Below are 242087 nucleotides of genomic sequence, written 5' to 3'. Positions count from 1 at the left end.
ACTCTTCATGGGAATGCAAAATGGTGTAGCCACTGTGGACAACAGTATGAAGTTTCTTCAAAAAACTAAAAACAGGGCAGCCCCGGTGGCCCAGTGGTGATCCTGGAGACCAGGGATTGAGTCCTGTGTCGGGCTCCCTGCACGGAACCTGCTTCTCTCTCTCTCTCGCTCTCTCTCGAATAAATAAATAAAAACCTTAAAAAAAAAAAAAAAACTAAAGACGGAACTACCATATGATCCAGTAATTCTTCTGGGTATTCATCTGAAGAAAACAAACACTAATTCAAAAAGATACGCACCTCTATGTTCATTACTATATTTACAATTGTCAAGACATATGTTCATCAATAGGTAAGTATTCATCAATAGATAAATATAAAAAGATGTGTGTGCGTTTGTACATACACATCTATATATGCAGTGGAATATTACTCAGCCATTCAAAAGAATGAAACTTTGCCATTTATGACAGCATGGATAGACCTAGAGGGTATTAGGCTAAGTGAAGTAAGTTAGAGAAAGACAAATACTGTATGATTTCACTTATATATGGAGTTTAAAAAAACAATTAAGCAAAACAAAACAGAAACAGACTGATACAGAAAACAGTCTGATGATTGCCAGAGGGGAAATGTACGAGGGTGGCAGCTGGACAAAATATAGGAAAGGATTAAAAGGCACCAACTTCCAGTTATATAATAAAGACATGGGAACTCAATGTACAGCATAGAGAATATAGTTAATAATATGTAACAACTTTGTATGGTGACAGATGGCAACTAGATTTATCATGATGATCATTTCATAACATATCTAAATGTTGAATCACTATGTCACACTTGAAAGTAATGTAATACTGTAAGTCTACACAAAAACAAAAAAGTCCTATTGTACACTTTAAATATATACAACTTTGTTAATTATTCTTCAGTAATCCTGGAAAAAATAAAAAATTGCCCCACCAGATACCAGTTTATTAGAACCATAGAAACTAGATACCATAGTAATAGTTTAGGAAAAGATAAACACACCAATGAAAGACTATAAGGAGCCTCCAGGCAGACCCGCATATATGTGGAAACCTTATCTACATTTCATTGTATCATATTATAAGACACTGTAGGGAAATGGAAGATTGTATGATAAATCATTCTGTGAGAATTGGTTGTCCATATGTGAAAAAAAAGTAAAAATGGATCCCTTGTATTATACAAAAAAATTCCAGGTGGACTAAAGACATATTATGAAATGTAAAATTAAATTATTTAAAAAATATCCTGATTACCTTGGAGTAGGGAGGGATTTTTCAAAATACAAAAACATAAACCATAAAGGGAAAGATAGATAATTTTGGCTACTTTAAAATCAATTTCAGCTCATCAAAAGACACCATAAAAAATAGAAAGTTGGAACTTAATAAGAGTGGTAGAAGAGATTTACAACTCAAATGGCCAGTGATTAATGACTAGAACATATCGAAAACCTTAAAATCAATAAAAAAATAGCAAACCACCAAGTTAAAAATGGCAAAAGATAGGGGCACCTGGGTGGCTCAGTGGTTGAGCATCTGCCTTTGGCTCAGGTTGTAATCCTGGGGTCCTGAGATTGAGTCCTGCGTCAGGGTCCCTGCAGGAAGCCTGCTTCCCCCTCTGCCTATGTCTCTGCCTCTCATGAATAAATAAAATCTTTTAAAAAGTGGCAAAAGATATAAACAGGAAATTCATACAGAAGAGGAAATATGAAAATATTCTAACCTCCCAAGGAATCAGGGAAATGCGTAAAATAATGCTGAGATAGTGTTTTCTCATCTGTCAGATTGGCATGAGTTAAAAAGCCTGATAAATGTGGTTGAGGAAGTGGCGCTCGTATCTTCAACTGATGGAAATGTAATCTGGTCCAACCATTTTGGAAAAGATTTTGACATTCTAGTAAGATTGAAGATGTAATGCCCTTCAATCCAACTATTTCACTTTGGGTATAAACACTAGCAGTTCTGTGGATCACCAAGGAAAAGGCATTTTACAGATGAAGGGTTTTGTTTTGTGTTGTTGTTGTTGTTTTTTTTTTTTCCCATTAAAATATGATCATTTAACATACTTTGTCTCTTTCTATCCACAATAGCCTGTTACCTTAAATTTCATTGGCTACTTTCTTTGAAGTAACTGATTCTTACCACAAGAGGTCAGCATTTGTGTAGAAATATTTTCCCCCAAAGTGGTGTAGTGAAAAAACTGAGTGGAAAAGAAGTGAGCTTTTTGTGTTTAGATGTATTCCTGTCTGAAGTCGATTCTGGTACTGATCTTCAACTGCCATAGTCAATATAAATTTTAAGTAAGTTATTACAGAAAATGATACATACAGTGCTGCATTAGAATACTTGATTTTTGTTAGTTCTGAGCATCTGGCAGTTCCATGCTGCAGCTCCCTTTGATGATATTTTTCTTTCAAGGAGTTCCTCTAGTATTAGTTTAAAAAACAAGTGATACATACACACATTGGGGGCAATTACGAAGTTATTATCTCATGAAGTTTGTGACCTCATTGCTAGCATGGATTATATTTATGAATTCCTCTTAGAAAAGGCACTTTGCCTTCAGGGTTGGAGGAGGTCTCTGCCACTTGGTTCTTGTTAGACTTTCCACTACAGTGTGTCTTCACCCAACTCCAGCCTCCTTCCACCCACTTTGTAAATGGAAAAGAGCAATGAGTTTCCTGTTTTGAAGTCAGCACTAGCCCTCCACTAAATTGTTAGTGTCGATGGCAGTGAATCATAGGGAATCTAGATAGCATTTTTATTGGAACACTCTCCCCACAGTGCTTTAGCACACTGCCTTGTACTTGAGTGTCTGCCCTAATAAAAACAGAAACACGATCAATCCTTTCCCAGCTAAAAATCTGCGAGTGACTCCAAATAGTTTTCAAGGCCTGGTTGAATTAGTTCCACATTCAAAACTATTAATAATATGGCCTTGAGTAATCTGTCAGCCTTATGCAAAGGGTACAATATTCATATATGTTCATATGTAAACATATATGAATATTAATACTTTGTCACTGTATGCTGAGCTCATCATATGTCATTGTCTTTCATATTTTATATACATGATCTCATTTATTCCTTTTTGAAATATTGGATGCAAATGAGAAAACCAAGACTCCGAGAACTTAAATCTTTTCACAGCTAGGATTTGAACTTGAGATCAAAAGTCAAGTTTTTGGCTCCAAAGTCATATTATATATTATACTTCTCTCATCTTGCCTCTCATAACCTCATACTCTGCATCAGACTGAGCAACTCTCAGTTCCTTTTATGTCTAATAACTTTTGCATACATCTTTACTTCTGGAATGCCTTTCTTATCTGCTTAACTAGTCAAATCCTTTTTGGATTTAAAACTTAATTTCTTTTTTTTTTTTAAAGATTTTATTTATTCATGAGAGACAGAGAGAGGGAGAGGGAGAGAGAGAGACACACACACACACACAGGCAGAGGGAGAAGCAGGCTCCATGCAGGGAGCCCGATGTGGGATTCGATCCCGGGACTCCAGGATCACACCCTGGGCCGAAGGCAGGTAGGTGCCAAACTTCTGAGCCACCCGGGGATCCCCTAAAACTTAGTTTCATCACCTGCTGTGGTTGACCTTCCCTGATCTATTCAGCTATGTTCGTTGTACCTGCTCTGACTTCCAGTCCTGAGTAGTTTTTTTCTTACAATGTGTGTGAGGGAATGTGGCAGAGGATTGAGGATGTAATTGTTGATGCTCTACTGGAAGAACCATTGCTCTGTGACATGCAGAACTCCATTTTTAACTTGAACTCTAACAAGGAAGTGATTCTTCCTTCCCAAGGGAGCAAAATAAATCCATCTCTTTTGACCCAGAATATTATTACTAGGAGAGAGAGAGTACTGAGGTAAACAGTTATTAAGGTTTCAACACTGAGCTCCCAAGTTAGACAGAATAGAAGAATACAGGGCGAAGACAATAGAAAAAGATATTACTGGAGTAACAAGTCAAATGAGCAGCTTCTTTTAATTTATTTTTTTTAATTTTATTTTTTAATTTAAATTCAATTAACCAACATATAGAATATCATTATTTTCAGAGAGAGTTTGGTAATTCATCCGTTACATGTAACACCCAGTGTTTGGGCAGCCTGGGTGGCTCAGTGGTTTAGTGCCACCTTTGGCCTAGGGCCTGATCCTGGAGTCCCCAGATTGAGTCCCACGTCAGGCTCCTTGCATGGAGCCTGCTTCTCTCTCTACCTGTGTCTCTGCCTCTCATGAATAAATAAATAAAATCTTTAAAAAAAAAAAAACAAAAAAACCACCCAGTTCTCATCATATCACATTCTGATTTTAGAATTAGTTTGTCAACCTCTATCCAAAAAAAGCCTCTGGAATTTTGGTTTGGATTGTGTTGAATCCACAGGTCAATTTGGAGAGAATTGACACCATTTTCTCCTTCTTCTTCTTCTAACAAGAGAGGTTTTTTTTTTTTCATTTTTAGTGTGCTGAGGTTTCAACATAAAACACTGAGAATTGAAAAAAATACTCTTAAATGACATCTGCTTGATTATGAGATTAAAACAAAATAAAAAGACTAAACCTTACTGTTTGTCTTGCCAGACTGCTGATGGTAAAAGCACCACAGCACAGAGGTTACATTCTGGAGTCACTTAGCCCAGATTTAAATTATGGCTGTACCGCTGTGTAGCCCTGGGCAACTTTCATTTTTCTTTTAAATTTTATTTAAATTCAATTAATTAACATATAATGTATTATTGGTTTCAGAGGTAGAGGTCAGTGATTCATCAGCTTATATAATAATACCTGCCCTCTTTAATGCCCATCGCCCAGTTATCCTCCTCCAGCAACCCTCAGTTTGTTTCCTATGATAAAGAGTCTTTTATGGTTTGTCTCCCCATCTGATTTTGTCTTGTTTTATTTTTTTCACTTTTCCCCTATGATCCTCTGTTTTGTTTCTTAAATTCCACATGAGTGAGATCATATGATAATTGTCTTTTTTATTGACTGATTTTGCTTAGCATAATATCCTGTAGTTCCATCCACGTTGTTGCAAATGGCAAGATTTCATTTTTTTGGTGGCTGAGTATTGTATATATATGCCACATCTTTATCCATTCATCTGTGGATGGACATCTGGGTTCTTTCCATAGTTTGGCTATTGCGGACACTGCTGCTATAAACACTGGTGTGTAGGTGCCCTTTTAGATCACTACATTTCTATTTTTGGGGAAAATCCCCAGTAGTGCAATGACTGCGTCATAGGGTAGCTCTATTTTCAATTTTTTGAGGAACCTCCATACTGTTTTCCAGAGTGGCTATATCAGCTTGCATTCCCACCAACAATATAAGAGGGTTCCCCTTTCTCCGCATCCTTGCCAACATCTATCATTTCTGACTTGTTAATTTTAGCCATTTTGACTGGTGTGAGATGGTATATCATTGTGGTTTTGATTTTGTAGTTTCATGTGTCTGTTGATCATGTGTATATCTTTTTTGGAGAAATGTCTGTTCGTGTCCTCTGCCCATTTCTTGATTGGATTATTTATTCTTTGTTGAGTTTGATAAGTTCTTTATAGATTTGAGGTACTAGCCCTTTATATGATATGTCATTTGCAAATATCTTCTCCCATTCTGTAGGTTGTCTTTTGGTTTTTGTCAACTGTTTCCTTTGCTGTGCAAAAGCTTTTTATCTTGATGAAGTCCCAGTAGTTCATTTTTGCCTTTGTTTCCCTTGCCTTTGGAGATGTGTCTAGCAAGAATTTGCTGCAGCCAAAGGCCCAGAGGTTGTTGCCTGTGTTCTTCTCTAGGATTTTGATGGATTCCTGTCTCACATTTAGGTCTTTCATTATTTCAAGTTTATCTTTGTGTATGGTGTAAGAAAATGATCCAGTTTCATTCTTCTACATGTGGCTCTTTGATTTTCCCAACACCATTTATTGAAGACACTCTCTTTTTTCTATTGGATATTCTTGTTGGGCTGGTGAGACTGGGGACCTCAAAACTGCGGACCCCAGACCAGTAACCTCCCAATAAGGCCACCTTGCCGCCCTACCCTAACTTAGCACACAAAGACCTGTAACCCTTGCCCTAACTGGAATGCTGCCCTACCCCCATCTTCCCTCCAAAAACACTTTATAGATCCCCCTGCGGTTTGGTTTGCCTGGGTGTGACTTCCCTGGCCGTGACTTCCCTGCTCTCTCCCTCCCCTGCAGGCCGCGAGAGCGCATCCCAATAAAAGCCTGTTTCGACCAACTTTTGCCTGGCCTCTCTATTCCATTTCACTACTGATCGGATTAAACCTGACAATTCTTTCCTGCTTTGTTGAAGATTAGTTGACCATAGAGTTGAGGGGCCAATTCTGGGTTTTCTATTCTGTGCCATTAATTTATGTGTCTGTTTTTGTGCCGGTACCATGCTGTCTTGATGATCACAGCTTTGTAATATAGCTTGAAGTCCAGCATTGTGATGCCCCCTGTACTGGCTTTCTTTTTCAACATTCCTCTGGCTATTTGGGGTCCTTTCTGGTTCCATACGAATTTTAAGGTGATTTGTTCTAGCTCTGTGAAAAATGTCGATAGTATTTTGATAGGGATTGCATTGAATGTGTAGCTTGCTCAGGGTAGCATAGACATTTTAACAATATTTCTTTCAATCTGTGAGCATGGAAAGTTTTTCCATTTCTTTGTGTTTTCCTCAATTTCTTTCATGAGTGTTCTATAGTTTTTAGAATACAGATCCTTTACCTCTTGGGTTAGGTTTATTCCTAGGTATCCTTTGGGTTTTGGTGTAATTGTAAATGGGATCTATTCCTTAATTTCTCTTTCTTCTTTCTCACTGTTAATGTATATAAATGCAACTAGTTTCTGTGTGTTGATTTTATATCCTCCCACGTTGCTGAATTCCTATATGAGTTCTAGCAGTTTGGGGGTGGAGTCTTTTGGGTTTTCCACATAGAGCATCATGTCATCTGAGCAGCTATATTTAAAGGCTAGACTTGAAGGGCACTTTGAGCCTTTGCAACTGTAAAGACTAAAAGGGCCTTGAAATTAAGGAACAACAACCCCCACCTAAACTACTACAGGGAGGATTTAGGTACACAGAATGGGCGATTCCAGAGAAGCAAACATTCTTTTCTTAAATTCTCTTAAGGTAGCTTATTGCTGAGCATGCTGTGTGGCAGCAGAAACTTTGATGGATTCTATCTTCAACATTCCCTTTTCATTTCTTTCTCAAAAATTGAAAGCTAGACTTTCACTTAGATTTCTAGCATGAGTGTTGCCTCATTTATTTATTTATTTAGTCTTTCTTATTTAGCTGTGGTTTCTTCCTCTTTTCTTTGTGGGTTGAACAGTTTTCTAGTTGATGAGACTAGAAATTTCCATTCAAAATATGGTTCCATTTTCTTGAGAAGGAATTCTTTAAAGAAATGATCTTATTAGTTTCTCATTCCAAGTATTTTCTTTTTATCACTCATTTTGAAAATGCCCTGGGAAAGGAAGTGCCAGACAACTCTTTCATATGCATTTTCTCATTTAATTCCCAATACAACCCCTATGATGTATCGCTATTATCCTCCTTTCATAGAGGAGGGGATAAGGTTTGATAGAGATTGAATAACCTGGTGGTAAGGGAGGAATGGGAGATTTGAATAACATTAAGTCCAATTCCACTACCCAAGAGTTTCCCAAATTTGAATGAGGAATAAACTTTTAAAAATTTATAAGGGGATCCCTGGGTGGCTCAGCGGTTTATAGTGCCTGCCTTTGGCCTGGGGTGTGATCCTGGAGTCCTGGGATCAAGGCCCGCGTTGGGCTCCCTGCGTGGAGCCTGCTTCACCCTCTGCCTGTGTCTCTGCCTCTTTCTCTCTCTCTCTCTCTCTCTCTCTCTCTTTCTCTGTGTGTGTCTCATGAATAAATAAATAAAATCCTTAAAAAATTTATAATATATTTTCATATTTGAATGAGCTTCAGAAATTATTTAAACTCACTCGACCTCTTTCTTTTTTTCTTATCCTCATTCCCCTGATAACCCCACCTACCACCTACTGGGTAACTATTAGCTTATTCTCTATAGTTAAGAGTCTGTTTCTTGCCTTGTCTCTCTTTTTATGCATCTCCCCACATTTACTCATTTGTTTTATTTCTTAAAGTCTACATATGAGTGAGATCATATGGTATTTGTCTTTCTTTGACTGACTTATTTCACTTAGCATTATACTCTCTAGCTCCATTCATGTTGTTGCAAATGTGAAGATTTCATTCTTTTTTATGGCTGAATAATATTCCATTGTGTATATATATTACTTCTTTATTCGTTTATCAATAGACACTTGGCTTCTTCCATAGTTTATCTATTGTAAATAATGCTTTAAGAAATATAGGGGTGCATTTATTCCTTTGAATTGGCATTTTTGTATTTTGGGGGTAAATATCTCATGCTTATGGCATTTATATAACTACAGTACTAAAAGCAAATGTACACATTAAATAGAAACAGAAATTCAGATAATGTTAATGTTGAACAACTAATATCATTTTGTTGTAATAAAATTGAGGCTTGTAATGTAAATGTAATGTTGATTTTTACTGGACAGCCCCTATGGGGAAAACAGTTTCAGTTGGGTGTTTCTATATCCTGTGTGATGATTCTATTTTAACACTGTTTTCACTTTGAATTACTGTTAAAACCCAAGATTTTTACAGCACATTGTGATCTGAATTAGCTTTTCCCTGGCCGAAAATGATTATTTTGTTATGACATTCACCTCTGCTCTTCATTAGCCCATGACAATAAAAAAATAGAATTATGGGAGCACCTGGGTGGCTCAGTGGTTGAGCAGCTGCCTTTGGCTCAAGGTGTAATCCTAGGATCCTGGGATTAAGTTCTGCATCGGGCTCTCTGTGGGGAGCCTGCTTCTCCCTCTGTCTATGTCTCTGCCTCTCTCTCTTGTGTCTCTCATGAATAGATAAATAAAATCTTTTTAAAAAATAGAATTATGCTTCTGGAATGTTCATTCTTTGACAGTAGGTCCTCTGTTTTCTCTGTTGTATTCTTGGTGTCTAGAATAGTGTCTGGCACATATAGGTGCTCAGTAAATGTTTATCAAATAGAGGAGTTAACAAACAAAATACTTGAAGCTAATATGTTATTACATGTAAACGCAGGCCCTGAAATCTTGTGTTAGTAATAGGTAGTTGGATGGTCATCCAGATGATTCAAAATGTGCTTATATTGCTGAGATAATATTTTGAGTTTATTGATTTCTATGTTGTCTCTCTCCAGCCCTTTTCTTTCTTCTTACTTCAGCCACTCAAACAGGTATTAGGTTTTATGCCTATGACCTCATGGGAGAAATCTGGTGTGTCAGAAAAGCAGAGATTATTTACAAGCTTTCTTGATTTTTGTTCCTTAAGCCTCCAGATGAAAGAGCCATTTTTGAGTATACCCTTCCTCAAGGTAATGTTTACCTTCCATTTGTACCTGCAGATCCACTCTCCATTTTTCCTCCATCCTTATCGGTGGCCTTATAGGCTGAACCATATGAATTGCATAACTGGGCCTTCTTGCCTTTTGGCTTCTTCTTCAATTTGGTCTGTGGGAGACAGTGGCATGAGGGTGGAGGGGCACACCTCAGTGGCTCCTTGTTTGGACAGATGTCCTTCCTCCTACACAGTCCCCCATGCATTGGTGTTTGGGTTCTGTGAAAGGCTTTGGAGTTGGGACAAAAACCTGGAGATGTGAGGAGGGCAAGGAGACTTGAGGTTGTCTGGCTTCCTGGTGAAATGGTAGACTCAAGTTAGAAACTTGAGTTTGATTATAGAAAATTAAGTAGGAGAGGGTGCAAGATGGCAGAGTAGAAAGCCCTACACTCATCCCCTGCCACATTTATAACCAGAGGTCACTCACATCTGAGTCGATAAACTGGAGAGCAGTTTGAAGACTTGCAGAACAAACTCCAGAACTAAATGTGGAGAAGAAAGTGCATTGGAAAGGTTAGGAAGGACAGAAATCATGGTTGGAAGCTGCCCACAGGAGGAGGGAAGCTGCAGTTGAGCAGAGGGGAAAGCACCAGGAAGCCCCTATGTGAAAACAAGTCTCCACAACATCTGGCCTTGAAAACCAGAAGGGCTGAATTCCACAACTTTGTATAATCAATGGGACTTGAGCCTGGATCTTTAAAAGTCAGCTGAGAACACAAGAACACTATTTCAAAGGGATGCATGCCCCCTGTGTTGATTGCAACATTATTTACAATGGCTAAGACATGGAAGTAGCCCAAGTGTCCATCAATTGATGAATGGATAAAGAAGTGGTATGTGTGTATATATGAGCACACACAGTGGAATATTACTCAGCTATAAAAAAAGAATGAAACCTTGCTATTTGCAATGACATGGATGGAGCTAGAGAGTATAATGCTAAGTGAAATAAGCCAGAAAAGGACAAATACCATGTGATTTCATTTATATGTGGAATTTAAGAAACAAAACCAATGAGCAAAAGAAAAAAGAAGAGAGACAAAGCAAGAAACAGATTCTTAACTATAAAGAACAAAATGATGGTCACAGAGGGGAGGTGGGTAGGGGTATGTGTGAAATAGGTGACAGGGATTAAGGAGTGCAGTTGTCATGATGAACATGGGGTGATGTATGGAATTACTGAATTACTGTATTGTACATCTGCAACGAATCTAACACTATATGTTAACTAACTGGAATTAAAATAAAAACTTAAAAAAAAGCTGACTCAGCACTGGGTATGCCAGGAGTGTGATTGATACTGGATCCCTGCCCTTAAAAATACCAAAAGAGAGAGAGAGAGAGAGAGAGAGAGAGAGGATTAAATAATATATTTTCCCATACATAATTTTGTAGACTGAGATTCATACCCCATGACATGTTTTTAAAAGGTTATCATTACAATGGAAACTCAAAAATTTGAAATTGTCATAGTGAACTCAATGGAGCCCATCTAAGAATCCACTTTGAGATACCCTACATTATATTATGCTAAACTTTGGGTTATAAAATTCTAAAAGCTGGTTTTTGTGTGCATGCATGAAAGTTGCGATTAAATGAGGAGCCAACAAAGTATGGTGGACAAGAATGAGGAATCTGGATTCAGAATCCAGCTTTGCCACTTACCAACTGTATGACTTTTGGAAGGTTGCTTAATCTCTCTGTGCCTCAGTTTCTTCATTTGTAAAAGTACAGAAAACTTTAGAATTAAATCAAATACTACATGTAAGTAACTTAGAGAGGTACACACAATAAGGTTCTTAATAAATGTTTATTATTACTACCATTATTGTTTCTAGGATTTCAATATCACTCAAGCATTCATTGTCTCACCAATGTTTACTTACCAGTAACCCTGCAATGCACAACGTCAGGTACTCATGCAAAAATAAATAAGACATTTATCTGCTTACAAGCAGTTGGCTTACCATTAGCCAAAAGATCCATTTCTTTTTTTTCTTGGGTGTGCACCTAGACCTCTTGTGCCCTTGCAGGTTGGCATAGAATGCAGCTAAGTTCTAGCTAACGGTTTGTGAGTGGAGGTTTGCATGTCACTTTTGAGTGAGGGTTTTTAAGGGGCAAGAGTGCCCTCTTCAGACTTGTGCCCCTTAGTGTCTTGATGCCAAAAGTGATAAGGCTGTGGACATGACACAGCCACAAAAACAATGGAGCCTGAGCTCCTGAATTGCCATGTGGAAGGGAGCTGCCAAATGACTAGGAATCTCTCTCTGTCTCTCTCATTGAATTATGTGCTAGAAATAAACTTCTCTTTTCTTTAAGCCACTATATCCTTTTTTGAGGGGCTGTTTGTTGTAGCAGCTAGTGTTATCTGGATTCATACACTCTTTTCATTACTAGAACCATGATGGAACTTATGGAAAGAGTGGATTTCTGCAGTCATATATGCTGTCTGGTTGGATTCAGACTTTCAGAAGGGGGAGGGAGGGAAGAAGCTAGAAGAATGGAAATCCTTTCACATCTTATTTTCTTCACTGAAGCCAGGCCCTTTCCTGGTCCTCCTAATCTCCCCATCATGTCTCATCCTGAGCAGTGTTATTCCCCCCACCTCTTCTCCATCATTTTCTTTGTTCGATTTGCTCCCAGGCAGTTCAACCATGAATGGCATCTGCTAGAAGTGCTGGCCCCTTTTTATATCTGGGTCATGCTTTGTGTGTCTTTCCACATTAGTGTGATAAAGAGTTCTTCCCGACCCTCTGGTTCTTTTCCCAAAGGACCCATTGGCAACCTGTGCAGGGAAAGGTTGGTCTTCCAACAGGCCATAAGTAATGTGACTTACTAATCAAAGGGATTGCATGATACCCAGGGCACTTAAATGGTTCCATTTAAATACATTGTATTGTTATTTTTGAAAGTATTTTTAAATTCTGGGTTAGCTATATAACTACCTTTTGAAACAAAATACCTTACATTTTTAAAAAAAGATTTTATTTATTTATTCATGAGAGACACAGAGACAGAGAGGCAGAGACATAGGCAGAAGGAGAGGCAGGCTCCATCCAAGGAGCCCGATGTGGGACTCGATCCTGGGACTCCAGGATCACGACTGGAGCCGAAGGGAGATGCTCAACCGCTTAGCCACCCAAATGTCCCAAAATACCTTACTTTCAATCAGCGCTTTTTGTAGCAAAAGGCCTACATCTTTACCATGTGGCAAAAACAGGTAGTTCCCATAGTATTATATCACCATCCTCCAAGCTAAATTATGGATTGACAGAGACACTTCTCAGGACATGAACACACACCTGTTTACCAGCTCTGTATATACCCTTAAACCAGCCCATCCAGAGTGGGCACAAGTGAAGATTGGTTCAGATTTGATTTAGGGCAGCACAGGCAGGCCTGGTTTGGGTAGTTCCAGCATGGCCCTGCTCCAGGCTCTGTCTGGAGTCTCCCCAGAGGGGAGATGTGGGTGATGTCCAGCTCTCTCCCTTCTCCAGGGTACTGCATCCTTGGCTTGAAAGGTGTAGTAACACAACTAAAAACAAATCATAGGCACATTTTTACCTGGAGTTGCCAACTGTCCCAGATTGACCGTTCTCATCCAAAAAGTAAGCCTGAATCTTAGAAAAAAATAAGCACTTCAGAAACATTTGGAATTCTCTCTTTCTCTCTCTTAAACTCCCAAAGCTTGAACCAAAAGAAGACAGTATGTCTTAAGTTGCTGTATGTAGATAAAAGTGCCTGCATTGATAATATTTGCTATCCAGATTTCATTTTACATTTTAAAATAATATTCCAACTCTGAAAAAATTTACTCTTTTGGCAGGTTTTCAGGAAATAAATGTTTACCATGTGAGATTTTTTGAAAAAAAAAAAAGGAAGGGAAATTAGTCACTCAATACTTCGAAGCATCCAGCAACTTCAAAATCCCTGGAAAAATCAACACAAAGCAGACCTCTTACAGATTTCTTAACTTTTCTATTCTCTTAGGAATGCCAACGTCTCAGCTGGCTGGAATACAATTTGCGAGCCAGGATCAGCCCAGACCAAACTGTGGTTTTTCATTCTTCTATAGCAATGGCATTCAAGTGGGTAATCACAGCTGCAGCTTAAATTGTGCCCCCCAAAACTGGGCTTTGGCATACAGATATTTTTGTGACCCGCTTTACAGAAAGTGTCACGTTCTGGCCAGACGCTAGCAGAGCAGTGACCACCCACTGGGCAGGGTACTTATGGGAGAAACCATGTGTTCCTCAGCCCAGTGCTGCTCTCTGGGTTGGCACGGTGGGGTGCCAAGGGAAAGTACAGATTTAAGTGCCAAAGAGCCTCACTCATATCACGTCTCTGCCTGGAACCTACCATAGGAGAAATGTTGCCCAGCCACCTACCATCCATTTACCAGCACAGTGGAAGAGAAGGATCACAGGATCTCAGTGCTCCCTGGGAATGGACCGCTGCCATATGTGAACCCCTCTCAGGGTGGTCTTAACAGAAAGTGGTGACGGCAATTGTTCCAGTGGGCAGAGATACAAACCACATACTTGGAGACTCACTTTATATAGAGGGAGAAGCAGCTTGAGATACAGATGGCTCTGATCTGGGGAACAAGGGTGAATGGCTTGGCTGCTTTGCTTGGTCAGGGCCCTGAAGGAACTAGATTGGAAGGTCTGTGATCAGGTAATCCGGGGAAGAGGGATGAGATTACGGGCACAAAGTGCGTGTTTCTTTGTATCCCACATTCATGCCCACCAGAGAACTTCCACTGCAGAGAAAGCTCTCAACAATGAGGCAAAAAAAAAGGCCCTATTCTGTGGCTGTGGACAAATAGTGATGAGTCTTGAGAACACCAGACCACCCACTTGGTGGCGGACTGATTTCAATTTCAATTAGTCCTTACCAGAATTGAGCTACCTTGCCCATGTGTCTGTTAGCACCACCAATCCAAGGGCTCACAGAATTCCTGATCTAGAGATGTGGCATCCTGCACAACACCGTCACAGTGGGTACATGACCACGAGATCCACCAGTCTTATCAGGTATTTGCTTAGCCAGGAGTAGCTAGTCCAGTGAGATAGGGAAAACACTATTGAAGGCTCAGGGTGCTAGCCTTGGGGCAATATCCTGTAGGGTGGGGGTGCTGCTGTCCTTCAGTGTGTAGTATATGCACTACATCAGTGGCTCTGGAGCTATGTTCCCAATACCTAGAATTCACAGGTACAGGAACCAAGGGGAAGAAGTCACTAGGCACTGCTTCTCAAGCTTGCTACTTCAGGCTTTGCCATATTAAGGTTCCTGGTTCCCACAGGGGAAACACTAGGCAGTGTGTGAACTTGGAGCTGTGACTACTGCGTGGTCATTTTAGTCTCATCATGTCAGTGGAAGAACTGACAAAGAAGAGAATGACTGCATGGGTGGGCAAAATTGACCCCACTTACCATGAGGGGTGGGTTGCTTCTACATAATAAAGAGAAGTTGACTAGAAAGCAGAGGACTCCTCTGGGGTCTCTTGGTGCTTCCAGGCCAGGGATAACAGTAAATGGACAACTTCAATAGCTATCTGTGGCTTGATGAAAGCCAGGCAGCTCAGGGCTCAGGCTGAGGTCCTGGATGACCAGTCCATCAGGCAGGCAGCCTCAGCTGTTTAGAGCACTGGCCAAGGATGAATGAAATTAGAATGGGTGGTAGAGGAGGGAAATGAAGGCTTTTTCTTGGGATCTGCTTTCCAGAGAACTCAACAAAGATCCCTAGCACCTGACATAGGATATGGAACAAAGCTGGGAGGCCCTGTGTGGTAGACTATATGAATCCTCGGTGAGTATATGACTAATCCTCGGTGAGTATATGACTGGACGACTGCCCTGTGCTCTGTAGCAAGGGTGTTCAGGTTCATTCACGTTTGAGATGTGCTTCGGGCTCTCGGGACAAGGGCTGCATAGTAGCACGTGGCACTCCCAGCCAGTTTCAGCAAGGTTCACTGACTGTCCCTCCCGCAGAACCAGGGTCTCGTGGTGAAGGCTCACACACAGCTTTGGAAATGCACCAAACCACCTCTCTGCTTGCCTCCCCAAGCCACTGTGTCACCAGCAGGAACTCATTATTCTTTCAGAATTGGAGCGACAGAGAGAAACACAATCCTTCAGGCTTAACCATTTTCTTTCCCCCAAATAAAAAAGCCAAGTCACACATGGCTACAATTTGGATGCTGTGTCACTTTCCCACTTTATTGCTCCACACATAAAGCAGTCGAATGTTTTTGTAAGTGACTGAATGAATTTAGTTTTTCAATTATCCCATGTACCTTACCCCGATAAATTACCAGAATAAACAGCAAGCATAATATAATTACAGCGTTGACAGTGGTCTGAGGCTTAGCTAGATGAAAAATTGCTTTCCCTCCACCCCTTTGTTTCTGTCTCTCCTGGGATCAGTGGGTGGGAGATGAATTCTGCAACCTGTGAGCGATCTTCTAGAAATGCAGTCATAGGCGTGGGTGGACTGGAAGTGTTTTTGCCTGACTGTGAAAGACTCTGAATAATGGCAGCAATCTCAGACTTTCACGCTCTTCCTATCCTTTTTGCTTTCTCCTAGTTTTGACATTTAGACAGTCTAGCTCAATGACTCTCAGCTCTCTTGTTTCTAGGCCATTCTCCCATTCTAGAATCTTGGTGGCATGCCCAAAGAGATTGAAATCCTCAAGACAGTAGGAAATGAGCAAGACATTGCCTCGTGATCACTGCTAGGTGAAGTGCTTGCTTGTGGGGTCTGTGAAAGCATCCTACAATTGCTTTTTCATTTACCTGGCAGTGATTCAGACCCATATGGTTGTTTGAGATGATCTTTTCACCACCCTGGTCTTTTGCTCACACGTTTAAATTATCATAAAATTTGCCGTTAGTACTGAATTGATAAAAAGCTGTATTTTGCTGCCTTACTGTAACTTTTGCATGGTGCTGGTTGCTTTTCACAACCTTCTCACCTCTGTGTTTCCTCTTTTGAATAGCTCTGTAACAGGAAGTGTTGTAGTTGTGCCCCAAAATGAAATTTACACCTTGCTCAATATTTAACTTCATAATAGCAATGGGTTTGTGAGATGCCATAGTCCTATATGTGACCTATCAGAACCATGGATCTAGCTAGTAGTGGTGATTTCTGTGAAGAAAACAGTATGTGTTACCTTTGTTAAGAGAAAATTATGCAAAACTTGGAGATAAAGTAGAAGGATGAATGTATGTGCATGTAAATGTCACTGGTCAAACTGACCAACAAACCCATCTAAGAGCCATCAGAACTCTAGGGGAATGCCACTTTGGCAACCTATGTTGAATATGGGTCACACCCAGTAGAGCTAGATGTTAATGAAGATCATTGATATGAGGCCAGTGGTTTTTGTCCAGCAGAAGGCAGATGGTTTCTATCTGGTTGAAGAGATAACTCCCAAAGATTATGGCCCTATTGCTGTGTAGTGTAGTTTTGTGTCTAATTTAGCAACTTTGATTTTTTAAAAAATAGACTGTATTATTTAAAACAGTTTTAGATTTACAGAAAAATTGAGAAGATAGTACAGAGGGTTCCCTTATACCCTGCATCCACTTTTCCTTATTTTTAGCATCTTACATTTGTATGTACATGTGTTATAAATAGTGAACCATTATTTTTACATTATTATTAGCCAAACTACCTGACGTAGATTCCCTTAGTTTTTAAAAAATATTTTATTTAAATTCAATTTGCCAACGTATAACACCCAGTGCTCATCCCATCAAGTGCCCTATCCCTCCACTCTCCTCCCCTTCTGCAACCCTTTGTTTCCCAGAGTTAGGAGTCTCTCATGGATTGTCTTCGTCTCTAATTTTTCCTCAGTTTCCCTCCTTTCCCATATATTCCCTTTCACGATTTTTTATATTCCACATGTAAGTGAAACCATATGTTAATTGTCTTTCTCCAATTGACTTATTTCACTTAGCATAATACCCTCCAGTTCCATCCACGTCAAAGCAAATGGTGGGTATTTGTCCCTTCTGATGGCTGAGTAATATTCATATATACCCCACATCTTTTTTTTTTAAGATTTTATTTATTTATGAGAGGAGAGAGAGAGAGAGAGGGAGAGAGGGAGGCAGAGACACAAGCAGAGGGAGAAGCAGGCTCCATGCAGGGAGCCTGATGTGGGACTCGATCCAGGGACTCCAGGATCACGCCTTGGGCTGAAGGCAGGTGCCAAACCACTGAGCCATCCAGGGCTCCCCTATACCACATCTTCTTTATCCATTCATCTCTTGAAGAATATCGTGGCCTCTTCCACAGTTTGGCTATTGTGGACATTGTTGCTATGAACATTGGGGTGCAGGTGTCCCATTGTTTCACTGCATCTGTATCTTTGGGGTAAATCCCCAGCAGTGCAATTGCTGGGTCATAGGGTAGCTTTATTTTTAACTTTTTTAGTAACCTCAACACAGTTTTCCAGAGTGGCTGTACCAGCTTGCATTCCCACCAACAGTGTAAGAGGGTTTCCCTTTCTCCACATCCTTGCCAACATTTGTTGTTTCCTGTCTTGTTAATTTTAGCCATTTTTTTTTTTTTTTAATTTCTATTTATGATAGTCACAGAGAGAGAGAGAGAGGCAGAGACAGGCAGAGGGAGAAGCAGGCTCCATGCACCGGGAGCCTGATGTGGGATTCGATCCCGGGTCTCCAGGATCGCGCCCTGGGCCAAAGGCAGGCGCCAAACCGCTGCGCCACCCAGGGATCCCAATTTTAGCCATTTTGAATGGTGTGAGGTGGTATCTTCTTGTGGTTTTGATTTGTATTTCCTTGATGGCAAGTGATGTGGAGCATTTTCTCATGTGCTTCTTGGCCATGTGTATGTCTTCTCTGGAGAAATATCTATTCATGTCTTCTGCCCATTTCATAACTGGATTGTTTGTTTCTTGGGTGTTGAATTTGATAAGTCCTTTATAGATCTTGGATACTAACCCTTTATCTGATATGTTGTTTGCAAATATCTTCTCCCATTAGATTCCCTTAGTTTTGACCCCATGTCCTTTTCTGTCCCACAATCCCACCAAGATACTACATTTAAAAAAAAAAATTGGGACACCTGGGTGGCTCAGCGGTTGAGCGTCTGCCTTCAGCTCAGGGCGTAATCCCAGAATCTGGGATCGAGTCCCACATTGGGCTCCCTGTGAGGAGCCTGCTTCTCTTTCTGCCTCTGTGTGTGTGTAGGTGTGTGTGTGTGTGTGTGTGTGTGTGTGTGTGTGTGTCAAGAATAAATAAATAAAATATTTTTTAAAAATTTATTTATTTTTTTATTTGAGAAAGAGCACGAGAGAGTGAACGCACAAGCTGGAGGAAGGGCAGAGGGAGAGGAATAAGAAGACTCCCTGCTGAGTAGGGAGCCTGATGTGCGGTTCGATTCCAGGACCCCGGGGTCATGACCTGAGCTGAAGGCAGACACTTAACCAACAGAGCCACCTAGGCACCTCCAGGATACCACATTACATGTAGTGGTCAGGTCTCTGTAGGCTCTTCTTGGCTGTGGCAGTTGCTAGGTCTTTTGTTGTTTTTGAAGACCTTGACAATTTTGAGTAGTACTGGTCAGAAATTTTGTAGGATGTCTCTCTATGGGAGTGTATCCAATGTTTTCACGTGATTAAACTGGTTTTATGGGCTTTTGAGGAAAAGACCACAGGGATAAAGTACTGTTTTCATTACATCATATCAAGGATACCTACCATCAACATGATATCAAAATGACATATGACTACTAACGTTGGCCCAAAGCACCTGGCAGAGGTAGTAATTGTCAAGTTTCTCCACTGTACACATACTCTTTTCTTCCCCATTTCAACTGTCCTCTCTGGAAGGAAGCTACGATATGCAGTTCATTCCTAGAGAGTCCAGAGTTTTGCTCTGCCTCCTTGAGGGTGGAGGCTCTATAACCATTATTTGGAATTCTTCCTAATGGGGGATTTGTTTCTTCTCCCCCACTTACTAATTTGTTGAACCATTTATTTATATACTACTTACATGGACTCATGGCTATGAGATGCTGGGTGTATCTGTTGCTAAAGGGGTATTGTTTCTCCTGGGCCCTCTAAGCTGACAGCAGGGAAATATATGTATGTATATTAGCCTGTGTGTACATACATGTCTGTGAGTATTTCTGTATGGAACCATCTGTAGGTATATTAAGCCACACATGAGTTCTTACCAATGTCTCCAACTCCAACCACATGAGTCATTCTAGCCTCCTTCCTGGATTCCATGTAAATTCTCACTTCAAGAATGAGAAGCCTGATTCCTACCACCCACTATCCATTTACCTAATTGTTCAATTCTAGGATTCATGTAGAGCAGTGTCAGAATTGTTAATCCATGCCCCCATGGGAAACCACTTTATCTGTTGGAGTACAGTGCTTATGCCCAGCTCTTTCTGCCTTTGGTCTTACAGATTCCACTCATCTCTAGAGTTATTTAGGTCAGCAAACCCCCCCCCCCACGCCCCCCGCCGCCAGCCGCCTCCTCCGGTAAAGTTGTTTCACATATTTATCATATGGCCAGATTCTCATGTGATAGCGTTCCATCCAGGATTTCCCAAGCTCCTAAATGATTTCTTAAAAATTTCCACTTGTTAGGATGCCCTCTTTGTGCTGGAAGGTACTATGGGCTTTGATAAATGTATAATGCAAGTATCATATAATTTTACTGTGCTAAAGAATCCTCTGTGCTCTTTCTATCTATTCCTCTCTTCTCTCTCCCCTCCTTCCTGGCAACTGCTGATCTTTTTACTGTTTCCATAGTTCTGGTTTTTCCAAAATGCCAAATAATTGGAATCATACAGTCTGTAGCCTTTTACTTAGCAATATGTATTTAACTTTCTTCATGTTGTTTATATGTATTTAACTTTCTTCATGTTGTTTGTGTGTGTGTGTGTGTGTGTGTGTGGCTTGATAGCTCATTTCTTTTTGTCACTGACTAATATTCTGTTGCACAATGTACTGCAGTTTGTTTATCTGTTCACTTATTGAAGGACATCTTGGTTGCTTCCAGTTTTTGGCATATTTCTACTAGCAATCCTTTTTTTTTCACTATGTATATTTATTTCTTGTGTATGCCTTTGAACCAATTTTTCTGTCTTGCCAGTTCTCTCATTAACAACATGTGCCCACTATATTATTTGTATGAGAATTATGTTTTTAATCTTTTGACAACCATACATTGATATGCTATTTTTATAAAATGTAGGTATTCCTTTACAGCTTGGGGCACATGCTGTATGACCTCAGGACTGGCCACCCACCTCATTTCCATAAGCATGGCTTCATGTGGCCTTGGGTTGGGTGAGCACTTCTAAGAGTGAGCCAAGGTGAGCATTTCTGATGAGTGGTGCTGTTGTGGTTATACAAGAGTTTGTTGAAAGTCTACTTTGCTGAAGCTCCTTAAGATGATTCTGTGTGCCCTTACAACTTTCATCAGGTCACTAGGGGCTCATGATTTCATGATTTTGGCTCAGGTCATAATTTCATGGGTCATTGGATTGAGCCCCTTGTTGGGTTCCTTGCTCAGCAGAGTCTGCTTGTCCCTTTCCCTCTGCTCCTCCCCCCCTCAAATAAATAAATAAATAAATAAATAAATAAATAAATAAATCTTTTAAAAAAGACTTTCATCATGTCACATTAAAGACATTAATAGTGTAAAGAGCCTGGCAGGAATGTGGGAGGGAAACAGCACGGGGTTTGAGGACTCTTCTGTTACTCAGCACCAAGTCCATTGATATCTGGAGCCTCAACTTCCTAATTTTTATAAGGTAGGAGACATGGCAACACAATGATACTATGATGGATAAAATATCCTAACCCATTGAGATGTTTGTTTAAAATAAATGAGATTATATGTGTGAAATACTTTCTAAGTTCTAAAAAGCATAAGTTATTACTGTCTAGTATAGGCGTTGGCAAACGTTTTCTTGAAAGGAATAGAAGGTAACTATTTTCAGCTTTTCTGGCTTTAATGGTCTCTGTTGCAGCTACTCAACTCTACCATTGCAGTTCAAATGCAGCCATAGATATCACATAAACCAATGAGCATAGCTGTATTCCAATAAAGCTTTGTTTATAAAAACAGACAATGATCTTTATTTGGCCCACAGGCTGTAATATGCTGACTCCCTGTCTAGAATGAGTGTGGAAAGACACAACCTCTCTCTTCCCTTTTCCTTCTGAAATCTCTTCCAAATGCAGTGCTGAGGAGGACATCCAGTCATTTATTGAGATTCTTGACTCACAGACTACAAAGTCTCTGGATGGGTTGAGTTACTTGTCAGCCCAGTTCTTTAAAAAATACAACTGCTGGGATCCCTGGGTGGCGCAGCGGTTTGGCGCCTGCCTTTGGCCCAGGGCGCGATCCTGGAGACCCAGGATCGAATCCCACGTCAGGCTCCCTGCATGGAGCCTGCTTCTCCCTCTGCCTGTGTCTCTGCCTCTCTCTCTCTCTGTGACTATCATGAATGAATAAATAAAATCTTTAAAAAAAAAAATACAACTGCTTTCCTGCTTTCTACCCCAGGTCCCATCTCTTTGGGTGGAGCTTCTCCTGCTGCTGCCACACTCATCTATCCATAAAACTGCTCCCCTGTTCTCTGGGGCATATCAGTAAGTATCTGGGATGACGGAAACCCTGTTATTTCTTTAGTTAACCAGAGAACTGAAAGAAGGTGCTACAGAAGGGGAAGACCACCATCTTGCCTGTGTCTTATGAGCCAGACATTGTGCGAGGCGCTTTTTGTACTTGAACTCATTTAAAACTTGCAATAATTCTGTGAGGTAGGTATTAGCATACCTATTTCACATCTGACAAATTCAAATTTTATTGTTAGTTCATTTGTCTTTTCTTATATAAACATTTCCTCTGGAGTCATGACATCTCAGTTTCCACAGAGAGCAGAAAGTTTCACGTTGTCAGTACACAGTAATTCAGCTACTTCTGGACTTAAATGTAGTTGTACAGTTTTAAATTGTATTAGTACAAGTTCCACCTTCCCTTCCTTCACCCACTGTGTGTAGGTGGGGTGAGCTACGTTTCTAGTGTGTTGGTTTATATAACATCCTGGTGGGGAGGGGTGGACACCAGCCTCGGTGTCCTGAAAAGTTTGTCTTTTCTAGTCCACATGGTCCTCATGGTTTCCTATGATGTATGTGAGGATCACACACTCCTCCCTCACTTTGTCCCAAACCCTGGCTCTTTGTGTGTGTCCCAAACCCTGGACTGTGACTTGTGCTCAGTCACTTTCCTATGTGTGTGTAGGGGCTCACAGGAACCTTTTGCTCATGGTTCTATGAGGCTGCCCTGCGGTTCACCTGACCTGGAAATTTCCTTAGTCATTGTCAGGCTGCCCTGCTGGGGCCATTTTGGATGTGAGTCTTTTCTCTAAGACTTGAATTCTTCTGAACTACCTCCTGAGAAGCAAGACAATGGGCTCTTTGGCTCTAGAGTGGATTTTAAGGTTATCTGGGGTTTCTCTCTCCCTTTCTGTCCAAGGTTTTTGGTCCATAGAGGGGACCACCATCCAGGGCTCTTGTTAGGGATCTAAATGTTGGCTATACTGCTGCTTACTCTTCATCCCACAATCATTGACTCCATCTTTGATCTTTTCAAATAGAGACAAATGTTTTAATGTCATCCTACACTTCCTCCCCTGTTCTTCAGTTCATGATATATACCCTGAAGAATCCTCAAGGATCCTAATTCCCTAGTTCAACATTTTCTGTCACAAACATTTTTTTCTTTCAATCCCCCCCTACCTGCTGCAGCAAAAAAAAAATGTTTTATTTTCAAGATATTGTCTCTGCATGAGGCTCCAATGAGTCTCCTTTAGAACTCACAGGTGAGCAATTATTTCTTTGAGTTTAGCACATTTGCCTTCCCCCTAAGAACAGTATGTATGGAGAACTGCTTTCATTTTGTATGTTTGGTTTTTCCTAGAAACACACATTACAAAAAGCTTAAGGTCAGAATGAATACAGATCAATACAGAATTCTGTTTCTTTAAATGATGAAGGCAAGGGAAGGGCACAAGGAAGCAGGAGGAGGAGAAACCGTGGGTAGCATCTCAAAATGCCATCTGTGCATCTGTACCCATGAGGAAACAGAGGCCCCAAGAGGCCCCTCTGGCCCCAGGACACACCAGAGAGATTGGAGGATGTGGAGCTCCAAGCCAGGTCAGGGGCCAGGCTTGCCTGATTCCAAAACAAACCCGAGGTAGGGGGAGAGTTATAAAAGGAAGGAGTTTTCATTTCAGTAGGTGCAAGTGCTGCAGAGAGGCCCAGAAAGATGAGAATGAAGGCCGAGGTGTTTCAAATGAGACAGAGGTTCAGATAACCACTGACAGGTTTGCTACATGCTAGACTTTGTTCCCAATTACAAGATTGCAGACTCAGAAGTCTTGATCCACTTGATCCACTGAGGTATTGCTGACACTGAAGAGCTCCCAAGGAAGGTGCGTCCTTAAGACAATTTATTTTGGATGTCTTATAGGAGAAGGTTCTAAAGACTTGAACATCAGCAAGGATATACACTACTTGACCATTACATAAGACACATGGGTAGAAGAAGGTGCCTATTTGAAGAACATAGGAAAAAGTAGTCGAAGTGAGTGGATAAAAGGGTTTGAGTGAGGATGTGAGGGTGCCACCAAATTCATGTAGTGCTCCAAAATTCCTGCAAAAGAGAAGAGCTGAAAGGGTTGCCCCTCTGAAGACAGGCTAACAATTGCCTTCCATGAAGGAATTCTTTTTTTTTTTTTTTTTTTAAAAAAAAAGCTTTTTGTAAACTTTTCTAAATAAGTAGTGTGAGTTTGCAAGTCTCCCTAGCTGTGTGCTAAGCATGTGGAGTCTTTTGTTATCCTACCCAGGGAGGGCTGGCTGCTACCTGTATCTTGGAGGACAGATTGTAATTCTTTTTTTCCCCCATGGATCTGCTTCCTAAATGCGTTGCAACAGCCAAGTTTCCAAGGCAAATGGCCTCACAGAGATCTGTCCCTTCTAGGACCTCAGTGAGGTGCCTCCCTCCACCTGTGCAGTTTCAATGGGCTCTGTGGTCTTGTGCTATGCAAGGAGTGGGGCAGGCTAAGAGGGAAGCACCGGTGTGTGCCTGGCAGGGAGAGGCAGTCTGTGGGGGAAGGCTGGTCTCTGCCACTGTGACACACCTTTGGTTGCTTGTTTCATTCATCCCCGAAACAAACATTATGAAAAGCTGAAGTTCAGATTAAATAAAGATCAGTTTGGATTCTGTCTTTTTCTTTAAAAAAAAAAAACTTTTGTCATTTATTTATTTTTAAAGATTTTATTTATTTATTCCTGAGAGACACAGAGAGAGGCAGAGACATAGGCAGAGGGAGAAGCAGGCTCACTGCAGGGAGCCCGATGTGGGGCTTGATCCCAGGTCCCCAGGATCACTCCCTGAGCCAAAGGCAGATCAACCACTGAGCTCAACCACTGAGCCACCCAGGTGCCCCAGACCTTTACTTTTCTAAATCTTCTTTTCTTGCAGGAAGAACTCTTAACAGGAGATCTACCCTCTTGACATTTTGTATTGAGATGTGATTGACATATAACATTGTGTTAATTTTAGGTGGACAATATGATGATTTAATATTGTAAAATGATTACCATAATTAGTATAGTTAACATCCATTTCCACTTATTAATCTTTTTTAAGTGTACAATAGAGCATTGTTGACTTTTGGCTTAATTTTGGCCAGCAGATCTCTAGAACCTACTCATCTTGCTTAAGTGAAACTTTATGCCTCTTGATTGGTAACTCCCCACTTCTTCCTCCTCCCATGTTCCTATTTTAATTCAGTTTGACTCCTGTGTATTGAATACCGCTGATGTACAAAGCACAGTGGCAGGTGGCTATAGAAATGTGAAATGGAGAAGTTCCAGCTCCTGCCTCAAGAGGGCATGCCTATCACCTATAGGGTAGGGAGGTAGATAAAGATTCAGGTAACTGGCAGAAAGTCAGTGCCTTAAGAGAGGAAGAAAGGGGCATGAGAGAGTTAAATTGTTTCTGGTTGGGGTGTTCATGAAGGACATAATGTCTGAGGTAGAATTTGTAAAGAGAGCCTGATCTCATTGAGTGGATGGATATATGGCTAAAAAGTATTCTATGTAGGGAAGCTCTATAGAAATTCTGGGCTTTTGCCCCTCTATTGACCCTAGGACACCTGATATTAGAAGAAGATCCCAGGGGCAACTGCGTGACTCAGTTGATTGAGTATCTGACTCTTGATTTGGTTCAGGTCATGATGTCAGGGTCCTGGGATAGAGCCCTGAATCTGGACTCCCTTCTCAGCAGGGAGTCTGCTCGAGGATTCTCTCTCTCTCCCTCTGCCTTTCCCCCTGCTTATGCACATGTTTTTTTTTTTTTTTCCTCTCTCTCAATAAATTAAAAAAAAAAAAAAAAGCAGCAGATCCCGGTTGTTCCTCTGCCTTTTTTCCCAGGACTGCCTGAGAATTCAGTTATTGTATAAAGTTCCCAGCTACTTTTGACATAGAAATAAACCAAAAAGCCTTTCCTGGAAAGATGGAGAATTGGCCTTGAGAGAAAGGATTAAAAATAGGTCTTGGGAGGGAAGAGAAGAGGGGGAAGAACAGACTTTGTATGTATAAGAAAGAGGTGGCAAGTCTACATCAGTGACTAAGTACCTCTTCATGCCACAGTGGACCAGATGAAGGCACAGAGTTAGAAAAAAGAGGAAGGTGTGCTGCAGAGGTGCGTCAGGAGAGAGAAGATTGGAGGGACCAAAGCAGAGCTCTGTCTGCAGGTATGTGCCTCTGCCTCTTGGCCTACCAACTGTCTCATCAACCAGTGCACTTATATGCAAAGGGCCATTTGACACCTACGTTAAGTCCTGAGGTGCTCAGGCCTGGACATTTGGTCTATTTTTGTGATTATAGGTGGACCTGTCTCTGGGAGCATCACCACAGATGGAGGCACAAAAGCAAGGTCAGTGTGTCTGGAGGGTAGCAAGCTGGGGCAGGATGGTGGTTGAGTGATAATGAGGATCACTCCCATGGGCCAGATTCTGGGCTTTAAAGGCCTTACTTGTATTTTCTAAGTTAATCCCCACAAAAACTGAGGCAAGTCACTGACGACCTTGGAGAACACTTTTTCCAGACAATGGGAGTGGGAACCAGGTGCGCAAGAGGTCAATGAGTGAGAAGGTGGCAGAGAAGTGGAGGCTGCAGGTCTAGGCCATTCTGAGAACTGTGTCTTTAACAGGAGGTGAGGGAGAAAGAGTATCAGTTTAAGAAAGAGAGTCACTTTTTTATATTTTTCCTTTCATTAAAAAAGTTGGGTGGGTGGGGGGATATGGGATAGGTAGAGAGGAGGGGCAGGAAAACAAGTGCCAGAGCAGATGCTGAAGATGCAAGAGAAGGGTTTCTTGAGCGATGTAGTCCCAGGAAAGGTGACATGATATGCCTCCCAGGGATGCAGTGAGTTGGTTCTAGGAACAGGAATGGAAGGAGTCAAGGGGCACAGGGAAATAGGAGGGCTGTGGCCCAGGTGAGAAGGACTTGCTTCTTCCTCAATAAAGAAGGAATGAAAAGGTGAAGGCACAGAGAAATATTAAAATGGGTAGGAGGGATCCCTGGGTGGCTCAGCGGTTTAGCGCCTGGCTTCAGCCCAGGGCATGATCCTGGAGACCCGGGATCGAGTCTCACATCAGGCTCCCTGCATGGAGCCTGCTTCTCCCTCTGCCTGTGTCTCTGCTTCTCTCTCTCTCTCTCTCTCTCTCTCTCTCTCTCTGTGTCTCTCATGAATAAATAAATAAAATCTTTTAAAAAATGAGCAGGAGGAAATTACCTTAAACCATAAAATTCCTAAAAGAAAACATAGGCAATAGTGTTTGACATCGGCTGTAGAAACATTTTTTCTAGCTATGCCCCTCAGGCAAGGGAAACAAAAGAAAAAATAAACTATTGGGACTACACCAAAGGAAAAAGTTTTTGCATAGCAAAGGAAACAAGCAAAGTAACAAAAAGTCAACCTACTGAATGGGAGAAAATATTTGCAAATGATATATCTGATAAGGGGTTAATATCTAAGATATGTAAAGAATTTATACAACTCATACCAAAAAAACCAAATAATCTGATTAAAAATGGGCAGAGAACCTGAATAAGACATTTTTCCCAAGAAGACCCACAGATGGCCAACAGACACATGAAAAGATACTCAACATCACTAAGCATCAGGGAAATGCAAATCAAAACCACAAGATATCAACTTACACCAGTCAGAATGACTAGAATCAAAGATACAAGAAATAACAAGTGTTGGCAAGGATGGGAATGTAAATTGCTACAGCCACTGTGGAAGACAGTATGGGGGTTCCTCACAAAATTAATCATAGAATTACCTATGATCCATATAATTCTGCTATTGGGTATTTACCCAAAGAAAATGAAAACATGAATTCAAAGAGATATGTGCATACTGTGTTTATTGCAGCACTATTTGCAATAGTCAAATTATGGAAGCACCCCTAGTGTCCATCAATAGATGAATGGATAAAGAAGATGTGGTATATATACATACATATGTACATACAACATGCAGTGGAATATTGCTCAGCAATAAAAAAGAAAGGTCTTGCCGTTTGCAACAACATGGATGGACAGACACAGAGGGTATAATCTTAAGCGAAATAAGTCAGAGAAAGACAAAGACCATGTGACTTCACTCATATGTGGAATTTAAGAAACAAAACAGGAAAAAAGAGACAAAGACTTTTAGCTACAGAGAACAAACTCATGGTTGTCAGAGGGGTGACAGGCAGGGGGATAGGTGAAATCTATAAATGAGATTTTAAAAATGGGCATGAGGTTTAAAGAGTGCACTCTGGCCTCAGGATTTTAATAAAGGGGAACAAACAGCCATTTACTAAGAGTAAGGGAGGTATGGGGAGTTTTACAGGCTGGACTGTATCCCCCAGAATCTAATGTTGAACACCTAACCCCTAATACCTCAGAAGGTGACTGTGATGGAAGAGGTAATTAAGGAATGAGGTCATTAAGGTGGACCGTAATATGACAAGTGTCCTTCTAAGAAAAGGAGTGAGGACACAGACACACACAGAGGAAGGATCACATGGGCTTACAAGAGGATGGCCCTCTACAAGCCAAGGAGAGAGGCCTCAGGAGAAACCTGTCAAGAGCTCCATCCAGCCTCCAGAATTATGAGAAAATTCATTTCTGACGTTTACGCCACCTAGTGGTATTTGTCCTGGCTGCCCTAGCCGACTGGTACAGGCAGGAACTGACGGCTCAATGCAGGGAGTGCCTCAGGGAGTGAAGCCCAGGGTAGAACCGGTGCCTGCCGAGGGGTGATTGATGGGCAAGCGAGTTCGGAGCCGCCGGGGTAGGCATGGGATTGCTCAGCTGGGCTTGTGTGAGTCCCTGTGTGTATGTGTGGTGTGTATCTATAAACACACTAGTGTGTATCAGGTTTCCATTCATCCTCCATTTGCAAAGATGTGATACGAACATGTCTGGTTTAAGAACTCGTCTGGTGATCTACACTTATGTGGGATTAAGTGATTAATCTGAAAGCTTTAGAAAATATTACAGTAGGGCCCTGAACTAGCTCGAAGGAACAAAAAGAAGCACTTAATATCCCCCACACACACATACCACCCACTCTCAACCACTCCTTCTACTCTGTTCTATTTATTTTCTCTCTTTTTTTTTAAAAGATTTTATTTATTTATTCATGAAAGACACACAGAGAGAGAGGCAGAGACACAGGCAGAGGGAGAAGCAGGCTCCATGCAGGGAGCCCGACATGGGACTCCAGGATCAGGCCCTGGGCTGAAGGCGGCGCTAAACTGCTGAGCCCCCCTGGCTGCCCTACTCTGTTCTATTTCCACCAGCTTGGCTTCATGTTCAGCCTTCCCTCGGTAAAAACAGATCCGCAAAGAAAGCCACCACATGACGATACATAATATGGAAAATCTTTGTTTCTTGGTGATCTTTTGGAGGGTAGTCTGACCTTGGGAGAGGAGAAATAAAAAGCTGGGGGCTTCCTTCACTTCTCTGCTCCCATGGGCTGTCTAGGGACCCCTTCTCTCCCCTGCCAGCCGCTCTGAGACACGCATGATATGCTAGCGGGACCCCTTGGGGCTGGCTTTAAGTGTGGGGAGGGGCCGTGGAGCACCGGTGCAGGCCTGGGCTTTCCTTGAGAGTTCAGGGTTTATGTGATGTCAGCCTCCCTAATAAAAAGGGAATTCAAATTACCAAATGTGATGGGGGGGGGGGGGTGGGAGGCTGGCAGTGGGGGAATCTTTTAAAGCTTTCTTTTTTTCAGTGCACATTCACAGATTTTAGCCAAAATCTTTGTCAGATCTCCTGTTCTGATATTTTGTTCATCAAACGTGATTCACTTATAGGTCAAGCACAGGGGATTTTTAGGGCAGTGAAACTTCTGTACGGTCCAGGGATGATGGACACTTGTCATTGTACATTCTATGGATTTTTTTAAAATTTTTTTTAATTTTATTTATTTATGATAGGCACACAGTGAGAGAGAGAGAAGCAGAGACACAGGCAGAGGGAGAAGCAGGCTCCATGCACCGGGAGCCCGACGTGGGATTCGATCCCAGGTCTCCAGGATCGCGCCCTGGGCCAAAGGCAGGCACTAAACCGCTGCGCCACCCAGGGATCCCCATTCTATGGATTTTTGACGGTGTATAACACAGAGAGTGAACCTTAATATAAACTATGCGCCTTAGTTAATAATAATGTATCCCTATTGGTGCATCATCTGTAACAAGGTACCACACCAATACAAGATGTGTGGGGAGGACGGGGAGGGAGGGGGATAGTACTTGCTGTACTTTCTGATCCATTTTTCTGTAAATCTATATCTGCTCCATAAAAGCAATGCCTGTAAAGATAAGGGAAAAAAAATCAAGGTCCATGAATAAATCTCCCTTTTATTCCCTATTCCCAGATTCTTCCCCACAATAACTGAGTCCACCTTTGGAGATACGCTTCTTTAGTGAAGTGTCCCCTTCCCGGCCTTTGTACCAAGGTTTGCCTTTTCCCTCCCACCACTTCCTTCCTCTCTTATATTAATGGCTTGAGGGGTTTATGGGGGTTTGGTTATTCTGGTGCAGACCCCTGTAGAGCAAGATTCGAATCTTGCCTCAAGGCTGAGGTCCGCTTTTCTGTTAACAACCTAAGACAAATGTCCTTCAGGGTGGATGATGGGTCTGGGTAAGTAAGAGAAGAGCACCTCAAGGAGCTGGATGCCTACAAGGTGCTCTTGGATGGAAGGTTTTAAAGGTGATGCCTGGGGACGCCTTGGTGGCTCAGCAGTTTAGCGGCTGCCTTTGGCTCAGGGCATGATCCTAGGTCCGGACTGAGTCTGCATCAGTATCCCTGCAGGGAACCTGCTTCTCCCTCTGTGTCCCTGTCTCTCTGTGTGTGTCTTTCATAAATAAATAAATAAAAATCTTAAAAACAAAACAAAACAAAACAGGTGATGCCTGGAAGCAAGCTGCAGCTACAAAGGATACAGTCCAGATGAGACCTCTTTGCCCTGGAATCTTCTGTGGACACTGAGCTCTGGTTGTCTAGCAGTTTGTTACTCTTTGTGGCCATTTGCCTCTTATTGTGCACTAGCATTTAGTGCAAAGACTTCTTCAGAGCTTCTAACCTAGAGGACGAAAGGAAGATATTTGGTCCATATTTGGGTATGAGTGTCGAAAGGGCAACACTTTCTTTTCTGCTGTGATGACTGCAAGGATCCGTGTAGGCCTCAGGAGAATGTGAAGCTTAGGGACATATCAGGCTCTGTGGTCTGGGACATTACCCTACTAATCTTGAGGGATTGATTTATTTTCTTATGAGAAATGGTCTTTTCTTACATAATCTCTAATACTAAGCATAAGATGATTTCTCAGAAATCCCAGAGGGCCTGGAGCAGAAAGGTTAAGACTCTAGAATTCATTCAAAGGTTTACAGTAGGAGTGCAGCAGGAGATCAACCTTGCCTGCTTTTCACTGGTGCCACGTAGCTGCCCATGGGGATGTTATGCTGCTGGGACCAGCCTGTCCTGGCACATCTGCTCCTGGGGAGTTTCATTTTCTACCTGTATTTGGATAACATGCTGGGTTCCGGGCTTCTCCTGCTCTGGTCTCCCTATGTACCTGTTGTTCCAGAGGACAAGTCAGCGAACTGAATTACAGAGAGAGGAAATTGTCTCCCTAGGAGGAGGAAAGCAGCAATCCCAAATGCCAGGGCCAGGTGAGCAAGGCACCAATTCTTACAGTAGACTGTGGAAAATGCAATGCATGTGATCTTGTTGCCTGTGATAAAAACAGGGAAAGGTAATTTCTGGGAAGCTCTGTAACTTCCAAACACTATAGCTTTAGAGTTGAAAAGTAACCAAAAATGATTTGAGGTGATGATTTTTTCATTTTCTCAGCAAGATATGTGCAGTAAAGCCAGCTTCTCCTTATCTTTCATAATCTAAAATTCAGGCTCCTCATGGAGCAAGTGGAGGACTTCAGTGGACTTGGAAGGCAGAGCTTTTTCCCCTGAAAAAATGGACTCTGGGTTAAAAACTAATAGCTTTCTCCTAGCCAACCCTCAATCTCTTCCTCTCTCCCTTCCATTGTATGCATGTATGTATGTATGCAGGTAGCTAGCTAGCCATCTTACCTTTCTATCTATCATCCATCCATCATCAATTTTTCTAGGCTTTTTTTTTTCCTTTTGAGAAATGTCAGTGTCTGGATGAAGGTGCTGGTTACAATTCCTTGTGCCTGTTGATTTGGGATTCCTTGCACCTTTCACTCTGAAAAGCAGTAGATAAAAGGTTGAAATAGTGAAATTCGGTATAAAATGATTATTGCTTTGCAGAGTGTCTATTAAGTGGCATCTTATAGGAACTGAAATCCAGACTAATAAATGAAATGGGCCTCAAACTATACCATTGGAGAAAAAAAACAGCTTCTTTTCACATTGTATTGTTCAAATGGAGGCATAGCAACAGTTATTTAGAAACAAGTAATTGTCACCATCAAAAGCAAGGTAATATGAATACTACAACACATATGACCATTGTATATGCTGATTAAGTGAGGGAGAAATGATTACTTTATTCATTTTGCTATCAATGAACATCATGGTAGAGCTGAGAAACATAGTTGGAGCTGGGAAGTATTTGGGGGCCAGAATTACAGTTTTCATGGTGTTTTTTTTTTTGTTGTTGTTTTGTTTTTTAAGAGAGAAGGAGATAGTGAGTGGTGGGGAGCGCCAGAGGGAGAGGGAGAGAGAATCTTAAGCAGGCTCCACACTCAGCATGGAGCCCAACATGGGACTCCATCTCATGACCCTGAGATCATGACCTGAGCTGAAATCAAGAGTTGGATGCTTAACCAACTGAGCCACCCAGGTGTCCCCGGAATTATAGGTTTTTAAAGACATGCTTGTTCGTCCCCTAGGACTCTTGCTTTTTTATTCCCATAGCTCCAGGCTTCTGTGCCATTCCTCTTACATCAGTTTCCCCTCAGATCCTAGTGCCATCTAGAGCTGCTTAGTGCAACTGAGTTCAGCAGCATTGCCCACATCCTTTGTGACCTTCAGCTCCCCTTCAGTTGACCTTTTGGAGTTTGAAGTTTCAGAAGAGATACTTCCAGGGTGATTTGTGTAGGAGCAAAAAGACGTGTTTCTATAGATCATGAGCAAGTAGGTATAGCCTGTGAAGAAACTGCTTATGATGGCACCAGAGCCTTCTCTACATGCCTCCATCCATCTCTCTCTCTCTCTCTCCATGGATGCATGCATCCATTCGTCCATCCCTCCATACCATTCATCTACCCATCTATGTTTCTGTCCATCTATGCTTCCATCCTTCCATCTGTCCGTCATCCAGATATAGCAAAGGGATAATACAAGTTCCTGGATTTTGGAGATTTTTAAATTGATTTTATCCCTTTTGGGGAGGTACGACTTAATGCATAAAACATTAAAGATTAGTGTACTGCATCAAAGTTTTCAAACTTTTTTTGAAACAGTGAACCTCAAATGAAACCTCATATATGAGATAAATATAAAGCCATCTGAAAAGTGATCTGGAGCTCCATTTGCTCTGCAAATACCCTCCTCCCAACTGCTGTGGCACCTTCACAAGATCCCTTGGCTCCCCAGAGCACAGCTTACAGACTGCTGTGCTTTGGTATAAAGCAAAGTATGGACGATGTGGTTTGGGTGGTTGATCTTGGGGGAATTAAGGGAGGGGAGAACTCACTAGGAGCTGGAGATCTTGGAGGAAGTGTTTTGAAACAGGGAGTATGCCTTGAAAGGGGAATCATGTTTGGACCCTTGAAGAAGAGGTGGGGGACACACTACTTGGCAGGGTAGAGGCATAGAGGGGGTGATGGGGTGGAAGCAGAAAGGGTATCAGGGTCCAAAAAGGAAAAGATGGCACAGTCAAGCTGGGTAATGGAGGAGAATATAATAAAGGGGTAATTGACAAAGCTGCGGCAGGTTTCGGAAAACAATAAAGGCTAGTATAGAATCTTGGAGCTAGTGCAGCTGTAAGCCATTACTGGGGGCAGGAGGAAGTTGCCACTCCTCGACCCAGGGAGAGAGCTGGACCACCTAACAAGAGATGTGGCCTTTAGTAGAGAGATGCAGGGAGATGGTCAGGGAAATAAATGCTCCACTTTGCTATTTCTCTCCTGCCAGTGCTTTTCATTGTCCAAACCAATTGGAAGCCAGAAACTAAGGAAATCCATAAAGATTTAACCTTCCAAAGTCCAGAGAATGCTGGAAAAGGGATCTGGAGGGACAAACAGAAAATAGCCATATGTAGAACTTCTGGGTTAGACTCAAGGACCCACATCAGTTAGCTCTTGCTCCAATAATGCTGTGTAATAAACAACCTCCAAATCTCAATGAAATATACATTTCATGGGTCTTTGGGTTGGCTGGGTGACTCTCCTTCAGGCTCTGAAGGTTGAGGTGGTTTTGCTGCTTGTTGCAGGTATGTCTTAGTGGGGGCAGTTTTGTTCTATGTGTTCCTTTTCTTTTTAGATCTTATTTATTTATTTGAGAGAGGGTGCAAGTGTGTGAGTGAGAGAGAGAGAGAGAGAGAGAGACAGCATGGGCAGAGGGAGAGGGAGAAGCAGACTTTCTGCTCAGCAGGGAGACCAATGTGGGACTTTATCTCAGGACCCTGGGATCATGACTTGAGCTGAAGGCAGACTCTTAACCAACTTAGCCACCCAGGTGCCCTATGTGTGTTCTTTCTATAGCCCAGGCTGCAAGGGAAGCAGCTACCAGGGAAGCCCCCTCTTCAAGGTGATGGCTGATGTATAAGAGGGCAGACAGTGACCTTGGCACTTCTTAAGCCTTTGGTCATGTCACACCCACCAATAATGGCCAAAGCAAATCATATGGCTGAGCCCAAAGTCAAGAGGCAGGAAGACCCCCTCCTCCCAGAGAGGTGGGGAAATTGCTGGGTTGCAGGGGAAAGGGGTGGATACAGGGAGGTAGAGGAATTGGAGCGAGTAATTTAGCCCACCAAAGTCTCCCTACAAGGGCAAGATGGAAAACAGATTGCACAGGAGGGGAATTAGTGTGAGCAGATTTGGTGGTACAACTACTATTTATAGTCCCCCCTCCTCCCATATCCATTCTCCCTTTTATCACAATGGAATTTTTAGCTTGACATGTGACTATTTCACAGCTAGAGACTGCATCTCCCAGCATCCCTTGCAATTAAGTGAGGCTGTTTGATGGAGTTCTAGCTATAGACTTTCTGCCCTTAAAGGGATTAACTTCTTTCCTCACCTCTCCCCAAGCCTGCCTCCTGGAATGTGGGTGTGGTGCTGAGCCTTCTTGGTCCATACCTCAGGGGAATAGCTTCAGGATGGCAAAGCAAGAAGACACCAGGAGGGTGGCCCCCTGGGCTGCTCTTGTGCAGAGTTAGATATGAGGGAAAGAAGCCTCCATCTTTTTTTGGCTCATTATTTGGGGTCTTTATTTCAACAGCCAGGTCTGTAATTAATACAAATTCAAATACAAATTCATAGGAGCCTCTACTCTGATACCCAGTGGAAGGGATGGCAGAAAAAGATACTTTTTTTTTTTTTTTTCAGTATTACTGATGTAAGGGAGAAGAGATCTCACAATTTTAGTTTCTTGCCATGTCACCCCCATTTTGTATTAAAAAAAATTTTTTTTAAGATTTTATTTATTCATAAGACACACACACACACACACACAGAGAGAGAGAGAGAGAGAGAGAGAGAGAGAGAGAGACAGGCAGAGGGAAAAGCAGGTTCCATGCGGGGAGCCCGTTGTGGGATTTGATCCCTGGACTTCAGGGTCACACCCTGAAACGAAGGCAGATGCCCAACCATTGAGCCACCCAGGCGTCCCCCCATCTCATGTTTTGAAAGGATGAATTATCAGTGAGCTGTCAGTGCAGTTTCCCTTATGATATCAGGACAGGTAATGCCAGTCCTGAACCAGTTCTAGACCAATGCTGTATGTGACCAGAGGGCCTGCTGGACAAAGGAGGGAAATGAGGGAAGAGAATTACTTGCCTCTTGTTTGAGCATTGTGCCCAGAAGTAGAGAGCAGGATTCCAAACTTGGCCCATTTGGCTCCAAAGCCCATTTCTCCTCATTTGTCACTAATTATATCAGAAAATTCTGTGAGAGGTCCAGCTACTCTAGCATCTAGGGTGGTTTCTTCAAACTAACCTCTTTGAACATCCATGGCATTTGGTGCCAAGTCAACTTAAGCCTCTTTGCTCATCAGTATCGAAGGGATTGGTCTAGCACTTTTATCTAAACTGTGCAAATCAGGATTCCTACATTATCTCTCCCGTTCTGTTAGAAAGAGAGAAGTAATCTTGGTGGCTTGAGATTTCTTGTGCCAAAAACCAAAATGTAATATGCAAAGCCTAGGCTCTCAGTTGGGAGTATAGGAGAGTATATAGAAGGCAGGAAGCTAGGTGACCATGGGTTCAAAGCCCAGTTTTTTGGAAATTATTTAATCAGATCTTTCATTTTCTTGCCTAGGGATTGGATATAGTATATGTCAAGTTCCTAATCTACAGTAGGTGCTTTTATAGCTAATATATAGCCAGGATTTTGAGCTTATGTCAGGCTGGCCTGGCTCCTGCTCCATGCATGGCACAGGAATTGATCTTAAGAAGCTTATAATTCCCTGCAGCTTTCCAGACATGATTTGGTGGGTCACGGCAATGAGTGACATGTAAAGAATATAGCAAATTCTGGCACCAAAGATTAGAAGACTAGCCAAAGGACAATTCTCCATACCTGGCCAAGAAGACTAAATTGAGACCCTTTGGTTATGCCCATTTTTCTTTAAAGATTTTATTTATTTGAGAGAGAGAGAGCATGCACAAGTGGGGGAGGGGCAGAAAGAGAGGGAGAAGCAAACTCTCTGTTGAGCAGGGAGCCTAGGGTGGGACTCCATCCCAGGACCCTGGGATCATGACCTGAACCAAAAGCAGACATTTTGCCAACTCAGCCATCAAGGAGCCCTAAAGTTGGTTTTTTCTTTCTTTCTTTCTTTCTTTCTTTCTTTCTTTCTTTCTTTCTTTCTTTCTTTCTTTCTTTCTTCTCTCTTTCTTTCTTTCTTTCTTCTTTCTTTCTTTCTTTCTCTTTCTTTCTTTCTTTCTTTTTCTTTCTTTCTTTCTTTCCTTTCTTCTTTCTTTCTTCTCTTTCTTTCTCTTTCTTTCTTTCTTTTTCTTTCTTCTTTTTCTTTTCATTTTTTTAAAGATTTTATTCATTCATGAGAGACACAGAGAGAGGGAGGCAGAAACATAGGCAGAGGGAGAAGCAGGCTCCATGCAGGGAGCCTAATGCGGGACTCGATCCTGGGACTCCAGGAACATACCCTGAGCTGAAGGTAGACGCCCCAACCACTGAGCCACCCAGGTGTCCAAGTTGGTTTTCTTAAGCCTGCTTTTCTTTGGATTTTTGCCCAAGTGGGCATGCTATGTACTTATTTGAACGAGAATATCTAGGAAGGGAGGAAAAAAGATGAACAGGTGAAGCAAAATCTTTTCAACATCTGCTTTGTGATTTATAAAATAAAAATGGCACCATGCCCTTAAGGGATTCTTCCTAGGAAAATGGAACTATTGTACAGAGAAACACCTCAGAAAGACTGGAAAGTCTACCTGTACTTGGAAAATTGTTGAGTATAACATGAAGAGAGACTTGATCACACTACCATTTATTATTATTTTTTTTCACACTACCATTTAGAAAAGGTTTCTAAAGCTATTCTCAGGACCATGCTTTGGTAATGGAATGAATCTCTTTTATATCTGATTTTCATTCTATCTTCATGTTGATGGAATAATATGTACAATATACTTACATCCAATATACTGGATGTGTAATAACCAGCTATTAGCAACATGAATTCTTTCATTTCTCCTGCTTGGCTTCTCCCACTCCTCAGTGCTCTTAAAAGATTTGTAACTGACTGGCCATATTCACCTTTCTCTCTTCTCAATTCAGTCATTTTTAGGTCTTGAGACTAATCTGTAGATCATCTAAAACAGTGAAGGAGTTTTCTTCCGTTTCATATAGAGCACTTGTGCATGGTATTTGGCATAGAAAGAGGAATCAACTCTATTTTCAGGGTGTGTTTGTTGGGAAAAGATTCAGACAAGAAGTGATGTTGGGGCTGAGTCTTAAGGAAGGTTCTTTCCAAGTATAAAGGACAGGGAAGGAGTCCAGGTAGAGTATGAGGGTCAGAAAGAGCATGGGGGAAAGTGCAGGTGGCTTGGAAGGCTGTTTTGGTGCATTGGGCGGGGAGAGGATGGCGTTGTAGATGGAGAGCCTGGAGCTGTGGTTGGGAACCTGGAATCTTTTGGAAGATGTTAGGCTGGGTATGTGGGGTAGGATGGACTTGGATTTTGAATTAAGAATGAGAATCCGATCACAATTGCATTTTTGAAGGCAACTGTCACAGCTATGTGGGCAACAAGTCTTCCAAATAACCTGTTTCCTCATTTCTAAAGTAGGGACAAGGGGCACCTGGTTGGCTCAGTCACTTAAGGCTCTGACTTGTGATTTCAGCTCAGGTCATGATCTCGGGGTTGTGAGATTAAGCCCCGAGTTGGGGATGGGGGGCCGTGTTCATCCTCAGCAGGGAGCCTGCTTGTGATTCTTTCCCTCTGCCCCTCACCCCACTCATGCTCTCTCTCTCTCTCTCAAATAAATAAAATCTTTAAAAAGATAAAGGACAGTAAGTTTTGCATGAAGATTAGAAGAGATAATGTATGCAAAAATGCCAAACGTATTTAAACTGTTATCATTCTTGTATGACTTGACTCATGAGTGAGTTAATATGCTTACTTTTTCAAGAAGAGTCCAGCTTTGTCATCTGAGGCAAAAAACATGCTTGGCATTGTTATCTGATTTATATAGCTTCCTACTTCCTTAAACATCTGGTTTTTTAAATGGGGGGTGGCTATTACCATTTATTGTCTGCTTTAGCTTAAATTTTAACTCCTATAAATTGGAAGAGTCGCAGGGGAGCATTGATGAACATTGATAATAGAAAAGGAAAAGAAAGGGTTTTTTCTTCCTGGCTGTGCATTCATTCTTTCAAGAGCCATTTAGGAAGAAAAACGTTTCCTTCTTCGCTCAGCATGTAGCAAATCAGGTGCCTGAAGACCTCATCATAGTTCACTAAATCTCTCCTACCAAAAGAGCAGCATGGTTGTGAGTAGGTGAACAGAAGCCTGGTGTATAAATAGCTAAATGTACAGAGAAGTACATGAGGCATCATGTGTGATACTTGTTTGATTTTGTTCAGTGTGTTATTAAGAAGGACCCTGGTTCCTAAAGAACATTAAAACATTTTCAGAGCTCAAGCCTGATTCCTGTCTTACTCCTTGGCAATGGTGTGACCCAGGAAACCATGTCACCTCTTTGGGACCTTCCCCTCTTCTGTCCATGGGGAGAGTTGCAAGGCCTGCTTCACAGGGCTCTTGGGAGGTGGTGTGCAACTGGCTGCCTCTTGCACTTCTCTAGTGCCTGGTGATGACAGCCCTGCAAGGTAAGGGCTGGGAGAGCAACAACCTTGGCTCTGGGGGCTTGTACTCTTCCCTTCTCGTGGTGGCATCAGACGTTTAAATTGCTTCTAGGCACAGATCTTAACTGACACTTAAACAGGAAAAGGATGAAAAAGACTTGGTTTAATCTATGAAATGTCTTGAGCTTGAAGACCTACTGGAGTCCAGCGCTTATCTGGCATCACAGAGCCCAGGTGATGGTGGGTTCTGCCAACCTGACCAGGCCCCATGGACAGGACAGTAGGGCATAAAGGTGCTGACAAGATGGTCATTTTTGGTGGCAGAGATGGGGGATGGTATGAATGGTGACCAGGGGTAAGACAACATAGTCCACGCAGCTGCAGGTGTGAAAGTCAAACTCTGTCTTTATTCTTTTATCATTTTATTTGGGATAGGTAGCAGCACTGCCTGGGGAGCTCATTGGAAGGGGAGGAGGGGGAATTCTGCTGGATGGAAATCTTGCCTTGGAGCATCAATTTTATCTAAGGCCTATTTTCAGCACATTCCATGTTAGAGTTTTCAATGGCAAGTCAAGAGTAGGAGGAGGATGGGCTCAGAGGAAAGGTTCTTTGCCAACAGTTCAACGTAGTGGCCAAAAGCTTACTCTTGCATTTCATCCTGCCTGTGCCTTGGAGTTGTTTTATGGAACCTGAATTAAGGAAATATAAACTTTCCAGGTAGCATATAGCTGTCCCTACCTTTCTTGCATCTCTGTCGTTGGTTGGTATGACGCCATACTGTCCTGACGGTCACTAGCAGCTCGACTACAGGTCTGATACCAAGCACATTCATACCTCAGCCATAAAACAGGGCTTTCTAAATGCTCTCTTTTCCAACAGATACCTCTCCACCACCCCTAACTCCACCAAAATGAAGTAGAAGCACATCCTGAGTTGACCACTTCCTCTGGGCCCGGCCAGGCACACACAGCAAGAATGTTGGCTGGTGATGAGTTCGATATGCCGCCCACCTGACTGAGCCATGTATATACTCAGGCTTGACCTACCCTGGCAAACCCTGCAAGGATATTTGTAGACATTTCAAGTGATTGACTCCTCTGAGGAAATGCTACATTAAAAAATATATATATATCCACACATATATTTAATTATTCTTTTAAAACCACAACTGAAAAAAATTCTTTGCCATTGGGTAGAATTAAATCTGACAAGAAACCCTAGGAGTTTTTTTATTAGTACCATTATTGTTTTCTTTGGCTCCATGTATTATATTGGTAAAATGACAAAAAAAAAAAAAAAAGGAAGAAAAGGAAAAAATTGTAAAAAGGCAAATATTTTGTACAAAAATACAAAGTTTTAAAAGCTCTTTAAGTATATTTCATATTATTACTAAGTTGACCTATATATCTGTATGTCTGCATATTTTTCTTACATTTGGGATTTTAGAAATGTAAGGTACTGTTTACACAGTACAGTTTAAGTTCTTCCTAGAACTCAACAACCAATGATAGCCTTTTTTCTGATTGGAGCAATCCATACTTTGGAAGATGTGATTTGCATAATTGTGCAGTTACTGGCTGAGAAAAATATATGTGATTCAGTCCATTTGCATACTGAAAATCAATATTTCATGTTGGGGGAACATTTTAGTCCTGAAGTCCTTGAGTAACGAAGGATGGTAAAGATAACCAGATGTCAATTTTTTCAGTAATTGGTTTTCAGTGCTTTTTTTCCAATCTGGAGGTGATACAATCAGAAAGAAGTATCCTTTTTTGCCTTTGAGAACCATCCAGAAATTTGCTCGTTTTTACATCACAGTCCATTATAATGCAGATGATAGTACTAAAAGAGAGGGAAAATAATGGGCATTAGTTTTTCTTAAAGAATAATGTAATGTATAATTCAAAAAAGGAACATGTATTTTTTTATAGGAAAGATTCCAAAATACATCATTCAATTATTTTTTCAAAGAAATGCCTATAAGTTACTATTCAGATTAACTAAAGGTAAATTTCTTTTTGAAGAAGCCTATTCTGGGCTCAACTCAGATCTCAAATGGCCAAACAAGGCAAATCAAATGACAAGTCTGGGTCACTTCACAACCTCTAGAAGAAAAAAGTAATTTCTTCCTTTTTTAAAAATTGAGGTATAACTGACATAAACATTAGTTTCAGGTGTACAATATGACTTGATATTTGTATATATTGTGAAATGATCACGACAGTAAGTGTATTTAATATCTGTTATAAGTAGTTAGAAAAAATTTTTTCTTATAACTTTTTAAAGTTTCTATTTTAATTCCAGCTAGTTAACAGTGTTATAGTAGTTTCAGGTGTACACTACAGTGATTCGACACTTCCATACATCACCTGGTGCTCATCAGGACAAGTGCTCTCCTTAACCCCCTTCACCTATGCCCCCCATCCCCTCAACCCCCCTCCCCTCTGGTAACCATCAGTTTGTTCTCTATAGTTTAAGAGTCCATTTCTTGCTTTGTCTCTCTTTTTCCATTTGTTCATTTGTTTTGTTTCTTAAATTCCGCATGAGTGTGGAATAATCATATTTGTCAATAATTGTATTTGTCTTTCTCTCACTTATTTTGCTTAGCATTATACCCTCCAGCTCCATCCACGATACTGCAAATGCAAGATTTCATTCTTTTTATGGCTGAATAGTATTACTGTGTGTGTGTGTGTGTGTGTGTGTGTGGGGTTGTGTGTGTATCACATCCTCTTTATCCATTCATCTATCAGTGGAGGCTTGGGCTACCTTTTTTAATGGTTTCCTTTGCCGTGTAGAAGCTTCTAAGTTTGATGTAGTCCCATTTGTTTATTTTTGCCTTTGCTGCCTTTGCTTTTGGTGTCAGATTAAAAAAAAATCATCACCAAGACTGATGCCAAGGAGTTTACTGCCTATGTATTCTTTGAGGGGTTTTGTGGTTTTAAGTCTTGAATTAAGTCTTTAATACATTTTGCGTTAATTTTTTTAAAGATTTTATTTATTTATTCATGAGAAACCCAGAGAGAGAGAGAGAGAGAGAGAGGCAGAGACACAAGCAGAGGGAGAAGCAGGCTCCACGCAGGAAGCCTGACGTGGGACTTGATCCTGGGTCTCCAGGATCACGCCCTGGGCCAAAGGCAGACACTAAACCGCTGAGCCACACAGGCTGCCCAATTTTGAGTTAATTTTTGTGTATGATGTACACTTCATTCTTTCACATATGGCTGTCTGGTCTGCCTAACACTATTGACTGAAGATACAGTCCTTTTGCTATTGTATATTCTCGGCTCCTTTGTCAGTTAATTGACCACATATGTGTGGGTTTATTTCTGGGCTCTCTATTCTGTTCCATTGATCTATTTGTTTTTATGCCAATACCATACTGTATTCATTACTATGCCTCTGCAATATGTTTGAAATCACAGAGCAAAATGCTTCTAGCTTTTTTCTTCTTTCTCATGATTGCTTTGGCTCTTTGGGGTCTTTGTGGTTCCACACAAATCTTAGGATTCTATTTATGTGAAAGATCCCTATGGAATTTTGATAGGGACAGGACTGAATTGCTTTGGATAGTATAGACATTTTAACAATATCCTTCCAGTCCATAGGGATGGAATATCTTTGCATTTATTTATGTCATCTTCATTTTCTTTCAGCAGGGTCTCATAGTTTTCAGTCTCATAATCTTTCACCTCCTTGGTTAATTATTAGGTATTCTCTTGGATGCCACTGTAAGTCAAGATGTTTTCTTAATTTTTCTTATTCATTATTAGTATATAGAAATGTAACAGATTTTGGTATACTGGTTTTGTATCCTGCAACTTTGCTGGATTCATTTATTAGTTCTAACAGTTTGGTTTTGTGTTTGTGTGTGTGTGTGTGTGTGTGTGTGTGTAGTCTAGGATTTTCTATATATAAAATCATGTCATTTGCAAATAGTGACAGTTTTACTTCTTCCTTTCTAATCTAGATGCCTTTCATTTCTCCCTCCCACCCACCCCCACCCCTAATTTCTCAGGCTAGGACTTCTAATACCACATTGAATAAAAGTGGCAAGAATGGCCATATCCTTTTCTTGTGCCTGATCTTAGAGAAAAAGCTTTCAGCTTTTCACCACTGAATATGATGTTAGCTATGGGCTTGTCACATATGACCTTTATTATGCTGAGGAATCTACATCCACTATGTTGAGAGTTATTTTATTACAAATGGAGGTTGAATTTTGTCAAATGCTTTTCTCCATCTATTGAGATATATTATTTTTGTTTTTCATTTTGTTAATGTATCCCATTAGTTGATGTGTGGATATTGAATCATCCTTGCCTCCCTGAAATAAATTCCACTTGATCATGGTGTATGATTCTTTTAATATACTATTGAATTCATTTTGCTGATATTTTTTTTTTTTTTTAGGATTTTTGCATTTATGTTCACCAGGGCTGTTGGTCTCTAATTTTCTTGTAGTGTATCTGTCTGGTTTTTGGTATCAAGATCATGCTGGCTTTGTAAAATGAGCTTAGAAGCATTCTCTCTTCTTCAATTTTTTTGAAAAGTTGAGAAGATTAATATAATTCTTTGAATGTTTGGTAGAATTCACCAGTGAAGCTATCTGGTCCTGGACTTCTGTCTGTTGGGAGGTTTTTTTTTATTTTTTTTTGCAGACACTAAACCGCTGAGCCACACAGGCTGCCCAATTTTGAGTTAATTTTTGTGTATGATGTACACTTCATTCTTTCACATATGGCTGTCTGGTCTGCCTAACACTATTGACTGAAGATACAGTCCTTTTGCTATTGTATATTCTCGGCTCCTTTGTCAGTTAATTGACCACATATGTGTGGGTTTATTTCTGGGCTCTCTATTCTGTTCCATTGATCTATTTGTTTTTATGCCAATACCATACTGTATTCATTACTATGCCTCTGCAATATGTTTGAAATCACAGAGCAAAATGCTTCTAGCTTTTTTCTTCTTTCTCATGATTGCTTTGGCTCTTTGGGGTCTTTGTGGTTCCACACAAATCTTAGGATTCTATTTATGTGAAAGATCCCTATGGAATTTTGATAGGGACAGGACTGAATTGCTTTGGATAGTATAGACATTTTAACAATATCCTTCCAGTCCATAGGGATGGAATATCTTTGCATTTATTTATGTCATCTTCATTTTCTTTCAGCAGGGTCTCATAGTTTTCAGTCTCATAATCTTTCACCTCCTTGGTTAATTATTAGGTATTCTCTTGGATGCCACTGTAAGTCAAGATGTTTTCTTAATTTTTCTTATTCATTATTAGTATATAGAAATGTAACAGATTTTGGTATACTGGTTTTGTATCCTGCAACTTTGCTGGATTCATTTATTAGTTCTAACAGTTTGGTTTTGTGTTTGTGTGTGTGTGTGTGTGTGTGTGTGTGTAGTCTAGGATTTTCTATATATAAAATCATGTCATTTGCAAATAGTGACAGTTTTACTTCTTCCTTTCTAATCTAGATGCCTTTCATTTCTCCCTCCCACCCACCCCCACCCCTAATTTCTCAGGCTAGGACTTCTAATACCACATTGAATAAAAGTGGCAAGAATGGCCATATCCTTTTCTTGTGCCTGATCTTAGAGAAAAAGCTTTCAGCTTTTCACCACTGAATATGATGTTAGCTATGGGCTTGTCACATATGACCTTTATTATGCTGAGGAATCTACATCCACTATGTTGAGAGTTATTTTATTACAAATGGAGGTTGAATTTTGTCAAATGCTTTTCTCCATCTATTGAGATATATTATTTTTGTTTTTCATTTTGTTAATGTATCCCATTAGTTGATGTGTGGATATTGAATCATCCTTGCCTCCCTGAAATAAATTCCACTTGATCATGGTGTATGATTCTTTTAATATACTATTGAATTCATTTTGCTGATATTTTTTTTTTTTTTTAGGATTTTTGCATTTATGTTCACCAGGGCTGTTGGTCTCTAATTTTCTTGTAGTGTATCTGTCTGGTTTTTGGTATCAAGATCATGCTGGCTTTGTAAAATGAGCTTAGAAGCATTCTCTCTTCTTCAATTTTTTTTGAAAAGTTGAGAAGATTAATATTAATTCTTTGAATGTTTGGTAGAATTCACCAGTGAAGCTATCTGGTCCTGGACTTCTGTCTGTTGGGAGGTTTTTATTTTTTTTTATTTTTTTTTTTTATTTTTTTTTTTTTTAATTTTTATTTATTTATGATAGTCACAGAGAGAGAGAGAGAGGCAGAGACACAGGCAGAGGGAGAAGCAGGCTCCATGCACCGGGAGCCTGATGTGGGATTCGATCCCGGGTCTCCAGGATCGCGCCCTGGGCCAAAGGCAGGCGCCAAACCGCTGCGCCACCCAGGGATCCCTGTTGGGAGGTTTTTAATTATTTATTCAGTCTCCTTACTAATAATTTGTCTCTTCACATATTCTATTTTCTTTGTTATTCAGTCTTGGTAGGTTTATATTTCTAGAAATTTATCCATTTCGTCTAGCTTGTCAAATTTGTTGTCAATAATTGTTCATGGTAGTCTCTTATGATTCTTGTATTTCCATGGTATCAGTTGTAATATCTCTACTTTCATTTCTGATTTTACTTGAGTCTGCCTTCTTTTTTTCCTGGTGAGTCTAGCTATAGTTTTGTTGATTTCGTTTATCCTTTTATAGAACCAGCTCTTCTTTTCATTGGGCTTTTGTATTTTTGCATTGCATGCCTTTGTTCTTTTTATTATTTCCTACCTTCTACTAACTCTGGACTTCATTTTCTAGTTCCTTGAGATGTAAACTTTGGTTGTTTATATGAGTTTTTCTTGCTTATGGAGGTGGGCATTTATTGCCATGAACTTTTAGAATTGCTTTTGTTGCTTTCTGTAAGTTTTGTTATGCTGTTTTTCCATTTTCATTTGTCTCAAGGAATATTTTGGTCTCTTTTTTCTTTGGTCCACTGCTTGTTTAATAGCATGTCAGTTAATCTTCACATATTAGTGAGTTTTCCAGTTTTCTTCTTGTAATTGATTTCTAACTTTATATCATTGTGGTCAGAAAAGATGTTTTTTTTTAAATTTTTATTTATTTATGATAGTCACAGAGAGAGAGAGAGAGCGAGAGAGAGGCAGAGACACAGGCAGAGGGAGAAGCAGGCCCCATGCACCGGAAGCCCGATGTGGGACTCGATCCCGGGTCTCCAGGATCGCGCCCTGGGCCAAAGGCAGGCGCCAAACCGCTGCACCACCCAGGGATCCCCAGAAAACATGTTTGATATGATCTCAGTCTCCTTAAATTTATTGAAACTTGTTTTGTGGCCTAATATATAATCTATCCTGGAGAATGGTCATGTACAATTGAGAAGAATGTGTATTGCTGATTTTTTAAAAAGATTTTATTTATTCATGAGAGACAAAGAGAGAGAGGCAGAGACATAGGCAGAGGGAGAAGTAAACTCCCTGTAGGGAGCCCAATACAGGACTTGATTCTAGGACCCCGGGATCACGACCTGAGCCAAAGGCAGATGCTCAACCACTAAGCCACCCATGTGTCCCTATTCTGTTGATTTTTGGTGGAGTGTTTGGTATATGTCTGTTAAGTCCATCTGGTCTAATACATTGTTTAAGGCTGATATTTCCTCATTGATTTTCTGTTTGGATGATCTATACACTGATGTAAGTGGGGTATTAAAGTCTGGTTTTTGGTATCTATTGCTATTGTGTTGCTATTAGGTCTCTTAATATTTGTTTCATATATTTAGGTGCTCTATAAATATTTACAAATGTTATATCCTCCTATGGGACTGACCCCTTTATTATGTCATGCCCTTCTTTGTCTCTTATACAGTCTTTGTTTAAAGCCTGTTTTGTCTGATATAAATATAGCTATCCCATATTCTGGTTTTTGTTTTTTCATCTCTTCACTTTCAGCCTGTATCTTTATGTCTGAAGTAAGTGTCTTGTTGGCAGCATACACATGAATCTTGTTTTCTTATCCATTCAGCTACTCCGTATCTTTTGATAGGAGAATTTAATTCATTTAAAGCAATTGTTGATAGGCATATATTTACTATCATTTAAAAAATTGCTTTTTTGCTTGTTTTATAGTTCCTCTCTATTCCTTTCTTCTTCCCTTGCTCTCTTCCTTTGTGAGTTGATGACCTTCTTTAGTTGTATGCTTAGATTTTCTTTTGTGTATCAACTATAGGTTTTGCTTTATTGTTACCATGAAACTTACATATAACTCCTTATATTTATAACCATCTATTTTAACTTGATAACAACTTAAGTTTGCATTCTAAAGCTCTACATTTTTACTCCCACTTCCCACATTTTGTTTTTTATTTCACTCCCACTTCCCACATTTTGTTTTTGATTTCTTTTTATCTTGTGTTTCCTTTATTATATAGTTATTTTTACTACTTTTGTCTTTTAACCTTCATCAGCTTTATAAGGAATTAATCTACCATCTTTACTATTTACCTTTACCAGTAAGATTTATACTTTTGTATGTTTTCTTGTTACTAATTAGCACTCTTTTTAGCTTACAGAAGTCTCTTTAACATTTCTTGTAAGGCTGGTTTAGTGGTGATGAACTCCTTTAAGCTTTTGATTATCTGGGAAATTATCTCTCTCCAATTCTGAATAAGGCTTATGGGGTTTCCCTTGCAAATAACTTTTCATTTCTGTTGTTGCTTTTATTTTTTTTCACATATTTACTTAAATTCTAGTAAGTTAACATGTATGGTAAAACTGGTTTCAGGTGTAGAATTTAGTGATTCATCACCTACATATAACACCACCCAGTGCTCATCACAAGTGCCCCCTCTCAATACCCATCACCCACTTAGTCCATAAATTCTAATAACAATTAAAAAGTAATGTGTCTTGGTACAGATATCCTTGGGTTCATCTTCTAAGGGGCTCTATGTGCTTCTTGGACTTGGATGTCTGTTTCCTTCCTTAGATTAGGGAAGTTTTCAGGTAAGTGTTCTGCCGTTTTCTCTTTTCCTTCTGGGATCCCTATAATGTGCATAATATCATGCTGGATGATGGCACAAAGGTCCCTTTAACCTCCTCTAACTTTTTATTCTTTTTCCTTCTTGCTCTTCAGCTTGGCTACTTTCCATTACCCTGTCTTCCAGATTGCTGATCTGTACTTGTGCATCCATCCTCTGATCTGCTATTGATTCCCTCAATTCTTTGTTACTGAATTCTTTAGGTCCAACTGCTTCTTTTTATATTTTCTATCTCTTTATTGAAGTTCTCACAGAGTTTGTCCACTCTTTTCTCAAGTGCAGAGACTACCATTACTTTGAATTCTTTATCAGTCATATTGTTTATGTCCATTCATTTAGCTCTTTGTGATTTTATCTTGTTCTTTTATTTGGGCCATATCCCTCTGGCTCCTCATTCTAACTATATTTGTTTCTATGTATTAGGTAGGGAAGCTGCATTTCTTGATCTTGAAAGTAGTAGCCTTGTGTAGACATCCTATGGTGTGCTACAGTGCAATCCACCACCACCACCACAACCCTGCCCCCGGTCACCAGAACCTGGTGCTCCAGGGGTGCCCTCCTATTGTGGCTGAGCTGTGACTGCTTTCAATACAGCCAGCTACAATGACCTACTTTGCCTGCTGTGGGTGCACTGAGCAGAGTTTGCTCCCTGTGCTGTTGAGAGGCCTGTCAGCAGCCGCCATGAGTTCACTAATGGGTAGGACCAGAAGTCAGGCTAGTTGTCCACCATGAGCCTTTCTTCCACAGCTGCAGGTGCCCCAAAGGGCAGGCCTTGATCCCTGTGCAGCCAGCTAAGAAGCCCAGTTGTAGGAACTGCAGGTACACTGGTGTGTGGAGTTATCTCCTCACCTCCCCAGGACAGGAGTCACTTTGGAGTAGTACTGTCCTGGCCAGGGCTGCCAGATGTGGCAGGGTAGGAGCTGCTTTGGAGGAATGCTTGTGGAGATGTGTGAGTGGGTTGTGGGTGTGGTGGTGGTGGGGGGGAGGTTCTGCAGGCGAATGCCAGGGTAGAGGATGTAAGGTAGATGGAGAGTGTTAGCACTGGCTCCCACAAGCCTTGGCTATCTAGGCTGGGAAAAAGAGAAATAGTGCCCACCAGCACTTTTGTTTTTAGAGAAATCTTCCGATCCCTGCCCTTTCAACACACGTTCTAAGATTAGTCCCAGGTGCCTTTCAAACAGCGGCTTCTGTTGGGCAGTTATTATGGGCAGAGTTGGGCAGTTATTATGTATGCTGGCTCTTTAAGGGTGGAGACTCAGTTTCCTATTGCTCTCCAGCTCTCCCGGAGTTTAAGTCCCACTGATTTTCAAAGCCAGATGTTACGAAGACTCTCGTCTTTCCGTCTTCCTGGTGAAGGTCCTGGTGCCGCAGGTGCGGGGTGTGGGGTCTGATCCTCTTGCCCGCCTCACCATGCTCGTGATGTCCCTCCCATTTTCGGTTCGTCACAGTGACGGTGGGGGGTTGGCTTCCAACCACACCTCTGGCCCTCCTACCTTTTATGATGTGGCCTCCTCTCTCTGATTAGCTGGGGAAGGTCTGTTCTGCCAGTTTTCGGAGTTCATAGCATGGAAGTAGCTGCTACCTTGGTGTGTCCTTGTGACAAGGTGAACTCAGGATCCTCCTATTCCATCATCTTCCCCGGTCTCCCAGGGAGCATCTTTATGACCATTATTGTGAGTGCTTTATCAGTTAAGCTACTTATTTCCATTTCATGAAGAGGGTTTTTTTTTTAATCCCCCCTGCAGTTTTATCTTGCTCTTTTGTTTGGAACATTTTCCTCTGTTTCTTCATTTTGCTTGACTCCTTGTGTTGGTTTTTATGCATTAAATGGAACAACCACCTTTCTCAGTCTTGAAGGAGTGGCCTCAGATAGGAGAGGAGCATTATCGCTCAACCCCACTCTGGCTCCTGGTTGTCCCTCAAACATTCCAATTGTTTAAGCAGCCTATTTTATTTTTAATAGTTCCCCACAGTTGAGTGTGTGCCAGGACATGGCAGTGTCCCAAGGGGGAAGATCCCCATCAGCACCTAGGTTCAGGCTGATTGGAGGTCACACCTTCAGGCAGCAGTGTTTAAAATCTGCAAATCTATCCAGTCCCATGAGACCACAAGTGTAAGCTCTGTAGCCACCAGAGTGGCAGCTGCAAAGTGCATGAGCTCCTTTCTGGGAGATAGTAGTGGGCTATCATAAGCACAGGGAGAGCACAAAGATGGTATCCCCCAGCATCTGTTCCCTAGGAATGCCTCAGATGTATGCCAAACCTGGTAGGCCCCCTCGCCCACCAGACATATGTAAGAGCTCTCCTTCAGGAGATGCTGGTGCTCTGGAGCACAGCAGAGAGCGCAAGAGCATGGAGATAGTGACTACCCTCTGAGATCTCTGGAAATTATCACAGTCACTCCTTAGATGTGTGCTTAATGACAAGCGTGCATCTCAGGCTGCAGCCATGGGGACAAGCTTTCTGTGAAATACGGAACTCCTGGGTCTGTTACCTCTTGCTGTGCCCTGGGGCGGGGGGGGGGGGGTGATAGCTGTTTAAAAACTCTTTCTCTGCTGGTTATGGCCCTGTGAGATCCATGAGTATAAGCGCCACTGACCACTGGAACCAAGCCATATAGAGATGTCCCCTGGTGACAGCTGCAAAAATTGGCACACCAGGATCTAAACTCCTTTCTGGGAGATACCAGTGAGCCTGAGTCACTCCGAGGGACAGAGCAAGGACAGCATCAACCAGCCTCCGCTCCTGAAGAACACACCCACACGTCCCTAGATGTGGGCCAAACCAGAGGCCTGCCCCTTAGTCCAAAGCTCCTGGACAAGAAAATAAGCTGCTGCTTCTTTTTTATTTGAGAGGAGAGAGAGAGCATGTGCACATAGGTGAATGGTGGGGTGGGGAAGGAGATAGAGAATCCTCAGGCATTGATTGTTTGCTTGATCTCCGGACTCTGAGATCATGACCTGAGCTGAAATCAAGTCAGACACCTAAATGACTGAGCCACCCAGGTGCCCCTAGAAAATAGGCTTTTTTCACAGAAGGACTGAGGATATCTTCCAGCCTGCTGTCTGCCCAGTGCCCTAGGGGTGGTAGTCTGCCAACAACTGTCTCTCTGATTGCTACAGCCCCACAGGACCCAGGAACCCAAGTCTCCCTGGCCTCTAGAGCCAGGCGATCAAAGGCAAACCCTTGGGCAAAAGCCAAGGTACCAGACATGTATGAAAGCTCCTTTCTAGGAGATACTGGTGCTGTGGAGCCAGGTTGAGGGTCAGAGTAAAGAGGGTGCCAGCCAGTCTCTGTCCCTGAGTGTATTCCAGCGGGCTGCCAGAGATGTGTGTTAAGTTAGGTGCCTGCCACTGTTGCCTACACTTTAATATAAGCAAATGAGCTTCTTGCATGTAAAATCTGGGTGCAGTCGGCTGCCTCTGAGTCTGGCCACGGGGTGGGTTTGCTATATAGCCTTGTGGGTTCATAGATACAAGCCCCTTTGGTTTTCAAAGCTCAATATTTTGGGGACTTGTCTCTCAGGTGCAGGTCTTAAAGGCTGGAGTGCCTGATGTGGGGTTTAAACTTTTGACTCCTCAGGGAGAAGCTCTGGGTTTTGAGTTTTCCTGATTGGGGTCTCACTGTGCCAGGCAGTGGGATTTATGGCAAGATTGTGACCCAGCTTCTCCTACCCACTTTGATGTGCGTGTGTGTGCGTGTGTTTCTTGTTTGCTTAATGTGTAGGAACTGCTCAGGCAAGCTTTAAGTGTTTTTCAGAGACAGCTGTCCCACTTGGTGTGTTTGTGGGACATTCCATCTTGAATCGGAAGCTGTGATTTCTTGTTTAGATATTTGTAAATTGTCCCCTGCAACTGACCAAATTGGGAGTTCCTTATGTGTCTCAAGAGCCCTAGCACTTGGGACCAGTGCCTGGTATTCAAGAAGTGTCTGCTGAATGGATATCAGGATAACTTATGCCCCAGTTTGTGCTACCAACAATAGTTTGAGCAAAATGTACTTCAAGTTTTTTGTTTACCACCACCATTTTTTTAAAAAAGATTTTATTCACTCATGAGAGACACAGAGAGAGACAGAGAGGCAGAGACACAGGCAGAGGGAGAAGCAGGCTCCATGCAGGGAGCCTGATGCAGGATTCAATTCCAAGACCCTAGGATCATGCCCTGGGCCAAAGGCAGACGCCCTACAGCTGAGCCACCCAGGCGTCCCTACCATCACCATTTTTATAAAGGCTTTATGAGACATAATTCACCCACTGAAAGTACACAATTTTGTGGCTTGTAGTATATTCACAAATTTGTACAATGTTGTAGTATCTAATTTTAGAACACTTCATCACACCCCAAAAGAAATCCATACTTATTAGGATTCATTCCCCATTTCCTCCTTCTCCCACCATAAATGTTTAAATCTAGTTCTGATGAAGAAAACTAAGATGTTCGGGTACCCGGGTGGCTCAGTTGTTTAAGCATCTACCTTAGGCTCAGGTCATGATCTTGGGGTCCTAGGATTGAGTCCCAAGTTGGGCTCTCTGCTCAGTGGGGAGTCTACTTCTCTCTCTCTCTCTCTCCTTCTGCCCCTCCCCACTGCTCGCTCACTCCCTCTCTCAAATAAATAAAATCTTAAAAAAAAAAATAACCCAAAACAACTAACACGCTCCATTCTGAAAAGGGTCATGTATTAAGTGAAGCTTTAGATTAAGTATCTTTTGAAATAAAAGATATATACATCCAAAAGCCTCTGGCTTACAAGGGGTATAGACTATTTCCCTCCATTATCTAGCACAGCACCTGGCCCATATCCAATGCTCAATAAATACATGTGGAATTAAATGGTTGGCCGCCTAAATTGTGTATGGAGCTCTATATAAAAGATGTAACACTGGTACCAAATTTTTTTTTTTTTGGTACCAAATTTATTAACTGACAATATTACAAGATAATGACCTACAACAGTTCACTGAACATTTATTTTCTATAAGCAAGGCACATTTATTAACTTAGTTAAGCTCTCATGAAGACCCCACAAAGAGGATACTAATACTATTTCCCTGAGGTTAACAACCTGCCCCCCTAGTAAGGGGCAGCAACAGGATAGGAACCCAATTGCAGAGCTTGTGTTTAGAGACCTCATACTCCTCACATCTCACCCCTTCACAGCATATAAGCTCTGCAGGTCACCTGCAGGTCCCCTCTCCTGCTTACCTGTCTCTCTGTCTTTTTCACAAATGAAGTTATTGACCTCTTCACACTGAAAGTCATTCCACTGTCCGGCATAAATCAGCCCCGCACAGTCTTCTCCAGGCCCGTGGCCATGACCCCAGTTATCTGGCTGTCCGGCTTTCCAATTTCTTTTAACAAAACAGAAATTGAGTGTTATTTGCAAGTCATGCAAAAGTTTTCTTTACCCAAGAGCAGCAGGGAAATGTAAAACACAAAAGTGAAGCATGTCATTTGTCCTGGAATGAAAAGGCACTGTTTAAAAATCTGTTCTTATTCAGAATAAAAAGCAGCTGTTTTGCAGAAGTAGTATATAATGCAGCATCTCCCTGTAGGCTTGTTATCTTTGCCACAATGAAATCAACTCATTGAGATGCTCTATCACAATGCTGAGGGAGTAGATCCTTCTGGCAATAGAGTTAGATGAGTAACTTTCCAGTGTGTACTGAAATGCTGACTTCTGGATATGTGTGTATATGTTTGTGTATGAATATATATGCACTCTGAGGACATAATGCACACTCATACACACACTCTCTCACTCTTACGAGAACCCAGAGGGGTGCTTACATGTTCTGATAACTTTCCTGTGACAATTCAAAGCATCAGGCAGAGAAAGGGAGGGACAGCTGATATATGTTTACAAGAATTTGCAATTACCAACCCTGGGTTAAGGTAGTCTGCCTAAGTTGTAGATAGTTGGTTGCTTTAAAAAGAAAGTAATTTAATCTTACTGAAAATGACTCATACATTTCACTGCCTTTCTTGGGAGGGAAATTCTCAAAAACAAGTTTTCTTTAGGATGAGTTCACTTGGGACTTGTTCACTTGGATGCCACAGCTCAAAACACCACTTTGCCAGAGTTTGCTGTTCTTGATTCTATTTCTATGCAATATATTAGATGTGCTTCCATGACTCAAAATTTGAAAACTGAACTTTCTCGAAAAGGTTCTTGCATAGAAGCTTGTGGTTATTGCCTGAGAAGAAAAGCTTGCCTTGTGTGGAGGGTCTGAAAAAAAAAAAAAAGTGCAGCAGAAGGCTCTTCCCATAAACAATGACTCACTACCCTTTCAGCCATAGGGTGTCTTGGGGTCACCTGAGGATACACTCCCTATTTTCCTACATCTTTTGACAGGAGTATCAATAAGACCAGAGGGCAAGGATGGGTAAAGTTACAGTAAAAGAGTGAGGAGACAAGGTAAAATTGACTCCCCCACATCAAATATATGTATCAAATATACATCAAATATATATATATATATATATATATGGATTTTTAAAAAGTGACCTCACATCTAATGATGAAGAGATAATTTAGATGAAACCATCAACTGAAGAGAGTAAAAATGGAATGATAAGAGGGAGCATTATAAATATTCATTTGCACATTCACTCAACAGACATCCACAGAACACCTACTATGTGCCAGGGATGATGCTACATGATGATGACATAGCAGTGCAGAGAGAAGACAGAGGTCCAGCCTTCACAGGACTTATATAATAGGCAAGAAACAAGTGAATTAAAAATCTCAGACTGCCACAGTGATGCCAGAGAGAAATGAGGTTGGAAGGAAAAATAGTTGACTTTCACAGCTGTTCTTTGTGTGGATTTCCATCCACCTGGTGGGACCCCCTTCGGCAATGTCAGCGATGTCTGAGCAGCTTGAGCCTGCTGACATACACTTGGTTAATTTCTGCCAGCAGTGTGCGCGGGTTTGACTCCAGTTTTGTTTATAGCATTTGAGATCTGTGATTCCTGAATGTATAATGATGGGACATTTGATATGCTTTATCTCCATTCACTGGGAAGTTGTATAAATAGGACTTCGGATGGAAGACCTGCTTAGTATATTTCCCCTTGCATTTCCTTCCAGTTAAGTAGATAAATGGGATTTATAGACTAGACCACAAGATAACTGACTGTTATGAAAGGAGATAACCTTTATCACTATTCCCCATTATTTTTCCAAGTCATTGGAATTCTTTGCATGTGGTGTTCAGGGTTTTCCTGTGGGACTGGAAGTAGGATGCCATCCTCTGGCTGCAAGTGAGTGACTAAGGGGACTGGTGTGGGGTGGATGGTAGAGAAGCCAGGTTGCAGAGGGCACTTTGTCTTGCAGTCTAAGCACCCAGTCTCAAAGCATCTCTTTGGAAAAGCCAAAATCACATGGAGTGATTTGTAGCAAATACCCTGTATCCTGCATGCTTGTGATAAAAACAGAACAGAGCATGTCAGATAAACAGAGTGTATATATTTTGGAGAAGAATTTCAGCTTAAATTGTGCCTTAACCTCCTTTACAAGTAGATTCTGGAAAGAAGATGGCTGAAGCCTATGCGGCAAATCCCATATTATAATAGACACATCACAGAAGTGGTTGGGTAGCAACACACATATGTATTTGGGCAGCACACTCTACGTACGCCAGAGACCTTGGAAGCCCTGGGCCTCACGGCTGCTGTCAGCTGGAAGCACACAAGCACATCAGCCGGGGTGGGGGTGGGGACCTCCCCACCACGGATTTTGGTTTCTCCTAAAGGAGGCAGAGCGCAAACGCTCAATCTTGGGAATAGCCCCTTTCAACCTCACAACTTAGTACTTTCTCGTCAACCACAAGATTGACTGAGGCTTCATGGCCAAGAAACTTCTGCTGGTAAAAACCTGGCTTCAAAACAGGAAAATCTTTGTCATGAGAAGTGTTACTTTGCTATAGAATTTTCTCCCGATAACAGGGTGTAGATTTCTCTCTAGTGGCCCAAGCCGGTGCCACTCTGATAGAGACATGAAGCATAGACCAGAGTGAGTTTTTCGTGAACTGGATGACTCTGAAAGTTCCCTTCTGGTGTCCACCATTCTCTGGCTCTACAGTCTAAAAAACACAATATGTAATATGATACGGAGCAGTCTGGATGGACAGAGAGGTGACCCAGTGCAGAGATGGGAATGTTACTCACGCCAGGATACTTCCACCAAATGTGTCCTGTGCAGGCAACCAAGAAGTGGACAAAAGGAACAATGGAGCTTCGAGTGTGTTTTGGGAAACCCTCTGCTGATCTAAGGTGGGCAATGCAAGCAGGGTGGGCCTTCCAAGACTCTCTTACAGTTGTCGAGAGAGCCAGTGGGCAGCGTCTATGTCCAACTCCCCATCAGGTAGCCTCCATGAGCAGTGATGGGCTCTGCCAAACAACAAATTGCATTTGTTCCATCGGGAGGAGAAAGTTCAGCTTTGATTTTCTCCTGGTTTCACTGATCCTCTCTTTCATTTGTCTGTTTTCTACGTCATTGCTTTCAGGTCATTATTATTTCTTTCTTCCTACTTAATTTGCTCCTCTTCCACCCACATAAACTAGAAGCTTAGATCATGGATTTTCAACTTAAAAACTTTTTTTTTTTCAAACATAAGCACTTTAAAGGAGTCTAAACACTGTTTTAGCTGCGTCCCACAAATTTTGATATATTGTATTTTCATTTTCTTTGAAACATCTGCAGATTTTCTTTCCGATTTTTTCTTTGCTCCATGGGTTATTGAGAAGTGTGTCCTTTAATTCCCAAATATTTGGCAATTTTGCAGGTATCTTTTTGTTATCAATTCCTAATTTAATTTTGTTTTGGTCAGAGAACATTCTCTGTATAATCTCAGTTCTTTTTAAATTCATTGAGACTTGTTTGCTGGCCCCTCATATAGTTTAAATTGGGGAATGTACTTGAAAAGAGTGTATTTATAGCTGTTGAGTGAAATAGTCCATAAACATCAAGTAAGCCAAGTTAGTTGATAGTGTTTACCACATCCCTACTGATTTTTTTTTCTTTCGTGTTCTATCAACTGCTGTGAGGAGAATGTTGAGATCTCCCTTGAAGCCATGCTTTTTGCTGTGTCTACACTTAGGGTTGGTGTGTCTATCTTGACTGTGACATGATCTTGGAAATGAGACTTTTTAAATTTTTTTTAAACATGAGTCTCATTCATCTTGTTGCCCCTACACTCTAGAAAAGATCCTTCAGGCCGGCACGGAGGCTGTCTCACAATGGACTCTCCAGGATAATTCAGTGAATGCAGACAGAGGACTTTGGGCTCCTGGATCCCAATCTCCAGTCTGGGATCTGATGCTGGCCAGGAAAGAGGTTTTCACAGATCTATGGTGGAATGAGAAAAATAAGGACAATTCTGTGTGTGTGTGTGTGTGTGTGTGTGTGTAAGAAAGAATGTATTATGGCCAAATGTCTTCTTGGAAAGGACTGTAGACTTTGTTTTTTAATGTCATGATTTGTTGATAGGTGATCTAAAAAAAAAAATACATCCTTAAGTGGCAAATAATATCTTGGCAACATATTTTAGCACTTTAGTCTTCTTTCCTTTAGAATTGTATTGGTGTGTGGACCCAAAGCATCTGGGAACCTGTCCTGGGCACTGTCCTGAGCCACTGCAGATTGTTTCTCCTTTTCCCCAGTTTCCAAAGATTTAATGAGTCAGGTCATATGTTTTATTAGAAATAAACCTTAGTTCGGGTCTGTATACGCCCCAAGCCTTTGGCATCCAGCATCCATTCCATGTTACCATTGCTGTTAGTCTGTTTTATCCAGCACTCTTTGTCAACTAGGTCTCAGCATAAAAATGGACGGGGGTGGGGAAGCAAAAGGCAGGGAGAACCTTTTATCTCCTGTCTATTTCCACCTCAACAGTAACTACAGACACCTGAAACAATTTCAAAGGTGCTATGAGTATGAGGGTGTGCTGTGTGTGTGTGCGCACAGGTGTGAAGGTGTGCCGGTGGGAGGGGGAAAGGTAAGAGGACAGTTGGGAAACTTGACTGATTCTTCTGCAGCCTGGGCAAGGCACAGGGAGGTTCCAGAGGAACACAGGAAGAAGGTGAAGGTGAGCCTGGGCAGGTGAAGTGTCTGGGACACATACTGGTGAGAGACCTCTAAGAGCCTGAAGCCCAGACCCATCCCAGGCCATGATGGAGAAGGTTCTTCTTCACAGCCCTGGTGTGGGATCTGAGTCAGATAGTGTGTGTGGCACCTCTGTCAGGACCTAGTCAAGTACCTAAAGGCCAGGTGGTAGTATTCAGCAGTTCCTGACTAGTGTGAAGATAGTGAGTTATGACAGTAACAGTGACAGTAATACTGATTCTAGTAGGTGACGTTTCTTGAGCACTTCCCACGGGCCACACACTGTCCTAAGTGTTTTATATACATAATCACATTTCATTTTCACGATACTGATGTAGGTCCTTCTGTACTACTCGTTGCTACATGAGGACATGAGATTTCACATGGATGAGTAACCGGCAGCTATGAATGCCACGTCAAACCCTGGAACCTGGACCTCACTGCACTGGCTCTTTTTCTAGTTTGAGCAGTGTTTATTATTATATGTCAAATTAAATTAGCCTTTCATTATTGAAGCCTCATAATACATCTGCCTAATTTATTCTTGGTTTTAAAACTTGAACCTTGGGACTTTTCAAGGATATGTGTTCCTTTGGGGGGAAAAGGAGAGGCACAGTGTGTGCTGTGGCGAGGGTGCACAAGCCAAGCTCTCAGGAGGATCCAAGGTGGCTGTGGCTACGGACAGAGTTCCCAGGAAGGTGTCTGGTGATCGAATCTTTCTCAGGGCCTAGGTACTGACACTCGTGCTCTCCTCTCAAATCACCAAATTCTTGCAAGAGCCCAGGAAAGAGGAGAAAATTTCCAGTTTGGGAAAGCTGGTGAAGACTGTAATGTTCCAGCTCAATCCATCCCATATGGGCCAACCACGTTTTTTTCTTGGATGAAGGCTGCAGATTGAATTTCTTAGTGAGTCTAACCTAGACCTTTATTGCACTTAGGGCTGTGAGGAAAGTGAAGAGGCTGATGTTTTCTTTAAGCTTGCCTACCCTCAACTCCCTTTAAAAAAAAGATTCTGGCACTGTTGTCTAAGATAAGATTTACATTTATCCTTTAATAACTTCTGCCTTCTGTCTCCACTGCCAACCCTCCCAACTGTTTTGAGTCTCTTGAGGTACATCTCTGCCATGCTGGGCGCTCTCCTGGGGCTGTCAGCCAAACCCCCGAGTGCCAGGGTGTGGTGTAGCTTCCTCTCCCCAAGGACAGGTGTGGAGGATGCAGACAGGAAATGTGTTGGGCCAGGAGGCACATAGCCATTTGCCCTGGGGGCACTGTGAGGCTCGCCTTAGTGGCAGCAGACTTGAAACCTCATGTTCCATCTTGATGTTTGGTTACTGGTAGAGATGGCCTTATTCTAGTTTTGGCCTATACCCTCTAATCCTGCTGGTCAAATAGAAGATTTAAAAGCAGGGGTGCCTGGGTGGTTCAGTTGGTTAAGTGTCTGCCTTCAGCTCAGCTCATGATCTCAGGGTCCTGGGATTGACTCCCGCATCCGGCTCCCTGCTCAGTGTGGAGTCTATTCCTCTTCCGTTGCCCCTCTCCTTCAGCTCACCCTCTGTCTCTTGAATTCTCTCTCTCAAATAAATAAATAAAATCTTAAAAAAAAAAAAAGTACAAACCAGCCTGTTTGTCTACCTGTGCCCAAGCACATGCACACAGAAGCTTCTTAAAAAAAAGATTTATTTTTTAGAGAGTATGCAAGTAAGCAGGGCAGGAGAGATAGAGGGAAAGAGAATCTCATGCATACTCCCTGCTGCTTGCAGAGCTGGGCTTGGGGCTCCATCTTTCCACCCTAAGACCATGGCCTGAGCTGAAATCAAGAGTCTGAGGCTTAACTGACTGAGCTACCCAGGAACCCCCACAGAACTCTCACTGGCTTCTCCACCACCTCTGGCCCCTGCTCCCCTTCCTTGACTGCTCCAGGCCCTCACTCAATACCTCCGACACTGTCTTAGCCCTGAAACACTTAACTGTCTCCTCCCCGGGTGTCATGACCACCAAGCCTGCTTGAGCCTCTGCAGGGTCTGCTTCCTCTTCTCCAGCAAAGGAAAGGGTGATTCTTCGGAGGTGAGTTTTCATAAATTCTGTGCCATGTGGTGAAGTTTGCTGCATATATTTGCATCCGTTAGAGGCAAAGCAGAAGTTGGAAGACGTGAAAGTCAAATTGATACAGTTCGGCCATCTTCTGACCCTTCGGTAGTATTAAGGAAGGAGTGGACATGACAGCCCTGGAGTTGACTTTGGGGCTCAGAAGCTTCCATGAGCCTGGGAGTCTGAGCAGGTCTCATACAAGGCTTCCATTCTGTGTTGTTGCCTTTATGGGACTCAGGTCACACCAGACTTACAAGGGCTTTTCAAACACTTAGGAGATGATTATCCCACACAAACCTTTGTTCCTGATTTCTGTCATAAGCTTGTAGTTCATAATCACACTTTGGCCAGAAGCCCAGCTGGGGTCAGGGCCACTGATGGGGTTTCCCAAAGGAAGCTGTGAGCCCTCATCAGAAACACGGCTGGAGCAAGCTCTGATCCTGCCTGAAGGAGTCTTACCCTTCACAGCAGTGTTTAAAGAGAACACCTCACCTCAAGTACCATACTGTGAGATTTTATGAGACTTTGATTTTTTTCCATAGAAATGAAAAAATTCACTTCATGAAAAGGAGAAAAAACCCCTATTTTATAGCATATTGATTCTCTACCACACATGGAAATATACAATGGATACCAGAAGCCTCAGTGTGAGGGGCATTTGGACATAAGGTGGTTAAGGAAGAGATTGCAAGGGGTCAGGCAAGGGGTGAAAAACAGAGAACAGCCTGGAAGGCTCTGAACACTCACTTATACTCTGGAGACGTCCCATCCAGCCACTTCCATTCGTTTTCATGCTCCGAGTCTGTGAGGCCTATCCAGTGGCTCTCTCTCCCTACCATCTGCTTTTTTATCCATTGCTGGAAAATAAATCAGTGACAGTATGTTATTATTTTGGAGGAATAGATATCTGGGAGAAATCCCCCCTCCCCTGCAACATTTGGAGGAAAAAAGGACATTGAAGAGAGTATGTATGTTAGAGCACCCACATGCTTCTGCCTTTTTTTTTTTTTTTTTACTGCACCTGTTTTGTTTTGCAGCATTTTGGGGCTTTGACACCTTTTCCTTCTATAAGTTTGTAGGGGAAATTTAAGGGATGTGTTTCCTCTTCTAAATCACCCAGACAACTCAGTGAATTCCACCTTTCTATCACTCATTGCTCCAATGTTCTAATAATGCTAACAGCTGTGTCATTATCGAGCTCTTCTTCTGGCCAGGTCTCATGCCCGGCATGTCACAGCAACCAAGATAGTAAGTGGCTGAGCTAAGACTGGACCCAAGTCTCCATATTCTAAAGTCTGGACACCTGACTGGATGCTCATTCCCAGTCAGTTACTGCAGGAAACATCTGTTTTCAGGGCTGCTGCATCTGCTGAAGATACTTAGGGAAAAGGAAGAAAACTGCTGGAACAGTGTGGCACCAAAGAGCATTGTTGCTAGAGGGACCTTAGTCTCAGTCTTAGCTTACTCATCACCCTATGATGTCACCCTATGAATAAAGCCATTAAACCTTGTGTGGGGGGGGGCTCAGTCTTCTTATCTGTAAAAGGGGGATGGTAATATCCACATGTTCTAGGGTGGCTGTGAGGTGAAAGGAGATATGCCTTGTACAGTGCTAGCACATGGTAGGGACATAGGGAGTGGTCACCGGTGTTAGCAAGTGTGAGCTCTGCACCATAGCCTTCTTTGCTCTTCCTGACTGCTGAGGCCACATATCTGGTCCCTTGCACTAACTCCTACAGTGCTCATGCCCCTTTGCTTCTCTTTCTAGGTGTTTGGTTCCAGCCAGCAGGCTTCTCTTCTGCATTCTGGCTCTTTCGACAGCCACAGGGAGGAGCCACATATCTCCGGCCTTAATAAAAGGGGTATCTTCCAGGTGGAAGCAAGAGGACATAATTCCCGTGCCATGAATGCTTCTTGTCACTGGATAAAGCCCAAATCTCCATAATGCGGCCTTCTGTGTTTATGTGACTATGGATTTTTGATATCTTTGAATCCCTTGTAAGCAGGCAATTTCCAGATGTAAACTATCCTTAAATTATAGTTTTCTCCAAGCATGCTGCAGACATACCTGTTCCTCTCTGGTGTTGATGAAAACGAGATGTGAAGACTTGTCTTCACAGAAAAGTTTTGCATCCTCAAAAATTTCCTTCTCCACCGAAAAATAGTAGCATTTGTCTGTGAAGTTCTTCCAGTGAGGCAGGCAGCCTAGGGATGCAAATGCTTCAAATATTAATTAAAAGACAAATGCACACATGAAGCCCTATGCTTTTCTTCAGTTATTCTGTTTAAGAGGCCATGGCTAAAAAAAAAAAAAAAAAAAAAAAAAAAAAAAGAGGCCATGGCTTCGGCCTTGCTCCCTCGAAGGCCAGGGGCACTTTCCGCATCCGTGTGTGAGCCTGCGACTGCCCGTGACGGACGCACTGGGAGCCAGCGTGAGTCTGGGGGGCAGGCTGCAGAGCCCACAGTAGTTAAAACTACCCAGCCTGGAAAATTAGTGGCACTGGGCCTCAGTTCCCTTGTGTCTGGATTAGTCTTTAACAATGACAGAAGTTAACAGAAACAACCACCAAAGGCAGAGCAGATACAGATGTTCCACATCAGCCTGGAGTCATCTGGAACCAATCAATGACTGGATGGGAGAACCCAGAACCCAAACTGAGCTTGTGGGATAATGGAGATGACCAGAGTCGTGCTTCAGGAAATCAAGTGGAATTGGGTGTGAGTCAAAGGAGAGAAAAATAGGCTTGGTTGCTAACCAAACACTGAGGGTTTTTCAAGTCATTAAAATTTAATAATTGAATTTAGTAATTATAAAAAAAATAGAGGCACTGTAAGACTCTCAAAAACAATGAAATCTGGGCTTTAGTAACAGAAAGTTCCATCTACATGGTTACAGAGGGCCGTTTATCCCCAGGTGAAGGGCATAAAATGAGGACAAGACTGGTCGGGGGTAACCGGCCTCAGACTTTCATGAAGGACATGTCTGGGGATGCATCTGTCCCCAAGGGCCTGACTCAGCTAAATAAACAAGTGCTGGGGAGTGTGATGGCGTTTAGAGAGAAACACGTGTGCCTGAGTGACACCACCTGGCACAGCAGCCTGTGAGCGGCAGGGCCACGTGCCTGCCCACATGGTGCCTTCAACACCAAGTAAAGTGGGGCGGGGGCTGTGGGTGGCTGGCCATGGGTGCATACAATGCCCCTGACCCCAGGGGAGAGGGAAGTCTCCTGCTTACCGTTGGCCTCGGGTGCAGAGGTCGGCTCGTCCTGCAGGGCCAGGGGCATCGCTGCCCCTGAGGGGCCTGAGGGGCCTGGGGGCCCAGGGGGTCCCTTCGGGCCTGGCATGCCCGGCACCCCAGGCAGGCCCGGCAGCCCCCGTGGTCCAGGCACTCCTGGCTCTCCCACGGTGCCCTGCAGTCCCTGGAAGCCAGGAGGGCCCTGAGGGCCAGGGAGGCCATCCTTGCCGGGGGGCCCAGGGGGCCCTGGGTCTCCACTGGGGCCCTGGGGCCCGGGCTTCCCAGGGGATCCACGGGAGCCTTTGGGGCCCTGTAAGCCTTTAGAGCCTTTGCCGCCACGCTCTCCGGGGGGGCCGACTGGCCCAATTGGGCCCCTCTCTCCAGCCGGGCCAGGAGGACCAGGCTCCCCCTTCTCTCCTTTCTGTCCTTTGTTGCCAGTGGGACCAGGTGGTCCCTGCTGTCCTCTGTCACCTTTTGGACCCCGGGGGCCAGGAGGACCTAAAATATAAGAAAATGTAAATGGCATGAATGTGAAATCCATTGTGAATGGCAGTAAAGAATTTATCTTCTTATAGAATCTCCAATAAAAAAAGAAAATTCTAGACATACAAAATATATACATTAAGGAATGCTGCTGCTTTCACCATACTATTGTTGACAGTATTTTTTTTTTTTTTAACAAAAAGGTTTCTTTACTGAGCTTACCCTTTCTGCTCCAAGCATTTAGAATATATCTGTATGGCACACAACCCTCTGGTAGCCACTGATGTTTCAGGGGAAGACACCTCCTCACGCCGACACCGCAGCAGTGTCTCACACCATTAACTTGGGACCATTAACTTGGGACCTCTGGAACCATCCCAGCAGAAAAACCGTGCAGGCTGGGTTAGGGGATTCCCTCCTACTAGCTTCCTCTTTTCATTAATTTGACAAATACTTATTAACAACCTGTTATGTGGCAAGCACTGGACAAGAAGCTGTGGCATAAAAAGTTGAATGAAAATGCCATCAACTATTGAGAGGCACCATCCTGCTGATTCCTTTGCCCCACCACCAAGTGTGGCCTCTTCTCTGTCACATCACTCTGGCCCTTTCTGTTTCCTTCATGGTGCTGTGGGGATGCTGCCATCCTTGGGGATGAGCCTCCCTCACCTGTGGACCAGCTCAGAGGGTCTTTGAGGGAAAGAGCTCTACAGGATGGGCTGAGAAGAGGGTCATTTCCCCCAGTCTGTAGTCTAATAATGCAAACAGGAAGGTGGGCGAGAGAAAAAAATTGGTGATCATCAATTGTGTAGGTAAGGAAAAAAATGACACTGTTTTATTCCCAAAGGAAGAAGGCATTTGCCTTCTGCTCACCCCTTATCATCCTAGAGAAGCCCACATAACCTGGGATGTAAGTTCTCAGGGGCAACAGGGAACTGCACACAAATACACAACCAACTCATTTATAGAATGAACAAGTTCTCGAGGTACTTTCACGTACATTATGTCACCTGACCCTCATCTGTAACATTTTATTCCCAGAGTACATTTGGGGACATGTAGAGCCAGAGATGCCAAGCTGCTTCAACACCAGCTCCTCAAGACGGATCTACCCAGGAAAATGAGACACGGACAGTTATAGTCTAGTTGGTGGAGCTGGGACAGGAACTCTGGTGTTCTTATGCTGAAATGACTATACCTAGGACACTGTTCTCAAATATTCTATTCTCCAGAATTTTTAAGTCTCTGAAATCTGTCCTACACGAGTAAGTGAGAGAGATCCATATTCGTTCTTTCCAAAGAGTGGAAAGCCTTTCAGGCTGGGGTGGGCAGAAGTGCTGGGGAGATAAGTGTAGGTGGGCCTCTCACCCTGTGTTTTTCTTCTTCCCCTTGCCCTATTCCTCCCCCACCAGCTAGTCAGGACAGAACAGTGAAGCAGGCCTTCCTGCCTCAATCGGGAGATCTCTCTGCTGCAATCCCCCATTCTAGGCCTTGCTAGATGTCCACTGTACCTTCACACTATCCATGGACCCCACTAGCCCACTCATCTCTGTTCTCCCTTAGCAAGACCCTTGGCTCTAGACTTGGCTTTCCTTATTTAAGACTACCCATGGTGTCACCCTTGGATTTATTGGCAGACCTTCTACTCAGCTATTCAACAGTTGATGCTAATAGTTAGGACTAGTCTCAACATGTCCTTTCTAGGGTTATCTGTTCCGTAAGTGAGAGACTTGAGAAGACTTTGTGATGAAGAATTTTCTCTTTGAACCCAACTCACTGACTTCAGCCCCCCAACTCCTGGCTCTTCCCTATCATCAGATCTCCTGGTCCTTCTCTCCATCTCATAGTTGGATGGTCCATTTTCTCTGGAATGTCCTGCCAGCACTTGCACCCTGGCATGTCTAAAACTGATCTTACCCTCTTTATTGTTATGCCCTTCACCACATCATCACAACCATCTCTTCCTTCTATCACTCATCATGACCCAGTGTGGGTGTTGTCTTGATAGATTTTTACAATAACCTCTTAACTGCTCTTCCTACCTTTGATTCCTCTCCATTCATTCCACTCTGCATCCTTCCCACATATGTCTTCCTTACCCATCACTCTGATCTCCACTGGCTCTAGAATATCCAGCCCCCACTACTTGGTCATCAGTATTAAATCAAGGCTTTCATGACCTGGTCTAGCACGTATTTATTCCAACCTCCTCTGTGTTTCTGCAGATCTCTTCTCTTAGAATTTCCTCCCCATATCCATCTGGAAAACTCTGGTCCACCTACCAGGCAAACCTCCCAGGTGGAAGTTTTTCCTTTCTCTAATCTTTTAGTAACTGTTTATTCTTTGAGGGCACTTCCCCAATGAGCAGCTAGCAGTACCTGGTGCAATTGTCTTTATTCAGTGTTTATCAAATCAATGTGCGTTGCAGATCCAAAGACTTAGTGCACTAATGCCAACATTTTGGGCCCCAGGAGAGACCAGAAGGGAGACATTTCCAAGGAACAGTGGCCTGGTTGGTGTCCCTCACTTTATTCTAAGAAGTACAGCTCCACTCAATCTATGTATCAGGATGACCCTGATTGCTGCTATGGAATGATCCTGGGGAGATCTTTCTTTCTTGACTACTCACGTTTAAGCATTGATCTAGTGGTCTCTTCATTTGCAATCGGAGGTTTTTGGTTTTTTTTTTTCTTTTTAAACTGGGGAAGCTCATTAAATGTGTTAGTAAAGATAGGGAAGGCGGATTTTCACTGCTAAATCTATCTCCTGTAAAAAAGTATCTTAGTTTTTTTGTGTCGTTGAGGAGCAGTGTCCTAGAGATAAATAGTGAGGAAGGTGGCGTATGCATTCCTCCATAATGGATGTAGCATTAGTGGAACAATACTGACAACAGGCCAAAACTGCCACCACTAAATTCTAATTTAGTTAGAATAGCAGCAAAAATAAAAGTAGCTTTTCTTCTCACCTATTTCTGTTTTATGTTCTATGGTTAGCCTTAAGAAATCCAAATAATGAAGAAGGTCTTTGAGGAAATTCAAGTGCTTTAAAGATTCTTTATCCTTATTCTCTTTAAGGGGTTTTGCCAATAATCAATATTTCTCAATTGCTCCCAACTGGGTTTGGTATGTAATTGCAGGTCATGGGAAATGAGTTTACCTGTGCCCATGGAATACTGACTGTTTAGGTACTTGTCTTCCTGATGTGACAGATCAATGTGACAGAGAGTTCTATTTCTTTCAGAACACCTTCTTATGGTTTCTTCCTTCTGTCTTTTCTTTTCTTTTCTTTTCTTTCTTTCTCTCTCTCTTCCTTCTTTCTTTCCTTCCTTCTTTCCTTCTTTCCTTCCTTCCTTCCTTCCTTAAGATTTATTTATTAATGAGAGAGAGAGAGAGAGAGAGAGAGAGAGAGAGAGAGAGGCGGAGACACAGGCAGAGGGAGGAGCAGGATCCATGCAGGGAGACCTATACGGACTCGATCCCAGGCCTCCGGGATTACGCCCTGAGCTGAAGGCAGATGCTCAACCGCTGAGCCATCTGGGCGTCCCACCTTCCTCTGGTTTCCAACAGAACTCCAGAGACACACAACTCTCTCTTCCTCTCCTGATATGAATCCAAGACTTCCCTTACCTAGGATGATAGCTTTTCATTAATCTTCTATCTTTCTGGGGCTGGTAGTTTATGGTATTCAGCTATCTCCCTCTGAACTGAAGTGCTTCTCAAATGTCTCCATTCACTCCACATAGAAATTGTGACTTATTTTAAGAACAGCACCAAACATGGATCCCACAGTCAGTGCAAAATATCAGGAGGTGCTAACTTCCAGATCTTGGGAAGGAAAGGGAAAGATATCAAGAGAAGATGCAAGTTTTTGCCTTGATAAAGGTCAAAAATCTTACTTGTGATGTATTTTCCAGCAGGACGAGCATAAAAACTGAATTTTTTACATGAAGCACAACATCCATTACAAGTTATTTCTCTCTTAAATAAGATAAAGTTTAATACTCCATGACTGTGGATAAACTCCTGGCAAGCACAGTGTTCTTGATTTCTTCATCCATTGCTGCCTCGGCCTTGGGAAAACCATCACAGTGCTAGAGCAGGAAGCTGGCCTGCCAATGCTGGGCTAAATAAAAATGTACTCTATGTGTCCCATGTGTAAGAGGAGTCATTCGGGTACGTAAGTATTTAGTAAGACCATACTTTGCTCATTAAGACTTAGAAATTTCCTACTTACTTCTTTTCAAAAATTACTGAGGAAAAAAAGCTAAAACCACTTTAAAAGCCAGTACTGGACACCCATAAAAAATAGATTATTAATGCCAGGGGTATATCTTCCTCTAGGACTTGGGACTCAAGCATTGCTTATTAGCATCTGGATTATCACAGACTTTTAGGTCTTACTTGACTCTTTCATTGGGCAGCTGAAGTTAAAATAAAATGAAGACATGCCACCCCTAGTATCTTAAAACCAAACAGATAAATGACACGAGAGTAGTTACAAGCTTGTGCAGTAGCAACTTGTCTTCAGAGTTGAGAATGTGGTCATGCTACATGTGGAGGCACATGTGATGGCCCATTCAGAAGCAAATCTGAGAGCTGCTTTCACGGCCAAGCTAGTGGCTCCCTGGCTCTAGGTTCTGAAAATACCAGGATACCCACAGTGCTGGTCAAGCCATCACAACCTCCAGAAATGTCTAAATATGATTTAAACCAGGACTGTAAGAAGCCTGTGTTTCACTGCCAGAAAAACCACCTCCCTGTGTCCCCCACTTTCCACAACAGGGAGCCTGAAACACCTGAATCCTTTAACAAGCAGTGTAAAGAACACAAATGACTTTAAAGTCACTGTGCTGTTTCTGCTTTGGAAACCAAACTGCAGGCCTTGGGGAGGGCCCAGCCTTGTGTCCTCCCCTTAAGTTTCCAATTTGTTTGCCAACAAAACAAAGTAGAGAAAACTTTAATTCTTACTGCCATCCAAAATTTTGGAGACTTGATTTTAGAACCTCAAGTGGTAAGGTTGGAAGATAGAGAAAACTAGAAATATAATCAGAGACATTTTTGCTTCTCATTTATAAAATCTCCCAAACTAACCAAACATTTCTTAAACACCTACATTATGAAAAAGTCATTCTGTTTCACTGAGGTACTTTAAAAGCACTTGTTTCACCAAGGAAATTTAAAGATATTATTCAGAAATCATTTTGAAAAATAATTTGATTCTTGACCTCATGTTTAAGACTGCCTTCTGGAAAGCCACAGAAGCTCCTCCTCCACAAATATACCCTTGTCCACAGGGTATATTTAAACCACTACTTCTTACCAACTAGCCACACTTTGCTTCTATGCCTTCAAATGCCTGCTCTCAAGGGTCCTCAGATGAGCAGACTTGTTTGAGGAAGCGTGGCAAGAGTGGGTGGGGTTGGCAATGAGAGAAACTGAGGCCTCGGCCCGATCCTTTCAGCCTTCCTAGGTGTCTGTCAAGATCCAGCTCAAATGTCAATCTCTTACTGAAACCTCTATGGGTTGTTGTTCTCCTGAAAATAAACTCTCCCACATTTCAACCTCCCAAACAGGCCATCTGTTCTCTTTTATCATCACACAGCAGCAGAGTGTCATGTGGAAGCATGGTTTTGGGAACTAGAAAGATCCCAGTTTAGCACTGTCTGACATTTACTAGCCCCTTGACCTTGGGTAAGTTACTCAGGCTCTCTGTGCCACAGTTCCCATCCCTGCAAATGGGGAATGCTGGTAATTCCGACCTTGAAGAGATGTAACAATGAAAGCAGACAATTTAGCCACATGCTCGGCAGCAGGACTGGCATATTGCAGACAATGGACTGAAAAAGGAGTTGAAGCTAGCTGTCAGCAGCATCCGAGTCTGATTCCCCTCCAGGGCTTGCAGCAGGCTGCCAGCAGGAAGTACTTGTAGACCCAAATCCACGCTGACCCCCTTCTGTACAATTTTATTCCTTGGGCATACGAAGCTGCTGTTTTTCACTGTGGTGTAGTGGCTGGGGCTGCAGCAGAGGGGAAATCTTGGGTAGACACTGAACTTACACTTGGGTCTGAATATTATTAGCCAACTGCCTGCTGGCACCACTCGAAGAGCTGTATTTACATTATCTCATTAAGTTCACCTAACTCTAGAAGGTAGACACGGATAAGGAACGTGGTGTTTGTGTCCAGGTCTGTCCCATTCCAGAGCTCTTGTTCTTACCCACTAAATCTGATGCCTCTCTGAGAAGAGCAGAGGAGGGGAACCCTCTGATGGTGCTAGGAGGGTGTAACTTACATTCTCTACAGCTTACAGAGGAACAACTCAGGGTGAACTTCCCACCCAAGAGGCTCTTATGAGGTATGAAGTCCTCCATGTACATAATGAGCATAAAAATATTTACATTATTTGTAACAAAAAAGTAAGGCTTTCTTAAGGTTATTTTGGTTTATGGATATAGAGCTAACTGTTGCTGGGAATCACCATGGGGTTTAACGTCTGTTTCCACATTATGTAGCTTCATGCAAGCAGACACTTCAGCTTCTACTTCCCAGCGAGGCCACGTCTCCTGGGCCTGAGCTGCCCTGTAAACCCAAGGGCTCAGGACGAGCGAGGCCAAAGGATTTCCCAGGAAGCATCAGAGCATTTTGATCCTTGCGGAGGCAAGGCCAGTATAATCCAAAGTGCATCCAATCCTGCTCCATCCTGCTTTGTCCCATGGCTCCCTCATCCTCAGGGAGGAGAGCTGCTTGGAGGGAAAGAGGAAAGGCAGGGGAGAAGGGCACCAGGGAAATGGAGCTCTGCCCCCAGGCTCTGACTGTTCTGGAGGAGGCCGAACACACGGAACAGAAAGGGGGCTGCCTGGTTGACTTGAGAAGTTTCCAAGGTCAACTCACAAAAAGTGCCGGTAATGAAAAGACCAAGGATAAAAGTAATATGGAAAGGCGAATGAGAAAAGGAAAATACCATTCAGAAGCCAGGATCTCTGGGGTTTTAGAAACAGCAAGTCAGAAACCTCCTTCTAAGAGACATGTTCCAATTAATACGTCTGAACGGGCCTCTCTTCCTGCACCTCCTCTGTCTGTCCCTCCACCTATCTGCTCAAGCTAAAAACCGAGGACATGGCCTGCTCCTGTCTCCCTCCCCCTCCGCTGCCAATCCACCTGTCAGCCTCGTCCAGCGGCATACACCAGCCCCGGCCTTGCATCCACACCCCTGCACCCAGCACCCTTACCACATAGTCCCTTGTGGCTGCTCCTCTGGGTTTAGGACACTTTGGGTCGGAAACTCCTGAGCACCGAACAGGGTCAAAAACAGGTTGGTGTGAACTCTGAGTATGCACAGCCCGCTGCACCTGCAGATTCCTCCCGTCGGCTGAGCACGGCTACAGGAAGCCGGACAGGGCTGCCCTGCAGTCTGCCTGCAATGCTCCTCCTGAATGAGGACACCCTTTCTCTCATCTCCAAGTCACCCACAAGTGGCCCACAGCCCCTCACTGGACCCCTGTCCCCATACCCAGAATGACCTTTCAAAAATATAAATCAGATCACGTTACCACCATGCTTAAAACCTCTCTTACCGCCCTTCGAATGAAACCCAGCTCCCCACCCTCACAGACTCCTTCAGGGGCACTGAGGACCGGAAAGGGGGTAGGCGCTTTAAGCGATTATAGACCCCCCTTTAAGGGGGTTAACGGCATGGGCTTTGATATGTCCTTCACTTTGGACATTAAATTTTTATTGATTATTATTTTTATTGATATAATCAAAGATCACATTAGATTCACTGACAGACACAATAACTTGCTTACAGTCAACTGAAACCGCCATGCATTCATGCATACACTCTCCCATCAACATTTGTCTGGTCTTTTCCAACTATAAGCAGGATTTTACGTGTACTTCCTATTTCCTTCATTTTTCTGGCATCTCTTTACTATTCTAGTTTCTCTGGGTCAGACTGGGTTGTGATTTATCATCCACGGGCTAGTATATATATAGTTTCATGTCACACAAGTAAAGTATTGGATTATCAGGTCGTCCATATCCTCATGCTTGTCACTGACAAAGCTGTTGAACAGGCCCCTGTGACCTGCCATCCAGACCTGCTGCCAGCCTCACAGGGGCTCCTCAACTACCATCCTTTATACTCATTCTGTGGTAGACACAACCTAGGGTTGCTCCCAGTGACTCATGCCTTGTGTCATCCCTTCCCCTTCAGTGTGGAACCTGTGAGCTGCTTATAGCCAACAGAACATGGCAAAGGTGATGGGATGTCACCCCCCTGACTTACATTAGATAAGATTACATTACATAACGCTTTCTTAGTAGACTAGAGTGAGTGACTCCCTTGCCGGCTTTGAAGAAGCTGCAGTGCTGTCAGATGGGCACATGGCAAGGCTCTCTAGGCCAATAGCTCCCTTCACCCCAAAAAACACCAGCAACCTCAATCTCACATTTGCAAGGACATGAATTCTGTCAAGCACCTGAGAGAGGGTAGAAATAGATCTTTCCCCAGTCAATCCTCTGATGAAACCTCAGCCCCTTGATGACACTGTACCCTGGGTAAAGACTTTGAGCAGAGGACCCAAGCCTTGCCCAGACACCTGATCTACAGATACTATGAGACAAGAAATGGGTGTTGTCCTAAGCTGCAGAGTTTGTAATTTGTTACACAGCACAGAAAACCAATATAACCAATAAATCCACCTAATTGTGCTGTAATCCAGGACCTATTTTCTCTATCTTGTTCTTAACAGCATCAGTGACAAATGCCTTGGTAAAATCCAGATATGCTATTTTTCATTCTCCTAATTTAAAAATCTAGTAGCTCTGTTACTGTGCAGAAATAAGATTAGGTTCACCTGCCTTCTTCATTCTGATGATTTCTGCTTTCCTGAAAGCTCACAAATTATCCTCTTAACAACTTCTTCTCAGGCTTGGAGACAAATTCCCTACTGTACACAGTGTGTCTATACATCTATACCCTCTTTCTGAAAATCAGGATTAGTTTGCTTATAGGAAGTCTCCTGATACTCTAAAATTCTCTCAATTTAAGCTACCTGAGGGCAAAGACCATCTGGGCTTCTCTGCATACCCCAGAGTGCTTAGCAAAGCATCTTTCACATAGTACTTTCAACTTAAAACCTGAGAAAATAGTTTATGACTGAAAAATACTATTCATATATGGGTGCCACAAATCTTCAGGAGGAGACTTAATTTGAGCCAAGAATTTTCAATTTACATGGATGTCTTGGATTAGAGTAAAACTCAGATTTTATATGCAAATCACATTTTTTTTCCCTCCTCTCTGGCCTTATGGTTACTGTGATGGCCAACCATCCATCTGCTCATGACACTTAGAAATAGGAATTTCTGTGACCTACACTAATTAATCTTGCTTTCAAAGGAGCCCGATTTATAAGGACATTGAAAGAGCAAGGCATTGAGAAAGTCCAAATTCAATAAATATTTAATGAACTGTCTTTGAACACTGTCCACAAATTCATAGTTAAAACTCTTTCAAGATGTGGAGCTTAATCTCCTTGACTGTTGAGTGTGGGTTGGACTTAATGACTTCTTTTTAAAGAACAGAATATGGGAATATGGTGGAAGTGATGGTATGTGACTTCTGAGGCTAGGTCATAAAAGGCACATGGCTTTTTCTTATGCATTCTTTTGGCTCACCTGGTCTGGAGTAAGCCAGCTGCCATATTGTGAGAGCACTCAAGCAATTTCACATTTCAAGGAACTTCAGCCTCTTGCCAACAGCCATGTGAATGAGTCATCTTGGAAGCAGGTCCATAGCCCCAGTTAAGGCTTCAAGATGACTGCAGCCCTGGCCAATATCTTGACACAACCTTACAAGACATACTGGGCCAGAATCACCCAGCAAAGCCACTCCTGAATTCTTGATCCACAGAAACCATGAAAAATAGCAAGTGTTTATGGTTTTTAGTTGCCAATTTCTAGGGTAATTTGTTATATAGCAATCAATAACTAACAGGAATAAATTCAGAATTTTCACTTACCTTGTAGTATTGTAAAGTTCTTGATAAGCTGGCCATGCTTGGAGTCAACCAGCTTCATTTCTTCCATAATCACTGATAAGTTGGCTACTTCAGTGTCTAACCTTGACCTCATCATATCTTGTTGCATCCTGAGAGAAACAGAATCCAAACGGATGTTGGCCAGTGTGTTATTCAAGGAGGTCAGATCATCTGTGTGTTTGGTCAGTGTATCTGTGCAAGTGGTCCTGACTTCATTCAGGTTGCTGGTCAGCGTCCGCAGGTAGTGGGCTGTGTAACTGATATTGCTAATGATGTTCACAATATCTGTCTCAAAGAGCTGGAAGCGTTCCTCCAACTGGCTGAACTTGATGGCTGTTCTATTCTCCGCATCCTTGTGTACGTCCTGCAGGTCTTTCAGGTTCTGCTCATTGGCTTGTGAGGCTGTGGTGATATTGTCCATCTGACCTGTGAATGAATTGAGCTGGCTGTTCATATCCTCCAGGGTGTCATTGTTAGCTTTGGCCAAAGCAGAGTTATTGGCAGCCAGCGTCTGTAAGCTTTGCACTTTCTCCTTCAGCCAATCAGTGTCCTTCTTGGCTTGAAGGAAAACCTGTTGCAGATTTTGGAAATCATTCTTGATTCGCTGGATAGCCTGGCTCGTGTCATCCACAGACCGCTGCAGATTAGTGATGAGGTTCCTCTGCTGCACCTGGGTCAGGTTCAGGTTGTTGAGGTTCATAATGACCACGTTATGAGAGTACATTTGGCTCTGCAGGTTGCCCTGCAGCACGCTGGTGTCTTGTTGCAGGTTTGTGACATAGCCGTTATACGCCTGGAGGGTCTTGTTTACAGTGGTGATGAGGAAAGAGTTATTCTCCAAAGTTTCTTTCAGTTGACTTTGCCTGTCCACCAGTGCATCTCCACTTGCCTGTAGCTTCTCCAGAGTATCTTTGTTCTTGCTGGTTTTCTCTGTAATCTCACGAAGCTGCTGGCGAATATCCAGTATGTCTGATCTGAAGGTAGAGAGTTCTGAGTTGGTGCTCATAGCTTTCTTCCCAGTTTGGTCCCCTGGAATAAGACATATTTGTTACTTAGACTGGTGGTATAGAGAAATGTTCAGGTGAGGTCAAAGAATCCCAAAGAGACTTAACTAGTATGCAGTATATTTCAGACATAAAACTTGAGGTATCTGCAGAGTGCTCTGCATTAGTAAAACCTTCGTATCTATTAAAACCGGGTCCTGGGAAATTGGGAAAGGTAACTTTGTAAGCACTTTTCTCAAAGAAGGAGGGGGATTTTTACCAGGTCTACAGCACTAGGCAGGGTGTCAAGAGGAAATAACGTACTATTTATTAAATTCACTATGAATTCCTTCCTTAAAAAGTGAAAACAAAATCAAAGGATAGAAGTAAGCTGGAATCTTTTAATTTTTTAAAATTAATTTCTATAACTCTTCTATGCAGTTTAGAATATTTCCAATAGGAACTTACTGACCATTTTATAAAAGAGCTTTTATTAAAGTGCATCAGTGGTCCTGTTTGATCAGGACTGGTCTTCAGATTTTAATTGGCACATAGAGTGGTTTTGGGGGGAAGAATTCAACTCCAAAACTGCTCCTTGACTTTAAAATGTAGAAGTCTTTAAATCATGAGGAAAGATTCAACACACAACACAAAAATTTAACATCCTTCTGGGTGAATGTGAATTTATAGCGATATCCTTCTAAATAGCTGTGGTCATTTAACATGCAATTAGAGGATTCAGTTTAATGGTTCATTTTTGTTGCAGATTACCTAATTTTTTCAGGTCACTTTCCACTGCTGTAAGCTTGTCATCGTAGGTTTGGCGAGATGTCTCCATGCCACCTGTAACATTGTCCATTTTTTCTACAACTAAGATTTGGAAATTAAGGATTAGTACACACACCTGCTCATATTTTTTGTTTCAACAAAAGACAAATTCATTACAGAACAAAGGAAATGGATTGAAACAAAGAATATAAATGAACTCAAACATGTGGAGAAAGCCACTCTTTTAGAAAAATAACTTACTTGTCACAAAACTCAATAGTAGGTTACTTGGTTGAGAATTGTATGCTTTTAACTGTTCCTATGATTCTGTATTGCCTTGGATGTCTTAGACATTGTCTGGAGTTAGGTTTTATTTTTATGTATTGCATAAGCCCTCAATCTGTATTATTTTCTAAAGTAATTTTCATAGATGGAGGTATATAACACTGTGATCACTTACAAAATTTTATCACTCATCAGAGTCCCTACCATTCCTGGAAGGTGGTACACAGTTGCCTCAAAGGAGAGTCTGTAGTAAAGAACACCTAGCTTACTTCTATAAACAGTCTTTGTAGAAGGGACAGAAAGTCAAGAGTGCTTGCCACTCTTTCATAAGGTCTGAAAAGTCTACTACTCCTTAGTGACAAGTGAATCGGTAGTTTATCATTTCCCAAGAAAATGCCTACATGGGTTTCCAAACAATTATTCATGAAGAAGATTTTTTTTTTAGCATTTTTCTGGTTGCACATAAGGGAAGAGTCAGATACAGTGTTAAATAAAATCTGATATTTGTTCTTAGAAGGCAGTAATTCTAAGTAAGGTTGTGAATACAAGTTTCTTTCTAAAATATCTGTTAAGAGTATATTTCTCCAGAAGTTACTCCTGTGAGATCCAACCTCTAGCAGCTTGAGATGAAGTCTGTCTTGGTATCAATGGCTTTTTGAAAAGAATGTCTTTATATGTATTTTTTGAAGCATGAATATATTTTGAATATTAATCATGAAGTAATGGAGCCAGTTTATTTTTATTTATCAAGTGGTCCACCCATGCATGATTGTCTGAGAAGATTCTCCTGGCTCCTATCAGGAGGCAGAAGTATGCTCCCATGTGTCTGTATGACCCAAAGTGAACCAGCCCAGTGGCTCCTAGCACCTTCCTTGGAGAAGTTTGTCATGCTCTCCCTCAATCTTCTAGAGGGTGCCTATAATGAAATGTGCGCATTGCACTGAATGCTCTTTCTCATCCAAGCCCTTCCATGTGTTCTTCTTCCACCTAGAATGTTCTTTCCTGGACCCTTCACCAAGTTATGACATATTTGCTTTTTTAAGACACAGCTCATCACTTTCTGTGGGAAATTTTTGCTGTGGTGCATCTTGCAGAATCCTCGTGGCAGTCCTTTCTCTGCTATAGGACTCACTTCACTGTGTGGTCCTGGCTTATTTACTATTAGATCCTTTAAAGCAGGAAAATTTGCATTTAATTTTATCTCCAGCTCTTAGAGTGTGGCACTTAGTAGGTGTTCAACACATATTTGCTTGTTACACTATTTATTCAAATAGATGAGAGTCTAGCTACTGAGGCCTGTGAAAAACTGGTTGAGCTAGAGGTCATACAGACAGAGAAACCAGCCCCTCCCCTGCCTGCTGACGCCTCAGCACTGGCAAGGAGTACAACATCCAGCTAACTACTGACTGCTTTTTTTTTTTTTTTTAAGTAACTATATAGACAAGAGAGGTATAGTTATAATAATCTATACCTTAGGATTGTTAGATAGGCATGCATGTCTGTAAATCCCCAGAAACTCTGAAGAACACAATGTTTCATCCGCATTTCAGCAAAGTTAAACTTTAAGAAAAGTAAAGTATAAAATGTTTATGAGTTAAGATTCAGTTTTGATCCTCAAATCAAAACACATGCCTCAGTCTGTCCTCAAACCACACACAGGATTTTAAGTCCTGCCCTTTTTTCCCCGGAAGCCAAAGAAATTTCTAAATATGCTGACAGGCAGTCATTTTCTACCCTCTCTAATTTTCCTTCCATTTTAGTTTTAAAAAACACAGAACTGTCATGGGCAGAGAATTCAGGCTTGCGTAAAGGGAATAAATATATTTGTCAAAAGCAAAACGAAAACCTGTTGGGTTTCTCTTTGGTGCAGCAAGAAAGCTATCTGCCCTGGTCACAGTGCTAATGAACTGGTTACGTGCACTCAGGCATGCGTGTCTGTATTTAAAAATAGGATCTGAGTATAAAGCTGCAAACTTCAGGGCTGCAAAGCCAGCAGCTTGCTGTTGCATAAAAATCCGAGGCTGATGGGACATCTAGAACAAACACGTGCTGTAAGAGTACACCTCATTTTCCTTGGTTTTTACTCTTATCTCTTAACCAGATTAAGTTGTCAATCAGGAAAACAGTGGCAGAGTCATCCTCCCTTACCCTTGAAGACAAATGTAAAACAGAAGAGCTCCTAGCACCCTGTTTTCTCATGAGCTCCCCCTTTATTAGAAACTTCTTCTTGACAGAGAATTTTTCTCTAGACTACCACTGCTTCGGATATCACACTTAAAGAGCTGACCCTCTTTGAGTACCCAAGGCCTAATCCTCTAGGATAAGCTGACACTAGTACCTTTTTTTTTTTTTTTTAAAGATTCATTCATTCATTCATTGAGACACGGAGAGAGAGACACAGGCAGAGGAAGAAGCAGACTCCCCACGGGCAGCCCAGTGCAGGACTCAATCCTGAGACCCCAGGATCACGTCCTGAGCCAAAGGCAGATGCTCAACCACTGAGCCACCCAGGCATCCCAATATCTTTTTCTATAAAAGCATCTGGTACCATCCCTTGGCCTGGGCCATTAGCCTTGTTCTCCCTTGTCATTATTCCATTCATCCTTTGGGGTCCTCTCCAATCTCACCACCCCAATGTGCACATCAGAGCCTGCTGATCCAAGCCTTCCCTGACGATTGGATTTAATACCACACCAATAATAACAGTAATAGCAACAGCCTCTAATTTATCGAGTGTCTACCACCTACTCTTTGAGAGGTGCACTGCACCATCACTGCTGTTAATCCTTACAACTGCTATTTTCCAGATGAAGAAACTGAGGCTCAGTGATGTTCAGTAACTTGCCCAGAGTTACACAGCTTGTATATGACTAAATGAGATACCAGGCTAGGTGATCTAATTCCAAAATGAATGCTTTCTCTATAATTCCACTCTGCCTCTTATTTAGTATTTCTTTTTCCTAAATAGGGTTACCTCCCACAGGAGACAGCTCATGGTCCAGGCTCTGAGCTCAAGGAACAAGAGCATGGCAAAGAGCCCCTGCCTGTTGCTCACGAGTGTCTGTCCCAGACTGACTGTGGTCCTGAGAGGCAATCATGCCCCTGCAGTGGTACCTGGGACCAGGGGGTACCAACTGTACTCCCCTGGAATGCAAGAAAGACATTTCTACCTTGAGCACTATTTCAGGTTTCATTACAAGAATACAGAATATCTGCTGGCAGGTTGTTACCCTGGCTTCTAACAGTAGCCACCTCATGTGATTTGTGCACATCGGGAAAGCCTGCTGATCCAGCTGTCACTGCTACTTTAGCAGAGCTTAGCAGCAAGGTAGACATTCTAGGACTAGGAATGTTGAGTTAAAGGAGATTGTTCTTGAGAAAGATTCAGATTTCTGTTCTTCCTCTTTATCCTAATTCCCTTAAGATGGATGTCTGCTGGACAGGACAGCGGAGTATGATTTTCCCAGTTCAGGGAATCTTCTGAAGGAAACATGACCCACTGAACCTAAGAGTTGGCTTCTGCCATTGAAACTCCATGACTGAGGATAAAAAAAAAAACCCAACCCAGAACATCCCCCAAGCTGGAACTGTCCAAGAACATGGTTTCTGTAAAGGAGCTGATGAGCCTCGTGGTCATGGCTACTGTATAGACCTGTGTGGGTGACTTAGCAGTTCCCTGCCTTGTGCAGCAAATTCTCTAGAAGGAACTTCAGTTATATCCTAATTCATAGTTGTGTAAATGACATAAAAGGAGAAGTAAAAACTGTAGTGAGAAGAACAGTATGGAGTTGCTTTTGCCAACTCTGATATACAAAGCAGTTTCTATTTTATTTCCTAACTTCTCCTTCAGAGAAATATCTTCTTTCATTGAATATTCTTTTTCTTCCTTTCTTTTTTGAAATGGAGAGTTTCTCTAGACTTCAAAGGGGGATGTGGGAAAGGAGACCTAGGTCTTATCTTTCTGCCTCTTACAGTGTGAGGTCACCAGAATCTTATCAGCAAGAAAGAATCACTGTACAAGTAAAGAGAAAACACATCTGGAAAATATCCACATTTTAGTTCATTAAGACTCTGTTTGGAAACCAAAACTGCATGTTGTATTATATTTGTCAGGAGACGCCTGAGGGGTGGGGGCCCTTGCAGGAGGTAAAAGGGGCAAGACTGTCATCTCGCGTCCATTTGTACTTGCTCCCAGTGTCTCCCCGCTTCATCTTGCACAGATTACACCCACAGAGCAGGCCATGCCAATCTTTAGGATTTTAGGTTCCCAGGTAGGGCTCTGAGTGGTAGCAATGCCTTAAGTGCAGAATGGCTCAAGGGCCCCTGGGTATTAACTTTGTCTTAACAGAAGTCAGCCCTGATCTACAATCTGTCTGTCCATCCATCCATCTTCCCTCTCATTAATTTATCCAGTAACTTTACTTGGTGCCCAGTAAGTATCACGAGGCTAGGTGCTAGTAGGAGATAGAACAAACTAAAGATAGGAGTCTCTTGTCTTCATGGAACTTACAAGTTTGGGTGGTGAGACAGACAAGCCCACTGGCCACAATGACACAGTATGACAGGGGCTAAGAGTAAATACAGGACTGCTATGGGAACAAACAGGAGGGCGCCTAATTCAGCCTTCCGGCGCTTCTTACAGGATGTGTGTCTACGTGAGATGAAGGGAAAGGAGTCATTTTAGGTGGAGAGCAGAGAAAAGGTGTTCTAGGCAAATGGACCAGCACATGGACAACAAGCCAGAGCTGGGAAGAGCTTTCCAATATCATAAAAATGGAGGAAATATCTGTACTTTAAAAACAAGGGAAAAAAAAGATCCTCTCCTTTGGATCTTCTGTACAATTGTAAAGGCATAAAGACCCTAGATCTTATTTTTTTTTTTTAGAGGTAACAATTACAAAACCCCAAATGGTGGTATGCTCTTCAAACTTCCATCATCTCTCTCTAGGTAGTAAATGTTTGCTTTTATGATATCAAACAGTACCGAGCCCTAAAGGCTGTTTCATTCCAAGCTTCTCCTTTATCTGGGTTTGCTGGGAAAAGTCCAGGAGAAGTGAGTAGTAACCTAAATAATCTGGTAAAGGAAGAGAGCCAGTCTGAATTACCCTGAACATAAAAGACCCTCCTTTTTCCCACTAGGCTCCCATCCCCACCCCTTGTCCTGCCTGCCACAACTTAATAACCTTTCTTAACGCTTACTTTGTTAATCCTAGGTTGGATTAAGTAATCACAAATGTATAAAATGACCTGGTAACTTTCCAGATTTCCATTGCTCAAATTCATCAGTCAACACACTACAGGATGCACATAATTTTCCATGTGTGTGGCCTCAGAAATGAGACTTTCAAGCCTCAACTCTATGGAGTATTTTTAACATTTTGCCATTCCACTGGCTACAGTTGTATAAATGCAGTTATGAAGAAGCAAGAAATACATAAATATAGTCACTACTAGGACCAACTACTGGACAGGTGGTTCAATGATATCATCTTTGTTCCTCCCCATCACCTTGAAAAGTGGCATTATTAATTGCCATTGTAAGAAATAGGAAACTCAAAGAGGGTATGATTCATACCCAGGTTACACAGCCATGCAGAGGACTTAATATGGTGCCTAGCATGTCAGCAAGCACTTAAGAAAGATTTACAATTGTTTTACAAATGGCAAAATCAAGGGTGAGCTTGGACCATCTGGCTCCAAAGCCCATTCTCATTTCAATACGTTGGTAGGTTTCCTGAGGAAACCTCTAGACACTGGGAGAGAGGTGAGAGGAGTTACTGGTTGGAGGGAACTCACTTTGAATCTTTCTCTCCCCAAGGAGAGAAAGTCTATGAGCCAAGAAACAGAGAAGGGAACACATGGGAATTCTCTACTGTTAATCTGTCAGTTCTGAGGCAAGGCAGTTGGGATGGCTGCTGAGTGAAGGTTTTGAAGATCAGCAGCCCCCACGTCTGCCTCTTGCTGAAACCAGACGACGTGTCTGTCTCACGTATCTTTGATGGGAAGGCTTCCATGGCTGTTTTCTATAAAAAGGTTTATGCCTCGTGATTCTGAATCATGACACCTTCTACCTGTGGTGTCTGGAATGGGTGTGGTAGTGGCGGAGGGGCGAGGGAGAGAGAAGCCCGCTTTGTTTCCAAGTCTGAAGGATTCAGGCAAAAATCTTCCACTGACCTAAAACCAGACACGTTGAAAGAATACCTAACATCTCATAAAGTATCGTTAAGGTGGCAGTGCTCCCTACGTGTTTAACTTCTACAGGGCAATATAAACAACAGTGGTCCCAGGAGATGTGCCGAAGAGGAAAAAAGGGAACCAGCTGCCAGTCCCTGGGGGAAGTAAATCGTATCTCTGGAGATCTTGTGTTTGGTTTACCCTCTGTCAGTATAATTTTCCTGTGTGCTGGCTCCAGGGATTCCTTCCACAAGGCCTCTTAGAGATAAGATGAAAAAAGACTGAGGAAGAGGGTGGAACTAGAAATAGGTAGGAAAACACAACAAGGAGGACAAATCTTTGTAACTCACAGAAGACCTTTATGATTGGTGAAATGAGTCAAAAGGACTCAGATCCCACAGCTACAAGAAGCACAAGAAACAAAGTTTATGATGTTGCTTACTTCTACATTTGAGTTGCATTTTTTTAAAATTGTATTTATTTATTCATGAGAAACAGAGAGAGAGAGAAGCAGAGAGAGAAGCAGGCTCCACACAGGGATCCCGATGCAGGACTCGATCCAGGGGCTCCAGGATCATGCCCTGGGCTGAAAGTGGCACTAAACCGCTGAGCCACCCAGGCTGCCCAATTTGAGTTGTATTAATGAGATACTTCATACTTGCAAAGTATGGGTGGGGTTTATGTTTACATTAATAAAGGGAAATCCACCATTTGGAAAGAAAAAGGAAAGAGTACTTACCTTTGTATCCCAAAATAGCTACTGTGATCGTTAGCAAGGCACACAAAATGTATAATAATATGATAGAAAACTTCAGCGCCCAGTTATTTTTACATTTGGTACATTGCGTTCCTTCCTGAATACCTGTAAGAGAAGTCAAATTTTAATAATAGTAACCAGAGATATCATTTCAAAAAGTATCTTCCTGCATGTTGCTTCAAATACTATGATTAAAAATAATTTTTACATATGCCTTACTATAGGATGAGTGGTATTTTAAACACACCACATTAGCAACACAAGCACTTTAAATATTTCCATTATGTTGTAATTTAATGTTGCTGCATTTAATAATCACTTGGAAATAGCACATAACTTTGTCTCGGAATAATTTCAAATCCATCATAATTATCATTTTATTAAAGTCTCTACATGACAAAAGATTTTATTTTTTTTTTCATTTTTATTTATTTATGATAGTCACAGAGAGAGAGAGAGAGGCAGAGACACAGGCAGAGGGAGAAGCAGGCTCCATGCACCGGGAGCCGGACGTGGGATTCGATCCCGGGTCTCCAGGATCGCGCCCTGGGCCAAAGGCAGGCGCCAAACCGCTGCGCCACCCAGGGATCCCAAAAGATTTTATTTTTTTAAGATTTTTATTTATTTATTCATGAGATACACAGAGAGAGAGAGGGGCAGAGACATAGGCAGAGGGAGAGGGAGAATCAGGATCCCTCTGGGGAGACCGATGCAGGACTCAATCCCAGGACCCCGGGATCACACCCTGAGCCCACGGCAGACACTCAACCACTGAACCACCCAGGCACCCCTGACAAAAGATTTTAAACACCCCAACTACTGTTTCAGCTTTTATTGGACCTATAGCAACTCAAACACAACCAACCAAAAAACTCATGGCCTGTCCCTTGATGTTTGTTTTAGTGGTATGCTTGAGCTAGTTCCTCTGGCTTACAAGAGCTAACTATTAAATTTGTAGAAATTTGGGGAGCTGGTTGTTAAACTGTTGGAAGCTTGAAATCAGCCCTGGAGGGAGTATTTACACCATGGAAATTGGTGACCACTACAAATTGTGACACGTCGTCCTCCACCACCAACTGTTTTACCATACCACTGTCTATAATGCAGTTTAATCTACAGCAGGAAAATAAATGTGCTTTTATGATTAAAATGTTCAATATACAACCATTCTTGTACACCATATATATGCAGAAAATAGACACCCTTATTTAAGTTATCACAGCAATTTAAATCACAACTAGGAAACTAGAAAAACCAGACATTTTTTATAAGGGGGGGGGTAAATTTTTACTGCTCACTGTTCAACTTTTTGAAAAGCATTCTAGTCTAAGTGGTAAACCACCATCACTGCTACAAGTGACTCCAGAAACTAACCTATAAAAAGGGAACTTTCCATCAGATTGATTAGAAACACAGAAGACAAAGACTGTGGACATTTTAATGTGAAAATCATGTTGTAAGGAATACTGGGAGATCCCTTGTTTTCCTACGTGCATCTTACTAACGGTGTCCCACAGGAGCACAGCACATAAAGGACTGATCTCCTATAATTGTGCTCAATAACTTTTGATGGGTGAGTCGTGAGGATTAAGCTACAGCCAAAGTTCCCCCTTTTGGTTTGTAATTTTACGCATCATGCCCTTCTTCAGTGAAAAGAGTTCTTCAGCTGTGTTTAATGCAAAATGATGAGAGAAACAGCATAGAACAATGACTCCAATTTAACTTTCAGTGTTTAACCAATCCCTCTGGTGTTCTGTGCTACAGACTCAAGGGGAGGGGGGTGAGTCCATCTGTTCCATGACTAAGAGCAGTGAATCTCAAACTCTGGGGTGCATTGGCCTTGTCAGAACACAGTCTTTCTAATTCAGGAGGTCTGAGAAGGTGCCCAAGAATTTGGATTTCTAATAAGTTCCCAGGGGATGCGGACAGTGCTTGTCTGGCCACCGTGCTTTTGTACAGTCTTTCTCAAACTGTAAAGTACTTACAAAACACATTGTCAAATGCAGATTCTGATTTAGTAGGTCTAAGGCAGGAGCTAAGAGTCTGCATTCTTCACAAGATCCAGAAGATGCTTAATTGGGGAAAACACATTTCCAGGAGCTAAGGTTTATTGTGAAGATGTTCATGCTGGATCGACCTTGGGTTAGCCAACACCTTGAAGGCGAAACTGTAAAATCTAACTCAATGGTCAAACAGACCAAGAGTAAGTTGACTTCTCTGTATCAGTTTTCCCACTTATTTTACTGTGTTTCTTTTCCATCCTGCTCCTTTGTCACCTGGATGTTAGTACCATCTCTCCTGTCCAACACTGACCTTGGTACCATCCCCACCAAACCAAAACTCCAACTTCCATCAATGTCCTTGTTTCCACTACCACTATCCCAGTCCTCCACTCAGAGACCCCCTCAAGTCTTCCCTGATATTCTTTAATTCATGCAGTTGCCATGCTGTGCTAATCTTCCCATGGGAAGTTCTTTTCATAATTATCTCATCTACAGTTTATTGGTGTTCATTTACTGCCTCCACTGTACCAGATTCTGAGCTAGAAAAGCAGCTTTATTCATAACCACCCTTCAGGGAGGCATGGGAGTGACAGCTGAGATGACATCCATAGGCATCACAGCCAGGATTCAAACCTGGGTCTGTTCAAATTTAAGTGCCATACTCTCTCCACTTTGTTATGGTGACTCTTTCTGGTCATCTCTTCCTCTCCATTTCACTGTCATGTTCCTCATCTGAGATCCTTTCATCTCAGTGGGAGCTTCCTCTTCCACTCCCACTGGAACCCAGCCTCACCGTGGACTCAGATGCTATCCTCATGACAATGTCAAAGAGAAAAAAAAAACAAAAACACTTCAACATCTCATCCTTAAATAAAGGATGAACACACACACACACACACACACACACACACACACACACCCATCAGCTCTTAGATTCTCTACTATCTGGCAGCTTTAAATGAAAAAAAGACCCCTTACATCAGTCAGACTGAAAATCTCTGAAATTGGGAGAGGGAGGAGTGTAAGCAGACCCATAAACATGCCGTATCTCACATTCAGGAGCTATAAACGTGCTTTGGTGTCCACTGTAAACACAGAAGGATGACAGACACAGAGATGACAGACACATCTCCCTTGGACAGACTGGATGATGCTTTTGTGGCTGATGGGGGGGGGGGTTTCATTCCTTTTGGATTTTAGGACCATGGTGGGTGAGCTCTATATGTCTATGGGCGATTTCTTGCATTCCATTGGCAGAGCCTCAGAAGATTTGGTCAAAGGGAGGGACACAAGGGATTCTCTGTAGATAACGGAATCTACAGTGAGAGTTGCTTCGAGGTCATCTGGTCAAGTGTCACTGTGTTATTGATGGGGAAAGTGAAGTCAATGAGATAAAGCCAATCAGAAGCCAATCAGAAGAAGGGTCTTCCCCTCCCATTCTGGCCACGTGTGCTAGTGCTGTATTTGCCAGCAGACATCTTGTACATGTGGTATTCGTGCAGGTTGCTCCCAGACAGTTGTCACTGGTTCCTATTCTGAAGAGCAGGGTCACTTCCTCACGATGTGTCTCTCTCACTGCTGACTGTATCAAGCATTTAATCAATATCAGATGGTACTGCCTGGCCTCTCCTTCCACTTGACACACTTTCTGTGTCTTGTTTTTTCTCTCCCCAGAGACTTATTTTTAATAAGAATTCTGTTTTATCTTTCCCTCTCTGCCCTCCGCTGGGAGGACATCTGGCCAAACACACAGATGCCTACTACAAAGAGACCCTGCTGGCTCACGTAGCTGGGGGACCCCCCTCCTCCTTGAACCTAGATGGTCACAAAAAACATTCAAGAGAGATATCCCCCTGTTACCAGCCTTTGTACTGTTTGTTTTCTCAGCATTACTTTCCTGAGACTGAGGACTTTGTTTCTGTTGGAGGGGGGTGCGGGTGGTAGGAAGGGCAAGGGAATCAATCTGCAGAGGGCTGTATATAGGACATTCTAGTTCAGGAAGTGAAGCAGTTTTGCCCCTTTCCACCAGGAGACTTAGTGTATCAAAAAACCTGGCCCAAATAGCACATTTGCAATTCAGCAGGCCACAAACAGAACGTGCCTGAAGGACCCATGCTTTTCCATTGGTTATCCCTCTTAAACTATCTCCCACTGAACTTGATTCTTGGCTCATGTTTTAAATGTATTTTCCAGGGTCCAATTCTTTACCATGCAAAAAAAAAAAAAAGAAAAAAAGTTTGGGGGCCCAGTGAAATCAGAATCACTCTAGTTAGCTCCTTGGGCATTCCACGGAAATTCAGAATAGGCTGACAATTGGGTCCCCAGGGCCCAAACTCAAAGTTCCCTGTGTCACCCTGTTTCCAATAACACATGTTTAGAGTAAGATGAGTGGGGGCCGGGCGGGGCCGCCGATCAGGGGGCAGCGGTTAGCTGGTTGGAGAGAATAATTGAAACACTGCAGGAATGACAGTGCAAAGGGCCAGAAGAATTCACCAGCAGAGAATTCCTTTCTGCTGTGGTTCTCCATAAAGAGCCCTCCCAAGTGCTGCGGTCCAGGCTATAATCCAGTCTGTTTTTCCAATCTTTTTGGAGAACAAAAGAGTCTCCTTCATTCACTATCATATTTTTCTGCCATCACCAAAGGACGGCTTGTCTTTTGAAATGGACTCATGGTGATCAATCCCTTTCCCTGTCAGGTGAAGCCTGGCACTGTGGCCAAGTATGGGGCACTCCTGGTCTGTCGTAATTATCACAAGTGTCAATAGAGCTCAGTGGTGTTGCCATACAGATCGTGTTACCAGAGAGAAGCTTCAAAAAGCTGGTGGATTGCAAAATCCAGAAAACCACAGGTTTTGATCTGAGATTTGCAGTGACCTTTTCATGTGGCTTTTTTATAGTTATTAATCTACTGCCCGGTGGCATATATTCCCATAAGCCCATGAGAATGATTTGGCTCTAACAGTAAAACTGATGATTCAAATAAGTTCCTATAATTAAAATGCCCTCAAAAGCAACAAAACAGAAAGAGTTAATGTCCTGGTAAGTTATTTGGTTGTTATGTAATATCACTAGAATAAAAATTAAGTACATAAAACATTTTATCCCACAAATAATTAATTTCCTCTTATTACAAAGGCCTTTTACTAAATGATGGAACATGGGTTTAGTTAGCAACAATTTTTTCATTAATGAATAATTTAGTTCCCCAAATATAAATCTCAGTCCTGACACCTTACTATGCCAAGTTTCTAACTGATGTGGAGAAGCATGAAAATGGAAACAGGACAGGACTTGGGAATGAAATAACTTTCTGCACAACATAAATGAAGCCTCATAGTATCCCTGTATTCATAAAAGTGTATTCAGACCAGGAAAATTATTTAGAAGAGTATTAAGAGTTTGAAATCTTCAGCACTCATTCTGAACTTATATTAACATTCTGCACAGTCAACAAGGGCATAGTTTCTTCCATTAAAACATTATATATATATATATATATATATATATATATATATATATATATATATATATGGCAGTCAGTTCTGGTTTGGGCTTAATGTTAAAAGAAGAATATGTATTATTTGTTTAAAATTTATCATTTATACCCTGCCTACTAAAAAAGAATTGTTGTAGGCAAAAGCCAGATGTAATGAGGCACTCAGATTATATAGTGTCTGCCAAAATATATAGTGTCTCAACAGAACACCATTATTTTCTTTGTGGTTTTTATAATAAGAAATCCTTTATTATATGAACTGTACACAAATGCTTTCAATTCTGAGGAAAGGAATCCTCGCTCATCGGGGAGCTCAACCATCACATCTACATTTGTCTCTCCTGGCTGGCCCCCTTCCTCTTGGCTCTATTCCTATTCATTTTATTCTATGGACACAGCGTGAACTGTCAACAATCCTGATGATACATTTCAGCAGCCCTGACTACTTCATTATCTGGCACTACCAAACAATGTCCTTGTGTGATTAGGCACTGAATCTTTTAATGAAAAGGATTTATGAAAATGCAGCTCCAGCTCGGGCCATCAGAGTCTGTTGCATAATGGAGCTGGACACATACATGGCACAGGTATTGGGAGGAAGGTCACTGGACATTTGCTCAGTGGGTGAGAGTCTGTCACTGCCACTAATGCAAAGAGGAACTGCTGAGGCCGGCTGCTATTCCTGAGGACCTGATAGGTGCCAGGCCCCCTCTCCTGGCTATTTACAACACTTTGAACAATTCTGCAGAGTTGGAATTTTGGCCCTAATTTTATAGAGTCTAGGAAGATGGACATAAAAGAGGCTGACCATGCAAGCCAATAAGTGGCTGAGCTGTAAGATGAATTTGGGTTATCACATACTGCTTCTGCAAGCCTATGGACTTCCAGAAGTGGAAAGCAAAACAAAGCAAGATTAAGGATGCCTAACAAGATAAACTGTAGAAAGCTGACAGGTTAGACTTCTGGAAGTATTCTGTCAAAATAAAGGGGTGCCGAAACATCTTTTCAAACGTGGGTAGAAGATGCCTTTCTCAGAAATGAGCAGTAAAACTCAGCTCCAGTAAGTTAACTATTACAGGCCTGGAGCTCCTACAGGAGAATTACAGGCTGTAATTTCTGACTATTCTCTGGTGACATACTCAGCAGCAAGTTAATTCCACCCTAAATAAATGCTCATTATCTCTATGAGAGGTCAGGACTGTCTTGGAGGTTGGCCCTTCCTGGGAATCATCCCTCAATGGTGATGGAATTTTTGGAATGGAGTGGGCTAGGAAAAGAAGGTAGCTTTATAATTTCAAGGCAAACTATGAGACATGCAGGGGGCTGGCACGGTTTAAGTTTGAAACCAAAACAAGTTGGTTGCTCCTACTGAGTTTTCTCCTGAACTTCTAGTACATGACGTAGTAGCCACAAAAGTCAGAGTCCAGTGGCTCATTCATCTATGGACCCCAACAACTGCTGGTGGTCCATATCTGCAGAAGTTGGGTGAGATAAGTTAATGGAAAGAAGGCAGTGAAAGAAGGATTTATTAAATAGTGATTAAAGAAATTAGTTTATCTCTAGCCTCTTAACCCCTCTCAAACAACAAAAATTGCCTGAAGTACACGGGCAAAACCCTTTTACAAATACCAGCTTGACCCCATGTTTCAGGAATCAATGGTAATTATCCACTGCCACAGTAAGTTCCAAGTGGCTCAAAGTATTTTCCAAGATGCACACCAGCTAGCATCCTCTAACCATGCAGGTTCAAACAGCCTCAGGGCCAGGAGGAGAATCAGCTGTCATTGAGGCCAAAGTCCATCGTACAGGGAGGAACTACAGCCCAGTGAACTCCACTGTCTGCCCCACTCACACATGGGCCAGCCCTGGGTTTAGGCTTCAGGATTCCCGATTCTCCTCTGGAATTCTAATTTAGATCCCCGAACCCTGTCCACTTCACCATGCTTCTTTCTTGTTACATCCCATTATTTATTCAAGAAATCAGCATAGAGTATCTGCCATGTACCAGGCACTGAGGATAATGGTCAAAGAAATAGACAACAATCTTGGCCTTTAGTATCCTCCAGCAGGAAGATATTGTAAGGTGTTAGGAGGTGATAAACACTATGGAGCCAGGAATGAGCAAAGGATGTGTGTGAGAGGAGGCAGATGGCAATTTAAATAGGCTGGTCAGAGAAGGCTTCAGAGAGTAACACGGAAGCAAAAGCTTGGGAGAGCGTGGGAAAGAGCACCAGGGTACCCGTGCGGAGGTCACACTGCACTCCCCCAAAGATCTGCTTATTCCTTCTTCAGGTCTTGAGATCTGCCCTCCTTCTCCCCACAACACTTTTCCTCTCCATGAAATGACTTTTTTTTTTTTTTTTTTTTTTTTTTTGGAAATCTTCACTCACACATCTCTTCCTCAATGAATCCTTTCCTAAAATTAGCCTCGCCCCAAGCCCAGCTGGTCCTGAACCCCTGTGGTACCTGTGTGGTTCACATTGCATAAATCTATGCACATTTGTGTTTTTAAAGGCCATCTGCATGGCTCCCACCTCCTGGAGGTGTGGGAATTTTATTTCTCTGCATTATTGCTTTTGCGTTTCTCTAAACACACCAGTTAGCTCTCTAGAACTCCACTCGAGGTGAGCAATTTCACAAATACACGACTGCGGCCGGCTGTAGATGCTGGCAGTGGGAAAAGTAGGCTCTGTCCCTCCCTTAGGGACTGTCTCATACAAGCTGGAAGCAGCATACCTCCCCCAGCTCTCAGGTGTGTCCCCTCCCACCTTTGTGTCCAGCTTTCCAGGTGACCAATGCCAGGCTGACCTGTTGTCTTGTTGGCCAGTGGGGAGCTGTCCTGGGAGAGTATTCAGCTCAGAGGCCTGATAGTCAAAATGCAGACACTTGAGAGAACATCATCCTCCCAAACAATGAGGTACCTGCAGCCTGAAAGGAAGAGTTTTCACCGCAGAAGGTGGGGAGTGCAGTGGGGTTTACCAACCAAAAGAACGCAAGGCATTCTTTATGCCCTGGCCCAGCCTGAAATGAATCCCAAGATCTAAAGCAGCACGGCAACCTGTCTACATTTTCTGTCCCTTAGCACTTACAAAACTAAATCCGACAGGGCAAGGATGAGAAATGTAAACCCACAATCCAACATCTGCCTGGAATATCGTTGCTTTAAAAAGTGTTATTTAGGGGGACAGCTGAGGAGCTAGTATCATGCTGGTGGGAATCCTGCTGGGCCGAGGGGGCCAAGTCTCAGTTAATGATAGTGGATTTACCCTTTTTCACCGAAGGAGTGTTGGGACATGTGGAAATTATGCTGTGGAGCAGGTGCTGGCATAAAAAAGAGACTAATCCATGCTCTCTCACATACCTACTTGAGTTCTTTAAACCAACAGAACTAGTGTTTTGATGGGGGGAAAAAAAGGGGCCTCAATGTAAATGAAAATATCAATCAGCCTGACAGACCTTCCTCATTCCTTTATGAATATGTGTTTTTTACCTTTTTCAAGTGAAGACTATAGTTGAGGACACTTAAAGTAAGGGAAAAGTGAGCCAAGACAGAACAACAGATTTTACTGTCAGTGTTGGAAAGTAATTATCTGCTCTGCCTTGACCACAGCCTAAGTTCCAAAATGTGATGAGAAATGAGTCAATCAATCAACTTGAAATGATCCAAATGAGGAAAAGCTGGCAAATAAATAATGAGGGAAATGGGAGGGATCTAAAGACTATGGCCCAACGTGAGAGGAGTGAGGTCCCCGGGTTCAGAGAAGAGCCTCCCATTCACCAGCCTGTTATTCATACTTGTTAATAGGTCTGGACAAAGGGCAGAGAGAGGAAGAAATGTTTAGATGTGGTAGGCAACTATGGTTGTAGAGGTCAAAGAAATATAAAAACGGAAATGCAATGCACAAAAAAGTCAGAAGGCATATGACTGAATTTTAATTGAATATAAAGTAAATGGGGAATTGTATGCTTATTTTATTTTCCATGACTTCATAAAGAATTCAAATAGGACAGACTTAAATTTAGAAATTTATCTAAAACTGAAATAACTAGATTAAAAAATGGATAAATGCACATATCTGTATATACATACATGCAAACAAAGTGGTTTTCTTGATGGTAGAGAGGTTGCAAAAATTGATTTTTTACAAATTTATTTATTCATGAGAGACACAGAGAGAGAGGCAGAGACACAGGCAGAGGGGGAAGCAGGCTCCCTATGGGGAGCCAGATGCAGGACTCGATCCCAGGACCCCGGGATCATGACCTGATCCAAAGGCAGATGCTCAACCACTGAGCCACCCAGGTGTCCCTCAAAAATGGATTTTTAAGTCAAAACTCAAATTCACAATTTCCCATAGATTCCTCAGGGGTGGGCCAGAGCCAACTGACACTGAATAGTGAAAACCATGTGTTTATATCTCTTCACAGTTCCATATTTGGTGACTTTACATTGGCAGCTTGGAATTGATCACACTGCGAGTATTTACAGCAAAGAAATCAACAAATGCTACAAAATTCAGGGCTTTTGCCTCATGGAGGGCTGATTGTTCAACATCTGCCAGCATACTACTCAACCTGCTGCAACTGACCCATCACATTTAAACAAATCAAACTGCTCTTCTATACCGGGTTATCACTTGAGAAGTTCAGGATCACTGGACAGGTGAAGATTATATTGGACCTTTGTTCCTTCTCTCCCCCCCTTGAGGTTATAGAGATCATACAGCATTCTTATTAGTGATATTTGTGCAAATTAGATGTTTTGAATTTAAAACTTCCAGGGATACATAATACAATGCAAATTCATAATCTCTGTGGGGTGCAATAATCTGTGGGGTGAAACTGACAATGTTCAGGGTTCAGTTCCCATGTGTCTGTTAATTTCATACCATGGATACAGGTTTGACTTAATTCTGATCAATCGCCCTGAAAGTGAATTTCCCTCTCTCTTGGGAGATGATGTTCAGGAGGACTGACCTGATTTGTCACCCACATCAAATTAGTGTGTGGCAGTTACGAGGTGGAGCACAGATGAATCAGCCTAAGGACAGGCAGTGGTGCAGGACACATGAGGATACAGATGAAGGAATCACCATAGAGGAAGAGATTTCCAATGAGAAGCCTCAGTCTGGAAGATATTCTCTTTACCTCCTAAAAGCATGCAGGCATTAAAACCGCAGCTCTAGGCAGAAAAAAAAAAAAAATCCAAGTATCCAAAGGAACACAAGACCTCTCTGCACACTCACAAGATGCACAAGTATCTGACAGCAACAACGAGACCCAGAGACAGAAACAGGAAAACATCAGAAATACACCAGCTGAGTTGCCAATGGTGGAGGCAAAATACCTTTTGAACATGACCTCTTGTAGCAGAGAACTGCACAGTCCTCTTTAGCTCTGGTCCAGTATTCAATGGAGATCAGCGATGCAGGAAATATATACACGATTTCACCAATATGAACTTCTTAGTTCATTCAATCACTTAATTGTATTTCATGCTCAAAGAAATGCATTTTATTGCCCAAAAGGCCAAATAGCTTCTAATTCGATCTGTAAACTGGTAAAACAGGTAGAAAGAAAAGCCTTAGGACAAGTTCTTAATGCTGTCCCACCCACATCTAGCTCAGGGTTTTCTCCATTACCCCGGTAAATATGGAATTTGAAATCTGTATCAGAATCACCTACTAGGGCAGCCCCGGTGGCGCAGCAGTTTGGCGCCTCCTGCAGCCTGGGGTGTAATCCTGGAGACCCGGGATCGAGTCCCATGTCAGGCTTCCTGCATGGAGCCTGCTTCTCCCTCTGCCTGTGTCTCTGCCTTTCTCTCTCTCTCTGAATAAATAAATAAATCTTAAAAAAAATTATTTTTTTAAAAAAGAATCACTTACTAGGGAGTCATTCATGTACTCCATTTTTAATTTGTAGCATATATTTGTTAATTCCTCATAAGCTGTATATGGCTTAGAATATAGTGTGAGTTCATTGCTTATTATTCTTTAAAATATCCTGTGGTCCCTCCCAGTTAAGAAGTATTTGTCGAGGGGCCACTACACAATGGGATGCCAGCAATGGGTTGGGCTCAGCTCAACACACCAAGGACACATACCCATTCTAGAACAGGGCCTAAGCAGGGCTCTTCCTTCCTGGGGCAGCAAGACTTCCCCAGGAAGCCTTGGAAGGGTTGGAAAAGCTCACATCCTATTGCTGACAGGCCAGCAGTGTGATCTTGCAATCAAAAGACAGTGCCATTTCATTACTTTCCACATCATGCATGGCCCTGAAGAGGAACTAAAAAAGAAGGACTCAGTGATTCACAAAACATCCATTCCTAAATGAGGAATAAAGCAAAGTTTGGACTTAGTAACCCCAGCTATCAGGCAATGTTCCTTCCTGCCAGACAGCAGTTGTGTTACAGCAGCAAAGCTAGTAAAGACAACCAACCACCTGTAAATACAGTCTAGTGGTTGCCCTGAAACAATCCGTCACTTTATACAGCACTTAGGGGAAACACCACCTAATAAACAACACCTAGTAAAGCACAGGAACATATACTACAGTAAAAGGACAAATCCCACTTACAACTGTGGTTATGACAGTACTTATAAAATTAGAAGCACTAATTTACTAGGGTGTACAGAGCCCCCATAACCATGTGATTGTAGATTTACTCAACTGTGTCTATGGGACTACTGCATAGAAGTAAGTAATTCTTCTCAGCTTTGAGCTTGGTCAGAAGATGCGATGGTTTACACTCTTGCTCACTTCCCAGACAGACACCACGAGTGGGCAAGAATCACCTAAGAGAAATGCTCGTTAAAGTGGGGCCAGGAGAGCGCGGCTCAGGGAGGGCTCCTTCTTTCGAAGGGTTCAGCCAGACAGGCCTCAGGTAGGATGGAAAGGCTCTCAGAGCAGGGAACAGGAATAACAAAAATTTTTTTTCTATGGAGAAGAGCAAAGATTTGTGATTATCTAGAAATAAAAGAAGAAAGAGGAGAGCTGTGTCAACAGGGAAACAAAAGCGACAATAGGCCTTGGGAAAGACACTGTAAAGAAGGAGGAGGTCTCTGAGTCCTTTGTGTCCCAACCAGCTAGGAGACCCTGAGGTGGAATGTCTGTGCCTCACACACCAGGACACAGAGTTGACACAGATTATTTCTGTTGGTAATGAAGAGAGGGTCCTAGAGAGTGAAGAGAAAACAAATCAGTGCACGAAACAAGTCACGTTAAATTGAGGACATAATTGAGTAAGTCTGTCAGGCAAGGAAAGGAGTACCAATATAGCTCCCGCTGTTAAAATGCAGTGATTTTTATTTTCCAAATGTCCAGTACTAAGGCTTTAGAGCTTCACACCTGGTCCTCTGGTCCCTTTCGGCTTCCCCTTGAGTTCCCCTACCCCACCCTACTCACACCGTGGCCATGTGCCCTCATGTGGCCCTCAAACTGGGCCCCAAACACTGTGGCTCATCACACGTCAGGCACTGCCCACTCAGGGTGCTGTATTGAGACATCGAAAGTGTTCTTTCTTGGGAGATGCATTTCAGAGTTCTTCTTCAACCCCAGTTCCTTGCCCTCCATCTGCCCTCATGAAACAAGAACAAGTCATAAATCCAAGAGACCAAACTGACTCAGCTTATTTCTACTGCACTATCTCATTTCTATTAAGTCAAGTACCACCGTTCTGGAGTCCTGGCGCCATAGCTGGGAGCACGAGTTAAACCCTTAAATTCGTGCAGGAGTAGGTATAAAATAAGTTTCCCACCTGTGTCATTTTGCAGGGCACACCTGAAAGTGTTATTTACTGACACTGGGTAATGCAAGGGTACACCTCAAGCTGCTTTTCATCAAGGGGACAGGTGATGCTGTAACATAGGAAGTATACTGATTCCTCATGTGTAGGGGATCGAGTTTTTGGCCTGATCTTCCAGCACAAAAAGGTTCTAGGCAAACAGGTTAAATATCCTCCCATCTTTCCAAGAAACAGAGATGACAGCTCTGTATAAAAGATAACGAATCCCTCTGAGAGACTGGTTTTGCTAAATTAATTAAACAAGGAGGCCATCAGACTGAGGTGGCTCTCGGATCCTGGTGGCCTACATAAGCAAACCGAGACCTAAGTCTGTAAGTGCCTCTAGGTTACAAAACTGACAAAACCCAAAGACAGCCAATCATAAACACCCAACTAGGCCTAAGCATTAGCTAATCAAATAATTTCCTTTCCTTGCTACGGGACATCCTCTCTATAGAGGTCTTTTACCTGGCTCCGGTCAGTGGAGGGCTACTTCTGGTTTGCCACTGCCCTGATGTGAACAGATGTTTGCCTAAACTCTTAAAAGTCTTAATATGCCCCAGTTTATCCTCTAATGGTATATTCAGCTGAGAGAGGAACACAGACTAGGGCTCCCCTATGGCCAGCACAAAATGGAAATGTTGCCCAACTTGGTGGATGGAACCACAGGCTGAACCTGTAGCAGGTGTACTTTTCATAGTTTTCCTTTTCAAATTTCCATGTTGATAAAAAATGTGAAATTTCTATGCAACGCGAGAATAAACAGACTTCTGTTTCACAATCTGTACAGCAGATCTCCTCTACTTATCCAATATGAGCATATCATATATGATCATGTTTCTGATGGCTCTACTATTTCCCCTCCACAGTGATAAACGGGTGTGTGTGGATGCTTCTGACCCTGATGTGAGGGGCAGACATCTCTTGAGTCAGTGTGACTAACAGTGGGGGAAGGGGCAGTGTAGACATATGGAAACAGATTCAGGCAGGACCAGAACTATTTCCTCAGCCGCAATGATGAAGGGTTTTTACCAGTCCCTTTAGTGAGGAGGAACTGGAACCTGATATCAAAACCCACTGTATGTCCTTTATAGTTTATTGTATATAATTACGTACCATAAACTGTGCGGGGTTTGCATTCCAGGGCGTGGGATTAGTCATTCTCAACAAATCCTTTTGTTGACTTCTCTAAGTCCCGGCTAAGAACTCAAAGCCTTCTCTGAACTGAGCCCCGTGGACTATTGTACCAACCCACTGAATTCTGTGTAGTGTGCCCCAGGTACATGTGCAGATGAGCGGCACCCAACAGACACACTGGGTGCACACCCTGCCTCCAGTACCAGAACGTGTCAGGAGTGCCAGTACGACCTCAGGCACATCTGTTTCCAGCACTGTACTTTTGCAGAGTCACCGCGCTTCCCTGTTAAGTTTTTCACTTTGTTCCCCTGTGCAGCTGGGACCTCATCTTGTATGGGAGCCCTGTTCCACGAAGGACCCTAAGGGATGGTGATGGTGTGTGTGGGGGGGGGGGTAGGGCGCTTCCAAATATCTAAAGCCTAGGTTGTTGTTTTAAACTATTTGGCTCACATGCATGTCTGTAAAGCATTGCTAAAATTGGAGGTGTTTCAAAAGCAATGAGGAGCATATGAGAATAAGTGATCTAATATAGCGTGTGAATTCCTAGCAGGTTAGTCACTGAGCAAGGAAGCAAAACAGACCCTGTGTGCTAGCACACCTGATGTCCTCAAAAATACGTTCCATGCCTTCGAAGAGACCGCAATGTATCTATCTTGGAAACCCTACAAGTAATATTTGTGAAATAGAGATATTACAGATTGTTAATATTAGGAAACAAAACCCCTTTTTGTAATGTGTATCCTGTCATATGCTTGCATCTACGTTAATTCACTAGCATATCCAAGGTTGTAAATATGGCCTGCAATTGTGATGAAGCCATCCATGGAATAAGCAACATGATAGTCATGACCTCTCCCCAGAAAAATGCACCCAAGACATAATTTGGACTCTATTTCAGGAGATCTCAGGGCTCTAGAAGCCACCCATACCTAAGGTTCAGAATTGTGATGCCTGGCTCCTCGCAGGAATATCAGGATAACATAATCCTTTCCGAAAGGAATTTATAGGTGCTAGGGAGTTCTCTGTCACATTGAGAGGGCAAGTCCACTGACAAACATCTCCTTCTTCACCTGACTCTCCACTGGTTCTCTTGGTTGCCTGGCCAAAGCAATATTTATCTGTGAGTCCCCGACCAATAACTAATACATATGCAGCAACACACTATAAATCACAAGTGTAGGCCACAGTGGTCTATGTGGCCACTTTAGAGGCATCATCAAGACAATCCAATGCAGAGAGGCAGCAAAGGATGGAATCATCCAGAAGGGAGGAGGCTCAGTGTCCATTGAGAGAAGAATGGATAAAGAAGCTGTGGTCTATATATTCAATGGAGTATTACTCAGCCATTAGAAATGACAAATACCCACCATTTGCTTCAACATGGATGGAACTGGAGGGTATTATGCTAGGGGAGTAAGTCAATTGGAGAAGGACAAACATTATATGGTCTCATTCATCTGGGGAATATAAATATAGTGAAAGGGAATAAAGGGGAAAGGAGAGAAAATGAGTGGGAAATATCAGTGAGAACATGAGAGACTCCTAACTCTGGGAAACGAACAAGGGGTGGTGGAAAGGGAGGTGGGTGGGGGGTTGGGGTGACTGGGTGATGGGCATTGAGGGGGGCACTGGACGGGATGAGCACTGGGTATTATGCTATATGTTGGCACATTGAACTCCAATAAAAAAATATACAAAAAAAAAAAAGAAAACACAGAAGGGAGGAGGCTGGACACAGATACAGGGTAAGTCGGAGAGAGTTCATCTGTTGTTGAAATCAACAAGATGTTGACAGTGGAGGCCCAGATGTCCTGTTAAGAAATGTCCCACTTAAACAGTCTCAACAAGCTGGCCAATGTCCTTGTGGGAACCAATAGTAAGGGCAGCAGCTGTAGTGAATGAATCACAAGTGTCCTTTCTACACATCTGACTTCAACTTGATCGTGCCCCTCCTCTGCGCCAGCTCTTCTGGTAGCTTCTCATCTCACTGAGACAAAGCTCTGAGGCCCTTGAAGCCCTATATACAATCTGTGCCCTAACCCTGACCTCTCTGACCTCATCTGCTCTCCCCTCTGTCCCTTCTACTCCAGCCACACTGGTCTCTCTGCTGCACCTTGTATACACCAGACACACTGCTACAGGACCTTTGCACTTGCCTTTTGCTCTGTGTGGAACTCTTTCTCCCAGGTATCCTTGCAGCTCCCTCCCTCCCTTTTTTTAAAAAAAGTCTTCACTCAAATATCATTTTGTCAGAGAGGCTTTCCCTGATTATTCTTTTGAAGATGACAACACTACTCTCTCCTATTCCCCATTCCCATTTTATTTCTCTCCATAGCACTAAGCACCATTTGACATGTTATTTATTTTACATATCTTTTGTCTTTCCTCAAAAGGAATGTAGGTTTCATGCAGGCAGAGATTTTTGTCACTTGCAACTCACTACTGTATCCCCAGGGGCTAGAATATGGCTAGCATAGAGGCCCCCACCCTCTCCACGGGGCTGTTGGGGAGATTAAATGAGTTAACACATGTAAGACACCTAACACCACAGAGCATATAATAGGAATTATATAAATGTTGGCTATTATTTTGAATTTTGTTTTAAACTTCATGACAACCTAATGAGTAGGAATTACTATGCCGTTTTACACATAAGGAGACTGAAGCTCAGAGTAACTCACTTGGGGTGACACAGTAGCACTTGGCAGAACCAGGATTCAGATGCAGATCTGACTCTCAGTTCTGTGCCCTCATCCCCCTCTCTCTGTTTTGTAAGTCCTGGGATAGAAGAGAGGCAGATCCGTTCGTTCTGGAACAAGCCCAGTGGCTGAGAAGGCTCCAGCCCTAGGGAGTGGGGGGCCGGGAATAAAGTTTCTTGGATCCAGAGACCTTTATGCTGCGTGAATCTGAAATAGCATGTGGCATTGTGTTTACTTCCTAACTTCACCAAAAAAATGTAATGGAGCCTGCCAATTAAAAAATGTTTTCATGACCCCAGAAAATCCATGTATTGGAGACATTTAGTTTAAACAGTCATTCTACCATAACAGGAAAAAGAGGTAGAGCAGAGGAGTTTATTATAACAGCTGCTTTCATACCCCAAACAAGGTTTGGCTGTTTTTGGCAGGTTGTACTGTACTAGTGTTGGCAAGAAGCTGACGGACTGCGTGAGTTTCCTTTCAAAAGATCATTTTGCTTCCTCAGAGAAACCCATGACTGGACTATCTAGTGTGAATTGCAGATGTTTGTTCCTCCTTCACTCCTCTGTCCTCCCGGGGCTTCCACCCTGCCGAGGTCTAAATGGGGCACCAGCCTGAAGAGCAGAAAGAGTGTGGGCTTTGGAATCGTGAAGATCTTGGGTAGGATCCAGTGTTTCCTTTCTTAGCTGTGCGACTCTCTGAGACGTAGTGTCCCCAGCCACGGGGCTACATGAGGACTAACTAAGGCAGACACCCCTCCCGGTACTGGCAGCTAGTATTAGGACATAGTTATTATTGCGACTTCAGATGGCTAGAGGCTTGAGTCCCGGTTTCCTCTGAGGGCTCCCTGAGATGTTCCATTCTACAAAATGCACACGGCAGAGAGTGTAAAATGCAACTCCTTCCCTGGGGGCTTTGTCAAGACTGACTTACCTGCATTCCCCCCCTTCAAACCTACAAAGTGGGCAAAAAATGACACAAGGACAGATGTTAGGACCACGCCTTTCATCCCCCAAAGCAGGTATCATTGCTCTTGAGCTCCAAAGGGGGAGGAAAAGGCAGGGATAGAAGGGGACCTGATGATGGCCTGGAGGGTAAGGCTTTGCTGGGTTTTAAACTGGAAATCCTACAGGAAGCAGAAGGCTCCTGGCTCCCAGAACCGAGGCTGTGCTGGGCTGTGCCTCTTGCGACACCGAGTACACAGCAAGCTCCTGAAACCATTTCAATGTTAATGGCTTCCAGATGGCAGGAGAGCAACCAGCACACGATGCACTTGGCACAAGTGAGCCCAAGAGATCTGAGGCCCATGAGTCCAGCTGGTGGCCCAAACTCATAAGGAACCCAAGTAAATTAGAACTGGACCTCCAGCAAACTTGGATCCCCTGGCTAGATTGACCACACACCCTGCAGCATCCCAACCAATAAGGTGCATACTCCTCTGTTCTGCAGGGTATAGGTCAGCACAGAAGCCACCTCCCTCCTCCAGCAATGTTTGCTCCTCAGCATCCAAGCCTGAGACCCACAGACAGCACAGGTCTTGCTGCACAAAGGAAATGAGCTTCCCAAAGAACTTGGGATACGTGTGCTGGGCTGGGTTTTGGGACCCAGGCTGTAGTGGAGGGAATTTCTGGCCACTGCTGGCAGCTTTGAAGACCTATTTTTGACTTCAAAAGCCTTTCATCCTCTGTCTCTTCAGAGCCTGAACTTGGAGCATTTGCCCTTCAAAAAAAGACAGGGGAGCCAGTGAGCAGCACAGGGAACATTGATTCAAGGGGTACCCCCCAGGCAGGCACCTTTAAGCCCTACTCCTGAGCTCCAGCCTGGCAAGGAGTGGGGTTAGGGAATAGTAGGGGGGTCGATGGCTACACTCTTTCCCCACTGAGAGGGCTGGGGTTTAATTCAGATGTAAAAACATCCCATACCCCAAACACCAGTTCAACCAGAAGGAAAATATGTGACCATGTACAACTTTAGCCTCAACTCCATTTCTAGGGGTGATAATCCAAATATTTAATCAATGCTCTGGCATGGGCACTGATCAATCAGAAGGAATATGCCCTGGTGCTCCCCTGCTGAGCATCAGCCCTGCCTATATCCTGACAGAGATGTTTTAAAAATACCACGCCAATTACTTGTGGGTGGAATATCCCGGAGCAGCCAACACACTTTCCACTGTTGACAGGGAGCTTTCACTGCCTGGAGCTTTTCCTGGAGGGCACCCTGCTCCCTGGTCACCTGGGAACACAGCTGACGGTACATCAGAAAATGGACTGTATGCGCCTGTTGTGAATTAAAAACAAGAACTGTCATAAAAGTAGACAGACGAATGGCTATTTTAAGTTGCTACACTGTTTTGGGAAAGTGGCTGCAAGGACAGGTGCCGGGGTTTGGAGAATATTCTTCTATTCCTGTTAAACTGTGTAGAAACCCCAAGTGTATTGCTTTGTGAAACAAAACACTCAGATGTGGCTGCCAGAGATCCTTTAGGAGAAGGCCAACATCGAGTCCTCAAGGGCATGGCTAGGAAGGGAGAAAGAATGAAGCCAACAAACAGCACCAGGGCCCACCCTCCAGAAACTTACAAATCAGTCTTTGGATTATCATCACAATTGTAGATAACTTGCTCCTTACACACAGAAGCCCATACTGCTCTCCATGGGGAAATTCTGAGTGCCCAAGGAAATTCTAAAAGAACCATATTTTGTTCTGTCCTTTCCAGACTCTTCTGACACACTGTATTTCTTCCCAGTCTATTTTCTTTTCTCCTTCTCACTCTTAGATTGCTACCCTCTCAATTCTCACCTTTCTTTTCCTTCTTCCCCTACAGCCAGCTCTCTGCAGTAGTCCCTTTGATTCTTATCAGTTCCATGTCTTCCTTCTGGTTCTTTCTTTTCTTCAGTGCCCTCAAGAGCCTTAACTCTGGACTGCCAGGAAGAACCCTGAGTGCCCCTGGCTAAGGACAGAGCAGGGCAAGGTAGAAATGTGCAGGATGGTTTCTAATGATATGCCCACATTGGCCCAGGGTTCACTCTGGTCGACCAGAGCTGCATGGACTATTCACTCTTCTATCACAACACTAAATCTTCATTAGGATAAAAAGTTGTAACATGCAATCTAAAAATTGTGGAAAAGCAAAAAAAAAAAAAAAAAAAAAAAAAAAAGGAAATTGGAGGGAATAAAAGAAGAAACAAAAGGAGTAAAGAGCAGAAAAGAAAGACTCAACTTCAGAGTGATCACATCATACTCAGGTCAAAGTTCAAAATCCTAAAACTGTTTCTAATGTCCCACTAAGTAGCGGCCTCTTAGTGCTTCTGACAAGTGATTTAAGGGAAGTGGTCTGTTCCCAAGGGGGCTCATGAATCTCCATGCATGACAGTTCAATCAAGAGAGTCTGGAGTCACATAGTTGTAAAGGTGGCAACGCAAAGGTCAGAAGTACAAGGGAGGAGTTCATTCATCAACCCCGACAGACAGGCATGCCCAGGACAGCGCAAGGGACAGGAGCCATCTGGTAGCTTTGCTTGCAAGATCAGATTAAGAAAGTACCAGCCCAGAAACCACAAAGGAGAAGATGAAGCTGTATTTCCGGAAGAAAAAGCAAAGATTTCTACCCAAAGCTGAGGTAAGAGCTTTATTTTTTTTTTTCCAATGATGAAGAAAGAATCCTACTTCCCTCTGATTTGAATTATTTTTAGCATACATGCCTCAGCTTTGATGCCCGACATGTCTGGCCATGTCTCTCTTCCCCTGCCTGAAATTTTTCAGTAGCTTCCCACTGCCTAGCCCGTAAAACATGAACTCCACTGCCTGGCACCTAAGGGCCATCATGAAGGTAACCTCCGCCTAACACTTCTTGTCTTCTTCCTGCATTCTCAGCTCAGACTTCAGAGGACTCCCACCTTCTGGAATACATTGCACTGTCTCATGCTCTTCCCTCTGCTTGATATACCTTCTCCTGTTTGCCTGCCTGTCTGCCCACATTTTACTCATCCTCTATAATCTATTTCCCAACTCCAGCTCCTCTGTGAATCCTGACTTCTAGAGGTTCCCTCTCCTAGATGCCCATGGCACTCGAATGCCATCCCACTATATGCTAATTATCTTTTTATTGTAATCCAGACTAGAATTGTATCTTTACAAATTTTGCAACCAGGACCTAGCACACAGGAAGCACCCCAAACTTATTCAGACTATTCAGATATCATTTGTTTGAATTCTGTATGTATACATATTTAATTTTATGCACACAAGGTCATGGTCTCATCACCACCTGCATTTCTAGGGTTGTGGGTTCTAATTAGGACACTGGTTAGAAGTTTCTGACCAGGGCCTCCAGGTTGGGATGGATAGGAAGAACAGAGGGAGTCATATATCAGAAATCAAGTTTGAAACCTGAAAATGAATGGCTTCAAGTGCTTAGAAATTTCCTATCCACAGGCCTCAGCTTTTAACTCAAGCAGAATATATATGTTTGCAGAGAGTGGGGCTAGAGCAAAGTGAGTGGGAGCAGAGAGAGGGGTAAGGGATCTTGTGCAGAGTCTCTCTCCTGGTCAATCAACCAGGATGGCTAGTAGTTCCATACAAAGGATCATATATTATTTCCAACCATTTAAATTTCATTTTTAATTAGCCCTTTCCCAAAGAACCACAGAATGTCAAAGGTGCTGAGGTAAGCAGCTGAGTTTTATAAATGTCAAAACCAGTGGTGCCAGACTCAGAAAAAGTCAGGTAAGTACAGGAAGGGACCCCTTGCATTCCAAAGCATGTGCAGAAAAGCACAGAAGTGGGTATTTATGTATGAAGGAATTTTTGAAGTAGTCCATTGTACTGAGACACAATTCTACTCTAAAACCTCAATTTTCAATAAGTCTGGCATGAAACTGACAGGAGAAGAAAGGGATACCTAAATCTTGAGTGTTCTGCAGCTCTGAAATTTGGTGTAGTTTGTGCTCTATTAAAACAGTTCACCTCTCATTAGGAAAATAATTGCTGGATTAGCAAATGTCAAGAACTCATTATTTGGGCACGTTAAACAAGCATACCAGGTCTGTGGTTTTCTAGAGATCTAAAAAAAGCTACTGCCACCCCAGGGGAGACAGGAGGTTTCTTAGGAATTAGGAATACACTGCTCTAATAATCCATAATATACTCCTGATGAAGTTGTAGTAGTATTTCCACTATACATATGAGGTACATGGTGGGTTAAAAAGGCATTGCAGATAGCCAGAAGATGAAATATTATTTCTAGGGCAAAATGTATTTTTAAATGATCAAACATCTGCCTTACAAATTACCTTTCCTGTTCCCAGTTAGGAACTACCTGTATAAATCATTCAGGCACACTGATGAAAAATAAATCCCTTTTTCTTTCTATTTTTCATGCACAGAGTCAAGAATATAGGATCGATTTGTTTCACAAGTGTATGGTCTGACTTACTACTTTATACAGCACGTTGCTCAAAGGCAAGGTAGAGTGTCTCCTAAGTGTTCTGCATTTTATCAACGTAGAGCAGGTTTCCCTAACCTAGCAAATCTATGCCATGCACAAATAGGACTCAGAAAAACGAAAAGCCTGGAACTCCGCAGTGAACCTAATTATGATAACAGTCAATAGGGATGAAGGGCCTTCCTTGCCTTAGCAAGATGGTGGGGGGGAAAGGGCATGACACACATTTCCATCCTGACACCCAACTTATTAGTGCTTTGCCCCTGTTCCTTTTTATTTATTTGAGAGAGAGAGAGAGAGGAGAGAATACAAGTGGGGAGGAGGAGGAAAGGAAAAGGGAGCAGGCTCCCTGCCAAGTAGGGACTCCAGGATCATGACCTGAGCTGAAGGCAGATGCTTAACCAAACTGAGCCACCCAGGCGCCCCATGCTTTGCCTTTCTGAGCACCAGCTTCCTCCTCTATAATATGGTCATAATTACATGCATATCACAGAATTATTATAGATTAAGTGAAATCATGCATTTACAATGAATATGGTGAATGTGGTACATATTGGGTGACAAGTTACTGCTTCTTTCCTTGTAAAAATGCAATTCCCCTTTTGGGGTGTCTGCCTGCAGACAGAGAGCACATTTTTTGGTCTGTGCCTCCATGTAGTAGGTTTTGCAAGCCAGTCCCCACGGAAGAAGTCTTTTCTAGTACTGCCTGTGGGAAAGTCCAGCTAATTCTGGAGTCCAGGACTGTGAAGCACATCGCTGTGGCACACCTCAGCCACATCCTCCCACCTTGCCTTTATCAGTATTAAAAGTGAATTTTTAATAAAAAAAAAAAAAGCGATTGCCTAAATATAAGATGGGGGTAATGGCTTAGTAGTAGCATGAGGGGAAAAAGACTAGGAGTCTTTTTTAATAGCAAATTCATGATAAGTTAGTCATCTGGTGCAGCTAATGTGAAATATGTAGTGTGACGGGGGAGGGAGGGCAGTGATATCTCAGGAGGGAGATGTATGCACCCCCACACCCCAACTCCCCAAATGCCTTGTCATAACATCCAGAGAAAAATAAAATATCTGCCAGAAATATGATAAAACATGAAACAGAAAAACACAAGCTCACCTAGCTCAGCTGTGAAACTTCAGTTAAGATTATACTGGTTTTGTATCAACATAAAATAATTCTAGATTAAAACCTAAAAACCACATAACAAGTACTAGATCCAACTTCAGGAGAGGCCTGCCAATTCAACAAAAGATTGTAGCTTCTCCTCCATGCTAACCGCCTGCCCCATCTCTTCTCCACACTCAACCCAGGCAGCCAGCAATGCCTAGGATCAGGAAACACTCCAGAATAGTGCTTCTCAGCCTCAGTGGCATTTGATATACACTAGAAGTTTGGACAAATCTTGACCCCAGATCAGTCAAGTCCAGGGGATTCCAACATGCAGCCAAGGTTGAGAACAACTGCTTCAGAAGGCTAGTCCCACTCTAACCCAGAGGATGGTACCATCTGGACCACAAACTTAGGGAAAGCTGGAGAGAGTTGGGAGCTTGCTCGAAGGACAGTGACCAGGATAGTGACATAAGGTCAACTGGCAAGGGACATGGAGACAAGGACAGTACACTCAGGAGGGTGTCATGGACAACTTTAAAATACCAGAAACCCCGACAAGTCTAAGAAGAAACTGCTTTGTTCTCCCTGCATGGCTATCAAAGGGTGGGAACTGGAGGGAAATGGATTTCAGCTCTATCTCAGGAAGAGCTTTCTTAGAAGGAGAACTCTTCAAAGCCGAGGAGGCCTCCGGGGAACTCGCACCCCACAGCTGAACATGTGTGAGCACAGACTGGCATGAGCCCCCGCCGGGCAGAGATTCTGCAGGGGGACATGAGGCACTGAACGGGGCAATCGGACTGGATGGCTTCTCAGGTCGGGGCAGCTCCATGATGCCAGGGGCTCGACGCGAGTGATGGACTAAACTGCCAACTTTGCACAGCGAAGAAAACAGTTTTGTTTAGCTCAGGAAAACAAACCCATTATAAACCTCACCAAACGGATAAACACGAGTGGGCGGGGGCAGCAGAATAAACCCAAGACGATTGAAATGCTCCCAAGTTCTTTCCACAATACCATACAGTTCATTAGAACAATTCAAAATGCAGCAGTGAAAGGCAGCTACACTGAATGGCCTGGCCGGACAGCTCTCTGGGAGCCTATCTGCTGATTTAAGAAGGCAGACACTCTGGAGGAGCCCCCTGCTGTTTATATGGTTGTCCAAGTTAATTATCCCTATATTTCCAGATGAAGTGAATGGTAATCTGTTTATCTAGGTCAAATATTTGGAGCTGTCTTTGTCCCTTGATAGTTGTACAAAAATACATAGTGTTGTCCTTTTGGGCACTATAAGATCAGGTTAAAAAAATAGCATCTACTTCTTTATAGGTTCAACACCATAAGCCCCTATTTGTGAAGTAGTCTAATTAGACCTAACTCTAAACAAGTAGTTTATAATGTGGTTGTTTTTTTTTTTTTTTTAAAGAAAAGAAATTCTGAATTCATGCCATATTTTTGTCTGGAATTTATGAACGTATCCCCATAGATATAATGAAAAGCTGACTTCTGGCCTCTGCAACCATTCCTTAGAGTAGTAACTTCCACTGCGTAAGGAAAAATGCACACTGCTACCACAGACAGCTAATGCGGTGCTGGTGTTGGTTACCAGAACAAAGTTAGATGTGGGGTGTCGGAGTGGAGTAAGAAAGTTTGTATGTCACAATGTATGTGGGGAGGATGTGATTTTTTTTTTTTGGGAGGATGTGATTTAATACGCAAAATAAAATCTCTGGAGGAGTAGGGGCTTCCTAATGGCATCTACCAGATGTCCTTTAAGGCTGATCTTATTTTGGATCAAGTCACTCAGAGTGAGCTGGGGCATGGTTAGGATGGGTATGCCCACCATGGAAAAAGAGGATTAACAGGGAACCTGCTGTGGGTGGGGAGAAGGCCAGGCTTGGTTTGGTCCCGAAGGAATGGAACATTCAGAGGACTGCAGGATCACTGAGCAGTGAAAGTTACAAACTCCCATCTAACCATGTCCCTTTGAGCTACTTTTCTGTACTAACTAGATCCAATGTACCTAACATTATTACACGCAAGGCACCTAACCAAATATGAGCATGCAGCAAAGACAGGAAGATGAAGACAATGCTTGCTGCCATGTGGAATCCCAGAAGGATAATGCTACACCACCACCATTGGCATCACCTGGAAGCTTCTTAGATGCAGCACCTCAGGGCTCTTCCCAGACCTACTGAATCAAACTCTGCATTTTAATAAGATCCTTAGGTGATTCCTTTGGCTTTATTAAAGTTAGGACTACTTCAGTAAGAGTTTCTATCCTCTCATTTAAAAATTAAAAAGAAAAAAATTAAGACTACTTTTTTAAGGACAGTTTTAGATTTGCAGCAAAATTGAGGCGGAAGCTAGAGAGATTTCCCATGTACTTCCCATCTCCCAACCTGCACAGCCTCCCACATTATCCACATCCCCCACCAGAGTGGTACAACTCTTACAGCTGATGCACCCACATGGACACACCATAATCACCAAAGTCCATAGTTCACATTAGAGTTCATTCCTGATATAAATTCTGTGGGTTTAGACAAATGTATAATGACGTATATCCACTATATGGCATCACACAGAGTAGTTTATTGCCCTAAAAAACTCTGTGTTCCATAGGTTCATTCCCCACCCCTATAACCCCTGACAACCACTGACACTTTTACTAACCCCATAGTTTGCCTTTTCCAGAATGTCACATAGTTGTACTCTTATGGTATATAGCCTTTTCAGAATGGCTTCCTTCACTCAGTAGTATGCATTTATGTCTCCTCCTTGTATTTTCATGGCTTGATAGCTTCTTTCTTTTTAGTGAATTATATTTCATAATTTGGATACACTATAGCTTTATCCATTCCCTACTGAAGGACATCTTGGTTGCTTACAAGTTTTGGCAATTAAGAGTAAAGCTGCTATACACATAGGTGCACAGGTTTTATGTGGACGTTTTCATCTCCTTTGAATAAATGCCAAAGAAAATGACTGCTGGATTGTACAGTAAGAGTATGTTTAGTTTTGCAAGAATGACCTTTCATTTTTTAACTACAGGGTTGGGGCCCAAAGAAGTTAAATGATGTGTCTGTCCAAGGTCACATCACAAATTCATGGCAGCCGTGGCTAGAACAAACATTTCTTGATGCTTCATCTGTAAACATATTTTCTTGCAGAGAAAGAATGGATATGGGAACCAGGGAGACCTGAATTTGGAAGCTCTGTGCCTCAGTTTCCTCACTTGTGGGCACTAAGATGTTACTACTTCCCCATAATTGTGCATAATTATGAAGACTTGGTGAAATAACACACCTGGAGGAACTCATGGTTCACAAAAACTATAATTTGCAAAAAGTTTTTGTTTCCAGTGATACATTCTAGGGTCACGGAGCCTCCAGAAGGGTTCAGGTGCACACCTAAGGTCTGAGGGGCTCTTCACGTAGTGAGTTTTGTTGGGCAAGAATGGAGAACTACTTCATCTGCTGAGAGCTGGGGTACCACACTGCCGCCCATGTTCTTTAGACTGTTGCCCAAGCTTTATATAGATCCCTGGATGTTTCCAGTCCTGTTTTCTAACACGGTGACATGCTCACTTTTGGCAGATTAATTGGTAGAGTTGTCAGCACAGCTGCCTTTTATTGCCAATAAACTTGGGTCCTCTGAGTTGTGGCCTTAATTATTTGTTATTTCTCTTTCCAAGGGGGATAACATATGTCCTCCTTTAAGCTGGTGTTTTCTTGCATCAGGACAAGAAACCGAAGAATGCACTGAGGAATTTATCATATGGCAGTGACTAGGAGTGCCTTAGAAAAGTAGTAAACTAGCAGAAGCTGGAGTACCCTTATACTAGCCTTTTTCCTTGTTTTTCTTAATCCTCTCATCCCCCCCTTTCTCATTCACCCAACCCCCAAAACCCATGCTTAATGGCAAGAGGCAGAGAAACATCTGCTTCTAGTCTAAACCTCATGATACAATTTCTGCCAGTATGATACTGTAAGTTCCCTCTCCCCACTTAAGAAATATTTGAGGGCTTTCATGCCATACTGCAATTGCTCAGTGATGTTTTCCTATGCAGGGATGTATTTCCTATTTCAATTGAAAACTGATCAATTTCTCATAGCACCACTGATTCAGATACAACCTATATACGACTGTATTTTTATAGCTTTTAAAAATGAATAATGTAAGAAAATTCAGAGACAGCATTTACAGTTAGGCAAAGATTGTTTTGGTGAGCATAATCGCTGTACAAATTGTGTAATTTTTAAAAGCTTCAGAACATTTTTGGACTCATCACTGTTTTTCCTTACATGTGACAAAATTAACGTCATATAAAGCAAAATCTCGTTGAGTTTACTTTTTACCCTACCAAGAAATACTCAGTTCAGCCAATAATTAGCTCTAACACTGGAGATCTAGGGAGAATCAAAGAAAGACGTAATCCATGCGGGAACACATAGGTCTGTTTTCAGCCAGTAGTCTCAGGATCTTCCCTACAAAATGGTTTACCAGATTTGCTGTTAGCCAGATACACAGATGTGAGCTTCACTTTCTTCACATCTACCTTCTTGTCAAGGAGCTAGTGAACTGTAAAACAATCTCAGTTGGACAGCAGGAGGAATAATGAACAAAAAGAACTTGGTAATAAGCCATCTACATAATTGGTCCATGAAAAAAAAATCAAGCTAAAATGGTAATTTTTAAGGCTGTTAGTAGCACTCAGCCTCCACAATAGCAGGACACAGTAAACTACTTATTATACTATTTTATTATAGTGAAATACCACCTCATTTTGAATAGAAGCCTTGTGAAATTGAATTAGATTTGATGTCTTAACCAAAGTTATCTGTATAATCTCTAACTAAATCTGCCTAATTGGGTCATCAGCAATGGCTCTTCTGGCCATTAGTCTTAATTAGCATGGCGCCATCAATACTGTGCATGCTCCTGTGGCTTCCAAGTAGGCGCTAGCATCCACCTACCTCTTTATGAAGAGATTCACTCAAAGTCTTTGTATGCATGTGGGTCTCGCCAAATGCCAAGCATACATGCAGTCAAGTTTGTAAACCTCGGCTTTAATTTGCTGAAGCCATTTGATTAACTCTCTGTGGCCACCCAATGTCCCACAGCTAGTATGTTACAAAGATGGAATAAATAGAGAATATTGGAGAAATAGTGGAGGGTATTCTTGGCAACGATGGGCTACCAACTAATTAATGTGACATTAAAGCTAGATTTCATCACAAAATCTGATTCTCAGGGACACCTGAAGAGGAGTAGACACATCAGTGATTGCAATAACTGATTGTGCTTATAAAATTCTTACCTACCACTGCTCCCTTTCTTTCAGGCCAAGGAACCATTTGAAGAGCACACACCTTTCCTTCCAAACCAAGGTTTGCTTTGTACTTTCAACACAGACAGAAGTTTATCTTTGAGTCACCCTGCCCCCATCTCTGCACTCTTCTGCTTTCTCCTGAATGCCATCTCTACCTGCTCCTGGCATGCTCATATGCCTGTCAGCTAGTGAAATTTCCTTACATGCTGCTCTCTTCCCTAACTCCCCTTGATTTTGAGTATACCCTCCTTCTACAACAAACACTCACTCCCTCTCCTGAAGAGTAAACTAGATGTTAGGAGGAAAGCAACCTGTCTACATTATTCACAATTTACTGTGAAACTACAACAATTTACCACAACTCTCCCAAGGACATTAACAACTGAAAGGATAAGCTGATTGATAATATTGAATTTGTAACTCATAGACTTCCAACCAATGTAACCTTGAAAAAGAAGCTATTTCAGGCTGAATTAGGAAAGAATGTTCAAAAAGCAAGATATATATTCCATTTCACACACACGCATCCATGCCGTAAGATATATGCAGGAATTTTTTAAAATGAGATAGTGTTATATATACGAAAATGGAAACTCTCCAAGGTACTTTAACCAGCAAGCCCCTTTGGGGAGTCTTTAATCCAACCACAAGGTCAAACATAAGGTCATCCCTGGTCTTCCACTACTTCAGAATAATCATCCCCTCTGCTCCCTTTCTTCCACGAGAGAATCAAGCTCACTCGAATGCCACCCACAGACTCAAGCCTGAAGAACAGAGCTGAAAATTTGGCACAGCACTTCTGAAAAACTGCTAATTCCTGAGCCCGGCCAATGGATGTGGAAATCTCATCCGTGGTCGAAATCACACTCACAGATCAGGCCACAACTACAAATCCATTTTCTGCCATGGTATTCAGACCTCATCTACAGCTTTCTGGTGTCTAGCTTTTGTTGTAACTGAAAGGCCAAAGATAAGATCCTGATGGAATTTTTAGCATTAAAAGCACAAATAAATAAAAACATGAAAAGAACACACTGCCAGACTCTTATTTCACAGGACACCATGTCAACCTGAGGCCTTTCCCAGGACCCATCCGTGTTTTGCCCAGCAGGGGGCTACACTGCTCCCAATCACATGTGCATTTCCCAAGAGCAGACCTCAGATGCTCCCAAAATCTGGGAAAGGAAGCCAGTCCTGCTGCACAAACGTTGGTTTGTTACGGAAGCACAAACGGCTTACACTCTTGTCCTTGTAAGAGCTATTTTTGAAAAAGAGGCAAGATAAGAAACTTGAATCAGAATCCTTCAAAGCAGAAACTACTCTCTGGGACCCAGATGCTTTCAGAGATGTTCCATTAACTATTTCAAGGCACTAAGAATCACTCAGCAAATGACCCTTTTCTGTACTTTAAAGATTAAAAAGATAACGAAGGCAAAGATTCTTTTGGTGCATGTGTTATAATCCCCAAGTCTTACGAAGGTCCTGTTTTCTTAATGCCCTTGTCACGGTGTAGCAGCAGGTCACAAAGACACAGGGTGGTCCTCTGCCGCTACACTGGTGGGTCAGACATCATATCCACAGCAGCAAACTAGTGTCAGGAAGTAACCATGCAGGTGGCTGTGGGCAGCTGTATATTGATAGGGAACTGGTCTCTCCCTCTATCCCTGCCTTTCTTCCTTTCTTGTGTGAATTTATAGTTTTATTGCAAAGCATTTCTAGATAATGGGTTTTTTCCAAACCAGTCTCAGGTTTGGCTGCCAGAGGGTCTTGCTCCCACTGACTTAACATGAACTCCATATTTAACAACTTGGGGGGCTGGAGAGAAGAAAGTTCTTTGGGCACGTAGCTACTTTCATCTTGTAGACTCCCAATGTTTTGAACTGAAAAAAGATTTAGGAGATGATACATTCTTTCATTTTTAGGAGTAGACACCAACTGGCTGCTAACTGGAAAGGGGTGAGTGGTAATGTGTGCGCCCAAGCAGAGAAGAGGAAAAAAATATTCTGGAATGTTTTACCCTGACTGATTTGGGGATGGGTTGCTTTTGGATATATTTGGCAAGGAATTACATCTAAAATGTCTCAATTTTTGAGTGAATACACATGTGTTAACAGGTCTGACTGCTATATGGCAATAAATTGGGGATATCTGGTGCTATCTTGAGATCACCTATTTGAGTGTCTGTGGGTCTCTGGTTATGAGAACTCTTGATGATCGGGAGAAGATCCTGTCTTTTGGGATACTAGTTTACAATTTAGTGCACTGTGTCAGTGGTGGGATGATGTCTGAATTTTACTTCCTATCTTTGGATTTCCAGGGAGATCCAAGAGAAAACAGTCTATATCCACAAATTCTCTGCTGCTCACCAAAGTAACTAGATACAAGTTAGCTCTTTAGATGTTCAAAGAAAAAGTAGGCAGGAGGCAGTAAGTTTATTTTTACTTAAGTAGAGTACTCAGAAAAGCAATTATTACAATATACAGAGTTCAAGTTCATCCTTATAGCTACAGTGAGCAAGTACCTTTGGGAAGATTTGGTCATTTACTATCAACAGATAAGATTATTTAAAGTTTCTACAGTATTTGTAGAACTAATCTTAGATTATATGAGAACATGCATGTCCACATAATCATACGTGGCAACATATATTGTATGTTTGGTAAATAGAAGATTGAAAGAACAAATCCTAGGATTGTGTCTAGCCAGTATATAGCAAAGACCATCCAGGGGGTATAGGAACTAGGAAATGCTTTTCTTTCCATAAACAGATGCATCGTGTTAGCATTCCTACCCAAGGAGTTGGTATTTTTCTTTGGGTTAATTGCAGGGTGTGTTCCATACCTACAGCGTATGGAATTTTTTTTCCAACTGGCAGTACTGTAGCCTGGTGGCTACTGAGTTTGGTTATCATAACCTATAATTCATTAATCCTTTTCGTAAGTCAGGTGTGTCATGGAAGAGAGAAAAATAACTGTACTAAGAGCAAAAGACCCAGGTTGTGATCCTTGTTCTCCTAACCCATGCACGTGCCAACCTGATCAAGCCTTTAGTTTTCTCATCTGTGTTACGGGATAATCAAACCAATCCTGCTCAAAGTTTTATGCAATTCAAACCCTATACTGGGTGGGAATGATGGAAAGATCTTTTGTAAATTATACAATGTTGCATAAATATGTGGAATTTATTTTCTATATGTGGTGAAATTTACACCGTTTAGATGCTATGTGGTGAATGCCACAAGCCTTCTGAGACAAAAACAAAACACACACGCACACACACACACACACACAGCCTGTTGGACCTATATTTATGTTTCACACAATTGCTTCAGCTGCTAAGGAAAAGGGCCTAATGTCAAAGAATGCTCAGCCCACAGCTTTGCTTGTATAACGTAAGGGCTCTTTTCTGCACCCACCTTCAACTTAGAGTTCCCAGCAAGACTCGTGCTGTCAGGTCAGGGAACTCTACTTAGCAACCCAGCCCTAATTCCAGGTCAGTTGGAACTGAGCCACGGATTACACTATTAGTCCAGGATGACCAATTACTTTCCTTCCATGATTAAACATCTTTGGAAAAGACTTTTTTGTTGTTGCATAACCCAAGGTTCAAACTCTTTTGTTCTTGAGGTCTTTGACAATGAATAGAAGCAGAAGTGCACTGCCTGCTGTCCAATACTTTTTGAGATCCCCGTTGTAAGAAATAATATTCATGGATGATTGCCTAAAAGATATAAAGAACTTCTATTCCTTTATATACCCCAAATAATATCTGCACATCAAGCAAAACCATCAAAAAGCAGCAGGCTTAGACTGCTCTGCCCTGTGTACAGCTGCTTTTACTGAATTACACCTTGGCAGTGTGCCATTGCCTTGCAGTGAGGGACATTACTAGAAACAGTTCTATAAAAATTGCTAGTGTAAGAATATTGTTGAAGATATTTCCACTGTATCCCCCATTGAGTCTTTGATGAGAATCAATGGAGAAATTTCCCTTGGGCCTTAGTTCCAGCAAAGGCCTGTTTTTCTGGCTTTTTTCATTAGTTCATATTTCCCTTTTTGCTGTGGCATTTAGGAAGTACAGAGTGAATTTTTTTTCAAGATTTGAGAGAGAGAGAATGTGTGCATGAAAGCAGGGGGAGGGGCAGAGAAGGAGAGAGACTCTCAAGCAGATGTCCTGCTGAACTCAGAGCCCAACTCGGGGCTCTGTCTCAAAACCCTGAGGTCATGACCTGAGCTTGTCCTACCTCTAACAACTAACTATACATAAACTACATATGAACAGCTAACTTTCATGGTCTTTTCCAGCCTCATCCCTCACACTTCCTATGATTTAATTTCTTCTTTCTTCTTCGTGTATTTATTATGTGTGTTTCTGTAAACTCTCCTAATTTTCTGGAGGATAGATGTGTATTTAGCCAATGGGCCCTGCATAAGGCTTTTCCAGATCCCGACTTGCCTTTCTGGTTTTGTCTTTTGCCATTTCCCACCATGAATCTGTGATCCAATCACACTGACCTGCATCATGACCTGACTATGCTGTGCCCTTTTGTGTTGCTCTGCATCTGCCTATGCAGATTCCTCTGCTTGGAATACCCTTTGTCTGTTTCTTAGCCAAGTGAAATCCTGGTAGAACTCAGAATTCCCATATAGCTTTTCATCCATGCAACCAGTGTGACATTTACAGTCTATCCTAGTACACTATGTATACACCTGTGTCCTCTGCTAGACTATAAACTCCCTAAAGGCAATACCATTTGCATTTATCTTTGTATCTCCAGAGCCTAACCACAGTTCCAGGTATACAACAGGTGCTCAACATATGTTTGCAAAATTAACAAGCAAATGAATACTCCTATTCCAGCACCAGCGCTAGGGCCTCTGGGAGGCTTGTTACTAAAGTTGATAAGTTGCATTTCAATATTCACATGGGCTTGATGATGGTGGCTGCTGGAGGCACAGGGACAGGTCATGGTGTCTTCCAGAGTTTGAGATACGTGGCTACATCAGTTCTTCCTCAGAGCAGACCCCAATCCTCAAACTTCCTTCTGGAGACAGGAATACAGGGATGCTATTTTCCCCGCAACACTTGCCTATGATATTTGCTGCTTGGTCAAATTCCAGCTGTTTGGCATAGATGAGGCTAACACTACCACAACAATCAAATGGAGCCAAAAACATAAAAAGCTACACCTGATTCTGCTTTGTGATTCCATAGGACAAAGAAGAAGGGCTGAAAAAGGGAGCAGGTGGGAAGCAAACTGATATACTAGGGGCCTGGATGGTGTACACATACATAGGAGTTCTGAGGAAAGTTAATACCAGAAAACTATTATTCAATCAATTTCCAAACAATGGGATGGAAATGACCCTACCATAGCCAGAATAATGGCTCATTATTTCTCATTTTTTCGAGTCCAAAATATCCATGGGATGATGAAATACAACATGAAAATAGCATCACAAGTTTGCAGAAGAATATTGCACCAAAACACATTTAAAGGGCATTGCAGAGTGATGTTTAATATGGTGAGCAGTAAATTTCTGCCTTTCAGGTTTCTTGGTGTTTGCTTTCCTGGAAACCTTACAGTAAAACTAATAAGATGACTACAACTTCAACAGGAAGACCATGGAGTCCAACACCTCCCTAATACAAATGGGCAAGTGGAGGCCTTGTCAGATACACTGAGTTATCCAACACTACACAATGAACACTATACAATACATTGAGTTATCCAATACTACACAATGAACTGGCAAGAGAATCAGTGCTTGATCATCAGTCCATTGTTCCTCCCAGGATATCAATATTGTATCAGCTGGCTCTCAGTAGTCCTTAAACAAAAATTAAGTACAAATAACCAGAAGCTCCTGGAAGAATAAAACAGCCCACTTGTTGCTACATGAATACCAACTCAGTTTAAAAAAAAAAAAAAAAGCCCTGTAGTAAAGGCCTAACAGACTCAGGTAAAAGGTTTGAGCAAGTCATTAATGGGTACAGGGACAGGGACAAGGTTGCAAAGAAATGTTATATCTTCAAGCTTAGCATCTGGGACTGATTCTGCAAATGCTTGGGGAGAGCCTAGCATCTGCTGACCCAGGTGATGGAAGAAGGAGAGGAGGTGAATGAAATCCGGGTGTGGAAGAATGCACAGAAAACTAGGTCTCAGACCTCCCGCTCTATTGACAAATGCATTATGTATGTCACTTGGCAACTGGGACATGGTGTACATCAGCAAAAAGACACTCCGGGTTTCTGCAGTTGAGCTAGAACACAAGGCCCTGCAAACAGTTCACAATGCAGTTGGAAGTGCCATAAGGAAGACAAGAGTTTTGGTGCCTTCTGGTTTCAATTCAGGCATATCCCAGTTTTAGGGGGTCGCATGTGTCCACCATCCCTGGGCATGCAGAGCACAAGGGAAAGGCTCACGTAAGGATATACTGACTCAAGCATGGAAAGGGCACTAGACATTTTTGAGTTTCTGATTGCCTTTTTTAAACAATAAAAACATGGATCATAATCCTTCCCAGAAAAATGTGAGGTTAAAAGTTTAATCTGAGTTCACAGCACACACATTCCAAAGGGGCACTGTACTTGGGGAAATTACTCACCTAGAGTTTATATAAGTTCCGAGGCGATTAGAGTCAGCCGACAAATTGGAGCCAGGACACGTTTACATTGAAGGCTTAAAATGTAGATTCCTCTTATGAAAAGAAAGAATGGGGGGGGGGGAAATCACCCACCACCCAATGTTTCTTGTTAAGGGACCAGACCCCATTAAGTGTCAGTCCATCATCTCAAAGAGTGTGGAAGATGCCAACACACGATCCCTCTCTGTCCCTCTTGAAAAGCAAACGTCACATCTGCTTGCTATCAGCATTTATCTCACAGCGTGCGTCTGACTCATTTGGAAAACTCAAAGCACATGTTTATTCCTGCTGAGGAACCAGCCATTACTGTGCTATTTACAGGTCTTCTGGAACCCAGAGCACACAGTGCTGAAGAGAACTGCCAGGGTGGTGCTGCTTGGTTTGATTACTTTGCTCCCAGCTTTGTAAGTGAAGAGGACACTCTCCTTGTCCTCCTGGGAGCTCTCCTTCACTTCCAAGCCTGGGTCACAAATCACTCTCCTTCTTAGCCAGTCAGCATGGGTGAGGATCCCAAAGCAAGTGTGTTTGGGAAAGAGTGAATGAGAAACCCATGGCTTGTTAGTTTCTGGAAACAAATGGCATTTGTGCAGGAACTCAAAAAGTCTTGGTCACAAAATGAAAGCCATGCGCTCTTCCTTTTCCTTTACGCTGTCTTGGGGATGACTCCCAAGTGATGGCAATACAATTCTCACCTCGGGCTTCTTTCTACGGCCTAATCTGATTTCAAGTGGCTTCTCTAACAACACTGAGGATGAATGCAATGTGAACCTACCTTTCCTGGGCCTACACAAGGCCACATTCTGGGTTGAAGAGTGAAAATTCATTGGACTTAGGTCTTTGTCTGTTGGATCTTTTTGTTTTTTGTTTTTGTTTTTTTGTTTTGTTTTGTTTTTGTTTTTGCTGGGGCGCCATTCTGCCAAAATTCACTGCAAAGACACGGCAGGTCAACATAAGTGCCTCTTCTGAGTTAGAAAAAGGTGCCCTCCAGACAGATCAACCCTTCTGGAAAACTTTCTGCACAGCAAAACCTGCACAACTGAATGCAGCACAGCTTCCAGCCTTTTCTTACCAAAAACCAAAAAAGTGATAGAAACTCTAAGGTTTGTTTGCCTTAACTGGAAAAGCCACCCTGGGATGATTAAATGCAAGAGGCCAAAGGTTCATATCAAAACCTACCATATTTCTCTGAATGCTGAGTCCCACAGGGGGCTAGATGGTGAGGCTGGCATGAGTTATCTCTACCCAATGGGCCTCCATCTGGCCAGATGAGCTGGTAATACTCAGCTTGCCCAAGAACCAGCTTCTAGATGGAACGTGTTGCTCTGGTGAGTTTGTGTTCACTTTCTTAAGCTGCTTCCTTAATTCTGCATACTTCTGGAAAGACAGGGAGATCTCCCATCCTCTTCATTTGCATATGTTTTCCCACTTCTCATCAGTGGCCTCTATCATCCCTCAGATTTTGCAGGAGGGTCTGTCCCCCTGATGCCACACCTACCTTTGGACAGGCCACCAACCTTAGACCATCAACCTGCATAGGTGTCATTTCCTAGAGCAATGACTTCCAAGCATTTGAACATATAACCCCCGACTTCCCTACTTTATTTATTCTTTGTTAACTTATAAGTTATCTACACAGGTTATCATCACTTAATAGTGCAAGGCACAAAATATACTTAGAGTGTGATTTATCATAACAATTATACATGTACATTTTCATCCATATCCTCCAGTGACATTTTAATAACTTTGAAAGTTTTCTGGCCAACTGCTTGGCAAATCACATCAGTGACATCAGACTGTCACCGCTTCTACCTTGTAATACTGTCACCTTGTAATGTGGTTGGCAAACTATTTTCAGGAAGAATAATGGAAATGTTTCCCATGCTGGTTTTTTGTCTGGTTTTCTTGGAGATGTACCGTTAAAGAGTGCTATCTTTAATCCATGGTTCCTTTACAGGAGCCTTTTAAAGCCACATGTCCATTTATGGAGGCTAAAGCTAGATAATACCACTGTTAAATCCATTTAACCAGGCATGGAGTACTCTTTGCCTTTGAATTTGAGGACTTGGAGACAGAAGTCTAAATAAAGACTGACCCACTCTTTCACTTAGAGTTCATACTATGTCACCCAGCCAGGAAAAAAATGCAGAGGGTTTTGGGGCCACCAGAAAAATGAGAGTTTCACAGTTGACTCCACAAATCTACATCATTTCTGGTTCAGAGCACTTTCTAGCAAGAGATGGAAAGTTATAGATACTCTGTATGTTCAAATGCCTTAAATGCCTCTAAAAGGAAGCAGGTAAGCTATATGACCTTTAAAAAAGGCATTAAAAAAGAAGAAGAAAGTAAAAAGCAGGGTCTGTCTTCACTCATCTACCCTCCACGGACACTTCAAAAAAGCATGGGAACTCTAAGACAGTGGTAAGGGGCATGCTGTTCCTCCTCCCATCAGCCACATTGCCACTCCTTCAGCAATAATACCTACAGTCTTAACACCTTCTGTAAATTGATTTTGTCACCCCATTCTAGGTTTGAAAAATTAGAGCTGCTATATACATTTTCAATCTCAAGGGTCATGATTTCTAGTTTTTGAGGAATGTTGCTACTCTATCCAAGAAAAGCAACCACCGACAAGATGAAAGGAAGTAGCCACAAATTCCCCTTTCCACCCACCTCTCCGGTAAAAACACAGGATCAGCGCATTTCTCCAATGTTGCCAGTGAAGACTTTTCTCCAGCGCTTGAAAACTGGCCCTTCTGACCCAGGTCTCCTCTCCATGCATGAGGCTCTCTCTGAAGGCAGAAGCAGCCCTGTGCCTTCAGCGAGCCTCATTAACAGAAGGGAGCCGGGGGGAAGGGTGGGTGGCTGCCAGGTCAGTTGCAGGTAAATTCCACAGATGGGAAAAGGGGATTCAAACTGTGGCAGCGTTAGAGCAGTTACTTAACCATTAAGTTAACTGTAAGTTAGCTTCCACACTGAACTACCGGACTCGGTGGTGTCGTAATGAAATTCAGCGGTCAGGAATTCTCTGAAGAACGAGAAGAAAACTGACATTGAAGCCAACTGAAGCTAGGGATTGAGAGGCATGGAATCTCCAGGCTGATGTCTGTGACCTCAAGTCTCATGTGCTGCCTCTTTTCGCGCTACTCAGAGGTGTTTATACACCAATTCGAAGTGCCCGTGGACTTAAATAATACAGGAAGAAAAGAAGGAATTAAAAGCTGGTCTATCTGTAGTATCCAGACCTAAATCCTAACCTAAACACATCCAAATTCCTCTGATCTTGTTGAGATCAATTTAAGACAACAGAGCAGGCCCAAATAATGCCAAGCATTTGAGGGCCACCCATGTCTACCAGGCTACTTTATCAGTAGCTTGAGGCAGTACTTAGAAAAAGCAAAACCAACCCAATAAATCAACAAAAACCCCAAACCTGAAATGCCATCCCAGAAAGTATACGACTGAGTCTGAGGTTGAGGACATTTCCCACCTCATCTCAGGACAGAGTTTCAGATGACCAGGGTGAGGGCCTGCAGCACTGGAGACCTGGTGTGTGTGGTGGTGTGTGTGGCAGGGAAGTGGGTGGGGAGGGCCCTTCTCGCTCCCGGGTGGGCAGCTCTGTGCCCCTGCATGGGCTGTTCCTGCTAGCTGGAGCCCCTTCTCGTCAGACTTTCCCAAATGGCAGGCCATGCTCTGCCATCCGTGTCATGTCATTCACTAATTTATTTGTCCATTTAGCAAATATTTATTCAGTTCCTCCTAAGGGTCAGGCCCTGGGGATATACACATGAACGGAACACACACGGCCTCTACCTTCATTTGAAGCTTTCTCTAAGTCTCTCTGGCAGGCTGTTTGCTTGAGTTGTAATCCTGGTTAAAATGTAGATGCTGTGGGGCAGAACGAGACTTGGCTGTTACCAGTCACTCGTTAAGCAGGGGTTTGAAATCTGGACCGATGCTGAGTGCCTGGAAGGTAGCACTGGGGCAGATGCGTGCTGGGGACCATGGGGGAGCACTTGGGAAATTAATTTTCATCTGTTTCACAGTTTGCTTGGGACTAGCCCAACCTATAACAGACCCCAGTTCTTGGCTCAATCCTCAGACAACCCTTGTTAAAGGGTGTACATGGGTGGTGGTGACTGGAGAGTCTGTATTTATTCAGAGCCTATAGAAAGTCTCCCAAGACACAGTATTAGCTACACTTTCAGCTTTCCCTTTGTACAGAGGTTAACCCTTTACATCTCCATTTCTGTCCCCAGTGCACAACTCTTGGTAGTGCTCCGGAGGAGTAAAACTGCAACAAGACAAAGGTGAGTGGCTATCTAGAAGCTGAAAAGGGCCCAGATAAACTCGAAACTGGATAATCTCTAGGTACTGGATAACAAAGCAGTGGCGTGCTCTGAAAGTGGAGCGTCTTTTAAGCCTAAATCATACCAACTGAGTGTTCAACAGTTTCTAGAGTAAATAGTTCCTTTTAATCTGTCATAAGTTCATGCACTTGGAATGACCAATAATGTATACTTAAACATGTAATAAAACTTAAGGGAAAAGAGAGTCCAGGGCGTGCAGGGGAAATGAGCTATTACTCCTCTGGCATGGAAAGACCATTGTGTTTCATGTATGATTTGACCATGCTTCAGGAAAGCAATTTTGGCTTTAAATGGCACATTTCCTTTCTTCTTTATTAGGCTTCCTGAAGGGTTATTTCACCCCAGGTACTTTCTTACACTGAGTAGTATTTCAGCTGTTTCGTGCAAACGCAGAGATCTTGCAGGGATCTCAGTAATACTTGGTATGTCACTAATGGTCAACAACTGGCAGACTGTGGTTCTGGAATCCTGAGCTGCATACTTGAATTTGTGATGGATGTTTATAACTGTCGGAATGTGTCTTCAATCATCACAGAATGCCTGAGCACATGGCCATTGGTTGCGCAACCTAAGACGTGACTGGCTGTGTTTCTTAAGATGGGCATTTGTGCCATTGTTTATTATTGTTCTGGTAACATTTACTATTTTAGAGGGCTTGTTGTTCTGTTTTAAGAAATAACAATTTGAGTGTTGTTGTTTTCTTTTTCCCCAAAGAAGCAGCCTCAACCTTCTTTGCCCGACTTCTGGAGCAAGGCAGCATCTGGGAACATATGGTTTCAGCTTCCTGAAAAATAAACTTTCCTTTCTTATTTTGTTAAGATGCATTCTTTATTCCTAGTGAAACCAAGACTAGATTAGTTAATGGAATTTTATTTCCTTGGGACTTATCTGCATGGGAACATCAGTCTCATTAGAACCTCTGGAAGCAGGGGCTAATGGAATGTAGACTGTCTTGCACATGAAATGTCTTCTGATCACCCAGCAGCCATTCTCAACTAGGAACCGCATATACTTTTTTCAATACTATCTGCGCCCAGGCTTGCTTCCACCTTCATAGTATTTTGGTATCTGAAATTAGTAATTCATGAGTGAAATAAAATATTTTTATTTGTATTATAGTTCTTCAGATCTGGAACCAGTTCATACCAGCTGGCCTTTTAAATAATTCCTCTGTAAAATCTCCAGCAACTCTGCCACTCAAAGCAATGCAGTTACCTTTGGCTTTCTTACAGGGATTCAACCCCTATTCCAAGGGAAACAGACCAGGTTTTTAAAAAGCCGAGCCGTTCTTGGCTCTTCAGCTGCTCATGAAAGTAAAATTATTATAAACAGAAAAGATACTTTCTAATTGTCACCAAACACTTGTCCCCAGTGTTCTGTGATTCCCTCAGACCAAAAGCCTCCAGGTATGATGGGTAGGGCCAATGTGCTGGCACTGGCTTAGATTCCCTATGCATCTTCTTGGCATCTCAATATTCTTCTTTATAAAGCTGGGCTATCTGACCCTTTAAAGATACTCTACAAAGCACCTCAAAGGAATTGGCTCAAATATTTGCTTCACTAGACTTGTTGGGGGCGTGGCACTAGCCATGAAGCTTCAAACCCTTGTTCTTCAGGGTCTAGGGACAGGAAGGCTAAAACTAATTGTGCTACATGATGATCTGGAATTCAGGGGACCCATGGGGGCCTGAAAGGGATGAGTGGTTTCTGGAGGAGTTACCACCTGGCTCTGCCAAACGCCTCCACCTAAAGACAGCAGAAAGAACCAAATACTGGAAAGTGCAGTTAGTACACTCTTCAGTCTAACTGTGGTTTTACCACCGTCTATGGTTTCTTCACCTGAACAATGAGGGCTGAGTACTCAATAACCCTCCAGACTCCTTCAGGTCTGTTGTGGGATTCCACAATTCTGTTCTACTCAGAATTCTCCCTTGGCAGACTGTAGCAGAGCAAAGCTGTATGAAAGAGGGAACTTATGACACCTGGCCAGATGACACAAAGACGAACCAGAAGTGAGGCAGAGAAGATGCCCATGTCTCGTCTACTGTAACTGGGAATCTGGCAGGGATCTAAAAGACCCAAGTTCTACCTTCTCATAATAAAGGTCTTAGCAGTCAGGTCTAGGGCTCTTTCCATGGGTGACACAATTTCACTCCCACCCCTCAGCCTCCACCATGGACAGCAGGGCAAGTTTGTTCCTTGCTTTCAGGTGTGTGTGTGGGAGCCTCATGGTGGCTCCAGTGTGCGAACAAGAGCATGAACCACAGCTACTGGGCATGACATGTTTAAAGAGCCATGGCCTGAGTCACCGATTTGGGGGAGAGTCTAGAGTATTTTCTAGTGTCGGTGTTTCTGATGATGAGGCTTCCATATTCACTTCTTTAAGGGTTAAGTTACTCTGCCCTTCAAAAGGGCTTTTCAACTTCCATCTATAGCCTTAGCATTCAGAAGAATGATAATCCTGAGAGGACTTTTAAATACTTGGTTCTTAAGAACTAGACTTTAAGAAACAAAGACTAGCAGCTATGTGTAACCAGCTTATGAAAGACCTTGAAGTCAAAAGTGTAAACCGGACCACGTGGGACAAAATTAGGACAGAAAGTACTCAGATGGGACCAGAGCATACTGGCTAAGGGTGACCAAATCCTCAATGAGACAGAACTGGCAACTGATAGCATCTTCTTTATGGTTTGTGGTGTTTACACAACAAGTTGTAGAAGTTGTTTTAATCACTCCCAAGAAGTTCCTTTGTTGTCTTCATACAGACCCTGGGTTGAAAAAAAAAAACCCTTTCAGAGATTGTTATAAATAGACATATCCTGGGTAGACACAGGTACCTGTAAAAGACAAGATTCTGATGCTCAGAGTGGAAAAAATCAAGATTAGCAGCACCCATTTGCCAAACCCTCCAATACACAGCAAACAACACCAGGTGTGCTAATTCCATCACTACACACTTATAAAAATGCACAAAACAAGAGCATATTAAGCATATTACCTTCAGTGACCATTTACTGTCCAACCTTCTGAAAAGACAGCTTTGAATGAAAAACCATGAATCTAATTTCTGTTGGAAATTTCAATCCAAAAGATACATGGAGACAAAGAGATTAAAAAGCTGTATTTCCATCAGCTAACCAAAGTGAAGAGCTGACAAAATTATCCAGTTTGGGCAAAACTAAAAGACAAATTATCCTTTCAAATCTACAATGTCAATACTCTCTCCAGGGCCAATTTTGCCAGGTCCCTGTAGCCAAGCAAACACGGAAAAGAGATGGTTTCATTGTGTTCTCACATACTTATTTTTATATCCCATAGGGTAATAATAATAAAAACAAAAGGTGGGTTGGAGGTTGTTTCCCTTCGCTGCAATGGAACTGAAAGAATTCCAAGATCTAACCTAGAGCATCTTCTTTTATTCCCCCAAATGTATTCCTAGTTGTTGTTTTTTTTTTTCAATTTACTTTAGGTAAAACAAGAATAGCAAAACCATCTGAAAATTAAGCCATGAAATGAAAACTTTGATTCTTTATCTTCATACATGGCAGCAGTGATGTGCTAGTATAACATAGTCACGAAAGCACCCCTAGATGAACTTAGGTGACTTCTTCTAATCCCTCGAAATCTCTTTATTTCCCTGAACTAGAATCATTCCTGTGGCTTTGCTTGTTTATTAGCAATTGTTTTTCAAAGTTTGGGAAAACGTAGCAAAAAAAAAAAAAAAATGCTAAAACAAGAATATCGTTCCTCTGCCAGCTATTTACAAGATACACTAAGATAAATTAAAATTTACTCTAACAATACAAAATCTCAAAGTGCCTTTCATATGTGTAAAGATATTATCAGTGTGATAGAAATTTATGGGGCACTGGCTTATGGTGTTGTAAACCAGGCTTTTTTGACCAAGTCATGAACTTGTGTTACTGAATAAAACAAAGTATTCAAAAGACGGGATGGAGCCATATATTAATTTAAAGTAGGACTAGGGATGGGGCTGTAAAAACTGAATGAAAAATTAGCCACTCCAACACAGGACTTTCAACCAGGCTGATCCATTCATGGTCATATGGCTGTTGGCCAATACAAATGAATCACAGATATGCAACAACAGAGACTCCTGGTTTACCGTTCCATCTCCCTCTCATCCCACCCCATCCTATTCTCCTCTAGCTTTATATATCTCCTGGGCCTTTGGCCCTTGACTTTGTTTCCCTCTCTGGATCCCTACTTGCTCCTTGAATTGGTGTGGGACACTGCAATGGTGTTCACTGTCCTCTAGAACTGGCTTGCACCCCTCTTTGGCTCAGTTTTCCCTTGTGTCTTTGGGTAGTCACCTTCTAACTCAGTGCTGGGCTCTAGTCAGGTTCAGCTTTGGTCATCTGGCCAACACTCTGAGCAGAATGACCCCAAACCACTAGCAGAGACAACCATACAATGACAGTTAACAGTGGGCACCTAATATTAAGGTGCCTTTACCCCCCAGTAGCTCTTCCTGTGATGAGATCACTTCAGGCAGGCTACATTTTGACAGCAAGGTATTGTGTTTCCTGATTTCACAGCTGCTTCTGCTGGATGGGCACAAGTACAGAAGCCAAGAATCAGACCAAGCTGGTTGAGAGAAGCATAGAGGCAGAGATGTGAGCTTCTTGTGGCTGAGTTGCAACCTCTGCATCAGTGTTGAGGTGGAACCTTAAAGAAATATCTATCCCAACCCCATTTTAAAAGAAGTTTCCTGGGGCACCTGGTGGCTCAGTTCGTTGAGTGTCCAACTCTTTATTTCAACTCAGGTCATGATCTCAGGGTCCAGGGATCGAGCCCTGAGTTGGGCTTCATGCTTTAAAAATAATTACCTAGGCCCCATCCCAGGCCAATAAATCAGAATCTCTGTCAGGTGGAGTCTCACACAATTTTTAAAAACTCCCCAATAGGGGATCCCTGAGTGGCTCAGTAGTTTAGTGCCTGCCTTTGGCCTAGGGCGTGGTCCTGGAGTCCCGGGATCGAGTCCCGCGTTGGGCTCCTGGCATGTAGCCTGCTTCTCCCTCTGCCTGTGTCTCCGCCTCTCTCTCTCTCTCTCTGTCTCTAATGAATACATAAAATCTTTAAATTAATTAATTAATTAATTAAAACTCCCCAATGATCTGTTGTGTAGTCAGAATCTCAAAGCTCTGGACTAAAAGGAAGGAGCACAACAAATGGCTGGACAAATGATGAAGAGATGGAATCCAATTGCTGATACTAGCCTAGGAGATGATTTTTTTGTAGGTCGTCTTCAGAATGCAAGAGGTTAAAGTCAATTTCTTTGGTTTTCAGCTTAAGGGGATTTTTTAGCATGGTGCGGGGTTAGTATCCTAGAAAGAGTATGGGCTTCAGAATCTGAAACACTTAGGTTCAATCCCAGCTTTACCACACATTTATTTAACCTCTCCCCCATTTCTAATTGGTAAACCAGGGATAATAGTTGAGATGACCCTCTTAGAAGATCATCACAATGCCCAGCCCTAATAAGATACCAGCAAAGGTCATTTTCTTCCTCTAAACTCAGTAGGGATCAAGTATTATTAAAACTTGAGAACCAAAAATGTTACTATCATACACTGTAATCCCATCTGTGTTTTCAATAAATAAATAATACATCACATACCACATCTCCTTTAGCAGTCTTTCTTTTCAATCACTATCTTGTACCCCAAACTCCTGTGGTTCATAAACAGAAAGAAAGATGTCAGATTTTGAACTTGAAACGGAATGAATGTGGGATTAAACTTGAATTATTCATAGCTGTCTCAAAGTTAAAACTCTCCAAGGAATTCAAGTATTGCCAAGTATAAAGAAAAAGAAAGAAAAAGTCCAGGGAAAGTAAAAGGGAAGAAAGAGATTAAGATGATTTCTTAAAAAAAAAAAAAAAAAAAAAGATGATTTCTTGAAGGCAAATTTCAGAGACAGAAAATAGGTCTAAAGTCAGTAATGTGTACAGAGCTCATCAAAAAATAATTTTGGGGCAGCCCAGGTGGCTCAGCAGTTTAGCATCGCCTTTAGCCCAGGGCCTGATCCTGGAGATCCAGGATAGAGTCCCATGTCGGGCTTCCTGCAGGGGGCCTGCTTCTCCCTCTGCCTGTGTCTCTGCCTCTCTCTGTGTTTGTCTCTCTCATGAATAAATAAACAGAATCTTAAAAAAAAAAAAAAAAAAAGAACCATACCTATACGAATATGTTTCATCTACCTGAAAACTGATGTGGAGTTGCATGGGATTTATTAGGTATTCACATGCAAAAGGAGCAGGAAAGATCACCCCTATCCTAGTTAAGCTAACAAGCTGACTGAGGCATGTGGTGGAAGAAAAATGTAGACAAAACTGTCTTCAAATTCTGGCTGGGCCAATTACTAAACTGTGCAATCAGGAACTAAGTTACTTAATTTCTCTAAACTTAAGTTCTCAATCTGCAAATCAGGGTTAATAATATCCTCCCTGCAGCATTATTTTGAGGATTAAGTGAAATTAACACATGAAGTGCCAAGCATGTGGTAGACACTTTTTCTCTTACATAGATCTGAGAGACAAATGTTTTCCACAGGTGGTTTGGTGTCCTTGTCCTTCTGGGTTGTGAAGTGGTGCTGCCTGTTCCTACAATATCGAGGCTTAAAAACCAAGCTGACTAAAAATTAAAGCTCCAGGATATTTAACTTCAAGGAAAACAAAGTGGACACATGTTCTCTCATTTCTTCCACTAAGAGAAACTAAAATTCCAGACATCAGATATTAAACAAATATAAGACTCTGAAAGGTAAAGAGAAGAAGGTAGGCTAGTTAGAGATCTCAGGACACATGGAATAACACAGTGATGAGCTGTTCTTTTTTCTTCTTATGTCAAATACCCCCCCCCCCCAAAAAAAAGCATGCTTTCTTCAGGAAAGGTGCAGCCTTGCAAGGTAGTAAACTTTTAAATTAATAAATGCCGTGCTCCAGTCAAACACTACACACAAAAAAATTGCGGCCCAGCCTCCACCCATGCCAGCAAAGCCCAGGTGGGGAGCTTAGACTTCCATCTCTGTGAGGCTGTAATGAAGTGCCCAAGTACTCCCTCGGGGTGGTTTCAGAGAATGGCCAACTCAGAGTCAAGACTTTCACAATGTCCTAGTGATAACAAGGCCACCCCACCTGTGGTGTCAAAGGAGAACCTCCACCCCTGCCCAGCAATAGTGTTTAATAATGAACAATGATAATAATGAGCAAAAATGACACCCTTCATGTGTCAACAGAGGCTCAATAGGGGACCAGCACATCTGCCTCCATCAAAATAGTAATGATATATATAATGCCTGCTTCCTCCCCTGCCTTAGCCCTGAGAAAGACAGCTTAAAACTGAGGGTTTCAATAAAATTTAGAGTCTCAGAAAATAATATGAAAATATCCCAGTTTAAATTGAAACCACTTGTCATACCAACAAACAGAAAAATCTCAAAGTTAGTAAAAAGTGACAATCGATGCCAGTATTGAGATGAAAAGGGATTTTAGGATTACCAGGCAAAGATAGTAAAACAGCTATGATAAATTGCCTCTATGAGCAATTATGAATACCTTTCAAACATGAAAAAAGTTAAAAACTTATAAAAGAAATAGAAAGTTTCAGTGGAAAAGCAAATGACCTAAAAAAGAATGAAATGAAAATGTCAAACTAAAAAACAAAACAAAAAAACACAAAAAAACAAGAACTAAAATAAAAAGCTCACCGGAAGAGCTCCACAGCAGAATGGAGGGAACAGAGGAAAGAAACAGTGAACTAGAAGATAGAAGAGTAAAAATTACCCAATCTGAATAGAGGGAAATTGATTAAAATCAATTTAAAGTTGATTAAAAATGAACAGAACCTCAGGAACCTGTTAGGAAATCTAGCATTCATATCATCAGAACCTAGAAGGAAAAGCAAAAGAGGGAGGAGCTGGAAAAGTACTTGAAGAAATGATGGCTGTGGAAACTTCTCAAATTTGGCAAGAGACATAAACCTATGAGTTCAGAAGCTGAATGAACCACAAACAGGAGAAAGCCCAAGAAATCCATGCCAACACACATCATCATTAAACTTCTGAAAACAAAAGGCAAAGAAAATATTTTTAAAGCAGGAAGAGAGAAACAACACTTTACCTACAGGGGAAAAGCAATTCAAACAGTGGCTCTCTTGTCAGAGAAAATGGCAGTGAGATTGAGATTTCTCAAGGGTTGAAAGAAAACAATTGTGAGTACACAACCCTGTACCTTGCAAAAACATACTCTATGTAAGTAAGGGAGAAATGAAGACAATCTCAGAGGAAGGAAAACCAAGAAAAGTTGTGGCTAGCAGATCTACTCCAAAAAGATAAAGTTCTCTGTAAACAAAAATAGGGATAAATGCAATAGACTTTTCTCTTCTTTTGGAGTTTTCTAAATTATATTTGATGGTGAAGCAAAATTAACAAAACTGTTTGATTTGGTTACAAATATACGTGGAAGAACTATTTAAGATGGGTATTATAAATGGAGCAAGGTAAAGGGAGGTAAGGTAAGGTTTCTATACTTTACTTGAATTAGAAAACAAAACAGCAATAGGCTATGATAAGTTATGTAGATACATAATGTAGTCCCTAGAGCAACCACTAGAAGAAAGCTATAGAGATACACTCAAAAACACTATGGATAAATCAAAATGAAATTCTAAAAAATGTTCAGCTAACTTACTGGAAGGCAAAAAAAAAAAAAAAAGGAGAGAGAGAGAGAGAGAGAGAAAGAAAGAAAGAAAGAAAGGAAAGAAAGAAAGAAAGAAAGAAAGAAAGAAAGAAAGAAAGAAGAAAAACAGAACAGTGACCCAAAAAATAAAACAGTCGCCTTAAGCCCTAACGTATCAATGAATGCATTAAGTATAAACATGTCTAAACCAATTAAAAGATAGAAAATGGCAGAATGGATTTTAAAATATGACAAGTATATGTTGTCTATAAGAAACTCACTTCAAAATAGCAATTTAGAAGGTTGAAATTACAAGGATGGAAGAAGATATATCAGGGAAACATTAATGAAAAGAAAGCAGGGATGGTTATATTAATATCAGAAAAGGTAGACTTCAGAGAAAATAAAATGACTAAAGACAGAGGACATGACAAAATGATAACAGGGTCACTCCAACAAGTCATAGGAATCCTCAATGTATATGCACCAGAAACCAGAACTGCAGAATAGGTGAAGCAAAAACTGATAAAACTGAAGGGAGAAAGAAATAATTTTAGAATTATAGTAGAGGAATTCAACACCATTCCTTCAACAATTGGTTGAAATTGATTTTCAATAGCAAATCAACAGAACATTAGAAGAACTCAATGCCATCAACAAACCAACAGGATCTAATTATAATTTATAGAACATTTCACCCAACAATTGCAGGATACACATTCTTTACAAGTGCCCACAGCACATATACTGAGACAAATCCCGAGTTACAAAGCAAATATTGTCAATTTAAAAGAGGTGAAATCGTACCTACTGTGTTTTCTAATCACCATGGAATCAAACTAGAAATCAATAGCAGAAAGATAACAGTAAACTACCCAAACTACCCAAACACTGATGCTAAATAACAACCTGCTAATGAATCCATGGGCCAAAAAGGAAATCTCAGGGAAATAAACACACTGAACTAATGAAAATAAACATACAGCATATCAACATTTGTGGGACACAGCTAAATCGGTGATAAAAGGTAAAATATATAGCACTAAATGCCTATATTGAAAGACAGGTAAAGTCTCAAATCAATAACCTAAGCTCCTTGCTCAAGAACCTACAAAGAAAAAAAAAAAAAGAAAAAAGAACCTACAAAGAAACTAAATAAGCCCAAAGCAAGCAGAGAGAAGGAAATAATAAAGAGCAAACACCAATGAAAATTAAAATGCAAAAACAGTAAAGAAAACAGTAAAATGAAGAACTGGTTCTTTGCAAACATAATAAAATTGACAAATCTTAAGTAGGACTGACAAAGGAAAAAAACATGTAAAGTACCAAGAACAGAAAAAGAAAAAAGAGGTATCACTATAGACCCTACAGACATTAAAAGGCTAACAAAGGAATATTAAAAACAATTCTACATGAATACATTTGACAGCCTCTATGAAATGAACAAATTCCTCAAAAAACCCTACATACTACCACAACTCACCCAACATGGAGTAATTTAAGTAGCCCTATATGTATTAAGAAAAATGAATTTATAGTTTAAAAACTCCGAAAAAGGAGTAGAGGAATTGAAAGAGCTAAAACAATTTTTAAAGATAATAATCAAGTCAGAGGAATCAGTTTACTCAATTTCAAGACATGATATAACTATAGTAATCAAGACTGTAGTGTATAGGGAATTAAGAATAAAGAGCTCAGAAACAGACCCACACAAACACAACCAACTGATTTTGTATAAAGGTAAAAAAAGCCTTTCAATAGAGGAAAGACAGCATTTTCAACAAATGATGCTGGAGTAATTGCGCATCTATAGACAATTCTCACACCTTATATAAAACTTAATTCAAATGCATCACAGACTTAAATATTAAACAAAAAACTTACAGACAAAAAAAAAAATAGAAGAACATCTTTAGGATCTCCAGCTAGGCAAAGAGTAATTCTTAGACTTGACACCAAAAGTAAGATACATAAAAGAAAAAAATTGATAAACTGAATTTCACCAAAATTAAAAACTTTGCCTTTGGAAAAAAGTCCTGTTAGGAAGCTGAAAAGACAAGCTACAGAGAGGGAGAGAATATTTGCAAACCATACATTCAAGCAAAGAACTAGTTAGAATATATAAAGAACTTTCAAAAACCCAATAGCAAACAAGTAAATAATTCAAATGGAACACAGGCAAAAGACACAAAAAGACATTTTGCCAAAAAGACAGACAGATGGCAAATAAGCACATGAAAAATATCCAACATCGTCAGCCATTAGAGTAATGTAAATTAAAACCACAATGATATACCACTACATGCCGATCAGAAGAGCTGGTGAGGATGTGGAAAAACTAGATCACTCATACATTGTGGATGGAATGTAAAATAGTGCAGCTCCTCTGAAAAAAAAACAGCTTAGCAGTTCTTAAACAACTAAAAACCCAAATACTATATGATCCAGCAATTGCATTCGTTGGCATTTATCCCAGAAAAAAGAAGACGTGTTCATACAGAAATCTGTAAATGAATATTTACAGCAGCATTATTCATATTAGCACCAAACTAGAAACAACCCAGATGTCCTTCAATGAATGAATGACTATTCTACAGAATACTACTCACCGATAAAAAGGAACAAAGTACTGATACATTCAATAATCTTAATGAGGCTACAGAGAATTATGTTCAGTGGGAGGAAGGGGCAAGAGCCAACCATAAAAGGTTATATATTGTACTATTCTATTTATACAACATTTCTTGAAGTGACAAAACTTTAGAAATGGACAACTGATTACTGGCTACCAGGGGCTAAGAGAAGAAGGGAGGGAAGTCAGTAAAACTATCTATATAAGGGAAACATATAGGAACCTTATGACAATGGACATTTCTGTACTTGACTCTACCAATGTCAGTATCCTGTTTGTGATATTGGCCTATAGTTCTGCAAGATGGTACCTTAGGGGAAACTGGGTAAAGGATAGAAATGATTACTCTGTATTATTTCTTATAATTGCATAAGAATTTACAATGATTTCAAAACAAAATTTAATTAAAAAATTTACTGCTCCAGAGGTGAGAGGTGACTTGCAAATTGGCAAAGAAAATAAGTAAAAGCAAAACAAAACAAGCAAAGAATAAACTCTCGTGCAAATGCTGACACTTAAAGATAGAAGAGCTTTTAATTATCAACTAGTCTGACTTCTTAATATGAAAATAAGAAGTGGAGGACCAGAGAAATATAATAATTATTAGAGCTTTTCTGGATAAATGTGCAGTCACATGGAGGCTTATTCAGTTGTCTGTCATAGTGACATATGAAGCTAATTATGCTGTAATTCACATCTGTCTTTCTTCAACTACTCAATATTCTGGTGTTGAATATGTTAGGCTTAAAATAAGTTGGACTGAAAAAAATAAATAAGAAAAGATAATCAACAGCACTAGTTCCTGGTCAGGCTACTGATTTTTACTGTCCTCAAATGAGTTATCATCCTGCTAGTAGATGTGGGAGAAATACTTGTAGGGTGGTGAAATGACTTTTAAAACTGTTTCTAGATTCTCTAGTTCCTTTCCTTTTCCCCTTAAAAAAACCAAAAGGTCAAACAAATCAAGTTTCAAAACTGACATCAATATTACATGTATTGGCCCACAAAAGTTTAGTTTGAGAATTGTTTCATCAAAAAGCAAAAGCAAACTGAAGATAACAAAGACCAGCCAGGAACATCTAGGGAAGTATTTATCACATGCTGGTTATTGTAGGTGAATCAAACATTAAGCAGAACTGGGTTTCAGAAATTATCTGATGTGGAAGAAAAAGAGAAAAGAAAGATGAAGAAGGTCAGAGGTTGAAAAGAGATGTAATTGGAGAGTCACTGTCACAATATCTATGAGTTACAGGCTTCCCTCTAACTACTCTCAACATTTTACTTAACTCTCTTGTTATCATAACCTACAAGAATTTCACAAGTCATTGAAAGTGGCTTCTGTGCCTCCTCTCCAACCACACAATGAGGCTCTGAAATTCTTCCATGCCCTGCTGTGCTCTATCACACAGCAGGAGCGCTGTTTAGGTACTTCTCTTGAATGTGCCATGGGGAAGCACTAGCTCTAGGGAAGACCAAAGTCCTTAATCAGAGGGTAGATCTGACCCACCAATCAGAGTGATAGAGCTCTTAAAGTTTTTAAATAATAATAATAATAATAATAAACTTAAAGTTAGAAAACTCATCTTGCTCCACATTCTGGACGGCACAAGATAAAGTTTGGTCAACTAATTGAGGAATTACAGAAAAAGAAGGGAGGCAAAGAGTTTTCCAGGTAGAAGGTCTAGCCTGTGCAAAGTCATGGATGTGTGGGAAAGAAAGCATGCCAGGTTTAAAGAACTGCAATAACTAGGAATAGTTCATTAATTTTACAAATATTTGTTGAGCACTTGGGCCAGTCATTGTTTGCAGAGTTATCGTGGTGACCAACAGACAAGGTCCCTTCTCCATGAAATTGCCTCTTACATGGGGGCATGGGGGTGAGGAAGAGATGCACAATAAACAAATAGAGTAGCATGAAAATATCAAATAGTACTACACAGAGAATCAAAGTGACTACTTTTAGATTGAGTCCTTTAGAAGTCAGGAGGTGAACATCATCCAGAAGAAAGTAAGAAAACATCAGCCTTAACAACATGTTAGACTAGACAGACCTGAAGGATATACAAAGAACATTTCATCTGAAAGCAATAAAACACACACTCTTCTCTAGTGTACATGGAACACCCATCAAGTGTATCTTAGACCATAAACAAATGTTAATAAATTTAAGAAGAACTGAAATAGTATCAAGCATCTTTTCTGACCACAATAGCATGAAATGAGAAATCAATGACAAGAAAACCGGAAATTTCACAAATACGTGAAGATTAAACAATGTGCTTACTGAGCAACAGGTTGAAGAAGAAATAAAAACAAATACCTCGAGACAAATAAAAATGGAAATAAAACACCAAAATGTATGAGATACAGCAAAAGCAGTTCTAAGAAGGACATTCATAGCAATGAATGCTAGCTCAAAAAACAAGTAAAATCTCAAATAACCCAGCTTTATACCTCAAGGAACTAGATAAAGAAAAACAAAGTACAAAGTTGGCAGAATAAAGGAAATAACAAAAATCAGAGCAGAAATAAATAAAACAGAGACTAGAAAGGTAATAGAAAAGATCAAAAAAAAAAAAAAAGAAAAGATCAGTGAAACTAAGAGCTGGCTCTTTGAAAAGATAAAACTGACAAACTTTTAGCTAGAAAAAAAAAAACTTTTAGCAAAGAAAAAAAAAGAGGACTCAGATAAATTAAATCAGAAATGAAGAAGACATTACACTGCTACCACAGTAATATTGTGGAGGATTGTAAGAGACTACTATGAATGATTATACACCAACAAATCTGACAATCTAGAAGAAATGAATAAATTTCTAGAAACATACAACCTGAACGGACTGATGACTAGTAAGGAAATTGAGTCAGTAATCAAAAACCTCCCAACAAACAAAAGTCCAGGACCACTAGTCCTGGCTTCACTAGTGAATTTTACCACACATCCAAAGAAGAATTAATACCAAGCCTTCATCAACTCTTCCAAAAAATAGAGGAATTTAAAAGAGAATACTTCCAAACTTATTTTTTAGGGCCAGCATTACCCTGATACCAAAAGTAAGGCACAAAAAAAGAAAAGTATATATCAATATCTCTAATGAACATAAATGTAAAAATCTTCATCAAAATATTACAAACTGAATTCAACAGTGTACCAAAAGGATCATACACCATGACTAAATAAAGACTTACTTCAGGGATGCATGATAGTTCAACATCCACCAAAATCAATCACTGTGATACACCAAATAATAAAATGAAGGATAAAACTCCTATGACCATCTCAATAGATGCAGAAAAGTATTTGGCAAAATTCAATAATAAAAAAAACTCTCAAAAGTAAGTATAAAGAGAAGGTACATCAATATAATAAAGGCCACACATGACAATCTCACAGCTAACATTATACTCAATGGTAAAATGCTGAAAGCTTTTCCTCTAAGATCAGGAATAAGATAAGGCTATACACTCTGACTACTTTTATTCAACATAATATTGGAAATCCAAGCCAGGACAATTAGGCAAGAAGAGGAAATAAAAGGGATCCACGTTGGAAAAGAAAAAGAAAACTGTCATTATTTGCAGATGACATATTATATATAGAAAACACTAAAAATTCCACCAAAAAAGTGTTAGAACTAATGAATGAATACACTAAAGTTGCAGGATACAAAACTAATATTCAAAAATCTGTTTCATTTCTATAATAGTAATAACAAACTATCAGAAAAAATTAAGAAAACAATCACATTTACAATGGCATCAAAAAGAATAAAATGCTTAGGAATAAATTTAACCAAGGAGATGAAAGAGCTATACACTGAAAACTTTAAGGTATTAATGAAAGAAATTAAAAGACATAAATAGAAAAATATTCTATGTTCATGGATCTGAAGAATTAATATTGTTAAAATGTCGATACTGAAAAATAAATAAATAGATAGATAAAATGTTTATCCTACCCAAAGCAATCTACAGAGTCAGTGCAATCTTCCATCACAACTCCAATGATATTTTTCACAGAAATAGAACAAATACCACCAAAATTTGTGTGGAACCACAAAAGACCCAAATAGCCAAAGCAATCTTGAGAAAGAAGAACAAAGCTGGAGGCATCATGCTCCCTGATTTCAAACTATATTATGAAGCCACAGTAATCAAAATAGTATGGTATTGACATATAGATCAATACAACAGAATAGAGAGACCAGAAATAAACCCATACATATGTGGTCAATTTAGACAAAGGAGCCAAGAATATACAATGGGGAATGGACAGTCTCTTCAATAAATAATTGGAATGGATGGATGACTGGGCAAACTGAACAGAAGACTGAAACTGGACCAGTATCTTACACCATACACAAAAATTACCTCAAACTCCTTTAAAAACTTGAATAGAAGATCTGAAACCATAAAAATCCTAGAAGAAAACATAGGTTAAGGTCCTTGACATAGGTCTTGATTTTTTCAATCTGACACCAAAAGTAAAAATAAACAAGTAGGACTACATCAAACTAAAAGCCTTTTTTGCATAGTGAGGGAAACCATCAACGAAATAAAAAGGCAACCTATGGAATGGGAGAAAGTATCTGCAAATCATATGTCTGAAAAGGTGTTAATATCCAAAATATATAAAGAACTCACACAACTCAATAGCAAAACAAACAAAAGAACTAAAAAAAAAATCTGATTAAAAAAACAGGCAGAGGATCTAAATAGATATTTTCCCCAAGAAGATGAACAGATGGCCAGCAGATACCATCAAGAAAATACAAATCAGGAGTGCCTGGGTGGCTCAGTTGGTTAAACGTTTGCCTTCAGCTCAGGACATGATTCCAGGGTCCTGGGACTGAGACCCACATTGGACTCCTTGCTCAGAGGAGAGCCTGCTTCTCCCTCTCCCTCCCATCTTAAATAAACAGGAAAATCTTTTTAAAAAGAAAATATAAATCAAAACTGCAATAAGATAAAACACCTCACATCTATTAAAAAGGCTATTATCAGAAAGACAAGAAATAACAAGTGTTGACTAGGGTGTGGAGAAAAGGGACCCTTGTGCACTGTTGGTGGGAATGTAAATTGGTGCAGCCACTATGGAAAACAGTATGGAGTTTCCTTAAGAAATTAAAAATTGAACTACCATATGATCCAGGAATTCTATTTGTGGATAGTTTGCACGTACATATACAGACATATATATTATTATATAGCCATAAAAAAGAATGAACCTTACCATTTGCAACATGGATGGGCCTTGAGGGCATTATGCTTAGTAAGTCAGAGAAAGATAAATACCATATGATCTTACTTACTTATAGAATCTAAACAACAAAAAAATCAAGCTCATAGAATCAGAGAGTAAAGTAAAGCCAGAGGCAGGGAGTGGAGGTGAGAGAAATGGGTAAAGGTTGTCAAAATAACAAAATTCTAGTTATAAAATGAATACATCATGGGCATGTAATGCACAGGCCAGTGACTATAGTTAACAATAGTGTATTGCATATTTGAAAGCTGCTGAGAGTAAATCTAAAAAGTTCTCACAAGAAAAAACATGTTTTTGACTACATAAGGTGATGGATGTAAACCATCTCATTTGCAGTGATCATTTCCCAATGTATACAGATATCAAATCATTAAGTTGTACATCTGTAACTAATATAATGTCATATGTCAGTTATACCTTTTAAAAAAAACTAAAATAATAATAATAATTTCAAAAGGAGTCAGGAGATGATTATTAAGCTGAGGTCTGAATGACAAGGAGCCAGTCATACCAAGATCACCAGGAAGAGGGAGTAGGTACCATAGAGATCCTAAAGCAAGTAGAAGCTTGAGAGAAAGAGGGCCACTAGGTCAGTAGGGAAGGAATGTGGAACTAGGAAATGTGTCCTGTAGGTACAGCCAAGAGTCAGAAATATTGCTTACATCTAAGTGGAAAAATGGAAATGTTTGCTAATGTTATGTCAGCTGAAAAAATAATGAAATAATTTATTTCTTAGTCTCTATGACATCTACAGATGTCTGGGCTATATGTATCTACCCAAACATTTACCAAGATAGGCTCAGACATGGGTTCCAAACTCCCCCTTGTCTTCCCCACCGTCAACCTGTCTCTCCTACCCTAGAACACAGCCACAACTGAAGCATGTTCCCCAGACTATTGACAATCTGTCTATCTAGTGACATGACCAGAGACCTGTCTTGCCCTTCCTTCTGGCCAGGAGGAGACCATGGAGGGAAACGGACATGGTAGAGGGGCTGAGACGCTGGAGCCAAGTTCATTACTATCAGCATCAGAAGCATGATTAACAGAGAAATTGTACTCCTAATGCCTGTTGCTGTCAGCAAATTCCAAGAAACACTGGTCATTACTATAGCAACTGATTTCACATGCCTCAGGAGAAAACATAACAGTATTAGCTTTTCCTGGAAACAGTCAAAGTGGAAACTGCCTGCGATTAGAGTGTTCCCCACTTCCTCTAATGGTGCCGGCACTGCCCCTGAACTTTGTGCCTTTCTCTAACCACTTTGGATTATTCAGTCCTCTGAGGCCTTCATTTTTGTTCCTGAAGAGCCTCGTCCTGCTCTACACAACTAAGCCATCTGTATGCTGTTCTAAGCCTTCAAAGGCCAAGAAACCAGGTGTATGGGTCTACAGGAAGTAAGGATCCTAGAAGCAGAAATGACAGGATTCAGAGGTTAAAGTTCTGGGCTTGGGCACCAGCTTGTCAGTCAGCCACAAGTAGTTTACTTAACCTCCCTGTACTTCTGTTTCCTCATCTGAAAAATGGTGCTATTAACAATACCTCTCATGAGACCAGCATGTAGAATCAAGAAGATAGTACGAAAATATTTTGTAAGTGTAAGAGCCATGCAAATACCAAGTAGTTGCCTGAAGCAAAAGATCTTTCCTTCATTTCAGGAGATCAACACCCAAAATTATAAAACTTATGAAAAGTCCTTATTACAGCCTTTGGCTTACTCCTACTATATTAAGGAATTCAAAGAAGCCATCAGTAAAAAGCATACAGCTAACCTAATGCTGGTCCTGCCTCCACTACCGTGAAGTAGCTATGTGATTTGGGACACTTAGGCATTCAGAGCCTCTGCGTCCTCATCTACAAAATGAAGATAATACCACCCAAGCACGGATGCAGGAATCAAATTATGTATCTTAAAATTCTTTGGAAAATATTCAGTAAGTACAGGATGTACATTTCAATATCCTATTACACACTGCATATACCTTGTATGATTACCAAATCATAATTTGAGTTTGAAGTAAAAAATTTTTCCATCAAAAGATCAACAATCTTCATAGAGAAAGAACTCTGAAATGAGGCTACAGTTGAATATCTACCTTTTTCAGGCAGGTACAGAGTGAGATAAAAATAATCTCCTTTTTGTAGATATGCAAAATGCCACGTGGGAGACTAGAGATAACCACAGATTCTTTACTATTCCTCCAACTGAGAGGTGAAGTCTCTGTCCTCTCCCCTGTAACCTGCAGAGTGGGTGTGGGTATCCCTGAACCAACTTAACCAATATGGTAGAAGAAATGCTGTGCCATGCCAATTTCCAGGCTAAGCCTTAGACCAGCAGCTTCTACTTTCTGACTCTTGGAGCGCTGAGCTACCATATAGGAAGATTACCCTGAGGCTGCCGCTCTGTGAGGAAGCTCATGGGAGTCACTTGGGGAGACCATCTGAGGAGACAGAGAGCTGCCTGGCCACCCCCAAGTCTTCTAGTTCCCAGCCATTCCTGTCATCCCAGCTGAAACCCCAGGATGGTGCTGCAGAGGCAAGCCGTACCGAATCCTGGACCCACAGATCAGAGATAAAGAATAATAAATTGCTTTCTGCCACTAAGCTTTGGAGTGGTTTGCTTTACAGCAATTGGTAACTGGAAAATCATCCAAATATGAAATGATAAAATATCTGATGGTAATTTATGAATGTGTATGTCACTAAAATGAAATTTCACCCTCAAGGTTGCTTTAGTCCTAGAACAGGAAAACATTTTCCTATGGCTAGCTGCCAGTGGGTGACTGAGAAATTATGGCAAACTGGAATGATTCCTCAGTATTTCCAAGTACACTGAAAAGGGGAAAAGCCTCATTAAGTTTTGTAAAGCAACAAAATCTATGTAGGCTAAATCTCTTCTACAGAAATCCAATAGAAAAAAAGGTCTAAAACTCTAATAAAACTCTCAAAAACTTTTTGGGTGAGGGGAAGAGGGCTATGGATTGCCCACCGAGGTCAAGGTTAAACTTGATATTGGCCAGTAACTTGGGATTGTATTAATACTGCACCATTCATTCAAAATCATGCAGACCACTAAAGGCAAATCACTTTAGAACTTATTTGGCAAACAGTCATGCAACTCCACAAAAGGTAACTAAAGATTCAGACAAATTACGTTAAACTCATTTGTATTGTTTGTATCTTTTATTTTCTGTACATTATGATATTTTAACATTTTTTTAAAAGATTTTGTTTATTTACTCATGAGAGACACAGAGAGAGACAAAGCATAAGCAGAGGGAGAAGCAGGCACGACCTGAGCCAAAAGCAGACGCTCAACCACTGAGCCACCCAGGTGCCCCAGTGTTTTGACATTTTCATTTCTAGCTGAAGAGAGATTGACCCTCCTGGAGCCAGTCAATTCTTGGAGATAGCAAAGGGCCAGCTGGGAACATGTCTTTGATATGCAAACTAACCAAAATCCAGAACCAGACTTCCTCTATCTGTTGTTCACCCAGGACACAATATTCCTCTGCCTTAATCACCCCAGGGCCAGGTACCAGGCAACTAGACCATCTCTCTCATCCAAATCCCTTGGAATTTATTCCAACCGGCCAATCCTATTTATCCTGTCCTGTCTTTCCTTTCCCTCAGAAACCCCAGTAAAGGCTCTGGCCTTATTTTACCATGCCATATCCAACACGGACATTCTTAGAACATCACTCAAAGGGTTATGTGTTCAAAGACTTAGCTGAGGTCAAGTGTACCGGGGGGGGGGGGGGGGGAATTTGGGATGGATGAGGTTACACAAGTTTAATGCCTACAGAATTAGAGAGAGGCTTTTCTCTGTACCAAGACCTAGCAACCTTCTGACAGGTGAATGATGTCAGTGAGGCCTGGCCTGGGAATGCAGATGGGTCCACACATCTTCCACTGTAGTTAAAAAACCAACCAGAAACCGTGATGGTAAGAGAAGGATAAGTCAGTCATGCCACCTTCCAGCTGAGAAACTCAGCTGCTTAATTCTGAAATTCAGTTTCTTGTGTCATCTAGCAGAAAAAAAGTTACATGGCTTTTCAAGTACTTATTTCAATTAGCTCCCTTTAAAAAAAAAAAAAAAAGACTTTATTTACTTATTCATGAGAGCAGGAGACAGAGAGAGAGAGAAAGAAGGGGGGAGGGCAGAGACACAGGCAGAGGGAGAAGCAGGCTCCATGCAGGGAGCCTGACATGAGGCTTGATCCCTGGACTCTAGGATCATGTTCTGGGCCGAAGGCAGGCACTAAACTGCTGAGCCACCCAGGGATCCCCTCAATTAGCTCCTATAAATAAAATATCTCAATGGTTGCATAGTTTTAAAAACTGTACACAGGGGTACCCAGGTGACTCAGTTGGTTGAGTATTTGACTCTTGATTTCAGCTGAGGTCATGATCTCAGGTCATGAGATTGAACCCAGCATGGAGCTCTGCACTCAGTGGGGAGCCTACTTGAGATTCTCTCTCTTCCTCTTCCTCTGCTCCCCTCTCTCACTTGTTCTGTCTTAAAATAAAATAAATTAAATTAAATTAAATTAAATTAAATTAAATTAAATTAAATTAAAAATAAAATAAAATAAATAAAATAAAATAAATGAAATAAAGTGTACAAACCTTTAAGTTGTTCAAGGCTACATATCTTCTGAAAACGAAGCCTACCTCTACTGCTGAGTTATGAAAACTACATATTAAGGTTAAAAGGATATACTTTACTAGAAATACAAGATAAAGTTGAACTCTCTTGTCTGGTGATACAAGCCAAATATGTTTTATTAATAACCCATGTTAGTAGACAGCAAATGGCAAAAAAGTGCTTAAACCTGTCTCAGTTCCACCATAAAATATTCTATTCTCTCTACTACCAGCAGAAATCAGATTTCATATCTTCCTAACTTCTAAAAACAGTGCTTTCTTTCATTTTTCTATCGTGTAAATAAGTTAACTGGGGTCTTTTATTCTTTCACAGATTTCACCATTGCTCACTTCTGCTCATAGGTTGATGAAGCGGGAGGCAAACATGGACAAACAGGAGGCAAACTCAAAAGAATGTAAGAGAAATTTGGAGGTGTAATTAAAAGAATTACATGTCTGCCTTTTCATGCCTTTAATTTAGGAAGTCAGTGGCTTAAATCACGTACTTCACAGCGTGAGTAATGCACAGAACGTCTGTGCTGTAGCCACATTTAAGAGGACTCCCTGCCACCCAGACTGAAACTGAGTGGCACTTTCTTCATTTGATCAAAATACTTAAGTGATTCCAACAACTGACTGCTGACGGTAATCTTATCTAGACATTCCTGCCATTGGGATCTTTCTACCACCTTCTTCAAATACACTCCAAGCTGCCATCCCAGCATTTTTAAATATTGCCAACTCATTTCCTAGGTGAGGGGCCGGCAAAGGGTTTCACGCATTTGGGTCATGCCAGCTGGATCGGGGTTACAGGGTCTCACTTGTCATGTCAGTTTCTGGACATCGAGCCCCAGGACAGGCCAAACGACTATGTCGGAGCTCCTGGATTGCTGTCTTCTTCCCAGTATGGTCTCATTAGTTCTTTAGTTGATCCAGCAAAACAGCTCTTGCCTGAGCAGGGCTGTGAGTCTCAAGGCCTTTCACACCGTCATGCCTGTCTAGCCCTGTCAGGTTAGCAGGTCACCAGGGTTAGTGGTCTTCTTGCCAGGCCACTGGCCTTTGTTCAGGCAGTAGATAAACCCATAGGAACACATACGATTAGGTGTAATACTATGTTACGCTACATAATACTATGTTATTTGCTAAAGTGGGTAGCTAATTTGGGACTGTCATGTTTTCAAAATTGGAAAATATGTTTATCAATGGCAACCCAAAACTATTCTTTTATTTCTGATGGCTTCTTCCAGTGATAGACTCAGATTATGTTCTCTTTTTCCTAAGTCTTCAGTTCAATTTCCTTATTATCATTCCACTCCTAACACTCAGAGTCAAATGTTTGAGTATAACTTTCACGCCACCCCATTCGTTGATTCACCTAGGTGTGTGTTTAACACTGCAGACTTAATGTTTGCTAAGTGCCAGATCGTGTGTTAAGAATTGAGATATACAAATGTATACTCATTATAAGAATTCAAAAATGAGAAATATATAAGGTAAAATGTAAGAGTACCCTTTATCTTTCCCGAATTTACTCCCTTTTTAGAGATAACTACTGTTAACTATATCTTCCATATCTTAAAAAAAAAAAAATCCATAGATATGGGGGCACCTGTGTGGCTCAGTGGTTGAGTGCCTGCCTTTGTCTCAGGACATGATCCCAGGGTCCTGGGATCAAATCCAGAGTCAGGCTTCCTGCAAGGAGCCTGCTTCTCCCTCTGCCTATGTTTCTGCCTGTGTCTCTCATGAATGAATGAATGAATAAATAAATAAATAAATAAATAATCTTTTAAAAAATCCATAGATATGTAAATATACATGCACCCAGTCTGTGCATCACATTCTACGCATGTACCCATGGAAGTGTTGGGGTATATGTGTGTTCTTGCACAATTTTAGATATGGTATTCATGAGCTTAAAAAGTACATATTATTAAAAATTATAATAAATATTCTTTTAAAATTCCCACTCTGATCTTTTTGTTTACATAAATCTCTCAGAGTTTGCAGAAAGAAGATACCACTGGACTCACAGCGAATAAGCCTAGAGGCTTTTGCTCTGTAAATATTCTTCTCACTCACTGATTCAAAAAATATTTATTGGGTCTAGACCATCTTCCAAACACTGTGCCAACTAGGAGTACAAAAAATGAAGATGTAGCCTTATTGTGAAGTCCAGAATACACAGAATTAAAATGAACATATGCACTATTTTCCCAAATAAAGTTCTTATTTTTTAAGAAAATAACCTCAAAAATCCTTTTGGTTATAAATAGTTACTTAATTGTACTGGGTGTCAAGTGTTATGATAGTTGTTCAAATATTAGCCTTCCAGGTGACAAGACATGGCAACTGCTTATTTAGTGCATGTCTCCCCAGAAGAGCCTTAAATTAAGAAGTAATGTTTCAGGTAACTTGAGAAACTTTGGGCAGATTTAATATCTTACTGGTCACACACGCCCAGGGCTGGTCCAATAATAAGGATGTGATAGGTTAGGAGAACTCTGTTTTTCAGTTGTTTATAACTGAGGTTGGTCCAGTCAGAATGTGCTAATGTGGTCCCTGATTCAGGGACAGGGAAAATGACCTAGAGACCTGTCTTCCCTCCTTAGGAGACAATTACGCAGGTTGAGAGGGCTAGAGTTCATTTGATTTCTTGCTCCTCTTTCCAGTTAGGAAGGAAAAGAAAGTGATTTTGGAATGTGCTACAGATGGAGTTTTATAGCTGCCACTAAGTTTTAAGAACATCTTCTACTGGGAGAAAAAATTACACAACAAATGTTCCCTGATCATTTTTCTATGTAGAGTAAAAGCCCAGTTATAAATTACATCAAGTACTTAAATCATGGCATGACCTACCAGTGACTTTTTGCCTTCTCAGTCCAGTCAGCCTGGTGACTCCCCCCAACCACTGTCACCATGGATGCTGTACTGCAGCAGGGTTGGAAGGTGCAGTGGGACTTATGTAACCCACGGGCCCGTCTCTGTCTCGGCCCTCCGATCACATTAACACTAAGCAGTATATAATTTAGAAAGGGGGAAATGCAATCATAGCTTTTGCCCCCACACTGCTATGAAATTCCAGGCTTTTATGTGCAGGAAGCTCCATGTTGATCTTGGCGTCCCCATGGGTTAAAAATCTTGTTTAAATGTTGCAGCCTTAGAATAGTCTTTGAGGTTTTTTCTATGTTGTTTTATAAAAGGCTTCTGCTGATTATTTACAGATGCTGTCTCTGAGAAAGCTGAAAATAGTCCCACTATGAATACTGAAATTCAGACTCAGGCTTCCCTACTTATTTTATGATGAACAGTTCAATAGCACTCAAGCCCAAAGATTGGGCTGCTCAACTGGCTTTTAAATGGGGTTTCTGTCAATGTGTCTGGCATTGAGGTTTCTGTTAACTTGGCCTCGGTCTGTCAAAGGAGTCATCCAGCAATGCTCTCATTTAACAAATATTTCCTCAGCCCTACTACGTGTCCGTCTTGTGCCAAGGACTGGGGACTCAGGGACAAAAACCAAGGCTCTCTGCCTTTGAGGAGCTCAGTCTAAGGAGAAGTATGTATGAGAAATGCTGTCACAAATACTGGGGTCCCCCTCACAGGCACAGGGAAGGGCAGATAAACAGGAAGGCCTGCTCAGTTACTCAATCTCTCTCCTACCTTCACCTGGCTCTGTTGGTCATAGTAAACAATGTAGGTGTGGTGTCCTTGTCTGTTTTTTCCCTTTTTCGGATCTGAATCAAGCCTCTGCCTCTGGGAGGACATGATCTGTAATATTTCAGATTAAGAGAGATCCATTCTTATTCTTCAAAATCTCTATAAAGAACTTGATTGAACTTTCATACATGTATGCACAGCATTTACCAGCTTAGGCAGATGGCTCTTCAGTGTCCATAACCATAACCCTTCCAGCTGTCACTGAAGTTACTCTCTCCTGTCCCAGGCACAGTAGTAAGGCTGCTATTTGTCCACACTCAGTCATGCCTCAACCGGCTCCTTCCCAGGCTAACCAGTCCAGGCCCCTCCACCCAGGGCTCATTTACGTCCTCTCAGTGCTTTCGGTGTCAGATCCTGGACTCACTCCAAACCCTCCTTATCCCTTCTCAATTACAAAACCCAGAACTGGGCCAGGAAAGGAGTGTGCTGGGCCAAAGACTTTCCTTTGCAATTCCTGCAAATTCCTGAGAGTCTCTACAGGCTGGTTAAATGAATCTCTTTTTACAGGCTAACCAGGGGAGACTCTAGGATGACAGCAATGGGGGAAGAGGTTGAGGAGAGTAAAATACCATCCTTACAGGTTTAATTAGGGACACATGGCCCCCATGGTCATCAACATTACCATTCCTGGCACCATGACTTCTCTCTGGAGCCATCAGGACATGTGGGTGCACATTGGAGAAGTGTTGTTGGATCAACAGTAGTGCCATAAATCTTTGTTACTGAGTTAAAGACTTCATGTGATTTACAACTTGCAATAATAATGACCTGGTGAGTTTAAGAACTCACCACTCCATCTCTTATTCTATGGTATCTTCTTAAAGAAAAATGAACCAATTTAGGCTGAGAGCAATCATATAATCGCATCCCATCTTGACACAGCATTTTTAATTTTCCAAAGTACTTTCCCAGATAGAACCTCATCTAATTGTCATAATAACCATGTGCAGTGAATCTTAAATGCACTAACTTATAGCTAAGGAAAGAGAGGCACAGATGTGTTACATGGCTTGCTCAAGATTACACAGAAAGTACTAGAGGTAGGACTAAAATGTAGATTGACTTCATTGATCTCTTTCATATTCTAACCACTATGTGCAAAATATACATAGCTTATATGGCAAGTTTTGGTGTCCATTATCTTACTGGTCCTTACTATATTCCTAGGATGCAAAAAAGGAACTAGAAGTAATAAAAACTGTGCAGAAAATAATTGTGAAAAGTCTGAAATGAATCAGAATGATAATGGGTGATCTCAGCAGAAAACGAGGCATTGTTGCATAGTGCAGTCATCCGGGTTACCTGATCCTATGAGATCTTTGTACATTTTGTGGTCTTTGAGCCACTTTACAACTTACAAGAGAATCAGTAAGATGTTACAACCAGTTCAAAGGAGAATCCAAAGGGCAGACACATATGTAGGCAACCAGAATTGGGTTAGTAGGTGCAAAACTGGCTTCTTCCACAAAGACAGGGAAATCAATTGTATGTACTTCCAGTGGACAAAATTCATCTGCATGTCTTATTGATTCTCTCATTAATGAATATGTTAAATAAAACCTTTGTCAAATGTTCATTTGACATTTGTATGAGAGTCATGATTTTCCTTTTTAAAATAATTATCCTTTAACAACAGCTAACATTTCTTGAGCACTTACTAGAAGCCTTTACTCACTAAAGGCTTTACATACATTTAATTCTCACAACCACCACAAGGCAGGCACTCATTATCTCTGTTTTCTAGATAAGAAGACAGGGGTTTAGAGAGATTAGATAACTTGCTCAAGGTCCCACAGTCAGTAGAGAGGGAATCACTTCTCTCCAAGGCCACTGCTACTGATTTTTCCTTGTGTTAGCCCACAAAGCTAACAAAGACAATGAACACAAAGTTGTCTTTGGTGTTAAATTACCATCTTTTAAAAATGCATGATTCTACACAAACTGTTATTTGCCCTCATGGAGGTCCTACTTAATGACATTTTCCCAACAAATATTGACTGAATGTTTGCCATGGATTATGCCTTGTTCTATGTGCTGGATTAAAACAGAGAAAGTCTTTGCTCCCATAGAGTTTATGTTCATTTGAGAGTGAGACAGAATGGTGGAAGGAAAAAAATTAAACTAAAGGAATTCTTTAAAAACACATCGAAATTGTAAAGAGAGAAGTAAAATTGTCTCTATTTGCAGATGAAATGATACCATATATAGAAAACCCTAAAGACTACACCAAAAAAATGGTTAGAACTAATCAATAAATGTAGTAGTTGCAGGATACAAAATCAATATACAAAAATCAGTTGTAATTTTATGCATTAACAATTAATTATCAGAAAAAAAATTAAGAAAACAATCCCACTTAAAACTGCATCACAAAACAAAACAAAAAACAAAACAAAACAAAAAACTGTATCACAAAGAATAAAACAACCCAGAAATAAATCTAACCAAGGAGGTGAAAGACCTGTACGCTGAAAACTGTAAGACATTAATGAAAAACTGAAGATGACACAAATAAATAGAAAGATATTCTGTGTTCATAGATTGAAAGAATATTGTTAAAATGTCCCTACTACCCAAAGCAATCTGTTACAGAGTCAATGCAATCCCCATCAAAGTTCCAAAGGCATTTTCACAGAAACAGAGCAAGCAATACAAAATCTGTATGGAACCACAAAAGACCCTGAGTAGCCAAAGGAATCTTCAGAAAGAACAAAGCTAGAGGCATCATGAGCTCCTTGATTTTAAACTATGTTATAAAGCCATAGTCATCAAAATTGTATGGTATTGGCATAAAAACAGCCACATTGATCAGAGGAACAGAAAAGAGGGCCTAGAAATAAACCCACAATTATATGGTGAATATATAACAAAGGAACCAAGAATACACAATTGGAAAAAACAGTGTCTTTAATAAATGGCTTTGGGAAAATTGGACAGCCACATGCAAAAGAATGAAACTGAAACCTTATCTTACACCATATACAGAAATAAACTCAAACTGGATTAAAGAATGTAAGACCTGAAGCCATAAGACCCCTGAAGGAGGTCTTAGTAATGATTGGATTTGACACCAAAAGCAAAGGCAAGAAAAGTAAATATGAGTAAGCAGGACTACATCAAACTAAAAAGCTTCTGCACAGCAAAAGAAATCATCAAAAAATGAAAAAGAAACTCTGGAATGGAAGAAAATATTTTTACTTGAGTTGGGTTTTTTTTACTATTGAGTTGGATAGGGTTCTTGTGCATTTTGGATATTAATTCTTTACTGGATATGTAGTTTGCAAACTTTACACTAGGAGACTATAAAGAATTATTAGAAATCTTGTCTTGATTTTCAAAAATAAAATTTAAAAACCTAAGCAATAAAAATCTATACTTTTTCATCTCTCTCCAGATCAAGTTAAATGATAGCAAAAAAAAAAAAAAAAAGTTGATTTTCATAGGATTCTGTGATATCTCCCATTTTCAGAGAATACAGAAATCAGGTCTTTTTTTTTTTTTAAGATTTCATTTATTTATTCATGAGAGTCACAGAAAGAGAGGCAGAGACACAGGCAAAGGGAGAAGCAAGCTCCTCAAAGGGAGCCCGATGTGGGACTCAATCCCAGGACCCTGGGATCATACCCTGAGCTGAAGGCAGACACTCAACTGCTGAGCACTCAGGCATCCCAGAAATCAAATCTTTTTGTGAAAAATAGTGCTAATTGGTTACTTCAGGCTGATAATTGGGTAACTAACCAAATGGTCAGAACACATGCCATGATTGCTCAGTAATCTGTTATTATGGCTAAGAAAGTGGTTGATTAGAAATTATATTCAACTGATATGTATAGATACATTTCTGTAGGAGCTCATTTAAAAGGAATTGCTTTAATTATTCTCCAAATGAATCAGCATTGCATTTAGTTAGGTAACTAAAAACTATGTCTTTTTTGAGACTTGACTTAAACATTATAAGCCAATATAATTTGGGAGAATAGTAATTAAGACACTAAACTATATATAAATGGCTTTCCATTAAGATTTCATTAACTTAATGTTTTTCTCCCTTTGGATTAAATTACATCAGGCCAAAATGAACTCGCCCCTGAGCAAATTTTCTAAGGAATGAATATAACATTTACTAGGAAACACAAACACAGTAAAGGAATTTTTTAAAAGATATTTCTTAACCAGATGGAAGGCTTTACTTTAAAAATGTAAAAGGTCATAAAAGCCCCCCTTTTGAGGGCATTCATAATTTTTTTAACAGGCCAAAGTGAATATTCTTAACACACAAGTGTGATTTTTAATTCTTTAAAATGCAGTGGGGAGTGATTTTTTTCCTTCACAGTAAGAAGGAAAATCCCTCTGAGATTGTGAAGTCACAGAATTTGAGACTAAAAGTTTGCTCACATCAAAATGCTGTTAGCTGACCATCTGCTTTGTGTGTTTTGTTTTTTTAATGAAAGCATTTTATCTCCCCACTAGTATAAGGATACAGATTTCAAAGTAGTTAAACAATTGTCAGATCAATGTGTACCACACCAGACAACCTCTATACTTGGCCAATGTGATACTAAACAATGCAAGCTATTTTCTTATACAATACCTTACTAACACAGGCCAGTAAAGAATCTGCACCAGAGTGAAAGGGAAGGTAGGACTGCGTGATGGTCGATGTCTATGTGAAAATCTAAATCCAGGCCTATGTGAATAATGAAATCTCAATAAACAACCAAATTGGAAGAAGCCCTACAATCTATGAGAGATTCCCCCACCACTCCATCTATCTAATCTAGCATCCTTTACTCACTTATCCTTATTGCATTTTTTTTTTCGGTGAGATGATTCTTTTAACTACACTCCATAGAGAAGAAATGATTACAAATTTATAAAAAATTATACATATATAAATTTATAAACTCATAAAGGACTGTTTAAGCAAAAAAAAAATTCTCCCTGATAAGAGAATTATATGATAAGAGAATAATAAGAGAATTATAAAAGATGCAAATCTTTTATTTAAAATGACATGATGGTGCCTGGCTGGCTCAGCTAGCATGCAACTCTTGATCTCAGGGTCATGAGTTCAAGCCCCACATTGGGCATGGAGCCTACATAAAAAAACAAATAAAGTGATAAACTAGAATTAATGTATAATAATGGCACTAAATTTAGATATGGAAATTATCCTCAAAGTTGCTGGATGTGATTACTATCAAACTTTTACTTTCTGTTGATGCTTCTAAAGAAGCGATGGAGGCTTAAAGAAATTGAAAAGTTCTTCACATGGTTTCTTGTGACCATGTGTGGGAGGGCAATGTCTTTTTCTCTAGGGTCTCAAGGTAAAACATCTTGATTTGAAATCAGAACTGATCTGCTGCACTGCTAAGCACTGCTCGAATACTGCCATAAAGCTGTGATGGAGGATTTCCCAGGATGAGGTTGCAAATGGCAGTTCCTGCAATCCTGATGTTTTAGAAAGAGCCAACGTTGTGCACTTTCACATCAGCCAAAACTATCTGTGTCTGTGTCACATTTTCTTATGGCAAATTTGGTTGTTTCTCCTTTGCCAGAGATTCTTCCTATTGCCCTGGACAGGTGGTCTCCCTTTACAGGCTTCACATCTGTAATTTCAAGAGACTCTAGAAAGAGGTCATCCCACCTAACAAGGGCAAGTGCCTCCTCCACTGGAAACCCAAGAAGAAAGGCTTACACAGGACTAACTGCTTCTGTCAGAGCATAGACATCTTTTGTTTCTTTAGAGGTCCTGATTTCTACATTCCTCAATTTCAAGGTAAAGCGGACCTGAAGTCTCGAATGTTCTACGATGGGAGTAACTCTCTTCATCCAGTTCTCTTTGAATGGCATGTGTCTATTAGCTGGGCCTGGGATCTTCCTTCTTTCCTCCTTCCCGCCCAGGAATCCATGGCCAGTGGGGAGTGGGAAAATTGGCCTCTTGGCTGGCTGAGCCTCCGTCGGGTCCGTGTCCGCGTGTCTCCAAACCCCCCCAACGAGGACCATTCAGCCTGCTGTTTCCCCACCTGCCGGCCACCCTGGCGGTGAGCTGGGCGAGCTGGGCGAAGCCGTCCTCCACCGGGTGCTCCGTGCTCCCATCCCCGGGAAACTCCAGCCCCAGCATGGGCTGCCAGCTCCACCTTGAGTGCCGCTGCCCTTCCTGCCCTTATTTTATTTCACAGCTCTTATCACTATCTGCCATTACGGGTTTATTGTCAATTTATTTTCTGTCTCTCCCAGTAGAATGTAAACTGCCTCCAAGCTGGCTCTGGTTTGCTCCCTGCTATATCCCCAGCTCCTAGAACAGCCTGGCACATAGAAGTTGCTCAATAAATAAATCCTTTGGAAAACTACACACTCTGGACCTAGATAACTCTGCTTGTTAACTATCTCTATTTTGAAAACTTGTACTTGTCCAGAGCTCTTTTCTAACTACCTATTTACTAATGAAGATACTATTTATAGTATTTGAAAGACAATGTTCCCTTTCACTTATGTTAAATCTGAAACATCTTAGAGGCTTTATTTGTACAGACAAAAGTGCTAAGAATATGAGTATAAACGGACTAAGCTAAATTTATGAATCCAAGTGAGTATATTAAAAGTAGAAATTTAAATTTTTTTTTTTTTAAAGAGCAATTCATTTTTTTTTTTTAATTTTTTATTTATTTATGATAGTCACAGAGAGAGAGAGAGAGGCAGAGACACAGGCAGAGGGAGAAGCAGGCTCCATGCAGGGAGCCCGATGTGGGACTCGATCCCAGGTCTCCAGGTTCATGCCCTGGGTTAAAGACGGCACTAAACCACTGAGCCCCTCCCCAGCTGCCCTAATAAAAAACTTTTAAATAGTCAACTTTAAACTAGTTTCAACCTACCTCCATATCACCATGAAAAACAATTATCATACAGACACAAATCCAACTAAAAAATTGAATATTCTAAAAAAGAGGGAAAACTTTTACTGTATAATCATCATCATGTGAAAGAATCCAAAGGATCTTTGGATTGGATCTATCTTTGGATCCAAAATGGATCCAAAATGGAGAATGAAAAATGAAACTAGTTATCCTGACAAAACAAAAATGTTTTGTTAACCCAAAGGGCCAAATTTTTTAAAATGTGTAATGATCTCATAATGATACTTTTCATTATCTTTGCATGTAAATGGCTGTCCACTTTGTATTCAAGTGGTTGGCAACATTTAGGAACCATGATCACATCATGTGGCCTCTTAGAGCTAGTCAACACATTTTATCTTGGCTGGCCTACTACGTAGGATTTGGATTGGGCACTTCATACTTTGCATCTCATCTCAAAATATACTGAAGATTCTTCAGGACAAGAATCATGCCTTGTTCCTGTTTATTTCTTGAGGCACTTTGGAAAGTTCCTTACACACAGTTGGTGTTCAATAAAATCATAATTAAATGAATGAATGACCCATGGAATGTGGAGGAGGAAGGAGAGAGTAAAGGACCACTGAGGTGTCTACCTTGGGTAAATTAATGAAGTAGGAACTCATGAGGAGGAGCATACTGGGAGCAAAGTAATGAATTTGACTTTGGATGTGTTGATTGTGACATCCTACCGCACATCTGGGTTGGAGATCTCCAGTGAGTATTGGGAAAACCAGACCACAGCTCAGGAGATGACCAGGGCTTCTCTCACATTCACCGGTCCCTGGTTCCATCCAACATTCAGGGGGGTATGCTAGAAAAGCAGCACCAGTAGCAGTAGTAGTGATGTTAGTAATTGATAACACTTATTGAACCACTGCCATATACCAAGCATTGTCCATGAGTTTATATATATGATCTTATCCATCAATTACAGATACCCAATGAGGCAGATACCAGTATTATCTAGGGAGGTTAAATAACTTGTCTGTGGTTGGTCACAGGCCTATACTCTTAATCATTTTACTAAAATCCAAACCAATCTAAGAAACCTTGAAGAGTTTACATGTACTGCCATCCTTAACTCTAAACATGTATCTTCTGTAATTTGTCCCTCTACACTCAGGTCTGGAAATGTTTCCACAGTGAACCTGGACTTGATTATGTCCATTCACTAACTTCATTATTATTCATTCATTTACTAACAAATATTTATTCAGTTCCAGATACTGTGTTAAGTGCTGGCATCTACATTAAAACTAGTACTAAAATAATCACTGGCAATAAAAATAGTAACAGCAAGAGTTTATAAAATATGGCAAAAGAAGCAACAGAGTATGTGGATGTACCTACTAAAATGGGAGCCTGGTTTCAACTACTCATCTGGCTATGAAAATCTCATTTACCCTGGCTGGGTCTCAGTGTCCTTACACAGAAGTTAAGGGGTAAAATTATAGTCAGTTCTGCTATATTGCTACTTTGAAAATACAACCTCTTTCCAAACCATTTGATGTATTAGAAAACAATTTGAGTATAACATGAATTTCATTTCTTTGCTAATACACAATTCCTTCTGCGACAAACACTGTGAATGTAGAAAATTTCATCCAGCAAAACTGAGCCATTCTAGAATACACAAAATGTGTGTACACACACATGCACACAAACTTTAAACATCTCCCAGCTACCTCAGTTCACGGTGTGTTGTAAGCCACGCTCGTCTACATCTGGTGTTAGAACTTTCCATCTGATATCAGATAACCTTCCTTCTACCCCTTCACAAAAACTCACAAGCTACAACCCTTCCAGTATCTACCTCCTTAAGCAAACTTCAATATAAAGTGCCATGTTTACTGTTGTATTTATACATTTCTTAACATGCTTCTTTTACATATATAAAACTGTGCTAACCTTTTTGTAGAATCTTTTTTTTTTAAATATGTTAGTGAAGTCTTTGAGTGCTGTGCCCATTATCCATACCTCACTTTTCCCATTGGCCTGTGGTTTTTATCACATGATTTTGCGTAGGTCAGTGGTTTTTAGAAAGGCAGTATGTTGCATGATAGCAGAACTGACTGTACTCAGATCAGGCTCAAATTTAATGTTAATTCTGTGTAACCTCTCTGGGTTATTTCTAGATTGAATGTTTACCTCTGATAGTCCTTTAAACAAATCTCAACAGGCTGAATCACATCAATAGGTGGCTGAAAATAAAAAGTTACAGCATTTATGTAAGTCTGAACTTGCTTTTTTTTCCTATAAGGAAAAAAAGGACCAAGTCATATCATTTAAATGACCACATACTCACTGTCCATTTTGCTACCTCCCCAAAGAAAGCACCTACTTCCTTGCACTTGAAAATTCAGCACTTTAGAAAGGCTGTCCCTTGGTTTCCTACACCAACCAAGGTTGTTTGGGGCTTTCATTTAAGGCAAGACTGGTATGGGCTCAAGAAACTTAATATAATCTGAAGGTTACTGGAGTGCTGCTACCAGTTTTTTCTGAGACTTCTGTAGTAACTGAACAACTGGATTCTTACAAGATTCTGGCATCCCTAGGAGGCCTGAGGCCCTGACATCAAGTTATTGCTCAACCCCGAAGCCAATCAGCTCTGAGTCACCACGGACAGAAGACAACAGAAGGCTTCAGAGGTTTGTTCTGGTCACCTCCTGAATCTAGGTCTGCCCTGTTTATTAAAAGGCTGGAGAAGAGATCAGCCTGTGGCAGGTTGTAATCTTTTTTGTTGTATGTATTTTTTTTATTTGAGTTCGATTTGCCAACATATAGTATAACACCCAGTGCTCATCCCGGCAAGTGCCCCCCTCAGTGCCCGTCACCCATTCACCCCATTCCCCCACCCACCTCCCCTTCCACCACCCCTTGTTTATTTCTCAGCGTTAGGAGTCTCTCATTTCTGTCTCCCTCTCTGATTTTTCCCACTCATTTTCTCTCCTTTCCCCTATAATCTCCTAAATACAATTGTGAGAGAAAGAGAAGAAAGCAAAGTTAAGTACCCTGCAAAATCTACCACAGAAATCAAACTCACATGCCAAGAGGGAGTCATTGCACCAATATAAGAGGCCATCATCATTACTACTACTAATATGACACCACTAAAATATTGTCCATAAATCATTAAGCCATTCTCTTGGCTGAGAAAAAGGAATATGAATTATTAGAATATATGCTTTCCACTGATAATGAAAACTGTGAAAGGATATGCCAACAACTGAAAAGTAGTTCAAAGCATCATTTGAAAATGCAAGAAATAAAAGAAGATACACAGTCTTTAAAATCACAGATATTTTTAAAAATACAAACCAATAATGGCTGATAATGACCCAGGAAAGATAAATGTGGTATGGTACATGGTGTTTTTATGACAAATCTGCATGATGGGAGCTGGCCTGCTTTCATAATCAACCTTGCACCAGATCTGGCTTGGTGTCTATGTTTCTATCACCCATGTTTCTATATTGTCTGAGTAGCCACGTATGGCCCATTCTCCTTCCACAAGACCTCTCCTGGCCATTCTTCCTCAGGATAGGTCTTTGCACTGTTCTGATCAGCTCAGGCTGCCACCACCTCCTGCCAAGTGTGATGCAATGGATGGTCAAAATCAAATCCTTATCTCAGATACTTCCTCCCTCATTGCCTCCCTACTCATGCTGCCATCAAAATTATCTTCCCAGGGATCCCTGGGTGGCGCAGCGGTTTGGCGCCTGCCTTTGGCCCAGGGCGCGATCCTGGAGACCCGGGATCGAATCCCACATCAGGCTCCCGGCGCATGGAGCCTGCTTCTCCCTCTGCCTGTGTCTCTGCCTCTCTCTCTTTCTCTCTGTATGACTATCATTAATAAATAAAATTAAAAAAAAAAAAATTATCTTCCCAGAGCACATATTTGAACTTTACTCTCTTCTGCAGTCACACAATGGCTACCTTTTCCTTACAGACACCTTTGGATGGGTTTTAATGCAAACATCACCTTCACTGCACCCCATTGATCCTGTCTCAATCATTTTTTCCTGCTTCATCTCCCACGCTGGCCATCCCAACTTGAGCCAAAACATTTACCACTCATAGAAGTGCCCTACATGGCCCCTGTTCCAGGCCAGCACTCACTCCATCTGCTTAGAATGTTAGCTCCCTCTTCTTCGCCTGTTATGTCACTGACTTCCCTGATCCTGACTAGCAGCTTCTTGGTGTTTATTTAGTACTTATTCCTGATATTATAATTCTCTTCACTTATACTCTCCTAGTTGAATTCTGAGTTTCTTCAAGATTTTAGCACCCAGCACACTCTCTTGCACATAATGGACAGTCTATTAACAGTCACTAAATGTAATGAAGTTAAACTTCTAAGAGAGAAAGGATGAGAAGTTAAACTCATAGATATATATGGCTGACATATATTTGAAGTCTCTTTTTACACATACCTTTTCCTGAATAACCAGAGGTATACAAAGCATTCAGAATTTTGCCCACTTGATAAAAACCCTTCCAGGTATCTAAAATCTGAACATTGTATTATTCTGAGTAAGCTTTTACACATAAGTTGAAGACACTCATTTGTTTTTCAAATGCAAAAAAAGTGTCAAAATATAACGGCTATTATTTTGATGGGTCAGGCTAAAGAATTTCCTGGAACTTTGCACTCTTGTTTCTGATAATACACAATAGAAATTTGGACTGAAATCTAGACTCCTCATCTTCTACTGACAGCAAATGTCCAGAAAAGACTCTGATTGTGTTTCTGGCAGTCAGATATTCTTAATAACTGTTCACCTTTCCCCTTTGGTCTTCCCTGTGTCTGTGTTGTCTCTGGAGAGAATTTAAGTCAGAATCCGTGACTAATGTGCATAGTATGTCAGCCAGACTATTGCTATAAAACAAGCTCCAGCTAGCCATCAACTCTTTGTCGTAACATTGCTTCTTGGTTAAATTACTGGACTGCATGAAAGATGCCTATTTAGTGATTAAAATATTGGTCAAATAGGTCCTGCTCTGCCAGGGGACTAGTTGGAGAAAAGGATCTTTCTCAGCTAGAGATTTATTTCGCAGGTGAAAAAAAGGTGGCTTTCAGAAATTTAGATTTGGGGCCCTCCACTGTAAATGTAGTTTGGTAGACAATACATAGATCTCCCTGTATTCAACTAGGATTTTCAGGCCTTGCTGCCAGCCTATCCAGGAGTCATGTGAATCAAAAGTCACAACCAGAGGTAGCTATTACAAGGATGAATGATGTTTTCCTCTAAACAGCTATATAAGAATTTTGTATAGTTCTTTGATGATCTTACATGTGTTCATCTTTCCTCCACAACCAGATTGCATGTTTCTTGAGGCCAAGTTCCTTGCTTCATGTTTAATTTGTATTCCTCACATGGCTGACTGAGTCATCAATGTTGAAAAATCTAGCATATGCTCATTAAATATCTTCAATTAGTTGATTGTGCTGTAAAAAAAAAGTAGCACAGTCCTTGTGTTTGTCAATGATCTCCAGCTCAGACCTAGAAGTAAGCACATATTTACATGACCTAGGAGCTTCTAAGGTGAGAAGCAATTTTCTGAGGAGAATAAAGTTGGAGAAGGTTAGGGACAGTGAAGGAAGGAACGCAGCAGTCACTGAGGAGAAGTTACAGAAATTATACTAGGCTGTCTTAGCCCAAACCAGGGCCTCCCTTACTGGGACTCTATATTTTCAGAGAACAGCTCCATTAAATATTGATGATTGGACTCTGAAAGGCCTAGAATTAAATTCCAATCCTGTTTTAATTTTATGGGCTATGCAACATAAAGACCGAGGAAGAACATCTGGGCCACTGGGCCGCATGCACATGTTCACAGCTGGAAGAGATCATAGATGACCCAAGTGAAATTAGCTTCAGGGTGGCCACCTGCACCACATTTTCATTTCTCTAAAATTCTTTCCCCTGCCCATTTTGACCTGTCCCATGACTCTCCACTTAAACTGAACTTTTTTAAGAGTCTATTTCCGTAGTCTCTTTTCTCTCATACTCTCAAGTTGGTTTTCATTGCGTTGGTGGCGTATGTGCACACACATGGAATGAGGAACTCGCAATCATTTGCTCAGTTGATAGCTAGTTGAGTTATCTTTCTTTAGTATATTCCTATGTACAATTAGAAAGGACAGGAAATGACTCCAGGGCTAAAAGTCTTATTCTGATTTGGGTAACTGGCTTGAGTCAACCCAGATGGTGATACTTCATGTCACAGCATGTGAGTTAAAAGAAAAGTCTTTGGAGAAATAATAGGAATGACAAGAGCTTGCATTTACTGAGCCCCTACCAAATGAGAGGCACTTTTCTAAGCTATTTTGTATCTATTAATTCATTTAATGGACTGTTTCAAACTAGGTTAAAAAAATCTCTAATATTTCTCTGGCAACTAATAAAATAGATTAAGGAAAGTAGAATTTAAGGCTTTGACCTGTCATCCCAGAGCACACATATTTCTGAAGAAATATACTTTTTAGAAATTTATAGTCTACATACATATGTTACATGTATATAGTCGATTATAATTCAGCTTTGAACTCTTGGATATATTTTGAGTTTAACTTTTAAAAAAATTGTAAAAAGAGTAAGATGACATATGTGCTAGATTGTAATGTAAAAGCCATGTTCTTAAATAAATGTAAAAAAGAAATTAATTTGGCCATAGAGATACTGTTGGATCTAAAAAAGTAGACATGAGTGATTTCAGATGTTGTAAAGTCAGAGTGCCAGCATAAACCTCATTCTCTTACAACCCGGGCTGACAAATGAATTAATAATTTACTTTTCCTAACTCTTTCCTTCTAAGTTGATAGCTTAGCCTCAAATATAAAGTGGTACTTTATCATGGAGCTAAAATTCATTCTCAATTTTACTATACTCAATATTTCTGCCAACCATTTATTATTTTAGAACATATTAAAATCTTAAGTGAACATGTGTCATTTTACTTTCAATACTTTAAAAATTTACACGTCAAGTTGGGCTGCACCTTATTACAAGAAAGAAGAGATACAATGGTATATCAAAAATTCTCATTCCAGGGGATCCCTGGGTGGCGCAGCGGTTTGGCGCCTGCCTTTGGCCCAGGGCGCGATCCTGGAGACCCGGGATCGAGTCCCACATCAGGCTCCCAGCGCATGGAGCCTGCTTCTCCCTCTGCCTGTGTCTCTGCCTCTCTCTCTTTCTCTCTGTATGACTATCATAAATAAATTTAAAAAAAATTAAAAAAAAAAAAAAAAAAAAAAAAAAATTCTCATTCCATATAAAAAATAGTGAAAGGGAATAAAGGGGAAAGGAGAAAAAATGAGTGGGAAATATCAGAAAGGGAGATGGAACATGAGAGACTCCTAACTCTGGGAAACGAACTAGGGGTGGTGGAAGGGGATGTAGGCAGGGGGTGGGGGTGACTGGGTAATGGGCACTGGGTAATGGGCATTTATTTATAAAAATAAATTTATAAAAAAAAAATCTCATTCCATAAAATACCAAGTACCCGTATTCTACAAACTTCCATTGAATCTCTCTGAATAATCACAGAAAGAATAAAAGAACAGACCTGACATTTGGGGGCAAGGCCATGATTATGGGAAGTTAAAGAAGCAGCTGGCAGGAAAGAATAAATAAAGGAATCAGGAATTACAATTTTGGATACGAATTGGCTATCCTTAACATGCCTCATCTATCTGGGAAACTTTTTCCAGACTCAACTCAAACTTCTATACCTTTCTCTGATGGTGCCCTTGCTCTGAGAAGTCAACTGCACCTCACATTCTTTGTACATACTTCTACAATGGCACGTTCTTCACCGTTTTATCATTACTTGTTTCCATGTCTGCCTTTTTCTCAAAATCATGAACAACTTAAAAGATTTTTTGTTTTCTTCATATGCACTGTCCATATGTATGCCTAGACCAAAATGGTATCTCATCTTCAGTGTTTAATAGTATTTGTTGCATAAATGAATGAATGAATGAATGAATGAATGAATAAGCAAATGAATGGAAAGAGGTAAATAGGCTAGCAAGGGAGAGAACACCCAGAACACAAAGAAGAATCAGACCCTAATAGCCACAACAACTCAAATTTTCTAAACCTCATGCTCTCCAGAAGCATGAATTTTTTTTTCATTTTTCCAATTTTCCAATTTTATCACTCTCTCCCTACCTATCTAACAACATTTATTGAGATAGAATTCACATCCCTTCTATCTGGAGACTAGCACATGCAGTAATAATAATTAGGAAATGGTACTAATACCTTACATTTAAATAGAATTTTACATAGAAGCATTTTCAATACATTAATGCATTGGATTCTTTGAATATTTCTTTGAGTTACATACCACAGATTTTTATCATCCCCTTCATACATATCAGATACCTGAATCTTGGAAAGGTTAAACTGCTCACAATTACAGATGATTCTGGGAGTTAACAAGGTAAGATCATGCCAAACAGGCTCTACAATGGGGCTGCAGAGTGCTATACATTAAAGCGCTATGCATAGTTTAACATACTTATGCACATTGTATGTCTCTGCAGAAGGCTAAGCTATGCAACTTTTCCTGCACTGATATGATCGAAGAGCATCTTTTCAAAGATCACCTTTGGAGACTATTTTAAAGGAACAAACTTTGGGAAACAATGGACTTAATCATTCAGTGTTCATTTGGAAGCATTCATCATACTATATGACAGAGAGTATATAATGGTGAACAAAAAGCAGACACAGTCCTTGCCCTCTATACAGTATATAGATTGTAGTTTAAGGCACCATGAGAATGGACATAGGAAGACACTTTCCACAAGACTACACTAACCAAAGTGGTGTCCAGTCTACTTCAACTTCATATTTTCCTTTTGCAATGAATATGTACCAATCAAAATTCACTTTGGGACCAATAAGAATATTTTTCTTGATGTAGCTAAACCCAATTTATCGGGAAACTAATAATTATTGGCCAGATGTTTAAAAATCTTCTCAGATTCAGAAAAGGAATTTTTTTGAATCAATGGGTTTGAAAACTAGGGATAGGGATGTTCCTTGATTTGTAAGAACAAGAAAATATATTAGGGGGTTTGAAGGGCAGTTAATCTACAAACACTTATTGAACATCTACTTTCTATCAGGTATTGGGGATAAAGATAAAGGAGACAAAAATCTCTCCCCTCAAGTTGTACAGAGTCTACAGAAAGGCAAATGTAACAAATATTACCATTCAATACAATGAATGCCATAGTAAAAGAGTAGTACTGGACCAAAGAGGGGACACCCAAATCTGTGGGAGGTGGGGAAGAGGCAGTAAAGGGGCAGAGAAATATAATGCTTAAATTGAGTCTTAAGTGTTGGATATGTTTAAGGAGTCAGAAAATGATGCTGAGAGGAAAGAAGAGGTCCCCAAGTATGAAATGCAGGCTGGCATTTCTTTTCCTCCTTATTCATACTGGTTCAATGATTTTCCATCACCACAATATTTCCTACAGAGATGGATTATAAATTCAAGTCTTCAATTATGATGCCTACACAGAGCGCCTCTGAATCTTAAACTGCAGCCCTGACTTCTCTCCTGAGCCCAGTGGATGGATCCAACTCTTTGTGGTTATTTCCACTTGGAAATCTTACTGTCACCTCACCCTGTTTACCTCAAACTAGGTAATAGTAACAGATCACCTCACAAGTGTTCCTGATTTCAATCTTCCCTTCTTTTAATCCATTTTATACACTGCAACTGAGCTAATGCTCCTAAAACAGAGATTGCAGTATTCCTTCTACTATGTGGCAGCATTCAGATATTCTAAGCTGATCTGCAACAACCTCCTTGTCCTACTCAGGACAGGTCACTGGAATACTGAATAAATAGGAGCAGAGGCAGGAAGCTTGCCTCTGACAATTGACTGGCATGACTTTGGGCAAATAATAGCCTGGCAGGACTGAGTAAAAATTCCATGACAATGTATGGCCCCAGCACATAGTCCCCCTCAATAAGGAAGGCTTAATTGCTAAGTTTTGTGTGTTCCTGCCCTTTGTTCTTTGCATATCCTGCTTCTCCAATGGGAGTTCAAGCCTCATCTTGCTTGTGTAACTTTTTCCAAACACTGGGCCTAGAGTGACTTCTGCTTTTTCCAAACTCCTAGAACTTCTACTGCTAGCTCAGGCTAGCTCCTCCATATAATCCTAGAGGCCTCCCTTGGAAAGCTAGAAGTCACTGCAAGAGTTCATTTGGTCCCATCACCTGCTAGCAGGAGTCCTCTCTCTTTACTGATAAACCAAGGCTATCTCATATGCAATCCTGAATATTCACTAATTTTCTGTATGTGTATATACCATGTTAACATGAAATATATATGTAGAGTATATGAAAAATAGGTATTCTGTATGTGCATATTTTCTTTCCAACTACTGCATATATTCTTCAAGAACAAATATTTCTCCAATTTTTCCCATAGTATCTAAACAAAATATGTACTTGATTAGTATTTAACTGACTTTAAGTATCTTTAGATTGGAGTTAAATTATTGATCAAAATCTCCAAATCTGGAAAAATGGATGCATCAATTTGTCATGGTGGAAAGAAACCACAAGTCAAGCCTGGAAGGAACTCAATTAGCTTGTATCTCACTTTCATGTCTTTGGTCAGTAAAATAAAACCACTCCTTTTATTTAAATATCCTCTTGGGCCTTCTATTGAAATGGTTAAGAATTGGCTCTGGAAGTGTGGCTGTCCTCAGGCTTTCATGGGAATGTGTGTCTGTCCCTGAACTCTGAGGTACTTTTGGTTCCAAATATGTGCCTGTGTTCCCTTAGCCTAATGGTGCCGGGTGAGGGCAAGAGGAACCTATGGAAATGAAGCATGGGCCTGGAGCATAAGAATAAGAATTAGATTACGAGGGGAAAGAGAAGGCAAAGAAGGAAGGACAGTGCTCTCCACAGTCTAAAGTCTAGGCTCCATAGCTAAGAACTGGTCTGGTGCAAAGGCTGTGGCGGGTGAAAATGCTGACTTAATTGAAACAATATGCCATGAGCACAGCTCATAAAGCCATGCTCCCACTTCAGCTTCTGCTGTCCTTCCAGAGCACTCTCTGTGCCAAGAAAAAGCCTCAGGACTGTCCAGGTCCACACTTACTTCACATCCAGCCATCCCACCAGGGGAGCCTCAGCACACTGTATCCTATCAACCCCCAGCATACACCAGTCACAGCCCCAGCCAGCTGACTAAATTCACCAAGTACACACAAGTGTTCACAAAGGACAAACATACAAAGGACCATTCCTTCAAGTTTAGAAGTAGCTATTTTTTAAATTTATTTTTTATTTTTTATATATATATTTTTTATTTATGATAGTCACACACAGAGAGAGAGAGGCAGAGACACAGGCAGAGGGAGAAGCAGGCTCCAAGCACCGGGAGCCCGACGTGGGATTCGATCTCGGGTCTCCAGGATTGCGCCCTGGGCCAAAGGCAGGCGCCAAACCGCTGCGCCACCCAGGGATCCCCAGAAGTAGCTATTCTGCCTAAGTCATACAAACACAGGAAGTTAGGCAAAATGGGGAGGCAGAGGAATATCCTCCAAAAGAAAGAAGAAAACAAAACCTCAGAAAAAAGAATTAAATGAAACAGAAATAAGCAATATGCCTGATAAAGACTTCATAGCAATGATTGCAAAGAGGCTTACCAGGCTGGAGAGAAGAATGGAAGAACTTAGTGAGAACTTCAACAAAGAGATAGAAAATATTTAAAAAACTGTAACAAAGCCATGCAGATAGAAACCATAAGCTCATATTTACACTACAGTGTAAACATAAAATATCAGAAGTAGTCTTGATATGAAATTAATTTATTTTTGAGGCATGATATTCCCACAAGTGGCTTGCAGTCCTGACACTCAACTTTCTGGAGCGATGGTTTTTTGGTTGTTTCTTTTCATTGTTTGGTTTGGTTTGGTAGGGGGAAAACAGATGATGAGATAGAGTAGACAAAGGTTAAAATATTAATATAGGTATGAAAAATAAAAAAAATCTTTCTCCAATGCGAAAACTTTTATTTGAAAAATTATATATCTCTATATAAACGAGATAGACACATGATATTTCCACATTGCCCTAAAGCAAGAAATTTAGAGTTGTCAGAAACAATATCCTGAAATCATCTCACTGGGTTTCATACCCACAGTAACTACAGTTCTCCAAGCTATATGCAAGACCTGACAGAGGGGAACAAACACAGGGCTTCTCTAGATCTAGGAAAATACTTCTTCCTTAATTTGTTATCTTTTGTTTTTATTTTGTCCATTTAAGCTATTTTTACTCATTAAGATATTTTTTCTTACGTATTACTTTAAGACAAAGGTCAAATCTGACTCGTTGCCCTCTTCTTAGGACAGTCACAGTTTGTTTCTTCCAGTTGAAAATGTTTTTCCCACATGGTGTTTGCACTCTGAGGGGAACATATAATAATCAAATCTGAGCAGGCCAACAATTTTCCTATGGAGAACAGAATGCCAGAGAATGAGTGCCAGAGAGTGCAATAACATGCACTTGTTCTTTCAAAGTGGCACACAGGATGCATCAGCAGATTCCAACTAGTGTGGATTTCAGAACATCTTGGAATAAACATCATCAGTTTCTCCAGGTTAATGCTACCATTTCTCAGCCTTGCTCCTTTTAACTTGCAGATGTTGCCTATATTGTGATGTAAGCTCCTATTCATTCAAATGCCAATTATTCACATTTGTGAAAGTTCTGATAGGGATGGACTGACATTTAACTTTTTTTTAACAGAACAGCTTTGTTGAGATATATTCATATACCATACCATTCACTCATTTCAAGTGTTCAAGGGTTTTTAGTATACTCAGAGTTGAACTATCATTATAAGCAATTTGAGAACATTTTCATCACCCTAGAAGGAAACCAAATACCCATCAGCAGTCCTCCAGCTTCTGTCCCAACCATATCCCTAGCAACCACTCTACTTTCTGTTGCTGTAGATTTGCCTGTTTTGATATTTCACATAAATAGAATCATTTTGTGTATGATTTATTTTGTTGAGCATAATATGTTCAAGGTTCATCTATGGTAAAGCATGTGCCAGTATTTCCTTTTAATAACTGAATAATATTCCATTTTATGGATTATGCTACATTTTATTTATCCATTTTTCAGTTGATAACATTTGAGTTGTTTCTACTTTTTGGCTACTATGAATAATGCTACTATACACATTTGTGTGCAAGTTGTATGTGGACATGTTTTCACTTCATATCTAGGAGTAGAATTTCTGGACCATATGAAAACTTTATGTCCAATCTTTTTTTTTGTAGTTTCAGAAATAGAATTTAATGATTCATCATTTACATATAACACCCAGTGCTCATCACAAGTGCCCCCTTAATGCTCATCACCCATTTAACCTATCCCTCTATCCACCTCCCTTCCAGCAACTCTCTCTTTGTTCTCTTTTGTTCTTAACTGTTCTCACAGTTAAGAGTCTGTGTAATGGTTTGCCTCCCTCTTTTTTTTTTTTTTTTTTTTGCCTCCCTCTTTTTGTTTCTTCCCCCATGTTCGTCTATTTCTTTTTTTTTTTTATGTTCGTCTATTTCAAAAACTTTATGTCCAATCTTTTGAGGAAGTGTCAGATTATTCTGACATTTATCTTCTTATCTATATAAGCAAGTTTTGTAAACAAATTCGAATGAAAAGTCCAAAAAGAAAAAGGGAATATTCTGCTGCTTTTCTAAAATAATTTCCAAACATAGCCTTTAAGTCAGATTAAAACATGTTGAATCCCTCCTTATGAAAGACTGTTCTTGCTGTGCTGATAACACATGCATTCAGGCTTTCTCCTTGGCTTATGGCCTTTATTTACCAACAAAAATGGTATCTTTTAGTCAATTCTCTTCTGTTCATAAGTTGGGTCAGCCATGGTTGCACCATCTAAGAGATACTTGTTTCAGTTGTACCTTCCTATACAGGGACAGACCTTGCTCCTCTGAGTTGGATCTGACTTCATCAGAGGGCAATCAGATCGCCCCTCAACTTCCCCTAGGGCAGCATGAACCTTCTCCATTTTTCATGGAGATAGAGTCAAAGTAAAGCAGCCTACCACTTCTGGAAATTCACCCATAGTTCTCGCCTGGCGTGCTGAATGGAGGCCACCCAGACTGTCTTCTAGAATAGAATTTGACGACTTTGCCAGACCAAGTGAAACAGATCCACAATAGAAAGACTCCAGGAAAAACAGCAGAGTGTAACCTCGTTGTGCTGAGAGTCTGGTATACTGCTCTTTATGAGCACTGTCAAAAGTAGGAGGGGATAACCCCAGCTTTTCATTTTGTGAAATTCACCCTCCACATCTACTTGACAACATTATAAAGAAGCAGATTCTAGTGCCTGGATCTTTAACTAATATGTAGTAAATATAGAGGTACAATTATAAATGTCAGCCCTGTAATCTCTGATTTTATTAAAGCTACTGATCACTTTTTTTCCCCTCTAGTAAAATATATCAGTAATATAATCACATGGGGAGAAAAACTCCAACCTTCATTTTTTATAATTATCAAATATTTTAGAACTCTTTTCTAAAAAATAGTCAATAGTTGGGGCATCTGGGTGGCTCCATTGGTTAAGCATCTGACTCTTATCAGCTCAGGTCTTGATCCCAGGGCCATGAGTCCAAGTCCCATGGTGGGCTCCACACTGGGCATGGAGCCTATTTAAATAATATTTTTTAAAAAATCCAATAGTCAAGGTAAATGGTAATGGAGGGCATGGAAATCTGACTTTGGGGAACAGTATACATGAAAATATGTATCTCAAAAGTTCAATGTGGAACGTAGCACCACTACAACTGAAAAACAGTAATTCTGCTGCTCTCAAATACCCAAGATGTGGCCACAAAGTCTGTCTTTCTCTAAAGCCTGTCTGGATCAATGCCTTTTGTCTCCTTTGAAAATATTACTTTGTGTACTAATCTTTATTTTAACCACTTTGTCATCATCACGGGATAAACACAATAGAGTTTCCCAAATGAATCTGGGAGGTTGGGGTTGTCTAGATAAAACATGACTGACTGTTTGGCAGACAAGTGCTCACAAAGGGCCTGCTCTCATAATCTTTGTGTTGGCAAACAAAGCTGTAGTATAACTTGGTTTGGGGAACTTTGTATAAAAATAGGACCCTTGACTTAAGATACAGTGTAAACAAACTGACTTCCTAAAACCCTCAATGGGTATGTGGTGAATGAGTGCTTAGATGCAGACTCTTCTTTATAAAACCAAATTTACTTGAAAGGTAATGTTTTTCTCTTCTCTAATTGTCATGATATGTAGGGAGCCCAACCCCCACCCCTCTACCAAATACTTTAGTTATTGTCCAAATTCCTGTAGAATCCAAAGGGGAGACAGTATTCAAAGGGGCTTTGAATAAAATGAGATGTCTGTGAGGCCAATTAGATTGTCAGTGGCCAAAAGTATGCATAAATTAGAAGTAAATGAAAATGATTAATAGAAATTTGCAGGGAGCAATCTTTTTATTTTTTTTTAAGATTTTATTTACTTATTCATGAGAGACACACAAAGAGAGAGAGAGAGAGAGGCAGAGACACAGGCAGAGGGAGAAGAAGCAGGCTCCATCCAGGGAGCCCGATGCAGGACTCGATCCCAGGACTCCAGGATCATGCCCTGGGCCGAATGCAGGCACCAAACCGCTGAGCCACCCAAGATCCCGGGGAGAAATCTTTTTTTTTTTTTTTTTTTTTTGAGCAATCTTTTTAACTAATTCTGTTTCCATTATACAAGTACAAATGCCTTTTCTGGTGACTTGTGAAGACTTAAAAAATTACTGTACTATACATAAATTTAATGAAAATAAAGCAGTGCCTTTTGTTGTAGTATACAAGGGAATAAATTCTATGGTTTCTTTTAAAAAGTAATTTCCACTGATGAACTATTGTATATGTGACATATGCACAAATAATAAAAAGAGCTGGTGGCTAGATATACAAAACAAGGTCATTTTTCTGATCCCACAGAAATGACACCTGGGGAGTAGAATAAATATTGTTTACTTGAATTCATATCTTTCATTGAAATAATACTGACATCTATATACAGCTGACCTGTGAACAGTGCAGAGTTAGGGGCACTGACCTGCCACACAATAAAAAATCTGCATATAATTTTTGACTCCACAAAAACTGAACTACTATAGCCTACTCTTGACCAGAAGCCTTAGTGAGAACATAAACAGTCAATTAACACCTAATTTGTATAATACATACTATATACTGTATTCTCACAATAAAGGAAGATAGAGAAAAAGAAAATGTTAAAAAAAATCACAAGGAAGAGAAAATACATTTATAGTACTATACTATAAAAAATCCGTGTGTGGGGACATCTGGATGGCTTAGCAGTTGAACATTTGCCTTTGACTCAGCGCATGATCCCAGGGTCTTAGGATCGAGTCCCACAGCCTGCTTCTCCCTCTGCCTGTGTCTCTGCCTCTTTCTCTGTGTGTCTCATGAATAAATAAATAAAATCTTGAAAAAAAAATCTGTGTGCAAGTGGACCCATGAAGTGTAAACCAAAGGTTTTTCAAGGGCCAACTATATTAACAGTTTCTTTAAAAATATAGAACATATACCTTTTTGAAAACCATGATTATCTTTTGAGGATGGAGTGTTATAGCAGACATCTACATCCAAAAATACACATTTCTAAACTAATCAGAAAAAAACACTGTGAGTTAAAAAATAACTCTGGTGTGAGAGATTTTCTCTGAGGCTGAGTTGAGGAAAAATATGTTCTTCTTATTGTTGTTTACAGTCTAAACAGAGAAACAAATGCAACATAGCTTGTCTTGAAGGCGACCTGCAGTGCCATGTAGAACCACTATAATAAAGCTTCCTCAGTAAACTCACACAGGGGTTCCCATATTGGGATGTTTTTCTAGAATGTGGGTAAAACCACTATGCAGCCATGCAGGTGCGCCACTCAGATCTCCCCTCGATACAGAATCAACTATGACCCCCCCCCCCCCCCCCCAGCCACTGCACTTTCGGGATCTCCAAGTGTTCCTGCTGAGGCCACCCTGTCTTGGGTCTGCTCCCAGCCAGTGACTGAGCATAGCGGGGACAGTAGATCAAGATCACTTCTCAATGTGGAACACTTCTAACAGGCCACCTCTGCTCTCAGGCTTCCCATCAGTGTGGCTAAGACCATGTGGAGCTGCACTGTAGTCTGAGCTTCTCCTACCCAGCTCTTCCTCCTCTCTTTTTATAGGTGTCAGATCTGTATAGTCTGAAGGCTCTCTCTGGTCATTTTGGCTTCCTCACTCCATTATCCTTCACAGACATTTCCACTAATAAATCATTCACAATTTTAATACTGTCTTGGTGTCTGCCTTCCAGAGGATTCAAATAAATGCAGACATCTTGGGCCCCGGTCGACATTCCTGTGGGAAAATGGGATCCTGAGCTAACCCTGAAATACCTATAGCACACACAGAGAGATCTTTAAATGAGAATGTCTGGACCACATTATCCAAACACCTTGTGTTCTCCTGTTCAGACCTGGCTTCCCCTCTCTACTGTAAAGCAAGAACCTTGATATTAACTCTGGTTTAGGTCCACCCAGCACACATCTTCTTTTTTAAAAACTGTATCCCCCCCAAAAAAATAAAAAACTGTATCCCCAGAAATTATGTAACACTTTGAAAGTAATATTGTTATTGATAATATTACTAAAAAACTTTGAAACATTTTTTATGATTTAAAAAAACTTTTACTTCTATAGTTTCATTTATCTTCTTTTATTCTCATGTCAAATATGCATGCTATGTAAATCATTTATTAATAGAATATGTAGGACACCTGGGTGGCTCAGGAGGCTATGTGTCCGGCTCCTGATTTTGACTAAGGTCCTGATCTCAGGGTTGTGGGACTGAGCCCTGCACTGGACTCCATGCTAAGTGTGCAGCTTGCTTGAGATTCTCTCTCCTTCTGCCTCCCCGACCTCCCTCTCTAAAATAAATAAATACATATATATAAATATATATATACATACACATATACATACATATATATACACATATATACACACATATATACAAATATATGTGTATATACACACACATTTATATATATACATACAATATGTATGTATTTTAAATGAGGCACTTACTGCCTTTACTTGCATTAGGAAACATTAACTACTTAAAGGGACAATGCTGACATTGAATAAAGTATTAATGAAATTACAAGAACTTTCTCTTTATTCATTGTGGCAAAATACACATAAAAATTACCATCTTAGGGGATCCCTGGGTGGCTCAGTGGTTTGGCGCCTGCCTTTGGCCCAGGGCGCGATCCTGGAGTCCAGGGATCGAGTCCCGCGTCAGGCTCCCAGTATGGAGCCTGCTTCTCCCTCCTCCTGTATCTCTGCCTCTCTTTCTCTCTATGTCTATCATAAATAAATAAATAAATCTTTAAAAAAATTATCATCTTAACCTTTCTTAGGTATACAGTTCAGGAGTGTTAAATACACTCATATTGACTGGCTTATTTCATTAAGCACAATGTCCTCAATGTTTACCCATGTTGTAGCAGGTGAAGGACTTTTTAAGAAACTCCTTCATTGGCTTCCAGGGACATCATTCCTTCTTGGTTCTGTTCCCACCTCTAAATCATCTTTTCACTCCATTTTACTGGATCATCTTCTTCCATCCACGTCTTTAAAGTAGACATTCTCCAGAGTTCTGTCTTTGGCCCCTCATCCTCCTGGTTGGTGATCATATCCACTCTTCATGGTTTTCACCATCATATATGTTCTGGTCACCTCCTCTCCTGTGGACTTCAGACTCACATCTGACTGACGGCTGAACACTTCTATCTCGGTACCAGAAGACCTGTGGTAGGCTGATAACAGCCCCCAAAGAGATCAATTCCAAATTCCTGGAACCTGTAAATGTTGCCTTATTTCAAAAAAGAACCTTTGCAGACATTAAGGATTCTGAGATGAGATTATCCCAGACTACCTGGGTGGGCCCTAAATACAATCACAAATGTTCTAATAGGGGAGAGGCAGAGAGAAATTCGACAAATGCACAGAGAAGAAGGCAATGTGACTACAGAGACAGATGGAAGCGAGGGGGCCCAAACCCAAAGAATGCCAGCAACCACCAGAAGCCAGAAGAGGCAAGCCACAGATTCCCTCCTAGAATCTCTAGAAGAGACTAACATCCTAACATCTTAATTTTGGCTTAGTGAAAACTGATTTTGAATTTTTGGCTTCCCAAACTATAAGAGAATAAATTTCTGTTGTTTTAAAAAACAAAGTTTATGATAATTTATTTTGGCAATGACAGGAAACTGAGAGTGCTGTATTAATTACCTAGAACTACTGTAACAAAGTACCACAAACTGCAGGACCTACACAACAGAAACTTGTTCTTTCATGGTTCTGGAGGTTAGAAGTCCAAGGTCCAGGGATCAGCAGGATTGAAGCCTTCCGAGGGCATCAATCTCCTCCATGTCCATGTGATGGACAATCTCCTCCATGCCTTTCCTAGCTTCTGGTGGTCTGCTGGCAACTACTGGTGTTCCTTGGCTTCTGACGCATCACCTGATCTCTGCCTTCCTCTTTACATGGTGTTCTCCCTCTGTGGATGTCCTCTCTGTCCAGACTGCCCTTCTTTGTAAGGACATCAGTCATACTGGATTAGGGCCCACCCTAATGACTTCATCTTAACTTAATCTGCAAAGACCCCATTTCCAAATAAGGTCATAACCACAGGTACTGGGGGGGGGGGGGGTTAGGACTTTAGCATCTTGAGGGGACACAATTCAACACATAACTTGTCTATTCTCTAACTCCTCAAAATTCATCCTTCCCACATGCAAAATACACTAACCTTATCACGACATCCTCCAAAGTCTTAATCATTCCAGCACCAACTCAAAGTCCCATTTCTCATCATCTAAATCATCCAAATAAGTTATTGGTGAGACTTGGGTTAAGATTCATCTTGGAGCAAAAAATCCCTCTCCAGTTGTGAAACTGGACAACTGGTTATCTCCTTCCAAAATACAACAGTGGCACAGGGATAGGATACACATTCCCATTCAAAAAAAAAAAAAGGAGTAAATGGGAAGGGGAAAAGGGAGACTATGTTATCCCAAGGAAGTCAGAACAGTAGTAGGGTCAATTCCATTAGATTTTGAGGCTTGGGAATAATCCTCTTTGGTTTGATGTTCTGTCCTCCAGGCCCACCAAGATGGCAGCCCCAACCCCTCAGCCCAAGGGAGCAGCTCAGCCCTCTGCAACCAAGGAGGTTGAGCCCCCAGATCTGTGCCCTCAGGAGCCATGGTGGTGGTAGTAGACCTGCTGATCTCTGAATTGCCTTCAGAGTCATTTTTTCCTTTTCTTGAAGGATAACACACATTCATGGCCAAATAGCTCCTCTGACCCATTTCCTTCCTACAGAATCCTAGAAGTCTGACAGCCTTCCCTCATTTCACCCCATCTCTGGCCCCTTTAATCCAGTGGCAGCATTCCTGCTGAGATGGTTGACACCCTAGGTGTCCTCTGCACAGTACATTTTCTTGCTTTTTTTTTTTTTTTTTTTTTTTACAATATAGGTAGAGAATTTTCCAAATCTTCAGGTCCTGTTTCTTTTATGCTTAACAATCCCTTCTTCAACTGATCTCTGTCCTCTCACAGTTTGCTATAAGCAGCAAGGAGACACTAGGTCATGCTTTCAACACTTTCCCAGAAATCTCCTCAGCTAAATATCCATGTTCATCATCTACAGTTCTACTTTCCAGCCAAGAGAACACAGTCAGCCAAGTTCTCTCCCACTTTGTTACAAAGATTGCCTTTCCTCCAGTTTCAAATAACATTTTTCTCATTTCCATCTGAGTACTCGCAAGAAGCAAGAAGCACCTTTAGTATTCATATTTCTAGCAACAATCTGTGCATAGCGACTTACATGTTCTCTAAGGAAACGGACGCTCTCTCTATGGCTCTCCTGTAGTCCTCACCAGAATCACCTTTAACATCCACATTTCTACCAAAGTCTCTTCAAGGCAATCTAGCAAGTGCCACAAAACTCCTCCAGCCTCTATCCATTACTCAATCCCAAAGCCATTTCCATATTTTTAGGAATTTGTTACCACAGCACCATACTTCCTGGTACTAAAATCTGTATTAGTTTCCTAGGGCCACTGCCATAACAAAGTATCGAAGACTGGGTGGCATAAGCAACAAAAACTTATTCCCTCATAGTTCTGGAGGCCAGAAGTCCAAAATCAAAGTATCTACAGGGCTGGTGCCTTCTGAGGGCTGTGATGGAGAATCTCCATGACTGTCCTAGCTTTCAGTGGTTTTCTGGCAATCTTTCGTATTCCTTGGCTTCTGCTTCATCACCGTAATCTCTGCCTTCACTTTCACATGATATTCTTCCTGTGTGCATGTCCTTTGTATCCAAATCTCCTCTTTATGAGGACACCCATCATAATTGGATTAGGGCCCACCCTATTGATAATTTATTGATTATCTTCAAAGGCCCCATTTCCAAATAAGGTTATATCCATAGTACTAGGAGTTAGACTTCAACATCTTTTGAGGGGGACCATAATTCAATCCATAAATACCTCAAATTCAGCATATACAAAACACAATTATTTACCCTCCTTCCAAAAAGCATTGTTACTCTTCTTACACTCCATTTGTGAGATGGCAACACCACCACCACTGACCTATTCAGAAGTCTTATTAGAGTTGTCCCTGATGCCTGTTTTCCTCTAAACTCCATGCTAAATCCTGCCTATTTTACCACCTAGGTATTTATGTATGCATTTTTAATATCAATTATATTTTATTTAACCCAGCATGTCCAAATCCAAAATATTATTTCAATATATAAGAAAATTTTTAGATGAAATTGTTTTTTTCATATTTATTTATTTTCAGTATAATTAACGTATAGTGTTATGTTAGTTTCAGGTGTATACATACTGAATCAACAATTCTTTTTTTTTTAATAAGTTTTTACTGGTGTTCAATTTTCCAACATACAGAATAACACCCAGTACTCATCCCGTCAAGTGCCCCCCTCAGTGCCCGTCACCCATTCACCCCCACCCCCCGCCCTCCTCCCCTTCCACCACCCCTAGTTCGTTTCCCAGAGTTAGGAGTCTTTATGCTCTGTCTCTCTTCCTGATATTTCCCACACATTTCTTCTCCCTTCCTTTATATTCCCTTTCACTATTATTTATATTCCCCAAATGAATGAGAACATACACTGTTTGTCCTTCTCCGATTGACTTATTTCACTCAGCATAATACCCTCCAGTTCCATCCACGTTGAAGCAAATGGTGGGTATTTGTCGTTTCTAATTGCTGAGTAATATTCCATTGTATACATAAACCACATCTTCTTTATCCATTCATCTTTCGATGGACACCGAGGCTCCTTCCACAGTTTGGCTATTGTGGACATTGCTGATAGAAACATCGGGGTGCAGGTGTCCCGGCGTTTCATTGCATTTGAATCTTTGGGGTAAATCCCCAACAGTGCAATTGCTGGGTCGTAGGGCAGCTCTATTTTTAACTCTTTGAGGAACCTCCACACGGTTTTCCAGAGTGGCTGCACCAGTTCACATTCCCACCAACAGTGTAAGAGGGTTCCCTTTTCTCTGCATCCTCTCCAACATTTCTTGTTTCCTGCCTTGTTAATTTTCCCCATTCTCACTGGTGTGAGGTGGTATCTCATTGTGGTTTTGATTTGTATTTCCCTGATGGCAAGTGATGCAGAGCATTTTCTCATGTGCATGTTGGCCATGTCCATGTCTTCCTCTGTGAGATTTCTCTTCATGTCCTTTGCCCATTTCATGATTGGATTGTTTGTTTCTTTGGTGTTGAGTTTAATAAGTTCTTTATAGATTTTGGAAACTAGCCCTTTATCTGATATGTCATTTGCAAATATCTTCTCCCATCCTGTAGGTTGTCTTTTAGTTTTGTTCACTGTATCCTTTGCTGTGCAAAAGCTTCTTATCTTGATGAAGTCCCAATAGTTCAGTTTTGCTTTTGTTTCTTTTGCCTTTGTGGATGTATCTTGCAAGAAGTTACTGTGGCCAAGTTCAAAAAGGGGGTTGCCTGTGTTCTCCTCTAGGATTTTGATGGAATATTGTCTCACATTTAGATCTTTCATCCATTTTGAGTTTATCTTTGTGTATAGTGTAAGAGAATGGTCCAGTTTCATTCTTTTGCATGTGGATGTCCAATTTTCCCAGCACCATTTATTGAAGAGACTGTCTTTCTTCCAACGGATAGTCTTTCCTCCTTTGTCGAATATTAGTTGACCATAAAGTTCAGGGTCCACTTCTGGATTCTCTATTTTGTTCCACTGATCTATGTGTCTGTTTTTGTGCCAGTACCACACTGTCTTGATGACCACAGCTGTGTAGTACAACCTGAAATCTGGCATTGTGATGCCCCCAGCTATGGTTTTCTTTTTTAAAATTCCCCTGGCTATTCGGGGTCTTTTCTGATTCCACACAAAGCTTAAAATAATTTGTTCTAACTCTCTGAAGAAAGTCCATAGTATTTTGATAGGGATTGCATTAAACGTGTCAATTGCCCTGGGTAACATTGACATTTTCACAATATTAATTCTACTAATCCATGAGCATGGAATATTTTTCCATCTCTTCGTGTCTTCCTCAATTTCTTTCAGAAGTGTTCTATAGTTTTTAGGGTATAGATCCTTTACCTCTTTGGTTAGGTTTATTCCTAGGTATCTTATGCTTTTGGGTGCAATTGTAAATGGGATTGACTCCTTAATTTCTCTTTCTTCAGTCTCATTGTTAGTGTATAGAAATGCCATTGATTTCTGGGCATTGATTTTGTATCCTGCCACGCTACCAAATTGCTATATGAGTTCTAGCAATCTTGGGGTGGAGGCTTTTGGGTTTTCTATGTAGAGTATCATGTCATCGGCGAAGAGGGAGAGTTTTACTTCTTCTTTGCCAATTTGAATGCCTTTAATGTCTTTTTGTTGTCTGATTGCTGAGGCGAGGACTTCCAGTACTATGTTGAATAGCAGTGGTGAGAGTAGACATCCCTGTCTTGTTCCTGATCTTAGGGGAAAGGCTCCCAGTGCTTCCCCGTTGAGAATGATATTTGCTGTGGGCTTTTCGTAGATGGCTTTTAAGATGTCGAGGAAAGTTCCCTCTATCCCAACACTCTGAAGTGTTTTGATCAGGAATGGATGCTGTATTTTGTCAAATGCTTTCTCTGCATCTAATGAGAGGATCATATGGTTCTTGGTTTTTCTCTTGCTGATATGATGAATCACATTGATTGTTTTACGAGTGTTGAACCAGCCTTGTGTCCCGGGGATAAATCCTACTTGGTCATGGTGAATAATTTTCTTAATGTGTTGTTGGATCCTATTGGCTAGTATCTTGTTGATGAATCAACAATTCTATATTAATTAGTGCTCATCACGATAAGTGTATTCTTAATCTCCATCACCTATTTCACCCATCCCTCCACCTACCTTCCATCTGGTAACCATCAATTTGTTCTCTATAGTTAGGAGTCTGGTTTTTGCCTCTTTTTCTTTATTCATTTGTTTTGTTTCTTAAATTCCACATCTGAGTGAAATCATATGATATTTGTCTTTCTCTGACTTATTTCACTTAGCATTATATTCTCTAGCTCCATCCATATCATTGCAAATTGCAAGATTGCATTCCTTTTTAAGGCTGAGTAATATTCCAGTGTGTGTGTATGTATATATATGGATGGATGGATATATATACATGTATCATATGTATATGTGTGTATATACATGTATATACAGACACACATACACACAGTACATCTTTATCCAATCATCAATGGATGGACACTTGGGCTGCTTCCATATCTTGGCTATTGCAAATAAGGCTGCTATAAATATAGGGTGCATGTATATCTTTGAATTAGTGTTTTTGTACTCTTTGTGTATATACCCAGGAGTGCCATTGCTAGATTATAAGGTAGTTCTATCTTTAACTTTTTGGGGAACCTCCATACTGTTTTCCACATTGGCTGCACTAGTTTGCATTCCCATTAGCAGTGCACAAGGGTTCCTTTTCTCCAAATCCTCACCAACACCTGTTGCTTCTTGTGTTTTTTATTTTAGCCATTCTGACAGGTGTGAGGTGATACCTCATTCTGGTTTTGATTTGCCTTTCCCTGATGATGAGTGACACTGAGCATCTTTTCATGTGTCTGTTGGCCATCTGGAAGTCTTCTTTGGAGAAATGTCTGCTCATATCTTCTGCACATTTTAAAATTGGATTATTTGGTTTTTGGGTGTTGAGTTGCATAAGCTCTTTATATATTTTGGATATTAACCCCTTATTGGGTATATCATTTGCAAATACCTTCTCCCATTCAGTAGCTTGATTTTCTGTTTTGTTGATTATTTCCTTTGCTGTAGAAAACTTTTTATCTGCCTAAGTATTTATTGATTTTTTTTAAAGATTTATTTATTTATTCAGAGAGAGAGAGAGGCAGAGACACAGGCAGAGGGAGAAGCAGGCTCCCTGTGGGGAGCCCAATGCAGGACTCAATCCCAGGATCCCAGGATCACACCCTGACCCGAAGGCAGATGCTCAACCACTGAGCCACCCAGGCACCCCCTATATATTATTTTAGATTAGAGACTGGGTTCTGAAAACAGACAGACTTGGGTTTCAAATTTCTTCCACCTACTAGCCTATAACATTGGGTAATTTATACAAACTCTTGAAGCCTCAGCTTTTGTATCAATAAAATGGGATCCCTCCCTTTAGTATCTCTTTTATAGGACTATCATAAGGATTTGCTCAGATAAGCCATGTAAAGTATAACACAGTGCCTGGTACATATAAGCACTCATGGAACCGTGGTTATCAACACCAATATTATTTTTTATTCCTTTAAGTTCTAGAAACTTCCTCTTTGGCAGCAGTGTCTTCCTCCCCCTCACCACCACCATCAAAGAACATTTCTTAAGAATTTTGGAAATCTTGTGCTTCCAGGTGTTGGCTCTGGCAGGATTCTGTAGGAGTGCAGACCAGCTGATACTACCACTGACAAAACCAAAAATTTTCTCAGTCCAAGCAAGGATCCAAAGATTGGATCTCCAGGACTAACCTACAGGTTTCTTTGTTTTTTAAATTACTGTGTTCTGCCAATATGGCTTTTTGCTTTGTATTTCTTTTCCACTGAACTTAACATCTATTTCTTATGCCACACTGGCACCTAAGGGCCTTTGAACCAAATTCTTCTAACAGGAACACAGGCTCCTTTAGCAAGGATAAAGGACACTGCCCTTGTCCCACCAAACAGTGCCACTCAGAGGCCCACCCTCAGAAATCCTAACCCATGGGAAACTAAAGCTAATATATTCAAAACACATCACTCTAAAAAGCAGCAAGAAACTAGAGGGTTTATTACTATTATTATTATTGTATACTACCAAATCCATCTTTTGATAAACAGTGAACTGCTGAACAATAGAGAGAGAGGTCTCTGGAATTTGGTGGTTTACTCCCCCCACCTTCCCCTACTTAAAAGTGATGGTAAATTTAGCCAGCAAGAATTCTGAATCACTCTTATATGATCAATGTCATCATGCTTATTCTGGACATCAGTAAGGACAGGAATATGCTAGGAAACAAAAGCACAAGATCTATATCTGGCCACGTTGGAGAGCTCTACAATTTGCGAATTAATCAAGAAAGGAAAGAAGGGAAAAAGAAAAGGAAGAAAGAAGAGTGAAATTATTAGGCCTTTTCTCCCTTAACCCCAACACACCTGAATAGCACAGACCAAACACCTGAGCATCCCCCACCTCACTCTATCCCTTACACTTACATCAGCAAGCCCAGTAAGCTCTGTCCAAACACCCCAAGCCCTATTACTTCTCAAGGACTACCATTCCAGTCAAAGATACCATTACCTTTCATCTGGTCTCCTAACACACCTCCTCAGGTTTCCCTGCTTCCACACTTACCTCCACACCCTCCATACCCACTAATCACTTTTTCATAAAGGAACTATCTTATGAGATGCAATTCAGACCACGTCACTTCTCTACCTGAACCCTACAAAGGTTTTCCAAGACTCCAAAATCCTCCCCATGAACGCCAGGTCTTAACATATTCTAGGCCCTCCCACTTCTTGACCTTATCTCCTCCACCTCCCTGTCATTTTATTCTAGCAACATCTGGCTTAGTTTTGTTCCTAGAACACTCTAGGCTGTTTCCACTTCAGGTCTTCTTACTTACCATACCCTCAGGCTATAATGCTTCCCCCCAATCACAGCATCCATCATCATTTCATCTCTATCACTGCTCCTTTTTTTTTTTTTTTAAGATTTTATTCATTTATTCACAAGAGAAACAGAGAGAGAGAGAGAGAGGCAGAGGGAGAAGCAGGCTCCATGCTGAGAGCCTGATGTGGGACTCCATCCCTGGTCATCTCCCTAGTCTTCCACCCTGTTTTTTCTCCATGGCATCTGTCACTATTTGAATGATTTTCTCATTAGATTATTACCTATCCCCTCAACCTACCTGGGGACAGGTGCTTTCTATCTGTTCTCCACTGTATTCCCAAAGCCAAAACAGAGTCTGGCACATAATAGATATTCAATAATATCTCAATAAATAAATGTGGGGCCAGTGAGATTGGCCAGAAAGGGTTTCCTATATTCAGGATTTTTAGTTTTATTTTCAAAGAGATGAAGGATATATATGTTGGCTGGAATCATACTTGAAGATCCTGATGTTCCTGATCTTATGATGTCCAAGTGACCCCATGACCCCCACAGGCAGGGCCACCTTTTACAGTCACAGACCACACATCATCATTCAGATGGTACTTGGGAGCCAAACAGAAACAATGTAAAAAATCACAGTTTCCCATTCCATGACTGTGTGGTAGATAAACGGAAAGCTACACTGGAAGATAAACAGAAATATAAGGCACCATGATGCCAAAATGTTATTTTGAAAAAGAAAGCACAACCTATTTTAAATGACATAATACTTAAGTGTATCAGGCATACCCAGGCAGGGTGTGAAATCAGACCATATGTCAGCCCTCAGGTGGGATTACGAAGCACGTGGCTGAAGGCTGACTGGTTTAAGAGGGCCTTGCAATACATTATACAGAGCATTTTTACTACTTTTCTGAATTGAACTTAGCCACAGAATTGAGAGAAACCATCTGACTTCCACATTTACCCTGTCTCATAGAAGTGGGCATGACAACATTAAAATCCAACAGGCACACTGTATCTATACTCCATCCAAATTCTCAATGCAGAACTACACTGTTGGTGTTGTGTTGAAATCTTATTGAAATAAAACATCATTTATTTCCATCTTGCACACTGCTTAGACCTACAACTTTCATACAAAACACAAACCCCTTCCTGGTCAGGAAACCCTGGGGAGTTTGGACCAACAGTGTGCTATGAGCAACTTGTACTCATAAGCCAGGCCCACACAGATGAAACACTTTGCACAAAGACAGAAAAGCTGCCCAAAAACCTCCTCTGGAGAAATACTCAATATTGGCCGGACTCTCCCTTCAGTGCCGGAAACAGCAGAATGACTTCTAAGTTACCAATGATCTGTTCTCCACATCACTGGAGCCTTCCCACACCTCAGCTCAAGAAGGTCACAAACCCACTTTGGGTTAAATGCTCTCACAGCTTACTGGAAACCCACTGATGGCTGATGCAGTGTTTTGAGAATAAACTATGTAATCATCGAAACTTCCAAAAGGCACATTTTCTCTTCCAACAAAGAGCAGATTCTGACCAAAGTGCGGGTTGTGGGCAGTGGTAACCCCTTGGCTGCTCACCTTTTTGATTATGGAGAGATCCCACATGAGGATGAAAGGCTGTTGGGAAGGCAAGATCAGCTTCCCAGCCGGAAAATAAAAATAAAATGCAGGTGGTAGGTAAGAGCTATGCAGATATGGACACACAACACACAACTCTTGAGACTGCAGTTCCCTTTCTCTGCTCAAGTGGTCAGCCCTGCTGCTTCTCTGAAGATGAACCTGGGAGCACCTTCAAGTTCTTCAAAGTTTCTCCACTTTTTGGCAGCAGTGTTTTCATGGGTGTTTTGTTCAGAAGGTGGTTTGCTCAAGTCCCTGGAAGTTTTTCCCTGGCAAGGATCAGGATGGCTAGGTGACTGCTCTCCCTTAATGAGCCTTAATTAGATTATGTTTAACAGCATGGACTGCCTAGGGAGGCACGCTGACGTGTAGACAAGGAGTGGCTTACCCTGTAAATTAATAGGCCTGACTGGGATTATGGAAGCTAGCTGTGTAAACGCAAATGGAGCCCCCTAAGCCAACAGTCCTTGGCCTGCTGACACAGCTGCACCAGAGTACCCAGTCACTGGAGCGCCAAAGGATATTCAGTTACAGTGAAGAAATCATAACAAAGACAGGAAACAGATCAGCACACTCTGGATTTAACACCCTCCCTGGGGAACTCGGCTGATTTCTAGGCTGCAGATGTTTTTAACTCTGCCTTGAAGAATGTCCATGTCACATGCTCAAGCCAATGGAGTGAAGTACAGTAGTCAAGCAAGACTTACATATTCAGAAAGGGGACCAAAATTATGTTGATTAGAATTCATCTCTGAAATAGAGGTGGGGCAACTGTTAAAAATCCATAAACTCCTTGGGTGGATTTGCTGAGCTGTCAGGAAATGGATGCCCAGCGTTTATGTAAAATGAGGTGCAAATGAAGCCAACTAGACTCTTCCATGGAGATCCTGCTGGTCCCGATGTGGGCTTTCTCAGCTGCTTCCTCCTCATTATTCTCAGTACTCTGTACCAAGTAGAGGAGAATGAAAACAAGCCTTCTTCATTCAGCATTTTTCAACATCACTGCCAACAAAAACGGGATCCTTGACTGTTCAGAGTTCATGATTAAGGGGATGGCATATCTTACAGGCAGGATATAGGTCATTTTTCAAAAGTTACAGTAAGTTTGCAGAATTAGAAATTTATCTTTTTAAATTCTTCCGACTGAGTTACATAAATACGTCTAAGGCTGCTTAAAGATGTGGTTTGCCAGAGGTACCGCATTTTCTTCGTGGCAAAGGGACCAGTTGTACTCTGCCAGGAAGAGTTCACGCAAGAGAAGGACTATGGATGTTAGACAAACCTCAAGCCCAAAAGTTGGAAAAAGAGAGAAAAATGTTTGGATCTCTTGTCATTTTTTTTTGGGGGGGGGGTCCTATTTGCAGTTATTTTACTCTTCTAAGTTTCCCTTATCTATAAAGTGAATAATTTTTAAGAATGCTCTCAGAGGACCCTGTCAAGGCCAAAAACTCTATCAGTAATTTCCTTGAAACAACCTGCTGAGGACATATTTTTGTTTCACTTGTTAAAAAAGCAATGATCATTTTAACTGCTACTGAATGGAGTTTTGTGTTTAACAGACACAGATTTCTGGCAATTTAGAGCAATTTCCTTTCTCCACCTGAGCTTGCAAACTTATTCCAACAACTGAGAATATGTGAGGGTGGCGGGGGATGAGAGAGGGGAGCAGCTGCCAGAAGTATCTGGGCTGGCCCTCTCTGCAGCCACAGGCATCAGCAGATGTCTGTTCCTGATGGCAAGGACCAACTTTCCAAAGGTAAGCGTTCACTTCTGTGAATGGGAGGCAATTCAGGACAGAGGGGTTGGTAGTGACTTATGTGGCCAGGACCACTGTTGGACAGTTCCACCTGTTAAAAAGCCCCTTATTTTGGATTTCTCTCATCTATGTTCCTATCTGAAGAATTTATGAGCACAGATTTTCTCCCCATATGATCACTCCCTAAGACCTCTTTTCTCAAGAGGCCATTTCTCCCAACTTCCTCTCTACTCTACCACAGCACCTGGGAATTCTCACTTCCAACAGTGGAAACTCAAAGAGTTCCTACTTATTATCTAAATAACTGGAAGACAGAGTTGGATCACCCAGATTCTAATGAGGAGCTTGGATGGATTAGGGACTTAGGGACTTAGGTATGGGTAGAGAAATTCTTAAGAGGTGAAGGATGCCAACAAAACTGACCCTGCCCTGTCAATTTGCTCTAAGTCTGGAAGGTCATATGTTGTCTGTTCTTCTTTGGAGTTACATGGGGCCCTACCACCAACGTCCCCTTTTAAATGAATGACCACCTGGAAAACTGAGCATGCACAGTGCCCGGTACATATTATGGGACGAATTTATAAGTGAAATCATAAATCAGACAGCTTTTCTCACTGGGAGAACTTGACAGGATGAAGGGGCTGAATGCCTAGAGGAAACAGGCCAGTGTGTGATACGTAAAACCTGTCTGGATAAGAGGGGCATTTGAGATAGCTCTGTTCACCTTAAAACTCTAAGGCCAAGTCCATGTCAGGAGAACCAAACCAGCTTCCTCTGCATTCGTAGGGCATCAAGTATCACCTTTGTGCTAGAATAACTTTGTTTATTCTTTTCTCTACCTTCCAGAAGCTTCATGGAAGTGGAGCCAGGGCCAGGATATAATTTCCTGACTCTCCCATGCCTCTCAGCTATGAGGTAGGACAGTACCGGAGAGAAAATAGATGCTGAGGACCTTCTCAAAGGGGGATCATTGCTCATAAAGTTGGCTCTAAAATCAACCAGGAAACCTAACAAAACTCATGTGTTCGACACACAAATTAGTTTATTGGATCGTCTCTCTCTTAACTATCTTATTTTTCAGTAAATCCTAATGACCTCCCCATACTTCCCAGGGGGAATGCCCTGAGGTTCTTCCTTTAAAGTGGACAAGTGATGAGTGATGATTGATTAACTCGCCAAATCCTTCACTTAAGAACTCATCAACAAAAAGAAGAAAATAGACTCAGCTATTTTGATTTGGCAGTGAGCTCAAGGAAACAACATCAGTAAAACAGTTAAGAATGTTTTTTGACAAGAGACATCATTTACAAACACATGGAATCCCTCTGCTGTCATCCAAGAATAAAATCCGGACTGGCCCCCACCTATTTTTATTCTTCTTTTTCCACAGTCACTTGGGATGGGCCATAGGAGAGATCAGGATTCTTCATTTACTGTATGCCCTAAGGTTTTATGGACTTTGTCTCACCTTTTGAATCCATTCCCCCAACACTGCCCCAAGTTTCATTTTACGCTCAGCAAAAGCCTCAGCCAAAGGGGAAGAAGTTTTCTTCCCATTGGACTAAAATTCAGGAATTTATCTGTCTTAAGGTCTGGAGTCAAGCTAAATTATGTTACCTGGGGATATTGCCAAAATATAGGTCTGTTCTGTTTTGAATCATGAAACCACTAGTGGTAATCTTATGTCCAGATATTTGAGATTAAAAACACCAGTACATCATGTATGTTTTACAGAAGAGGTTTGCCAAATATGCTATTCCTTCAACATAGCTTTCCTGGTAATCTGAAAACTGACCTTCAACAAAAAAAGGCAGGTGAGAAGCACAGAACTAACTCTATTTATGATGAAGTGTTTTCTACACACAATAGTTGAAAGACCAACCTCCCCCAACATTTCCCCAGTAGTTTACCACATATATACTGTCCTCTTTCCTTTCTTGGTCTGCAGTGTCCACTGGTCACTGTCTCCTGGGTTACACGACAGAGAGGGGGCACTGTCTGAGACCAGCACATGACTGGGAGAGTCAGTGAAGGAGTTGAACAGTATTCAATTATTACAGGACTTTTTTTTAATGTCTTTACGGTCCTGTTTCTATTTGTGAAGGCTTTTTCTTATTTTGTTGGTTAGGTGATGAATTAATTTTGAGGAAAGGTTGGTTGGTTGGTCGGTCAGTCAGCTCTCTTTTGTTGAAAGCTGACTCACTGTTCTCAGTCGAGTCGTAGGACAAATGGATTCCTGATCTTTCTTCAGTGACAGAAACAAAACAAAACAAAAACAAAAAACAAAAACATGCTAATAATCTGAATCTACCCAAAGGATATTTTTTTTCTTTTCCAATAGTTCAAAAAAACAAAGCCTTGAAAATAGAATATAACTGCCCAATAGAAATATAGTAAAAGCCACACATGTAATTTAAAATTTTCTGGTAGCCACATTTTTAAAAAAGTGAAAAGAAACAGGTAAAGTTATTCTTAACAATATATTTTATTTAATCCAACAGATCCCAAATCTGTACAATCATTTCAACATGTAATTAATATAAAAATTATGTTTTATATTCTTTTTTTTCACATTAAGTTTTCAAATCCAGGTGGGCTTTAGATTCACAGCATATCTCAATTTGAACTAGCCAATTCTCAAGGGCTCAGTAGCTACACAAAGCTCCTGGCTACCACACTGGCAAGCTCAGATAGCACTGTCCTGTACTTTACCAACTTAGGGAGAGGAGAACAGGAAGGTTAATCAGGTCTTCTTTTCCATGTAGTGGGCAACTAAAGCATACAGTCATGAATAGATACGAAATATAAATATAAATAAAACACCAGCGCTAACACCACTCTCAGGTCATCTCAGTTCTATCCTCTTTAGTTCATATGAATTACCACTATGCTATAGCAAAATAATTCAAGATGATTTCTTTCTTCCCTTTTAGGGTAAAGGAAATATGAATACCCAATAATGAAAGATGGGTGCAGCCACTTTGGAATATACTCCAGCAACTTTCCAGAAGGGTAAACACAGAACTGTATAAATATGATTCAGCAACTGTGCTCCTAGGCACATACCCAAGAGCAGTGAAAACATACAACCATGGCAAAAACTTGCACAACCGGGTTCACAGCATTATTCATAAGAGCCAGAAAGTAGAAACAAGCCAAATGCCCATCAAATGATGAATGAATAATCTAGACACCAGATCTATACACCAGAATATTATTTGGCAATGAAGAAGAGGCAAGTACTGACATGCTCTACAATACAGAACAAAACCAGAAGACATGATGCTTAGTGAAATAAGCCAGAGAGAAAAGACCACATATTGCATGGTTCCATTTACATGGAACATCCAGGACAGGAAAATCAATAGATACAAAAAGAAACTTAGGGTTGCAAAGGAGTTGGAGGGAAGTGGGGAGCAATCCCTAATAGGTATAAGGTTCCTTTCTGGGGTGATGAAAATATTCTAAAATTGATTGTGGTGATCACTGCACAACTGCATACACTAAAAAATTTCCAATTGTGTATATTAAATTGGTGAGTTGTATGATATGTTAATTATATTTCAATAAAGCTATTATTAAAAATAAATAAATATAAACAAACAAACAAATAAATAAATAAATAAATGGAAGACTGGGGTCCCTGCACACCAATACACATTTTTATCAAGTGCTCATATGAGACCACATGGGACCACATGTATATAGATACAGAGGCATCCTACCAATACAAACAAGGTTGAAATGTTGAAGTATGTTTCTTTTATTTAAAGGTGACAAAGTAGAGCAGCTCCAGCTTAATTTCTCCTTCGCCAGAGTGTATTAAGAGAAGCAAAGTGCAGTATCTTAGACTGAAGCCCTCCTGGGCAACAGTGAAAAAGCCAGCTCTTTTCATAAGACGAGATGGTGAGGGGAGTTTGAGGGTACGGAGGCAGGTTCTGTAGAAGTATAGGCTCACGCTGTGAGGCCACTCATTCCTGCATGTCCCCTGTCCTCCTAGGCACTTCAGCCCTCACTCATCACTTCCTCTTCCTCAAGTTGGGTTTCCAAAATGAGCTTCCTACCGTAGAGCTAGCCTTCAGCAACAGAACTTCCAGAAAGTGATTCACTTACCAGTGGCAGAGTATTATCCTCACTGACTGTTCATTTCATACTTCTCTTATCATGTTTCATTTTAGGCTTGGCTTGCTTTTGCGTTGTTTTCCCCCGAAAAACAAGTTTCCAAGACCACACTGGCACACAAGTGAAATTAATAGCTGCTTAACAAGAGCTCATTATTCGTACCTGACCATACATGGTTGCATTTAAGACATCTGGCAATAACCAGCCAAACCAAAAGATCTATACAAATCAAAAAAGTAATAAACCACACACAAAGCAAAATAATTAGTTGCCTAATTGTCTCAACGCAATGAAAGGCAGTGGCCTGGGTCCTAAGCAACCAAATGCCTGGATTCCTCTGCTGTGCGGAGCAGGGGCTGTGCTGTGCAGCCACCTCCCTTGCTGACCTCTGAGCCTCGGTGCCAGATGCCATCAGGGACCACAGTGAGAGACAGCAGGCATCTGGGAGTCACAGATTACAGTGTCTCACTCACTTCATTCTGATTGTCACGTGTACATTACCCGCCTTTTCACTAGTGACAGCTACAGCCCCTGCTCACTGCCCCTCTCTTCTTTCTGTTGCACACTGCAAGGTAATACCACGTCAATCACTCTCAATACTCCTTTTGCCACACAGACTGCTCTGTTAAAACACTTTCAGAGATGGGTTAATGTTTTTAAAAGATCTATCTTTGGAGAGAGAGCACACAGAGCACGCACACATGCACAACTGGGAGAGGCAGAGGTAGAAGGGGCATCTCGGGCCAGCTGTGCATGAGCAGGGAGCCCAGCATGGGGCTTGACCTCAGGACCCTCAAACCACAACCTGAGCTGAAGCCAAGAGTCAGACACTTCAGCAATTCTGCCATCCCTGTGCCCCTCAGAGATGGGTTAGTTTAGCTGAATCAAGTCTAAATTCGTTTGCCTGGTTTCCAGCTCGCTAGCTTGGCTTCAGACGCGCCTCCCACCGCAGCCCCAGTGCACCCCCAGCTCCGGGTGCCTTTCCTCCCAGCCCCACTTGTGCCCTGGGCTAGGCCCGCGTCTCCTCCCCCAGAGCCCCGGACTGCTGCGATGGCTCTGCTTTAGCTTCCTGATGGCCTCTGGACTCCCCCTCGCCACAGACAGCTACCAATACACTCACTTGCATTTTTGCTGTAACCTGTGAGCAAATTTGGCGGTGGTAACTTGCTCTTAACATCCTGAACCAAGGACTGAGACTCATATTCTGAATCCTGCAAGGCACCTAGCACATATTAGGAGCCTAAGTGACACAGCGGCACCCCTGCTTGTGGCCAGTGTTTCCTGCCCCATCCCCACCCCGGGCCATTTCCCCAGGAAGACAGGTACTTAATGCTCCTTGATTCCCTGGCTGTATCTTGGTTTTGTCTCTGCCTTGAGGCTCTCTCAACGGACTGCTTAGGGACTTCCTCATCTTAATGCCCCTCCGCATAAACAATCATCCTTCTCTATTCCTCTGTCGGATCACACATTCCTCCCCCATCCCCTGCAGAATCTGTAGTGACTTCAGAATCTAGGTCCTCTATCTATCCTCCATTTCCTTGCAAGTATCTTTCAAACTATAGTATGACTATGTTGATTTTTTTCTCCTCCCATTAGACCAGGAGGACCATAAATACTGATGCCATGTCTCACCAATCCAGTCCCAGACTCTAGCATGGGGGCAGGATATAACAGGTGTGGAACAGTCTAGGATTTTATTCCTTGAGCTCTCATGGAGGGCCCAAGACTCATGCAAACTTCCAATTCCTAGTGAAAGTTAACTCTTTCCAGAGAATGTGGCTGAGCAGGCAGAGGGCCTCAGCCCCACAGCCCAGGGAAGCCAGTTCAACCTCCAGCTCTGCAGACCACTGTTACTCTGGGCACCTCCATTTAAAGGCAGCTTCTCCTCAGACGGCATTCTCTCTCAAATCCCTTTAAAGATGGTCCCTTCTCACCTGCTTTCTGGAAAGAAATGGGAGATAGGAAGAGACCTCAAGAAAACCATTAATTATAGAATGTTTGTGTTTCACACTCTCCTCTCTGAGCTCCTGCCCCACATCTTGACACCTCCAATCCTAGGAGCCTTCCATCCAAAGCTCCTTGAACTTCTCATGTCTCTGAAAGACGAATCTCATAAACAACAGCTTCAAGGACGACAGTGAGATTTTAGCAATCCGATTAAACAGTGCACCCCAAGGTGCAAAGGACTATTAGGAGCCTCCATCCTTTCTAAAACTTCCTGGTGTATTTGTACTTCACAAGAGGTCTGTCATCTTAATTAAGTTTCATAGAAGTAAACTAAATTCAGGTGAAGCAAAAGGACGTTCCCTCAGTCTTTCTGAAGAAGCAAACATCTGGTCCTACCTTAGAGATTTTTAGGTGCTTGAGGGCAGGTCTCTGCTTCGTTCAGTCTTCTTCTGACACTAGACACTCTCTGACCTCCTCCTCCCCAGCGCCAGCTCCAATTTGTCTTCATCCTTCTCAGACCTCACCACTGCTGTCTTTTCCTTCTCCTGGATCTGAGTCTGTGCTGTAACTGTTCAATGTGGGGTCTGAGCCTCTGCCTTCTCTGAATTCAAATTTAGAAAATGTTCTTTGTCCATACAGAGGCAACTTTGGTGAGAGGCCTGCCAGATCGTGAGCTAAGGTAAGGTTTAAGACAATAGCCTGGGGGCGCCTGGGTGGCTCAGTCTGCCTTCCACTCAGGTTATGATCTCAGGGTCCTGGGGTTGGGCCCTGTGTTGGGCTCCCTGCTTAGTGGGCCTGCTTCTCCCTCTCCCTCTGCTGCTCCCTCTGCTTATACTCTCCCTGTCAAATAAATATTTTTTTAAAAAAGACAACACCCTGAGTACCATACACATCATAAGCACACAAAACACCTTACTCTTCTCAAATATTTGTTGAGCTGAGGAACTGTCCTAGGTACAGTAATGAACAAAACAGACACTATCTCTGTCCTCACTGAACTTACAACATGGTTAAGAAAAAAATCTATTTAAAAAAAGTAATTACAAGTATGCAAGGGTTCACTCACTCTCTTCTGCCTGCAATCCCTGCCCTCGAGTACTAAATCAGATGACTGCATATTCCCAATGTCAAAACCTGCAGCACACCCTGCTACCTCCAGTTCTCCCCAGACCTGGGTCTTTCCCCTCCTCATCCTTCCTTCTGGCACCCTGGAACTTCTTCAGCTATCTCCAACTGTGGGTGTACCAAAATCCACCCAAGTGCTCGGCAAAGGGAAAAAACAACAAAGACTTTCAGTTTATCAAAATCCACCTTTTCTAGGTATTTGCAATTAAAATGGAAATAAAAGTGAATATTCTTTTTTTTCTTCTTTACTTCATTCTAAATGCTGACTTCTTACCAATTTTGAAAGTGAAATTAACTATTTACAGAGGCAGAGAGGGAAGGAATTAATTTAATAATATCCGGGATCCCTGGGTGGTGCAGCGGTTTGGCGCCTGCCTCTGGCCCAGGGCGCAATCCTGAAGACCCGGGATCGAGTCCCACATCGGGCTCCCGGTGCATGGAGCCTGCTTCTCCCTCTGCCTATGTCTCTGCCTCTCTCTCTCTCTCTCTCTCTCTCTGTGACTATCATAAATAAATAAAAAAATATTTAAAAAATAATAATAATTTAATAATATTCCACCTGGGAAAAGGACCAGCTCACAAGCTTTGAAAATATAAGTATTCCCACTTTACATAACCACAATCTCAGAGGAAGGAAAAAAGCCCCCAAAGCACAAAAGACCTGGAACTTTTTCTTTCTTTCTTTTTTTTTTTTTTTTTGGTGGATTCTAATACTTGTTCATTAACTTGAGAAGGTAAGAAAGTCATAGCTCCAGTAGGCCATCTTCTCAATAAACATGGCTAAAGTGATTTTTTCCTTTGTTGATGACTAGATTTATGTTTTCATGCAATGTGTCTTTCATTAACATGAGAAGAAAAATTTCATAATATGATAAACATAAACAGATCACTGAATTGAGAGAAACTGTAAATTTTCTTGCGATTATTAATGGAAATATTATGCTTTTTATTAAATTTGCAGACATGTGTATTTGAATAATTACCCACTGATTTTATGAAGCTAGAGGGACCAGAATCTTCCATGATTGAGTGTAGAAATCTAGAATAAGTTCAAATCCAGAATGAGTCCAAAATAAGGGACACTTGACGGGATGAGGACTGGGTGTTATTCTGTATGTTGGTAAATTGAACACCAATAAAAATTAATTTATTAAAAAAAAAAAGGAAGGAAGACTGGACCTAAGTTGGTAATTGTTGAAACTGGGTGATGGGTACTATCTTGTTTTTCAACACCACCTCTGGTGCCCCACATGTGGCTCTTGTACCCCCAGGTACCAGGCTCTCTGCAGATGCTGGCAGGTGTCTGACAGTTTGGCACCATTCTGACATGAGCTGCAGGGAGTAAAGACCTGTGGGCTAAGAGCTCAACCTCACAAGACTACCCCTGTTTCAGATACCTCTTGTACCTCCCACCGGCCGACTACAAACTGGGGTTCTCACAACCCCCTTCTCAGGTCCCACACTTGGCTAGAACGGCTCACGGAATTCTAGAAAGCATCTTACTAAGTACCCATTTATCATGAAGGACACAACTCAGGATCATCCAAAGGGAAGAGATGCACAGGCCAAGGTATGGGGCAGGAGGTGCAGAGTCCCCAAGCCTCTCCAGGAGCACCTGTGCCCAGCGCCCAGACATGCTCACCCACCTCCAGATCCCCCAACCCCCTGTGCAGGGATTTTATGGAGATTCCACTGCACAGTGCAACTGATGAGACCACTGGCCATGGAGATGGACTGCATCTCCTTCTGCTCTCCGTCCCCAGGAGAGCTAGTCCAACCCACTAAGCCTGGCGTGGTCCTTCCGTCCACTGCCCTGCCCTGACCCTGGCTGGGGGGCCCAGCTCCCAGTCCTCTCATCAGCACACAAAAGACACTCTTAGCACTCTGGGGATTGCAAGTGTCTTAGGAACTATGTGCCAGGAAGCAGGGACAAAGACTAAATACTAAATACAGGGACAAAGACTAAATACATATTTCTTATTGTATCACAGGTACTCTTTTACAGGTTGGAAATTTTGCACAATCAAATGATTTCTTCCAATAACTTATTTTCAAACATGTACACAATTGAAAAAGAACTGTCCAGTCAACATTCATATATCTACTATCTAGATTCTACAATGAGCATTTCTGCTATATTTGCTTCATTACATATCTGACCATCTAGTAAGAAAAGTTATTTAAAATTCTTATTTTTAAATGAAAAATAAAAATGTGTTCTATATTGTTTTGATGCAAAACAAACAAACAAACAAAAAAAACAAAATACATAAGCCTAGAAAATGCTTCAATAGCTCCAAAGTTACATGAAAGGAACATATAACCAAATGGAAAACCAATAATCATGAGAACACTAATATTTTCAACAAAATGAATAAGAAGAGAGTTTTCCATCTGCCAGTTTTGCCAACTAACTTTTGTATCAGGGAACTGGGAAAATATATCTAAAGTGGAGGTACCAAAATATTTATTCTGAATTGTTGAAGTAAGTAAAAGAAAAAGTACAAGTAGTATCATGTACTTAAAATCAACTGTAGGGGCAGAATAAAGCTTTGGATGACATTACAGATACAAACCCATAACACTGCATGGCCTAAAATGTCTTCAAAATCATCTACTCTAACCTCTTCATTTTGCAGAAGAGCTTATTTGAGGCCCAAAGAGTTTACATCATTTTGCAAAATTCACATAGTTAGTTAATATGTAAGAAAAAAAAAGACTACAATTCTGATCTCCATTCCTCCAATTCAGAACTCTTCAAGTACCCAGTCATGCACACACACACACACACACACACACATACACACACGGAGGGTGTGTGTGTCTGTGTGTGTATAGACAGGAGGGAGTAAGGATGGTAGAGACTGAGAGCTCAAATGAAGTACTGAATTCAGTAATTTTCAAAAAAGTCTAATTTTCTATTTTGTTTTCTCAGCAATGAGTATTTGCAGAATACCTTCTAAATGTCAGGCATTTTGCTAAGTACTTCACCTACATGAAATAATCCTCCTAATGCCCCTGTAACATAGGTAGTTTTGTTACCCCTCTTTCCATAAAAAACAAACAAAAGGCTTAGATGGTGTAAGTTTATGAGTTTAAGATCACTTGGGCTCCCTGAAATCCTTATTCACAGTCTTCACTGTTTATAGGAGGTCCATTTTGGTCTATCAAAAGTGCAACAAATAGTGAAGGCTTCCAAATCAAATTATTGTTACACACTATCGGCATTGCATTTTAAACAAGCATATAGCTGCTGTTAATAAGCAGAGTGGATTCACATGGCAGCAGTTTAGAAACAGCTGTGATCGGTGGTGTGTATACCATATGGAGAAGGAAATTACCTTCCAACCTTCTTTCACGGGTTTATATCAAACAGATTCTTACACCTCATCCTGAACCTTTTCTGTGGGGCAAAGGAAAGGGATTCTGTATATGCCCTCTTAACTTGCACATAATGGGAAGGGCGAGTATATAGGAGAGTCCCAACCTTATCCGGAAACCACTGAAGTTTTGCCAATACTGAACTTAGAACAACACTGGAGACAGAAAGAAGAGGCAGCTCACATTCCATCTGGCATGTGGTGCCCTCTATTGTGCCTTTTGAAATTCTGCTGGTGGGTGGGGAACAATTTGTAGGGTTGGCTGATATTTTTCTTTTATGCAAATGTACAACGTTGGAAAACTCTTGTCTGCTTCTCATTAAATTTGAAATTCCCAAAGGCAAAGCCTAAGTCTCCCTTCTTTACTGTGCATGATGCCCAACACATAATGGATAGTTAATAAATGTCACATCATTTTCATATTGCATTGACTAAAAATGACATCTTCCCATGAATCTTGCTTGCTTTCACTTCTCAGCAAATCTCACAAAGTGCATATATTTTCGAAGAAAAGAACACTGTGTAAGGCCTATCTTTCTTGCCTGAATCTCTTTCCCAAACTCTCATTAATGTTTTATGTTTCACTTTTCATAGGGCAAAGGGACAAACCCACCCCACCCCACCCCGGTTTCCCAACTGTTTTACTCTTTTTCCACTCTCAGAGACTTGCAGAATTTATTCACAAATCTCTGACATCCAGTTCATATCACTTCCACCACAAAATGGCAGCTCTCCAGTCTACCTTGACTCTATGAGTCTTTTGGGGGACCCTTTGATGAGGCTTATGAACTAGGCTTTACAAGTATGCAGATTTTTTTTTTTTTTTAGTATGCAGATTTTTTAAAGCATTTTTGGTTTTCATAAAGATTATTATACCTCTTATTTTCTGGGAAATTGAAAAAATGAATTATAAATGTTGATGATGATTAATAGTCAGGAAAAGGACCTTGTTTTTATTCATCTCTGTACTGCAATTCACAGCACATGGAGGGCAGTCAGTGAATGTTCGTCAGAATGAGAAGTACTCCCAACTCCCCTCCATTATTTCAAAAACAATTCAACGGTAACATTCTAGATAAAATATGAGGTAGAGTAATCACTACATCTTCATATTCTTCATCAATGGTCCCAGTAATGTACTAAATATGAGCTATCATGAGGATTTCCTCTTACAAGTACAAAATGAAACAGAGCCCAAAGGGGAAGAATATGCTTCTCTCTCACTTATGCTGCTGTGAATGCCTGAGCTTAGATTGAAGACTCAATCTAAAATGTCAACAATAATTTTACTTCTGCATTTTCCTGCTTCACAGAACAAGAAGAACGTGACAGAAAGGTTATTTCAAATATCAGAGGGATCCCTGGGTGGCGCAGTGGTTTGGTGCCTGCCTTTGGCCCAGGGCGCGATCCTGGAGACCCGGGATCGAATCCCACATCGGGCTCCCGGTGCATGGAGCCTGCTTCTCCCTCCGCCTGTGTCTCTGCCTCTCTCTCTCTCTCTCTGTGACTATCATAAATAAATAAAAAATTTTAAAAAAAATTCAAATATCAGAGAATAGAGGCATCTTTAGGCATTTGGAATAAGAATGTAGTCTAAATTTCTGCCAGAACTTTTGCAGACTTCTAGTTCCAATCTCCTGTTTTCCTGACAACTCTCTAGTCCTTCATCTTTTCAGTGTGTGAAAGAAATTGATCTATGTATGGAAATATTTATACCAATAAAAAAAAACTATCCTAGCATATGAAAAGAGAAGCTTGTTTCAATCAGGGCCAAATGTCAGCTTTCAAAAACTTATAAAAAGGATAAAAATGAAAAACATTGGAAGAAGCATAAAGTGTTTATAGTTATGACTCAGAACAGGAGACCAATTTCACAATGTTTCCTGTGGCAAGAGTTGTATTCCCTAAGAATACAATATAAGAGTTGTATTCCTGAAAGTTCAGCACCTTGTAGCTCCATTTATAACATAATTATAAATCACTTAAAAGTAAACTTGTAATTACTTTGTGAATAAACTGAATTTTTTAATGTGTTATATAAAATACGATAATTCTGTAAGTGGAACAAAGTAATAATGAATCAGATTATAACAAAATCATGTTGTTATTTAATAATAATCATTGTCTAAATTAACATTAAATTGGGGATCCCTGGGTGGCGCAGCGATTTAGCGCCTGCCTTTGGCCCAGGGCGCGATCGTGGAGACCCGGGATCGAATCCCATGTCGGGCTCCTGGTGCATGGAGCCTGCTTCTCCCTCTGCCTATGTCTCTGCCTCTCTCTTTCTCTCACTGTGTGCCTATCATAAATAAATAAAGCAAAAAAATTTAAAAAAAATAAAATAAACATTAAATTATAAAAGTAATCATATATTATAGTTACAATATGATGTTAGATATTATGAATATTAAGTTACACATGATAATAGTGGTCCTCACTATACATTCTACCCCAAAGGGGTAGCCCAAGCCAAGCAGAGCCAGTCCATTCCTCTTGCCCTTAGCTGATTTAGGAAGTGACTGTGACTCAGTGTTGGCCAATTACATGTGACAGGGTCTACTAAAGGCCTGGCATAGTTTCATTGCTTCCAAAAAGACAAAGACTCTAAAAAAAATAATAAAAAAATAATAAAAAAAATAAAAAAATAAATAATTAAAAAATAAAAATAATTAATTAATTAATTAATTAATTTAAAAAAAAAAAGACAAAGACTCCTTCACCCACCTGGAACTGCTACAGCCACCTTGTGACCATTCCTGTCACTTTTCACAGTACATACTTTTAATGTAGTTCCCCTTCACCTGCGAGGCACTGCTCTAAGTGTTAACTCATTCAGACTTCTTTCAGGAAGATACTCAGTTACCCCTATCTTTTGATGAGAACAATGAGGTGCTGAGAGGTCAACCTGTCCAAGGCTTTCTCTCCACTAAGTGGTAAAGCTGGAAATTAAACCCAGAGTCCATTCTCTCAGCCAGGAGGATGCTATGGCACCTCTCTGTGAAAGCTGCTCTTAGCCCCCAGTGTGTGTTACTTTCCTTAAACTACATTCTTTGCTGGTGGCCACCAAGAAAATCAACTCCTTTGTTACTTCCTGAACAAAGTATGGCACTGGTGCAGAAGAGTCAAGGCCGGGAGGTTTTGATGCGGGGAGGACGGAGGAAGGGAAGGATCAGAGAGCATGAGGCCTATCAAGCTTCATAAAGGGAGGGCTGAGGGAACATGAACACAGGGATGATGGTGCCAGGGGGAGGGAGGAAGTGGGGGAGGTGAAAGGAAGGGGGGAGGGCTTAGAGTTGTCAACCATTTAATGGCAGCAACAGTTCAGGGCGGACCTGCCATATACCTGCCCCCCCCTTATATTACTCATGATTTCATAATTCATATGCCCAGCAAGGAAGGTTTTCTTGCTATTCTCATTTCACAGATCAACAAAGTGATGCTTGGAAAATTTGAATGATTTGCTGGTGAGAGGCAAAGTCAGCATGTGACCCAGACTGTCAGAATCTAAAGCCCGCCAGCATCCTGAGGAGTAAGGGCACCAGCAAGGAACACGAGGGAAGAGAGGAGCCCCTCTAGTTCGCAACTTTGCTGAGGACCATGTCTTCCCTCAAAACTCATGACTCTCAGACATTGTTCCTTTTCCCAAGGGGCCTCCAAAGGAACAACTTGAGTCTTTCAAGGAAAGTTTCAGAGTTCGTCTGTTTTCAGTTACTTGAAGTTGCTACCAAAAGGAATCACTCTTTCCCACCCTACCCCGACCAACCAAGCACTGGAAGCAACCTAATGCCTTCATGCTGTCTGAGCAGAAAAATGGCTGAGTAGATTTTTTTCCCCCTTAGTTTTTCTAAAAATAAAAACAAACCACATTCAGCTTCAACCCAATTGTAGGAAAAACAAATTATTCTCCCTCCCCACACTCTTACCAGGATTCATAAGTGAATACAAACCAGGGAAGGGTGGGGAGGAATTCTACTTTAAATGGTTGAAAAACACAAGGTTTGAATCTTCAATCTATACACACTATGAATCAGGAAACATAAGTCCGCATATAAACAGCTGCTGGCTGAATCCACATACACCTATGATCATTTATTTTCCCACCAAAATCTTGAGATGCACCAAGAATGGGTGTCTCTGTGTGCTTCTCAGCTGTGAATGGAGTGGAAAGGTCATTGGGGACTGGCATCAGGTTGGATTCCAATGTTGGCCATGCCACTCAGCTTTGTGGGTTTCTATCCTCCTCACTTGCAGACTGCAGGTAATTCCCTTCAAGGCACTCCTGAGAGACTTAAATGAACTAATGAGTGGAAAACTGCCCAGCACATTGTAGTTACCCAAAAAACAATTCTCAGTGGCTTCTTTTATAAGAAAATAGTTTTTAAAAAATCATAATCACATGAGAACACCATGTGGAACAATTTTTTATTTCCACTGACGAGCAAGAAAGACTAGGCAGGGAGGCCCTGGCCTACGAAGTGAGTTCTCGATGGGTGCAGAAGTGAAAACCTGGACACACACTGTTGGCAAGAGAGGTTGTAAACATTAATCATAAAAATGAGGAAATCTGCTTAGATTATCTAAAAGAAAAGTGACAGCCACCAAACTCCTTTCCTCAGGTCTCAGGAACATCATGTATCTGACTGGAAGCAGAGGGTAGGGGGGCCGTGGAAGCTAGTCTACAAACCCCCTTCAAGGTGATTCTGACTGAGAATCTCTTCTGTGTCTACTTCTCCACAAGCCATATGACACCAAATTCTTATAAAATCAGAAATATCAACTTCATTAGGATTTACAAAGCCACATAAAAACCCTGTCAGTAAGTGATGCAAATGGCTTGAATATTTCCAAGAATCCCATAGGGATCCTCAGACTCTTGTTTCCTGCCCTAACTAGTTTCTCTGAATAGGGTCAGTCCTTTGCCTGACCTAATACCATTTCTGTTCAAGGATGCTTGGAAAAGGTGCTATTGAAAGGCCAGTCCCATGCTGAATTTACTCAATCCTTCCCCACAGGAAATGACGGAAATTCCTTGCATTCTTATCAGGGAAAGGGGTGAGCTCTGCTGGTGTCAGTCTTGAAAGGCCCTGATGGGAGGGATGTAGGGATCACTTCTTTGCTGTTGGAGGTGGATGACTTCAAAGCAGGGCCTTCTCCAAACCCTAACATGAAGCCAGGCTTCTAGAAGAGTCCTGTGAGAGGAGAAACAGGCAGTCTGGTCCCTGTGCCCAAACAATGAGAAGTGGGGGCATCCACGTGACTATTCTACGGCATTCCCCAAAGACAGTTTGGTATTCTCTTGGCAAACTCTTTCAATCCTCTGCACTGAAATCAGAAACTCGCCATGTACCTCAGACATAACCCTTCTTTCTGGCTGTTTGAGCATATATGCATCATGCTTTTTCAGAAGTCTATGTGGCCTTTCACACTCTTAGACATTTAGTTCCTCTAAAACTCTTGACAAGAAGTGGCTCAGTGATTTAACTGGAGTCACTGAGGTTTTATGTCTAATGTCTGTAGGGGATGGGTTCAGAGGATGGTGAAGGTAAGGAGTAGGGTAGGGGCTGTTCTGGAGCAGGGCTGGACTCTATATCAATTTCTCAGGCTGCTTGCATGTAACCAGCACTGTTCAGATACTCCTGCTCATGTGAAATTATCATTCAAGGTGAACAAAACTATTCAAGGGTACGTACACTTTGGTGAACATACTTAGGAAAAAGGCATCTAATACCCCTTTTGGAACTGTAAGCCTTACATCATTTTTCAGTGATCTTCTCAGAATTTTCCCACTTAGTTTTTACAAAAGACTTGAATTTTGCCCCACAGAGAATGTTTCCTTTAACTCTTCATTATTGTTTCACAATTTGCAATTTTTCAGATCTTTGTCTCTCAGAGCTATTAATAACTCCCATAGTTGAGCCCCAAGGAAGCAATTTTGTCACAGTTTTGTCAAATATAAATAACAAATGCTTCCAGCTGCTCCCAGTTGGTCACTTGCAACCCTTAAGTCTACCCATGGTTTTCACAAATGGACCCATGTATCTCTTGGTCCTCCACCATTCCAGCTTTGGACATCCTATTATTATACCAGATCAGATTCCAAAGAAAACTCAAGACAACCCAGTGCAACCAAGGAAACAAAGTTGGTCTAGGTGCCCTTCTGCCCCAGCACAGAAAGAAGGCAAAGCAGGCTCTTGAGGGAGGGCTCAAGACATCTGGCATGGTGTTTACCATGAGATGTCCACACCATCTACCTGGGTGCTGGGGCACAGAGCTGCTGTCCCCAGGTCTTCTAGCCTTTCATAGTTTTTTGCAATAAAACAAGAGGTAGGATAGAACAAGAATTCATGAGGCTGCTGGAAATTAGAAGGTTCTAGGGGCCTACTAACTCCTAGGCTCTATGTTCAAGCAGCAGGGCCAGAAGGTCCAAGAAGGATCCCAATATTAGAATAATGGTCAACACTTATGGGATGCTCACAGTGTGCAAGGCACTGTGCTAACCCAGCATCACATTTAATTCCACAACAACTTCGTGGAGCTAGCCTATTAAGACCCAAACTTTACAAGTGAGGAAGTAGGCTTTGCAAAATTCACCTGAGGTCACAGAGTTGGTGAGTTTGGGAACTCAGATATAAATCCATACACCTGGTTCCCATGTCCATACACATAACCACTGCCCCCACCTACAAGACAAAAAAGCAGCCATCAAACAGGAAAGATAACACCTGGCCTGCTGTCCTCATAGAGTTGTTGTGAAAGAAAAATATGTTTGTAAATCCTTTGGGAAGATAAATATGACACACAAATGTGAGCTGGATTTGCTATGATCATTTCTACACAAGTTCTGGAATTCACCCCTCTTCCCACACTTCTCCCCTTCTCCTATGGAATTCTGATGCATTTATCCCTTGGAACTGAAATGACATTCTTCATTCCCTCTACTCTATATCATTTTAATGAAGAAAAATTTAAGAAAATATAACTTGAATACATTTATGTTAATCATATGACTAATCGGAAAGTTTCAGAAGACATTCTTGGATCCATTTACCACAAATTCCAAAATGCATAAATTTATGTTTATCCCTTATAATAGGAATTAATTCGCCTTCCTTTTCTGCTCACTATAATAATAAAGGATGCTAGAGCCATATGTGATATTTTTAAAGAAAACAGTTACTGAGAAATATGTAGAAAAATATCACTGTAGTGTATATGGTATTCTATCTATAGAAAGTAAAAATCAATATACAGGTGCCTCCTGTTCCAGGGAATGAATGTTGCCAAACTGTAACTATGGTTACATCCCAAATTAATTAGCTCTGCATACTAAGACCAAGAAATGCTAGCCCTGAGAGCCTGATTAAAGCTTGAATATACTTACTTCATTAACCTTTCAAAGTTTCCCCTCATGGAAGCTTCTGTCAGAGAAGCAAATAAATGGCAAACCCATCAGGTTTAAGTCTGTCTCTCCCCTAGACACCTGCACAGAATTTTGGGAAAGGGGCTAACTTCATGTAGCATATGCTTCTGAATAAGTACCTACAAATATCTTTGGAAACAAACCACCAGGTAACAATTTGCTAGAACAGTGAGTGATCCCTTTGCCTTGTGAATAATGAACCTCTGGTCCATCTGTAGTCTAAATTCAGTTATGCAAATCATAAACAAGATATACCTAAAATTAGACAAAAACTAAACCCTTTATGTTACCCAGTCTACCTCTGCAAAAATAAAAGCCAACAATATTACCACGTTGAGAAGTAAATCACAACCTGACATCTCTTCAGGAATGAGGTTTCAGACTGTCACACTTTGATATTTGGCAGGGGCCATACCAAAATGTCTGAAGAGTGATAACAGCCTCTAATCTTGGGAGCAGGATAATAGCACCTTTGCTTCTAGAGTGTTGCACTTTCAAACCACTTGTCTACCTGGTATCTCTCTTAGTCTCAACCACAGGCCTGTGAGGTAGACTTATCCCCCTTGGCGGGTGTCACTCTGCTTACTAGGCAAATGCAGCATCTGAGGCCCATGGAGCTTAAGTGACTGTTTTCAACTCAATAGAGTAAGTAGGGGCAAGTCCTACCAGGCTGGATGCCTCTTACACCACCATACACTGACTTTGTCTTCCTTTAATGGTTAAGGTTTAACCATACCTGAAGGAATGGGTTCTTGGGTTCTGCTGCATTCAGTGACTAGCTTTGGCTACTTCTTAGGAACTGAAAACTCATTTACCTTCAATAATATTAGATCCAGAGTCCTAGGGCCTGCAAAAATTATGAGGCTCCATGGGGGGGGGGCAGCCCATTTTAGGGTGTTAGAACTGCACTCTAGAGTTCTAGACTCTTCTAGGATTCAGAAGTTGAGAAATCACCTCAACCTTATTGTGGGCACCTTCCTCAAGATTAGGTTTGCCTAAGGGGTAAAGGACCCAGCTAACAACCACAGCTCCACCTAACTTGTTTGAACAAGGCCTTTATCTGGGCCTCGCCTTACCTAACTATAAAATTAAAGGCTTATTTAAATCACCTCAAAGGCTCTTGAATATCCAAAATTCTACTCTACTCCTATGCTAGACATCCATCACTTTGCCTAAAAGCCGAATCCAAGAATTCTCAACACTTGGACGCCTCTTTTTTCATAGCCTTTTCCAAGATGTCCCATGTTAATTTCATCCCCACTGTCTACTCACCACTTGCTCTCACTCTCACCCTGCCCCTCTGCAGTATTAGTAAGCTGTTATCATGTGTCCTCTAAGCCATTGGTTTGTGATTTCCATACACAATTTAGCCATCACAAATTAAATCTTTCAGCAACTTATTATTTTTGTGTATTTTTCACCAAATCCCCACCCATCTAGCTAGTTACATGGTCATGAAATTTTAAATAAAATTTTTCTCAAGGTCACTCTTTTTAAAAAATATTTCCTCATAGTTCTTATTTCTACTAATGTCCAAGTAAATATCTGTGGGGTGCCTGAGTGATTCAGTAGGTTAAGCACTTGCCTTCTGCTCAGGTCATGATCCTGGGGTCCTAGGATCCAGCCCCATGTAGAGCTCCCTGCTCAGTGTGAAGACTGCTTCTCCCTTTGTCCTCATCCAACTCATTCTCTCTCTCTCAAATAAATAAAATCTTTTAAAAAACAAATGTTTGATATCTGCTGATTTCCAAAATAGATAGGCATGTCAACATTGATTTTTGCCTTATTTTTACAAGTTTGATCTTCCTCTTATTTCTACCTTTTCATTTTTGTTTTCCTTTCCTTTATAATTCCTGGGTTCACTCTTACTACCACCTTCAGTGAGCCCACCACAGCAAAGCAGAACAACACAGGGCACCAATTCCAAAACACGTAATGTGCAGATAAAGAACAGTAGTGTGGAGGGGGAGAGAAGGTACTGAGAAGGTAGCCAGCATATGAATGGAGGAGCTATCTATCGGCTTGGTGCCACTGCATTCCCCTTGTAAAGCCCTATTTTTTCACAGAAAGAAATGTAGAAGTGTATACCCAGAAGGAAAAATGTTAAAGCAACGAGGGAACCAGAGCAGCTGGGGACTGTTAACTTTAATCAAAGTCCAGCCAGGAGTTGTGTTATTTTTTTTTTTTTTAAGTAACAGGAAGTAGATTCATTCTCTTTTATTCCCTCTCTCTCTCTCTCTCTCTCTCTCTCTCTCTCTCACACACACACACACACACACACACACACACACACACACGCATTCACTCATTCTTTCTTCTCTATCCTTCATTTCCACTTGCCAAGACACAGAAACAAGCTGGACAGAAAATCCCAGTTCCCTTGAACTATCTTTGGAACTTTGCAGTGTTCACTGTCAGTTCAAAACCGAACTGCAGGGCATGAGAAGCATGATCAAAGAGCGACAAGCACTGTATGCAGAGCCTAGGAGACAGAAGACTGTGTTTTAGTTCCCTATGGCTGCTGCAACAGATTTCCACAAACATGGTGGCTTAAAACAACACAAATCTGTTCTCTCACAGTTTGAGGGGCCAGAAGTCTGAAATCAACTCCAGTTGGCTGAAATCACGATGTTGGCAGGGCTGTGCTCACTCTGGAGGCTCTGACCAGAAAATCCACTTCCTTGCCTTTTTCAGCTTCTAGTGACCACCTGTATTCCTTGGCTTGCGGCCCCTTCCTCCATCTTCAGAGCACATCATTCCAGTCGGCTTCAACCAGCACACCACCTTCTCCTCTCAGTTGTCAAATAACCCTCTCCCTGCCTCCCATGAGAACATGCTGACAGGGCTTAGAGTCCACCCAGATAACCCAGGATACTCTCCTCATCTCAAGATCTTCAATTTAATCACATCTGCAAAGCACCTTTTGCCATATAAGGTAACATTCAAGTTCCAGTGATTAGGACATGAATCTCTCTGTGGGCCACTATCTAGCCTACCACAGGGCACCCGTGTCTAGCTGGGTTCCTGGAGAAAGTCTTCCTCTCATTTATCCATTAAGTTACGAACAAGAGGCTTGAGATAAAAGGGCAAAGATGCTTTCCAAATATCAAAATAGAGAAGTCTTGTATATTTTTGCTCCTGTCTTGTCACAGATTTGCCTTGCCTATTAAACCATTCTGTTTGCATCCAGTGAACCCAAGTAGTAGCATCCCACTACTTCTCGTGCCCGGGCACAGCTCCTGTTCCATTACCCTTAGTGTTTTAAGAAATCATCACCTGTTACACAGAAACTCAATTTCCAACCATAACTGGGCCTCAGAACCACACATATCCGTGTGTGCCGAAGGTCCAGCAATGGCCTTGAGATGTTATCACATCTCAATCAAGCAGAGAGAAGGAAAAGAGCTTTTCTAGAACTCACCAAACCTCTTGTAACCGAAGGACTGCACCTCCTCCTCCTCTGCAAAGTCGTCTGTGGGAGAAGAAAAGACACAGTGTTAACCCTGTGAGGCCCAGAAGCTCAGGGTCGGTGAGGGATTCGACAGCTGTGATCTCCACCTGCTCTACCATCCCCTTTGCCCACATTGGTCCTTCTGCTCCTGGAACATGTCATGCTTCCTGAGAAAGACCACAGTCCCTGCACTGGCTGTTCCCTCTGGCTGGAATGCTCTTCCTCCCGTTCTTGAGGGGACTCTTGCTAATTCAGGGCTCAGTTGCAGATGCCTTTCTGGACCACAACCTGGCCATTCCCTGTCACCCCATTGTATTTTAATATTACTCTCCAATACCATCCTTGTGTGTGTGTGTGTGTGTGTGTGTGTGTGTGTGATGTGTGATCATGCATTGTCTGAGCACACGCTTTTTCTGTTTTGTTTCCTGAGAGAATCCCCTGTGCCTGGAATGGTGCCTGCCACAAAGCAGGGGTGAAATAAATCCTGTTGAATGATAACTGGATAACCAGCTGTCCACAGGGTTATATTATCTTCACATACCTGAGCCTAAATCCCTCTCTCTCAGGTGCCAGCTTTGGGGTCATGTATTCCACTAAATGTGGCATCTCAGGAGCCCAGCATGGCTTCTGTAGTTGACAACCAAATCCTTCCCCACTCCCTTTCCATTGGATAACTGGGACCCACAGATGGTTTCCCAGTAAATACATTTTCGAAAGACAGCCTTGTTGTGGGAATTCCTAAATGTAGGCCCTCCTAGACACAAAAGAAAAAGGTCAGCAAAGCCTTCTACCAAGAGGTCTAAATCCACCAACCCCCTCCCCACAAGATAAATGCAATGTGATTCTTTACCACATTGATAAAGAACCTATTTTACAGTCTGCCAGGTGTGGGGCTGGTGATTTCTTGTGCAACTTCTGATGACAAGTAAAGGTGTCGAGACTAGGCCTTTCCAGGGAGCCCTAATCAGTTAGGGCTGGTCACCATTACTGCATCAGCACTCAGCTCTCTCCCCATGTGCAGTTCAGTACAAAAGCACTTGTTTGGCACTCACTCTGGACCAGAGATTGCCAGGCAGTGGGCTTCAGAAATGAGTGAGACATGGTCCCTTCGTTCAAAGAGTTGACAGGCTTTCAAAGAAGGAAGGGAGGCAAGGAGAGGAAAATAAAGCCTCTGTGATCATCTTTTTCAGACCCCAAATGGGATGCAGGACCTGGATATATCTGAACCATGGAAAAACTCAACAGGCATGATATCTATAACAAAGGTAGACCTTGGAGGACTAGGTGGTTATGAAGTGCTAGGAGTACACTAGTGAGTGAGCAATTACTTCCAGCAGAGAATGGGGAAGTGTGATAGCTCTGTATTTCTCCATTGTTTCCTCATTCGAAAAACAGGGCAGGGATCTTGCTGGGAATGTAGGAGGCCAGGCCTTCACAATTAGAGCAATCTCTTATGTCAAAGATTAAGGCTTTGGTCCTTTCTACATGGAACAACATGCTTACGACCCAGACAACAGTACCTTTCTCAGTCCCTCGGTGACTGGTTCGTTCCACAAACACATATTAAGCTCCTCTGTGCCAGCTTTCCTAAGTAATCCTATCACATTAGGGGCTGAGAAGCTTGGTCTAGTCTCAGTTAATGAGTGACCCTTATCTGCTGCTTCAGCTTAGAAATCCATGTACTTACTTATTATCCATTCATTCAATAAATACACATTTAAAGGCTAGTGGAGTGGATGCAACATGGACAGGGGTAACGGTGCCACCCAGACACCAGCTTCCCTGCCAGCTCCAGCCCCTCCACCACCACCCACATCTGCAGAAGGAACTATTCACACACACACACACACACACACACACACACACACACACGCCATGAACCAAGGAGGCATCACCAAGGATCCCACAGTGGAAACAAGAGTGGTTTGTGTTAAGCTGATAGCAAACAGCTTACAATTTCCCCCTTAGACATTTCTGTTCTCCCCCCCCAAAAGCTCCTTTTCAGCAGGCCTACCATTAGTTTGTTTGTTTGTTTTCTTTTTCCTTTCTGATCTTTTTCCCATGCAGCATTTAGTCTAACTGACTCCTGTCTCCTTCCTGAAATTTCCCTGGGAACTTCAAATGTCTCATATTTTTGTTATTAAAGCAATTCAGCTCTGTCTCTAAATTAACATACTCAAACCATCAGAGAACAAAGGCCTTCCAGGTGACCCTAGTAAGACTTGAGGATCTCCTGCTTCTTGTCTTAAGCCTCATCCCAAAAGGATCAGGATTCTTACAGCGGCTGCTTAAAGAATATGAACTTTTGTCTCCTCCAACTCTATAACTAGAAAATCATGAGCCCTGAGGGGTATAAGTAACATCTCCCTCGGATGATCAGGGAAGGTGTCAACAGAGAAGTATCTTAAATGAATCTTAATGTTTTTCCTTTGGAGGACAAAAGAGAATTTGGGAAACATGGCATACTATAGCCCTTTCTTGGCAATTTAAAATGGTTTCTGAACTCTCAGAGATCTGAGAAGGACTCATAGAAAGAGAAAAAAACGGGTGCTTGAAAAAAAAATGGGTGCTTGGGTGGCTCAGTGGTTGAGCATCTGCCTTTGACTCAGGGCATGATCCCTGGGTCCTGGGATCGAGTCCCACATCAGGTTCCCCGCAGGGAGCTTGCTTCTCCCTCTGCCTATGTCACTGCCTCTGTGTGTGTGTCTCATGAATAAATAAATAATATCTTAAAAAAAGAAAGAGAAAAAAAAACTTGCTTAACTTTGTTTTACTCCATGTTTTCACCAGTTGACCTTATAATTCTCTTCTCCTATCCTTGAAAGCAGGGGGAAGTTGGTCAGGTAACACTTGCCTACCATTCACTTGTGCAGCTGGCCCCCATACCCCACTGCCACGTTCTCCCAGCTGCGCAGCCAACAGACCATTCAAGCAGGTAATGGAGCCAGAGGAAGAGAAAGAGGCCAGGGCCGATGGTTCTGTGGGGACAACCCACATTAGGCTACACGAGCCCCAGGACCGAAGAGGAGAGGTGCTCCTAATTTAGAACATTATAGAGGGCAAAGACTACAGTTTGGCCCACCATGGCAGACAGATGGGTTTGAGGACAAATAAGCCTGACATGATATGTGGTGTTGTATTCTGTTCTCAAAACCTTTCCCTCACGCCCTCACAGACCCAAGCTAAGTGCACCCCAGACCATCTTCATAGAACTGAGGGCCTGTAGACTCGATAATCTCAACAATATTCTCCCTAGAGAATATCCAGTCACCCTAGCAACTTGCCACTTTTCAAAACCTGTCTCTCATCTAAGCCACACAGCTGTTACATACACCCCTACACAAGCAAGAATGTGGCTCAGATGTAAGGCCTCTAAGTTCTTACCTACAGAGGTCCTAACTTGATTCCTGCTTATGGCAGCAGTTTGCCAGCAGGGGAGACACAACTTTAACATACAAAATAATAAAACAAGTTTAAAATAATTTGAGATTTATATCTATAGGCATATACGTTCTAGGCTTCCACAGCTGTACTTCAGCATTTTTGTTTCAATATCTATGGGCTATATTGTCTTTTGCTTGCCTGTTTTTTTTAATAATTAATTTTTTATTGGTGTTCAATGCTTGCCTGTTTTGAAATGTGATTTCTATTTATTTATTTATTCTTACCTTCCTTGGTATCTGGCACAGAACCACCCTGGCCAGAGGTTTCATGATTGAGAACGCTGAAGAGATTTCTGTTGCTGATTGATTCTTTGAGCCTCGCTATTTCAGAGTACCATGAGTTCAAGGGAAGACGCTCCAATCAATTTGAGGATCAAGTGTGTGATGCCCTGTGGTTAGAATTCACCCCTCCTTCCCCTACACTCCCTTTGTGTCCACGTGACAGCACTTGCCTCTGTCTGCCCTATATTCCAGTTCCTGGTTCTTAATGCCACCAGATAGAAAACAGGAAACTTGCCATGTTGCATCCTCAGCAACTAGTACATTGATGGCATATTATAGATGCTCAGTAGTTGTTGAAAATTAAGTTGATTAGAGTTATACATGTGTCTATCTCTACTGCCAGCTGATAAATTCCTGATGGAAAGAGATCAAATCTTTTTCTTTTTGAAAAAAGATGTTTGAGGAAGATAAGAGAACTAATATTTAGTTAATACTTCCTATATGTCAGGTACTTTCCATTCATTATGTTTCTGTTTTACAGATGAGAAAACTAAAGCTCAGGTCATAACTTGACCCCAGGTCTTGCAGCTTATGAGTAGACAGACTAAGACCCAAATACAGGCAAGCCATTGACTTCCACACTATGGTGGTCACTGACCCTCCAGACCCAAGAAACCAAATCCTGGGCTAGCAGCAGAAAAGCTAAGATGCAATGCTTTACACCACAGAATCCTGGAAGGGCTAAGGAATTTGGGGCACAGGTCACTCCTGAAGGAGAATCAAGGTAAGGCTCAAATAGGAGGACAGAATGAACATACATTAAAGAAGCAGCTGACTATAACCAAAAAGATAATAAGTTTTGGTGAGGATGTGCAGAAACCATAACCCTTATGTGCTAGTGGTGAGAAAGCGACATGGTACAGCCACTTTAGAAAATGGTCTGGCAAGACAGCAAAATAAAAAAAAAAAAAAAGAAAAAGAAAATGGTCTGGCAGTTCTTCAAAATATTAAGCAAAGAGACACCGTATGATCCAACCATTCCACTCTAGGCACACACCCAAAAGAAATGGCAACACAGGTCCACGCAAAAACTTGCATGCAAACATTTGTCACAGCATTAGTCATAACAGAGAAATGTAGAAACAACCTGAATGTCCACAAAATGATGAGGGGATAAATTAGCACAGATCCATACAATGGGGGATTATTCAATGATAAAAAGGAATGAGGCACTGACACACGCTATAACAGGGATGATCTTGAGAACATTTAAGTAACAGAAGCCAGTTGTGAAAGACTGCATATTGTATGACTCTATCTATGAAACTGAATGTCTACGCTAGACAAACTCATGGAGTTGGAAAGCAGGTGAAAGGTTATAGGGCTGGAGGTTTTGGGGGGGGGGAGGAAATGGGAGTGACTGCTAACGGGCATAGGATTTCTTTTGGGGGTGACAAAAATGTTATAAAATTGACAGTAATTATGGGTGTCAAACCTGTGAATATACCAAAATAAAACCAAAAAACCCACTAACTCATACACTTTAAATAGTTTGTGTGATATGTGGTGGGGGGGGAAGCAGCTGGACCTCCCAAGTCCCCCCCACCAATTAGGTCACTGGCCCTTCCCAACTATGGCAGAAGGTCTAAGATTTACTATTCAGAAAAGTAAAAAACCAAAAGATCTCTTGTCTAGGGGACACTGGGAATGGCCGAGATGAGGGGACTGCAGTGGAATCAGGAGAAAACAGAAAGTGTATCCACTGAATGTCCTCTCCCCCAATCAGTCAGCTGGCCTATACCCTTTAGGCCAAAGCCTGGACAGCTCTTCCTGGGAAATCTGGCCAGTTAAGAGAAAAACAAAGAATGATTCTGATTTTAGGAGGTCCCCAGTGGAATAGCCCAGCCAGTTCAGTCTCGAGTGACAGCCACAGTTCCAAAATCCCACCCAGAGGGGTTCTAATTAACCTTTAATATCCTGCTCCTACAGACAAGAAGACACCAGATATCTGACACAACCTCTGATATGAAAAGACAAAAATGAAAATAAAGAAACCAGATAAAGAAATTTGGAGGAAATACGTATCATGTGACATGATAATTTTTCTTTTAAATCTACCACTAATATCCTTAGAGAGATAAGACAATGCACCCATAAAATAAGAACAGGATGATATAATTATAGAACCATAGAGAAAAAGAAGGAAAAGCTCTCAGAAATGTATGCTCACAAAAATAAAAACTTAATAGAAGGGTTGGGAAATAGAATTGAAATATTCCCAGAGTAGGGAGAAAACAGAAAATAAATAGAAAAAAGTAAAGACAAAAAATATTCAGAGAATCAATTCAGTGGGTCCACTGTTCAATGAACAGGTGTTTCTGGTAAAAGAACAGAGGCAGAGAACCACTGGAGGAAAAATGAACGTTTTTCAGTACTGAAGGATAGCAGTCTCTAGAGCAAAAGGGCCCATTACTTCCCAGCACAAGGGAAAGAGATCTGCTCCAAGGCACACCACTACAAAATTTCAGAACACTGAGGACAAAAAGAAAATCCTACAGCTTCCAGACAGGGGAAAAGAAAAAAAAAAGAGAGAGAGATGTTACTTACAAGGAAAAAACAAAAAAGAATGACCTCACATCTCAACAGCAAAACTAAAAGAAAATAGATCAGTGCCTTCAAAATTCTAAGGCTAAATTATTTCCTACACAGAAATCTCTCAAATGAATGAGTAGGTAACATAAAGATCTCTTCAGACCTACAGATCCCCCCAAAACCCCTCATGCACACTTTCCTCAAGACATTATTAAAGAATGCATTCCACTAAAATTAGGAACGAACCCATAAAGATGTGTATGTGTATCTGTATACATGCACACGTGTATACACCCTAATCTAACCTTAACCCTGAGGAGGTCAGAAGGTTCCACGGAGGATTTCTTCAAAAAGATGGAGATGAGAGAATATCTCCTACAGGTGAACATATGTGTAGAGATTTAGGAGAGTGGAAGAGACTCTGGGATGAATGATGATGTATACATGCATGGGAAGCTAACCAAACAAAATAGCAAGAGGATTACTAACTCCAGAGGAAGAGAAGTTATGCAAGAAAGAAATAAGAGTCAGCTGTGAAGAGCATTTATACCATTATACCAACACTGAACAGATTTAATCAAGATTGTGATGTGACTATATTGGGACGATCTGCAACAGAAGGCTGAAATGAAGGGTAAAGAACTAAATCCTTATCTGCTATAAAGGGAAGTCAGTATATGATGCCTAAACTCAAAATAATGGTAGTAATAATAGGAATAAGAAGAGGAGGAAGTACCTTAAGCATGTCACTAAAGATGAGGAGCTGAGGAAGATTGTCTACATAAAGGGCTACCAACAATTCTTTCCAAATCTCTCCATGTGCGAGTTCATTTCCACTCTCTTGACTCTGGGAAGACCCTATGACTTGCTTTGGCTGATGGAATTTGCCAGAAGTGGCAGTGGGTGACCTCAGGAACCAGGCATGAGATGCCTTTCAGCTTCTGTTTTCACCCTCCTCACAGCCAGTACCATGTCAAATGTCTGACTACTGTGCCAGACTGGAGGCCCCCCAGAAGAGAGATCTCTGGAGGACGAGAGACAATGATGGGAAGGAAGCCATTCCAGCAGCCCCGCTGATGCCCAGCCATAGGGCTGAGGCCGGCTGGCCTGGCCAACACCTCGGGAAGCAGAGGCCAGACCGAATCACAGAATCTTGAATAAATAAACAACTGTTGTTTTAAGCTGCAGGGTTTGGGGATGGTTTGTTAGGCATCAGTAGATAACTGCAAGAAAGTAAATGCCAAAAGAAAATGCTAAAAATGTTCTTAAGAGGTTGCCTCTGGGTACTGGAAAATGATGAAACGAAAGTGGGCCGGGCAGGAAACTGCTGTTTTTCATAATAAATCTCATTCATAATAAATATTATTTGACTCCTTAAACTATGTACATCTCTGTCTTTGATAAAAAAAAATAATAAAGCAAACAAAACAAGGGAATGTGGGTGGAAGATAAAAGTCAGGTAGACAAAAATGAAAATGTGCATGTCCTACAGATGCTGATGACCAGGAAAAGGTCCAAAGGTCCAAGGTGCACCCTGCCTCAAAGAGCCAGCATGAAGAGTTCAGCCTGAAGCAAGAGAATACGAAGTTTGGGCTTGCAGCTTTAAATCCCTGGAACAGAGTAGGTTCTGGCAAATGCCAAATTGAACAGAACAAGTTCAGACTTTTTTAGGAGCCAGGCTGAAGGACCGTGGACAGAGGCTTGGCTGAACTCAGACTTCTTTTTCAAGCTGAGTTTGGTGATGCTGTCCACATGTGTGTCCATCGGCGTTCTGTGCTGTTTCCACCTCAATGCGGTCCCAGGTCTTGCAAAGCCATCATTGTTAGAACAAAATGGTACTGTCCCATTGGTTGTTAAAATGTTTAACTGCTTCCAAACCAGCTGGTAGACATGCTCTGCTGGGAGCATTCCTGCAAGCTGTCCTCCTGAGTTCCCACCACCACCACCACCACCACCACCACCACCAATTATAGTAGGTCTGAGTGGTGAGGAAAGGAGAAAGTGCCCCTGCACCCCTGGAGCCAAATACCCATTGCCATCTGAACTCCTGAGAACTACAGTCACCCTCCACTGGCCAGGGCTACATGGAGGTGCTTTCATGGAGTTACTAATCTGTGGGAAACATGGTCTCCACAGAGTGTCACCTGGGGTGCAGAGGACTTTGGACAACCCCTTAGACACTGCTGTACTACTGTGCTGGAGGACTCTTCTCTTAAAGCTAGACTGTTGCACTGGTAAAGCTTGGGCTTTCAAATTGTTAAGATTGAGTTTGAACACTGCCTACACCTCATTCTGGCAACATAAACTCAGGGCTGCCTCTCATTCCTCCGTAAGATGGGACCACTATTTCCTATCTCACACATTGCTGGGAGGCAAAAGTGAACCAATACATGGGAAACACTCAGCACATACTGGGTGCTTAATAGATATAGGAGGGTTCTTTTTAAGTATGGGGGGTAGAGGTGGCAACAGCAGCTACTCTGCTTTAAGGAACAAAATACGTACCACAGAACTTGAATGTTCATGAAATACAGCATAGCTTCAGGTTGGGGTAGGAGCTATTTTAATGATTGAGTTTCTTTTTTATGTTTTTATTTTTTAAGAATGAGAGAGAACGAGCTGGGGGAGAGGGAGAGAATGCTAAGACAACTCCATGCTGAGTGCAGAGCCCAGTGCGGGCTCAGTCCCGCGATCCAGAGACCATGACCTGAACCAAAATCAAGAGTCAGACACCCAACTGACCTAGCCACCCAGGTGCTCCAATGATTGAGTTTCAAAACAAAAACAAAAACACAACAACAACAAAAAAAGCTCCAGTCTGAAGTGAGCCTCTGGAGAGAACAGCAGCAGGGAAGTTTGATTAGCAAGAGTAATACGTGGGGTGGGTTCACTTTGGGCTGTAGCTGACTGGCACTAAAGTATCTATTTGATACTGAAAAAGATTTATCTAATGAATTTGAGCTATAAAAACTGAAGACAGACATTCTCTAACTTTGATTTAGCCCTAGGAGCCGAACTGGTGCTATCTGCCCTGACTTCTTAGCTTCATAAATATAAAACCTTATGTGCTCCCTTGCATAGTTTGCTTTGCCCTGTTGGCAATTCTGGGCCATAGTTGCTAGGTATTCTGCAAGTGAATGAGCTCAGTGCAGAGTAGTAAAACACCGAGGTTCAGGATAATTTTGATGGGCCTTCTAGGCCTCCTCCTACCCCATCCCAAATGGATAAAGGAATTTGTATGAATTTAAGTACTTGTAAATTATTCCAAATATTACAAAGATTTATTTCGATTACTCAGCTGCTTTTCACATCTTATGTTTTGCAACAATGGGATCACTTTTTGGTTCAATGGCATAAGTTGTTTTGTTTTGTTTTTTAAAGTCAATATTGTACATATAAAATGATCCCAATTTCTGGCACAACTTATAATTCTGAAGCTTGTAAAAACAGCAGATACTTACCTGAAGGGTAAAGAGAGATAATAATTCCTTTTTCCTTCCTTTATAGTCCAACAAAATAGAAGTTATTTTTTTTGTTACTTTTACCACTAAATTGGTAGTGGGGGCTAAATCAGATTTCCCCCAGGAGCCAACTTCAACAACTTAAAAAGAAATAAATAAGACACTTAAAACCTTGATCGCCACATCAACCATTCATGGGTAACTACAGGGGAGAGGGCATGCTTCCCTTTGTTTTATGAAGGACCCCCTCATCCAATCACATTGGTCAGGTTAAGAATAAGAAAGTCCAGAGAAAAATGAATCACTGCCTCAAATTTTATAAGGGCTCTGGAAGGGCCTCACATACATGGGTCATTTGTCAAGAAAAAAGAATACTATCCATTTCTCTGGAGGCTCACAAAAAAATAACTACTCTTTGTTACCCTTCCCCAAATAAATAACTGAATAATCTGTTTTGTTTTGAAATCATTAAACTTTAGGTTATCCAAACAATTATGCCAAAGTAATACATTATAATTAATTATAAATGATAGATCAACATTGAGCTCAGAAGACAAAGTTTGAGAAAACTTCAATTTTCTCTTACTTCCCACACTAAAATGTCATACTTCAAGGTTTTGGGGTGCCCAGATGCACCATCTGCCTCTTCAGTTACAATTAGATTAATGCAATCTGAAATATGAACTCTGATTCAAGATAATGAATCAGGTTGCATTGTCGCTCAAAACGAAAACCTCCCTGTCTTCAGCCAGGTTGCCCTTTCCTCCTGTGTCCTCTGGCAACATTTATCTGAATCTCAAATAGGACACTTCACATTTTACCTTAGATTAGTTTATTAGCCTTACCCTGCCCACCAGACTGCAAGCTCCTTGAGAACAGGCTATATACATACTAAACATTTAAATATATCTCAATAATATACTAAACTAATATTTGAATATATTTAATATTAAGAATATTTAAATATACTTAAATAATATATTAAATAAAGAACAAATGAAAGCTTAGTTAGGATTTGGTGGCCTAAATAAAATGAAAATATGACATTTTAATGGGTAACCAACACTAGTAGTGAAAGACATAATCTCATACAGTTTAAAAAAAAAATATATATATATATATATACACACACACATACCTCTGCCCTAATTCTTCTTTAGAGACAAATCTGTTTTATGTTTTCATTCTTTGATATCATATTTTTACTGGATAAAACTGGACACTGGATTTGAGATACAAATCCTCCAAAATATTAGATCATTTTCAGCAGGCACCTGAATAATGGTGTTCCAGGAAAAGTAGTGCTCTTAGCAAATCAAATGTATTTACAAAAAAAAAAAAAAAATGTATTTACAAATATTAAATCCATTTTCTACCACTGTCATAAATAAGAAAATTGTATGATTTTGCTAGAATTATAAACTCACTATAAACATGGGCCCTGTATTTTCAGTAGGGCTGGGTTTTTTTTGTTTTGTTTTGTTTTCTTTTGTTTTCTTTTACTACATTACAATGATGACAAGAACACAAAGAGAACAGCTAGAGGTAGACCAATGTGAGCACTGTTTATATAGAGGAGCACAGCTCCTCCTATCCCTGAGGTCAGTTTTAACACATTTGTAATTTGAAAATTACTTTCTTTTCAAAGCTGAACTCTATTCTTCATGGTATATATTGTATCACTCAATTAACTTAAATGGTTCATAACTGGCAATTATATTACTGCCTGGAGGAAGCAGCAGGTTACAATTACACAGTATTAAAATAACTAAAGTGAAATGAAAACTAATGAAATGAACACAGTATTAAAATAACGAAAACTAATTATTGAGTTTTCATTAAAAACTAGACAGCATTCTAAACAACTGATCTATACTAATCTATTTAATCCTCTAAACAACAAACAAACAAGCAAGCAAAACTGGAATTGGGTAGATGCCATTACTATTCCCCAGTTGACAGATAAGGAAGCCAGGCCCCCCAGGGGAGGTTAGGTAATTTGCATGTGGTTACCAGGCCCTCTGGTTTCACAGCCCATACTCCTGGCCACCACACTAAAATTATCAGGTTCAGCTCGGGGGATCACTATGTACAATTACATTTTATGAAATGTAAAATTAAAGTATGTATTATCAATTAATAAAGTGAACTATTTTGCCTGTGAATAAGTTACATAAATATCATCTAGTTTTTCTAACATTTTATTATTTTTTTAAAGTTTTTTATTTATTTATTCATGAGAGACACACACAGAGAGAGAGAGAGAGAGAGAGAGAGAGAGAGAGAGGCAGAGACACAGGCAGAGGGAGAAGCAGGCTCCATGCAGGGAGCCAGACGCGGGACTCGATCCCAGGTCTCCAGGATCAGGCTCAGGCCGAAGGCGGCGCTAAACCGCTGAGCCACCCAGGCTGCCCTAACATTTTATATTGTAAGGAAGTGACTTAGGTCCAAAAAAGTGCAACTACTTCCACAAAACCCAAAGACAAGTTATGCAGAATGTCGAATGTCCAATCTCTCAAGCTAGTGAATATGACCTCATGTGATACTGATACTGGTTCCCAAACCATTTAGGAAGCATAAAGGAGTCATATTTAATAAATCCAAATCCAATAAAGTTACTCAATTTAAAAAATTTCTCCCACGTGGAAAAACACATTTCCTTTATGTTCTAAAGAGTACTGATTGAATATGCATGATAAATTCAGGGGCTAGCTCTTTGGCAGCTTAATTTGGGACTACTAACTTCTGTTTGCATTACCTTTCACTGCCATATTAATTACAAAGGTCCCTTAAGCAATCAGCAAGATCGCTGCAAGGTCCTGTATTGGTCTGGGCTTTTCAAATATCATTCAATTAAACAGAAATCAAATCACTGCCTGATTGAAAAGTTACTTCCCTTGAGCTTCATTGGTGTGGTTAGAAACTGTGTTGTCAGCAGTAAAGAGTGAAATATATTCTATGAAGAATGTCTATCTCTCCCTATCCCTTCCTCAAAATGTTTATTCCTACCCCCACTACTACTGTTTTATTTTTATTTTTCTAACTGATCATATACTGTTGGTTATAGTCTATTCTTGAAAATGGCACTTCTGACAATGTTCATTATCTCATGACAAACCTCATGGCAAACCTGTCAGCAAGACTGTAGTGCAGAGGCTGTTTTCAGAGTTGCCAGCTTCAGTAGGCCATTCACATCATTTAATCAGTCATAAGCAAAACCTCCCCAAAGATCAACTCTACATACTGCAATGAGCCTGGAATTTTCTTCATCTTTGCAAAAGTTTCTGTCTAGAGAGGCTCCTCTAGTGGCTGGCTGAAAGAGCATATTAATTTCTTCAGGTCTCTGATGCCAGGTTATTATAGGTCTGAGTCCAGACGACAGAACCTTCTCTGTGTTGCTCAGTTAGCATCTAGTGGAACTCAGCAAAGAGTAGGTACATAACAAAGATGGGTTGATTGAGTGGAAATACAAAGACCTGGCTAGGAAGGAGTCTAAGCTAGAGGTGTAACATGTGAATTCCAGAGTCAGACTGAGTGTGAATACCAGTTTTGCCAGTGACTAGCTTGGTGTCCTTATAAGTAACTGCACCTCTCTGAGCCTAAGTTTTCCTATTTGTAAAATGGAGAAAATAAGAACAGTTGGCTTGGCAGGTGCTCAATGTTAGCTATTATTAGAGAGAAAAATAATAAGTGGTCATATTAAGCGGGCATGAGTCACACCTGAGTAGTTGTTTGTGAGCATAAAGCATGGTTTACAGATCAACTTCAGCCCTAGCATTTATCTTCCAACACATTACCCTGTTCCCTGCCTCCAGGCCATAGACAGGAACTCTGGAATGGCAGAAGATGGAGAGGCCAGAACCAGCCTGGCAAATCTGGCCCATGGTGGGGGTAGACTCTCTTCACAGATGATTACCTGCCAGACCTAGAATCCTGTCCCCTACCCCCACCTGATTATTCCCACCCTGATTCACCAGCTGAAGTTCCAAAGCACCACAGACACATGCTGCCACAGGAAGGCTGTGCTCTGGGCTTCCTCTCCCAAGACCTCATCCCTCCTACCCACCCTGGAGAGACACGTGTCAGATTTGCCCCGAGAGATTACTCATATGTTGCGTTACTCCAGCTGAAATATGCTTTTCTTCTATCATAAATTTAAATACCTATTTTCCCATCTGAAAATGCATAGTTCGAGGGCCATTTGACTTACTTTGGCATAGGGCAACTGGGTGGCTCAGTCGGTTAAGCATCTGCCTTTGCTTAGGTCATGATCCCAGAGTCCTAGGATTAAGTCTGGCATCTGGCTCCCTGCTCAGCCAGGAATCTGCTTCTCCCTCTGCTCACTGGCACTCTCTCTCTGCCCCCTCCCCCCACCAAATAAATAAATAAAATCTTCAAAAAAATAAAATACTATTTTAAGTGTTAACTCAGAAAATCAGGCACCTAGTTATGCTATTGCTTAAGAGTTATCATCTGGGGGAACCCCTGAGTGGCTCAGCAGTTTAGTGCCTGCCTTTGGCCCAGGGCGTGATCCTGGTGTCCCGGGACTGAGTCCCACATTGGGCTCCCCATGAGGAGCCTGCTTCTCCCTCTGCCTGTGTCTCTGCCTGTGTGTGTGTGTGTGTGTGTGTGTGTGTGTCTCATGAATAAATAAATAAAATCTTTAAAAAAAAAAAAAAGTTATCATCTGCCAGCTTTTCCCAGTCACTCCATTATCAGTGGATGAGCTGCAATGGTAAAGGCAGAGGGGAGAGGACATGGGAACAATCTTGGGAAATTGTAGAGACCACAGGAAAGATCTATACTTAGCAATAATTAAACCTCAGATTAAGAATGTTAAGATTCCCCAAACTAATGAAAAAGTCAAAAGCATAATTAGATTGTAAATTTACCTTCCAAAGGAAGGCCAGCCCCAATTCCAATCAGTGAAGGGAAAAAGGCCTCATTTTGTTTCCAGTCCCTTTCATAAAACATGATGCTTTCAATGCAGTCACCCTCACACACTTGTTTATGTGTCCCAATTAAGGACAAGAAATCTTAGAGACAGTGGTAAAGCAAGGAGTCCACGAGTCCAGAAAAACAACCAGCAATAGATGTAGACTGCTTACCAGTGCATTTTTAAAGTATTATTGCCAACAGTATTTCAGAAATGTTTATATACAAGCGCATGAAAATAAGCAGCTGAATACTATGTTTTGATGGCACCAATCTCTTCTCTGTGTTAAATTAGAACAGTGGTTTGGACCTCTGCGGTCCTGTGTGCTGATGGTTGTTTTTGGCCATCTCTCAGGCAACAAGTGCTGCTGCTTTAAACCTTACCAATATCCCCAACTTTCAGAACTAGAAGTGTGATTTAATAATGGCACACCTAACTCTGGAGGAGTTAGATTCCTTCAGGAAAAAAATGTGAATATTTATCCAAAACCATAAGATTTGTGGAGAGGCACAGCTAATTGGAAATTAAAACCAACTTCATGTTTTAATCAGTTTGGAAGGCTGCAAGTATTGCAGCAACAAGGCAAGTAATTCTTTTCTGGAAAATATATAATGATGTCATTATTTTTGTACTTGTGATTCCAGAGAGGGAGGAAATCAGAGACAAATATTTGCTGAATGCAACAGATAGGTGGCGCTGTGTGGCTTATGGCAGATACGGAATTACCCTCCAAAAGCCAGGTTTATTACACAGGCCATGATCCAGGTTGAAACATCAGAATTAGAAAGTCAAATAGGTTCCTTATAAAGGTGTCTGACTCGTGAAGAAGGTAATTTTTGCTTTGGCAAAAAAATCTTCTGCAACTTCTAGGATGTCCACTAATTTTCTGTTTGTCTAAAGAATGTTTTAAGTTAAGGGCAGCCTGGGTGGTGCAGTTTAGCGCTGCCTTCAGCCCCATGGTGTGATCCTGGAGACCTGGGATCGAGTCCCACATAAGGCTCCCTGCGAAGAGCGTGCTCCCTCTGCCTGTGTCTCTGCCTCAATCAATCTCTCTCTCTCTCTGTCTGTCTGTCTGTCTCTCATGAATAGATAAATAAAATCTTGAAAAAAAAAAAAAAAAAGAATGTTTTAAGCTAATACTTTAAGCATTTGCAAGGCTTGTCATTGGCCTCTATTATTTAAGGAAATTAAGTTCTAATGAAACGTTGGCTTTCTTAAGCTAAATTAGTTAATTTAGTTAAAGAAAACTTTGGGTTGGTTACCTAATGGCAAATTGTCAAAATAATTCTACTTGGTAAAGGCAGCTTTCCTCTTTGGCTAGAAATATACTCTGTGCTTGGCTTTAGAGGGCTTGTGTCCAATTTCTCAGATCCACCCCCTTCCTGGCTGCTGCACCAACTGTGGGTTACTTGGCCACTCAGTTGTCTAAGATTTATTTACTTTTCTTCTGGTCTACACCGGAAGTTATCAAAACTGGTGTCCTAGGTCTTTCCAAGCAACACAGGGAAACTGGCAAAGCTTGTCTTTAGTGCCTACCACACTCCTGATTGCCAGTTCTTATTTGTTCTAGACTCAGTTTCCACACCTATAATGTATAGTTAAAATACCTACCTCATAGTGTTGTTGAGAAAATTAACTGTTAGAGTGCTTACACAGGGTATAGCACAGTCACTGGCACTTAGTAGGCACTATAAAATGATTGCTGTCCCCTTTCTTCCCCGTTTCACTAACCAGATAAATGAATGTAACTTTATGGCAATAGTTGGTAAGCAAAATTCCTACAGAATATTACCTTTTAAGTGACCTTCAAAGTGAGTAGTCTACTCTGGAATTCATCAGTCCCTTACTGCTCCTCCCCCACTGGGACAGAAGGTATGTGGGGCCAGTAGGCAGCGCCTGGATCACAGAAGGTAAGCAGTGAGGCAGGGGGTCTGCAAGCTGGTCCAGAATGCAGACTAAATGTCACAAATACACATTTAGGACTTTCAGGCATGTCTTCCATGGCAGATTTGAATTAATACTGAAAAATACCCAAATTGCAATAACGGTCATTTACTCAGTCAAAAAATATAAAATTTTCAGGGTTCAGGAATCTACACAGGAGCTGATGGAGTGAGCAGTTAGCTTATCTCTCCAACAATTCAAAAACTACTGGCCTCAGGGCAGCCCGGGTGGCTCAGTGGTTGGTTTAGCTTGGCCTTCAGCTCAGGGCGTGATCCTGGACACCCGGGATGGAGTCCCACATCGGGCTCCCTGCATGGAGCCTGCTTCTCCCTCTGCTGCTGTCTCTGCCTCTCTCTCTCTCTCTCTCTCTCTCTGTCTGTCTCTCATGAATAAATAAATAAAACCTTAAAACAAACAAACTACTGGCCTCAGCAATGATCAGCAATGAGAAGATTAACCTCTGGCTAAAATGATGGTACCTGAGCCCCAAAGTAACGTGTAGCATGTGAACTCTTTCCTTTCTGGGAGGATCCTTTCATCCGTGCTAGCCAAGGAAAGTGAGTGCTTCCCAAAATGTAAATGAGAGAAGAGACACTGAGTGGAAAAAGAAGGAACACACACCACTGGGTTTTGCAATTCCCTAGCCAGGAAAGTGTATCCCATCTTTTGTTACTCTTCTTGGGAGGGCCACTCTTCACCTGGCCCTGCCTTTCCTAGGGTCTCCTGATGAGGAAACTACTGGAAGGGCAAGCTAACTGGTAGGACATTACCACTCGGGATAATTTAGCGACAACTTCCTTTCACAGAAACCCAGAGGCAAAAGTTACTTTCCAAACGTGTGGGGCTCCCGGGGCCCCTCCCTGGGACAGAGTCCTAGCAAGTCAAAGCGATCCCAGGGCACGGTCCCTGGCGGGTGGAAGTTTGGTCGCGCGGTCAGATGGCATTTCGCACCCAGCCCCCTCCCTCGAGCCCGGCCCGCGCGGGGTCTGAAACGTGTTATCCCAGCACAAGACTAGAAACCGGAACCTTGTGTAAACACCACTCCAGCCCATCCCTGGACGCTTCCCTTTGATGCCTCTGTTGCAATTATTTATCTCCCATGTAAATCAGAATTCTGCTGACCAATCTCCATGTTTCTAATAAGCAGAGGGCTGCCCTGCAAAAGCCCTTCTCCTGGTGATTCCGCTTAAAGGTACGGTGACATGGACACTTCCCTAAACCGGCCCCGGAGACGGCCAACGCCGCGACCTGTGTCACCTCTGAACACACGTGGGCACACCAACTCCACGGGCGGGCACGTGCAAGGGACGCGGGGCTGAGGGCGGTTCTCTCCAGTCGGCGGGTCTGGTGGACAGAGATGCCAAGCGCCCTTCCCGAGCCAGCTGAACCCCGCGGGCACCTAATCATTGCCAGATGTGCGGAGGGCGCCCGGAGAGCATCCCGAGCCCCGGAGCCCGGCCGGCGGCACGTCGACTCCTCGGACGGGCAAACAGCACCCGCCGGCAGGGGAGGACCCGGAGCGGAGCGGCGAGCGCCGCGGAGCCGAGAACCGGCCGGAGGCAAGGAGGATGCCTCCACTCTCCCCGGCATGTTTTTCCAATTAGAAAGTTGGGAACTGGAATCCGTAAACAACGACTGGGGACTCCAAAGTACTTTGCGGAGACACGATGGGGAGGGAGGGGGACGCTCGCACGCTCGCGAACCCCGACCAGCGGGGTCTCCCGCCAGCCCAGCTCCGGGCCCGGGGGCGCCCCCCGCGTGCACGCACCAACCCGCGCCCGGCCGCCCCGCAGCCCCGCAGCCCCGCGCCGCCCGCCGCCGCCCGCCGCCGCCCGCCGCCGCCCGCCGCCGCCCTACCTTTCATGGTGACCGAGGGGACGCACCGCCAGCCAGGGAGCTCCGCGCCGCCGAGGAAGTCCGCGCTGAACCGCCGGTCAGTGCGCGCCCATGGCAGCCGCGCCGCGCGCCACCCGTCCGCGCCCCGAGCCTCCGCCGCCGCCGCCGCCGCCGCCGCCGGCCCGCGCTCCCCGCTCCGCGCTCTGTGCCGCGGGGCTGCCGCGCGCGCCGCTCACCCCGGGCGGGAGGCGCCGCTCCCGCCAGCGCCCCTCCCCCTGGCCCGCCGGGGTGCGCCGGGCCGCCGCGCCCACGCCCCCTCGCGCCCTCCCGCGCCCGCCCCGCGCCCGCCCCGCGCCCGCCCCGCGCCCGCCCCGCGCCCGCCCCGCGCCCGCCCCGCGCCCGCCCCGCGCCCGCCCCGCGCCCGCCCCGCGCCCGCCCCGCGCCCGCCCCGCGCCCGCCCCGCGCCCGCCCCGCGCCCGCCCCGCGCCCGCCCCGCGCCCGCCCCGCGCCCGCCCCGCGCCCGCCCCGCGCCCGCCCCGCGCCCGCCCCGCGCCCGCCCCGCGCCCGCCCCGCGCCCGCCCCGCGCCCGCCCCGCGCCCGCCCCGCGCCCGCCCCGCGCCCGCCCCGCGCCCGCCCCGCGCCCGCCCCGCGCCCGCCCCGCGCCCGCCCCGCGCCCGCCCCGCGCCCGCCCCGCGCCCGCCCCGCGCCCGCCCCGCGCCCGCCCCGCGCCCGCCCCGCGCCCGCCCCGCGCCCGCCCCGCGCCCGCCCCGCGCCCGCCCCGTGTAAACAACCCATTGATTCTTTCGAAAGAGGGAATTCTGCTCTAGAAAAAAGGTAATACAAAAGAAGAGAGAAAAATAAAAAGGTAATACATTCTAGAAGTGTCTTAGACTTTCCGTTCCAGGAGCCTTCTTCTTTTGAACATCAGGAAGAAACCTGTACACGGCTAGCAAAGAAAAAGACAAAAAAACAAAAACAAAACCCAGCACTTTTTATTTCATTTTAGGGGCTGATTAAACTACAGGATCCCTGGGGACTTGTTCCAGCTCTCACCAAGGAACCTGCCTTATCTTGCAGGGCAAGTGAGGGTTGCTAAAGGAAACCCAGATTATGGATTCTCAGCCATAGAGTAAATCCATAGTTTCTTTGTGTAATAATTTATCCAACTAAGAAATGGAGAGGATTTTGACTCCAATATTTGAATTAAAAATTATTTTAAAAATATGAATTATAGCTATGACACCAAAAACACAGTCAGTAAAAGTGAATATAGATAAATTGGATTTCACTAAAACTTAAAACTTGTGCATCAAAGGACACTATCAACAGTGTGGAAAGACCACCCACAGAAAATATTTGTAAATCATATATCTTGTAAGGGATTAATATTCAGACTATATAAAGAATGCTGCAACTCAACAACAACAAAAAGCCCAGTTCAAAAATGGACAAAGGACTCAAATAGAAATTCTCCAAAGATTTACAAGTGGTCAATAAACATTTGGAAAGATGTTCAACATATAATCATTAGGGACCATGCAAATCAAAACCACAGTGAGTACCACTTCATACCCATTAGGATGACTATTATAAAAAGTAAAAGTTTTTTTTTTTAAAGCAAAAAAAAAAAAAAAGCAGAAAACAAGTGTTGGCAAGGATGAAGAAATCAGAACCTTGTGCATTGCTAGTAGGAATGTAAAATGATGCAACCACTGTGGCAGACAACATGGGGCTTTCTCAAAAAAAAAAGTGAAACAGAATTATCATATGCTCTAACAATACTACTTCTGGATATATGCCCAAAAGAATGGGAAGGAGGGACTCCAAATACATATTTGTATGCCCATGTCCACAGCAGCATTATTCACAATGGCCAAAAGGTAGAAGCCATCAAAGTGTCCATCAACAAATGAATGTTAGTATATACCACATTTTTTTTGTTTATCCAACGGAGTATTATTCAGCTCTAAAAAAGGAAGGAAATTCTGACACATGCTATAGTATGAATAAACCTGAAGGCATTATGCTAAGTGAAAAAAAGCCATCACAAAAAGACAAACACCATATGATTCAACTTATATGAGTTGCCTAGAGTAGTCAAATTCATAAAGACAGGAAGTAGAATGGTGGTTGCCAGGGGCTGGGGAGGAAGAGAGAATGGGGAATTAGTGTTTAATTGCTACAGTTTTAGGTTTGGGAGGTGAAGAGTTCTGGAGATGGATGGTCATAATGGTTTAGGTGATAATGTGAATGCACTTAATGCCACTGAACTGCACACTTAAAAATGGTTAGGATAGTAAGTTTTATGTACATTTTACTATACCTTTTCTATTTTGTTGGAATAATTTCTAACAAACAAAAACAGTGAGGTAAAAACAAACAAACAAAAAAATCCCAAAACCCAAACCCTATGATGTTAATTATAATGAGTCAGACTCACAGACCTGCTGATGAGAAAGCAGGCTTGGCAGTTCTTTAGAAGACAGTTTTCAGGGGGGCTCCTGGATGATCACCTCCTTCAGCACAGAGTGGATGGAGCCCCTTGGGTATGTCCCACAGGTCCCCTGCCTGCCACCTCCCCTGAGTCCCACTCTGGAAGATTCAAGGGATGAAGGTTGTGGACACATGGAGATTGTCAGCTGACCAAGATTTCTTTGGTGAAAATCTGTGAGAGACGTTGAGGACGGAACTGGGGCTCAGAGAGGAGAAAGGAAGGGTAAAGGAGAGGAGGGAGGATGGTGTGGTTGGGAGGGACTCAATCATACCAGTGAAGATGCTTTGAACTCCTTAGCAGAAATGGGCTGCACGGCCTCCGGGTCAGTCTCAGGCCTCCTCACTTCCAGCAGCAGCAGCACCTGGTGTCCTGCATTCATGTTATAAACCTGGGGAAGGCATCATAGCATTTAACTCTCAGCCCAACTCAAGTTAACATTTAACTTGTGCTAAGTATCTCCTTTTTACTAATGACAAAGCCCTATCACACTTGCCTTCTCCCCTTCCCTTAGCCCTATGTTCTCACCAAGCTCTGCTTCTACCTTCAGAACATATCTCACACTTCTCCCCTTCTTTACATCTCCCAAGTAAAAACCACTATACCGATCTGAAATTCATCCAGAACCCTCCAAGTGGCCTCCCCACCCCACCCCCAACATGCAGCAGCCAGAGAGGCAAGGAAGAAGAGAGAGGGGAAACTCTATGTTCCCCCAGTTTAGTACCTTTAGAAAGTTTCCAGGCCTTTATATGCAAGCGGAAAAACCAGGCTGAGCCCAATGGGCTCCTTTAGTGAGGGAGAAGCTGAGAGGGTTGGGAGACCAAGGCAGACCAGAGCCCTGGAGGGGAGAGAGTTGCAGACAGTTTGTGCTGCAATACCTTGATCTCTGACCATCTCTACTTTGCTCTCTGATGGGCAGCCAGTAGCTTCTGGCAACCATCAAGGCTACCACCACCTCTCATTTGCCCACTCATTCCTCTTCTCTCCTTATGTAGCTCCTTTTGTTCCATTTCAGCCAAGCTATTCAGTGTGTCCCCACACTCGTATGCTTATTTCACCTATGAGGCTCTGAGCCTCGCATTCCACCTCTGAAAATATTCTCCTTTTCTCCATTGTATCAGTACATTTCTTTATGTCTGCTTTAAAAACACAACTCTCCATTTAGAAATGGAGCAAGGAAGTTCATCCTTCCTTCATCCAGCAAGGAAGTTTACATGATTACTAATGATTGTCATGGTGCTACACACTGCAGAGAATGCAAATTAGGGCCAGACAGTCCCCCAACCAGGAGTCTGGGTGGGCGAGACAGGGCATTCCAGAAAGGATCCACAGTAGAGACAGAAAGTGGGAGATGGCCAATGTCATGAGAGATATAAATAAAAGGCCACAGAAGGAAAAAAGTTGATGATTCCTGACTAAGACAGCATGGAAAACTGGGTATTAAAGATTTTAGCTGAGATTCAAATGAGCATGAAAAATGCTCCTACTGGTCTGGAGACAACAATGGCATCTGGGAGCCACCTATATCAGAATCACTCAGGGGTGTTTTTATAAAGTAGAGATGGTTGGACTTCACCTCAGACTCCTGAATCGGAATATTTCATGAAGAGTCTTGGGGTAATTCCATTTTCTAGCACTCCCCAGCTGATTTTTGTGCTCCCTGAACTTGGAGGATTCATCACAGTAGACTGAGCTTCTTCAGAGAAAGACCATGTCTTCTTCATCTTTGTTAACAACAGCTTCTAGCAATTAACAATCAAGTGAAAGAGTGAATAAATGAAAAGGGGATTAGTAATGGAAGAAGGTGCCCCAAAAATCCAGAGCAGGGAAAGCAAAATGTGTGGAACATCTGTTAGGATAGCCTTCTGTGAAGAATACTTGCTCTGAAAACCAAGCCTTTGAGTATGACAGGAGAATAAGCATCTTTTTTGAGAAGAATATTGACTTCTATAGTATGGTCTTCTGAGTCACTTCATATTCTCTACCATACTTCTAGACCAGCCAGTGTGCTGTTGAGCAAGTCCACTAAAACACTGGGATCCCATAAAGAAACTAGTAGTGGTATATGGACACCAGGTCCTCTGTCTCCATCCTCTGAAATGTGATTATCCTTGAGATCTCCATGAAAATTTTTGGATAAAGAAATATCTAATAGGTCTTTCGAAGCTTAGATTTCTGTCAGTTAGTGTTTCTGTTTCTTTGGTGTTTAAACAGCATTTTGAAAGAGGGCTCTGATTGAGAGCTGCTTATCCTATTTGTCCAAAAAACAACTATTTTATTCCATTTGATGTTTCACAGCTCAAAGGATCAGTCTGAAATTGTTCCTCTAGCTCACTACAAACCACTGTGATTCTCAGGATGGTACTGGAGCTTCTTTATAAGTTCAGTGAAGAGGCAAGGGCCCAAGAAAACAGAAATGTGGCTCTTGAGTTTCAGTTTGGAGACCAGGGTGCATCTTGAGGTAAACAGCAATCCCCCATCATGACCTGAGAGATAGCAGGTGGATGACCAGTAGCTCTGTTCCAACTCCAAAATGTCGACGATGGCTCTCCTACCATGTTTCAGACATATTACACCTGGATATTTCAATAAATCTATGTAAAAAAATAAAATAAGTGTTTCTTTTTGCTTTTAATGCATGTCTTTCCAGTGACATACATGGGAGGGATTTACTTTGGTTTCATGTGTCATTTGGCTTTCATTTTCATTCATTTCATTTGTCATTCATTTTCCTCTGAAGATGAAATGTGTCGATGTGAACAAAGCCACCATCTGGTAACCAGTGGAATTGGATTCCAAGGCAGGTTCTGTGAGAGGTATCTGATTGAGGGCAGGCCTTTGATTTTTCTAGGTCGAAGAATTCTCACTGTAAAATGACAGATTTTAGACTAAGTCATTTCATGGTCCTTTTTGGCTCAAAAACTCTAATATTAAATTCATGTAAACACTATTGAATAAAGAATAAACACACAGAAAACGTGAAAATTGGAAATTTAGATGCATTTTTGGATACATTTATTTGAGATATATATATATACATATATATATCTTCAAAATATGTCTGAATTTCCAACTTTCATATTGATCAGCTATAAATATATATATATCAGTGATCATATATACACACACACAAATACACACACATTTGTAGCTGATCACTTTTGAAAATATGTAGGATTACCTCAGAGGTACATCTTTGCCCATATACTCATGCTGATGTTCCCAGTGCATAGTCAGCATTCAGTAAATGTCTGTTGAATGAATAAATGAATGAGTATCCAAAGGCAAGTGAAACATTCAAAAGCTAGAGGAGCTAATTTATCTGTTCATCAATTTTCACCTAACTTTAAAGTGAGCCCCTTCTGGGGCAACTTCTGGGTGTCTCAGTCGGTTGGGCATCTGCCTTTAGCTCAGGTCACAATCTCAGGGTCCCAGAATCAAGCCCCACATCAGGCTCCCTACTCAGTGGGGAGCCTGCTTCTCCCTCTCCCTCTGAGCACTGCCCTATTTGTGTGCTTTCTCTCTCACATAAATAAATAAAATATCTTTTAAAAATAAAAATAAAGTGAGCCCCTTCTTTAGAGTGATAGCAAGAGCCATAGCTGACATTATGCAGTGCTTTCTATATTCTGGGCTTATGCATAGCCCTTCATACATATTACTATATCTTATTTATCAGATTCAGAAAATACTTGACACTTTAGGGAAATCACTTAATTTGAATATCAATTTCCTCCTATAAGAAGTGAGAACAGAATCTTCCTTGCAATATATTGTGAGGAATTAGAGATAATGTTTTAAAATACTTCATATGGGGTGCCTGGGTGGTTCAGGTAAGCATCTGACTCTTGCTTGACTCAGGTCATGATTTCAGGGTCCTGAGATGGAGTCCTGCATCCAGTTCTGCACTGGGCATGGATCCTGCTTGGGATACTCTATCTCTCTCTCTCCATCTTCCTCTCCCCACCCCCCAAAAAAATAAATAAAATACTTCACATATTTCCTGTCACTTAGGAGAAAGTTATCGAATTGTGGTAATTTTCCTTGTAATTAACTTATTTATTATCTCCTATTTTGCTTTTTAACGTAAAACATAAGACCATATTGAACAAAGGCAAAATAATAACAATTTGGCTGGGTAGAGAAGAGCCTAGTAAAGTTAATTTTAAATCTGAATGATGGAATATCTTTAAAGAGACAGTTTTATTTTTAAGAGCAAACAAGTACAAAAATAGTAGAAATCCTAAAGAGAAATACCTTAAGGGATAGATTAAATTGTTTATAATTCATACGTACATTGTTACTAAGTATGGTCTGCTCAAGATATTTGAACATAATTTGTTCTCTAAAGTAATTTAAACATTAACTTTGTGAATATTGTTTATACTATAATTTGATTAATAATAGTGAAAGGGTAAACTTGTGCTAAGCTTTCATCAAAATTGTTACAAATTCCAAATAAGTATATCAAGATTGGTGAAGTTTCATAGTATGGTCTTATTCCTATGTGGTATCATCTGTTGATATTATAGTCTTTCAAGGTTGGCAAAATTTTATTTTATTCCTTCTTATAAATAACTAGCCATTTTCATTGGAATTTTTAACTGTACTACATTTTACACTACATTTTTTTATTCAAGATTAAAATCCAATCGTTCTTTCCATTTTGGTTACTTATATCTTTCACTGAAGCAATCCATTATACATTGAATGTACATTTTTCTTTATCTTGAATGTACTTTCTTAGCACATAAGAATAGTACATATCAATATTCTAAAAGATTTACTTAAAGAGGACCAGAGGTGAAAATAACTTAAAAGATCTTTTATTTGCAAAGACTTTTTGCTGAATTGGGAAAGTGTTCTTTGTTATTGCTCCTATGCTCCTATGGGGTAGTGAATTCTTGGATAGCCCATTAAGTTGATTTGCTCTATAGACAGTAAGAGTTGTGGATTTCCAATCACACACGATTGAAATATTTAGTATCCATATAGTAGAAGCTCAAGTCCAGAAGGGTTCCACAACTTTTCTGAGTCCAAGACAATGGAGAATAAGGTTCCATTCGGGTTCCTATTGAATGTGTTCAAAATGAGCACATCTCAAATTGAATATGATTTCCCAAAAACTGTAGTTTCACTGAAAGAAAAACTGAAGACAGAAAAGAAAGAATAGGAATTGTATAACCAAACCTACAATGGTGCAAGAACCTGGGAATGTGGATAGCTTAAAGATAATTCTTTCCTTTTACTTAATATCTTCTATGGAGAAAGGATAGCTCATGAAATCTTTATAAATTTTTATAAGATCCTAGAATCCTAGATTTTAATGCGCTGTCAGGAAAATACCCACAGGTCAGACCCCAGGGTCCTGGTCCCAGCACAGATTATAGCTCATGCTGCTGGGGCCTCCCTACCTCTCAGTGTCCTTGTGCCTGCTCTGGGCAGCCCACTTCCACATTTTGTAAGCAGCTTCTCCTGATCTTCTCAAGGACCCTGCTTGACACCCACCTCCTCATCCTTAGTAGGTGACCTCATCTCCTTCTCTATGGAAAATCAGAGGTTATCTGGCAGGAATCCCCTCAAGTTCCTATGCTCTCCCCTACTCTTACCCCTTTACAACTTATCTTTCCTGGCACCTGGCCTCACACTTCCCATAATTATCACAGGAAGAGGCATCTTATCTGGCATGCAGGGCTCCCCTCCCAGCTGTGCTCTCAAACCACACCTCTCCCTGCTGTCATTCCCCATCCTCATCTATTACTTCTCTTTCTTTCTCTCCCCCTGTAGATTCCTCCCTTACTTCCTAAACTCTTCTTTCCCTGACAGCCAAGCCCCTGAAGTCATTTACACTTGCAGCGTCAGCTTGTAGGACCTGTTCCCTCTTCAAACATTGGCCACATGTCGGCTGCCACACGGTGGCGCTGGCCCTGCTATAACAGAGGTCTTTCAACCCATTCAAATGGCCAACTCCAGGGGGCACTTTGCACTCCATCCTTAATTCATTTAATTTCTCTTCTGTTGATGATCCTTGAACCTTCCTTTTCCCTCTGATAGGTGTCAACATGTCCCTGATTCTCCTACTAAGTCTGCCACTTTACTCTGTGTGTCTCCTCCTTATCTACCTTGCTTCAAAACAAGGATACTCCTAAGGATCCTACCATCTGTTCTGCCCTCAAGGACTCAATAACTGTTTGTTTCAGATGACCGCTTTTCCTGCCTGGACTTTTCTGCATTCCAGACATGAAGGTCTGATTGCTTACCAGGTATTTCAAAACCTTTCCCTTTCATGTAGAGTTCCAAATTTACTGTAATGAAATTCATCGTAATCACTTGTAGAATTTTCTAAAAGCATTCCTGGAATATAATTATATGTTCACACCTCTACTCCGGCCTTGTTGTGGGTGGAATATACTTCCCTGTCGCTTGATCTTGGGCTTGTCCATTTTGGCCATATTTGAGGTAACTTAAAATGTACCCTCCTGCTCTCTGATTATCTGTTATGAGAGGAACATGATCCAGATATCTGCTGTCCCTCAGCCTGGACCCCCAAATGGGAAATGTGAAGCCAACTACATGCCCCAGCACAGGGCCTGAAGATTCAACAACACTTGATTCCAGATATAGGGCCCAGGGGGTCTGCATGAAGTCTTCTGAAATTTATTACATTTATTACACAGGTGGCAATTAGTACAGAGGAGAACAATAAAAATAAATCCAAACTCTCCCATTCAAGATAAGTCTGTAAACCAATACTCTCAAAGCAAGTGAGAAAACAAATGTAATAAAGTATAAGGTGTTAGCGACTATTGCTACAACAACAATGTTGTGCAACAAAACTCAGTAACTTAAAAACATAGCCATTTATTCTCAAGTATGTGGAGTTGCTGGCAGGCTACTACTTGGCTGGGCTTGGCTAAACTCTAGGCTCTAGGAATCAGCTTCTGGGTTCCAGGTTCCATGTTAGTTTCAGGTCTGGTCCATGTGTCTCTCATCCCTCTGGACCAATACTACCTACCCGCATGAGTCTCGAGTGGCAAAGTAGTTGGACCTATTCTCAGTTTCCATTCATGTAGGAGTTAAAACCAGTCCCTGGTTTCTAAGGGTGAGCCAGGCTCACTTTTTCTATCTTGCCTCAGTTTTTTTAGTCCTTATTACCCCATAAGACATAAACTCCATGTCCACCTGTTTCCAGACCCTGAGCCTAGTAGACCACAGCTTCATCCTGCTAAGGACTAAAAGGTACTCTACTTCTAAATCTGGTCCAATGTTGTATTTATCTTACTTTTGAGATAGCAGTGACTTTCAAGTTTCTCTAGGTGTATTTTTCCCATCACAGCTCTGTTTGGCGTGGGGAGAAGGTGCTTGGAAACATGAACTCACAATGTTATCTTGACCAGAATTTTCCTGGACATTTCTACTTGCATGTTCACCAAGCACTTATACCTCATATATTCAAAACAGATTCCATTCACCACTTTCTCATAAAACTACCATTTTCTGTAGTCCCACTTAAAATTAATATTACACCATCCACTCGTTTGCTCAAGTCAGAACTCTTAGTCATTCTTTTCCTCTCACTTTCTGTATCTGCTTCCAATCTGACTACCAACTCCTCTGCATGCCAGCCCTCAATCCCATTGGTGAAGTCAGCTCACTAAAATGAACACCTTATTCTATTACTCCATAGCTTGAGGATAAAGTCCAGACTTGTAGCACAGCACAGTGGAAAGCACAGGCCTGATTCCCTCTGAGCCTCAGCTCCAGCTACTAATCTACTCCCAGTTCCTTGACTCTGGCAACTCTTTCTGGCTCTACGTTTCTTTTCATGTCCTTTGCAATGACAGAAATTCCTTTTCCTGGACTACCAGCCCAAGTCATGCATCCTTCTTTCCCTCTTCCTTCCCTCTGCTCTGCTCATCTGGTGAATCTTCAAGACTCAAGAACCTCCTGTTCTGAAAATAACTTCCACAAACCCCTCACCCCCAGAGTTGACTTATCCTTTGTACCTTCCAGGAATCTGATGTTACACCTCTATTACAGAACCTACCACACTAATTGGCATGTGTTTGCATACATTTGTTTTCCCAAGGAGGTTATAACCTTCTCGACAGCAGCTATTTTATTTTTCAATATCTAACACCAAATCTGACATAGAGCATGCACCCAACAAACGCTTTTTGAAGCCTTAGGATTAAACATAGGTGAGCCTTTTTTCCACCAGGTCTTCTGTTTTCTCATTAGTAGTTGAGGAAATAGACTGCATGACCTCTAAGAGTTCTTTGAGGCTCATCATACTGCCATTGGGATGCCTTGAATGTACATTTTAACTATAATTCACATGAAAATTACTATTTATAGATAACATCAGTAAATCTTTGATGTTTCAGGCCTCAAAAGATGATGGCAGTGAAATTGATGGTTGCTTTAATAAATGCTTCTAGTTTATCCTGGGTTTGGGAGGATTTTTTTTGATGTTATTGTTTTAGACTAAAAGCAAAATGTAAAGGAAGGCTGTCAGATAAAAGGTACTCTACTCCAAGTGTATATTGTACACAATTACTTTTGATTCGTTAATATAGTATTTATATTTTTATTTAAAGTATTTGATCACGCTTTGTGCAGTGGCAGTATTGTAGCCACTGAGGTTTATTCGAGGTGTGATAATTGCTAATTGAAAACTTTTCCTAAAGTATTTGATCATCATTTTGTTTCGATGGGAATCTCTTATTTGCAATTGTTTGGATTTTATGTTATTGTTTTAAGGATTTAAAAATCTATTCAAAGGACAGCTTAGCTAATGTGATATAACTGAAACAATTTGGAAATCAGAAATTTCATTTCAATCTCTGCCTGGCTTGGCTACCCCAAACTTTTCAGGTCCCTGTTGAAAATTTCAAGCACCTGTGCATGGCATGAAATTCACTAAGTGAACTAAAAGTTTGGTTTAAGTCACACATGACCAAAAAATTTGCCATTCATTATTTTATCAATTCAGCAAATATTCATGCAGTGTCTATTAGGAATCAAGCACTGGAAACATAACGGTGACACAATAGGGTGGTTTCTATCCTCAAGGATCTTAGCATTTATTGGGGGAAAGGAGCAATTATATAAGCACAAAAAATATGATGTGTAGTACTGATGAATTAAGAAGCTTTCCAGTAGGGATCTCTGGGTGGCTCAGCGGTTTGGCGCCTGCCTTTGGCCCAGAGCGCAATCCTGGAGTCCTGGGATCGGGTCCCGCATGGGGCTCCTGGTATGGGGCCTACTCTCCCTCCTCCTATGTCTCTGCCTCTGTCTATCATAAATAAATAAATAAATCTTAAAAAAAAAAAAGAAGAAGAAGAAGCTTTCCAGTGCATGTAACAAAACCTAACCCCAACTGGATTAACAACAAAGGAAACTTATTTTTAAAGATTTATTGATTTATTTGAGACAAAGAGAGTGTGCACACGAATACAAGGAGAGGGAAGGGCAGAGAAACAGGGAATCTTAAGGAGACTCCCGCTGGGCATGGAGCCTGACTTGGGGCTTGATCTCTGGCCCCTGAGATCATGACCTGAGCTGAAATCAAGAGTTGGACATTTAACCAACTGAGCCATGGAGGCCTGAACAACAGAAGAAATTTATATATACCTGTGCCCTCAGAGATAGGCTGGCTTCAGCAAAGCTTGATCCAGGCCGCTCAAAGCATATGACCAGACCCAGCACTTCTTTCTCTTCATTCCTCTGCACTGCCTCCATGATATGAGCTCCTTTGTCATGAGAACTCTCTTATGATTCCAAGATGGCTGCAAGTAACTCTGGAAGCTACAGGCTACATCATTAACTACTGTGGGGAAGAAGGAACCTGTGTCCCAGCATTCTCTACATTTGAACAAAAGTCTCAAGATTTCTTCAGATTGGATCAGCCTGGCACCTGGGCCTACACTGAACCAATCACTATGAGCAACTGAAGGGGATGTGTTTTCTGGGTGAGCCTTATCACGTGCTTCACCCCGGGGCCAGGGATGTAGACTGTGTTGTTCGATTGAGACAGAAGGTTGCAAGGGAAGAGGAGATAGGTGCCGGGCAGGCACTACAAGTGCTGTGATAGAAAAAGTATAGAGTGCTTTGGGAGGCAAGATAGCATAGTAGTTACAAACAAGGGCTCTGATGTTGCCTTTGTTTGAATGCCAGTTCTGGCAACTTACTTTCCTGCCCTATACTCAGCTTTCTCAAGTACACAATAGAGATGACAATAGTAACTTATGACTCAGGATAGTTTGAGGAATGAATCAGATAATGAATGTAAAGAGCCGAAGACAGTCCATGGCACTCTAAGCAGCTACTATATTTGTATGAAAGACACCTGCATCAGTCTGTAGGAGTTAGGGAAGGCTTCCAGGAGGAAGCAGCATTGATAATAACTCCTAAAGGAAAAGGAAAAGTCATCTAAGGAAAAAGGAGGATTGGTTTTTAAGAGAGAGTATACTGGCCCATCAAATTTTGGCCATAAATGGAACTTGTACAAACTCAGAAGAAAGAGTTTCTCATGTCTCATTTTCTACATGAAATGTATAATGATTTTAACAGACGTCTAATTTCTATAATGAACAGAGAGGACTAGCTTTTGAGAAGGGGAGCAATGTGGAAATCGAGCTTAATGATAAGAAATTTGGAAATAGTTTGTGCAAATTACTTTGGAATTTGGCTTTTTAAAATGGTATACGTATATGAAAAAGCTCTTGAGGATTTGATTTACCAAACATCCAACTGTTTGGTATGTTTATAACAATAGGGGTTTAGAAAAGAAAGAGAAGGAAGGAGTTTCACAGTCAACTCTTCCTAGACCTCTGAAGCTAGTGAGAGTTTGGATCTAAGACACACAAGACCCAGCTTGGAGAATCTGTGATTTATTAATCAAGAGTCAGAGAAGCACCAAGTAACTACAAAGCAAATTTACAGAAAGGAAATAAGACATCTTCCAGGGAAAAAGAAACCACAAACAATTGATCATGCAGGTCAGGGAGAACAGCCTGGCCTTCATCAACTCCATTCTTTCCCATATTCAGACCCTTCCTAAATTGTGTCTACAGTTACCAGCAGCAAGCTACAGAAGGCAGCCAGAATTCATAAACCCTCACTTAGTCACTTCTTTAGACAAGGCACTCTGTTAAATATGGGAAATTCAAAGATATATCAAACAGATACCCTTCTAGGCACTTGCCTTCTGGGAATAAGCATAGCTAGCTAACATTTATTGATCACATAACTCAGCAATCTGCTGTTCTGTGACTACAGATAAGGAAACTGATTCCCTGGAAAGGTAAGTAGCATGCTCAGAGTCCCACATGTGATCAGGGCCAGAACCAGGACTCAAACTCATGGCTGTCTGACTTTGGAAGTTTGCTCTTAACCCTGTTTGTGTTATCTGAGACACAGGACTCACTTTGGAGTTTACAAGAAGCAGGTGCAACATGTCCATAGACAGAGGTTCTCTAGGGGAAATGGCCAGGTTGGGGAAATGATGGAGATGGATGAACACCAGGTGGCTGGTGTGGGTTGCCAAATGGGTTGTTTTGAACATTTTCCCTCTGTTCTCAAAGGTGATTGACATCTGTTTAATCCTTTGTGGTGAATACCCTGATTTTCTCTTTCCAAAGAATAGTATTGAAAATTGTGCTGCTCAATAGGAGTGCTTTATGGGTTTTTATAGATGCACTGATTTTTTTCTGACAATAAAATCTAAATTCTAATTACTTTTATCATTAGCCCTGAATGAAATTGTAGTTATATACTAGCTATAAAACTATAAGCTTAATATAGAGAATTATACTCTAAGTTTCGTTAAATAATATGCATTATTTCCAATTTTAACTTATATCCAAAAAGAGAATGTTTAAATGAGCCCATGTGTATTGGGACCCTGACTGACTTAGTAGAGCATGTGACTCTTGATCTCTGGGTTGTGAGTTCGAGCCCTGCATTGGGTGTAGGGATTACTTAAAAATAAAATCCTTAAAAAAAACATAAAAGAACCTGTGTGTATGAGAGAGAGAGGGAGTGAGGGAGGGAAACACAGACTTTCTCACTAGAATGTTTTTAAGTCTGAAAAATTTTCTGATTATCTTGAGCACAAAAACAGTCCTTTCTCTCTCTTAATTTCCTTATTCATATTTTTATGAATTAGTAAAATTTGTTGTTGCTAAAAACCATTTGAAACATTTTTCAGCCACTTCAACAGTATTTTATAATATTCTTGATAAGGCAAAATTACACTGATTCTTAGGGAAGCATGCCAACCAAGAACTATCTCAAGAATGTGTAAATAATCTGATTTCTTCACCTCCTTTATTTTTTTGCATATTTTTATTGGAGTTCGATTTGCCAACACATAGTATAACACCCAGTGCTCATCCCGTCAAGTGCCCCCTCAGTGCCCGTCACCCAGTCACCCCATACCCCGCCCACATCCCCTTCCACTACCCCTTGTTCGTTTCCCAGAGTTAGGAGTCTCTCATGTTCTGTCTCCCTCTCTGATTTTTCCCACTCATTTTCTCTCCTTTCCCCTATAATCCCTTTCACCATTTTTTATATTCCCCGAATGAATGAAATCATATAATGTTTGACCTTCTCTGACTGACTTATTTCACTGAGCATAATACCCTTCAGTTCCATCCACGTTGAAGCAAATGGTGGGTATTCGTCCTTTCTAATGGCTGAGTAATATTCCATTGTATACATAGACCACATCTTCTTTATCCATTCGTCTCTCGATGGACACCGAGGCTCCTTCCACAGTTTGGCTATTATGGACATTACTGCTGTGAACGCTGGGGTGCAGGTGTCTTGGTTTTTCACTGCATCTGTATCTTTGGGGTAAATCCCTAGTAGTCCAATTGCTGGGTCATAGGGCAGATCTATTTTTAACTCTTTGAGGAACCTCCACACAGTTTTCCAGAGTGACTGTACCAGTTCACATTTCCACCAACAGTGAAAGTGGGTTCCCCTTTCTCCACATCCTCTCCAACATTTGTTGCTTCCTATCTTGTTAATTTTCACCATTCTCACTGGTGTGATTCACCATTCTCACTGGTAGCTCATTGTGGTTTTGATTTGTATTTCCCTGATGGCAAGTGATGCAGAGCATTTTCTCATGTGCTTGTTGGCCATGTCTATGGTCTTCCTCTGTGAGATTTCTGTTCATGTCTTTTGCCCATTTCATGATTGGATTGTTTGTTTCTTGGCCATTGAGTTTAATAAGTTCTTTATAGATCTTGGATACTAGCCCTTTATCTGATAGGTCATTTGCAAATATCTTCTCCCATTCTGTAGGTTGTCTTTGAGTTTTGTTGACTGTATCTTTTGCTGTGCAGAAGTTTTTTATCTTGATAAAGTCCCAATAGTTCATTTTTGCTTTTGTTTCCCTTGCCTTCATAGATGTATCTTGCAAGAAGTTGCTGTGGCCAAGTTCAAAAAGGGTGTTGCCTGTGTTCTAGGATTTTGATGGATTCTTGTCTCACATTTAGATCTTTCATCCATTTTGAGTTTATCTTTGTGTCTGGTGTAAGAGAATGGTCTAATTTCATTCTTCTG

At 41.4% G+C, this 242087-nt stretch overlaps 1 protein-coding gene and 2 pseudogenes across 2 annotated transcripts; 1 reads left to right on the top strand and 2 right to left on the bottom strand.

Annotated features, from left to right (window-relative positions):
- Positions 1–30335: 30335 nt before the first annotated feature.
- Positions 30336–226213, bottom strand: COLEC12 (collectin subfamily member 12). 2 transcript variants are annotated; one of them, XM_041751113.1, is made up of 10 exons: positions 226040–226213; positions 207555–207605; positions 83526–83648; positions 76331–76429; positions 74559–75605; positions 64052–64549; positions 62885–63021; positions 61564–61673; positions 53823–53968; positions 30336–30452 (listed from the first exon to the last, which is right to left on the bottom strand). In XM_041751113.1, the coding sequence occupies exons 1-10, from the start codon at positions 226044–226046 to the stop codon at positions 30427–30429; spliced, it is 2244 nt and encodes a 747-aa protein (XP_041607047.1). In that variant the 5' UTR covers positions 226047–226213; the 3' UTR covers positions 30336–30426. The 2 variants fall into 2 exon arrangements, with proteins under 2 accessions (XP_041607047.1, XP_041607097.1); XM_041751163.1 differs by lacking the exon at positions 30336–30452 and adding an exon at positions 41317–41452.
- LOC121489077 lies at positions 153872–154568 on the bottom strand (annotated as a pseudogene).
- Positions 226214–237119: 10906 nt separating the features above from the next.
- LOC121475535 lies at positions 237120–237251 on the top strand (annotated as a pseudogene).
- Positions 237252–242087: the final 4836 nt, after the last annotated feature.

The sequence above is a fragment of the Vulpes lagopus genome, chromosome 1 (assembly GCF_018345385.1).
Source record: "Vulpes lagopus strain Blue_001 chromosome 1, ASM1834538v1, whole genome shotgun sequence".
In the NCBI taxonomy this organism is placed as follows: domain Eukaryota; kingdom Metazoa; phylum Chordata; class Mammalia; order Carnivora; family Canidae; genus Vulpes; species Vulpes lagopus.
The sequence above is the reverse complement of the archived record's forward strand: the minus strand, read 5'-3'. Positions and strand labels throughout refer to the sequence as shown.

Bases quoted from the DNA above. Each gene is read 5' to 3' on its own strand.
- COLEC12 (XM_041751113.1), bottom strand. The intron at 83,649-207,554 runs GTGAGTTCTAGA...CTTCTCTTACAG, and splicing joins CTTCGGTTACAAGAGGTTTG to GTATTCAGGAAGGAACGCAA. The intron at 64,550-74,558 runs GTAAGTGAAAAT...CTTATATTTTAG, and splicing joins GAACTTTACAATACTACAAG to GTCCTCCTGGCCCCCGGGGT.